Genomic DNA, 272,240 nt, shown 5'->3' on the forward strand with positions numbered 1-272,240 from the left:
CCTTGTGTGTGCAGAGAACAAACTTGGCCCGCGTTATCCTATATCAGATATTTAAGTAATGGCCATTCAAGAGGGGTAAATGTGGATGTGTCTGCTCACAGCCCAGACTGCCAGTCTTTTGCAAGAAATAAGGTTTTGATAACTTTAATTACACATGCTGCCTGTAGGGAAGAAAAGGGGGGTGTGTGTGTGTGTATGTGTGTGTTTAAGTACATGTATACATAAATGAAAATTACAAAGGAGGGTGAAATAGTATTATTTTAAGAAACAGAATTTCTCATAAGTTTTTCCACTTCACCTTTTGTTAGGTGATGCCACTCATAAGATTCCTATATCTGGATTTCATCTCTCGCGTACTTGCTACCCAGTTGTCATACGTGAACTTCTTCAGTTTGCCCAGCCAGCCAGAGGTGTTTGCCCTCGTTTTTACTGCAAGGTATGATTGAGGTCAAAGTAAAACTCAAAACCAAAACCTAAATCCTCTTCCAGTGGGCAGTCAAGGAGAGAATTTGCTGTGAAGCATTTTCTGCATATTCTGTGCACAAATGAGTGATTGCATGGGGATGGGGGGGGAGTGGGAAGGGAAACACTCTTTCCCAAAGTTTCCTTGTTCCATTATAGGAAGAAATGACCTGATCTTGGAAGTTTGGCAATCAAAACCTGTTTTTGTTTTGTTTTTTAATCAACTCCAGATTTTTGTATGGATCAAAAATGATACGGAAACTAAATAAACAAACTTCCTTTTTTTGTGTTTTTGGTTTTTTTTTGGTTTTTTTTTTTTTTTTGCTTCCCCACCTACCTACCCATACAAACTCCTGTGCTGTTAGAAATTGAAGCTGGCCTTCTTATAAATCAGAGAGGCAGAGTTTTCTGCCTTCTTATTCACAACAAGCGTGTCTGGTTCTTAGTCTAGTGGTGAACACTTCAGAATGTTCTGACACTGTTTTGAGTTTTTAAGATTGTACTTAACTTGACTGTGCTGGATAATATGGATAATAGTCAGATAATCTCACTTCTCTAAGGTTTTTTTTTATGCTTTAATGACTTCACATGAGAATACCATACATCTTATGTTTGCTCATTTCACTGAGTTGCCAGTAAGTCAAACAAAACGTTGGGGTTCAGAGGAATTTAAATCTCATGATGACTATAAGTATAATTGTTTTATTCCCCTTGGGCCTAATGTTAGTAAATTCATAGCAGGAGTGGAGGATTTAGATGTTGGGCTCCACACATAAGGTGCATATGAATAACATACAGCAGTTAACGGTGATGGCTGTAGTATATGTTAACTGTTAACTTGTCTCCACGTATTAGTCTAGTTATTTCTCCTGAGATTTGCTTGGAAGGCTGTCTTGGTATTTGATTCCTCTTCAAGGTAATTTTTTGGAAGGTTGTGTGCAAGGGCTTCTGTTTTGGAAAGACCTTCTTTAGGTGCAGCCAGAGGTCTTGCAGATATTAGAATTGTATAATGCACTTAGGCAGTTCTTGAATGTGACTGAAACTTTCTTTTTTCTAGTCTGATGACAGGTTCCGAATCAGCTGGTGTCTTGAACGAATGGCCAGTGTGGCAGGTGGGAACCCAATCATTTTTGGCTTTTGTTTCTCCAAGAAAGGAGCCTTATCTGATGATGGAGCCCTATATTTGTCAGAATGAGTTGATAAAATCTCATACTGATAGCTAGAACTGCTGTGTGTGCTTCTCCCTCTTCTCTTCCTTCCCATGAATGCGTGGTCAGCCAGCTGACTGGCTTATGAGCATGTGAAGAGAACAACGTATGGTGTTTGTTGGTCAGCCAGTTAAAGGAGCAGTGGAAGCAGTGAAATAAGCGAGAAGGTGAGTGTAGGGTAATAGATGGATTAGATGGATCCATCTAATTAGATGGATCATTAGATGGAAAGGGTAACAGCTTCTGAGGAAAGATGGCCTGTAGGTAAGATACGGTGGAGAAAACTGAGAGGGTATAGGACCTGCCTTGCTGAGATGCCAAATCTAAATAATGACACTGATAGAATATTTGATGAGGTTTACATGAACTTGGAGATTTGTAGAAGAAGGTGGTCAGTGAACAGAGACTGGCTGAGAAGTGGGTGAATGTTCTGCTGACGTGGATTTCTTCTGAGTTATAGGTGTTGAGAGCCCTCTGGAGCTTCTTACTGTAGAAGATCTGGTAATAAAACTGTACCAGAAGAAATATCATAAGGAGCCATCCAAGACTTGGGTATCTAGAGAGCTAGATGTTGTCCTGTGGGATTTTTCCAGTAATACCAGGTATGTTGGGTTCTTTTTCTGTGGAAATGGCTGTTGTCCTGATGTGTCTTGGTGCCTTACATGTGGCTTGTGCAGAATCTTCAGCAAACCATCTCATCAAAAGGTTTCTTATCACAGCATAGCTTCAACAGGAAATGTGAAGTACTATCTTTCGGAAAAAAAAAAAAAAGATAAAGACCAGTGGCTCTGTAATGCTGGCCCTGTAGATTTAAAGGAAGATTAAAGAAGAAAATATACTGTGATATGTGACATCATACAAGTGAGAGGTTTCAGTCTCTTGAGAAGCTGTCTTTTACTATGTACCTCATCCTGCAGCTGTGACGATGAGCTTAGTGTGCTTTCTAGTGGCAGAAAACAAGCAGAAGAGTAACTTAAATCTCTTGGCTTCCTGAAGGAATGCTTTTTGTAATGCTAGAATGCAGATACTTGGTAGCGTTGTTTTTCTTCTTTTCCCTGTGCGTCTTGAACAGTAATGTTTTTACAACTTCCAGATCCTTATATGTTTATACAGCAGTTAGAGGTTTGTAGGAGAATATTTAGCACTGATGCAGTTAATTTAGAAGAATACTTCAGCTTTACCTGTGTTGTTGTTTTAAGGAAGAATTAGTAATTTGATCTTAATTTGTTGGTGTGTTTTTTTTTGTTTTGTTTTGTTTTTTACATCTACTAATACCTATGCCTGAAAGTCTGCTTAGACTACGGGCTTTGAGATCACTGAGTAATCACTGTTGCTGTTTACAGTAGTGGGAAACTTCTAATGATTTTTAAATGAATTTCGTAGGGGTTTTCCTTTCTCCTTTGTCCTCTCCACCTCAGTGGAATGTGAAAAGTCATCAGTTAAGCACAGTTCTCAACTCTACATAAATCACCCAGATCTGTTACTTGATGATCATCAGCTGTGTAATTTTAATTTGGTGGTCACTGAGATGAAAGATAACCTTTAATGTTTGCTCCTGTTGCTTCTGGTCAGACCAAGTGATTGTGTCGATTGAAGATGTAGATACTTACACAATAAACCTCAATTTAATTTTCTGAAGGTGTGAATGGCATGAAGAGAATGATATACTTTGCTGTGCTTTGGCATCCTGTAAGAAAATCGCGTGAGTATTTCTCAGAGGTTATCTACAGTATGATGACATTTCATTTTGTTGGGCACGCTTTTTGGTCCTGGCTGCTTTGAGCGCTGTGATTCTAAAGCTTGAGTTTTATTTCTTTCTTCCGCTTCCAGGACTTTATTCTATCTTTGGTTTTGTTTTTTGTGCTAATACTGTAAAGCAGTATGCTGTTTTAGCAATTCAGTACAGTGTATGTATGTGATAATATCCATCACTTGGTTTATAGTAATCACTACCTCCACTTACTGTTGGGAGCTGAAATAAATGTTCTTACGTTAGAATTCGCTGTTTTTCTTCAGAGGTTTACTGCATTTCAATTTGGTGGGAGATTCTCAGTATACTTTAATCCATCTCTAGGGGGGCTGAGACTAGATGATCATTGTGGTCCTTTTCAACCCAAGCCGTTCTATGATTGTGCTGTTTTACATATAATGTAGATAGACAAGCTTCTCTATTTTAGGCTGGGGGAAAGATAAGTAGCCTGGATGAGGAGCTACGAGAGATGGTTTAGTAGCTTGTGGCACTGATAGGAATGGGAGGGTGGTTGGACTGGATGATCTTGCAGGTCGTTTCCAACCTTGTGATTCTGTGGTAGTTGGGAAAGAAATGCAGTTCAAGATCTCAGTCAATAGTAGTAATGCTACTTGAGAGAAGTCATTATTAATAGTCTTTTATTTTCAAAAAAAAAAAAACCCAAAACAGTGTTCAGCAAACTTTCAGCAGTGCATTTCATGCTTCTAAGTGGTTACATTTGACAGCAGGGGGAAGTGACTGTGTTAATTTCACATGTAGTTGTAGAATATTCTGGTGAACTTGGAAAGATACAGGGTTGTTAGCTGCTGCGACAGTGTCCTTTTTCCCTCTGTTGTCATCTCTGCCTGTTGATCTGTGGTGGCTTTGTCAGTTGAAGATCTAAGAATGCTGTGCTTCCGTATGCAAGCGTGACAGCCTTCTTAACAAAACTTCTTTTGATTTCTTTATTTTCCTGGTCAAGTTATTGCATCAGTAAATCGTTAGCTGGTGTGTATGGAGTCTCGCTGACGGCTGCTCACCTGCCTCTTAAAGACAGTGTTTCCAGTGGAAATACGAACCTCAGGCGGGTAATACTGGATGCTGGACGTTTTCAGGTCAGTTTCTTTAAATTGTTTTCCTGTGTTATTTGTGGTTAACTCAAATACTGTAGACAGAACGCACTTGGTAATTTGAGGTTAGCCATCTTCCTTTTTGGATGCTGTCTTTTTTTTAAGGTATACTTAGCAGACTGAGAAAAGAAAAATAATCTCTGGCTGGGTTGTACCTTGTGATGGTTTTTGAATACGACTCACAGGTATCGTGAGTAGTTATGCACGTGTCACTTCGGAGAAGACTTCTCTTATTTTGAATGTTTATTTCTTCCTGCAGGAATTGAAGGCCAAGGGTTCTGGAAGTGACAGACACATCCTTTCTCCAAGTGGAGTTCAAGAGCTTGTCCCTTCTAGTTGTGAGTTTGAGACTTCCCATTTGTAAAGGGAAAAAGAGTATTTGAACATAATCCAATTGCAGTTTTTTCAAATTTTTGGGCTCTGAAGTTATTGTCTGTCAGTGGCATAAAGCCTATTCAGCTCTGCATGAGCTGGGTTTATAATGGTACATAGTGCAGATTTCTGAGTTTCTGAAGATGAAATAGCTGCACTTTTGTTACTAGACCAAAACCTATGGTCAGAAAGCCTATCCAAAATCAGATTTTCTCGTAAATATTGCTATCTGATTTATAAAACCTTGTATTTCTGTCATAGAAGTTCTTTCTGGCATGTTTGGATACCTTAAGGCAGGGCTATCTTTAAAATACCATCTTTCTTTCGGAGTTGTATGTGCAGATACAAGTGGTACCTGTAGTAAGCATTCTGTTACTCCTGGATCTTTAAAAAAAGTGCTTGTTTCAAGTCATCTTCTTGGAGCTAAAATCTTTCTAGTATAAAGTATGTGCATTCAATTCATTTGTGCAATATGTGACTAACCTTCAAAGGGGAGCAGAATTAAGTTTGCAAGACAGATAACTTAAGAATTCTGAGTTTGCAGCTTATGTTTTTGCTTAGACAGTACGCACTGAATTAAATGCTGAAACTGTTCCAAATATAAATCATGAGATCTTATATGGACTTGATGTTTGTGAAGGACAGAAGCCATGTCTCTCTCTCTTCCTGTTAGAAATATTGAATACATTCCACGCATATACAATTCATTTGTAAACTGTATTTAATTTAATAGGTGATTCTTCATGTGATGGGAAGAGTTTTCCTTATGGAACCAGTACCATTCGAGGAAGAGGAATTACTCGATGGCTGGAAAGTACACCTGATCTGAGCAAATCTTTCAGTAACTGAAAATCTTCATGTCCAGGACAGCCATACGTTTTTTTTTTTCTCTTTCTTGTTTCACTGAAATAACCAGCAGTTTCTCCAGACTGCAGTTTTTCATCTTACATGCAACTTTTGACTGTTCATGTTCTTGTTACAGTGATAAAACTGTCGTTTACTGGAGTTAAGGGAAGAAAATCTTCATTATCTACAGGAAGGTGTTTTAAGGTTGCATCCTCTCTAAAAAGAAGTGCCATAGTTCCATTTCTTAATGGATGGAGTGCAAATTTAAGAGTGTTTAGCTACATCATTGGGTTAGAAATTATGTAGTGGCCAGTGCAGCTTTACTTTATTTTTTTTCCTTAGTAACCTCCTTCACCGCGTCTCTGTGTGCAAGATAATGTTTCGGTGCGTAACCATCTCTCTCCAAATGCGATGGAGAGAGCAGTGGAGGTATGACAGGATGCACAGGGGAATGTAAAGTGTCACTGTCTCAAAGGATAGCTCCATGTTTTTTTCCCCCCATTGAGAACTCAAGTAGTTATTCAATGCAAAAAAGCAGATGTTCTATCAAAAAGCGTGGTGGCAGTGTTGTTGGTCTGTTAGTATTCTTTTGGAGGCATAAGCAATGTATCAGGAATATGGATGTTGTTTTTTCCTTTGCATCAGCAATTAAAAGATTCGTGTTCCTTGAAATTAGTGCTGACTTTCATTTAAAGTGACTGAAACCAGTCATAATTATTTGAGGGGACAGGAGTACAGGGAATAATCCCATTATTCCCAGGAACAACGGGAAGTTAGACGTTTCATGGAGATGCAAATCTTGGATGTGTCTCTGATTAGTTGCCTATTATGTAAACAGCCTCCTTAGTGCGTGTGTCTTTCAACAACTGATTCTCAAAAATAAGAGCTTTTTTAGTTTTTTACATCTTGTTCCAGCAGAGGTCCGGTTATGCAGTACTATCTCCATAGCAACTAACTGAGAGGAAATGAATTTCATTCTTTTTTAAGGAATTGGATCTTAGAATTGAGTAGTTCCATCTTTGGAATGATAGGAGGGGAGGAAAAAAAAAAGGTTCAACACACTTGTGAGCAAACTCAGGTGTGCTGATGAGTATTTTAGAAAACACCAGTTGCTGGTTTGATTGGAAACCTGCTAAAAGTTGCTGTAAAGCCATTTCAGAGCCTTCTTCCAGGATCACTGGACTTGAGAGCTTGCTCTCATTGCTGAATTTCCTTGCATAACTCTGTTTGCTTCGAGGTGGTTGTTCTGCCTGTTAAAGCTCAATAAACCCTGAAGACTGAGATTTACCAGACTTCAGGGCATCAGGGAGCTTTGTAATGGGGTAGCAAGGTCTACTTATTAGTGGTAAAGGGTTTTTTTCTGCTGTGGAATACAGCTGAGTTCTCAGTTCTCCAGCTGATGGCTGCATTGATGTTTCAGAATGTACAGAACTGTAATCTTTGGATTATTTTCAGAAGTCAGTAAAATAAAAGTTTCATGTTTCAGCTCTTATGAAGGAGAGAATTCATTCTTGAAATATTTCTTCAGTATCATATTAATGTAAGTACAAAAACTTCTAGAAGTCTTTGTTACTATGCTTCGAGATAGTGAAATCTGAGCAGAAAGAGAAGAATGCAGAACTTAAGCTCCCACAAGTTTCTGTGATTACAGTTTTCAAATTATTCCCCATACCTCCTGATGAAGAGGTGAAAGGCGAGAGAGAAGTTCCAAATGCCCTTAATTGGGTTATAATGAACTAGGTGCTAGTCCTAATGCATCCAGAATTAACCTTAATGGTTTGCTTATTGTTCTGTGAACTTCAGATAGAAGACATCCTTTGTGTCTTTCCTGGAACTGATGATTCGAATAAATAGAAATGTGGTACTGTTACTCTAGCAACAAGAATTGTGAGGTAATTAACTCTTGTCTATCCGATCAGTTCTGAATTGCGCACCATTCCAGTAATAAATAGTGTCACCCTCTGCTTCTTGTGGCTTTACAATACTGGAGCTTGAGATCCTGAAAAAAGTGAGGAAGGCAGTGAAAGCAGACCCTGGGGGGTGTGCAAGAAAGAGGGAGGTTGGAATCCCTGGGAGACAACTGTTTAAAGGAGTCTAGGAAGATGGGCAGAACACCAAGGATAGCATCTTCCAAGTGAAATAACAGTTTAGGAATGGTGATAGATCTGCCAGGGACTGTGTGGGCTTCTCAGGGAACGCTTGACCCCACTATGATGGGGGGGGGGGGGGGGGATTGGGGGGAAGTATACAGGAGGTAGGAACAGGTGCTGGCCACAAAGGAAAGGGCCAGAAGCATTGGCCAGGCATGTAGAGGTGGTATTTGGCGGTCCAAAGCTTTCCAGTGTGGCACTGATCAACAGAGAACAGTGGTCTTGTAGCTGAACTGTGTGACTGAACCCATTGTGAGCTGCGAGTGACGCAGTTCCCCAATGCTGCCTTTGCCTCAGTCCCTGCTATCAAGATCTTAAACTTCTGTATTTGAAACAAGGGAAAGCAATGAATGAAGATAAAGTTGGAGATCAGCTGGGAAAATCTGACCCATACAGGACCACGGGACATGATGGGTCGCATCTGAGGATGCTGAAAAAGCTGCCTGATATCCTTGCAAAGTTGTTCTATCTTTAAAAGGTCACAGAAAGTGTGGGGAATCTGCAGCAATGGAAGGAAGGCAAATAATATTGCACCCATCTGCCAAAGGACAATCTAGGGAACCATAAACCAATCAACTCCACTGCGCTCCTTGGAAAAATCCTGGGTTGGGCCCTTTTGGAACACATTTTTGGGTACGTGAAATAGGAGGAGATTGGCAGCAGTCAGCATGGATTTGCCAAGGCGAAATCATGACTGATCATCCCACTTGCCTTCCATGATAGATTTGTGAGTGAAAGAGGTGTAGCAATGGCCATTTGCCTTACTTTAGCAAGGCTCTCAATGTGGTGTATGCATGTGTCCAAGTTGGGATGTTAGATGGGTGGACAGATGTGGAAAAAATCTGTTTGGACTCTGAAAGTAGTAGTTAAGTTGTACTCTACGTGGAGGCTGGTGACGGGTGTGGCACTGTGGGAGCCTGCAATACCCTGTTTAACAGTAGTGGACTGGAGGAGGTGACAGAGGGCACCCTTACTTGCTGAAGTCACCAAATGGAGGAAGCAGATACACTTGAGGGCAGGAGTGGGCTAATAAGGAACCTTGTACGATGACCTGAAGTCCAGCACTACAGTCAGGACGAGTAGGAGGGCATCTCTGCTGAGAAGAGTGCTCAGAACTGAGGGCGAGAAGCAAAGAATATTTGGAAGATTAAATGGCAATAGGAACAGAGGAGTTTGCCCTGTAGAGCATATAAAAGTATTTTGCCTTACATCCATGCTTCTGCTGTGTCATCATCTGTGTCTACTGTCAGAGCATATAATTTTTGTCCCGTTGCTTTTGTCACTCATAAATGAGGATGATTTTCTTGCCACATTTAATAGACCTTTGGAGTTCCTTGACTAAAAAATGCCAGGGTAAGAATAAACATTAAAAACTGAATGACTGCTACTAGGAACAAGAAATGAACATTTTTTCCCCTCACTAAACCATATATTGCCTTCAGAAAATGATTAGCAAATTAAAAAATAAAAAAGGGGGGGAGAGTTGGGGAGAGCCAAGAATTGAAAGAGCAGTTCTCTTAAGCAGTAGCAGTTTTCTAGGGAGATGTAGTTACCTTTAGATGAAAGAAGGAAACATGGTGAAGTCCTGGTTAGTGTAATTGCTTTTGGCAGTGCAGGGTAATCCAATTTTTCAATTTCTGTGTGGCATTTCTTACCTACTCTTCTTTGGCTTGCTGGATTGTTGAAATGGACTTTTTTTGTTTCCTTCATACACTTCCTTATATAGGAAATAACTTCTAGATTTCTGAGGTACTATTAGAAGGAGAAAAAATGATAGCTTTTAAATATCTTAGTATGCCTACTGAAAGAAATCTTGCTATTAACAATGTCTCCAAATCATACTGTGGCTGTTCTTCCCAGTTTGGGTAGCAGATCTCAGTAGTCCTGCAGGTGAGAAAATGGTTTGTGAGCGCTTATGTTCTGGTGTTCTTTGGCTGTTTTTTCTTTTCATGCACAGATAAAGCATAGACGTGCATATTCTTCTGCCTGAAAGTTGAATGTTACCAAATAGTAATACGCCTTAGACTGTGTGGAGTGTCACTCCTTTTCTGCTCAGTTCCCACCTTGTGAGGGGGTGGGTGTTGAAGTTAGGTATTAAGTTAGCGTACATGAATTCCTAGGAATTCATTAAATGTCGTTCATTTCTCCTGTTTTCATCCTAAATGTGCTGGGGGCACTGCTTTAGTTTTGTTTGAAGTTCAGAGTATATTAGAGACTCTTGGAGCTATTCCTGCTTTATGTGCTGTACAAATGATGGATTCAGTCACAGGGAAACCTTGGAGTAGCTAGGAATTTGAATACATATATTTCTGGCTGGCTGAATTTAAGAAATTAGTTGCTACACGTGTAGTGTTTTGAAAAATACGCTGCTTTCAAAATGTTCATTTAAAAAAGATAATAAAAAATAAAGCATGAGCAGTGAAGTATCTCAGCTCTCTGTGTGCTCTCAATTTATTTCCAAAGGAAGAATAGAACTTAGCATTGCAGAGTGTAAGTGGCTTTTTAATGGCTGTCATGTTTCTCTCTCACCTTTTCCTTGCTGGTTCTTATGGGACCTATTTAGAATTGAATTTGTGGCTTTGGAGGGTCTTTTAATAATTTTGTCTGTACTTTGCGGCTCTTTCTCGTTTGTTTGTAGATAGTTTAATGCAGATGTGTTCATTTTTGTGCTTATTTACATCTAAAATGACCAAGGTGCAAAACTTCAGCTGACAAGCAGCACTTAAGTGTCACACATCCAGAGAGTGAAAAATACGGAATGAGTTACACAATATATAAATGCTTTAGAGGTCAGAGTCAGTTTCTGGCAACAAATAGTATTCGTAGTTATGTCCTTTCATTGGTCTTTCCAGTTAAGGCCTTTGAGCATCTATGCTGTTATCTGTGACAAGAAGCCCTCTTTAGCCCAAGGGTTTAAGTGTTTGTGAGGACACAGGAAGTACTGACGGGTGTTCTGAAACATTCGTAAAAGTTACAGCTTTGGTTTTGCAGTAAAAACTTGTTAAAATGCTAATTGGATGCTTCTTTCTCATTGCAAAAGAGAATAAGATGTGCCATTGTATTTTTTTCTTCTGTTTCTGAGTTACACACCTTGCTCTCTTACCTTCCTCCAGCTTCTGCGTGCAGTTCTTTTTTTGGTGATCCATCTTTGCAATGTTTAGTCATGCACCTAAACGAAGCAGTGGAAGTAGTTCCACAGAATGTCTTGCTGAGTTGTGCTTCAAGCTTTTCATTGCCAGAGAGATTTGGGTTTGGATGCACTTCGTAAAGAATTCTGGTCCTTGCAGTCGTTATTACTACAAATGAAGGCTATGATTAGAGTATCATGCAAAACAAAGGCAGGCAGAAGGCTGTTATTCTTGGGAGTCTGACATGTACAGTTTAAAATCTAGAATGCACTGCCTGTGCGTAGGAGGATTGCTGGCTCTTCTTGAAAGATATATTTCAGACTCTTGTAACCAAAGTATTGTTGCTTCAAACAGGAGACTTTGCTCATCTTTGGTTTTTTTTTTTTTTCCATATTTTTATTCTTATGTACCTTGTGTAATACATACAAAAATACATCTGATAAAATGTCCATAAAAATGTTGCTTTAATCTTGCCTTGATCTTGCCTAAAATAATTTCTGCACTGGACAATGCTGCAAGCTCTGATGTTTGCATAGCACCATAAGCATGACCACTCTTCCTTGTAACTTAGAATCAGTGCCCTTGAAACCTTCTGTGGATCTAGGGATATATTAGCAACTCTTTTCTCCAAATAGACTTGTCTGGCTTCCTTTACAGTAAGTGGGATGGTGAGAAGAGTGGTTATTTTTGGATGAGTGGGTGGAACAGCACTTCACATGCATTTTCCTACTGTGAGGTTAAATATTAATACCCGGTGCATGTTAAGCACATCTTTCCAGGGTAACAAGAATATTATCCCCCCCCTCAGAAACTACAAGACAAAGCCATTAGTTTTTACTTGGCTATTCTAAATACTTCCCGTGACAAGATATAGATATTTCTTTTCTTCTAGGCTTTCTTTTCTACAGTAGTGTCTGTTCCTCGGCAAAACCTGAAGATGGCATTGGCTTCCTGCTTCATTCATCTTCAGAAGCATCTTTTGCGCTCTGAGTGTCCATAGGTATGTTCTGCATGTGTTCATCTTGATCTTCTCTTGCCCTAAAATGTTATTCAGGAGTAGAAATGTTGGTTAGAACCAGCTAGAAATTATACTGAAGAAATTTTGCATTAGAATGGTTTTAGATTGATCTAGGTTGATCTAGAAGTGTACCAAACCAAACTCTGTAATTTAAGTCTTGTTGGTGGTTGGTGCTTATATGAAGAGAGGATGACTAGAGTATCTTTACTCATGTTACTCTTCTTACAGTGGTCTTTCTTGGAGTAACGTTGATCAGGGTGTGCAAGGGCAGAAACAGCTGTAGGGACTAGGAGAAATGAAAAAAGGACTGGGCTGAGTGGGACATGAAAATTCAGTTCTAAGATGGAATGTTTGGGTTCTGCCCCAGGGACCACAAAGGCATCTGATGATAAGGGCATGTTCTGTGAGATGAGATGGGAGGTACTGGGGTAGAAATGGAAGGGAGAAAAAGCAGTGCATACTTTTCTTGGTGACTTCTTTTCTCCATGCTTTCTCCTCCCTGGGCTGATGCCAGAGGGAGAAGGTGAATCCTTTGTATGTTCTGTTCCCTTTTTTTGAGAGAGAGGTACTTACGTCTCCTTGTAGTCCTTGTTATCTCGACAGCAGCAGCAGTAGGCTAGAATACCAATAACTAAAATTGCAGCAAGAACTCCTCCAGCGATGCCTGCATAAAGGGCAATATTCATGGATGCTGTAAAGGAGGAAAAGAATTACCTCTTTGCGCTGAGAATGTTATCAAATGCGATCAGCACAAGCATTGGCCTTTAGATCCTACTGACAGAGTTTGACTAGAGCAGTTGGAATTAGTCCTGTACTGGGTAGCTGATAAGCCTACAGGAACAGCCCTGCTTCAGAACAACAGCTGTACTTTATCGAGATCAGATTCACGCTTTCGGGGTTCAGGTTTGTTATGTACACTTGTGGCTTTCTGTAAGCTCTATGCATTAGTGAGTACTCTGAGTGCTCTTTATGCTGAAAGCACGTTTTGAATTAACGTGTTACTTCTTGAAAGAAAGCAGAATTTCACTATTTTGTTTACATTGCTCTTGTTAACGCTTTCACAGCTAGCTGGGCTGCGTCCTCTGGTACGATTCTTTCAAAGGAATAGACTTACGTGGGACAACGCTGACTGTCATGTTGCAAAATTCCTTTCCCACACTGTTTGTTGAAGTGCAGATGTAAAAGCCGGAGGTGTCTGCCGAGATGTTCTTCAGAGTTATTTGCTCTCCTGTTGTGAAACAAAAGTCCAGTCAGGAGAAGAAGAGAATTTCAGGAGGGAAGGAAATGGGGACAGCAGCCCTTCAGTAGTAGCCCAGGATGGAAGGAGTGAGAAGAAGTTGACAGATTGCTCTCTTTTGCTCAGGTGTTTCCGTGCTAGTCTCTAGGTCTTAGTGTGATTTGTAGGAGGACAAATGGAAGTGTGTTGTTTTCATTACAGAAAATGCAGTACTGGAACATTCCTTTTAGAAAGAAAACAAGAAAACTGTGGGTGGAGGATAAGGAAGTATGTATGCTTAGCGACAGCTTTTTTTGTGGTGGGTAAATGGCCATGAGCCCTTTTTGCTTTGGAATGTGAGATGGCACAAACGAGTGGTCTGACTTGGATGAGTGTCCATCTCATGAATTAACTTGTTAAATGGCAAAAAGTTCTTCAGTCCTCCAACCCATGGGATTTCAGGTTTGAATTATATAGCAGAGGGGGCAGTAATGTTCCACTCCAAGAGAGGCCATCTGGGCTGTGAAAATAAAGGAAGAAAAAGTACAGTGACACAGGAATGCTTTGACACCAGACACTGCCTATCCAAGCTAGCAGAGCGCAGAACTGTAACTAAATGTTAGCTCTGTTTGTCAAGCGGTGCTTGTTACATCTCCAACTGCTGCTTGCATGAGTACTTTGTTGTTTTCTACTGATAAAGGTCCAAATTCTGCTCTAACATACAAAAGCTCTGAATGCTCTTCAGTAGCTTTTCTGATATGTTCCCTGTGATTTTCGGTTCTTTCCATCTCTTGTATGGGACAGAGATTCTGTTTAGTCTTTGCTGACGCCTAGTGCCAGCTAGAAAAAGAGCATGCAAGCCAAGAATTAACAAGCTCCACCGGTTTCATTTTTTTTAAAGTCTGTTATCTGAGCATGCTTCACGTTTTCTTTCCTCCTCCAATACGATGTTTATAGCTCTCAGGACTGTAAATTCTACTATATGAACTTTAATTGCTGTGTCAAATTGGAAGAACGTGTGTCAGATGCTGTCAGTTTTTGAGTGGATCGTGAGGGAGTTCTGTGGAATGGGTCTTGCTTAGCCTGGCGCAGTAAGAAGTGTTTTGCTTGGAGTGACAGTGGGGCGTCCAACCACCAGGGGGGTCGGGGACACCTGATTTGCTTACTGGACAGCAGTGCTGTGATGGAAACAGAAATCATATGGAAATGGATCAGGAAAGGACAGAATGAAGGCAGGAGTGGGCAGATAGCTGCTTTGAGAAGACAAATCAGGGTGTGTGCGTAGGGCTGTGCCTGATGCACCGGCACCACTTAGCGGCCAGTCAAGTGACTGTGGTTTGTGTTTCTGTGTAGATTCCTTTTTTTTTTTTTTTTTTTTTTTTTTTTTTTTTCTTTTGGGGGGGAGGAGAGGAGGCATAATTTATACAAGGATCACCTACTGGGAGCTGAATAGCCTACAGCCTTAACATATTTAGTTTAGCAATGCTACAATAACTTAAGCCAGGAAAGAGAGGTTCAGACGTGTAGTCTGTCTCTTTGGAGTTTAACATATCAGGAAGAAAGGACTTTAACATATCAGGAAGAAAGTGGCTTTCAGTAATAAATCTGGGTCCTGTGATACTGCACTTTAAAGGCTATTAAATTCACATTTTTCTATGAATAATTCTACCTGAGGTCCATGGAAATTCTCATAACCTTTTCTCAGACTCTGATGTAAAAATAAAAGCAAATAAAACATTAGGGCTCTTGTGACAGTCCTAAAGAATTGGAAGCTTCTTTTATTCTCTAAGTAGGAATTGGTGCAACTATTTCTCATTGCACTTTCCTCTGGCTTAAGAGTCATCTCTGGAAGGAAAGTAGCTTCCTGAACCAACTTTTGTTTGCCTTAACTCCTGAAAGTGACCTATTTGTTCTCAAGTGAGCTGAGATATAAAGGGACACCAGTTAGAAAACTGGATTTTATTCCTCATACTATCCCACCCTTACATCCCGCAATTGAGTAGGAATTATTTCTGTCCGCTTCCAAAGTGTGACAGCTTTCTTGCCCAGTAAGAACTAAAATGCAAGTCTCAGTGACCACTGTTAATGCAAGTAACATTCCTTTTCACCTTGTTAAGTTGCTCAGGAATATATCGTGTGAAAAGGACAATTTCTTAAAATCCTGGTTAAAGGATTTCCTAGAAAAAGAGTTCTAGAGTGTTTTTTGTTTTTTTTTTTTTTTTTTAATTTGCATTTCAAAGTCTTTGTAACCTGGAACTAGAGAGAGCTCAAAGCCTTGTGTCTTTGAAATTCCCATACCGTTTGTTGTTTCTAGTACACGGGGCTCATTTTGTACACTGAAGCTTTGCCAGGTGTATGTGGGTTTTGGGGAGCCCTCGTGAGAGAAGCAGGTTAGATTGATAGTCTGTCCATATTCCGCTGTGCCCACAATCTTGCATTCTGGCTTGGATGGTGCAACTGAAGGAAGGAAAAACAGAATTTGGTTAATCATATGTAGTATTTTGTTTCAACCCATCTCCTGCATCTCTTTTTTTAATTCCTCCTGAACAGAGGAACAGAGCCTTCTCAGAGGAAGATTGTCCCTAACCTGTGTATTCCTTCTTTGTGCATGTTGGTCGACAAGAAAATGTAAGATACTTTTTGGGATATCTCTAATAATGTTGGGTAACTCTTCCTGTGATAACTGGAGAATGACAAGCCAGAATGCACGAGGAGAGGTCTGCAATGAACTTACTAAGTTACTAGGAAAATGACCTGTACAACTCTAAATATTTTCTACAGTAAAATATCCAAGGGAGTTGGATGCTTTAAGCCTTCCAACCTACTTCTGTAGTTGTAGGAAAAGACTAAAAACAGGATTGTGGATTATGATTTACTGAGAGATGGTTGTTTCCTGTTAGAAAGTCAGTTTTATATAAAAACAGAACAAAAACCAGTATGGACTTGAGAAGAATGATAATGGATTATCTAATGAATCTAATGCTTACTGAGGACGAAAAGACTCGTGAGTGCAGACTGCCGGGGGGGGTCATCCCGTAGACGGACGCTGCACACGTATGTCCCGTTGTCTTCCATGGTTACTTCATTGATGGTGATGCTGATGTCTCCGCTGTTGACATCGCCAGTAAAATGTAATCGGTTCTCATAGCCCTTGCCATACTGTACAAGCCCATCAAAATACCTAGTGACAGCATCATCCTGTCAGAGAGGGAGGGAAACTAAGCAATCTTAGGTTCTTCTGTGCAAGTCCTATGGTCTAACTCCATAGATTAGCTCATTCTTAAGAGAAGAATAACTCGGAAAAGAATAACAGGGAAAAAAACCAACATCTTGGAAGTTCAAAAGAGTGAGGGTTTCTGGAATCCTCCTTACATCTTTTCTAGTCCGAGACAGCCAATTTCTTTTGCTGGGTCTTTTTTATTTTTCCTGATAGGACATTGTGAGACTTGTTTGGTATCCATGTGTCAACAAAATCCTCCTATGATTATACATATTCCCTTGCCTTCTTTCAGCAATGATCTTAGGAGAAGAAACCCTTGGCAATTACTGCAGGGAGGGCTTCAAGTCCTGCTTCTCCTCTCATTAATCCCCAAGAGCAACTTGGGGAGGTCTTTATGACCTTTATAAGAGGTCTTTATGTTGTGTTCCCTCTGAATGTAAGAGACCTCAAGAATCTCTCCGTGTGCTAGTATCAACTAAAACTTTTTATACAGCATCAAATACATATCTACACAATATATGTATACTACATATACATAAAAATTTACAAAGCTTTTTGTAAAGTATCTGAATAGATCATACATAAACAGATATAAACCCAAGGTACATACAGTAATGTATCCTCAATATACAGATGCAAGACCAAAAGAGAAAGAAAAGAAGGGTGGGGACTTGCCTAATATCACACAGCAGATTTGTATTAAATTGAATCTACCATCAAAGTTTCTAATTGCATAGGTCTGAGACTAAGGAAAGTCTTGAAGGGATCCTTTCCTTCTAAAACACGTTCCCACTGTCCTGCTTCCATCTCTCCTCCCACCTCCCTCCTGGATGCCCTATCATATGTTTTTTTTTATGCAACTTGATTTACCGCACTGAGGATTTTCTTCCAGACAACAAAATCTCCTGTGTTGGTGGCAATATTAGTATTAAAATTACAACGGAGAGTAGCGTTGTTCCCTCGTGCAACCTGTACTTCCTTGATAGGTGTTTCCACAGTGAGGGCATAAGCAGTCGCCAGAACTAGAAACAGAATAAATTCATTAGTCAGCAAAACTAATGGCATCCGCTGTCCATGTTTGACTTTTTTACCTGCCACAATAACCTACAGCCTTCCCTCTGTTAGTCGTGGCATTCCTTTCTGAGCAGGAGGCAACATATGCTGCTGCTGACCCTCTTTAGGGAGCTGCGGCACAGGATGGTGGAAAGCTAAGCTCTGCTTTCGTTGCCTCACTTCCCTCTTATTTACCTGAACAAGCACTTGTGAGGAGTTTATAAAGGTTCAATTTGTTTTGAGCCCTCTTTCTGTATTTTTGTATAGCACCATTTGGAAACTCTGCATCTGAAGCCAGACAGAATGGAGGGAGAAGGGACAGGAAATGCCACTTAGAGACACTCCTGCGACAAGGAGGAGCAAGGTCCAGTAAGGAGGAAGATGGAAGAGGGATGTATGCTCCCCTGAGAAGGGCATGCTGTAGTGGAGATTTGTTTCTGGAGTTTCTGAGTTGGTGCTCCTCAGGAAGGATGTGAGCAAAATACTGCATCCAGCAAGCTGTAGGGCCTGACTCAGCCATGTTTCTATTTGTCTGAGATTCACAAGGAAATGGAGTGCAAAAGGAAGAGAACAAAGCACATCTGGATTTCAGTGTGAGTTGCACAAGGATTGTAAATACAAGCTTTTTTAGACAAAAAATTGTCACAGCCACATGCCATAGGTCAACAGAAATGAGCTGTTGGCAAATCAGCACTACCAAATCCTTGACTGTAATAGCAGTGTACTATATTCTCCCTTAAAAAATAACGATGGAAGGACCCAAAAGATTCTGATTTCACCACAGGTTAGTATGGGACAGCTGGCACTCGGATCTGCTCCCCAGTAAGGGACAAAACCTTCTGTAACTGCTTACTGGATCCAGTCTGTTCCCCACAGTAAATGGCCTTTCAGTCTCTTTGTAGACATGGCCTATCCTGCAAAAACTGCTGCATTTCTGTCTCCTGAGATGAGGTGGATGGGAATTTCCACAGCAGACACACCTTTTCTTTCCTCTACACACTCTTTCCTTACTGCAGGGCGGAGATGCCCTCCTTTCCACAGCTGTCTTCAGAAAGCTTCAGGCATTTTCAGCAGAACTGCCAAGATTGGTTTTTCTGCTTGGTAGTGTCCTGGTAAGAAAATGCTGATCGACCGGAGCAGGATGCTTCTAGCCAAAGTTGCCACCTGTCTGTGTTCTCAACTCTGTAATTGAGTTTGCTGTGGTCTTGATTATTAAGTATGCATATTGGTTTCTTCCTCATGGCAGTAGTGGTTTCTACTCTCTAAGGCACTGATTCATCAGTGGGGAGGAATAATTGCATGCACCAGTACAGGTTGGGGGATGACCTGCTGGAGGGGAGCTCTGCGGAAAGGGACCTGGGTGTCCTGGTGGATGACAGGTTGGCCGTGAGCCAGCAGTGTGCCCTTGTAGCCAAAAAGGCCAATGGCTTACTGGGGTGCATTAAAAAGAGCGTGTCCAGCAGGTCGAGGGAGGTGATCCTCCCCCTCTACTCTGCCCTGGTGAGGCCTCATCTGGAGTACTGCGTCCAGTTCTGGGCTCCCCAGTACAAAAAAGACAGGGATCTCTTGGAAAGAATCCAGCGGAGGGCCACGAAGATGGTGAAGGGCCTGGAGCATCTCTCCTATGAGGAAAGGCTGAGTGAACTGGGTCTGTTCAGCCTTGGGAAGAGAAGACTGAGAGGGGACCTGATCCAGGTCTATAAATATCTGAGGTGTGGGGGGCAGAATGGCGAGGCCAGACTGTTTTCAGTGGTGAGTGGAGACAGGACAAGGGGAAATGGCTGGAAACTGCAGCATAGGAAGTTCCGCACAAATGTGCACAAGAACTTCTTTACAGTGAGGGTGACGGAGCACTGGAACAGGCTGCCCAGGGAGGTGGTGGAGTCTCCTTCTCTGGAGATGTTCAAGACCTGCCTGGATGCCTACCTGTGTGACCTGGTGTAGGGAACCTGCTTTGGCAGGGGGGTTGGACTCGATGATCTCTGGAGGTCCCTTCCAACCCCTACAATTCTGTGATTCTGTGATCTGTAACTGTTGACAGCCATACAAGGGAAACTAGCAGGGCAAAGTACTTCTAACAGTTGTTTTATTGCAGCCACTCCCTGGTCTTTCCCAGCTCTGCAGCAGTCAGCACAATGGCCACGCTTCCATAGCCTAAAGGCTTTCTGACTGTTTCTAATCATTCCCCCTGCATGAGAGGCACCTATAAAAGCCATCTTGTTGCCTGTCGCAACTGGATAGAGATGCTTTCCTGCATTTAGGTGGAAAGCATCATAATCTGTACTAGAAGATGGAGCAAAACCAATTTCCTGATCCTTTTGTCACTCAGAAACTTGTTCCACCAGGCCAGGCTTCACTGACAGGTCATTAACTCAGCCCTGAGGCAGAGGAGAAACTGTCCAGCCCTAAGGCTTCACTCAGAAGTGCTTTGGCTTCTTCCAGTGGGATGACTGAAATCCTACAATAAAAGAGATTTGGCTTTTGTTTTGTTTTCCCAAACATCTTCAGTGCAGGGTCATGGAACAGTTGTGTACTGAAGAAACAGCCCGTAACAAGAGAGATGTCTTATTTGTGTGTTGCTGTCATCCTAATGCCCAACATCTTCTGATGCTCTCCTATTTTTCACCTATGACATCTTTTTCTTAACTCCCATGTTGCCTGTGTTACATCTTTTGGCTCTCAGGGAAGCTGCATGATCTCATCCTGAGGCGCCGTTTACTTTGCTGATTTCTCTCCATCCTTTTTCTCCCCACATTTGATCCCATCAAAATCACCAACAGCCAGCTGGTTACTGCTGGCGTGTATTTTGAATAGATTTAGTCCCCATTTCTTAACTGAAAGGATAGGAGAATCAGTTCTGAAAGAACTTGAGGAAAACAGTGGGGACAAGTAGCCGCTTTATCAATAGATGGATGGCATCATCCAGATTTAAGCCTTAGGATTACTTTTTATCATTATGAAGTATGTTTGTAATGTTTTTTTGAAATTGAGAAAAGTCTTACCTCCCTCTACTCAATTTAAAACATTAGTGCTAGTGCAAAGGAAGAAAATCAGTGTTTACTTTCACATTTGTTGTTGTACACATGCTAATGTGTAGTATCAAAACAGAGTGAAGGGCAATTAGTAGAGCTGAAACCAATTAAAGGGCTATTTTCCATGCTGAAAAGATTCTGATCAAGCAGGACTGTTATTGCTGAGTTGCCTTGGTTAGTTAGTCTAGTGAGGAACAGAGCTGAAAAGTATTAATTCACATTTTACAAGGAAATGTGTGGGTTTAATTTCTACTAAGAAACTTAGCTGAAAATCAGTTCTGACATGAGAGAGGGAAAACCTCTCACGTGTGAGATCTGCGTTAAAATTAAGTATTCTGTCTGATTCACAGTGACCAATTTGGGGCCTTCCATTCAGCAAGAAGGATGCAGTAGCAGTCAGTCTCACATTGCAGTGGAAAGTTCGGTGGAAGGCAGCCTTCAGTGACAGCTTGGTACGAGTCATTCAAGGCAGCTCTTGCGTTCCCACCCCACACCGCAGTGTGCTGTGTAGTTCTGCTCTAGTGCACTGTAGGAAACTACTATACCTTTTCCATGATTTTTTTTTCACTCTGAATTATCCTTTGAGTCCTACCCAGACAGCCAAGAGCTTCACGCAATGTACAGATGGTAAACTTCTCTGAGCAGAAATCCATAATTAAGATAGCATAAAGGGTGAGGATAAGGAAAAAGGAGAACAAATACTAACACTGTTAGGCGATTTACACAATGATCACTAGATTATGACTTAAGTCATGTTTGTTTTATTCAGAGCATGATTCCTTTCTCTAATTGGGCTAAACCTTGTGAATTTCCTTCTTGTGGGTCTGTTTGTGGAAGCAAGGCTTTCAGGATTTTTGATTAAAAAACTGTGAGTGGTTTCCATGTAAGTAGCTTCCTATAAAGACTGAAAGATGACACAGGACCATTTGCAGGAGAAGATGAGAACGAAAGCAGTGAGACTCACACTCTGCAAGGCAGGGTGAGGAAGAGTGAGCCTGATAAAGGCTGGGGCAAACTGCAAACCCATAGGCAGGGATCACTGTGCATTCCTTTGACACGAGTAATACATAAAGATCACAGATCATACCGAGTATTTATGAACAATAGGAGTTAAACTCATGGAGACATCTACTCCATGCAGATATACGTATAAAAGAATAAAACTCAAGGACTTTTCCACTTCAGTTGAGGAAATGCCTTCTTCATGACAAAATGCTGCATGTAACGGAAGGTGTTACAATTGATTTTGGAGATATTTTTCGGCCTCTTGAAGAACAGCATTCTTTTCCTGTTTCTAAAGTTGACTTGTAGCTGTACGAGATGCCTGTGAGTCTGGGCATTGAGCACAGGGTAACTGCACACACCTGCCTGACCATCAACACGCAGAAACTTATATTAAACCAAAGCACACCAAGTCTGCTGTATTACTCAGATATTGTTGTGCTGTTTCCTTCTACCCAACCCGTGAAGATACAACCAAATCAGTACTCACCTGCACTGCAAACAAACAGCTGAAGCCCTTTCATTGCTGTCCTCCTCCTTTCTCCCTCCTTTCACCTCTGGGTGCTCTTCCTTCTAACTTGGAGGTGGCTAGAGAAGAAACTGACTTTAGCTGAAGACTAGTGCACAGTGACGTCACAGGTCCGCTTCCTCATACTCTTTTGAAGTGCTTTGCTTTGCCCCTCCTCCCACCCAGAATGGCAAGGTGGATTACCAATAGCATTTGATATCTCTTGCCGCTCTCTGCCCCCTGGAGTCAGGAAACTTACCCTCTTGTGAACTTTCTCCCCCAGTTAACTGCCTCTCCCAGTTTCTCATAACACACAGGTACGTAAAGAGAGCGATCCAAAGAGTACGATAATTTTAGGAGTGCACAACACAACGTTTGAAGTCATTGTTTGGCGTGTCTGAGTTAACAGCTGTGATGCAGACTAAAAGATGGCCTGGTGCTCCTGCAATTCTACCACCCTGCTGCTGCAGCAGAGAGCCGAGGCACGCTGAGGGTAATGCCAGGTCATGTCTGTCACAGGTGGATCCACTTCTGGTAGTTGTTCTTCATCTCTGTGGTGGGTCTGCCTCCATGGGCTTCTCCTGGGCAATCTTAAAACTATGACAGCATAATCATGCATCATCTGGCAAAGGGAATGAAAAGTAGTTTAAAAACGTTTCCTGATGGTACAAAACTATTGAGAGCAGTGGAATTTAAGAGTTGTAGAAGAACGTGAAGATACAGAGTAACTGAATTATAAAGTTGCTTAGGAATTCTGTATTTTCAAATGTTATATTGTTAAACGTAAATGAAAACAGATGAGAGGAATCTATGCAAGGATGAATACTGAAGTTGTGGATAATTCTCTTAAAAATTGATTAGGTGCTTAGTGATGGAGATAGGTAAATCTAGAAATGATTAGTGAAGGAATAGAAAAGAAAAATGAAAAATCATTACACCTATATAAAATACAATGCTCTTGTACTTGTAGTGCTGTCAGCACGTACTGTTATTCCCTAACCCCTTCTAAAGAGATTTAAAAAAAAAAAATAGGAAAGGTAGAGAGTAAGGCATAAAAATGTAAGAACTGCATTAATGGGAAAGACCAAAAGCCTACTGTCCATTTTTCTGACAGCCAGCGGTGGTGGATGTCCAGAAAGAATCGAGGCCAGGTGCAGTGATGCATGACTATGATTTGTAGCTCAGGGATTTCCTGGTGCCATATCTTTGTAAAACTTGGAGCCCTGGACAGATTCATTTATTTTTTTTCACTTTGTTCAATCCTTTTTTGAAGCCGTGTAAACTTATAACAACAACAGAATCCAGTAGAAAGGTGTCTCACTGGTCAGAAGTACAGAAGAAGATCTACATGAAGCAAAATTAAGGTAGACTGTGATTATTCAGCTTGGGAGAAATATGGATGAGAACATAATAGAAGGTTCCTGAGCAAGGCAACCAACTTGTGTTGCAAGTCAACGGAAAAAGGAAGGGTAAGAATAAGGCTAAGAAGCTCAAAGCAAAAAAAACAGAAGTTGGATATCGGTGAAGTCTTCCAAGCAGTGCCTGCCACTCTGCAATCATCCAAGGTGGTAACATCTTTTTCTATTGTACTTTTCCAGGAAATACAAACCAGTACCTGCATAGATCTGTCAGATGATATCATGAATGATAGTGGTACAGTCCTTTGTAATTCTAGCCTCCTCCTCAGGCAAAAAGCCAGTTTCTCCCAGTTTGCCCTAGGAATTTAAAAGAAAATCATAGCATCTTATGATCTCTGTGGCTCTCTTCCAGCTAGGGATTCTGTGAATCTTAGCCAGGTATTCAGAGCTCTTATGCTCATCTGTCCAAGTGCATGGCGTGCTCAACAGCTGTGTGTGCCAAAATTACTTCCTCTCTTTCCTCTGCAAAAGGCTGTTGAATAAGCTGATCGATGGCTTACAGCATGGTAGCTACACATTCACTCTGGCATGTACAGTGAAAGTCCAGCCACTGCTCACATGTTCTGTATGGACAGTTGGAAGGCAAAAATTCCCACTAATTTAATTGACTGAGTGTCTTGGTTTGGGCTAGGATAGAGTTAATTTCCATTGTAGAGGGTTATATCATGCTTATTGTAGATTTTTGATAAAAACAGTGGTGAGAGCACACTGATGATTTAGTTGTTGCATGGCAGTGCTTGCAGAGAGCCAAGGGCTCTCCTGCTCCTTTACTGTCCTGCCAGCCAGGAGCTGGGAGTGCACTGGGAGCTGGGAAGGGATGCAGCCCAGACAGTGACACAGACTGGCCAAAGGGATGTCCTCCACTACATGTTGTCGTGCTCAGCAGCAAAAGCAGAAAGAATGAGGAAGAGAAGGGCGTTCAGAGCGATGGTGTTTGTCTTCACAGGGAACCGCTATGGGTGCTGAGCCCTTCTTTCTTGGGAATGGCTGTACACCTGCCTGCCTGTGGGAAGCAGCAAATGAATTCCTAGCTTGGGTTTGCTTGTGCACGCAGCTTGTAATGGACTTAGAAAACTGTCTTTGTCTCAACTCATGAGTTCTTGCACTTTTACCATCATGATTCTCTCCCTGACCCCACCTGGAGAGCATGAACAAGTGGTTGTGTGGTGCTGAGGCTGTGTGGGGCTGCCTGCTGGGGTCAAACCTGTACTCTGGAGAATGAAAGGAGGGCTGAAAGCAGCTCTGGCAAATACCTGATGTTACATTTAACTGAGTGCAGCTGGCCATCACGCTTTTTAAACTCTTTGCTGTCTACAGATGTCTCCATAGGCAGTAAGTAACTACGTTGGCACTGTGATGGATAATGCCCTGTTTTTGGAGACTTAGCTAGATAAATCTGTTACCCTAAGTTCTATAGACAGAATATGCTTCAGCATGTTCAGTACACGTACATAAATCTGATATTAAGCAACTTGTTTAGATGCCCTCTGTTTACCACTCCTGTTAGTTTGGGATATTCAGACTCTTAAATCCCGATAATTTTTCCCAACAGTTCTTTTTTGAGGGCCTCGGGAGTTTTTGATAAATGTGGGAGACAAATGCACAGTTTAGCTATAAGAATTCTGTAGAGCTCTGTGTGCAGAAGCAGTGGGATAGCTGGCAGTTTTAAGAGATTTTAATTTGGTTTCTGTGTTGACTTTCTTTCCCTGTCTAGTATGTGCTGCAAAACTCATAGGCATTGACACCACCACTAAAAGAACTGCCATCATGATCCCATAAGCTGTTACAACAAGAGGTAAGGAAGAACTTTCAGGCAGTCTGTGATTCTCTGTGTAACATATGTGGTCCTATTGGAATCTCTACCTGTGGGTGATTGTGCTATAAATACCTTGGGCACTGGCACAGGCTGCCCAAGTGCCCAAGGTGGAGGCCTCGTCCCTGAAGGTGTTTAGGAATCATATGGATGTGGCACTGAGGGATGTGGTTAGTGGGCACGGAGGGGATGGGTCACTGGTTGAACCGGTTGATCTTAGAGGTCTTTTCCAATCTGAGTGATTCTATGATTCTAAGTTTAACATGCAGTTGTATCCAAAGATTCACAAGGTGGATTTTCTGAAGCAATTCAGTGACTTAAAAGCATCAGTTTTTATTGGATGTCTATGGTGTATGTGCTTCTGAAACTAAACTCCATTCTACAGTAATATGGGAGCACATAAGCAAACTTATTTGGATCACTTCCTGTCTCAGTTAGCAGGAACTAACATGAACACATGTGGCACTGCTTTTAAGAAATGGCTAAAACTTGCATCGTCTAGAGAAGACAGCTGTCAGATTAACTAATTCTTCCTCTTTTGGTACTTTAGGATCTGTTCAAACCTGTAATCCAAAATCCATTTCTCCCTTGGTGTGACTCCCAAGATTCAGTATATCACTTTTTCTTGTTCCTGCTTGTCTGGCCCAGTAAATGGATGAAGACAAGAGTAGGCTATGAGTACACAAAAGAACTGAGTGCCTGCTTCATGGTTCTTCCTTGTTCCATGCAGCATCCCTGCAGATGTGGCCCCATCCCATGGTGGGGATGCAGCCCTCGGGTATGAAGCACAGGGCAGATGCACCCCTGCCCAGCACACCACAGCAGCACAGAGCTATGCCATAAGAAGGGTCAGTGCCCTTTTACATGTCCTTTCTTGTTCACTTTATGTTTGCAAAAGGAGTCAACAGTGGGATATCACTATGACTCAGAACTGGAGCCATCCGTACTGTAAACAGCGGTTCCAGCTTCCACAGTGTTCTCCCCCACCAGCTGGTCTGTCAAGCTTTGCTGGGAGCCAGCAAGTCCAGAATGGAGGTTTCCTCTTTGAAGTGGTATCAGAGGAAGATGCAGTGCACTTCAGTGCTAGCTTATCCAGAAGTGAAATGCCACTCGCTTCTAGTAAGCTCAGCGTGGCTCACCCCTCACTGTGTGTCCCAAGGACATCAGGGGTCACCCCAGCATTTCAGGTTGTGCCTGGCTAGATCCCAGGCACCTGGAGGCTCCCAGCAGGTGAGGCCCAGCCTCGGCGGCTCTGGTCTTTTCTCTGGGTGCCTCCTGCAAGGAGAAAAAGCACAGGGGGATAGGTCTTGCAGCAGGGAAGGAGTTAAAGCAGCTGACCAGCTGCCGCCTGTGAGGCACTGAATTCCTCCCCGTGCAGCCCAGCAGCCAGCACAGGAACAGGCTATATTTAGAGGGCTGATAAAGGCTCGGTGCCGACAGTTGTCCTGCCCCTCGATGAAGAAGGCACGGGGAGAGAGGGGGGCAGTGGGTTTCTCTCCCTTATACAGCTCCCTGCCAGGTTTCCTGCCCCGCTCTCAGGGCTCCTTCGCTGTGCCCCGACGGGGACACAGCCCTTCATCCAGGCACAGGCGGTAAGTGCCATTTCCTTGCTCTCTGCCTCCCTGCTGCCCTGTCAGCTTGCTGCTTCCACCCAGGGAGGTGGCAGCAGATGTGTTTTCAAGCTCCAGGCCAAGCAATGGCCGTCCTGGGTGAGCACGGCTGCCTCCCAGCAAAGGGCTACAAGGACAAAACCTGAGAGTTAAGGCTGGCCGAAACCATGGCTGTGGCTTGGAACTGGAGGAACGTTTCATGCTGGGGAGGTGAGGTCTCATGTTTCTTTCCCTGACGCTCTCCCGTCCCAGCCTGGCAGCATACAGCTCCATACAGAGACCATGCACAGGGGGGAGATAGAGTTTCTGCCCCGCCAGCCTTCCTCCTGGCTTCCTGCATGCTTACTCATGGGCAAGGAAGGTCCTGGTGCGTGCTGGGCACCAGCCAGTGAGCGGCACGAGGACACAGGATCGTCAGGTGCCTTGGCAGAGAAGCCAACACAGCTCCTTGCACCACCGCCTTGCTTAGGAAGATACGCGAACCCTTCTGCCCACCCTGTGGCAGGGTTCACCACTAGCCTGGTGCTACATGTAACGGTGCTGTGTTGCAGGTTCCTCCCTTCCAGTGGAGCCTCCCTCAGCTGCCATGGCCAGCGGCGGGGATTCAGACGGTGAGCAAGTGGTGCCTGATGAAGAGAAGGATGGCCCAGACGTGAAATCAGTGCAGGCCCACTACCTGCGCAGCCCTTCGCCCAGTCGGTGAGTGTGATCTGCCTTTCCTTCCTTCTCTTTAAAAGCACATAGTCCATTTTTCTGCCCACTACAAGGATCTGTGGATGTTTTATGTCCATGCTGGTCCTTTTTTTTTTTTTCCCCCAAGAAAGACTTTGGATCTTTAGATTTGGGTTTGGTTGAGAGCTATCTTTAGCTGCAGGCTTTGGGTACCAAACAGGAAGCTGTCATTGAGCAAGCAGTGAGTTAGTGCATGTAAAAAAAGCATGATTTACTCCTAAAACATGGAAAAAAGTCACAGAATCATGAAATCACTAAGGTTGGAAAAAATCTCCAAGGTAATCTATCCAACCATTCACCTACCACCAATATTGCCCACTAAACCGTGTTCCTTAGTACCATATCTAAGTAACCCCTTTTAGTCCTTTCCTAAGCAAAATGCTCTGCAGGACTTTCTATACACTTTGAGATGCGTTAGCTGAAGGCAGGGACAAGGGATCTGTTTGAAAAAAGTCTGCCCCATCAATCTCTTCAATCAGAAGGCTATGAAACATTTCACATTAGGATCCTCAGCTGTGGGACACTGCAGAAAAATGTAGGCAGAATGCTTATTTCGTTTAATTATGTGCATTCAAGAATTGTTTAGGAAATTCACTGAGCTCATATAAAGTAAAACTAGGTGTTGATCTTCATAAATCACTCTTTTTCTGTTGACCATCATTCAAAGTGACCCCCCCCCTTCCCTTTTCTCTCCTCCCCTCCTTTCTCTTCCCCTCCTTTCTCTCCCCCACCCCCTTTTTCTTCCGATGCCTCACCACTTTTTCAGAGAAGTGTTTCCTAATACCCAACCTGAACCCCCCCTGCCACAACTTGAGACCATTCCCTCTTGTCCTATTGCTGTTACCTGGGAGAAGAGGCTGATCCCCACCTCACCACAAACCTCCTTTCAGGCAGTTATAGAGAGCAATAATGTCTCCCCTGAGCGTCCTCCAGACTGAACAGGGATCCCAATTCCCTCAGCCACTCCCCATAAGACTTGTGCTCCAGAACCGTCGTCAGCTTTACTGCTCTTCTCTGAGGCTCCAGGGTCTTGATGTCTTGTGGTGAGGGCCCCACAACTGAACACAGTACTCGAGGTGAGGCCTCACCGGTGCTGAGCACAGGGGGGTGATTACCTCCTTGCTCCTGCTGGCCACACTGTTTCTGATACAAGCCAGGATGCCATTGGCCTTCTTGGCCACTAGGGCACACCGCTGGATCATGTTCAGCTGAGCGTGGACCAACATCCCTAGGTTCATTTCTTCCACACAGTCTTCCAGCCAGTCTGCCACAAGCCTGTAGTGTTGCCTGGGGTTGCTGTGGCCAAAGTACAGGAGCTGGCGCTTGGTCTTGTTGAACTTCATCCCATTGGCCTCAGCCCAGTGATCCAGCTTGTCCAGATCCCTCTGTAGCGCCTTCCTACCCTCAGGCAGATTGATGCTTCCTCCAAACTTGTTGTCATCTACAAATTTACTGAGGATGCTCAATCTGCTCATCCAGGTCATCAGAGAATATTAAACACAATGGACCCCCATACTGACCCACTGACCCCCTGAGGAACACCGCTAGTGACAGTTTCAACCTTAATGCTTGTATTGCTCATCATAACCCAAAGGATGCATACAGACAATTGGATAACAGAAAACAAATGGCATTTTTGCATCATAATTAGTTTTAAATTGTTTAATAGGACAACATTCATGTCTGTCTGTTGAGGTGAGAGCTATTTGTGAGACTGTTTTATTTGATCCATCCCTCTTCCTGTCTCAAACCAGACAGCTCTCTGCCCAAAACCTTCCTCACTGGCCTATTCTTCTGTACTCCCAGCTCACTGGAGCTTCTCTCCCTCTGGACCTTTTTATATAGATTGAAAGGCATATTTGAAGCCTTTAGCTCTCTTCTGGAGAGCAGTGTGCAGGCTGAAGAAGAGCTGGGCTCCCATTCTGTGATCAGTAGATCCTTTTTGCTCCAGTTCCCTCTTGTTGTCTTCTAGAATGGGTATAAGGTTAATGGGATCATGGGTCATGGAGATGGGATCCCAGCAGAGAGCATTTGCCTAATAGGAAGTGTGGTTGGTTGGCAGGTACTCGATGATTTCGGACACTGATACCGAGAGCATATTCATGGAGCCTATCCATCTGTCATCTGGTGTGGCTGCCAAACAAATAATCAGTGAAGGTAAGAGGAGGAAATGTTAAAAGAAGTACGTTCATAGTAGAGACCTGAGTTGCAATTGTTTTGCCTTTTACATTCAGAAAAAAAGCCTTTATGCGCAAACCACATCTGGGGCAGAGGTGAAAACCATGAAGAAATCATAGAGTTATAGAATCATTAAAGTTTAAAAGAACTCTAGGATCATGTAGTCCAACCATCTACTCACCACATCTCTGGGCAGCAAATAACAACATACAGAAAGGTTGGGTGACTTCCTTTGAAGTTGTGGACTGAATCTGTGTCAGAAGCATGTACTACAGTGGTAATGGTTTGGTTGCTAGTTGCTTGCTGCAGTAGTGTCTTCTTCCAATTCTTTTGGGGCTGGAATGAGCATGCACTTTAACTCCCAATCCGTTGTATCTCTGGACTAAGAGGACTATTCCCATTATAAAATCCTTCAGGCTACTAGGTAAGCATGTATGTGCATGCTTTGCAGACAGGACAGTGTGAGGTCACAGGGAAAAAAAATCCACAAGCATTATTTTAGGAGCAAAGAATGATATATTGTGTATTTGATTTGTTTTTGCATGATTTTAGTTAATTGTCAGTTTGTTCCAGAACTGAAGACAAAGCACATCAAGGTAGATGCAGTGTGTCCCAAGATGTTAGAGTCTGCACAGCAGTTGATGGTGGAAGACCTGTACAACCGAGTTAAGGAAAAGATTGATGACACCAGCTTGTTTAACACTCCGTGTGTCATGGACTTGCAGAGGGCACTTGTAAAGGACAGGCTGGAGACTCCCAGAGATGCTGTGGATGAAGTCTGGCCTAATGTCTTCATAGCAGAAAAGTGAGTGTCAGCCTTTGTATCAAGTTGCATGAGATTCCCAGTGAAGGGTGAGATGGAACCACTGAAGGCACAACATATATTACATGCATCTAATACCTTTCATCCCTAAAAAGACACAGTGTTTTTTAGAATGTAAATCATAGATCCATACAATCATTAAGGTTAGAAGAGACCACTAAGATCACCCAGTCTAACCACTACGCCATCCCCACTGTGTGTCCACTAACCATGTCCCTCTGTGCCACATCTATATGGTCTTGAATACCTCCAGGGACAGTGACTCCACCCTATTCCTTGGGTAGCTGGTGCCACTGCCTCACTGCTCCTTCTGAGCAACTTTGTGCCATCTGAATATGTGTTCACATATTTATGCTTGCATAGATCACATAGTACAAAGATCTCTGTGTGCTGAGAAGTAAATACATCTGGATCAGGATTCAGCAGCTTTCCTATGCTATTTTAAAACTTCAGAAAATGTAGCAAAAGAAAAGGAAAATGAGCCCAAATTGAGCTCTTCTTGTTGGAATTTGGCCCTGAAATTGGGACTAGAGGCCTTCTTGTGTAAAAGAAAATTGAAAAAGAAATACCATAGCAAACGTGGAGTGGAAATGGCCAGGTCTCCTGTATGGCTGAGACACCTGTAAGCTGACCGACCAGCACAAAATTAGAAGGGGATGCAGTTTAAAACAACAATTGTGGGATAATAAAGATGGAGAAATAAGTAAATTGCATGAACCTAAGATGGCAGGATGATTTTAAAATCAAGCTGAAGTTGAAACAGAGTGCGCAGCAATACTGATGAGTGCAGGTTTATCTTTTCCCAGTGAGTGTTGTAGAGAAATGTTTGCAGAGCTCTCAAAAGACCTTAAGGTCTGAGGGGAGCCATGTGTTGATGAGTGACACAGATTGGGAATTGGGTAGCTCTTGCAGCACACAGCTTCTTTACTACCTGAAATAGGAACACTGATATCTAACACCTTCTTTTCTTTTCTGAAGGAGTGTTGCAGTGAACAAAAGTCGTTTGAAGAGGCTGGGCATTACACATATCTTGAATGCAGCTCATGGTACAGGTGTATACACAGGACCAGATTTCTACAATGGTCTGAATATCCAATACATGGGCATTGAAGTGGATGATTTTCCAGATATGGATATCTCCAAACACTTCCATCCAGCTGCAGAGTTCATGGATGAAGCACTGCTGACTTACAGGGGTAAGGCAAAAAGATTGTACTACTTTAGAGTGCTTGGGAATTAATGAATGGAAGTGCTACTCTGATAAACAGTGGATGCTACATTTTTAAGTGGGTAGAGGGTAGATTCATTGTCGTGTGTATCCAAGTATGGTGAACACTTACTGCCCATTTCTGCGGTGCCTCATACAAAACAGAAAGCCATTTTCAATAGCTCACCACTATGAGCAAGAGGAGGGACACTCTGCTCCTCCATGTTCTTACTCATAACTCCCATTTATTCCCTTTGCATATGACTGATGCTCACTTTGTGTCACTGTTGACTTCAGCTCACTAAGACAGCAAATCCAACTGTCCTCCAAGGAAGAGATGATTTTTTACTTGGCTAGTAAGCTGAACTAGATGACCAAGTGGTACCAAAGACTACACAGGGGAAGAAGCAGACAGAAGAAAGAAAGAAGAGGAATGAGATCTCCCACTTTGGATGAGCTGTTAGATAGGTTTTACTGGCTGTTGAAACACTTGGAAGACAACTAGGTACTAAGAAAGATGTAAAATACATTTATTTGGAAAGTGTAGGAATAGGTGCATTAAGAAAATACCTATGGTAACACATCAACAGTCAGGCAGGAGGTGTTTAAACTGGCTTCATTAAGCTTCAGTGCAAAGAGCATGTTGATAAATTGGAGTTTATCACACATCAGGGAACAATAATGCTAGTTGTTTTCAGGCTAGGAAGGCCTCATTTATTCTCTTTGTATTCACAAGCTTTTATTTAACTTTAATTTGCTATAAAACTATATTTAAAAAACAATCTTTTTGTGCCAAAGCTTAGGTTTTTTTGCAAGATATGGTTACTGTGTAAACACTGTGAAATACAGCAGATCATTCTGGCTCTCACTGTTTAAAGAACAGTGGGTCCCAAACTTTGGAGTAAGTACCTGCATCAGCTTACTGGAGTGAAAATCAGCTCTCTTCTTCTAGTTGCTTGGTCCTTCTATTCTGAGATTTACTCTGGCTCCGGCCTCTAGCCAGTCTACCTGTAACAGATTTTGTGTGCCCTGCAAAACAGCAGATATGTGCTCTGGGGAAAAAAAAAAAAAAAAAAAAAGATTAAATTAATATAAAAGTATATTTAAAAGTCCTATGATATTCCTGATTGATGTTATTTGTGTATCCCCCCAATACCTTCCTGGAGGCTACTGCTAACAGCTCCCTTTTCACACATGGGAAAACTAAAGCCTGGAAAGCTTACATGTCTTACCCTATGTCAGCCTGGGAGTCAGGAATACTGCATCACTTTTCTTTCTAATACCTACTATAAGCTTTTTGATTATTTGGGGAAATGAATTGTATAGGTGAAAATATGAATGTTGTTCAGCTTGTTTTAAAATGTGCATGCCCACAGCTTTTGAAACTGATGTGGTTTTTGTTCACAAGTATCTAGAGTTTTACTGTTTTTTAACAGTATTCAGAGAATGTATTTGTGCACAGCAACTTCTCTCTGTTTTAGAAATAGCTAATTACTTCTGTGTTCAATGTCTGTAGGAAAAATCCTTGTCAGCAGTGAAATGGGAATCAGTCGCTCAGCTGTGCTGGTGGCTGCTTACCTGATGATCTATCACCATATGACCATTCTGGAGGCTCTGATGACTCTGAGAAAGAAGCGTGCCATTTACCCCAATGATGGCTTCCTCAAACAGCTAAGGGAGCTTAACGAGCAATTACTGGAGGAACGAGAGCTGGAGCATACTGGAGATGAAGATGTCACTCCTAGTCAAAGTCCTGTCACCCACCCTGGGACATCTTCCCGGCTGTCTGGAGCTAAGGACTCCGAAAGTGTCATAGGACCCAAAGCACACTCCATCACAGTAGAAGAAGAAGACAACATCAGCATGCTAAGTAGTTTTATGAGCTCTTCATCAGTGGGAAAAACTAGCTGGGTTTCCAAACGCTCCACCCTCATCAGTGAGGAGGAAGAGGAACAGTTGTATGAGGAATGGAGGAAGAAACAAGGCCTACCTGCAAAGGAATCAGCAACTGAGCACGGAAAAAGAGTGTCGCCAAGGCTTCTGGCTCAGGAAGGGGAGCAATATGAGGAGGATGTAGATCAGAGGATCCATGACTGGCAGTGCAGAAATGAGAAATACCAAATGGAGGGTCCACCCAGAGAGGAGGATGGAAATTCTTACATGGGAGGAAGACCTTACCAATCAGGTGAATTTAGTGATGATGAGAGTGTGAGCAGTTTTGAGATCCGAACCCTAAAGCGACAGTTGGAAGCAAGCAGCTTTAGCAGGATGAGGAGGAGCCGCTCAGACTCCATGTCTTCAGAGAGCACTTGGGACATGTGGAACCAGAGGCTGATGGAGATTGAGAAGGAAGCTGTCCAGAGGTATCGTTCTAAGAATAAGAATGGTGGGGAGACACAATCCCCAGAAACAGGAAGAAAGGAGAGGGATGTGGATGAGGAAAGCGTGTTGTCAGAATGTAGCTCCTTCTATAATTTTTGCCAAAAGAACAAAGACAAGTTGACTCCTCTAGAAAGGTGGAAGATCAAGAGGATCCAGTTTGGCTTTCATAAGAAGGATTTAGAATCATCATCGTCTTCTGCACCATCTCCAGCAGAAGATGGCAGCCAGACTGGTGAGGAGGGGACTGAAGGGAAGAATTTGTCAGATGTTAACCTGAGTGCTTACCAGGCTTGGAAAATGAAGCGGCAGAAGAAGGTGGGCTGTGAAAGCAAGGAGGAATTTGTAGAGTTTGCCAAAAGTGAAGATTCTGCTTCAGCTAAAAAGAAGCAGAGACGTGTAGAACTCCTTGAACGTTCAAAGAAAATTTTAGAAGAAAGCCAGTCCATGTGCAGCTGGGAGACAGACAGTACAATGAGTGGGAGCATCCCGCTGTCTGCTTTCTGGGCCTCAGCACCCTCTGCGAATGGTGCTGAGGATGCAGCTTCTACACTGAGCATGAAGACAAATCATTCGTCTTTATCACAGGCCAGGAGCAGCACTGGGACAACACAGCCAAATATTCCCCTTCCCAATCTCCCAGTTGGCCCAGGTGACACGATATCTATGGCAAGCATTCAGAACTGGATTGCTAATGTGGTCAATGAAACCATTGCTCAAAAGCAAAATGAGATCATGATGCTGTCCCGTCCATCGTCTGCAATGGCCTCCAGTGTAATGTCAGGAGACCTTGGCAGGCGTGTAGATGATGATAAGATTTCCCTTCTCAGTTCTCAGTGCGGCTCATCTTTTTCTGCCTCTCATCTCGGTCAGCAGGACGTGCACAGGGCTGAGTCTCAGTCTGTCCTGTCTTGCAATACCTCTGTAAGTGGGAGGGCAGAAGGGACTGGTTCGAACATGAAGACTATGCAAACAAGCAAACCACTGTATAGCCTCTTTGCCGATGATGTTGACCTAAAGAAACTCAGCAGGAAGGAGAAAGAGATGCAAATGGAAATGAGAGAGAAAATGTCAGATTACCAAATTGAAAAGGTGATAAGTGACAATAAACGCAGCACTCTGTTTAAAAAAAAGGTGACCAAAGGTGAGCAAAGTGAAATAGAAGGTGATGTGGAGAGTATAACGAACAACTACAGGCACCCATTGCAAGCAGATCTAGACAGAAACGATACAGTCTTTACTCTGTCCAGTCTATCTGCAAACACAGGTGCACTGAAGTCAGAAGTAGAGACTGATGTTACCAAGTGGCTCAGTAGCCTGAAAACAGAAAAACAGTCATCATATCATGATCAAAGCGAGAATTTCAGAGAGAAATACAGCAGGTCATCCAAAGTAAGAGAGATGGATTCTGAAACATCCAGTTACAGATTCTCCAGATCCCAGAGAGAAGAGCTTGACAGTTCTTCCTATGAGTCAAAAGGAGATTCACTGAGAACCATGTCAAGATTTTCCTCTGCTTCGGCAAAAGAGGACAAAAAGATGTATAAGTTCACAAGGTCGAGGGTCAGTGAGACAGCAAGTTCTGGTGAAAAAAGCCCAGAACTGCATGTTTTCAGCCAAACACCAGAACCATCTTTTGATTCCGAATCCCCTGAATCATCTACACAGAGTCGAGTCAGATCTCATCATGTGGAGGCGTGTGAAGAGGAGGCCATGTCAGACATGTCAGAATTTGGAGCTAAGAGAAAGTTCACCCAGAGCTTTTCAAAGTCTGAAGAGAATGGAAAGAAAGAGGCAAAAGTGGAACAAAGTGAAGAGAGATTTGCATCTAGACAGTTCTCTCAGTACAAGCGAAGTGTGCGTAAAGAGGAGGAAGAAGAATTGGATGATGATGCTATTATTGCTGCATGGAGAAGCCGACTAGAAGAAACTACAGCAAAGCTCCGTCGGAGAAAGGAAGAGTGACCAAGGATCAGATTAGAGGAACACAAGCAGAGTGTAAGAGTCCCAGAATCACTCATCATTATATTTCTGATAATCCTTTGTGGTTTGCAGGGCATTTCCTGCAGATAGTTCTTTTCTTAATCAAAAGCGATAAAGGGAAGAGGTCAAGTTTTGAAAGTGTTTGTGGTTTTTCAGAAAGAAGATGCTAGTATTAAATGATCAATGTAGGTAAGAACACAGTGTTAGAAGCCAGGTGATGTTTCAGGAGCAAAGTAATGGTAGCACCTCCATTCAAAAGACAATCACATCTCATTTTGATTATTTCAATTTCCTAGTTTTGTTAAAGACCGAACATACATTTTTCTAGGACTTTTTTTGATCATAAAAGGCAGAAGCCAACAGCTTTTCTAGGAACTTGAAGAGTTCCTGTCTTGATCAATTTTACTTGAGAAGATACTGCTAGAAAGGCTCCATTTTCTTTTCCAGTCTTATAAATGCCTACAGAAATAAGACTGTTCAGGAGAATACAGGCACTGTTTTCTTTCACTGAGTAGATGAAGTAAAGTCAAATGCTAGAAAAAAAGAAAATGCCTCCTTCTTTTTAGAAGTATAAGGCAGTAATGAATGTATTCACGTGGTACAATATTTGTCTTTTAGATGAAATTACCTTTGCTTCATGGTTGGTTCCTGCAATTAACTTCAGGTCAACTTTGAGAAAATGCAGTAATACCGCCATCAGTCTAAAATCTACTTCAAGATTTAGAGTTAGGGTGAAGATTAGTGTTAGTGTATGCTGGGTTTCTGGAGCACTGGCTTCAATTTGTTGTTTGTATGCAGCTCAGCTGAGTCTGTGCTCTCACGTCTATAGTCAGATTGTCATGTCTTGATTTTCAAGACAATTACAGTGTTGGAAAAGAGTGATACACAAACTGACCTCATAATAAAACAGCATATAACTAAAGTGTTGGTAGAAGACTGTGCAGAGACTTCTCTAAGGACAAAATGTACGTCTTTGAGTGTGGTGCTCTGAAGCTTGATTTAGGAGGTGGTGGGTTTAATTGGTGTGTTGCAACTTTTTGTTACCAGGCAACATCCTCCACCTCTCTCTTACAAACACCTCAGCCAGTTGTTCTGGGTTTCTTCTCTGGAGTTATCTGTTCCCTTTCTGGGCCCTCTGGCAGAACTGAATGTTAAACACCAGTGAAGGGATGATGCAACAGCACAGCATCACTCTCTCACAGAAAGTTGTCTTTCCTGTCTTCTCTCTCTCACTGTGATGCTTAGGGCTCACTATACTGTTGTGCTAACACCTCTCTCTATTTTAATTGTGTAATATAGGTCGTAAGCTCCACAGAGTCCTTTTTGTCCTTCTCTGTATGACGCTACGCACATCAGCAATGCTATCTAAATAATGGTTACTAATAACAAAATGCAGGTGCCAATTTTCCTAAACTTAGCATCATTTACCTCGACTAACTCACTGATTAGACATTATCCCTGCTTCTCTGAAGATAAAGATTACTCTTTCTGACAGCCAGGACCAGGGCAAATGATAGCTGCTTATTGTCAAGTAAGTGGAGTCTCAAAATCAGGTGACTGAACAATACCAGGGCTAGAAAAATAGGAAGAGCATATTTTACTTGTGTCTTTTTTTTTTTTATGAGTAAGCACAGATTTCATTTTTGAAGTACACAAGGAACATTGTCTTGTTAATGTTCCAGGCACTCAGAGGTGCTGCAAGGCTTATAGTGCACTGCTACTGCAATATAATACACAATACAATACAATGCATCCCTTACTTCTGCATAGTTCTCTGAGGTTTTTCTTTAAAGTGGTGACATTTCAGGCTTTGATCCACATTCGGAGATTTTACATTGAATTTCTGCAGTGTGCTAAAATAGGTATTTTCTGCTATTCTTCACCTCTGCTAAAGTTGCTCTGTGCGAAACAATGTGATGCTTATGCTTAATTGGAGCTTACTTTAATTTCAATTTTAAAAAGATCTCAAGCGTGAGCACCACATCCGTCCTCTGTCTCCTTACAACAGTAAGTGGTTACTTCAGTTTTGATGGATCAAAGTGAAAGTGCACAACACCTTCTGAATCTGCTCTTTTACAAAGGCTGTTCCCTCTGAAAATCTCTCCTGCTTCCTAAGGCTGCTGCTGCTCTCGACAGAAACGCCTGTCCTCTGCAGGTACTGTAGGGGGCATCTCACACTGTAAAAGATGAGCATCATACGATGTAGTAATTGGTTTCATTTTGCACTGCACAGCACAGCCTTTGTTTGGGTAGCATTTTGATTTAAACAGCAATCCAGGTCTGCTGCACAAATAAATTATTCAAGACTGAGGGGCAGAATATGGTTCTGTAACCAGCCTGAGCCAAACCAGCCTGATAGCGAGTTCTGACCCTTCTGGGAAAGGGTTAAGTGGGTTCTGCTGACTCACTGAGGTAGGTGGCTTATTAGTTCCCTTGTCTAAAAGAGAGATAAAAATGGCTTGCTGGGGAGAAGCCGTCTAGGATACTGGCTGAGCAGTCATGAGGGAGAAGCCTTAGAAACAGCTGAACTTTATTTTCTTATTGCTTATATCCTTGCTAATAAAGCCAAACCCCCAAAGCAATAAGGGGGTGGGGATAATTTTGGACTCCATTCAGTACATGGCCTGTGCTTGAAAGTGAGTTGGGAAAGACTCCAGCTCACAAGTATAAATTACATGAAACAGTGACATAAAGACCTTGCATGGTGAAAATATTAAAGCATTCAGTCATAAGACCAATAACCAGGAGAGACAGAAATGAAGGGGTTGAAGGGAGGCTAGAAAGTCAGGTTTTAAGATTAGATTTCAGAAGGCGATAGAGAGTCAGTGAAAGAGGAGAGGTCTGCGCCAATTGTTTCGGGTGATCAGAGCCACAGAATGTTTTTTCAGCAATGACACTTAGTCTGACATTAGGCTAAAAGAGTAGGTAAGTATCCAAATTTATCTGGGAAGGATTTTTCAGCAAATATGCACTGGGGCTGATGTTTTTCTCAGCCTCACTTTGCTGCTGCAGGCAGGAACGTGAGGGGTTTTTTTTTGGCATTATTTAGTGGAAGGTGAAAGTGCAAAGAGCATCCATACAGTCAGTTAAGAATATAAACATAAGAACATCAGAAAGGCTATATGAGGTCAAACCAAAAGTCCATCTGGCTCAATATCCTGTCTCTGATGGAGAACAAAAGTGAATACCTAGGGAAGAATATAAAAGCAGTGACATAAGTGATTTTTCCCCAGGATGGTCTCCCAGCTTCCAGTCATTTGCAACTCAAGGACTTCCTGAGCCAAATGTGATATTTTTTTATTTAATAGCCCTTGACAGATTTTCCTTCCATGGAGATGCCTAATCATTTCTGAGTTATAGACATTATAGCCTTGTACCTGTTAGCCTCTATGATCTCTTCTGGCAAGAAGTTCTACACTTGCTATGCACTGAATGCTAAACCATCGCGCTGTTTCTGTTCTGAACCTGCTCCTTACCAGCCTACTTCAATGCCAAGATACAGATTCCTGATTAGAATCCACATGACCCACAAGATTTTACCCACTTCTATCATTTTGTCCCACCTTAGCTGTCTGTTTGCAGCCTAATGAGTTTCTCATTCCTCCTATCAGAGCTGATCCATGTCTTTAATTACTCTGACCACTGTTCTCTCAACCCTTCGCAGGTCTACTTTATCATGTTTGAGATGAGCGACCAAGTCCTCACACAGTATTCACAGTGCAGGTGCAGCAGGGATTTATCCTGTGGCACAATGGCCTCCTTTATTTTTCTGTCTGTTCCTTCCCTGTCATCTCGTAACAGTTTGCATGCTTTTTTGGCTGTTGCTGAGCACCAAGGTGACATTTTCATTGAACTATTTATTACAGCCACAAAATCGTGCTGTTGGGTGGCAGTGGTCATCTCTGAGATCATCGTTTTATAGGCTAAATTTTCCTATGTGCAATGCTTTACATTTATTAACCTTGGACTTCATCTACCATTTTAGTGCTCAGTGGTTCAGTCTCATTAAGTCCTGGGTTTTTTTCACAGCTGGCTTCTCATTTCTACTACTCTTCTTGATGTCCTTTGAAAAAAATGTAGAAATCCAGGTTATGTGGGAAACAACGAAGTAAAGGAGGGATAGCAGGACAGAGAAACACATCTGATGTTGGTCTGAGTGAAATAAGAAAACTATGAAAGCTGGAGAGATTGGAGATAGGAATTATTGAAAAAGAGATGTGAAGAGAAAAGGCAAATTAAGGAGCAGATCTACAGTGGATAAAAAGAAAGTTATCTATGGGAGCCAAAGAGGCTGATGCCAAACTTGTTCACTTGTATAATGGTTTTGGTGAAAGACCATGGGACAACCTCTGTGGGAAGGAGGGGGATGGTGGGATTTACAGAAATTATGGATTTCTGGGAAATTTGAAGAGGACTGGGAGAAATGGTGACATTGATGGGATGCCGAAGATGTTGATGGGACATCAGTGGTAAAATGTGCTAGGTTGGGAATTCAAGAAGCAAGTTTAAAAGGAAGTGGAAGCATTGCCAGAAATAGTTACTCCTGGTGTATGAGCTGCATGCTGCATGGCTGTACTGGCAGGGCAGGGCTATAGCCCATTTCCCCCCCCTCTAAGATTTTCAGGGCAATTTGTTTTATTGCCTGTGGCTCTAGTTTAGACTGGGTAATTTTAAAAGGCATTTAGCACAATTTCGTTTTTATACAGCTCCTTGAGAAATGCTTACACATTAGTTGTAGTGGAGAGCTAGATGAATTATGAGACAAAAAGTTTTAGTTGGGGATGGTTATGCTGCATTGTCTGCATTTCCTTAAAAGGTTTAGCTGAAATATATTGGATATATACATTATAACGTGAAAACATAGTATCCATATAACCTTCCTAAATTTATAGACAATCTAGCAGAGATGCAGAAAGCATGGGATTAATACAGTCTAGGGCTCGGAAACAGAAACTGCATGCTCATACACTCCAGCAAAATCTCTGTGAGAGCTCCCTGCCCACTCCATGGAATTTCATTTGCCATTCAGAGAAACCAAACTGTGTTAATTTTCTGCCTGTTCAGTTGTGAAGGAACTTTCAAAAATGTGAACCATGTGTAACAAATAAACAGTTCTCCAGAGAGATGGGATCATCGCTCTAAATGGTGCGTGAATTGCCCCAGTCTTCTCAGAAAGGTGTTCACTTCTTTGTCTGGGTGTAATCAGTTAAATGCCAACAAGATTTGTTATATTGCTCTCTGTGTAAAAAGTGGATAGAGGTTAAAAGTAGGTTGTGTTGAGGTGTGGGATTAGGCTGCTTACATTGCTGGTACCAGTATAATCCGTTTAAATGAGTGCTCTGTCGTTTTGGGTAACCCTATGAACATACATTTTTTGGATATGGAAGAATTGTGTCTTTTTTTTTCTTCTGGTCTGCCTTTTGCTTTTCAGTACATTATATTTTATTCAGGAGCTGATTTCACGTTACTTCCTCTGTTACAGTTCAGTATCTTCTGAGCTTGGTGTTTTTCTGCGACTGCTGTTCCCCTACCAGAGGGTGCACTTGCACCCACTCCCACACATGCACACGTACACAGACACAAACCGAACGCATCATTCGTGAGTCATAAGAGCAGGCGACAAAAAATGGTTTCATTCCTCCCCAAGACCAACAGGTTAAAGTAAATGTTGGAATGTCTATGTGAAACCATCCAGATGTGGTGGTGCAAAAATAACCTTAGAGAGCAGCAGAAAGGACAGTCCGTGCTTTGAGCCTTCCCCTATATATTGCGTTTCAAGGATATTTGTTATCTTTAAAATAGATAAACTAATCCATATGCAAAAAATGTAACTGCTCCCACAGCAGATTCAAACCTGGGAAATTTTAGACAGAGTGGTTAACTTTTAGTTAAGGCATGGGTGTCCTGGAAGACAGAGATGAGTGTAATGGGAAACTAGCTTCATTGTTAACTGTGGAGAGAGCAATGTCTCTCCATAATCAATCAATCAATCACTTAGTGTTTTCCAGTGCACCCTTCATGCCAACATGCCTGAATGCTTTACGGTCATTAAATTAAATCAAAGAACACACCACAAAATGGACAAGGCCAGATCAATAAATCTTGAAACCCGATTCAAACTTACCAAGGACTCTGAACAAGCAGCCACGGAAGGAAGAACAAATCCATTCAGAAGGGCATGTACATAGGCATAAAACTGAACCAAGACATAGGAGGTGTTAGGTAGAAGACAGAAGTGTTTAAAGGAACTGATTGTTTTTATGGCATCACCCGACTACCAACAGCATCTGTCACCCAAAGCTCACAGTCCTATAGTCTTTTTGGACTTCTGAGTGACATCAGAAAACGACTGCTGTGGCAATAACTGTTTACAACTGAACAGACAGCTGTATTTCTTCAGGTCACATACTGCCAGCGACATACCTAACTTCAAAGGTTAAGTTGTTTTGATCTCTACATTTGATTATTGCTGGACACAGTATCAAAGAAAAATGTAGCACGCATCAGTTGTTATTAAAGATCATATGACTTCACACATCTTCATGGATCATCCTAGCAATCTGATCTATGTAATGACTGTATTGAATGCCCAAGGCCTTTTGCTGGTCTGGTAGATCTTCTCTCTCTCCTTGTTGGAGAGGAGAGCTTTATGATACCACAATATCCTTTATGAAACTGACAATTAATGGGAAGCTTTATACATTGCGCTCGTAGAAATTTCTCAGTACTGCCATAACCTGTGAAGGCTCACTCACAGGGCAGATAACATGACCACAGGCCTAAGTACTTCCAAAATTAAATGCAAAATCCAGTTCTTCAACTTAACCTTCCCTCCCTCAATAATTTTGCAAGGCATGTGCTGCTTATTCTGTGAATTGGATCAGAAGTACTGCCTGGAGGCAAAGGGTCAGAGGAGATTCCACATATGAAAAGCAGGAGGCCCTCAAGAGGGTGCAACCTCAGTTCCTGAACAGACACCAAAATAGGATGGATGAAAGCCCACATGAAACTCAGGTATGTGAGCAAGCAGAAGCTGACAGTCGCCCCTCAGGAATGCAGTATAAAGCTTTCACTTCTGCAGGAGACGAGATCTGAAAGTCTGCTTCTTGGGAGCAATCAGACCTGGCCTGTTGCATGGTGCTGCAGTTGCATAATTGAATAGTTGTCTCGATTCATCCCAAAGTGAGTGTTCTTGGTGGTAGTAGACATATAAAATTTGTAAGTCATTAGGGATAAAAGGGCCTATTGCAAGGAAAGGTCAGACATTATCCTCATGACCGACAGAAGGGGTCCATATTAAAACAAAGAAGGTATTTGATTTTCTTTTGAACGTGGGCAATGATTCAGACCCACCTGCCCTTCATATGCTCTGTCTCTCCCCTTCCCATCTCCTCTCTTTTGAAACAGATTTGAGTCCATCCACTTTCATATTTTCAAACAAAACTCATAAAAGGGCCATAAATATCATGACTCGCTAAAATGAAAGCTGTTTTCTTCTCCTCCCAGGAGACTCCCGCCTGAGAGAGAGACAGAAAGAGTTCACCTCTTTGAAAATTCCCCCTTCAGCTGAAGTAAAGCTGGTATCTAAGAGCAGTCTTCAAGGCTTTGTTCTTATCATCTTGACCTGGCTTTGTACTGGCTTCTCTCTGTATTGCCTGTGGAAGTGTGAAGGACGGGGCGAGGGGAAGGAATTTTGGCTATCACTGGCAGAGCAAGGGTCATGCTTGGAAAAGGGATCTCATTGTGGTTTCAGAAAATGTTATAAACCCAGCACACCGGCAGAAAGAATGAAGAAGCTCATTCCCCTGCTAGATCAGACCAGTGATCCACCCCTTTTCTCTCTGATGTTGGCCAGAACAAGATGCATCTTAGAAGGTCTAAAGAAAGCCTAAGTGGGCAATTATGGGATAACCTGCCCTGAGTCGAATTTTTCTCCCCGCCTGGCCCAAAGTCCTCCTTCATCTCTCTGCCTTGGCTAGAGTTCAAGATTCTTCCCTGAAGCATGACGGCTTCTCTCCCTTCCAAACTGCTTTTCATCCTGGCCTGTCTAATGCAGCTGCCTATGACAGTGTTGTGATGGGATGTAAAGGTCTTGTCCATTGAGAGCCTGTGACAGATCATAGCCTTACTGGAAGGAGAGATGGAGAGGTGAAGAGAAGGCAAGGGAGGGGAGCATAAACTCAGATGAAATATCCATCAGGAAGATGGAAAGAAGAGTGAGTGGCTGAGAAGCTAATTGCTGCCTGCTGACCTGGGCTGTGCAGATAGCTTACAAGTGAGCATTTTGGCTTTTCAGAAATTTCAGCCTGGAGCGCACTAGGAAATTCAGCTCTTGGTTGAAGCTAGTGTTCAACAGTGCTTCCCCTTATATATGCATGTGTGTGTGTGTAATAAATATGTATTTTTTACAGCCGTGAAAGTATTAGAGGTAGCCCTCTATTCTGTTTCATCCTGAGGAAACTTTTTCTTGCACTTTGGTTCATTACTCATTTCTGGAAAGAAGTATTAGAGTAACCAGGAGCTACTAGACATTAAACAGGACTTAAAAACAGGTTATTCTTCTATTTCTGCCTGACTTAGGAACCCAAAGCCAGGTGTTCCTGGCATGTAGGACCTCATCCCTGTCAAATGAACAGGGATGGCTGCTCATATATTCCAGGTAGAGCAAAGACCTTATCTGATAGGTTAGGGTCTCCAACTGATCAAATCAGATAAAATAAATAATAGAACTATAAATAAGTTAATCTAAACCAGTGTGGAACCTCACTCAAGCTTATTTCTTCTTCACAACAAAAAAGGAATCACTTATGAGATCATACTGTAAACAATAGAAAACAAGGCTATCTCTTGGAAAGTATCTCCTTTGCTAAATCCTATGGATCAGCTTATAACCTTTTTTTTTTTTCTGTATGCATCCTTAACACCGAGGAGTAATATTATTTTTCCTATCGGCTCACTGGAGAGGCAGCTGGGATAATTCCAACAGCAGACCTCTGGCAGAGCTTTGCATCTTCTGCTTCCTGAAGTGATCCATGCCCAGGCTTTCTCAGTGCTGGCTAACAGATTTCCCCCACACTGGATACACAAGATGCCAGAAATGCAGCGGCGTAGTGCCAGCCAATTCTCATGCTAGATTTTCTCTGATGAGCAGACACCCAGGTGAGGCTTTTACTTACAGTCTGTAGCACAACAGAGCAATTACCCTTTTAAGCTGCCATTTACAAGTTCAAACGACTGGTTTCTTCTAAACTTGTAACTCAGTGCCACTGCCTTGTATGGATGGGGTGATAGGAATAATATGTCACTGTCTTGATCTCATACATGCGTCCACAGCTTGATCTGATGGCAGCCACATACAATAAAATAACCCCTCATGCTGTCTGCACTCTCTCCCCTCTGTCCACAACTGAGTTCCCTTTATAACTCCACTTTTGCTACGATGACAGCAATGCAGCTACTTCAACTGCATAGAAATGGAGGCTAACTTGCCTATTATTCTTCCCAGTCACCTTTCTCCTTGTCTCTTCTTGAGTCATGAATGTCTTGGAAAAGAGATCATCCTTGCGTGACACCTGGACATTCCTTTGCTCTGTGAGAGAGATACAGTAAATAAAATATGATTCTTGATTCTGTTCTCACTATAAAAAAGGAGCCACGTTATGACCTGATTTGGTATGACTATACTGTAAATAGGCCATAAACAGTCAAAGGGAAAATAACCCACAATATTCACACCATTGAAAGACTATGTATTGGTAATCACTTTTTCTCCCTGCTGTTCAAAATATTTTCCAAGTGTCCCTGAAACTGCATTGATAGCAAAATGTGGCCCAATTCAGGGGCTTTAATGGTATTGCTAAGTGGAAGTGATTTTTCTGCTAGAAATTTTCAGTGAAATAGTCTCTATTTTGCAAAAATGAAATCATAGCTATTTCACTACAAAAACATTAGAAAAAGGCAGACACCATCAAAAGTATTTCTGAGAAGTCAGTCCCGTGTTTCCAAAAATGTTGTCCAATTAAGGAAAAAGTACTAATGTTGTAAATAGAGTGGCATTCCTATGCGAAGATGTCAAAGAGATTTTTTCAGTGTTCGTTGCTGAAGCTATTAGGGAATTTACCTTCCATTTTATGCATGGGGGAACAAGAGCAATTTTTTTTTTACCTCTAGCTCATTTTTTCACTTTTTTTAAAAAAAATAATTATCATACTTTCTTCACCGTGCAGAGAATGAGGATTTCAAACAAGTGTTTTAATTCAGTGTTACAACCACAAGTCTTTTTCATGGAGAACTGTGCTACCCTGGCTATCGTGATGCTATAGGAGAGCTGCACCTGATGACCACTTTATAGAGTCCTAGAATCATTGAGTGTGGAAAAGACCACTAAGATCACCATTAAGATCCAGCCACCATCCCATCCCCACCATGCTCACTGACCACGTCCCTCAGTGCCACCTCTACATGGTTCTTGTACACCTCCACAAATGGTGATCCCATCACCTCCCTGGGCAGCCTGTACCAGCCTTGATGCAGACAGAATTCTTTTTGTGGGGAAGGTCTTTCTATTTATTTACTTAGGCCTGATATTTATACACAACATTTCCAAATATTTCCTCTTCGTGACCTCCCTTTATTTCTTAGCATCCTATTGGACTTTTTCATATGATAAATTTACATCCAAGGGTGTTGTTATATACTGTTACTCCATCATTATCTAAAGGCCTTCACTAGCACCACTGTAATATGTACAGCATGCAGCACAATTCAAGGTGTTCTCACCCTAAGAGAGCTTCAAATTAAATGAACAAAACAGACCCAGGTTGGGAGAAAAAGATGTGTCTGGCAGCATATTTGAGACCCAGTGACCGAGCCCAACATTGCAGGAGAATAGAGGAAGACCTTGGAAAAGTTCAAAAAACTGAAAATTCAACTCACTAACAAAGTCATTCTCCTTGAGCAATCACTCAGCTGTATGTGGCACAATTAAACAGTTGCTGGCCTCAAGAGAGCACAAGCGTGACTCTAAACTAGCGATTAAGTGTTCACTGGAGAGGGGGAGACATATGTTCCAGGCCTCTTTCCAGAGAATATACAACGTGAGAGAGTTAAGGATTCATTAGTGCACGCTTATCCTCTCCCATGTGAGTGTTCCTGACTGCTAGCCACCAAGCTGTGCTTCATCTTTCTGGCCAAAAGAATACAGAAATAATCTATCTGAAGAGAAATAGTTGATGTGGGACTCATTAGTAGCCCCTCTTTCATACCAGAACAGATGACAGCACAGGAAAAGAGCATCCCATATGCACATGGAAACAGATTCACCTTCTCCTTGCAAGTTAAAGCACCATCTCCCATCTTCTGAGATGCCTGAATACCTAGTGGAAAAAGGGCGCTCACATGCTGTGTCTTGAGTTGATGTCAGAACCTCAGGTAAAGCTCAGGGCTCTGGGAACAGGTTGGAAAAAAAATGCTTTGTTGCAGCCTCATGTGTACTATTTAATCAGGGTGACTGCAGGCTGCTGCCAGAAGCAGTGGTAGCATCCCCTCTGCTTGCATTCTCCAGCCTCCTGGCAGCAAGTGACATCACATTTCTGACATCACGTCACAGTGATGTGGTGTGGGGTACATTGGGTTAACTTGTTAATTTGGTGCCTGGATCATCTTTGGCTCCGGGTCATGCTGTGGTGTTGCAGGCATTTTCAGATCCAAGCGCAGGCTGTCCCCTGGATGGGGCATCCATTCCTAGCAAAACTGGCACCTTTACATGTGTTTTTCTGTTTGAGAAATGATTCACAAACAGTGAAATGGCTCTGGTTCTGCATGGCAGATTGCTTGCTGTCAGAGCATGGCAGCAATTTGGCTAGAATCAACTGCTGAGCGCAGGTCTTCTTTAACATTTAGTATTTCCTGAGCTTTTAACAGTACAACATAGCACAGATCCAGCCTTTCTTTTTGCTTCATCCTTCTCTCCTGAAATTTAAAAGTCTGCTGATCCTCTAGAGTTCCAAAGCTCAATGTAGATGGGCCATAAATGGGCCTAAAGTCAGCCCTCAGCCCAAAGCATGGCGGTCAGAGCTCATATTTCTACTCTAGCAATAATTCTGCCACTTTTCAACCTTTAAGTTTGGAAAGTAGTAGGCTGACAACACAGAACCGTGTGTCTTTTTGTGTCTCTGCTGAGGTTAGGCCTGATGAGAGATTGTCTTGTAATGTCATGGTGCAGGAGTGGGAGGGCTCTGAGGAGAAGGACCTGCTGTGAGAGAAGTGTTTTGCCAAAAGGTGTGCAGCAGGAACAGGATGAGAAAGACGTGGCGTGCTGCAGCGGACACAAAAAGGCTCTCTCTGCTCTCTTAATCTACCACTCAGGCTACATACCATAAAAAACATTGCTTGCAAGAAGATCAGAATAAGAGGGTGTTTGGCTTAAACCTAACCCTCCTTTTGATTGTAAATTAGGTCTGTCCTCCAACATATTTATTTTATTCCGTTGCTTTCCTCTCTGTGAAACCTTTCCTTGGTTGCTCCTCTGGTGTTAATCTGGCCCTGACTGGTGGAAATCACGAACTCTGCTCACGTCACAGGCTCTAAGAATCAGATCCTCGGTATTTTGCTGTCAGTATCTTGCAATCTTGGCTGAGGGCAGCGGGGACTCACAGAACCCCGCCTAGAGCACACCTGCACAGCATTTTTTCCCACCCTCTCCTGCACAATTATTTAGGGAAACCTATTACTCTAAGCCTATGTTAATAACATCCACTGTTTAAGCCTTTCACTCAGGTCATTTCCTTGCAGCAGAAACCCGCATACTGTCAAAGTTGACAGTGCTACGGTGGTTTATTGCACCAGAAGACCTGGCCTTTTCTTCCTCCCATCTCCCGAGCTTGGCTGCTCCCATTATATGAACCCTGGTTCTCAACTGTCCTTAATAAAATCTCCGTGCTCCATATGTTCCCTCAGCCTCACTTTGATTAGCGCTCCTGCAGTCTTCCTCACTGCTGACGTCGGCTGCGTGCACAGCTCTTCAATTTCCCGACAGCCCTTTTCAAACACTGGCTTTTAATCAGGCTCTGTTTTACCAGCACTTCCTTCTCTCACAGTGCTTTTGAAGCAGTGCTGCTGTTAGTGGTGGTGTTCCTTCTTCGCTGCCCTTTTTTGTTGTTTCCATACAGAATTTCTTACTCTTCAGATGTCCTTTTATTTATTTATTTATTTCCAGTTTTCTTTTTTTCTGTGCTGTGATCCTAATTTCCTTCAGGATTTCTCCTTCCCCTCCTGGGAAATTTCTCTCTATTTCTGGCATCTGTCCTTCCTAACCCTTCCCACTTATTTTTTTTTTTTTCCTTTCAAAGATGGGGGAAAAGAATAAAAGAATCCATTTAATATTTTTCTTTAGTAACGTCTATCTCATCTGTCAATAAATTACCCTTTGCCATCTCCGGGAGACCCCTTTGTCTCCCTTCACTGACCTTATTCTGTACCTTGCCTGTTTTTTTTAAGGGAGGATGCAATATCCCTGGGCTGTCATTCCATGAAGAACAGCTGTCATTCCTCCCATAGTGTATGCGTATGTGTCTGAGGAGGGAGAGGAAAGGGAGGGGGGAATTAGAGGAAGACAGGGAGCTGACACTGGGAAATATGATGGTCTTGTTCACAGTGGTTAATGTTTTTTCATTCATGATATTCACCTGGCAATGCTGTCTCTTTCTTCTAGTGGCTTTAGACATTCATTTTATGATTAACATAAATCTAACATATTTGAAACGTAGAATATTTATTAGTGTTCATTAAACACTTTTTTTGAAGTCGCTATGCATATATTTTTTTACATTTATAAATGCTTTACACTCTCTACAGCTATGAATGCTACATCGGTGTCAGAATTGCAGTCTGTTACCACAGAGTAGGATTCAGAAAGCGTATCCATGTGGCTAAAATACACATGACTTGTCCAAGCATTTTCAGTGTTAGAAACCAAAATGCTCACTGATAGGGTTAAAGAGCACGGTGTAGTCCTGCATGCAACTAGCTGGCTGTGCAGACCTGCATGAGGAAGAGACTGGTCCTTGAATGCAGCAATTTCTGCCCTTCCCTTGCCCCTCCTTGCGCTCTGTGAAGCACTGCAGCCGCCCAGAGAGGTCATAGCGCAGCGTTCCCTGTCTCGCTCGTGATCCAAGGGCTGCTTCATACTGGTCACACGTAGCACAGATACAAGCCCCTGTCTTTCTGCCTCCGTCCCTCTGCACAATATAATCATAAATTTTAAAGGTCTGTATAAGCAAACAATACCTTTAAAGAAATAAAATAACTGCAAAAAAACCTGCTGAAGATGGCCTCACCTCTGCAGTGTCTGGTAATTACGCTGCTAAATGCATTTACTCCCACAGTATATCTATGTGAAAATATCTACTGGAAATAAAGAAACATAGTCATTGACATTATGCAGGTGTCCAGCAGAGTCTCAGAAGCTCTGTCCAAAGTGACACAATGGTAGAAAAACCAGCAGCTGGCCCTCATCCTCCGAGCATCTGAGTCAAAAGCCTGGCGTGATGCATCATGAGTCCTGTCTGATCCACTACAAGGTTTCCTTTGTCTGGAAAGCAGTGCTCAGGCACTGTGTGTGTGTGTGTGTGTCACAGGAACCAGGTACCCCCTCCAATGTGTGAGCCCAGAGGCGGTCCAAGGCCACAGATCAGCCAGAGCTAGAGCAAGACTGGAGAATGCACACTCAATCAAAAAGGAGGTCCAGGTGTGAAGCATGTATCAAACTTGCCATTTCCTTGACCCATGCTGGTATGACATCGGAGGAATATTTTTTCTCTTAGAAGCACTATACTACTTACTCTACAGCTTCTTTGTTAGTGCTATCTGCTATGGCCCCTTCTCTCTCATCTGACTGTTCTAATTTAGTCTCTGTTGGATTTAGCTGCCCTAACTGAAAAGGTACTCCATCTCCTCAACTGGGGGGCAATGAATTCTTTAACCACAGTGATATGATCCTCAGTTGAATCACTAATTTCTGCCATTCTCAGTTCAGGATACTGGAGTAAATTGGTATTAGTGTATTAGGCTGTGAGCTGATATAGTTAGCAGTGAGCAAGCTATTCACCAAGCCAGCTCTTCTTTGGGTCGACCACTTTCCACCTTAATAAATTCAGCTTCTCCAGGGTGAATCATGAAGGGTAGGGAACCAGAGCCTCACTTCCCTGGGATGTAATATCACAGTGGTGGAAGCAGTCTCGAGCCTTCAGAAAATGATAGGTGGCTAAGGCTCTGTCTGCACGTGGAATGGTTTCCAAACCTGGTTACCTGCTGGTAACACCAACCCTGCTCCAGGATCAGGAACGGCATCTGCTAAAGAACCGCCCCTGGCTACTGCCATCTTCAGGACGATACCATGTAATTATCCAGATCTTTTGTAAAATGACACCTGTGGCAACTGGCAGAGTGCTTGCACAAACATTACCAACCCTGAGGCTCAGAAATTTTTAAATACCCTTAGTAATATAGTACTAAAACCTTGATGATGAGTGAGAGTGGGTGGAATAATTGTCTCCTCAGAACAAGGTGGCTTTTGTCTTTCAACGCCTGTAGTTGAATCCTTATCTCCTCGATAAATAAAAACAAACCTCCCCTGTTATTATTGTTCTGCTTCACCTTTTGACTGTCGATTAGATTTACCACACTCACTTCCCTTTGGCAATGCAAGTGGAATCCACGCGTTTCTGATGGGCGCCAGCGCAACCTTTGCCTTGCTCTACCTCAGACCCCCCAGTTCCCCAGTGTCTGGGCAGCTGTTAATGACCCATCCCAGGCACACCTTTCTGAGTGATCGCTGTGGCACGCGTGCTCATTACCACTTTGAATTGTTATTTTATTCCTAACCCTCACCTCTTGGAGTCAAATCTGATACCTGTCTGAAGAGAGAAGCTTGTGGTGATGGCTGCCTTGCTCAGGCTGCTTCTCCTTTCCCTGTTTTTTGTGCTCTCCCTGATGAGGCCCCAGGATTATTGCAAACCAGTCCCAGGAAGAAATGCTGTTCAATTAGGCGAAAAGAAACTCGAAGGAAAAAAGGAGTAGAGCCAGCAAATTGCTTGAGATAACAATCTCCCCCCACCCGTGTGTCTCTGTAACTAAGAGGATTAGCTGAACTTTCTGTGTCACACCAAAACTGACAATAAGCAACAGTGACTTCCCCCCGCTGGCACTTGTACCTTCACATGTTTCATTTTCTTGCCCATACTACTGCCTTGCCCCTTGCTGATTGTATGACAAACTTGGGGATGAACGTGATGGCTCTTTCCTTTCCTTTCAGATTTATGACTTAAAGCCAAACAAAACCCAACTCTAGTTATTACATGCTCTGTTTCCTCCTAACAACAGCTCACTTTTAACAGTATAAGCTAACCAAGGAAACATGGAAATATGGTCTACTTGATCTCATCTGATCTATCTGCTGTTTGCAGATAGAGACACGAACAGCCACCATGGGACTAAGCATAAAGACTTCCCTCGGGAGCAGGACCAGTTGTGCAGTATGTACAAAGCCAAAGTCCCATCAAAAGCCAGAGTGAGAGAGTCTCCATGTAGCTTTAGTACCACCAGCAAGAAGCTTGATGCTTTTTTGTGCAGTGGTGGGACTATCCAGAGTGTTTTTCCAGCAAGGGAAATGAGCTCTGAGGAAGGACGCTGTTGCTAATGACGGTATCAGCCCCACATGCTTCTGACAGTGGCATAAACATGGTGAAAAGAATGCAGTGAGAGGTTGATTACACGTGTAATAATTCCTGTTTCTGTAGTAAACCTGGGTTTGCTGAGTTGCATATAAACATTTTAAAGCAGGTGAGCAGCTCTTTACCGTGAGCGTGACGCAGAACTCATGCAAAGAGAGGAAATTGGTTCCAAAACAGAAGACTGAGGACTATCTCACTGACACTTGCTGCCTCCTCTTCTCCCTGTCCCCCAGAAGTTTCCACACAACAACACAGCAGAAGATGGTGGAAATGTGGAAGGTGAATCTCTCTGACACCTGAGAGACAGCATGCAGGCACACTGACACGGTAAGTAGCTGTGCCACAGGGAAGGAGGCAGGAGAAGCGGAAATATTTGGGGATGTAAGATGTCACGAGGAAACAAATCGGGATGTGGGACTCCAGTGACTGTCACCAGGGCAGGGATTGAAAGAAAATGCTGGCGGGACAACATCAGCAGGAAATACTGGGGTTGGGTCATAAAATGCTTGGGATTTGCCCATTTTTGGAAAGCGTTTTACCGAACTAGGCATCTGTGCTACCTGCCCTTGTATTGCTACACAACTCCCTAGACCTAAATTAAATCACTGTGGCATTTCTGCCATGTTAAACGGTGCAAGCAGGTACTCTCAAGCCACATAAATTCAGCAAAGTAGTGGTTTGGGGGTCTCCGCACAGCTTTACTTGAGATTAAAGGGTATGTACTGTGAGGGAGAAATACCTTCAGACAGGCTTTTACTCCAAAAATTCGTTCAGACCGAGGCATTGTAAGAAACGCCCAATGTACTGCTGTGGGGCAAGACTGCCTTGTCACTCTATAGCAACCCCTGTCTCCTCTATATGGAGCAGCAGTTTCAGTTCAAAGAGATCTAGGCCCATTCTCTTTCTCCATATACATGAAATGGGACCAGAGTGGAGCGTGGCAGCCTCTTAACAGTGCCCCACAGCACTGTGAGAGTTCAAACTAGAGAGTGAAGGACACCGTGTCCAATTGAAATTACAGAGGAATTCAGGGTAGGCAGAATGTAATTACACAATTGGAATTTAAACTGTGAAATTAAAAGGAAATATTCAAGGATGAAGGGGCAGAGAGAATCCCTAATCTCCAGCCAGGCTAGGCTGTGTGCCAGAAAAGTCCTTTCTGAAGAGGGAATAAGCAAAGCGCCTGTCCTGGAAGAATGGGAGGTAGAGAATAAAGACAATGTTTTCAAAAGCACCCCAACTCCAGCTGTGAGTTTGTCTCGCGGGCTGTGTCTACTTGACAGAAAACCTTGTGGTTGCTAAAAGGTGTCAGATGCATCCCTCTTGGCCCCCTCTTTGCTGAGGTCAAAACCAATTTGGTTCCTCGTGTAAAAGCATCCCCAGAGCACTCCTGAAGCCTACAGCAGACACTGCACTATGAGGCTGGCTGAAACAACGTGGCCCTCATTTTCTTACAGGTGTGAAACATGGCTTGTCCATCTGGATGGGGTCTGCCAGACTGCAGTCTCACTCTCTCTGATATGTGAGCGCTTCCCCAGTGTTAGTTAACAATCCCCAAAATGCTAATAGTGCATATTTTCAGTGTTCCTTTGTAGTAAAAGGGGAAGAGAAACTCACCATGGCGGTCTTGAGCAGCTACTTGGATCAGGTAATGGCAAATCCCAATTCCAGGAGCACTGAATCAAGCTTCAGAAGCCCATTGTGGTCCCTCTGCAGGAGGAGGGTCAGGCTGTGGATCTCTGCAAGCTAAGCGTGGTCCTAGGCTCAGGGCACAGTTTGCCTGTTTTACCTACTTGCCTCATAGGTAACTGAGGACGTATTACTGAGTTTCTCTGCCTAGATTTGCCATTGCTAAGAAGGCATGGCGATAACTTCCTGAACCACCTAAGCTGGTCATGGGTTAAATGATAGATGATTAAAATTGGAAGGTGTTCAAAGGCTGCATTGATGAAAACCATTGAAATGTATATAAAAGATTGAGCTAGAGAAACAAAGTGTAGCCAAAGTGGCAGAGGGTGAGAAACAGACTGAAAAACCCACCTGAAAAGATAGGCGTCCTCCTAGTGATCAGCTCTCCCTTTCCTGAGGATGTGTGAAGGTTCTGAATCACTGTTTTTCTACAAATACGAAAATGAAAATCATGTTTCATCTGTGCTCCATGTCCAAAAAAGCAGTAGGCTAGCAGCTGGGAGGAGCAGAGCCTTGCAAGATGGCACAACTTCCCTCTTGTTATCTGGGAGATCCACAAGGCCAGCCACGACACTAGACATAAGAGGTTTGGGGTCATCCTTTCTCCAGTCCAGAGGCAACAGGAGAGGGACAGAAACAGAGCTGGAAAGCTGCTTGCTCGAAGGAAGCCAGAGGAGTGTTCAGGGGAAAACAGGAGCCTGTATATGCAACGGGCAGTTTGCTCTCCTCTGCTCTTGGTGCTCACCACTTACAAGGTATGTGGGAAGGAGTGGGCAGAGCACTGGAAGGAGCACCAGTGTGCGAGTGTGGGCTGTCCCCTTCATGCCGAGAAACAGGATGGGGAGCAACATCAGGGAGAAAGGTGAAATAGCAGAGCATTGACAGGAGTGGACTGCACAGCCCCAGTATACCCCCACACTAGCTGAGGTCCTAGCATCTCCACTGTGACACTGGAGGAACTGTGCATGACCCTTGCATTCTCCCTGATCAAGGAGCTGCTAATCCTATTTTCCCTCATTCTTTGCCTGCCATCTCTCCAAATTGCGAGCTTTTTGAGACATGGGCTGTCCTTTGATGTTCATCTCTGCATCATGTTAAAAATGAGACTGTAACCTCTGTAACACAGACTGCAGCAGAGAGGCTGTTGGTCTCTGTACGAAAGTGTATTACATACGAGAAGCAGTAAGCAGAGCCATACAGACAAGTTGGACTAAAGATGACACAATCTGAGCAGTCTGGAAGCGAAAGGAATGAACAGAGAGGTTCTGGGGAGTTATGATTGAAAAGCCATGGGGCAAAACAGGCTGTTCTGAGGCAGAAATCTCTGTTGCAGTATAAAGGAGGAATTATGGAGAGCAGAAAGGAAAGGTGAAGCAAACATCAGTCCAGAAACAGGACATCCCTGGAAAGGAGAGAAATCTGATGTGAAGAAAAAATGATGGAGAGAAGAGACATTGTGTGAGAAATGCAGCGTCAGGGATTCGGATCTGAGTGCTGCCGTGGAGCTGGAGCTGGAGCAGAGCAGATAAGTTTGTTCTTAATTTCTCTATGCACTGCAGATGTGCGGTGAAAAGGCTCCTTCCTTCCCAGTCTGCTTGCTGCTTAAATACTGGGATTCTCTTGTCCCTGCCTCCCCACCTTAAACTGTCACTCTTTTGTGCCCTGCCTCCAGACCTGATTTATATATATATATATATATATATATAATATATATATATATTTGTCTCTGCAACAGCACTGAATTAATTCTGGCACAACATCTGAAATTGAGGAGGCAATATGGCCATTGTAGAAAATTTGGGGTTATAGGCACAAGTAGAGCAGGCCCAGCAGGGCTGTGAATTAGGAGATACCTGAATCAAAATCGGAATGACAGAGATTTATTGCAGAGCTTTAAAAGATCCTGATATACTATTTCTTTCCTTTGCAGGTGTGTTAATTTTGAATGTGGTATTGTTTTTCACTGCGAGAAAGCATTTCTAAAGCAAAATCCCTGAAGGAAACAATTTTATGAAGCAGACGAGCCCGGTCAGACAACAGAAACAGGGTGTCCCACAAGATGCTCAATGCTTTGAGCCCCGCCTCAGCAAAGCATGTAAGCATGCTTGTAACTGCAGCCTCGCTGGCTGCAGCCAAACAACTGCAAGCGTTGCACCTCAGTCTTTTTGTGAAATGAATGTGGGGAACTCAGCTGCTTGTAGGACTAAGCTTTGTATCATCTTGGTGTCCAATTATCTCAAATTTCCAATATTTCCAGCAAGTTGCTCATGAATACGGAGCTGGCTGGGCATTATGTGGCAAATAACACCAAATAATAAGTTTGCAGAAATCACAGGCTGTTTGCAGACAACTCACAAGTGAAATAGAGGCAAAATTTACCTGATCAATTATTCATCAGAAGTGATTTGGCCAGCTTTCCTGGGTACATAGCCACAGGGATGTACGACACCTTGGGGAAGGCAAGAGATTGAGATGCTTTCAAACCAAACTGGGGAAGAGGATGTAGAGACCCAGAGCAACCTTTAAAGAGAGAGGGAGAGCAGATATGTGGCCAAATGAAGTTTTCCTTACAGCCAGTCTATCAGAAAACACAGAACAGGTCAGCAGCAAGCAGACAAAACAGTAACTATTTATTTTCAGACAGCATTTCTTCTGTGGCTGTGGGCGAAGCACGCAGAGGCTGCGTGAGAGCAAGGACTAAGCCAGGTGTGGAAATGGAGCATATGCTCCCTGAAGAGAAGCAGCTTCTGCAGGTGACTGGGAAGCAGCGTGTGGGACTGAGTAGAGTCTGCGGGTAAGATGAGAAGATATGGAAGAGAATATTCAGCGTAGGCAGGATTAGAGCTGTGCAGAGCCTTAATCTAGCCCCTTTTCTCTGCATCTTTATCTGTCACGGTGCAGCCACTGTGTGCTGCAGTGCTGGTATAACCTGGCCATAAAACTGGATTAACTGGCCCACAAGGCTAATGGCTGAGTGGGAGAGGAGCCACAACAATATGCCTTTGTTTACATTTTCACTCCTGTGTGTTAAGCGTAGATCTTCTGAGAGACAAAGTGCTTAATTACTGGTACCAAATGATGTTAATGAATGTGCAGGGGCAGAATTACAGCGTTGAGGGAAGTGTTTTGCTGTTTCACAGTACAGTCCATTTCAACTCCTGCTTTCAGCAACATTTGAAAGGTTCTGCTATGATAGGAAAAAATGAATCAAACAAATCCCACAAAAACACTGCCAGACAAATTTATTTTTAAATAAAAATGCCAAGATTACCTTACTGATTGAGCCTTTGCAGAGAAACCCCGCTGCCTCCTTCTGACAGCCTGTCCTTTCTGGTTCTTCCCTACCAGTGAAAAAACCTAGCGACTGCCTCTGATACAATTCATAATTCCTCCAGCAACAGTCTGCAAGGATGGATTCTCGCCAGTCTTTTTTATTCCACGAGGTTTTGAGCCCCAGAAGAAAATTCAGCTTGGACTCTGACCCATCGAAGTTAACGACCCTTGGAAAACGTTAAGGGCAAGTCCTTAACAAACACCATAGCACCTTCTGTTTCCTCTTTTTATGAGTGCACGTTGCAGAGCTTGGCAATATCATCTATTTACGCAGCACTAAGGTGAAGAATATTAGCAAACGCGATGTTTGCTCTGCCGAATTTGTGAAAGAGGCAAAGTTCAGTCACTCAGCCCACTTATTGCTTGTGTAGTCATTTGGAAGTTCTGCATGTAAGGCTCATTTGATCTGTGGGTTTCTCTAGGCTCACGTCATGTACTCTCAGCCCTTAAGCGAGGGGGCCATAAGGCCTGACTTCCTTCTCCCTTCGGTTCGGTGGCAGTTGTTGCAGAAGACGGACTTGTGACAGACACCTCAGGAGCACCGCGGTACCCAGGGTGTGCAACGAGGGGAACGTGTGCTCAGAACTGCTCTTTTCTGAAGGAGGAACAGACCTCCTCTGCACAAAGCGGCCTGATCTGTTATTTCCTTTTCTTTGTATTCCTTTTTATTCATAGGGGATTAATATTGCCCTGAGCTCGGGCAGCACCTGTCTCCCAAGCAGCCTTCACGATGGGCGTTTTCACACAGCCGCTCGGCACATACACAGCTCTTCCCCTCTCCACAGAGCCCCTCAGCCTGGCGCCGCTCGCCTCCACCACGACTGACCGTTACCGCCACTCCCTCACGGCACGGCTACCCGTCACCTGGGCGCCGCGCTCCCCATCCCACAGCCATTTACACCCTCCCCCCGCCCGCCTCACTGCGCAAGCGCCCCCCTCTCCCAACACAACGGACCGGAGAGCGCCTATATGTGCGCGCGTGTGTGAGGCCGGGGGGAGGGGGGCAACTGAAACGCCAGCGCCCGTCCGCGCGCACGTTAACGAGGCCTCGGCCAGAGGTGAAGAGATCGCAGCCCCGCGCCTGCGCGCCGCAGCCCGCGGAGCTGTGCGTGGGGGGCGCGCGTGCGAGGCGGCACCCCCCGCGCCTGCGCGACGGCGCCGTTGGGAGGGGGGGGAGCGCGAGCGCGGCGCGAGGCCCGCGCAGGCGCAGAGCGAGGCCGCGGCGCTGTTCGTTGGCGGCTGCGCGGTGGGGACGCGGGGGGAGGGGTCGCGCGGCGGGGGGAGGGGCGGGAGGGGGGGCCGGGAGCGGGGGAGGGTTTATCGGGCGGCCGATTTTGGTTAAAATATTCAAAATGGCGGACGGAGGAGCAGCGAGTCAAGATGAGAGTTCGGCGGCGGCGGTGGCGGCAGCGGCAGGTAATCATTACTGCATTTTACATATTCATATTCATACTCGCACACGCGGCCCCCCCGCCGCCCGCCCGCCCCGCTTAGCATAATTTATTAGTACTCAGGATTATTATAATTAACGGCGCAGGAGGGAGCGGGGGGGGGAAGCAGGCAGGCAGCCTCCCCGTGCGGGGACACACACACGCGCGCTCCCTCCCTCACCCGCCCGCCCGCTCCTTCGCGCGGGGCCGCACTCGCGGCCGCCCGCAGCCGGGGCAGCGCCGGGGGGCGGCGGGGTCCGGGGGGGGGAGAACGGCCGGGAGAGGGGGGGCTCTGCGCGTTGGCGGCCGGGGGGGCTGCGGGGCCGGGGGGGGGTAGCGGGGCGGGGGGGGCCGGGGCGAGAGCCCCTCTGTGGGGCCGGGAATGGGAGAAAGGCTGGCGTTCTGCTGCCCACCCTCCCCCCCACCCCCCCGGCTCCCAGCCAGGGTTATTTCCCCCAGAGCCCGCGGGCACGGGGTGGATGGGTGCGGATGGCCTCTGGGAGGGAGGGGGAAGACGAGAGAGGGCGGGAGCGCGGCGTGGCTTTATCTGTAAAGTCCCCCCCCCCCCCTCCTTCCCGCGAGGTGCGGGGGTCAGCGCTCGTCTGGGCTGCGGGGGGGTGCGCGGAGTTTCCCCTTCTCCCCCCTCCGCCTTTGCCCCCCCCGCCCCCAGCGGGGCAGCCCCCCGGGTGCGGCCCCGCCGCCCCCTCCCCTGGCCCCGTGCAGGGGGCTCGGCGCGGTGCCGGCAGCGCGGGGTGCGGGCCCGGCTCCCGCTCCCCCTCCTCTCCCTTCTCCCTCTCATTTGAATAATGTCTAATTCGGGGAGGTTTATATTATTGAAATGGCCGCCCGGCTTTCCCCGCCTCTCATGTTTAGTAATTCAGACCTTTAATAACAGCCACTCAGAGCCCAACGCCGTGTTTATATTTTACATTCGCCCCATGTGCTTTTGTGGTTCAATGTGATTCTTCTTTCTCGCTCTCTCTCGCTTTTTTTAAAATTTCTTGGCAACCCACAGGGCCCCGAGATCAAACCCAGGCGGTGTGAGGAGAGGAGGGGGAGCTGGGCCCTGGCTGCTCTGGCAGCGCCTAGGCCTCACTCTGCTGCTTGATTTATTTACTAATAACCAAAATGACCCCCTCCCCCCCTTTCCCCCCCCTCCAACCTCCACTCCACCCCTGCCAGCAAAAACAAAACCCTCCTGGGGCCTGAGCAGCATCAGATCTGCTCGTAGATTCTCAAACACTCATGTCTTTTAAATAAGGAGCTTATTTTTAATTTATAGCAACTCAGGACTGTAAAGCTGTGCCTTTCATATTTGCTTTGCAGAGGCTTGGGCATTTTTGGTCCCTTTGTCCTTGCTTCTTTTCCTTAAAGGAGAGTTGCTCCTAATTTACGTTTCCTGGCACTGGGAGAACTGCTGAAGGCACACTCAAAATCCAAACAGCTCTCCTCCCTCTGAACACAAACAGTATTGAATACATTGAGGATAATCTTATTCGCTTTCTTTTTGCTTGGTGTGGATGCAGTTTAGCAGTGCTGTGTGTCAGATGCTTTTGTCGTTGCTTGAATCTGACTATTCTGGTTGGCTGTGGGTTTTTTCTTTTCCCATTTAGATTTGGCTTTCAAGAAAAAAAGATGCCACTAGGCAGCGCAGGGCCTAGGAAGGAAGATAAGTTTGCAGCGATTGTGGCGTAAGACCACCAAGTGGAAATTGAAATTAATCCTCTTAAATTGTCTGCAGTAATTCGGTGTTAAACCAGATATGAGACTACTTAGAAAGAAAACAAATGGACTGTTTTATTAGAAAGAGACGGCAACTTTAAAAAATTCATGTATGCGGCACAGGTCTGGATAAAGCTGTCTAGGTTTTCATTAGTGACCATTGTTTTCAGCCCGTGGAGAAAAGGACCTAGCAGCAGGACTCTTCCCAGTAACTGCACCCATTAGCATGTAAACATCTCTGAAACGCTGTGAGAAGAGAGTTCCTATGCAAGTGCGGTCAGTCTGTTTTGCAGTTGGCTTCTAAATTTAATTTCTCTCCAAATACTACGCTGCAGCTAATGAAAAGCGTTTGGGTTTACAAAAATAACGGCTCGGGTTATTTATCCTTTTTTGCTTCACCCTTGGCGAAGGCAGGCCTTGAATACTAGAGGGAAAAAAAAAAAAAATCACTGGAAGCGGTAATGAGACTGTTGAGGTGACTGACTGTTTCACAGCCCAACAGCACCGGGGCTGGCTGGACAAAAAGCCGTAATATGATTTCATGCCTTAAATAGCATATGTTTTTGCACTCGCTTCGCGAGATGTGGTCAAGCCGATGATGTCATTGGCCAGAGGACAAGGTGCAGTTAATTTGATTTATTGACCTGGGGTGAGGTGTAGCACTGAAACCTTCTCATAGGGAAACCATTTATCTGAGGACAATTTCCTTTATAGCAGCAATTTAACCACTGCTGAGACTGTAGATATTTTATCCGGGATGATAAAAATGTACATTGCGTCTTGCAAACAAAATTTCTTTGTCCCTGACGTTTTAGTAATTTTTATAGAACGGAACACTGGACAGTGGCCTTGTGCAGCCTTATGGCTGGACTGGGGTTTGTGGCTCTGTATTCGGTTATTTACATGACAAAATAGAAATGCATTTCTCTCAAACATATTGTGAGACCGTGTTGTAGCTCAAAATTGTACTGGAATATCCAGCTTGATGCAGATAGAAATGTCTTTGGCAGTGAAGCCTGCGGCAGTGTGTTAGTGGGAAGTCTCCTTTCTGAAACCCTGGCCTCGTCTTTGCTTTTTGGAAGATGCTAGGACTAATGCTGAGATATTGTTTCTCAGTCTTGAGCAAGGACTTCTGTACTTCACTACCGATGGGTGTCGGATCCTGTCTGCCAGTGGCGAGAGAATAAAAGAAATGGTTTTTTTTTTTTTTCCCCCTTCCTCATGGACTGCCTGGCTGGGGTGAGGGTGGGTGGTTGTACTGCTGTCCTGGTGCTTCCGAACTGTTGCAAGGGTGTTATGTTCTGGTATTTTGCTGTCTTCTGAACAGCTGTTCTCAGGGACAAAAGCAAGAAGGCTTGTCCTCCCTGTTCAGCAGTTGTACAGTCTGGTTGCCTTTGCTCAGTTATCAAGGTGGCATTGCCTTGCCCCCCCCTCCTCCCCCCCGTGAACCCCCTCCTCACCCATAGCCCCTCTCAAATTGACCAGAACTTTCAGTCTAGCAGCAGGTTGGATGAAAGATTTGCCGGTATTATTACCTGTGAAGACCAGAATTGGGAAGATGTCAGTATGGTAACATTATCAACTGTAGGAGCTGGGGGTTACTCCTCCCTTTCTCAAAGGAAAGGGAGAGAAGCTGAGCTTTCCACCCTATCATCTTAGGAGGAAAAAATCTCAGATCTGCTGTCACTAACAATTTCTCAAAGATTAGCCCACAGTAATAATTCAAGCAAGTAAGTGTTACACTGACTTCCTGATGCTGAATGTGAATAGTTTCTGGATGCTTGTCTTAGTGAGCAGTGATGATGAGATGTGGGGCTGCCTCAGTTGACGGAATCAGTGAGGTAACCTTCAGCTCCATCTGTCCTTTAAATCTGTGAAGCAGCAACAGATTCTCTGTTAGAAGTCTCTTAGGCTGTGTTGTTCCTACTCCTGGTCAATCCTAATAATACCCTGAAAAATGAGATCTTGACTGTCATTGTCACCTAAATAATTGTTGTCAAAGTTCAAGTGGTAAATCCGAATTCAATGCGGCACCTTTTGGCTGTTTTCATTATGTTCAAATATGCAAAGATGCAAAGAATTTTGAGGTATGTGTTTTGTCCCTCCTGTCAAGAATGCTTTTGTTTGGTTGATCTGCCATCCTGCTTTTTTTTTTCTTCTATTAAATAAATAGCATTTGTTTCTTCCAGAGACACATTTGTTTTCTCTCTCGATTCTCTGGATAAAATTGCAGTAGTTGTTTGTACTATGCAATAATTTATTCATTTGCTTTCATCAAATTTTGGCTCTCTTGCAATCCAGGACTTCAGTCTGATTGCAACATGTTTAACACGCATATCTAGCCAGTTATTTTTTCCCAGCAATGCTCTCCATTCCTGTTAAACTGTTGTTGCCCATAAAACAGCAATCTTGATATTGATAATTTATACAGCTGACAATTAGGTAGCTGCTTACACTCACGCTTTTATTGAATTTATCTGGAGAGATTCAGCGATGGTCCTGGCAAATGACTGTTTCATGACCCATCTTCAATCTCCGTGACAAAGTTATTGTTCAAAGGGGTTGAACAAAATTAAGGATGACTGGAGTGTCCCAAATGCGGCGTGCTTGGTTTGGGTGCTTGTGCTGGGATATGAATGAGAGACCATGTCATGTTGCTGGGTAGGCTTACAGTGCTGTTTGCTGCTGCAGAGATTTGCTTCTCTGTTGACAAATTTTCCCACCCCTTTCCCTTTTGTGCTGCGCCGCAATACAAAGCGAGTTAAATGTGGGTTTTGCTGGAGCGAGTGTGGGAGAACTGATATGTTTAAGGAAAGATGCTAGTCTTGGTTAGTGTATATTAAATAATTGCTCGTGTTTTACTTGAAACTATTTGACAATAACTAATTGAAAACACGCACATAAATACATTTTCCTTTCCATTGTTCTTTGGGTTAAATTTCTTGTATGAGTTGACCCTCGCGCTGCTTCATGCACGCTTATTCTTCTCCCTGGAAGAAATAATTACTTAAAATGTCAGTGTTATTCCTTTCCCTAGCTTCTTATTTCACAACCAGATAGCAAATATCTGTTTCTGTTAGCATAACTATATTAGAAGTTATGACCTCTTTAATGCATTACATGGTGTTCGCAAAGGTTTTGTTTTTAATGGACTACTACTGGCTAATTGAACTAGTTTAGGGTTAATAAGCAGCACACTTGAGTGATGAAGTGGTGGTTTGGAGTAGAGGATTTACTAGGCTCCAATCTTGACTTTGTCACCAGTTTTGCTTGCTTTGCAGTTTTGGCTAAATCCATATAATGGGAATGATAGAGAATGTTTTCACTGAAGTGTTGCTGAGGGAATAATTAGCTAATGTTTCACAGCATTTCTGAGGATAATACTGCACCTCTTTTACTCGTGCATGTAATTGTACAAGCTTGTGTCCAGGTTATACTTTGCTTAGGATGTTTCGGTGCTGACATGCTTGTGTACTCTCATCAGTGTTGGAGGCCTCCTGTTGTAAAGGCACAGATTACTGTCAGTTCTAACTATGGCGTGATGCGAATCTGCTGTAGGGTATGCACTTCAGTGGCAATTTAAATCAGTCTGAGTCTGGGTTCCTCCCCCTGTGTGTTCCTGTCCCCTTCCCCACACTTGTGCAGATGCTCGCCTGATTCCTTTGCTGAGCTTGTGTGGGGAATTAAGTTGGCAGAAAACATGCCTTGCTAAAAATAAGTTTTTTGTTGGTTTAGCTCTCTGAACTGGCTTGCGACGTGGTTAGACAAACTGTAGCACCAATGGACAGAGGGAACAAGAAGCGCGTATGTTGACTCAAGTCTTCTCCTAGTTCTATCTGATGGCATTCCTGTTGGTGGAAATCATAGACTGGTTTGGTTTGAAAGGGACCTTTCAGATCACCTGCTATAAACAAGGGACACCTCCCACTAGACCAGGCTCCAGGGAGGGGGCATCCACAGCATCGCTGGCCAAACCTGTTCCAGTTCTCTCAAACCTCACGGTAAAGAACTTCTTGCTAATATGTAGTCTAAATCTACCCTCTTCCCGTTTGAAGCCATTTCCTCTTGTCCTGTTGCTATGTGCCTTTGTAAAATGGGGTGTCGTGCTCTTGTCTGTGTGATCATACCACTTGCTTGGCACCAGTTCTAGCATCTACTGATTTCTAAGATGCTGTAGGATGATTAGCTTGCTAACCAGGTGGATTAACTAGCCTGACATAATTTTAGATTGCAAGTTTGTGAATTGAAGTTGGCTTAACAAAAGCCTTCAGTTCCATTAAGGACAGCATGAGAGAGAGGATCAAACTGAGTAGGGGGAAGAAGGAAGAAGAGTCAAGTTTCCTCTTCTCAGGAGCAGCAAGTATTTTAGTTTGCATAGTTGCACTGTATAGCTTCACCTTTGAATGGTGTGAAGCACTGCACGACCACAGTCGGTGGGTTCAACTTGGTCTCAGATGGCGCTAGCCCAAGGGAAGTGATGGGAGTGTGTGGCCATGGGCACAGTGCTGGGCCTCCTGTGCTAGCAATAAGCTGGTACAGAGGTTATTGGTGATGAAACTGCACTTCAGCAAATGAGTAGCTTAGAAACCAGCAGATGCTGACAATTGAGCATGGCATATGTTGTCACAGGTATGACTGCGTTAATGGCTGCTGTGATAGAGACTCTTAAATAAAAATTGAACAGACCACGCTGTAGGTGGTTCCCATTGTTTCAGAGTTGCCTACAGTGAGAGAGACTGTGGCTCCAAAGGGCTTACTGTCAAAAGTACCTAGGAAGTTACAAGCACTGTTCCTTTTGCTAAATTTGTCTGATACCCATCTCTGTATCAGCCATTTAACGTGATGGGTTTGAAAAAGATGCATCTTCAATAAACTGTGTCATTGTGACATTGAACTTTTTTTCAGCGTTCCTCTTTTTCTGTCCTTTTCAGAGATCAGCTTTGGCTGTACGGGAATGAAGTAGCGTATTAGCAGTCTTTATAAAACAGCTGTATTTCACACTGTATGACATAGCGTGAAATTTTAGAAAAGAAAGCTACGAACAGCTGAATTATTTAGACTGTAAATACTACAGAACACTTAAAATATATGCACAAAAACCTGTTGAATGAGGATGGAGATGTAGCTTGTTATTCTTTTCCTTTCCTTTGGGGCTTAAGGGCTGTTAGGAAGCTGCCATCCTTTTTGCAGTGAGCTCCTTTGCTGTTTGTTCTCTTTGTCCTTCTGATGATTCAGTTTTATTTGAAAAATGCCATGTGACTTAGTAATTTGTGCCTGACCATACCAGTGTGGAGTTTTAGCTTTATACTGCTTGGATATAGCCCAAGGGGAGGAGTATACAGTGAATAAAGGTAAAAATGACTCAGACATCTGATGAATCACTCATTTATGTATTAGTTAATATGGTCTACTGAATGAAAAATGTGCTTTAACTTTCTTTCAGGAATTCTGCTGCAAAGATGCCTTTCTATTTTTCCATAATTCTGCTTCTTACCTGCTGGTCTTTAGTACAGAAGGTTATCGTTCCTGTTTGAGTTTTCAGCTGGAGGTTTAAATTGGAATTGGCACTTGATTGTTCTGAAGGCTGCAGAGAGATGGAAATGCCACAAAATGCTATCCAACTCCCTACCAGCTTCTACCAGTGCTTCCCACTGTGTTCTACATGCATGTGTGCACACCTTTTGGGAAATGTGCTGGAAAGCTTGGGCTGTGAATGGATTCTTCTAATTGTAGCAGTGGACACATCATTGCTTCTGACTGTTGGAGTTTGCTGTTCCCTTGCATCTGTTGGGTCTGCCCACATGAGTGTTGTCTAATCCATTCAGGTTAAAATTAGCGAGGTTAGCAAAGGCTGTGGTCTTAGCTGCCTGGAGAAGCCCAGATAATTCTGATTGAAATCTGTGAGTGAGGGATCGTCTGAGTTGCTTTGTCATCGTACCTGAGGGTACAGTTCATGTTACGCTTAATCCAATTTAAGAGTGGGTTGCTGCCAAAAAGAAGTGGGAACATAAGCAGGGAGAGTACTGGGCTGTCACTTTCTGGATTATTGTCTGTTCTGATAAAGGCTATGTAAAACTGCCCTAGCTTCTGGCAGAAATTGGGTAGCATTGCATGGAGAGACTGGAGGTAGGGAGAGCAAAGGGAGCAGTAACCTGCTGGCAGTGCTTGAGTCTGAATGAAGATGTCTCTTCTCAGTGTTAGAAATGTGGCTGTCTGGTCATTCTTTTTTATTAAATGTGTTGATCTGAACTTACAGTGTAAATTGTGAGTTTGTCTGGTACTTAGTAGGTTCCCTTAAAAAAGAAAGTTGTAAAGTCATCTTTACTTGCTGTTCCAATTCAGTTATAGTATAGTTAGCTTTAGAGATCTTATGAGAACAAAAGTGATTAAGCTTGGGAACTTGGAAATACTTTTCAGAACAGTTGAGGATTTCTTCTGTATATGTACTTAGTCCAAGTCTAGCAGTTCCTTACTTCAGATGAGTGGCTGTGTCTTAACGTGGCAAGTTGCTTGACTCTCACAGCATCACTAACCTTTATCCAGCTTCTACTGCAGGCACAGATGCTTTTTGCTTAGGCTGGATGAGCCAAAGTAAGGAAGAAGCCTGGCTGCACCACTTTCTATCAGAGTTAGCCAAGCATTGTGCTAGAAAACGATGCAGAAGTAGCAGCAGTTGTAGGGATTTTTATGCAAATTGTCAGAAGAGGAGATGTCACATGGAAGTGTAAACTAGAAAACAGATATCTGAACCTCTGCTGCTTATGTGTTATTTTTGCCTGTGCAAGGTAGAGTACAAGGAAGGTCTAAACACTCTGTTGCACATTGTTCACATCCAGCTCAGGCAACCACAGAGAAGAACGTTCTTACATTTTTGGGAACGTAACCAAAGGCACTGTCTCTGTTTACCCTGGTTTTACATCAGGAGTCTGCTGTTGGAGGAGGTCAGGTGTATCTTGCACATGAGCCAGTATGGTGATTTTTGATCTTTCTTTCAAACAAAAAGAGAATAGACTTCTCGCTTATCTCTCAGTTCATTTTAGGTTTCATAGGTTGTTCTTTTCCTACCCTAAAGAGCTCGTCAGCACCGTAAGAGTTCTGGAAAGATGATGTTCTCTGATGCCCTGAACATATGCAGCTCTGTAAAGCAATCTAGGTGTTGCTCTTATGTCTTTCCTGTTTGCTTGTATGGGAAGTAGAGAATTGAAGGCTCCTTTTGCTGTCTTACCTCATGAAGATAAGGGGAAGATGGGAGGGGTTCATGTTTTAAAGATTCAGCCTCTGTTACTGCAGCATACAAAGAATCCACTGCTGAGTAGATTCTCAACTTTGTGAGGGTCTTGAGTGTCTTCCAGAAGTATCTTACAGGCACAGGCTGCAGAAATCTCTGCATAATTCTGAAATTTCTTTAGTGGGAGGCTGCTGCTTTTCTCATTGCAGCAGGAAGCAGTGGTGTTGTAAAGAATAATCTCCCTTCAGATTTCCAAGAGGTAAAATTGTTTTTAATGATGCATTTTCATTTGGTAACCTAGTTCCATCACAGTTGCACCTTATATGGTTCCCTTCTGTGGCAGTGCAGGGACGTGTTCAAAATACGCTGAGGACTGACTAAAGCGCAGTGTCATAAAACTTCCTGAGAATGTGACTGAACCATGCTTGTGTTGGAAAAACTACTTCGTTAATGTCATTCTCAACATAGTTAAAATTGAAAACGGACCCAGGAAGGTCTTGCAACGCATTTTTAATAGTATCTCTAGCAAACTAGCTATTTTTAAGCTAACGGCTAATTTTAAAGTATATAGCATTGAAGTTAAGTGCTTTTTAACTTCAGTTTTCTGTGATTTTTGGGTAATGAGCTCTTCAGTAGTAGGAAGGATTTGCTATGTGGTAGTTTGAATGCAGAGTTTCTCACCTTGGTTTGTGGGGGGATAGGAGGAACAGGGAGTGTTTCTGCACTGTGTGGTCTATAAGTCAGGTTTGCAAGTGTTTTAGGCATCTCTAAAGATCTTAAGAAAAAAAATTTTCAATTGTTGCTCCTTCAATAGTATTGATTAATAATATGAATTAAAAATACCGCATACAAAGGTGTGCCAGCAGTTCTGTCCTCTCATTCTCCATATGTAGCATTAACTTGCGAGAAGGTTAGGAGTAACAGAAGGATTGTTGGTGGGATAAACCTCATTCAGCAAGATCACTTCAAAGTTGCATGAAAAACTCTTTCCAAAGTCTTGAGACAATCTGTCATTTTCTGTGCGCACTCAGAGAAGAGGCGTTAGTTCATAGTTGCTTAAGGGATCAGTTAATCTGTCAGTCTCTCTAAATGCAAAATTAACGGCAGGCAGAGCAGTATCTTCATTATTTATTGAAGTTCTGATTTCACGTGGTGTGGATCTGAGCTAGAAATGCTCTATTTACAAATGAGGGAGGAGGTGTCATTGCCATTTGTTGTATATTCTCATCACAGGTGTGTCTGTGGATTGTATAATACAGACACTTAAAGAAGCTTGGAATTATTATAGAGAAGTTGAGAAATCTGTCTGCATTTCTGGCATGACTTGCTTGAGGTTTTATCAGTTCGCTGCTTTCAGTTTTCTGAGTTTGTGGCAGTTGTATTGACTGTATTTTGTGTATTAGGCTATATGCCTGTATACACAAGTAATAATCACCAAAGGCAGCATCTGTCCCTAAGGCTTTAGAAAAACAAACACTTGGAAGGTAGAGAAATGAACGTGCCTTTCATTAGCAGGGAATAGCTTGGTATGATTAACAGTTTTCTTGTAATATGTAGGCTGCTATGGGCAGTTGTTTCTTGAACAGGCTTAATTCTGTGACAGGTTGGTTAGGGATTTTTGTGACACTGTCATCCAAGTTGTAGCTGTCATTCTTGGTTATGTGTGTTAATATCAGGAGAACATGGGAGACAAATGTTGTGGATGCAGCTGTCTACTAATTGCCTGTATCTAAACTCCTCACCTCGCTTGCAGTGTCAGCTTTGTGTGTAGTTGTTTGTTGTGACAAGCTTTATAAAATGTGGGTGCTGGACAGGCAGACTGCTTCAGTACTTCTGTCCTTTGCCTTTGCTGTAATCAGTGCTGTGGATAGCAATAAAGTGACCGAGGCATGAAGCCAGGATAGAAATGTGGTTTAACTGATAACAAAGATGTTGCTGTTTTCTTAGAAGCTGTTGACCAGTGCACACTGGAACTCGGTAGCCTGATTGACTCGGTGCATATGGAAGCATTCTTTGGTCCGGCAAAAATCGTAGGGATTGTTTTTAAGAACCACTGAGGTAGCAAACTTCGCTACAAGCTGTGATCTACTTGTTAAAATTTGTTTGGAAATGATTGCTTTGGTTCTCATCAACTCTTCAAGGCTGAGCTGTGCAACATTTGACGTGGGATTACTACGTGATATGAAAACTCGGGGGAGCGCCCACAAGAAAGGCCAGCTTAGAGGAAAAGGATGATATTTGATTTCTGAGCAGACTGCTTAGTGGCTGCTGCCAGAGCCCTGCAGATCCCTGCACTGCATTTAGTGAGCACTGGAAATAACCACCGGTGGTGGAAGGCTCTGCTGGGGCGGCCCTTAAACAAAAGGAGGGCTAGGCTCTCAGCGTGCTGGCTGCTGCTGTGTTCTGCTGTGTGACAGTCCCGCATGCACTGGCTGTCCGGCTTAGAAAACGAATGTTTGTTTGTTGTCCCTGGGAGTTCTTGCCCCGTGTTTCCTATTGGAGCATAGGTTTGCTGTATGTGGCTGCAGATGTATGCACAGAGAGAGGAAAGTACAAATAAAAAAATTACTCCATACTGAAAAAATTAGCATTTCTGTGGAAGAAAAACATCACTTTTTCAATTAGGCCCTTTTCATCGCATGTATACTTCACCAGGCCTCTTTCTGTGTGCCTGAGCGTTTAAACAAGTCGCAAACCAGATGGACAAAACGAGGCATTGAAAGGCAATTTGCTTTCCGTAATATCTTATTTCCCGTGCTGCTGACTAGGTGTGTGTGGATAAGGAGGCTTCTTTTGTGGCGGCACAGGTGCGCCGTGGCTCTGCGGCAGAGGCAGGGCCGGTGCTTGAGACAGCCAGTTGCCATGGAAACAATTATGATGTCACGAATTCAGGGCAGTGACTTCACTGCAGTCTACTCTATTCTCAGCTTTCCTCAGCTCTGGCGCGGTGATAAGCATCTCTGTGTGATCCCGGGGCTTGTTTATTCAGTAACAGCAACTAACGTGCTCCAGGTCTCTCAAATGAAACCTAATGGCTGCTTACTATAAATTCACCCCCCAAACCTGAGATATTACGTCTGCCTTTATCTTGACCTTTTCAGCTGCGTTAGCCCCAAAAGCTGATGTGTTGTGAATGGAGAGGAAAACGCTTTTGTAGCTAGCTGAGAGGAATGCTTGTACTTCTAAAACTAGAATGGGAGCATAGTAGTGATCTGCTACGTCTTCTCCCAGAAGAATTTGTTCAATTCTGGCTTGCCTTTCTTTGTCCTATTCTTTCCTGAAGCAGGCAAAATGTTTTCCTGCTCTCATTTAAGGGTCTGTTGACCTGCAGGTTGTACCAGGAAACTTCCTGCCCATCAGCCTTTGGAAATGGTCAGCTGTTTCTGCTCCCTGAGCATTTCCATTTGTCGCTGGGTTGCGCACCCCCATTTCATTTCACAGGTAGCAGTGCCGGCTGCATTTAGTGTGGCATTCTCTGCTGCATTCTGATAGTCAAAAAGAAGTATTTAGCCTTTTTCTCATGTTTGTGAAGTGATAGGATTTCTGAATTTAGCCTCCAATAAAATGTGATTAAAAACATTGAGCTTAACTGAGGTGCTTTTAGTTTGTTGGCATAACCAAGTGCCTGTTTAATGCTGGCTTAATGGCTTAACTTGGAGGTTGCCTGAGATTTCTAGGCCGTCAGACTTCTTATGTTATCACTGAGTAGCACAAAGTATGTTTAAGTGACATGCCAGGTATTTTTTTCTAACATCTTGCATTGGCAAGAGAAAGGTTGTTCACCTTTGCTTCAGTTCAACAAAGGTGGTTTCTGTAGGACTGAAATTTGTTGTTATTAGCCTTTCAGCGCGCTTACAAAAGGAGAAAATGTAGGGTGTGTGGATTTCTTCTCATGGCTTAGTACTGTGGTTATCATTTGCATTAAATTGTATTGAGCATCCATCCATTTATCGGAGGTTAGAATTAAATGACCTCTTCACATTTTTCTTCCTCTGAAGAAAGATGGAGACTTGAAATCATCCACCAGCAAATGGGAGAATGTCGCAGGCAGCCTGCAAGGAAGATGAAAACATCTGGAAAATTAAAGTTGCAGTTGTCTCTGCAGACGAGGAAGAAAAAAAAATATGTTGTGTATCCTGTCATTTCTGATGAGCTTATTGTGGAAGTTGAATTCTGGCATGCTGCAACCGGAGTTACAGATGTGATGGAGACGTTGTAATAAGCTTCTAATACGGAGATGACTGTAAAATGTTGTTGCAGGTGCTATTGTTCCCATTACCGACTTGAAGATGTGCTGGTTTATGCTGGTAACAGTTGTGCTTAGTAGGTATTTTCTTTAATCAGTATGAACGTGTTATTGCTAAGATAGCTTGAATTAAAATCTCTATATGTTGTTTTTTTTCCCTAAAAATGCAGACTGTTTATCTGTATGTAATGCCTGTTTTATTAATTTGAGAGTACTAATACAATTTGATTGCTGAATCTTCTGTTACTGAGGTCTACGTGCTTCTCAGCATAGCACTTCATAATTTAGCTGTTATGTTTTTTGAGTTCATTTCTAAACAGTAAGCTATTGGGAGGAATAGAGCTTTCTTAATGACAAACTGGCATAACAATACATGAAAAATTGCTAACTGAAAACCCCAACTTTTTAGTCACATGGAGATTAGATCATTCAGTTCCCAGCAGTGTTTGCCTGAGCTAGTGTTACATTTAGAAATAGCGCTGTGGCAGTTATTATCAGGCTGAATATACTTGGAATCTAAAGCTCTGGACTGCAGGTGCCTCGGCAGTGAAAATTCCCCTCATGTGAGGGGGGAGCATAGGCAGCTTAGTAGAATGCTTGGGGAAAATGATCACCTTACTTGTGAAAAAGAATGGAAGCTCGGAATGGAAAAAGCGAAAATCAGCTTGAGAGTGCGAGTGCCCATATTGTCTTTTATGAACAGGCAGGCTCTATATCTGCAGTATATAGATCAGAGAGGATCAGAAAGGATGCTGCTGTTTCAGACTTCCCATTTAGGAGAATGGGATGATGAGCATCATGGTGGGGAAGGAAGGCTCACCCCCCAGCCTTTTTTTTTTTTTTTTTTTTTTTTTTTTTAAATAATTAAATGAAACAACAAAAGCTATCAGTATTCTTAATTCCTCAGTGAGGACCAGTTACGTTCTGGGACCCAGAAAATAAGCAAACTAATCGGAATAGCTTCATTTCAGTGCTGTCGATTTTTAATTGAAAGTACAGCATGAAAATGAGCTCATACATTAGTACCAAATTCTGCACGCTTAGGTTCTAGATTTTGCATAAGCAATCTTGTAAGTTAGTACTAGTGCTGGTATTCCATGAAAGAGAGTGGTAATGTTGGTGGAAGTATGGATGGGTAATTAGCTTGCATTTCATGACTCAGCAGCTAAGAGTGGTTTGAATTGGGCTGTTCAATGGCTGGAGCTACTGGTGGTGATCTGGTACTTTTGGCTGCAGCTCTGAAGGCTTTTTCTGTGGATCAGCAGCTCTGAAGGAATTTGGGTGTGGAGGGCTAATGTGCTTGTTTTGGTTAATTTACCTGCTTCGCAGCCCAGAGACAAATTTGGGTCAGAGTTAGGACGTATAAAAGAGGAGTTAACAAAAGAAAGCAAAGTCTTGATTGAGGGGCTGCTTGCTACCATGGAAGTATTAGAAGGCTGCAGATATCAGGGAGGTGTTGCTTCAGGGACTACGCTTGGTAGAAAGAGGAGTTTCTGAACTTGGTCCTGCTTGGGGTCCCACCTGACCTGTTAACCTATCAACACATCCATCTGTCACGGTTCTGAATAGCAGGTGACTTTACCCGCAGTTCCTCTGCTGCCTCCAGTCTGCTGGGGAAAGCTGTGAGCAACAGCACAAACACCCCTTCAGAAGTGCCCTGTCCTCTCATAACAAAACCTCTGTCTTCAGAGGCATTTATTGGCATCATAAATTGCTATGTGCTTTGCAAAGACCTATCTCGAAAATTCGGTGTATGACCTTACAAAGCAGTAAAGATTTGAAATTTGATGTTGCGCAGGCAATCAAGAGAATCTTCCTTAGTGCAGGGAAGCTGGCTGTAACAAGCACATTTCAAAGTTGCTATTGATGAGTTCTGACAAACACAATGTTAATTGGGAACCTTGAGAGAACGTCCATGAGTTTGCGCGTGGAGATGAAGCGTCCTCCCCACCCCTCGGACTGTTTGGGAAGTGCTGTGGGATGCCAGGATGACATGGTTATCCTGACATGGTTATCCTGGCCTCAGCAGGCTGCCTGGCTCACTTTTTTTTCAGCTCTCATTCAGATTACCCAGCAGCCTTTGTGCTTTGCTATGATCAAACGATACAGCCCTCATGGAAAAATGTGCTGCTCAAAGCTCTGTGTGGCTCCTGTAGCCAACTTGATCTATACAATGGGAAATAGGAAAGCCTTTTTTATCTGATTAAACAGCCAACATTGGCATGAAATCGCCTTTTTAATATCAACTTGCTGGAAGTGCTATGACAATACAAATACCTTTTTTTCATTGTTGGGAAAGGAAAAAAGAAAAAAACCCGAAAACAAAAAGCCAACCAGCATTTCCTCATTTCATGTATTACTGCCAGAGCATTCTTTGATGTTCTTTGAGTTTAATCATAAGATGTGATAGCACGGTTCTACTTTTTGAATTGCTGTTAGCTGCCAGCATCCATGCTTCACGTGTTTTCCTGGTGATCTCAGTTATTGTTTCTTCTTGCTTGCAATACGTTAAATGAATTGATAATAAAATGAAGCATGTTTTAGCAGTAATCATTAAATTGCAGATATTGAATAATCAGTATAGGAAATTGCCATGCCTGTTCTTAGCATCCACTGTGTTTGTAGATTTGTGTGCAAGGTGCCTTTTTGGGAGAAAAAGGGCATTCTTGATCAGCTACCTGTCCTTCTGGCGTGAAGTTGTGATTTCACTGAAACACTGCATTCCCATGCATCTTGTTTTTTGCCCAAAGCACAGTAGAAGGTACTGCACCTAAGGCAAAAAGCTGCAGAAGCTAGCTGTTCTAATATCACACTCAAATAGGAAAGGTGATGGTGATGTAGTCCTTGGGGATTTCCTGACTGTTACAGAAACTGTCTTAGAATAAACCACATTCTGAGTTCAGAACTTCTCTTTAGAAAACTAATGTAAATCTTGGGAAATGCCTTGCTCACTGACACACACAAATGATACCTTAAAAGCAAATATGTATGTGGTTAACAGGACAAAATTCAACAAAGATGTGTTTATAAACCTGAAAGCAATTCAGTTAACTTGCTTGTATTTACTTTCAAGAGCTTTGAGCGTATTCCTAACTCATATGAAACCTACAGAGATGTCCCTGCTGAGTCTCCCACTGCATTTGGAGTAGGTGGTGGCTAAAGTGCTGAAGCTGGATGTCTGTTCCAGAAAGTAGCCCAGAACAGTGCTCACTGTGTATCCAGACTCCCATGCACAACAAGCACCGTGGACTTTCTGTGATTAGTCTATGATCAGTACAATTGCAAATGGAAACCACTAGTAATGGCCTCACGTAGGGTGATGGCCAATGTCGGGTGGCTCTGTTTAATAGTGTGAGGTGATCCAATTTTTAAAGAACATTGCATTTGTTCTTTAAACAATAGTGTAAGTGTGGGTGCCCTCTGTATTAAACCTCTGTAGTGAAGGAAAGATTAATTTCAGTAATCTAAGCACAGCTTTTATGATTAAGCTGGTTGGTTTGTTTCTGCTTTTTCTAGTTAATTCTGGGTTTTGAGGCTTGGGGAAGGAGATATTTTTAGGCACTTTTTTTAAAATCTTGCTTAATGTTCTCTCCTTCCTCACCAAATGCACGCACGTACTTGCTTCTGCTGCGGTGCTGTGGGTGGAGGAAAATATGAGGGGAGAAGCACAAAGGCAGAGGAGCAAGTTATCAAAAAGTCTTCATGAAATCTAAGGAAACAGGAGAAAAATAAAGCAGGAAAAGAATACTCTGCATATTCTTCAGCCTATAACAGTGCATCGTGTGGGTGAACTTCACTCATGATGTAGCAGGTATGGAGAGATACTTGCTTTGTTGTAATTGTAAAGTGTTTTTGGAGTAAATGCTTCTTGAGAGAAAAGTCACAATGTGAAGAAGGAATCTTAGAGTCAGTGGACTTACTCTAGGTTTTCTTCCCTTTCTATTAGCCATTAATGTATGCAATAAAAAAAAAAAGAGCAGTATTCAAGCAGAGCAACCTCAAGATTTCAGGCAGAGATTGGCATTTGGCTGCCCTGGTTTGTGGTGTTTGCATTGGCCTCTGTTTATCATCCATCGGCTTCTTAAATAGCATTGAATGCATAGGAAAAATTAAAGCTGTATACAATAAATAGTATCTTTCATATGTAAGCAGAGAAAAATAATTATGGGATAAGGGTGATAAACATATGAGCCTGATTATCTAGTCAGACTGGGGAGAAGTATCCTCAAAACGGTATCTTTAAACAGTTGTCCACAGAGCTTCCTGCAGAGAAAAGAGCTTTGATGGGAACATTATTGGTCTCAGCGAGGATCATGAGGTTTCGTATGTGATTTCTAAGGATGATTTCAGTTCTGAGTGGGCAGAACTTTGTGCTTGTGGCACTTTTTTTTCAAGCTGAAGGAATTCCCGTTACCATCGTGTTTTACTAGGTACACGTATGTTATGATAGTTCTGTTCTTTAATCTAGAATGAAATCAAATCTAGAGACTATTCAGCTCAACCGGCTGAATTCAGGTAGTGGTGTTTTGTTTTCATTTGTGCAATACCTGCACTAGAAGAGAGGGAACGCACAGAGCTGTTAGGAAGAACGTGGGTATCTGATATTTTCATTTCCTGAGCCTTTGCTGGAGAAGCAGTGTTGGATGTGTTTCTTTTCCATATTTAAAAGAGACATCCTGAACACTTGATTATTTAAATACTAAGATGATGTGCCACTGCAGAGGCTTTTTCTTCTCATACTGCTTTCGTTCAATAAGATGCGCATTTTTTCTATATAAATGAACTCATATTCAGCAGTGCAATTGAATTCCCCTCTCCTTTCTTCCTGCTGTAACCGGCAAGCAGTTTAGTTCATCCAGGTGTCAGTGCTTTTAGCCGTGTGATCACAATTTCCTAATGAGGGGTGGAAACTGTAAGAACTGGTTTGAAATCACTTTTCAAGTTTCAAAAAGAAAAAAGAAGCAAAGCTATCTTAAAATTAACAGCTGGAGTATTTCTTTCTTTATGGCATTTCAAAAGGGAAAGAATAGAGATGGATTTTTTTTCTTTTTTGCTTGTATGAATGAAACCTTTCCCAGCTTTCCTCCCATTTTTCTCTCACGTTCAGCCCCCCATTTTTATCATAGAAATGTAATTCCTCCTCTGACTTTCCTCTGCGGTTTGTCCTCTGTGACGCAAGCGTGGCTTGGTTGTCGCAATGTGATGCTTTGCCTTTCATTTTTGCTCACCTGTTTTCCCATGTCTCTACTAATTTTTGGGTAACGCTGCCATTGTTTATTAGTTTTAACTGTCTTTTCAGTGAGATTTCTGGCTTTGCGGGTGTGAAAGCAGTGCAGATAGGACGCAAACATAAAGCCATGCCTGGCGGCTGCGGGGCACTCAGCACGGAGCGGTGCCTTCACAATAGCGCTCCGCCTCAGCCCGTGAATAAAAAGCTTACGTGAGAAACGTATCGCTAGATTTCAGTTGTTTTCTTTTGACGCTGGGGAGGAGGGGGGGCGTTTAATAATTATTTGAATGTTTTGCTGTGGGCTCCTTTTTATTTTATTTTCTGTGAAAATGTTTCTAGTAGGAGCATTGGTGATTTTTTTTTTTTTTTCTTCTTTAGTCTCATTTCTTGGAGGGTTTGGGAGAGTCAACCACCCAGGCTTGCAGGATCATTGAGTACAAACTCAACCTGAAGCATCTGGCTCCTGACCTCATTCATTAGCTATGAGTCGTTCGCTTGTTTACATATGATCATGGAGGGACAGCAGCAGTGCTAGATCAGAACACCTGGGCTGTATTGATACTTGAAATGCATTTTTTTTTTTTTTTTTTTTCCTTTAAGAAGTAGAAGCAACATGTGCTTCCAACTGCAGGATACTCGTGACACGTTCCTAGGGAATGATGAGGCTCCTGTGAACTGCCACACTGGGGTACCGTGCTTCCATTAGATGAGTCTGATTTTTACGTGGTGAGTTGTTGAGCAGTTAAGGCAGGTGATGGACTACATGCGTATGGACACTTTTAGTAAGTGTAGTATTTTAATGACTTGAGCAGCAGTATTAATATGTCTTCTACATAACAGAGAGTAACAAGTGTTTGAAAGGAGAGCTGAGGTGGGGTGCTGCATAATATCTTGTGTCACTTGTAGAAGGGCATGGGTTGATTGGGTAAGGGTACATGGTACCCTTATGGAGACTCAATACAATGAACATACATATAGTCAGACTGCTCGTAGCACTGATATATTTGTTTCTGCTCACTGTAGTGTCCTAGAAGTTAAGAAGGTGGTCTGAGTTAACAGTAATGAAAGCCTGTTTTGTATTTACAGTGGCCTAGCAAGAAAGTTTTTTGCCCTTTCAGAGTCTCAGTTGGAAAAGGCAGTCTGTAAATGCATTACAACTCAGGATTGTAAACTGACAGCGTAATGCGGAACTGCAGTTGAGTTGCCAGAAGTTAAACTTGCAGTAGAAGCAAATTTTCATGTGCTTTTGCTTTGAAGTGAGCCATTCTGATATTTAAAACAGTAGTTGGGAACAACCTTTCCCGAGTTTTCAGATGGAGGCAGTTTGGTTGCTTTTCAGTTGGGTAGCGATTCAGAAACATCCTCTGCCTTCCTGAAATCAAGAATGTGAAGTTAACTCTGGAAGAATGCCCTCTTCTCATTAGAGGGGTCTGTCAGTATGGCAGACTTTAATCTGGGACCAAGCTGAATAGACACATGTTGAGAAATGATTGGGCACATCTGAAATTTCTTTCTGAGGATCAACTTCTCCATGCCTGCTGCTCTGTATCAAGGCTATTCTTAATACTGAAAAGTGAAGGAGCCTAAATGGATATTATTTCTGAACTTGTGCAGTTTGTTGGAGTAGCTGCCATTCTGGAGGAAGACTGCTTTGTCTTATACAGTAAATATCTTAATGTGCTATTTAATGGCAACCAAAAGCAAATTGTATCACAAGGTAAAGAATTTTCCTTTTATGAAGTTGTGTAGTTCTGATTACTTTCTGTTCAGAATGGGGAGCCTATCAGCGTGAAATTTAGCTTCAGCATCCTTCAGCACTGTGTAGATAGCAAGTCTAGTTCATCAGTACTACAAGGTACATGGTTGCTTTTCACCTAAAAGATAATATATTTTCAACTGTGGTATTTTGAATCAATTTAATGACGTTGTAAATGTAACAAGAGGGTCTAGGAATGACCTCACAATTCATTCATAGTTAACACTTATTTTTGCATGTAGACTGAGGAGAGCAGCATGCCTGGTCATTGGGATTCTGATGAAATTTGATAGATGAGCAAAAAGAATAACTGCTTGTACTTAGGTGAATAAAGATACTGGAAAGAATCCTTTGTAGAACCACAGAACAGTGCAAGTCATGAGAGGTTGTTTTTTCCTTTTCTAAATCAGGAATTTGGTGCACTTCTGGAAATTTGCTGGGAGCTGGAAAACTCAGCCTTTCAAGGTATCACAATAAACCAATGATCTTAGCACTGTCTTTGTGCTTTCTGTGTCAGATGCTCCCAGGTCTTTGAGCTTTGATTTTGGAATTGGCAACTGAGATGCATGGCCTATTATAGGAGTATCACAGCTCTTAATATCTAGCCGTCACCACCAAATTTTAATGTTCCTGTTGTGTAGGGATGATTTTGTCTCAACTGAAGTCCCTTGAGGGGGTTTGTTTCATACGCGCTAGCAGGATTTTTTCCTCAGACAAAATTCCACCCCTGAGGTCTTGCTGGTTCTTTGCTGCATTATGGATACTTGCATTTACTTTGCACATATTCAGCTGCAGCTGTTGCGTATGTATAATGCAGTTGCAGTGAAAGGTTTTTGGGTATTGTTGGTAAGTGAGCTAGGAAATGAGAAAACCAGTTCTATGTGGTAAATACTAGGCTGTTAACTGGAAGGCAAAGAAATAAGATAGAAAATATGTATTAAATGGAGCAGCAGTACTGTTTTGGCACCATGTGATGTGTTGGCATAGCAAGCAGAAGTTTGAATTGCTAAGTTCCATCACAAAGCAAGACAAAATGAAATAAGAGCATTAAGGTAAGCGTTGATTACGAAGTAATTAGTATGCCCTAAGTAATTAGTATTACTCAAGCAATCCCTATCACTGTCCCAGTGATGAAAGGTATTTCTAACTGTGTCTGGCTCCATACACAAAGGTGTGTTCCTTTACATTTCCCACCAAAGAAACAGCAAATGTCTTGCATTTAATTTTTAGATGCTGATTTTTGAGTCCTCAGTCTTTGTTATTCAATATTCATTTTGTAGTATTCATAGAGCGTTATTCAAGCTGCAGTAACCCTTTGCGGCATTTGGCTTTTATTGCACTCTCTTCAGCTATTGCTGTCACATATCTGCATTGTGGTATGCAGCTAGCTTTTCGTAGCTCTTTTGGCTATTTTGGAGCTTACATAGCACTTAAAGATCACAGATGTAGTAATCTAGAAGTGATGACTTTCATCTTTTATTTTGGTTCTCAATGATAAGAACTGGTAGGAATAAAAAGCATGGCTACTAAGAAAGCTTTGACTCTGCATTACGTCAGCCTCCTGAAAATGACATACCAGATAGAAAAGCTATTGTACCGGTGTGCTTTTTTGAAGGAATTAATAGTGAATGCTTTTAAAAGTGTCCTTCATTATCAACCAAAATCATTTAATATATGTGGATGGGGAAGTCACTAACAGTGCACTGCAGATGGTAATCCTTTGTCAGAAGGACTTAGAGCACTCTTCTTAGGTGGCATTCATGTACTGCCTAGTATGAGCTGCTGCTTTTGTGGAGCACTGATGGTGTATCTGTGATATCTTAATCAGTTGCTGTTAAAATTCAGTATAGTAAGACAAGATTGAATAAATGGAGAGGAAATGAGTCAGTCTTCGTTTAAATACCAAGCCACGGATGGTGCACAAAGCCCTGACCTGAGGGAAGTCCTTCCCCCTACTCTAGTTTCCTTTTAGTCTCCTGGCTTCTCTAAAATAAACAAGAAGTGTTTTCAGTTGCCATGGAATTTGTGTGGTGTCAAGACAGGAGGTAGATAGACTCTTGTAATTTTAAAGGAGGTATCGGGGTGCATAATTCTCTTGGTACAAAAAACGTGGTATCACTCAGTAAAGCAATATGTACTTTTTATTTTTATTTTTACCGTTTAACTGAAGCTTTGGATGACACTGGAGCCATAAGTCTCAAGGCAGCTGTTTTTATAAGCTTGATTTGACTGTTTGTGATAAGGAAGCTGGTTCCTTGTTTTTCTGTTTTATCAGATACAGAAAGCTTAAGTAAACTCCTTGGCTGAGTTTGGGGCTATTTGACAGACTGCCCTCCATATGGACCAAGTCTTGCCTTGTTTTGAGGACAGAAGTTCTATCTAATCCTGTGTTTCTATAAGCAGAATGTACCCGTCTTCAGTGTTCCAACAGTAACTTCTTTTCCCAAGAGCAGCAGCTGCTATGGGAGAAGCGTTACAGAAAACCGTAACCAAGAACTCTCTCCAAACTAAACAATAGTTTTGAAAGCTGACACTGGTTTTATTGCAGCACTGGGTGCATGGGAACCTCTCCATCTAGTATACATGCACCAGAGCTAAATCACCCTCATTATATACATTTAATATGTGAATATTCATACAGTTTCCGTTTCCACCTATTCCCGGAATTGTCGTGCATATTAAGTTCTATCATTTTGCATGCACTGTTTATTTAAGGGATTCTTGCAATTGGTCTTTGTTAGTCTCTCAGTTTGCCTGTATATGGTACCAATGTTCAGGAACATCTACTGCTCTTTGGTGCCTTCCCACAGTGTTTACACAAAGGGGCCTATGCTTTGAATGCTAATTGAATAGTTAGTCTCTGGTATCAGACAGATGGAGAAGCCAAAACAGTGGAGGCCTTCCAGCCCACAGACCTTGAGTTGGTGGCCCTGAGTGTAGGGAACACTGATAGAGCAGCTGCCCTGTGGACTTCTGCTTCTCCAGTGTCAGTAGCAAGTCTGTAAGAACATCCATCTAAGAAAAGCTGCTCAGGGAGCATTTCTTTCTCTCAGAGCCATTTTTCCTTTCTGAAAAAGGTTGCAAAGATGGAAGTAGCTGTTGACTGCTTGTCAGACGGCACTGTTTTACTATTGACTTTTGAACTTATTAATCTTAGAGGAAACTTAGAAGAAATGGAGGAGCAACCCAATGTTGGTAAAGTATCTTTAGAATGAAAAAAAAAAAAAAATTGCCTAACTGCTTACAGTTCTGGTTTGATTTCTGTAGGCGTCATAAAGTCCAGAGTTCATGGTTTGGTTTGACTGGGAAAGGATATCAAGCTTAAAAAGAGAATGAGAATGTAGGGGTCTTACGGTTGTGGTGTGGGTGGGGAGCTTTGTTGTTTGCTGTGGGCCTGGGATAGCCCTTAAGTTGATGTATTTTAAACCCCAAATACCAGAGCAATTACCTGGTTTTGGTAACGTGGTTTCTGGATATGATCTCTGAAGGATGCCCAACAGATATGCGCAGCGAAGAGAAGGAAATCGTTTGAGAGGACATACATAATTCGTGTAGTAGCTTAGAGAATAGAATGCCTCTGAGTGGAAGGGTGACTGCTGTGCACATCACAGGAGGAGGAAGACTCTACAGAAGTGATTTATACAATATACATATTCCCTGTATGAAAGCTAAGTGAGCTTATGCCTGGAAGCTGCACTAAGAAAATAAACGATGAGACTTCTTTTTAACTTTAAAATATTACCACTGCTGCCTCCAGTCAGTGTCATGATGAATGACTTGTTTTAATGCTCTGTATTTGGGATTAATGCAGTATTCTTTATTTGGTTTGCTTTGTGTGCTATTCCTTGATGGCTGATTCAAGTACGGGATATGACTGCACTGCTTTTGCGCTACGTGTTAAATGTTAGGTGTACTCCAAAAGTATTCCGAAGATATACTTTGCACCTTGTGTGCATTATAGTTTAGGGCCAACCTGCTGAAGTTTTTTGACTGTTCCGTATCTCTGTTGTGTCATGATGGGTGTTGGTTGTCTGTTGTTTATTTTCTATCTGTATACTTGAAAGGTTCTTCATCCTGCTTTTAGCTGAGATTTGTCAGATGTTGTTTTTCAGGACCGCTTTAAGAAAGATGAAATAAGGTATACAAATCAGATCTTCTACTGCATTAAGGAGATATTTATTATCTCTGTCTTTAGTAGTGTCTGCTTCTTGTACATTGATTGTTTTTCTGAAATCTTTGTAGTTTTCAACCAATCTGACAGAAAGGCAAGCGTAGTTAAAAAAAAAAAAAAAAAAAAGTGTTTTGCAGGTTCCGTGAAAGTAGGTAAGGAGATGAGAGAGATCCCAGGGAGGTGCTCTGAGAGGAAGGTGGACTCATGTTACAGACATTTAAGAGTTAATGTTATTAAAGCTATCCTTAAAAATACCCTGCACAAGAAAAGATTCAGTCAAACATAATATATGAAAATATAGTAGACAAGGCAGTGTTCACAGAATGATCCGTTTAAGTTGGTCTTCTGTAGTCATAAACATATTTTCTTCGCCAGCTGTAGGAGCGTAAATGCCTGTGATTGCAATTCTCTTTGGAATGTGTGAGATATTTGGGTGGCAAAGATAAACTTTGTTTGCAAGGAAACAAGTGTGGGAGCAAACCAGTTACCAGAGAAGGCAGCAGAAACTTTGAATTCTATGCCTCTACTGTTGCCCAAAGTTCCTTTAGTTATAGCCTCAAATACTTCAGATTTCTGTAATTAGTACACTGTAAGTATTCCAGTGCTGTCTGCTTCATATGAGTGTAACGCTGCCAGTATTCAGAGTGTTTTATAAGTGTAAATAATACTCAAGGGCACTCCTGCTGCACAAAACATATTTTCAGTCTTCAGTTACTTACATTGCTCTGGAAGCTCTTCCATCCTTTTGTTTCCATTCGGTATGTGTAATCTGAAATACGTTGCCTCGCTTGCAAAGTGGGCTTTATAGGGCAGGCTCTGTAGCTACGTGTGGACTTCCCCCAGGTCACTTTCTAAAGCAGAATGATTTCATAGAACAAAACCAGTAATCATAGGAAGCAAGCTTAATATAAAGAAGCTATATTTTTACCATTTCTTTTTTGTGATGTTTATCAGTTTACCTTACAGGTAGTATCGATTATTTTAGACTCAGGTTACCTGTATGTTTGGAACTTGTCTGCCATGTCCTTTACAAAAGTAGAAAGCTCCTTTTCTTTTTCAGAGAAGGGAGTAAAAAAGGGTATATTGAGGGACTTAATATTAAGGGACTTAAAGCTACAAATTGTAAACTGAGCGAGAAATTTGGCTTAATCCTTAGATTCAGTAACTTTGAGTCTCATTGTTTTCCCTGATATACAGAAGATTTATAATAGATATCTGATCTCCTGAGGAATTAGTACAGGTTCTGAAGTGATAACATGGAATCCTGCCTTGAAAAGCAGTGGCAGTGTGAGAGGGGAGACCTCTCTGTGAAGCACAGTGACAGCTGAACTCTGCCGAGTCGGTGGTGGTGCTGGCAGTCTGCTAGGCCCTTGCTTGACTGTGTGTTAGTGTGCATGTTGATACAGTTTGCGTGGTCTAATTGGGCATTTGGGTTTTTAAACAACGTGCAGGGTCATCATAGAGGGGCTATGCTTAAAATGGGAACTCTATGATATTATAGGAAAAAGGAAGGGAATTGTTTTTAAGTTGTGAAATTCACTTAACGAATTTGAGTTTGGGTACCTTGTTTTGTTCAGAGGGAGAGAAGATTTCAAGTCAGAACAGTAAAGTGATGAGAAGAGTATTACCAAGAGGGCGTATTGCAGAAAGTAGCATCCGTAAAGCAGTCTGAAAATAGCCTGCTGTAGAAATAGTGTGCATGTATGTTGTCAGAGTATGTAGATCAGTAAGGAGACAGGGTAATTGTCAATAAGGGACAGCTTAAGATCCTTATGCATTAGAAATCTTTTATGGAATTAACTTCACGTGATTAACTATTAATAATTTATTGTGATATTGACACACGTGTCAGTACGCTTTGCAATCTCGTATTTTATTGCAAATATTATTGGCAAGCAATTTCAGTATATACATCATAGATAAAAATCCACAGAGGAATATATAAATTGCATCCGTGTAGCTGCTGCACTGTACAGAGGGGAGGAGGCGGCCTGGAGAGAACAAAAAAGATGCTTGAGAAAAGTGCAGGCTGCAGTTACGAATTATTTCATATAAGTATTGCCTATGGCATGGATATTTAAAGAGGGCGAAAAGCCGAATATATTACGAGCGCTAATATTAACCGCTGTTGGAGCGTGCTCAGCCAATTTAAAGCAGAGGGGACCAAACTTGGAAGCTTGCCTCGTACATGCCCTAGTGTTTTTTCTCCTGCTCACCACGTCTGTAAGACAGCGCTTGTCATTGCTCTGGGTTTGGAGGAGCTGGTGGCCCTGCATTGTGGCCAGGCCTGTGAGCTGGCCCCGCAGATGGCGCTGGCTCTGCTGCTCTTGCTGCTGGCCGGGTGCTGTGCTGGGAATGCTGATGGGGCTGTCTGGAAAATATGTGCCTTTCAGGTGGCTGCTGGAAACCAGATGGTTTTTGATAAGATTTTGATAAATGTATTGGGATCCATCGAGAATAAGATTTAACATGAAAATAAATAAAGAGCACCCAGGGGAGTAATTCTATTGTGTTTATATTCCATAGTTCAGATAGGGTTTTTTTTATATTTTTGTTCCATTCCTTCTACCTTTCTTAATAAGAGCACGGGACAATTTATCCACACGATGAAATTATATGAAATGTTTTCTGCCCCTTTTTTGAATCCGAAACCTTCAGCGATGCATATAGCACGAGTGCATTTTCAAAGGAAAACTCTTTGAAGTCCTTTTTTCTTTTTTCTTTCTTTGTGTCTCTGTCTCCCCCTTTCTCCATCTTTCCCCCCCCCCCCCCCTTCTCTCTGTCTGTCAAGTTCAAGAGCAGCTCAGATGCCATGAATTAAGTGAAGCACAAAAGGGGAAAAGGAGACCCTTTTGAAGAACAAAGGCCTCCCATTAGGCTGCCGTGTTCTTTCTCTGACCAAAATTGCTCCCTACATGGTTTTTATTGCTGTCCGCATGCTTGGCACATAAGGTAAATACAGTAGGACCCTCGTTACCTCACACTCTCTCTTCCTCTTCCCTCTTCAATAAATGTTTTGTCTCTTTGATGTCCCCAGTAATTCTTATACTGATTGTTCCCACCCTCATAAAAGCCCCAGGGGTAGTCATGGTGGTGGATAGCATTAGATACTGTGTAAATGCTTCCAGAAAAGAAGACAAACTGCAGCTAAAGAATTTATTTCAGGTGGAAGAGAATGGGAAGGAAATACAGATGTTTTCTTTTCTTCTTAACATGTCTCTGTGTCCTGGCTACACTTGCATATTCCATTGAAGTTCACAATTTCTTCCTGTTTGTTTCAAAAAAAGAACAGAGAAATAGGACTTAATCAGTTACGAGGAAATGCACGCTATGAGACTTGAAAGGTATAGAAATCTCTTCTTGAGCTTTCCTGGTGGATTATTTTTTGTCGTTTATAATTTTGACAGCTATTTGCTCCAGAGTTCTGGTGAGAAGTACCAGCTAAGGTTCAGACCTGGATGGATTGAAATGTGAACTTTGTAGCACGTGTCTCAAAAAGAAACCTGTCAGGCCCTCCTTAATGGAGTGACGCTTAAAAACAGCATTGAGAGCTATGCATGTGTATTCAAAAACTTAAATTAGTGTAAAACACTGTGCTTTAAACCTGAAGTTTATAATACTTGACAGAAATTTCTAATAGTTTAAAGGGCATTTTCATGATAAAGCTTTGAAAGATGAGAACAATTGCAGTGGGATAGCATAATTCATGCCTAAGTTGTGTGCTTTACACTTTACAGACGATTATTTTCTGGAATTTGTAATTCACCTTCTTCCAACTCGTGCTTCTTCCCAAATAAATAATTTTCAAGGTTATCTCCTTGGTTTGATATGTTTGCTTTGATCTCCTAATTCTGCATTTTCACTGACAGAAAAGCGTTTTTACTAGCTTCAGGAACACAGTTGAACAGGTAATGATTAAAATAAAATGTCATAGCATTTTATTTCTGGTTTTGACACTGCTGCTTGGTGTTAGCACCTTGCCTCATGGATTATATTCTTTCATGAGCATGTGCTGTTTTGGTAATTCTGGATCATGGTAATTCTGGAGAAAACATCAACAAGACTACTTAAAGAAATAACAATGACTTGAATTGGTTTATTTTGTAGATTACAGAGCAAGGAACATCTACCTTGAAATCTGACTTTTCATGGCAAGTTTCATTTATTTTTTTCCTATTATCAAGTTGCATAAGAAATTGTATAATTTATGTTGTTTGTAATTAGTCAGATTTTTCTTTGCTCTGCGTGGCTGTAAGGTTTTGCACACCCACACAGGAACACGCTCCCTGCCCCTGCAAAGGAGTTGAACTCGCTTCCCTGTCCACTTGTACCTGGCCCACTTAACTTTCTGCTGAGTGTGTGGGTGAGAAGCAGTGCTGGCATTTAATGAACTTTCACTGTGTGTTCGGTTTGTTTTGATCTGCATTTTATGCAAAATCCGTAATGTCAGGTGTGCTGGTAGAGTGCTGTGTAGGTAGCAGGAGTACATCTGATGCGTGGGGATGCCACGATTAATGGCAGTGGCTGTAGCTGCTTGAGAATGGCAAACAAACCTTTGTTCTGTCATTCCTCTCCCCTATTCTCTTTTTCTGTGATGCATTCTAGTGCTCTGCCATTTCATTCCCCCTCGCTGTGACCCATTTCTCTTCTAGCCTCTCTTGTTGTCATCTGACCGATGTCCTCGTTCTTGGTAGTGGAGCTGGACTTGCAGTCAGCTTTCCAGTCTCACAAATCCTAGCCAAGCCCTGCCTCTCCACCTACCTGCAGGACTGTTCTCTTTGCTGAGCTCAGACTTGACCCCAGGAGCAGATCCTCTCCCAGTTCCTGATCAGGAGATGTGGGTGTTGGCCATGCCAGGATAGTTTTTTGCACCAGTGGCTAGAAGCAGAGCGTGGGTGGGAGATGCTGCTGTCACATCCAAGGATCAACTACAGCAACTGACTGCTGTTAATTACCAGTTGCTAGTATGGAGGTGCTTTTTGTTAGGAATTGTGCTGCATTCCAAGTTTCATTCACACACTAGCAGTGACAACAGCCTGTGAGCCACTGGTCTTAAAGGAGTAGGTAGCATAAAAGGAGGCATCTTTAATGTAGATGGGTCTTTGTCATGTAACTTGGTAATATGAATGTAACACTACCTGAAATTTCTAGAAAGATGAAAAGGATCTTACGTATCAGTAAATGCTACCAGTGCAGTGAACCATAAGGGACAGATAGTGTTGAAGGAATACTCAGAAACTAACACAAGTGTTTTTTCCCTCATCTTGTAGTGAACTTGTGCTTTTCAAATTCCACCAGATTATATCATTTCTGTTCTGTAGAACACATGACATGTATGTGAAAAGCATTACTGTTTTGGTGGAACTCTGTTTCTCTATCCAATATTTTAACTCCAGAAGAGGACTGCTGCAAATTTTTCAGCATATGTCTGCATGAAACAGGCTTGTGTCCTGAATTTTGAGTTTTATTTGGTCATTTCTGTTCAGAGCCCTATGATGCTGTATAATCAATGAATATGAAGATGTTATAATTATGAAATAAACAACAGAGTTTGACAAAGCAGACTATGATAACAAAAAGAGAATAAATAAAAGGCTTACCCCTATCTTGGGCTCACTCACAAAACTCCAGCAGAGTGGATCCCCAGAAAAGATCCTTCCCCCCTGGTAGCCAGCTCTTAAATAGGTCTAGGAGAGGTGGAGCCAGGCTGCACCCCTTCCAGCAGCACAGGAGAACTGCCTTCACCTGTGCTCCTCTGGCTGACTCAAAGGTGAGTCACCAAAGGTGATCAATCAGAGGTTCAGGCCGAGACTCAGCAGTTCCCATACAGATGCATAGTAGAGATACTTTTCACAGAATCGTAGCGGTTGGAAGGGATCTCCAGAGATCAAGTCCAACCCCCCTGCCAAAGCAGGTTCCCTACACCAGGTTGCACAAGTGGGTGTCCAGGCGGGTCTTGAATATCTCCAGAGAAGGAGATTCCACAACCTTCCACTGCGCCATCACCCTCACTGTAAAGAAGTTCTTGTGCATGCTTGTGTGGAACTTCCTATGCTTCAGTTTCTGGCTGTTTCCCCTTGTCCTGTCTCCACACACTGCTGAAAACAGTCTAGCCTCGCCATTCAGCCCCCCATGCCTTAGATACTTATAGACCTGCATCAGGTCCCCTCTCAGTCTTCTTTTCTCAAGGCTGAACAGACCCAGTTCACTCAGCCTTTCTTCATAGGGGAGATGCTCCAGGCCCTTCACCATCTTCGTGGCCCTCTGCTGGACTCTTTCCAAGAGATCCCTGTCTTTTTTGTACTGGGGAGCCCAGAACTGGACGCAGTACTCCAGATGAGGTCTTACCAGGGCAGAGTAGAGGGGGAGGATCACCTCCCTCGACCTGCTGGCCACGCTCTTTTTAATGCACCCCAGAATGTCACTCGCCTTTTTGGCCACGAGGGCACACTGCTGGCTCATGGCCAACCTGTCGTCCACCAGGACATCCAGGTCTCTTTCCACAGAGCTCCTCTCCGGCAGGTCATCCCCCAACCTGTACTGGTGCATGGAATTATTCCTCCCCAGATGCAAGACTCTACACTTGCTTTTGTTAAGCCTCATCTGGTTTCTTACTGCCCAGCTCTCCAGCCTGTCCAGGTCTCGCTGAATGGCAACACAGCCTTCGGGCGTGTCAGCCAATCCTCCCAACTTCGTATCATCAGCAAACTTGCTGAGGGTGAGCCTTTTCTGTTGAATTCTTCTTGAAATAAGCCGTAAAACAATAAAACCTTTTGGTAATAGGTTTTAAGTTTTAAAAAAAAAAAAAAAAAAGTGTTTTGCATAATTAGCTGAGCTGCAAATTTTCAAATGTAGTACCTAGAGCCTTGGAGGTTGAGGTCCACAGTGAAAAAGACTCCTATTGCTATTTGTGAAATAAGCTAATCATTCTCAAGAGGTGGTGGTGCAAAGCCCTTCTGAAGGCATTACCATTTTGGCACTTGCAGAAATAGATTTCAGCTGAGATCTGTTCCATAGCTTTAGGAACCACTGAAATGTGGCATGTGGAGATATGAATCTTTAAACCAGCTAAAGAAATAGTTAGATCTGCTCTAATGAAAGTGGGGAGTGGTTGGAACTGTGGGTTTTCTGGTAAGAGTTTAGATGGATTTGAGCCTAACAGTGCTAAAGAGATTCTGCTCTACTCTTTCACCGGTGGTGTATTTCTGCCCGTTCTGGTATCATCTGCCTCTGAGGTGATACACTAGAAACATTCCCTCCAAGAAAAGAATCCTATTCAGCTGGAACAGCAAGCAGTCTTTACCTCATGACCACAAAGTCGCTTAAAGCTAATAGGGAAATGCAAGGATGGAAGAGGAAGAGGGTCAACTGTTGAAATAGCAGCTGCCGTACCTCATCCAATGAGGACATCACAGGGTGCTGTCGGTGGGTGGCTATCCCATAACTGAGTGCCTTTCTAGCCTACATGCTGTTTTTGATGCTGTTTTTCTTTTTTTTTTTTTTGGCTTTGCTTAAACTCCTATAACCCCTCTGAAAGAGACTTTTAAAACACGTTTGGGATTCTTGTGTGCTTTTTCCAAGGGCTGTGTTCAAATTAAGGTCGTCTCTTTCCTGTTACATTTTCAAGAGCTCCATTTTCTTGTATGTCTGTAGTATCCTGAGTGCTCCTCAGTGCCAGTGCCAAGCTGCCATATGTGACTCAGCCTTACAGATTGCGTATTTGGTACTGACATAAAAGGATTTTCTATATCCGTAGCTTCTTCCTGTGAAATTTTTCTTTCACACTGATGCTACCAGAAACTTCTCAAGTTTGTCTTCATTTTGAACTCTTAGTCATTTGGGAAAGGCTTGCTTATCATAGCGCTGAAATGTGGGGTTGGTTTCTTCTAGTCATTGAGATTCTGACGGGGCCAGTCTAGGATAAATGGTCGGTTACAATATCTACTCCTTCCCAGAGGGCTAATATTTCTTACTACATTCTTGGTAGAGCTTTGAAACTGTAACTATTCTAATCATGCAAAGTGTGACATTTAACGTTTAGTTTCCAAACAGCAATGAGCAAGTCTTCAGTCACTTTGATCTGTAGGAAGCTTCTCTACCGCTTTAATGCCTTCCACATGCTCCTGTTTTTGGAGTTATCAGAAATATTAAGACAGGTTCATCACCTTGACTACCATGCTTGGGAGAGGTGGCTTCTGTCTCCAGCTCTGGTGGCTTTTTTCCCTTTGTGACTTTGGTCAAGATATTGTAGCATTTTTTTCCTCCTCCTTATCCCAACACATTTTTATTTTTTGAGATGGAGACAGTGGCATCATGTTCTGGAGACTTTAGACATAATTGATAAAACTAGTTCTGACTTAATCTTGTCAGTTTGGATTCTTTTGCCTCTGGTCACTTGACTATCTGATCTCAACAGTTCTTAACCATGTTTTTAGGGTCTAAGGAGTCTCCCAAATTACAGTAATGTGCAGTTAACCATCCCACTTTAGATTACCAGTGTCTGATCCACTGAGCTGTTTTTTTTGAAGGCCGAATGCTTTGTTTTAAAGTGATAAGTAGTAAGTGTGTGTTCCAAAACAAATGAACAAAAAGCAACAAAGCCCCACACCGTGATTCTTAATTTTTGATGCTTATTTTTATTTTCATCTCACACAGTTTAAGCTATTCTTGCTCAATTATGATTTATTTGATGTCGCCACCCTTCCAGTTTTTTAGTGCTGCATGTCTGAATGCAAAGATTCTTAAAGACTTATTGTATGCTCAGAACTATTTCCAGCTAATCTGCTCTGTTCTGGGATTGCAATCAGGCCATATCTTTCTTTTTTACGTAGGTCATTTTGAGGCTGGAAGGATTTTCACAGATAATAACTGAGGCGCTAAGGGCAAGCCCATAAAGGTATCTAGATATAGTTCTTCTCTCTCATGGACTTACTTTGTTAAAGGTATCATCAGGGTAAAATTGGTGCCTAATTATCTCCTGTGGATTTTCTCATGTCTTGTCCCCATGTTAGAAAGAGGGAGGTCTGAAACCAAGTCTCTTATGCCAAAAGTTAATGTTGTGAGTGTTGAGGAAGAAAAAAAAAAAAAGAAGTTCATAGATCAGGATTTTACACCTTTAGGAGTATTAACCCTTACATTAGAATCTCATACTAAAAGTATGAGATGAGAACGGTAGCAAAGATGGCCATGGAATCTATAATTAGATCCGTTCCTTTTTCTGCTTACCATGATGCAGCAGTCTGTACTGAGAAGATGATGGATCTTCTGTCATAATCCCTCTAAGTTAGATCCTTTCTTCTGGCTATGCACCAACATGCCTAATCTTCATTTTAGACCCTGGGAAGTGTATTACGCTGATCTTTGGATGTGCGTGTAGTATTAAAATTCTGGGAGATTGGCTCTCAATAAAAGGTTTTAGGTGTAGGGTACTTCGTAAGCTATAGCCCTAAGCTGTTGCCTGGAGATATACTCACATAGCAGTTCTCCGTGACTGCATCTGCTCCTGGGCATAGGCCCCATGCTGGAGGAGAGCAGTCCTGCAAAATGCAGTTTTACATTGAAGTCACATGGATGCCTTCAATATCCATTCTTGGAAAGCTTAATTAACAGAACTAATTACTGTTTCAAATAGATTTTTGTTTCTCGATGTGTGTTAATGTATGGTGTAAGTAGAAAGGCAATGAAGCTGTCATGTTTGTGGCTGCTTGTGTCTAAATCTCAGCTCTCTGAGAGAGTTATGGGCATGGCCCAACGTTTCCTTTTTCCAGAAGACGTAGGCATCCAAAACAGAATCACTGCTGACAGTCCACTTAATAAGTAAATCAGTTAGTGGGTAAAACTCCTGTCTCCTGGGTCACCAGTGTGCACTGAAACGTGTGTGTGATCCCAGGCTGCTGTAGGACGTTGTTTGCGGTTGTGCTCGCTGTTGGCAGTGATGCATATGCTTTCTTCGTGCAGCCTTTCAGAGGCTGTTCTGATTGTTCCTTGGCTTGTCTTGTAGCCACAGCTTGGCTTTGCTTTGTCTCAGCTCAGAAAATTGCTGCTGCTGTTGGCTGTGCAGGTTTGTTCTGTGAGCGCAGGCTGCAGGTCTCAGGAGGAGGGCGAGCCTTGCAGTTCTAATCTCTCCGTGCGTTGCCTCTGGTCAGGCAATGGATTGTTTTTCTGGTTTTGTTCCTCCGGGTGGCATCTGTCTTCAGGAGGAATTTCCTTGCAGCAAAGTATAGACTGCTGAACTGTGGCCGTCTCAGTATTGCTGTTTCTGACTGCTAGGCTGAATTAATTATGTGAGCAGTTATAATGTAGGTGCTCGAAATGTTTGTGGCTGTGCAAAATGGAAGGGTTGCTCTTACAGGAATGTCTTCCCTTCCTCTGTAGCCTTTTTTGTTTGTTTGGTTGGTAATTTTTACTTCATTTTTTTAAGTCTTTCTCCCAATAAATAGCATTTCATTTCAAATATATAAAACTGTTTTTGTGCCATTTGGGGTACCTTTTGTATCTATTAATGCCTTTTATGACCTTTTGGTCAATGTTAAGAGTGTTTCCCATGCCTTCACTGCATTTCACTGCAGTTTTTCAGGCTTTACCTCACTGTGACTTTCTGGTTGAATGCTTTTGTTATAAACTAATCAGCCATTTATTTCTTGCTTAAAGTATTCTTTAACTCCATATAATTGATTTGGTATTCCCTGAAGGTTTGTCTTAAAATCCTGTTTCAAAGGAATGAAAAAACTGTTATTTAAAAGATTAAGTTCCAGCTACTTCATGCACAGTATTGCGGATGAGAACAGTACATCCATGTTCAGCCAGATGTTGCAAGATCAGCGCAAACCTGACACAGTCTAGGAGAGATTCTGCTCTTGCTAGGTAAAGACTTGAACAAATACATGTGACTCGCAGTGTTCCCCAAAGGCCTAAAGAAATGAATTCTCTCAAATCAGAGTGTGAATTCTCTGGAAAAGTTTGCTCCGCTGAGAACACCTTTCATCATCTCCAGGGACTTAAAACTATAAAGGTCTTTGGTTCATAGCAAGCTGGAGTTTACACAAGGCAAGGGTGGAGAAATAATAAATACAGTGATGACTGTAGTGCACAGGTATCGTGTTTTTAGAGAAAGTGTATGTGGCTGTGTTCTGTGATAGCTGAGTTATCTTGTTCTCTGTTGAAATATTCTGATAGTAGCAAGGGAAGAGCTTTAGATGTTCACGTTTTTTAAATTAAGTTTCATTTTTAAAGAAATGAAGTTATTCTGGGCTAGAATAGTGACTTAAATCATAGGTGCCTTTGAAATTTCAGTTATAATTAAAAAAGAAGACTCAACTCACGTAACTAAAGTCTTCCAAATACAGAACAAACGTATTATACAGTGTTTGTATTTTTGCCCCTGCTGCTCAACAATTTTACTAGGCAGCAGCAAAGTCAAGTTAGCGGGACTTCAGGTAGTCACAGCCTATTTTAGCTATTAAACAACTAAAAACAGCGTAACTTCTGTGCCTTTTGCTCATAGGGAAATCATGACTATTGATAAGTTAATAGTATGCTGTGTATAAATAGGCTAAATTCTATAAAAATAATGGAAATGTTACTTGGCCTTTTAGTGGCGCATAAAATGTAGAGTAGGGTTACCTATGAAGTGAAGGCAGGCTACAGCAGTACTTCTTCAGGAGAATAATTGTACACGACTGTCATGAAACAGATATTAAAGCGCTACTGGCACAGCTTTGCCTATTCAACTCCTGCTAGGCTTATTTATGCAAACTGTACTGGAGTCCAGGCTTTTTGGAAATGTTTGTGTTGCTCCAGTGCATTTTTAGCTTATTTGATTTGTGTGAAGGTTCCAAGTGGCAATGCTGCTTTAAAATTAAAATGATTTATTTTGCATTTCAGCATGTGGTATTTAAAAAGGTGCGTTGCTCCAAGTAACAGATGGGAACTCTCTTACCCAATTTAAAAGAATTTCCTGAGGAGAAACCTGGAAGAACACTGCATGTGGAAATTTCCTCTTCTTCATGGGGCAAAGTGGGGAAGTATCAAGAAATGGAAGCTGGAACTTGAAAATGGTTATTTTGCTATCTAATAGAACTACTTTTCAGGCCACTAGAGCTGTGAAGTCAACTCTTGTGTCCAGAGAATTTTGTTTAATTTGAGGACAGCATTCCCCTTTGTGCAAAACTGGCTCCCTGTGGCTTTTCCTCCTAGAGCATGTACTGTTTCAGTCCTTATTTCAAACATTTGCATTCTTTGCACCTACTTTGAATCCTAGAATTTTTTTCTTACACCTTAAGCTTGGTAGACTGTGTATGTGTGAGGATAACAAGGCAAATTTTAAACGAATGACCCATTCACAGGTTGAAGATGAGAAAGTATAGCATTACATACACAGCATATTATGGAGTGGGAGAGAACAAAAATAGATTCAAGAAGAGAGCAGTTGTACCTTTATCTGTTCTGCACATGGCATGAAAATAACATGTAGTGACAGAAGATCATATTTTCTTTCTTTAGGAATGTATTTTTATTGTTAACCTGCATAAAACCTCTAATTTGGGTATGATACTAAAAGCCCTTGAGCTATTAAACCACTGTTTGACAAAACTTTTGGGATAGGTGTACGTTTAAGTCTGACTTCCAAACAAATGAGAGATTATTTGAACATGCTGACTGTTGCTCTACCTGTTGTCCACTTGGTCATGTTTGACAGAGGCATGGAAGTCTCAAGGATATAACTAGGTTCTTAGGCATTCCCTAGCAGGTGGTCAAATAGAAGCTCTGCTACTGCTCCCGTGAAAAAGAAGAATTCAGAAATCTTATCAAATATTTAAAAAATAAATATATATATGCAGGAAAGAGACCTGTATGCCTTTAAACATGCCTTTAAAAGCAAAGAATCATTAAGGCTGGAAAAGGCCTTTTAGATCAGCTAGTCCAACCAGCAACCCATCATAGTCGTGTCCTTTAAACCGTGTCACTCAGTGCTACATCTGTGCCTTTCTTGAATACCTTCAGGGACCATGACTGCCATCTCCCTGGACAACCTGTACCAATGCCTCACCACTCTTTCTGAGATTTTTTTCCCTAACCTATACCTAATATCCTAGTATCTAACCTTGCAGTTAGACATTTGTTTCATGTGGTGAAAAGTACAGTTACTTTTAACTAGATCAATTCTTTAATCTTGTCCTTAGGAGGCTCGACAAGCCAACTGAGGGAGTAGGACAGGAGTGCCTGGATTTGTTTTGGAAGATGTGGTTGCCAAAAGAAATGCTTGCCAAAGGATGGCTTCTCTGCCGCATGGATTCTTGTACTGGGGTGATGCAATTTTTTTTTGAGCTGTTCTGGAAATGAGGTCATGCAGAACAGATTTTTTGTAGGTGGAGTCTGATAGCAAAAGGGACAAGCTCTTGCTTTAGCTATAATCTAGTTAGGAAAAAACAGCTGCAAGATGCAAACATGTTGGAAAGGAACTTTTGCCCACTGAATTTTATTACCGCTAGCTGTGTTTTCATAGCACTTCTGTCCTGCTTTGTTTCACTGGGTAGAAAAAGTTCTGCACATCTTTTTACCAAAATGTGAAAACAGTGTTTAGCTGCCTACGTTTTCTTGAAAGCTTCTGTTCTGAAAGAAGATGGTATATAAAAAGGCTGACTGCTTAAGGAAAATTCTGAAATGGAGCAGTGCTTTGCTGTTTCTTTCCTCCATTAGAATATTACGCATCAGATCTTAGTTCAACCCAAGGTAGATATATGCATAGTTTGGACTTTGTTTTGTTCCTTTCTACCATGGTGCAGAAAGTAGAATCACCCCAGTAAAATGAGAAGTTCAAGGATGTCTTTTCATTCTCTGTTGATGGAAAGAGTTGACAAAACTCAACCTTTTGTGGGTGGTTGGTTTTTTCTTTTTTAATCATAACAGTATACCATCTAATTTTAAACATGTTTATCTTTCAGCTGTTTATCAATAAGACCTAACTAGTAATTCTAAGAAATGAGCATTACTTCAGCTGGCTTCAGTCAGTTTAGAAAATGTGTTAATGCTGCGGCAGCTTCTGCTGTGGCTTTCTCTTGGCATTGCTTGGTACGTTACCATTCTGGCAAATTATATGCCTCTCTGGAATCTCTCTGTGAAAGTGAACAGAACATAGAAGATGTAATCTTGTAATGTTGAAGTGGCTGGGTTCAGCAGTGAGATGGCTTACCGCCTATGAAAAGAGGCTACAAACTCCACCTGAATTCTACATCTCCTATGACTAAGTTTGATGCCACTGAAAGGACAGACCACTTCTTGTCTGTTTACTCTTTCATTATACAGTCTCCATCCTTGTGACTGTTTTCGATGAGCTCCAAGGCCACTGTGAGGGGAGAAGTAAAGCTATCTGTCATGTTTTGACTGGGGAAAGGAAAGAAAATGAGGACTTTGTTTCAGTGATAGACAGCCATTAGATGGAATTGGTTATAAAATCTAAATATATTGTGAGGCTGTGGTTTAAACAAAAATTTAAAGCAAACTAGATTGTTTTTGTTCAGCCTCCACCATATGTAGAATTTGTTGTTCTGCATTGCTCTGATGCCGCAGACATCCAGGTTAGGGGACTGAGTGTACAGAAATTGTCGGTTGAGTGCTGATATAACTCCAAAGAGTTATGGGACAAAGGGGGTGGAGTGGTGCAACTTCAACTTTGTTAATTAAGGTTGTCTACACTGACACATCAATAAAATATTTCAACTCCTTCTATGTTCATATGAATTCAATAGATGGAGTAATTTGCATCCATAATGCTGTCAAGGGGGAAATACTACATAAGTTAGAATAGCACAGATTGCCCAGAGAAGTGGTGAATGTTTCATCCCTGGAAGCATTCAGAGCTCTGAGCGCCCTGTAGATCTAACTGTAGATGTCTCTGATCATTGCGGCGGAATTGGGGTAGATGACCTTTAAAGGTCCCTTCCAACTCAGATGATTCTGTAATTGTCTTCCTTTCTCTCTTTCTAGAAAAGGGAAGTGATGTTTCCCTTTTCCCAGTCAGCTGGAGGTCTTCATTTGACAGCCATGACTTTTCAAATATGGTAGAGAGCGGCTTGGCAACCATCAGCCAGTTCCTTCACGATCCTGGGATGCAGTTGTCTGACCCTTAGACTTGCTGCCTCTTCTCATTTATCAGAAAGGATACGCTCTCCTTTGCCTGTTTCTTCTGACCAGTGTACCTATGGAATCCCTTCATGTTATTTTTCACGTCCCTCACCAAGTTCAATTCCATCTGTGCCTTGGCTTTCCCTGTACCCTCTCTGCGTGTCTGGATGGCATCACTGTGTTCTTCCCAGGCCATCTATCCTTGCTTCCTCTGCTTGTGCTTTTCCTTCTTTTCCCTCACTTTTACTGGCAGGTTTACTGGCAGGTCCTTGCTTAGCCATGCTGGTATCCTGTCTCCTCTGCTTGATTTCTTATGCTGGGGGATGGAGAGCTCTTGTGCTCTCAGAAAGGTGTCCTTGAAGAACTGCCAGTTCTGTTTTGTTCCCATGTCCCTAAGGACAGTCTCTCAGGAGATCTCGTCCAATAATTTTTTAAACAGCCGGAAGCTTTCTCTCCTGAAGTTCAGAGTCTTGACTGCAAATAGAATGATGTTTCTTCAGTCCTCGTGAAGAGTGAGATACAGTGAGAATAATCAGGAGCTTGTGAAAATTACAAGTCAATGAAAGGCATAAAGGAGGCTCTAATGGATAGAAGGTACTTGACTGGGGCTTCAGGGAGTCAGTATGAGATGTTCTTCTTGGTGTGGTCCTGGCAATTGTGTTCCTGTGGTGATAGGAAAGCACTCGGTTATCTGCCTCTTGTACTGCACTTGTATTGGGCAGATGGAAATCAAAATACAGATCTTATACTTCTTGCATAATTAACATTTGCATCTCACTGCTGTGATATGTAGCTGAGGCCAAAAGATTAACAGGATCAGGAAAAAAAGGGGATTATTCATTTACAGTACATTATGTTAGGTTAAATGAAAGCTTTGTAAAGCCTTTGTAAGGAATTGAAAAACCATTATACAACAGGGAACAAATAAAGTGCTAACTAAAGGGGATTAGGAAGAAACTTCTCTAATAAGTAGGCTATTCCATGGGTGTCCGCTGTGAGGTTTCTTGTACCTAGTATTCATCAGGCAAGTTTTAGAATTGCTTTTTCACAACAATTTTAATGTCCGTTTTACCAGGTGTTACCTGTTGATTTGAATGTGAATGTATAGCTGGAAGGATTGCTCAGGAAGCCAAGTTTAAATTTAGCTATACACAAGATTTCTTTCCAGACGAGAGAGCTTCTGGAGAAAGGGTAGGGTCTGCTGTAATCAAAGTAGGACTAGAAACCTGAGGAAGAAATAGCAAGGGTGATTGCTTATGGCAGTGGCGTATGATGAAAATTGTGAGGAAGAGCACGTGAAAGGCAAAATCAATGGTGGGGAGGTCAGTGATATTAACGTCATCACTTAAGGAATTTTAACAGCACAGCTACAATTGTGGGGGAAAACAGAAGCGAATGTACTTCTGATTTCAGGTGTGGTTAATATCTTAAACTGAAAATCTGTATTAAAAAGCAGGGGGGTGAACTAACCATCAATCAGAGGGGCTCTTATTATGATGCGTGTGTTACTATAATGAGCAGAACAAGCAAATAGGAGACTTTCATAGTCAAACTGATTTATTGGGTGGATAGGACAGATTAGCTGTAAATTGAAGTAATGTTGTAAGGTTCCAATGCACACCATGAAGTAAAAATTGAAAAGAGGAATTGTGAGGGAAACTGAAGGTTCTTTCAGATCATGGAGTCTAGTTGTTGACTATTGCAGCCACGTGGTTGCTGAGAGCTGTAGAGATCAGTGAGATATACAAGTACTGATAGCTAATGTCTTTAATAACATAAAAATGACCAAAATCAGAGAAGGCTCATTTAAGTTGTCCCTCTGCTACTCGGTATTAACTTTATGTCAATAAAAGCTGCTTGACAGGCAAGTAATTGCCAGTATGCCCCTATTTAAAGGGATATTGCAGATTAAAAAAGAAAACATTTACTGAAAACCAATTATAGTTAATTATAGAAATAGAAACAAGTAAAGCGTGCCCCATGTGGTGCTACAGATTTTGGACAGAGCGGCTAGAAAGCTGCATGGGAGGGAAGTGATCTGGGTGCGATAGCTAACACTGGGCTGAGCAAGAGACAGCAGTGTGTCAAAGTGGCCAAAAATGCCAATGGCATCCTGGTTTCTATCAGAAATAGTGTAGCCAACAGGAGCAGGGAGGTGATTTCTACCTGTACTCAGCTCTGGTGATGCCACACCTTGAATACTGTGTTCGGTCTTGGGCCCCTCACCACTTGAAAGACATCGAGACCTTGGAGTGTATTCTGAGAAGGGCAAAAAGGCTGGTGAGGGGTCTGGAGCATAAGTGTTATGGAAAGTGGTTGGGGGACTGGGATTATTGAGTCTGGAGAAGGGAGGAGGCTCAGGGATGACCTTATCTCTCCCTGCAACTGCCTGAAAGGAGGCTGTGGTGAGATGGAGCTCAGCCTCTTCTCCCAGGTAACAGCGATAGGATGAGGGGTAATGGTTTCAACCTGTGCCAAGGGAGGTTCAGGTTGGATATTAAGACAGGGGTCAGGCATTGGAATAGGCTGCCTGGAGAGGTGATGGAATCACTGTCCCTGGAGGCGTTCAGGAAACATTTAGATGTGGCACTTATGAACATGCTGCAGTGGGCAGTTTTGGTGGTAGATGGGCAGTTGGACTAGATGATCTTGGAGGTCTTTTTTCAATCTTAATGATTCTGTGTCCCCTTCTTTTTTTCCTGTGAATGAAGCAGAGGAGTCCAACTGAAGTCTGGTCTTCAGTTACCTTTCTGTTAGCTTGAGAGACCAAGAGTCCTAGATATGGTTTTCTCACTTTGTTAACTGCTTTCCTTCTAAAACAGCATCCTGTCTTTGCTCTCTGAAGTGGTTATGTCCCAATTAGCAAGTAAGGAGTACCTGCACGGTCTGGAACACATTGTCTGATGTAATCATATGGTGCTACAATAGTCTACCTTTTTCAAGCTAGTTTGCGGCAAAGCCAACTGCCATAGCAGCTCTCTCTTCTTTCTCCCTGCCCCCACCCACTCTCTGCTTTTATCTTAGCGAGTTCCTGTGCTAGTTAAACACTTCTGTGGACTGATAAGGCTAGAGCAACCCAACCGAAGAGTAACAACAGCAGCAACAAAGGGCGATAGTGAGTTTTATACCCCCCAGTCCCTCCTCTGGTAGCAGCAAGATGTTAGTTTACTGACCAGCCTGTGGAGCTGTTATTTGCAGGTGTTTTCTGAAGAGTGCAGGGGTGAGCCTACATCCTAATGTAGCAGAAAGTTTGCGGACTTCTTAGCCTGTTTTCTGAAGAAGTTCCCTGCCCTCTCTGTTAAGCTTACTGATTTCATCTGGCATGACTGTAAGCTATCTTGTTTGCTGATGAGAAGAGTCATACAGGCTCCTAACTAACCTCGGGGTCATGAGTTAGAATGTAGTGTTTGAACCTCATTGGATACTCATCTGCTTCTGAGCGTCTAAAGTGTTTCCTAAAAGCCGAGACAAAATAAATGAGTATAGGGAGGGAAAGGAATGTTTCAAGTTATGTATGAGCTGAATTTCTAAAATCTGCACCGTGAGTCAGTTTGCATTTAGTAATTTGCAATGACTGGAAAGAAGTCTCTGTTATTTGTTGATGTTACATTTCAGTAAATCTTAAATGGCCAAGGAAGCTGCAGAGAGGTGATAGGAAAAATGAGCAGGTCAATAATGTGAAAAATGAGAAATGTGCAGGTTCATTTCAAAACTAGAGGCCAGTTTCAGTTATTTGAGTGACGAGATAATTTTTGGTCAATAAAAATAATCTCATATCAATTTATATGATTTTCTGGGGTAGGAGAGAAGGCCTTGTCAGATGAATTTGCTGTAAGCTTTTTCATTTCTTGTTAAGATTAAAGCTTTGTTTTGTAATTGTATTGATGAAATACACTCTTTTATAATATATTTGATTTAGAGTGGCTTGCTTTATTGATTACCAAATTAAAGTGATACAAAATCAATAGTAGCACACACTAAAGGGATTAAGGACAGGATAACTGAAAAATCTCAATGTAGTTGTTAATGGAGAGTCAATGTCTACTAGCTGTGTCTTTCAGCAAGTATTCTTTAGTATCTGTCAGTGATCAGGAATAAGTATGGAAAGAGTGAAGTTTTCAGAGGATGCAAAGATCTAAGATTCACCAGTCTTTCTGGGAAATTAGCCAATTTAGCCAGAACACTATCTATTAAATGTATAGTGAAAGACATTTGGATTTCCCCTTTAGAAGAGCCTGCCCTCTGGAGCACAGGGACTCTAAAAATGAATTGAGTTGTGATAAATTACAATCTGGAAATGGCTTTTGCAGTAAGACTTGCAGCTTTGATAACAAATATATAATTCTTGAAGTATAAGTGCTGTTGAGACTGTTGTACCACCATGAGTGGTAGTACTAGGAGGTTTGTAATATTAGGAAAGTTGGTAACAAAAATGAGTGTTTTTCTGAGAAGAGTTGTGAAGGACTCAGGTGGGAAAAAAAAGCCTGTTAAAATAAATTTAAAATTCAGAATCTTTAATAAACCAAGTTAGACTAAATAAACAGTGACTTACTCACAGTACATAAAGGGACTTCATTATGAGGAAGTCAAAGGTATGTAACAAAATCCAGCTGGAAACTGATCCTGGGTAACTTTAGTCTTCAAGCGTGCCTTGTATTTATAAAAAGAGACATCAAGCAAATACCTAAAGCTAAGGAAGGAAAGCTCCATCTCTTGGAGTGTTTTAATCAGTATGGTATCTTTGATATGTTCCATCAACTTGTCTTCAAGACTCTTCTGATATCTTTAGTCCTCATTCCCTCTGACCTTCTTACCTCCATCTACGCCCTCCCTTATGCTCTGTAAGAAGTTACATGTGTTGAGCTAGTGCTGATCTGGCTAAACAATGCTGTAATCATTGGAAGTTTATCCTCCACATGCATCAACTGTCATGAACAGAAACCTGCAGCAGGAGTAAGAAATGTAGAGGACAGAATGCTGTGTCCTTCTGTATTTTTGAAGCTGTCAAAACCTGTTTTATTTTTGATTTAAGTGATGTATCTGAGCAAGATTGTGTATATATTTGTGGGCGTATTTGCAACTTCATTTGGAGAATCTCCTCTTTAACGCTGAACATTAAATATTTTTGTTATAGCAGTAGTAGCTGGTGCTACACCTGAAATTCTTTCAAAATGACATGTCCACTTCCAAAATAGTCACTTGCATTTTTAACTTCTCAAATTCCAGCTTATGCTATAGAAGCATAGGGTCACCGAGGTTGGAAAAGACCTCCAAGATCATCTAGTCCAACTACCACCAATATTTTTCCACCGTCCGTGTCCCTCAGTGCTACCACTAAATGTTTGCTGAACACCTCTAGGGGCAGTGAATCCACCAACTTCCTGGGCATTCTGTTCAAGCACCTGACCACTCTTCAGGAATGTTTCCTAATATCCAACCTGAACCTCCCCTGGCACAACTTGAAGCCATTCCCTCTCATCCCACTGCTAGTTGCGTGGCGGCAGAGGCCAAGCTCCACCTCACCATGTCCTCCTTTCAGACATTGTAGAGAGAGTGACAAGGTCTCCCCTGAGCCTCCTTCCAGCTCTCTCAGCCGCTCCCCGTAAGACTTACGCTCCAGACCCCTCACCAGCTTTTTATCCTTCTCTGGATGCTCCAGGGGCTCAATGTCTTTCATGTAGTGAGGGGCCCAGAATGGAATGTAAGTACTTGAGATGCAGCTTCACCAGTGCAGAGTACAGAGGGATGATTGCTTTTTTGCTCCTGCTGGCCAAGTTCAGCCAAGTGTTGACCAGCATCTCAGGATCTGTTTCTTCCACACGGTCTTCCAGCCACCGCCCTGAACCTGTAGTATTGCCTGGGGTTCTTGTGGCCAAAAGTGCAGCATCTGACACTTGGTCTTGTTGAATCTTCTGTATGTCCATCTCAGTTTTATCTGTAAATTGTGCTTACCTATAGTTTGTAATGCAGATCAGTTTTCAATTGAGTTTTCCATTCTTTGCCTTTTTTTTTTTTTTTTTTTTTTTTAAAACATGAGAGGATCTGTTAAAATAGTGCAAACTATGCCATGCCTATAGGGAAATACAAATACAAGCCTTTTTTTCCTTTTCCCTAATGAATTGTGATTTATTTTTTTTTTCTTCAATCGAGTGGGCTTGCAGTCATCATTTTTAACACTAAATGGCATGTTTCACTTGCTCAGCGGTTGCACCCTGTTAAAGCTTTGTGTGTTTTCCTGGTCATTTTAATGCCACCAGCTCAGCTTTTTCTTTGAAGTGCTGCTGATTAGTGTGGAAATAAATTTGGAAGGGAATTCAGAGAAGAAAACTAAAACTACTTAAGCAAATGAGCACCTTTCAAGTTTGGATTAAGGGTAGTCCCCACAGGTGGGCGAACACATGAAGTTCACAGATCCACAATATGATAGGTATATTGGTGGGTGAATAAAATGTATAGCTAACTTCTGGTATGCACGCTATCCTGTTCCCGTTTGCTTACATTTCCCTTTTATACATAAATGTCTATTCTAGTATAAAACAGCTGGCATAATGGTGACCTCTTGCATAATTACATGCTGAATGTTCCTGGGTAAGCTTGGCTCGCTCTTCTTGAAAAGCGGAGATCACTTGAAGATAGAAGATTAGACCAGGTACAAGGACAGGCATTTTGAAGTCAGCACAAATGGAAATGACTGGTACTATTTCTATTGGTAGCCCGCTCTTCAGAAAGAAATAAGGATCACACTGTTATTTTTATATTTAGCCAGATTTCTTAAGGAAAGGAGATTGCGCCATTTCTGTCTACCTGTTCTTTCCCCTTACTCTCATAAGAAGCTGTCAAATTGAAACCAAATTAAACATGTGGTGATATTTAATGATACTAAGCTCCTGTAGTGTTCATGAAAGTGGAGAAAATGACAGAGATAAAGTCCTAATTTTATGTAGAGTAGGATAGGCATGCATACCACTCCTAGTGCAAGATCTTTAATGTGACAATTTGTCCATGGAAATACCTGCTGCATTTTTGTGCTCAACAGTAGTCAAAGCAAATTCAATGCTCAGACTTAACAGAGTGCAGAGCAAAATAAGAAAAAACAGCATTGTGCTGAAGTCTATATTAGTACTTCTTTGTCCTGCATACTTTGTAATGTGCAGCTCTTCTCTCCCTGCATTTAAAAGATGTAAAAAATGAGCTTTGGAGATCGCCGTATGTAAGCCAATCACACTTTTATCAACATCTGTGTAGGCTAAAGATTATCATCCCAGAAAAGATAGAGCTATGGCAGAAGTCAGTGAAGCCTTATGGAAAGGTGAATAGAGACATATGATTCACCGTCTCTTTTTGTGCAAGAACTGGAGGAAATGAGGTAGTGCTACAAAAGATCACATTTGCAATCAGTTAAAAAGCATCAAGTTTTTAAGTACGTATTTAAGTTGTGGAACTCATTGTCGTAGCATGACTCCTGGAAGTTTACGTAGGCTCAAAAAAATGTTGAAGAGATTAAGTGGGAGTTGGTGTTCATATACATTGTCTGGCCCAGAAAGTTTGAGCTGTAATTTGTGGGAAGAAAAAAGCTGGGAAGTTTAAGGCTGGGTTGGATTCGGCCATGGGCATCCTGATCCAGTGGGGCACAGAATCGGGAAATGAGTAGAATAGTAGTATCATAGAATGATGAAATGGCCTGGGTTGAAAGGGACCACAACGATCATCTAGTTTCAACCCCCCTGCTATGTGCAGGGTCACCAACCAGCAGACCAGGCTGCCCAGAGCCACATCCAGCCTGGCCTTGAATGCCTGCAGGGATGGGGCATCCACAACCTCCTTGGGCAACCTGTTCCAGTGTGTCACCATCCTCTGAGTGAAAAACTTCCTCCTAGTACCTAACCTAACCTCTTTTATCTCAGTTTAAAACTATTCCCCTTGTCCTAAGGATACAAGTTTATAGGTAGGGAATGTAGTAGATTACTTAAAACTCGTGCACTTTTTTTTTGCGGATTACAAGGTCACTCCATCTTTAGACTGAGACTTGGAAAGCTGAAACAGAATAGAGTTAAAATCAGAAATACTAAGAAGTACTCGTTAAAGATGCTGTTTTGTGGAAGATACGTACTGACCAGAAAGATTTGTATTTGGAATTCTATTTCCTTTCAGTTAAGTTTTTCTTGATTATAATTTATTGAATGATAGGCATTTTCCAAGTGTTGGTTAAACTTCAGTGTATTGCAGAAAAAGAGAAAAGCTGTTTCCTTTCAGACATTGCTCCTGTTCTGTAAATAACAACTTCGTTTTACGTGCTGAGTGGCTGCTAGACTCAGAGCATATCCATACTTCTATTTTTCTGTATCAATCAAAGCAAAATGGATGTGCTTTTTAGTAGATGTTTCCTTTAGGAGATGCCATAATTAATGTTTCATTCAGTGAGTGTTCAAACACTGTGGCCAATATGAAGCAGATACAACTTCTTTCCAGTGGCCAGCTGTGCAAGTTGCTATGGGAACTCGGTGGGGACTGTCTGGAGATTACTACTCTGGGGACCACACCTGGTTTATTTGCATTCAATTTAAGTTGGGGAAAATCCAGAAGAGAAGAGGAGTAGTAGGCAGGCAGAAAGGGCTTGTCATTTTGAGGCTGTCACATGGAGTGGGAGGCTGCCCTTATTCATGGCTCCTGTGGACCAGTGCAGGGTTCTGAATTTTGCAGCCATTCATGTGTTTTGTTAGTGTGGTGAGGCCTATTAGAAATGCAACGTCACAGGGGCCTTTTGTTATTATTCCCTTTAACTTAATTTAATCCCAGAGAATTTGCCAACTTTCTTTGCCTATATAGTAATTTGTGTTGCGGTGAAGGTTTGTGAAGGCAGTGTGGAACACAGGTCATGCAGTGTGTTACTGCAACTCAGTGCAATATTAAAATGTCAGTGTAATGTAGAGTGTTGCTGCAGAGCTTAGCCTGATTTTTTTTCTGAACACTGAAATTGCTCTTTTTCCAGTGATGACTGTGAGAACTTCCTAAGAAGGCTGTGGAACAATTTTCATTCAAGTCAGAAGCAGTGGTCAGCTAGCAGCTTTCAGACTGTTTGAGGCTGGATTTTTGTGGATTATGGCGTCCTGGCACATAAGTACTTTGCTTCTTTCTTGCTACATTAACTTACCTGTTGACCAAGACTGGACAAAAGCAATTATGACAGTGCTGTATGCTGACTGCTCCTTGTGCTTTTCACCTGCTGTTGCCCTCGTACTCCAGGGTGACAAAACACCCTAGCACCTTGCTGCAGGAATGTCTTACTGGAGTATTTGAGCTGTTTTCAGAACAGTGGGCTTAGAGGCTTTGAGAAATGTGAATCTGAATGCTTGGGGGAGGTGGAAATAACCTGAATGTTAATGGCAGATGACATCAGCACAGATCAGCTCTTTCCCTTTTTCCCTTGAAGGTTCAGGTTCTCAGTCTGTAGTGATTGTGTCAGGCAGCATCTTGTTTGTACATTACTAAGGCATTAATACTGTATAATTTTTATTTGCTATCATTTAGCCTGTTATGATATTATAGGGTTATTAGTACCTTCTTCCAAATTCCTCAGAGTAATTTCTTAAATTTGGGGTTTATTATTCCAAGACAGGTCTGTGCTAAAAGGACTGACTGGTATGATTGTAACTGTTGCTCCTTCTTCTTGTTAGCTTCTTGCCAGCACTCCCTGTTTTCTCCACCTGTGTGCTGCCTTGATACTTCAGCGGTGGGAAACCTTTCTGCTGATGGATCAGATAACTGAGCCGTGTGTTTTCTAACTCTGGTCACATTAGTGCTAACCCAGTCAGTTCCCCAGGTAGCAGTGCAGGAGGTGCAGCAGGGCTCTGGGGCTGGGGGCTGCCTCTCTGGGAGGAGCAGTGCCTTTTGCTGACTTAGCGCTTATTACCCACAGCTATAGCAGTGATTGATGCATGTGGTCCTATGGAGTTAAATGTCCGATTTCTCATGTTTGGTTTTCCTATCAAAACAGTGAGATGCATGTATGGAGTCTGTTTTAGTGAGAAATTGGTAAGAGTTACAGTCTTCTGGATATGATTATAACGTTTTTTGTTGATCGGTTGATTTCTTTTACCCTGTGGCTCAGGCCTAAATAATGAATCTCCTGTGAAAGGACTCTGTCAGTGTGATGCTTCCAATCCAAATAGGTTACAGAAACTGGGGCAGTGTGAGAAGACTTACCTGTGCTGCAGCTTGCTCTAAAAATAACCCATTCCTGTCTTCAGTGGCGTGTGTCCACCTGCATGTACACAAAATGTGCGTGTCTTCCCAGCAAATGCTCTGCAATCACAGCCGCAGGTGGCGGTGATACCGCATGCCCTTCAGCTTTACTGCTGGTAAAACAGCCCTTGTGGTTGTTTCCTGGAAAAGCCAATCAGTGCCTTGACTGCTTTGGCATAGTGTAGCTGCTAAAACTGACACAGGGGTGCTCGGGAACGTTTCCTGGAAGAACTAATGTAGATAATACTCATGTGTAGCAAAGGTGAGGCTTTTACAACCTGCCGTTCCTAAATTATAAATTAAAGACCCAGCTGCCCAGTAATTTTTTTTTTGATTGATAGCAGGTGCAATCTTACGTTAGCTCTGACTAGCCAAAATGATAGCTGCCTGGTGGGTGTGCGGGTGGATGGAGCCAGAGTCTGCAGTGTGTAACTACTGCTTCCTTCAGACCTCACATCTGGCAATCATTGTTCCATTTGTAACAGACAAAGCCGCTTGTCTGGAATGTGGCCTTTCCCTCTTTAAGATCAAATAATTTAAGCTTCAGAAAGAGGCATGCTCATGACATATCTTGTAGTTCCTACAGGTGTTAATAGTGTCTGGATCAGTGTGCTGGGGGCAGTAAAGCAATATCCTTCTGCAGATTGGAGGTAGTTATTACGGAAGAGATCAGAATCAGATTCTGCAAAGGATGGTGGTAACTACAGAGTAGCTTCAGTTTCTGTCATGATCTGTTTTGCATGGGCTTTTTTTTCTCTATTAATTTGTTTGATAAACACTCAGAATGCTGGCTAGAGCTAAATACCACCTATGCAGATTTTGATGTATCCACTTGGCTCCAGCAGCAATCACAATAAACTTAAGCTGGTGACTTTGATGTATGTATTTTGAGAGTGAGCTGTAGTGTATTTAATGACAGGTAGTGTGGAGTCTCTGAGATTTGAATTGAGCTGAATTGTGTGGTTAAGTTATATGTTGAATTAGTCTATTATTGTAGAGCCCCCGTTCATCAAGCTAGACTAGTTATTACCTCTTTGTCAAAGCAGGGAACAGAAACAGCATGTTTATAAAATGCTTTTTATTTTGATTTACCAGGTGAGTTTTAAAATAATGCTATTTAGTTCTGAGCATCTGTTCTTGTTACGTGGGTGGACATGGGGAGGCAAATGTAATGCTGTTGGAATGCACACACAGTGATACTTCAGAGATGTAACAAGTCATACAGCTGCTAAGGCAAATATTGCAAGTAGTTGAGCGTGGCTTAACCAGTGTTCAGATGTTGTCAGACAAATTACTTGTGATTTATGGATTTGGGAATAGTTAAATTACTCAAATGCTTTGTATTTTTAATGTGTATTGGAATAACTTGAAGTTTACAGTCTGTATGCTATCTTCCTTGTTTGGTGCGTGTGAAGAGAGGTAGGGGCAGAATGCTAAGGGTGCCCCAATACAGCACTAGCTGCAACTGCATCATCCATTCAAATGCATGCACAACACTTTCAGTAGCCACCTCACGTGTGGAAGGCGTGTTCCCATGAATGCCATCCCAGTATGCAGCCGGTAGAAGTGACTGCTTCAAGGTGTGCTGTGGCTGCTGGTGTGAGCCCCGGGGTTTAGGTGGCAGTGTGGGCTGCCCATCCGTGCAAGGGGAGGTTCCTCTGTGTGCCAGTTGCCACACAGCCTAATCTGCAGCCTCCCATAAAGGTCTGTGAGCTTTCAAGGCTGGTTGTTTTTTTTTTTTTTTTTCTTTCAGTTTCAGTACTGCTGTTGTGCAGATCTGTGCCCTTAGATTGCCTTTTTTTTTTTTTTTTCTTGCTCTGTTAAATTCTGAAGTTTTACAGATGGTGTTCTTCAGCCCTCCCTTGTGTCGTGTTCATGTAACTTCACATCAGTCTTCATTACAGTCTTTACTTTGTGTCCTGCAGTACTCCTCTGAATAGCAATGGCAGGCATGGAAATCTGGTAATTGAGTAATTAGAAAAGTTCACTAATTAAACAGTATGCATCTGCTTTGGGGCTTTAATGTTTTAGCCTGAAGAACTCAAATCCGACAAACCGGTAATTTTAAGGGGAGGTGAGACCCACAGCTGTGTCACAAAAAAGTAAACTACCTCAAACAGGTGTCTCCCTTCAAATATGAACTTTTTAAAAGCAGTTTGATATTTTTAAATAACAAGCATGGCACTGGAGTGCTACTTTTCATGTGCGGGTTTAGTACAGGAATGAACATCATCTCTAATGTTAAAGATTCCCGCCTCGGATTTGGCAGTTTCAAAGGATGACTTGCACAAATTTATGCTATTTTTAGTTAAATTGAATGCAACTGAGTACTCTACTGCAGCTATTCAAAAGTGCAACTGTTGGTTGCAAATACAACGTGTTGGTGAAATAACACAAACTTGCTCTCAAAAGGGGGGTAGTTACAGTTGTGGACTTTTTAGGTTTTTTTACTTTGAATTTAATTCCTGAAGTCAGTGCTTATGATGCAGTGCTCAATATTAAAATTAAAGAAAAATCCTCAAGTTATTATGTGATAGTGATGAAAACTTTGAAAACGTGGGTGACACATGAGGTCTTAAATCAGAAAATGTGAAGATCTAATGCTTGCTACCCTTCAAATATTCCATGACTTTAAGAAAATGTTTTGTGGATCAAAGGTGGGGTTTTGAACTTAAAGGGCTGTCTGTACAGTAGAATTATTAAGCTCATGCTAAATTTATATCCAGTGCTTCTGAAAACACTTACAGTGAAAATTATTTGTAGATGCAACATGGATTCTTTCTTGTAAGCTTTGACTTGTGGGCAGTGAGAGAAAGGCAGAACTGTTCAGTTCATTCACTGGGATTATAGTATTAGACATCAGTTTCAAGCAAGGCCAAGTTTGCTTGTGAAAGCTTAATACCCTTAAAGCGAAAATGCTGCAGTTTCTGAATAAGATTATTTCTTTAATGTTGCCTCTTCTGTCTCTTCCACTACTCCTGTTACACTTTTTCCCTTCCATTATGGTCAAACTATGCTATAAGTATCTCATGACCACAGTTTTCTTACTGTAAAGATGACTTAAACCATTATAGCTGCTATTATCTGCGGACAAAAGTGAGATTTTAAACACACAACCAAACCCCTTTATATGAATATGTTAGGTACTTATGAGTATCTCCTGTCTTGCACTGATAAGATGAATTAGCATTCCTGACTTGCTGTCTCTGTGCTTAATTGTCTTCAAAAAAGGTACGCAAGATCATTTTGAAAGACGCTTTGTGCAATGGAAAGTTTGAAAGAGTAGTTATGATTTGAGTTGGAGAGAGAAGTAAAATTAGCTGTAGGCTAAAATTTCAGTTCATAGCAATTGTATAATGACCTGTAATTCTTTAACAGGCCAATTTTATTTGACTTTTCCAGAAAAGTACTCCTGGCTTTCAGAGTGAACTTAGCAATTTTCACATAAAATCAGTTTTGTTAGCCAAAGTCAAAGGCGGTGGCTAAAATTAGAGCTTGGTCTGCAGCTCTGACTATGAACAGGCTGCTGTCTGTCTTGTGCGTAATTATCCTAAGAGGATTGTGCCAATGTTAATATCAGTTTATTTTGTTGAAGTATGTGATTTTAAAAATACATTAATAGCACATTGAGGTTCTGTTTGACCAAATGTTTATTAGGTTTAATTTGCTTTGTGGATCAGGGACTTGGAAATGTCTTGAGTTAAAGCATGGTAGCTCTGTATAATGTCAAATTAGAGCTAACTGTATCAACTGATCTTGGCTGTCATGACGTATAGAAAGCAGCCTTTCTCTGCGTGTTTGCAGTATGCATTGGTGGATTGCTTAGTCATGCACTATTATAAAGTTTTTGTGTCCAGTCATCTTCAGGGTGAAATATACTAGACACTAGTGCCGTAATGAGGGCAGTATGCTGGCGTGTTATGGTTACCATGTATTGTTCCACGTACACCATACAAAAGTGAAATGTGGTGTTGGTTTATTGAGCAGTCTTGCCATGTTGTGTCAGAAATCGTGTCAGGAGTTTTGCAAAGGTCACACTTGTCACAGAGCTGCCTAGTGGCAGAAATCTCCTAGCTGTCACTGAGGACATGTAATCAATGATGTTTTACTAATATACGGAAGTATGCCCATATAAAAGTTAAGGTGTTTTGTCCTCTTGAAGTGTTCCAGTGAAAGAATGCTGCTAATAACTTTGTTTTATCTCATTAATTCTGCATTGTCTATGTAGTTCCCTACCAGCTCCCTCCTCTTTCCCCCCCTTGAGTGAATTGACAGTCAGTGAATTGGCCATAATAAATGAAAGACACAAAAAGAATGAAACAGAAGGTGCAGAACAAGTCTAACCAAAAGTTGCATAAGCTGCAAAGGGAAATGATATACTCTTTAAAAAAAAAAAAACCAAGGTATCGAGTTATAATCACTGGAACTCCATAAATAGCAACAAATTGGAGGGAGAGACAGCAAAGAAATGTTTAAGGATATGTGAAGAGAATAGTGGAGGAGGAGTACTTCTGCAGCACTGGACTGAAGATTCCATGTTATACCTGGCTCCATTTTAGTGGCCTTGATTCCTTCACTTTTGCAGCAAATCATGAACAGAGCTGTGTGGAAGAAAAATTCAACATCAGCATTGCAGAATTTCTTGAAGAGAACTTCTGAAATGTCTACAGTTGCGTGGGAAACTGAGAGAGTTTACTTCTTTTTTTCTCGTCCTGAAAATGATCTAAGGTACCTTTGGAGGAAAAATAATGATTTTTGTGAAAAACTCGCAGTGGTGTTTTGCTTAAACCACAGGTGTGACTGGTTCAAGGTCTTAATTAACTTTTAGTGTGAGAATCCAGAACGAGGAAGATAGCCAATGAGTTGGCAGAACCTGGATAGGAAAATAGCATTGGTTTGGAAGCAAGGCAGTCTACTCAGTCACTCCCCAAATCCTTCTATTTAGATCTTCAGGTCTTCTACAGAAGCATACCCCATAAATTGTTGCAGTAGCATGGCCTAGATGGAATAATAGTGTTTTTGGCCAAAACCATCAGAATTTACATAAAATAGAAGATAATAAAATTATCAAAAAGGGAGTGATCACTTGAAGCACACTGTGTTTTAGTTTTTTGGGGTTTTTTTTTGCTAAACTTCGTTTGAAAAGTCAGCTTAAAAGGCCTTATTGAAATTAGCATGTCAGTGGAAGTTACAGTTGCAATGTATGCTTGTTGGGGGATGGTACTTCTAAGAAAGATTTGTTGGGGCACCATCAGGAACAGGAAGAAAACTTTTCTGCCTTTTCCTTGTTAGCTGTCAGTGCAGTGTCAATAGAGCAGATGAGCAGCACAGTGGTATTGCAGAACACTTGCTGACACTGCTTCAGGCTTATTCTTCCCTGGCCTTTATTTACTGCTTTATTATTCTGTTCTTGATACAAGTCATCCATCACTACACATGCCTGCTTTAACGGTCACTTCCTGCCTTTGTGTGTTTCTGCTGCTGCACCTGTGTTCAAGCAGTTCAGTGCAAAGAGAATCTACAGGATGGCATTGTGGACCTGGCACTGTGCTGCAGGTTGCCTCAGCTCAGCCACTGTTGGGTGGCTCCTGCTTCATCAAGTGTCACCGTCTGTCCAGGCTCAGCCAATGAAGCAAAGGGATTATCTTAATGTAGTCCAGAAACATGGGTGGAACAGCAAGGTTTTGGGAAGGTCTGGGGACCGTGATGTGCCCCAGAAGTCTTCATGGGATGCGTGAATGTCTAAGAAATGAGTCAGAAGCAGGGTGCTAGGAAAAGGTAATTGGTACATGTTGTCTCCGTGGAGTTGGGTGTATATTCTTTTCTTGGCATCTTCTTCAAGTAGATCACTTGTTAAATATATAGTGGGAAACATATTGTGTTAAGTAGAGATATGAACCTGAACAGAAGAAGAGGTCAAGCGTGGAAACAAATTCCAGTCAGTGACGGACGATCGAGAAGTCCCTTCTCTTGTGCACTCTTCTGTAGAGAGGTGGTGCTTGAGTTCCTTTCAAAAATGAGGAGAAAGGCACAGCTAACTCGAGGAGGAAAAAAAAAAAAGAAAACAATCTTTAAATTCACATTAACATCGGGAAGAGAGTGGCCCAACCCTGCAGTCACTGGTGTTGATCATCACACATTTTTTCATGATCAGAACACAGTCTAATAAATATTGCAGTGTCCAAATTCCTCTTTAATTTTTTGCATTAACATTCTTGCTGTTTTGATCAATGAGATTTGAGTGGTAATCAAGCAATCTGCAATGGTTTAATCTAGCACTGTAGTTCTTCAGTAAGCGTTGTTCTGTGGAACACGTCTGGAAGAGAGGATTGGCTCCTCCATAGAGCATAGCGTGTTCCCCAGTCCTTTGACAGGTTACACTTTCAGCCACAACCGGGCTCTGCTTATCATTGGGTGGTTCTAAGCCACAGCCTTGGTGCTCCGCAGTGAGCTTTGTTTGACTATATTGTGTGTGCTTGTGGTAGGGATTAATAATAGATTTGGGTTTTTTTCTTGGAAGTCGCTGGAAAGCAAAAAAGTGAAATCTATTTTGATTTCACTCGGGATGGATTAGTGGGTGTCAAATATTACACAATACTCAACATACCCACTGCTGTTAATTTGGCTGTTGCAAAGGGATTACCAGATAATGAATCACCGGCCTCTTTAGTCATTTAGAGAGAATCGTGCTGCTTCCTTGCCCTGGTGTTCCTCTTTCTTGCCCAGGACCTTCTTGTGACAGCTCGTCTTACCGTGTGGAAAACACCACACAGATGTGCAGGCACTGGTTTGACAGCTCTGTGTTGGGCTCCTACCTTGCTAATTGTTTTCTTGGGATTATTTGGTTTGTGCAGAAAGCTTTTTCCAAATCCCCTTTATTACTGAAGTTATTGTTGCCAGCAGGAATAAGATTAAAGGTGCTTAAGTCTGTAGAGTTGTTTCTAATTTGTACGTGTCATTTCAGTGGCATTTTAACAAAACTCAGTCTCTCTCCCCTCGCTGCTCCCCTGTGGTACTGTGCTCGAGTTAGGGCTGAGAAGCCAAGCTATTGGAAGAAACTTCATTTTGTTCCCTAATTATTATGCTGGCACTCGGGAGATAATTTTTCCCTTCATGCACTGCCAATTAATATGCAAATGAGCTGATAAATATTTATACCGAGATTTAAATTATGCAGGGAGCGCTTTCGGTGTACTCTGCAAATGAATTGTTCATGGACTTCAAAGTGCTGGCTGCTGTGCTAACGAGGGGAGATTTGCATAAGGCCCTAATCAGGCGCATACTGATTAAGCTTCATTATGGAAACTGCCAGCTGCAATCTTTGTTTCTATTTTATTACAAAAAGGGGAACTTTTCACGCTTCAGTCGCCTTGACAATGTCAGACACTGCTAGTAGGAGAGACTAAAACTCCACAGAGCAACTGAAGTTTCCCTGTTCAGTTGAAGATTGCTATGGTGTAACTGAAGTTGTATTTCTTCCCCCACCTCCCCGCTCCCTTTCTTGTGTCGTTGAGAGCAGTAGTGTAGATTTGATAGAAATTGCCATTCTCCCTTTCCTTGGACTGTCTGAACCTGTAGAGGATACCACAGCAATGCTGGACTGCAGTGACTACGTTCTAGGTGGGTACCAGCTCAGCTCTTTCTTGTAAGTGTTTAATATGGAAATAGAGGGTGTGAGGTTGACTATGCATAGAGGCTTAATCACATATGCAGAGGCAGAGAAGGTGCTTGTAAGGCTGAAGCTCACCAGCGCATCGGCAGTGAGGAAATGCCTTATATATATGTATTGTATGTGTAATACCGGGGAAATAAGTTATTTTCTTCTCCCCTTTCCCTCGATCCAAGAGAATTCTTTTCCTCTGCACTGAAGGGGCTTGTTGTTGGGCTTAGAAGATACTGATGCAGACCGTATGCTTTTTGGATTTCAACGTGAGAAGCATTTAGCTTCTAATAAGCATAGAGACTTAAGACTTGACTTGCATATCTGTGTGTTTCAAATTTTAAAACATGAAAATGAGTGAGAGAGTTGCAGTCTCCAAGAATTTACTGGCCGTATTGAGCCATTCCCCAACAGAGTGTATATTATGTCTGTGTATTTTTAATGTAATAGCGAGGTTCTTCGCGCGTAATAGAAAATAAGGTGGAGTCCACAGCGGTTGCCATTGATACCGTTGCAAGCTGTGCCTAAGGTTACTGGGATAATGTATTTGCTGAGCTGAGATTTCATCAGGACTGCAGAACAGGCATGCCATATTTTCTTCTAAATGTAGTTTTAAGTTACTTACAAGAAACTGATAATCTCAGTTTTGCAGGAGATTTTATTTATTTTCAAGGCTCTTTCCCTGGAGCTCAATGTATTGATTTTTATTTTTGTTTTTTATTTTTAAATGCATTGTATCTGTATATAAAGAACGTTTTTGGATGGTAAATTTTAAAGCAGACACCTGAATATTTGTTTCTGAACATGAAATTGGTTTTCTGAAAATGAATTTCTACTCTAAACCTTCAAGTGAGTTCTTGGTACGTTTTTACTCATGTTGAACTTTGTTTTTTTTTTTCCCATATGTGTCACTGAATCATTTTTGCTGGTTCTGTCGGAGTATTAGGTACTTTCACTTTGGGTGAAAGGAAACAATGAGTGATGTACTGGTTAAGGTTTAGCTTTTTACTAGGTCTGCATAGATTCTAATGCTGCAGGCTGGTCCCTTGCCTGCTTCTTCCTTCTGCATGCCTTCTGAGACATGCTGAGGGGCTGTGGGAGCGCGGCACAGTGCTGCCAGCACGGCAGAGTGCTGCCTGGGTTCGCCTCCGAGAGCTGGATCTCAATCACACACCTGCTGCTTTCGATCCTCCTTCTGCTGAGTGTGCTGCTCAATGAGGTTGGCAGAAGTTGTAGCCCAGGGCCTTTATTTAAAACACAGCTAAAGTCTGAGGGGAGGAAAAAGGATGAGGGCGTCAGGACTTTTTTTTAGTTCACTTCATTTGTTTATTCCTTTAACTGAAGCAGAAGTCTTATGAGTATGTATAAACTGTGCGTGTGTGTGACATAATGAATCTGTAGGCTTAGTATTCTGCAGATATGTCTGTTTTGCTGGTGGCAGTTTTGTGCTTCAGATGTGTGTGTCATACCATTTGCAATGGAAATAGCGGCATTGTTCGTGATGCTTTACATGCAGAAGGCCCACAGATTGAGCAAGAATAGTCAGCTGGTGTAATAATGGATGCCATCCTTCGTTCGAATTTGAGTGATGCTGAAAAGATGTTTTGGTGTCCAACTTGCTGATTTTTCACAGTAATGACACTTGAGGACTCTCGGGGTCAATCCTTATGATGAAATATTTGTCAGGTGGACTCACTTTTGCTACTTGAGTCAACTTCATTTATCTGTCTAGTATTAGTAAACACTGAAAACCTTTTTTTTAAAAAAAAAACAAAACAAAACAATTTATTTTACAATACTTTAAAACGAAAGAAGACATCTCTTGCCTTATGAAAAGAGTTCTGCTTTTGTCCTGTAAACAGTCTGCATGTTGTGCAAGAAGTTGTTGGGTAGCAGTGCTTGCAGTGCTGTGTGCAAGACAGTTGCCGCCCTGCCCCTAGGTGCAGCTTGATGCCAATGTGGGTATCCTGCCTGCTGGCTCTAATACTTCAGTTTGCAACCGAGTAGCCCAGGAGTCCCTGTTTTTTATCTTGGGAAGGGCTTTCTGAAGTCCTTGAGCAAGTGGATCCTGTGTTGTTCAGGGGTGATCTCCTTGACTGTGCATTTCAGTGATCAGTGCTATCATGAGCTCAGGCTGTCCTGCTCTGGGCCTAAAAATATATCCTACATCCAAAAGCTCTGTAGATTAGCCTGCTTTCACGGCAAGATGTATGGGGTTTGGAGCCCATCTTGCTCATGGTGCTGCTGGACAAGCACTCTTCATGTTTGTCCAAATGTCCTTCATGTCCAAATAGAAGTCTCCTGCCCAGTGTTCTCAGAAGCCAAGCATATTTCAGTGGCCAGCTGCATGTGAAGGAGCAGATTAGTGATGTTTATCAAACAAACCTTGCCTGTAATTGCTTCAAACAAATGCACTGTTACCACAACAGTGTACTCATTTAAGGTGTGTGCAACTACTAAATTAAAACAAACACAAATTGTTTTTCATGCAGACCCACCAGCAGTGAGTGGCACATCAAAATAGCCTGTTTCCTGTGTAGTCTGTGGGAGACTCTCTCAGTAGAGCATAAATGTTGCTATCCAGATGTGGAAAATGACAAAAAAAAACAAACAAACAAACAAAAAAAAAAACCAAAAAAGCAACAACAACAAAAAACCCTGAGAAGTTGTAGGTTCTGTTCCTACAGCCTTAATGAAGCTCTGCTCTAGGCTGTACCTTGAAGCAGAGGTGGTGAAAGGCAGCGCAGAACCTCAGCCTTTTGTTGAAACGTGGGCCAGAAGTGTTCAGCTGGGGTGGTTCTCACTTGTTCCCTGTTTCAAAAGGCAGTTTAACATGTTTGCCTTCACGCTGAAAGGAATGTTTATAAGGGAGCATGTCTGAAGCCAATTCAGGTATCTTTTATACTCAGCTGACCTTTACAAGGTTTAATCATAGCCATAGGAACTTACTATGAAGAGCTGGTACTTTGGAGAGGTTGAAGTAACTTGACGGGCAGATTCATTTATTACCACCCTCTGGGTTTTCTAGGCCCCACTCGCTTCAACTGAAGCACTTGTTTACATGGAAAATTGCATTAGTTTTAAAAACACTGACATGTCTTAAATCGTGTTTCCTAACTGAGCATTGGAGTTTTTCCGAATGTCTTTTACTGATTCTCTCTTATAAGCTGCATTTCTAACTAGTTCCTTCCTCTTTCAACCCAGTACACCCAGACGAGTTCCATTGCAACTCCTGTTTTCTTTCAAGCACTGCTCAAGTGCTCGTTCCTTCCATTTGATTCATACTTGTATTCTTCCTCTGCTGTTGCCCCTGGCTCTATTATCCCAAGGAACACACTGTTTTCCTCTAGGCAGCAGATGGTAGCACATGGCAGTAGTCTGTCATCTCACCTCCAGCTCTTTCCTGGGCTGTCGAGCAATGGAGGGGCTGGGCATTCTTGGAAATACCTGGGGAAAGACACAGGAGTTAATACCATTATTGTATTCCTCTTCAGCTTGTTGGTGTTTTGGAGATCGCTGCTTTGACGAAAGAAGTAACCTTTTAAGCACCTTGCAAGAGAATATCCTGAAGTTTATATTCATTTCAAGCTGGTTGAGTTTGTGTTTAACTGGTTATGGGAATGAAAGAATGTACTTAAGGATTTGTTTATGCTTCACTTTATGAGCTAGTCTATCTTGAGATTCCTTTTGTAATTTTCATTTGCATTAATGTGGCACATCAATGTGGCTGGTTGCTAGGAATGAGGAGGTAATAAGTTGCAGAGCTGATGCTGTACACACAACATCTGTATAGCCGTATATAAGGAAGCTATATTCTGTGTCTGCCATCTGGAAAGGCTCTGCGTTGCGCAGCATTTAGCTGACACCTTTCAGGTCCAGAGCAGGCTTTTCAATAGGTTCATCTATTGGGAGAAGGAGGAGGAATATATTTCATATTTGTAAGGTTTTGCATGAATGTATAGGAAATATTAAATTTAATATTGGTGGCATTTCTGTAAAATAAAAATGTAGTTTTAGATAAATGGCATCTATTCAAACATAATGGCTGAATGTAGTCCTTGGTGGTCAGACTTAGTGTTTTTGAATCTTTTCATAGTTGTTCCTTTTTGTTTTTTTTCTTTGTTTCTCTATTTCAGTGTACTGAAAACTAAGTTCTGCCTATCCTTGCCTTCCAATATGCTCTTTTTATTCCTCAGCACTATGCTTTTACAAGTCAACAATGACATACAAAATGTTGAAATTGTATTTATCTGGAAAACTCAATATTATGCTCTGCTTCTGATGATTCTTTGTGTTATAAAATAAGCTGAATTAGAGTAAATTACATATTGAATTCAAGATGTTCTGTGTATCTCTTGGACAAGAAGATATGATTAGGTTTGTGTAGCATTTTTTTTTTGTGTTCATCACTATATCTTTTTCTGTTTTAATGCAGACTCAAGAATGAACAATCCGTCAGAAACCAGTAAACCATCAATGGAGAGTGGAGATGGGAACACAGGTAAGAAATGATTAATTGATACACAGGTATTTCTATCATCAAATTAAATGAATATGAAAAGCTTTTTTTTTTTTTTTTTGCCAGTGTACAGGAACAACAACAATACTGTAGAAGAGAACCCCAAAAAACACATGTAGAATTTCAGGGACAGAGAGAGTTCCTACACCTGGTGTTTTTAGAGACCTGAGAACACTGCATGTCTGTACAAAAAGCAAGTCATTAGCCATGCTGTATGTAGGGCACTACTCATGCACTTATCAGTATGTTTACAAGATTCTCTATTCCTCCTTCTTGTTTGTAATGCTTCTGATGTCATGAAAAATCTTGTGGCTCTAGCTCTCCATAAAGTCATCTCATTCTTCCCTGTCAGAATGCATCTTTGACATACCTAACTCCGTTATTTATTTTGATGCTGTTATTTTCCCTGGCAGATGTGGGCCATTGGCTGATATTGTTTCCATTTCAGACTTCAGTCAAGGTTACAACTGTTCTTAAGAACAAGGCAAAGGAAGAAAGCATCATCATTTCTCAATATTTAAAAACAAAAAACTGCTTGCAGACTTCACTGAAGTGTCTTCATGTGTTAGGATAGACTTGAAGTTTGACTGGGACAGATAGGCTTTGTGTCACAGCTATTGTATTGAGATGAGACCAATTTATAACCCATTGAAGTTTAAGTCACTAGAACTCAGTCATGCTATCTCATGCCTTAATTCTTTTCTGCAGATAACTTAAGGTTCGTTTTGGAAACAAGAATTAACTATTCTGAACAGGCAGTAAGTAGTTTAACTGAACTTGGAATGTTCTCTGAGCTCAGTGTAACATTTGGAGAGAAAAAATAAGAAAGAACTGCTTGTGTTGAGAGGAGTTTTAGTTCCCTTGGGTAAGGAAAATGGTTTTCTTCATCTTTATTCAGTAATAAGACTTTCAACTTTGGAATTGTGCTGCAATTATTAATTTACTTTATTCTACTGTTTCCTTATTCTTTGAGCAAGGCTGTAGAGAGCTAACAGTGGTTGAATGTTCCCAATACTGACCTGAGAGTCTGAATGTTTTCTGTCATAGATTGTGTCAGTCTGAAGGAAATCTGTTCACTGAAGTGTAGTTCTGGTTACTGGCATCTTTGCTTCTGTACTTTCAGTGGTATTTGTAATGGGGGAGGTATCAATAACTTCCATGTATAAAAAAATTATCTATTTAAGGCTTTTTAGCATAGCTTATAGCTTTATTTCAAAAAATGTACAAGCTGGAGAAATAATCATAGACAACATCAAGAAAATACTTTTAAATATCCTTTGTCAATTGATTCATTGTGTCTGGAGCATGTGTGTAAACATCTGAGAAAATTCAAACTTGCTGTTTTGTATGACTGCAGTTCAGTGTACAATTTCTCAAGAGTCATCCCCCAGTGCACTGCCTTAAATGCATCTTTAGCTGGCAGCTTTTACCTCAACTGAGGTCTTTCAGAGAAGGGCATAATTCATCTGGAGAGAGTCCGTTATCATAAAAGTGTAACATCTGCTTTAACAGAACTCTGCTTTTGCTGCCCTGCCATACTTCATCAGTGTGAAGATGATGTTCGTGGTATGAAGAAGGGATGGATTGTAAAGCTCCATGTAGATGCTTTCATCACAAATGAGACTACAGTGTTTATTTTTTATATTATAATGTTAACATTACTTTATAAGAAAAGCTTGACTCTTACTGGTATTTGGACCTTCTACAAGTACCACTTCTGTAACTTAAGTGTTCATGGTCATTCATTTCAAATTTACTTCCTGATTTTTTCATTTTTTTATTTGTTCAGACTGAAACAAGCTAGAAATTTTGAGGGCTCTTTGTTCTGTAGTCGTTGGTCTGCTTTCAGACACAGCGCTCAGAGGTAGCGACTGACACTTGTGACTTTCTTTGGGGGCTCAAGCATCAATTGCATTAGTCAACAGACAAATGTTAAAGGAATAGTCATGGAATGTAATTTAGACTTCTGATCAGTCTGTTTAGATTGTGGTTCTGGGCTCTGCATGTAGTTAGTGAAAAGAAGTCGTGATGGTAAGGGGCTGGAAGTGCCACTGGTTGATTGTCTAGGGAGCATAGGCTCCGATATTAAATGCAAAAAGATTTTTATAGATGCTGATTCTCGTAACTTTTCATTAATTGTCTTCTTCCCAGTAACGTTTGTAAATACTGAAGTCTCCTGTGTAAGCACTGCTTGTCTGTCTTCTGATCAGGAGTAAATGTTTGGGTCATTCCTGCTTTCAGTGCAGTAAGCTGATGCAGTTTGAAAACTTTGAGAGTAATTACTGTTAGGCATGGAGTTTGTTTGGCAGAGCAGATGTTTCCAGGAAAAGAAGCAGTTACCATTGGTAAAGATGGCTGAACGTCAGAAGTTCTGAATTAATAATTTAAGTTCCATGGAAGTTAAACTAGATTTAGTGCTTTTAACGCTATTTAAGGAACAAAGTAAAGTTTCCCTGAAACTGGTCACAAGAAAATGCCTTAAACAGATTTTAACTCTTGTGTACTAATTTGACTCATCTTTTAAGTACCTTAAAAATTAAATCGTATTTCAGATAAGTAAAAAACAACAACAAAAGTTTCAATAAGTGCAGGAGTGGTTGGCCAGCTGCTCATACAAGAGGATGAATTGATGAACTGTTCTTCAGTATTATAGAATTGCACAACTCTTTTCCAGCCTTCAGTGGGGGGGATGAACAGGTCGTTTAGTATCTACTGGAAAGAAGAGAGAGAAGGATAAAATTCTACCATGTAGAAATACCGATAGCTTTCTCTGTTTCCTTCTGTATGTTACAGCATACAACTTTTCAGAAGAGTTTTTTTTTTTTTTTTTTCTTGTTTAATGAGTGTTCTTAAAAGCTGTTAATGCAATAGTATGAAAGCCAAGATTAATGTCTATGAAAGCTGTAGTTTTAGGACATGCACTGATATAACAGCAAAATAGCTAAGAATTTGAAAGAAGGATTCTAAATATTCTTGTTTGCTTTGCTTCATTTTCCAAGATTGAATTTCCAATTTCCAGAAGAGAATCTATGGGAAAAGGACCATGAAATGTTTTTGATTTTCTTTTTAACTGCTAGAATTCTGGGCAAATATAACTACTAAACTTTTTACTGATAACATAGACAAGGAAACACCAATTCCTGGATACTGGCGTCTGCCACAGGGTAGATGGGGGGAATGTCAGTGCTGAAAGATGTTTTCTAGAGCACATTGTAGATGCGTGCTCAAGTTAGTTTTGAAATATTCCTTTTCACTGCATGTCTTCCTTTCATAAGTACTTTCTCACACCCTATTCTGCATCTCTCTAGAACTGTAGTTCTTCACTCATCTTGCTTTCTTGAACAGTTTGCAAGGCCCTGACTACGTTCTGATAATTGTGGTCTTAATATTTTGAAGCATGTTCTCCTGACTGCTGGTGCAGTATTATCTTCCTGCTCCATTTGGCTCTGTGTTTATCCTCAGGAAGTGTAATTGGAAGACAGTAAACACTAATCCGAGCTCAGGCTGATGTGGTACTTCATGTTCTGTTCCCTGGAGTGGCCCTAAATGAGACGGTTCAGAGATCTGATTTGGCTGAAAAGTGATTGCACTCATTATTAGTCTTCATCTAAACCAGTTCTCTGAAGTAACTAACCACGCAGCTGAGTTTATGCCAGAATTTGGAGATGCTTAAGTTGCACTGGATTTGGGTTATAAGGGTGAAACTACATCGTAGTGCTTGATGTGATTTAACAACTTGCTGGAAGGGGGGAGGCTTGTTTCCTTGCTGCCACCTCTCTGCCCTCCCATGCTTTCCATCTGCTGCTTGTCAGACCCTAATCCTAAGCTAGGTTTTCTGTCGGTTCAGTGGGATGAATTAACTTGGAATTCTTACAGGAAAGGGAACAGTTAATGTAAAGGGTTTTCTACTCCATTAGCAACATGAATTCGCTTGCTTCTGTGTCCATGAACTATCAGGACGAACAGAATGGTGATAACATGCCTGTATGTAAGAACATAGGAGAGATGGAAAACTGAGACTTCCCACTCCCACTGTTTTGATGTTGGTGAGCCATCAGAATCATTACAACAGTAACGAAGGAGGTGTGATGGAGATGGGAATGACATAAATATTTGTGTGAAAATCTGTTGTTTTGTTGTTATTTTTTTCCATTTAGCTCTTACTTTGAGTAAAAGCGGCACTCCGATCCTTTCACCTTCTTACTTCTAATTGGTGACCTCCTAATTGTGACAACCCCATTTTCCAGTCTCTTAACCAGATTTCTTGGATTCAGCAGAAGTGCTGTTGCATCCTTCTGAGCACCTTAGGAGCAAAACTTCTAAAACCCTCAACTCAAAGTTCATTTTCCCTGCTGTTCTTCAAAAGATGTAGGCATCCTGTGATAAATGTGAGAAACATTGGCAGCATTCTTTCCAAAACTGCACCCAAAGGGGAAAGGGACTTCCAGATACCAAAGAAAGCTTAAGATGCAAGTAGAACAGAGTAAACAGGTGGACTTTAAGGTTTTTTTTTTGTTTTCTTTTTGCTTGAAGTTGAGATTTGGATGGAGTGGGGAGAAGGAGTTGTAGACCTTTAAGAATTGATTTAAGGAAAATGTTATATTCTCTTGATACCATTTTAAATTGCTGCTGTGAGGGTTATGAATATTTGGAATCAATGAAGATTTTAGGCTCAATCTTAGAACTTGCTTAGCTCAGTATTGTCAACTGTAGGAGGCTTGTTTCAAATCTCTGTATCAGAGTTAGCAGAAGCACTAACCAGTGTGTCTATACATATGCATAGCAGTGCTTCTTTAATATAGCATCATGATTTGAGGCTCTTTTTGGAAAACAGCCAGCAAGAACTATTTCAGCTGTTTAAGGTGAGGTAAACAGCTAGTCCTCTCTGAGAAGGATAATTTTTTGTGATCCTTGGAAGTTTCTAATTGGAGGGAGGGATACCTACCTTACAGTAGGTTTTTTTCTTCTTCCCTTTCTACTTGCAGGTTCATCAGCAAGGTTGAAAATACCTGATGAAAAGCATTTGCTTGAATAAGGAGGGTTGTAGAGCTTCTTTGGACTCAGTATTTGTTTGTCAGGGTTTAATTTTATATGTTTACCCAGTCATCTTCCCATTCCCTTTAGACTTCTGTAGTGAGAGGATTCTGCATTTTACTCAAAAGAACGGGAACAGATAAGACTCTTGTAGTTCTTTCCAGCATGTCATCTTACCAACTTCTATTTGGTGAATTAGTTCAGACCCGTGATAATCCTTCCATGCACTTTGTATTGGAACTTTGGACTCATTGAGCAAAATTATTCTACATAGTTTAAAATTTAAATACGTAAAGTGTCTGTGGATCTTTGGCTGCAGTAATGTCTGTAAGTATGTAAACCCTGGCTCAAATCATAGAAGTAAAAATAGAGTTGACCATTTCTTCCCTCATACCAGCTCCAGCAAAAAAAAAACCAACCCACATCACATGGCCACCTTCAGGTATGACTTACCTTGGTGCTGGAAAGCTTGCACTTTGAACAACTGTTGAACAGTTGAACAGTGACGTAGTTTTTGGTAATCTTATCTATGTAAGCTTTTTTGTAGGTCAGAGCAGCAGTATAAAATTATATTAGATATTGGGTAGTGTATTTTTAATCAAATTTTTTGCCTTCTTGCTTTTGCTGATGTTTCTAAGGAATAGCATCCCCCATGATTTAACAACTGATTATTTCTTATTAGATAATGTAGATTTTTGTTGAGAAAAATAACGTAGATGATGGAAGGAGTTCAGAATTATGAATTAAACACCTGTTCATAAGCATCAACAAAATCTGTTGTGAAGATGTGAATTTGCAAGTCTAAAGCCATTTGTACTTCACTGTAGACACAACTTTTAAGATGGCATAATCTATTCAAGACATTTCTTGCAGCCTGACAAACTCAGTGTCTTCCTTATTGTTCTTAGCCACAGTAGGTAGGTAATATGCCAGACACAGACTGGTCATCCCTAACACTTTATCTATGCAGGGAATAATTTTTCAAAGTTTATAGTTAGTTCCTCTTGGCAATAGGAAATTAGTTGGCAGTTCAAGGGAAAGACAATTGAGTTCTTACCCTCACATTCAGGTTATTTGCAGATGTTTTGTGGATTTTTGTGTCTCCTAAGCTCTTTAGGAGGATGACAGCAAAGATGGAGGAAAACAATCAGGTTGTATTTGTATGAAAGTGGATGAGAGCAACAGCAAACACAGTCAGTCATGTTATGTCACGGAAACTCTGCAGATGTAATCATTTAGTAGAAAATTTGGAGGGAGCACTTCTGGACTATGGTCCAGAATAATACTCTTTTGATTAAAAACTATGTATACGGTACTTTTGTTTTCCTCAACTATTACTTTTCCCACCATTAATGAGAGATGAGTACATACAAACTTTGTTCTTGTCACTTCCTGAACTTCAAGGTTGTATTCAGTTACTGAGTGGAGTATACGCGGGACTGAAATAAGTTTTAACTTCAGCAGCTTGTAGTCATTTGATTCTCTAACATGGCTTGAGAATGATGGGGTAGTAGTGTACACCTCATAGGTAAGGTGATAGAATTTAACTAAATTAGCTTAGTATTTTCTTTCAGTTGACAGAAGCTAAATCAACAAAGCCCAGAACTGACAGAACCTTTTTTATCCATCTCAGTGAAAAAGAAAAAAATATCATTACCCTTTGGAGTGCTTTTTCTATTACGTTGTATTGAGTTATGCATATTTAAGTTGTCTTTTCTCTGAGTAAAAATCATAGCTAATAGCCATCATCTCTCTTCCTCTAGGCACACAAACAAATGGCCTGGACTTTCAAAAGCAGCCTGTGCCTGTTGGAGGACCAATCTCTACAGCCCAGGCCCAGGCCTTTCTTGGGCACCTTCATCAGGTAAGAGAAGACCCATTTCAGAGCAAGGGTGACTCAAACAGGTACAAACACAGCTTCTCTTGTGTGTTCTCTTTCTGTGAATGAGTAGTCATGTAAGAGAACATATTGATAAACCATATGCTCAAGGTGCTTAGGTGGGAAAGTTCTTACTGTGTCGATATGCACTCTGTGATCTCCAGAGGTCCCTTCTAACACCTGCGATTCTATGATTCTTATTGTGGCACTCATTTAATTGCACTGTGCTGTAGACTATGTCAGATAGAGTGAGACCTATTGGGAGGAGCTTTAAATGCCTCTTTCCTGGTACTTGCGATTGTCTAAAGTAATTAAAAAATGAAGTTATTGGACATAAATGAAATGCAGTGTCAAATTTAATCTTTCTGATAAAGAACAGTGTTAGCCCAGCAGTTGCCAAGATCTTAAAACTGCCAGTATGTCGTGATGAAAACAGAAATGATGTTGAAGGATATTCAGCACTGGGCTCTGATCTCTTGAGCTCTTACATATTGACTAGAAATATAAAATCATGGTACTTATTAAGCACATATGCTTCTGACAGATGTGGTGGTTTTTTTGTTTTTTTTTGTTTGTATTTTTTTCTTACAAAAAATTGTTTCAGGTACCTGTGTGTGGGATGATATTCAGCTTTCTGCTGTGATCCCTCTGTTCTGCTGCTTCTGTATTTAAGGAATCAAAGCTGATCTTCAGATGTAGTCTAAAGTAAAATGGAACATCCCTAGGAGAAGAGAAGCTTGTGCAGTATTTTTGGTAGCTTTTTTTATCTGCTAGCAGTTGAAGTGTGAAAACAAATGTCCTAATTTCTTTCACTTCCTCGGCACCGTGTTTAAACTTTAAAATTCTGTAGCTAATTGGCTGACCTTGAGTGCTTGAGGTCTGCTGTAGCGCAGTTGTTGTGGTATAATTGACCTACTGAAACTTTTATACCCTATTAAAAGAGATCAGAATTGCCATTTTATTGTATGGAACATTCAACACTTGTCACGTAAATTACAATTTTCCTAGTAGATTAGCTATATGGAACCTAGGGAGGAATGCCAACATCTGGATTTGCTGAACCTATAGGCTTCTGTAGGCTGCCTTTTTGTGTAGAGAAGCTGACTAATTTTCATCGGTTATCAGTATGTGGAGACAGATACAGCTGTCCTGAAGAATCTTGTGGGAGCTTTTAAATTTCGTTTTAAATCGTTTTTGTTGTTGTTGTTGTTGTTGTTGTTTGTTGGATTTAGTCTTTGTTTTGTTATATTGGTTGAGCCAGGATTGCAGTTTTATTTAGCACAGTGCCTTATCTTGCTTGGAAAATGTATTTGTTTAAACAGTTCTCGGGATTGTTGTGACTTCACATTTGATAAAACAATTGATTTCTGGAAACTGTAGTTCAAAGACAGATCTCGACTATTCTATGCGCTTATTGGCTATGTGGGACTCTACTTTTAAATTTCAAGCATGGCTGTTCTTTGTGGGATGTTATTCAGTCTTAGAGTGCTTTCCTCTAGATGAATGCAAAATATTGAATGCTATCAGGAGCAGTTGAATTCCTACTTAGAAAATGACTGGTAGAAGGGGAGTCCAGATTGCATTCAAAGGCATGTTCAGTCATGTTCTGGCTGTGCCTGAGTGAGATGCATTCAGTCTTCATTATATAGTTGATAAAATGATTTGAGTCTATTCTTTTTGATGGTAGGATATTATTGTGTAGTTTTTCTCTGCTTTTACTTAAGAGCTCATCATCAACTGTCAAACTATGCTTTCCTTATAGTAAGGATGAGTTTTCTTTAGAACGTTTGCTTACATAGAGAAAATGCTTAGTAAGTCTACTAGGACTTCATCCTGGGTGGTAGAAAATACTTCTAAAGTGACTCTTAAGGCTTGCCTGTTCAAATACTCAGTAGTTTAACATACTTCAGTTTAAATTAAAACTCTTCTTCCTATGTTTACAGATATCTTTACGCTTTTATACAGTATTTTACGTTGGCACATCTTTTTATAGAGGCCAGTACTGCATTTTGCTTTGGTTTTGGTTTTTTATTCATCTGTTGCCTCGTTTTCAAATGAGCTGTGACTTTCAAACATAGTCAAAGATGGACTTTGTTACAGGCTGTTACTCTGACCTTTGAAAGTGTTGGTAATTAAGTGCATAGTGTTCCTTCTGTATAATAGGAGCAGTGGTAGAAACAAGGAGAGATTGATTAAAAGAGTCTTTAGTAAACAAAAACTTAGCATTTGTTATATAGGAAAAAAAGCATTATTGTAGATAAATGACACTCTTTAGTGAGGTTTCTGAAACATCAATTACTTTTCACTGGTAACACACGAGCTTATTTGGACTAGGCTGTTTATCGCTGGATCCACACTGGATCCAAATTTTGAGTATACCTGAATCAATACCACCATTGTAAAGTATTTCCAGTCCTCTATATTAATGTTTTTTTTTAGTGGCTGAGGACTGCAAGCAGTTGAATGTTTTGATCTATGGAAATGTTCTATGCTGTGGGTTTTGTGCTACGCAGGTGATTTTTTTTTCTTTTTTTACGGGGATGCAAGTGAGTGCAATGCGCATATTTGTGTAAGACCCATTCTGAAACATTAGCATGATGATGAGTAGGACGTAGCTCCCTCCCCTGAGGTGTGGATATTTGTACAGTAATAGGAGCAGTTAGACTGTCAACCCCAAAGTGCTCTCTTTCTACTCAGTTTCGCTGTAATATTTGGATCCTGTGACAGGAATACTTTTCCCAAGAGGTGGACAAATAAGACTGAAAGAGTTTTTGTGAGTGAAGCGTTAGAAGGAGAGATATTCTTGGGGTAATATTTTGTTGCAATGGGGTAGTTCCCTCTTACACTTAGTTTCCTGTAGATTCAACATCACTTCTGTTTTTGCACTGTGTTGTAGGTCCAGCTCGCTGGAACAAGTTTACAGGCTGCTGCTCAGTCCTTAAATGTACAGGTAAAAACTGTTTCCATCTGCTGCTTGCCCTCCTCTTATTCGGCTTTCCAGACAGCGTTTTGGTCCTGTTAGAGATGGTCTTGAACCTATGAGATGTTGCTTTGTTTCCTCATTTTGATTGGTCTTGCAGGTGTTAGGTATAGATGGATATAGTTCCATTAGTGTAAATGAGGATCAGCGTTTGTAAGCGTTCAGAAACTGAGATGGCTAAAACATCCAGCGATCATTTTATTCTGACTTTCAGGTGTTGTAATTTATCATGAAGACCATTCAAATCCTAGGAATGTTTCGTGTTCTTCCACCTAACTTATTTTCAACATAGCAAATATTACTTTGCCTTTATTTCTAGTGTCTGGATATAGAGGTATAATATAAGATTGGCTATGTAATGTGGCTAGTATAGATTGCTTGTATAAATAACACATAGTAAATTTACTATAAGTCAGAGTAATTGTTCAGTAATGTATGTGAAACAGCAAAGCTTACAAACTTACAATGCTAAACGCTTCAGTGTATCAGTTAATGTGCCACTTCCTCTCAGTACTATATTAAAGGGCAAGGGACATAGTATTATTGAAAACTGGTTTCAGCATTGCTTGTTATTAAAGAACGTAGGTAGTGCATTACATGAAATGCAATAGAATGTGGACCCACTTATATGTAATAACAATCTGGAAAGAAGAGGAGGTATAGTGACCTTCCTTTCTAAGAGGAAGGAGGCAGAAAATTGCCTCGGTTGCCATGGTAAACTTACATCCCTGAGAGAGATGTTGGCAAACAGGCTGTATCTCCAGTGCAGAATGTTTACAGTCCTGCGCTGTAATTATCGCTCAATGACTGGCAGAATTAATCAGAGCCTTTATGTTAATTAGCCTGCTCTGCAGTCCCCAAAACAGGTGGTGGAAAATATGCAAATCTATGCAGAATTTTAATGTTCTGCATAACCAGCTTTAATTATCATAAAACTCTCTTCCCCCTCTTCATGCACTTGCATTTCCTCCCTCGTGTCTTTGCAATTTCTTCTGTTTAAAAAACAACAAACCATTTAAAATAAAGCAGCGTTTAATTAAATAAACACTAAACTTTGATTATTTAGAAGCATTGTATGCACTGTGCATTTTTTTTGTAAGTGGATAAACCTATGAGGATTTTTCAAACTAGTTCTCTATCAGCCAACAATATGATGACTTTGAGGTCCAGTATGCAGGTACAGAAAATACAATCTCTTTTCTCTCTTTCTATTGTTGAGGATTTTAGGCAATGAATAATTTTTACAACCTTTTCTTTATGGTGCAAAGTAGCGTCAGCTTCAGTTGCATTGCATAAAGTGAAATGAGATCTGAAAATAATGTCAGAGTCACGAATGACTCGTGAGTCTCTTTCTGTTTAAACCGCATTACCTACAGACTTGTTTGAGCAATCATAGCTGAGATGGTGGGCACATAAAGCCATTGCTTAAACCCACTCTTAAAATAAACCCAAGGGCTTTTTGTATGCAGATGAAAGATTTTTATTGTGCAGTGTTCACATAGCAGTGTTAGACATTAACATCTGTTTTACACTATAAAGAGTTGTATTTTTTTCTGTCCTAGTCTAAATCTAATGAAGAATCTGGGGACTCTCAGCAGCCAAGCCAGCCTTCCCAGCAGCCTTCAGTGCAGGCGGCCATACCCCAGACCCAGCTCATGCTGGCCGGAGGACAGATCACTGGGGTAAGATTTACCTAAGCATACTGTAGCAAGCCTCCTGTCTGGCAGGTGATGGCAGTACTGCTGTCCCTGTAGAATTATCAGAGAAGGTTACTGTCATTTCCTTTCACATAGGAGGAAGTTTGTGTGAAAGAAGGACCAAGAGGGAGAATATTTTCTTACGGAAAGGCACCCTTTGGTCTGGTTTTGTTACAGAGTATTTGCATTAAAAAACCCATCTACAGTGGAACTTAAAGCTGGTGTGCCCAAATGAATTGCTGAGGATGTTACTGCAAGAGTGAAATGAGACATGCAAGCATGAGATTAAATTGTATTGGATACTTGAGTTATGAGGAACAAAAACGATGGAACTGCTGACATCAATTTTCTCTTGTCATACAGATTTCTTTTTAAGTAACTGTGGTGATCTGTGCCTTGAGCTTATTCAACTCCTCTGTTTTAGCCTACCAGTTCTGAGTTGTTAATTGCAAGGTTTTCTGTGGAATTGTGGAAAAACTGTTGCTTAAGGATTACTGATGTTTCTAAATTGTTCTAAACGCCTTTAGTCAAAACAGAAAAGAAAGTTCTGTGAGTGGGCTGGTTAGGTTAGACATCTTGCTTCTGTGTTATCAACTTTCCATCTTTAACAGTGTAGATGTTAATAAGGAATGTAAGACAGTTGTTCCAGTGAAGTATTTAGGATTTGAATTGTTAGGTTAGGTCATCTCTGCAGATGGATGAAATTGTCTTAATTTCATGTTCAATTGTTAAATCTTGTAAGCTAGTTTGCAGCCAATGTCCTATTTAGTTCTGGTTAATTTAATTGAAGGTTTTAAAAGTAAGACTGTTTTAATAATAAGCTGGGTTTTAGTAACTTATTTTTGTCGTTTTAAAAACATATCAGTTTCTTTTATTTTGAGTATTTGCAGTAGTGAAACATAGGACTCCAGGTCTATGCAGATATGGATTGTAGTAAATGTGAGCGTCAAGATTCATTTACATGTAAAGGAGAGACTGCTGCCACCTGTTTCACAGAGATAATGTGTGTTTGGAAAAGGAAAGGGATGTAAACTTGCCAATTCTATTCAATTAAAAAAAAAAAAAAAAAAAAAGCAGATGGGGAGACTTGGAGAAAAACAAATGGAGCTCATGTTCTTTACTTATATCTTAGGGCATAATGGAAATGATGGAATATGGCAGGGATTCATGCTAATGTGAAGCAGCTGGGGTGTTATCAGTTTGTTCAGTAGCCACAGCCAACATTCCTGCTTCTCATTCATCTGGCTAATCACTTGCTGTTCTTCTGGGTGTAAATTTTCTTTCAAGGCTTGGCAATACAATTATTTTCTTTTGCTTGCTACTTAATTACCTTTTTCCTGAATCTCCTGGTAGAGTTGAGGAGAAAACTTAGTAAAATTAGATTCTGTGGATTCCAGTAAGTGCAAATGTTTCCGTTCATGTGGTTCGGTTTATATCAGTTCTGTGGTAGGTTGATTCATGCAATGTGTTGAGTAGCCAGCTGACCTTATTTAAGGCCAAAGTCATTGACTAGTTCATGGCTAAGCTGTATTAATAGTTCTAGGAACGTCTGGTTAATATAACTAGTAATGGGCTAGCTAATGACTTTGTAGCTAAAGTGGCTCTTTCCATTATTAATGGCTGTTTTCTAATTATTTATAGCTCACGTTGACGCCAGCCCAGCAACAGTTATTGCTACAACAGGCGCAGGCACAGTTGCTGGCAGCTGCAGTGCAGCATTCAGCCAGTCAGCAGCACAGCGCTGCTGGTGCCACCATCTCGGCCTCTGCTGCAACGCCGATGACGCAGATCCCTCTATCTCAGCCAATACAGATTGCACAGGTGAGGCTTGAGAGGGTGGAAAATGAGGTTTAACAACTTGCATCGTTGAAGTAATATTTTTATTCCTTATTCAGTTGAGTGTCCAGAGTCTTTGAGGTACTGTTAGTATTTCCTTGTTCATCCTTAGCTCTGAGATTGATAGGTGTAGCTAAGAATGTAAGCCAGCTGCTTATCAGTTCCATTGAGCTCCTGAGTTAGTTCGAGAATCTGTCCAGATGGGATATTTTCTTTATTTCCTTCCTTGTAGTTAGCTTGAAAGGGAGAAAAATGAGTGTAGGAAGATGCCCATAGAAAATACCATTGTTGAGACCTATGTATAGGGTAGAATGCTTACAGTATCACAAAAGATATTGCTCAGATCCAAACAACAGTAATTAGAGAGCTGAATAAAGGCAACCGGACAGGTTTGTTTGCTATTTTGACTTGGTGCTTAATACTGAGAGTAGAGTGACAAAGAATCAGCACTCCTGTTTTTCCAGAGAAAATCTTGCCAGAAAGAGTCTACTGTTGGAATCTGTCCAATTTTATGGACTGCTGCTAACGACCTGTTAATTCTTTGCTCTGAAGAACTGCTTGCCAAGGAAATTTTGTTTACTTTAATCTTTCAGTATTGTCTTAGTTTTGAGAATGCAACGCTAGTGACTCAAAACTTAGCATGTGTGGTGTTGAAACTCTGTAGACTTTTGGACAAGGGTAACCAAGTGTAGATCACAAACATCATGAGTACTACCTGTAGGTGATTGTATTGCCAACATTGGAGTCCATCTCTTCGTAGGCTAAGGTTCTTGGTATGTAATACTGCAGTTTGATTGGTCTAGCTGTGCAAAGTATGTTGGGTGTGTAATCTCCACGGTTACTTACAGTGAGCAGCCTTTTAAGACTGGCTGACCTCAGAATATTTTCTCTTGTATTCAACTGGGGTGAGGTGTCTAAGAAGTGAAGATGAGAGCTGATTAAGTAAAACAATGGAAACGTCACAATTATTTGTGAGGTCCACTGTTGAAATGTGCTGTTCCTTTATTGCAGTAGTCCACCAGAGGAGTAAGAGCCTGGTTCTATCATCAGTTTTGCATTGGCTGAAATGGACAGGCTCTGTGACGCTGTTCTGAAAGTTCTGACCTCTGTGGCTGTCTTTTTAGAGGCCACTGTGGTGCCAAACCAAAAGCCCACTAAGCCTCTTGGTGCACTGTGACACTTGAGTCACGTGAACAAATGACTGCATTTAGCAAAGGATCCCAATTCAATGTCATGAGTTGGAGGTGAATCAAAAATGTAACTTTCAAGGGAACTTAATACCCGAGACCATCTCTGTTTTATTAAGCCTTTGTCTGTAGGCAATGAAGGAGTGGAAGAGGAAGTTGATGTTTAGCATCCAGCTGCAATCTGTGCGTCTGTCAGAGTTCCTATCTGATATTCTACAAATCTTTTAACGTAAACTTAAATGATCCATAGTTCTGCCTCTTGTTCTTCACATGTGCAGCCTAAGGTAGTGAGGTCTGCTTTATTGAACCAGTGTTAAAATTTCACATCAAATCTGTACCTTGACATTTCTGGCTTTACACTTGTTGCAAATATGCCAGCAATGTGGTTGATACTTCTAGAGGCAGTTTTGTGTGTGTGCGAGGTGTTGCTATCCTATTCTTCCATTGTGTTGAGATGCTGTGAAAATATGTGAAGCATTTACAATTACTAGTTCAGCATTGTGGGTTTTCTTCTCCAGAATTTCAAAGTCTTCAGAGAAGGATTTGAGTAGAGTTGAAACAATCAAGCATGTGCCATCAAATAGACAACTCACTTCGGAAGATCTGATTTTGTGTGCTTGAATGAGCTAAAGGTTCTCTGGAAACAAATAGCAAGTGATCATGCAGTTGTCACCATATAAAGTGTATTTGTAGTGCAAGTGGAACAAATTAAAAGTTTCACTTACATACTGAGAGATTCCTAATTTCTTAAACATTAGGTTTAACAGTTCATTTCAGGATAGATTGTTCCAGTTTATGCATAGCTTGGTTGATTATTTTGCTTCCTCTTATCATAAAAGCGCAGGGTGTAATTTGTGCAGCTGTTGGACATAATTTGTGATGTTTTATGGAAAACTTACACAGTCTAGCTTTGTAGTTGGATACCACTTTGCTTTTTGACCCATCTCAACACCTTTCTGTGAACAGTGCTCAGCTTTGTGTTGCTATTGTAAACACACAGCTGATTACACAAATAGCTGAGTGTTTATTTTATTTTATGGTTTTTGAATAATTGATTAACTGGCAGGTCTCTGCAGCAGGGGGATTACCATATTTATTTTAATTAGCTAATTGCACAAGCATGACTTCTTTAATGTGCGCTGCGGTTAATGTCAGGTATCTGCTGCAGAAGTGTGGTAAGGTGTCAGTACTGCTGCTGTGAGCTGATGCTAAATTGTCACTAAGCAATTGTACCAAGTTTTGAGTTCTTTGGAAACTTCTTTGCTTGTTTTCAGAATGCATCATCAGAGTTTATATGATGTAAACTTCAAAATGGCAGAGATACTTAAGTTTGTGGTGAAGTTCTTACTTAAGATAATGGTGTTGAATTTAGAACTTTGGATTTGAAAAAAAAAAAAAAGTCCTCATGTCAAAATATTTCACTCTTCTTGGCAGAGATAGGAATTGGATTGCTTTGATCTTTCTAACTTCCTGGGAAACACCAGAAAATTTTGTTTCCTCAAAAGTTTGTCCCTCTCCTTCTACATACTTGTGAAATTATACAGATTATCATTTGGAAAACAAGGAATAGCCTAGGAAAACTGTGTCAGAAGTTGTTCACATGGTTGATGTCAGGAGACTTTTTTGTAGTGCTACAAGAAAATAATAAATCTTTCCAGAAGCAGAAATAAAGTTGGATTTCAAATGAATTTGAAAGATTGGTAGGGCTATTTGAGTGAATTGCCTTGAAGGTGGTGTTTCTATTCTAAGTTACATAATTTTATTTCTATATTTAAACAAGACTCAGTCAAGATACCATTTACCTAAGCAGATTTAGAGAAAAAGATTACTTATACCAGTTCTCTTGACACTTCAGTTTTAAAAGTTTTCTCATATTGAAGTGAGATTAGAGTCTGACAATAAGAGCTACTATGTTTTTACTGGATACCCTTAAACAAAAAGTTCTTCTATTTGATCTTACAAATATGCTGTGGTGTGGTTGTCCAACCTTTTGGCTTGCCTGGTCCACACTGTGCGAAGAGTAATTGTCTTGGCCTGTATATATGTACATTGCTCTGAAAGTAATGCCTCCTACTTCCATGGAAATGACAATAGATAAAAAGAGCACAATGATACTGTTTGACCAAGTTATTAGTGACAACACTGTTTTTTCACATAGTCACCACCCTTATCTCTGCATTTTTTTGCCAGTTGAACAGGAGGCTGCAAGCTACACTTGTAAAAATCTGTACTGGTGGAGGTGACTCATTGTCACTGTTGTCACTGCTGGAACGCACCTCTCACCACCTCACTGTGCTGCCATCCACTGTTTGGTCTTCACAGCCATTCTTCAGGCGTTGATGAATTTGATTGGGTGCCATTTTTCCTACATGGAAGAATTCAGTTCCTTACCTTTGCTGCTTATGTGCTTCCATGTCAGACACCGTTTTGCCAGACTACCCCTTCGTCAGCCAGCTGTCATACAGCAAAAACACAGGAAGGTTCAACTCTACTGCCATACCACACCAGCATCTGCCTCTGACGTTGTGGGCCAACATAATAATAAAATAGGAAGCATTACTTTTGGATAGCCATCATAAAATATAACGTAGTCAATGTCTATAAATTACAAAACTTGTTTTGATTTTTAACGGTTGTTATTAAAACATACCAAAGAAAAGAGGAACAAAGCCAAAAAAAAGCCACAAAACCAATCAGTGGAATATGTGACCTACTCTCAAATTCCTTTATCAACATGGAAAGCATGGCTACGTAATTCTTCTCTGTTCACAGGACTGTGTTTAGCTAGTGTATCAAAATGCGTAAGATGATTTGCCATCACTTGAGCTGGCACCATGCTGTGCTCTGTGCCCTGGCTTCAGCCCAGCTGGGGTTAGCAGCACACTCATGTTCTGTTGGTGCTTGAGGCCCAGCTGGGCTGCTCAGTGGGAAGAGCCACTGCCATGAGGGCCTGGTGTAGCATGGGGTGGCTCACACTGTGGGCTGTGCTGGGCTGCATGTGGGCTGTAGGCTGGACATGCCTGCACTACCATATACTCCATCCTGGTTTTTAGTACTCTTGGTGTGTTGAGATTTTTTCCATGTATACTTCTTTCTCTTGTGGTTTTTCAAATCATTTGAGATATACTGTGTTGTTTAGGAATTTCTAATTAGCTTGCTTTAGGGGAGGAGGCCCACTATCATTGTCCATACTTTTTTCCTCAAAACTTTCTTCTTAGCTCTGCTTTTTGGATTTATACTTTTTTTTGTTGTTCTTTTCATCTCTTAGCCTCTCTTAGACATAAGGAAGAACTTATTCTCTCAGAGAGTGGTCAGGCACTGGAATTGCTGCCCAGAGAGGCGGTGGAGTCGCCGTCCCTGACAGTGTTCAAGAGGCATCTGGAAATGATGTGCTGTATGATATGGTTTAGTGCTAGTGGTGGCAGTGGTGGTGAGGAGATGGTTGGACTAGATGATCTTGTAGGTCATTTCCAATCTTGTGATTCTATGATTCTTCGTTTGTTTTTTTTCCCCCAAGGTTCTCAGCCATAGTCACCTTGCACCTCGTTCTGTTTCTTCTTCTACATTTAGTCCTCGCATCCAGGTCTGTGTGAGACCCACTGTTCTGGAGGGTTTGCTCAGTCTGGAAAGGTGACCAGTAGAGAGTAATGAGTATCAATAAATGAGGTTTGTGTCGCATTGGGCTCAATGTAGGAGATTTTAATAACATTTCTAGCCAGTATAGCTTTTAACATGAAGCCAGAAGAAACTTGGAACATTCCTGGAAAAAAAAAAGGAAGAAGCCTATCTTTTAAGGAAGGAAATTAGCCTCAGTTCTGTAGGAATGGTTGCAGTACCCAAATTTTCCAAAAGCAAACAGTACTATCAACTTAAAAACACCCTGTGCCATGAGGCCTTTTTTGTTATTTTGCCATTTTCTTCTAAAACAGAACTTTCCATTGTTTGGTCAGTGCCATCTGGTGTCTGTCTGCCATATTATTATTCAGCGTACTTTTGACTTAACTTGATGAAGTGGCTGATGGCCAGTGCCTTTATAAATGCAGGTTAAGTAGTCATTTTCTTGTAATGCGTGTCTTGAGGTCTCATGAGTCAGTGGATTCTTTAACTCCTTAAGCTGCCTTTCTGACATTCCCATCTTACCTCCTCAGAAGATTGTTGGAGCTTTTAAGTCTTAGTTTAACATCTTAAAAATAACATAAGGACCCAGACAGATATATATTGCAAATGGTTGTTTTGTTTGTTATAAAAAGTCATCCTTGACACTGTCTTGACTTTTCAACCCTGTCTCTGCTGCTTAGCAGTTAATGACCTTTCATATCTGCTGGCAGAGCAGCTTGTGCGAGTGCTTAGTAACCTGCATCAGTCAAAAATGCATGGTAGTTTACAAGCCTTAAGAAGCAGGTCTTTGTTAGTCTCACTTGCTTTCATTTCACTTTAGAGGTATGTTAACATGAGCGGCTCTATTCATGCAGTCATACTTGAGTGCTGGTTTAGGATTGGCCTGATGTTGTTAGCCTTTGGACACTGGTAGACCTGGCTGAGGCCTTCTGTCAGCAAGCAGATACTTGAGTATCTAAGTAGCTTACCTGAAAGAAAGTTTTGGACAGCTTTTTGATTTTGTTTTAATTGGAACTTGTAAATGTGGGAGATATTTCTGACTTCTGACTTTATATACCTGCTTGGCAAGCAGCACACTCCTTGAAATAGCTTCTTCTGGGAAAGATTCTGTGTGTGTGTATGGATAATTTATGCAGATCGCTGCTGTTCTGTTGGCTAACTTTATACTGTGCTTCAGCTTTCAAATTTCAGTTACTCTTGTTATCTCCTTCTCTGAAGAAGTTTTAAAAGGCTATTTTGCTGTGATTTTTATTTTATAGCTTTGCTTTTTTATTCTCCAGCTAAACAAGTGAAGCTGGAGAATTTTTCTTCATCAATCAGTTTTTCTTGATGATTCAGTTTCTCAGCGATCAGCATTTATGTCAAAACCAGTTATAAAAAAAATATATATATATCAACAGGTCTGAATGGCTTAAATACATAAAAGTAGAATTCTACGATAGTGCAGTGTTTGGTTAGCTGTGTCTACTACACTTATTGTAATTTGATTGAAAATTAATCAGATGTATTTGTTTACTATTTGGGTTAGCTGCTTCTCAAAATTTGACCTGAACAACTAAAGTGCAAACAAGGAATCTATATAATTTTTTGCTTTCCCATTACTATTAAAATGGTACTTGCAGACTGTTGTTATAAACAAAAAATACATAGGCTGCTCTGAAAGCAATGCCTCCTATATATTTCTATGGAAAATGTAACAGATACAAAGAGCAGAGTAACACTATTTGATAGGGCAAATTCTCAGCAACAAAACGCTATTTTCAACAGTCACCACCATTTGCTGTGCATTTTTGTCAGTGATAAACAAGAACCTGTATGCCATGCTCATAAAAATCTGCACCAGTGGAAGTAATCCACTGCCTCTGTCACAGCTACTGAAGCACCACCTCACTGCCTCACTGTGCTCACATCCACTGTTTGGTCTCCGTAAACATTCAACAAGCATCAGTGGATGTCAGTGGGTGCCATTTTTCCACATAGAGAAATTCAGCGGCACCCCTTTGCTTCTTATGTGTTCTCATATCAGACTGCCCATCTGCTGCTATCTGTCACATGGCAACAACATGTAATGGGATATTGATGGGAGGGTTCAATCTCTACTGCCATACCACCAACATCCGCCTCTGGCATTGTGGACCGACGCAATAAAATAGGAGACGTTACCTTCAGAGCAGCCCTTGTAGCTCCTAGCGAAAATGTGCTGGATTTGTTAACAAATACAACAAATGTTGTAGCAGAAGTTGCATCATTAAACATAAATCCGAAAAATAAAAGTGCTGACAAGTATTTGGAAACTTAGTCACTTTGGTTGAGGGGGCGGGGAACTGATATTTTTTAAATTAAAGCAGAACAATGTTAGAATTTTTTTGCTGTGTTGTTTGGCAAGCAGTTTTTGTTGGTTTTGTGTTTTCTTTTTTTGTAGGGCAGTGAAATTCACAGTACCAGTCTAAAAGATGTTTTAGTAGCAGGACTGCTATATTTAACATATAGTTTAATTAGGAATCATGGCTGACATAAATGTGTAACAACAGCTCTTTTTCCTTTTTCTTTTTTTTTCCTCTTTTATTTTTATTTTTTTTTTTTTTCCCCTTCCCCTGTTTCCTTAAGGATTTGCAGCACTTGCAGCAGCTTCAGCAGCAGAATCTCAACCTGCAACAGTTTGTGTTGGTGCATCCAACAACCAACTTGCAGCCAGCACAGTTCATCATCTCACAAACACCGCAGGGGCAGCAGGGTAAGTGCTCCTTGCCAGAAAAGAAAATCCTACATAGCTTTTTTGAGGAAAAGTGGAACCAGGAAGGTTTATGCACCTTCATTATCTCTTGATATACCCTGGGAAAAGTAACAGTATTGCAATTAGGATTCCTATCTAACAGGTTGGCCCTTTTTGGGTATTAGATCTCAGCCTCATCAAAGTTTGTGTAGCTGACTTCTCAAGGAGAAACAATCCAGAGATCATGTTATGGGGACATTTAGTAACAAAGGCTCTTGGGAAATACTGCATCATGAATTTCTGGATGGGTTCTCAAGAAGGAAGGAGTGATATCAAATTTTTACACTGGTAGGTAGTGATAAGACAAGGGGAAACAGTTTTAAACTAAAAGATGGGAGATTTAGATCAGATGACAGGAAAAATTTTCTCTGAGAGAGTGGTGAGGCATTGGCACAGGATGTCCAGAGAAGCAGTGGATGCCCTGTCCTTGGAGATGTTCAAGGCCAGTTTGGATGGGGCCCTAGGCAACCTGACCTAGTGCCTGATTTAGTGGATGGCAGCCCTGCATGGAGCAAGGTAGGTGGAGCTAGATGATCCTTGAGATCCCTTCTGACCCAAGATGCAAGCCTATGGAATTCTATGATTCCATGGATTCTCTGATTCTAAGGATGCTTACTGGGAAGACAGCACTCCAGAATTCATAGGCAGAATCCTAAGAGGTGAAAGCCTGGAGATGTGTTATAGCTTGCATTTTAAAGCCAAATCAAGATAATGGTAGAAAGTAGTGCCATATTAAGATATTGCATAAGATCTTCACTCTAAGAACTAATGTTGCAGTACATTACAGTACTGATTGCACTCTTTGTTGATGCCCTCAGGCAGCTGTGTTTGGTCACGGATAATAGACTCCAGTGATGATACAATCAAATGGTCTTTTCTTCCCTTATTTTCTACGTGAACCTTCAGTAGTTCAGGCCCTGGAATCCAAAGGTTCAGAATGCATATCCTTCATGGCTGAAGAGTCCTATAAAGCAGCTCTTTGCACCTTATTTTCTTCTGTTCCTTTTAGGTTGTTGGATTTTTGTGTGTGTGTGTGTGCGTGTGTGCGTGCATCATTTCTTCTTACGTAGTATGACTGGAGAACTGGCTTTTCATTATGCTGAAACTGAATGCACAAACATTTGAATAAAAGACTAGCCAAAATTAACGTTTTTTTTAACAATACTACATTTAGGAGACTATGTCAGCAGTGGTAGAAAACAGCTAAGTGAGGCATTCAGTGATATGCTACTTTCTTGAAATGAGGCAGAATTTAAAAGCTTTACGTACAGTTTTTAGGAGACATCAAACTTCACCAAAGTTTTGTTCAAGAATCTTCATGAAATGTTTAAACTTTAAAATACTCCTTTAAGGAAATAACAAGCAAAAAAAACAATTGTTTTGAAAAATTTAGCAATCATTATTCATATCTGCCTACAGTTTTCAGAGTATTTCTCCTGGGTTTTCTGAAATACTTCTGAAGATGCTTCTCAAAGCAAGGTGGAACTATCAGAAGCATATTTCATTCATCTCTCTACATGAGTTTTGTATTACAGAATTGAAGGGAAGGTTTTTGTTTTAAATCTTCTGAAGTAAAATAGCTACCAGAAGATGTTTGCAGTTTATTTTGCAGGGAACTGCCCTGAAAGTGATTTCTTTACTGCAGTTGAGGCCTGCGTATTGCTGTCATCACTGACGCAGTGTGTATAGAAGCACCATGTTTTACTGATAATGTGCAGTCTGGACAACTGAATAGTTCAAAAATATAGGAAGATTTATATTCTGTATTCTGACCATCAGCCTCTAGTGTGTGACAGCTTTCCAAACTGAAATGCTTGAATGGATCTAATTTTCTTCATGAGCACTCAATGATAAAGCAAGATGTATGTCATAATAGTCCTTATCTCCCTTTCTAGGTATGACATTCTGCAGTATTTCATAGTTATTGTTAGACAGTCTCGAACAGTATGTTATCATTTATAAGAAAGACTGAGAAAATATGTATTTTTATTTTATCATTTCTGTTGAGCAGACTTCACTATTTTGTTCTTGTCCTATTGCTCCATTAGTCGACTTCATAAAACAAACAAAAAAATCACAGAAACTAACGCAGATGTTTCTTTAAGACATTAAACTTTTTTTTGGATGCCTTATAGGTACCGTGTGCAGTTATATATATGCATCCACTAAGTAACTAAAATAAAAGTTCATGTTTATAGATTATCTATTCCGGAAGAAATCTGTTGCTTTATACACTGCATTGCATGTTTTGTACACGTCGTGTACTTATGTGCATGAGAAACTTTATTTTTAATACATAAGATTAGTATTGAGGGAAATGGATGAAGAATAGCATCACTAAGCAGGGTCATAGAAGAAATGTAAACATTAGGTGGAGGGAAGCATCTCCTGCTTGAAGAGATGGTGGAGGTAGAATGACGCAGTCATCAGCAAACTTTTATACGTTCTTAGAAGGGACTGAATTTGGTGGCTTAAATCTTCCTAAGGGACTAACTTCCAAAGTTTTCCAGAGAATTAAAAAACCGAATATTAATTAAAAAAATCAGTTTGTCATTCTGCTTTCTTCAATGCATAAATCACAGTAGCAGATGTGAAATTCTCCCTTAAGTCTACTGCTCTATCTGTAGTGCAATTGTCTTCCTTTTACATGTGATTTCTAGTTATACAGGAGTTTATACTAAAAAGAAATTGTAAAGCTTTGTTTATCATAGCTTGTAATAGATGGCTTCATGCCCAAAGGTACTGTTTTAAGCCTCAGCAGATAAGTAGAAGACTAAGTGGAAGTAGAACTTTAGAATAATTTCTTACTTAGAACAATTATTATCTCCATATTTTGTCACAATTACAGGCAGGGATGCAGTACCTAATACTCTTTGTACCTCGTGTATCTTGTATTCTGTGAAGTAATAGATTTGCCTCTAGAATCACCAGTTCAGTGTCCTTTCCTGTAATTGTAGCTGCTTCTCAAAAATACTGCACTTGAATGACCGTTTGCCTTTTTACTTGGAAGATACTGCCAATAAAAATTATATTAGTAAAAATCTGAATGGAGAGGGGAAATGGTGCTGAATTTCATTTAAATTCATCCTGCATACAGAAGATAAGACGTGAGGAAAGATTGCATCATTGTCAAGAAGAGAGAACTGGTTTAGAAACATGAGATACTTGTAAGGAAATTCTCCAGAAAAGCAAGTGTGGAAGAAAAGTTCCTGTTTAGCTTTAAACATTGAATCTGAGCCTACCTATTCTCAGGTTATTGCTGTTTATTATTGAAGACCTCCTTTGATTTTTTTTCTTATTGTAAAAATACCTGATATGATGGCAGCAGGCCAAATTTGTTCCTGTTCTCAGATACTTTCTAGTTGTATTTTGGAATTAAAAAAATAAAAAATAAAAATCCCCTTTGTTTTTTCTTAGATACATCACATTTGTAACAGGCAACTGTTTGTCTCTTCTGAGTCTGCATACCTGCGGTGTGCTTGTAGGACTTGAATAAAATGTAACTAACTCATATTCATTCACCAAACAAGAGGGAAAAGCTTAAATTGGAATCAGGAATAATTTGACAGCAGTGATTTTAAAGGGTGATTTTTTTTTTTTCCCCCCCCCGGGCTACAGGTATTCATTACCAAGATATGAATTAAGTCCTTAATATTTACTACCTGCTTTGAAATCAAGACTTCAGAGCTAGCAATCCAAATAGCATCAGTAGGTAAAAATGTTGATTTTTCATAGTAGTAGGGTGCCAGCACCTTTGCATAGATCAATGAAGTGATATTTCTTCAACACTGCAGTTTACCAGCTTTAGCATGTATGCATCCATATTCTTGAACTGATCCTAAAAGTTAAGTGGATCCTGCAAAAGGTACAGCAGCGTGCGGTGGAATAGTATCTGTGCAACGTGCTTGTAGGAATCTGTAGGTTAGTACTTTCTCTGCTGTGTTGATTCCCAGTATGATTCCAGCTCTAAGTCCCCACTTGAGTAGATCAGGATTAGATAAAATGAGGTATGCTGAAGTGACCGGGAGGAGTTTCTTTGCATTTAGAACGATCGGTGAAGTTGATCAAATAACACTGTATGTAATGTGTAGTCTGATACTTCTCTTTTTGTTTTTTTGGTTTTTTTTTTTCCCCATTTAATCAAATTATGATCATATAATGGTTTTGCTTTGTACATGCCAACTTCCAGGGTACATCTGTGAGAAAATGAACAGCTTTGGCAGAGAAAAAGCAGTCAAGTTTTTCATCAGTGAAAAAAATCACTCTTTTAGGGAGCTCGGAGATAAATTATGTATTATGATGATGGGCCAACTTTTCAAAGATTATGCTGAAAAAATTTGCACTTCAATATTTGCTTAGTTTTAGACAATAGCAACTAAACCCCAGATCAGTCCTTAGGGACTGTTGGTTGGCAGGAAGTCTTTGGCTTGAGCTGTCATTTACATTCCTTGTAGATATTAGAGGAAAAGTTCTGGGTGATTGTAGATGCCTTTACTTTAAATATTTAAAACAAAATTAGATACCTCTAAAACAGCAGACTTTTCTTGCATGTAACCTTCCGTACACCCATACAATTATCCATACAATCAGTTTCATGTAATTGATTTATTTTCCATTATTAGTGCAGTAAAACTGCTGGACTCTTACTATTTCTGACCCTCTATACTGGATTCTATCTCTGCAGGGTTAGATATCAGTATCCAGAGGATGTGGATAGTACACTATTTCTTATGGATTAAAAAAAGAAATAAAATCACATAGGTTGAAAGGGACTGTATAGAGATTTTGTAGCGTTCTTATCTGTCTGTTCTATTAACAGTAATGGTCTCTGGCTGGTCTAGGTGATTTTTGAACATCTTCAAGGCTAGAAATTCTTCAGGCACTTCTCTCAATTTAAAAAAGCATAATGAAAAAAGTCCACACACAGAAAAGTGCCAGAAAAACAACTCTCTTTTTATCTAGTTGGAGTTTTCTATGTTCTTGCTTCTATCTGTTGCTGCTTACTATTGTGCACACCCTCAAAAATAGTCCATTTCTATACTTGAAGACAGCAGTAGCTGAGCAAAACAGGTCTATTGGCACATTCCTTGTGTGACTGTTAGACTTGTTAGCCATTTCGATAGGCCTTGAATGTATGAATCTGGGATGTCATTGTGTCTTGTACTGGAGATGTATTGGGCAGCCCAGCACAGGCTGGACATGTATTTTTTTATACGGTCTTACTTAGGTAGAATCAGTGGCCTACCTACTGACTATGCTCTTACTAATTAATATAACCTAAGATGTGATTGCTAAAAAGGCATAGAGCTGATTTGTTGCCCACCCCCAGGTGTTTTTCTGCAAAACTATTCTCTAGACTGTAAGTGCGCAGCCTGTACTGCTGTACTGGGTTATTCTAGCCCATACCCAGGACTTTGTATTTTCTTCCATTGATCTTCATTGATCTTCATGAGGTTCCATTTGTCCAGCTAGCCTGGACCCCTGCTTATAGTTATCAATTAACTGCTCTCCTATTTGATGTCCACAAACCTGCTGAGAGTATATTCTGCTCTATTGTACATTTTAGTAATAAAGACAATAAACAGCATTGGCACCAGTATCAGTCCACAAAGAAGCAAACCAGTCTGAAACACCAATGCCACTGCAGTTGCCCAAAGGGTGCCATTTTGTACTTAAACTGTTTTTAAAGGCTATGCTAAGGGCTCTGTACTGTCACTGAAGTTTTATTAGACCAAAGCATGGGGAGTAATATTTTTGGGGAAAAAAAGCCAAGTACAAATCTCATCTGAAAAGATGGCAACTGTTTGAAAAGTAAATGAGAGAGATGCATACTTTACTAAAACAGTTCAGCTGCTTTCTCTGATTCCTAATTATTACTCTGGTCATCTAGAAGTTTAACTTTTTCTTTCTCCAGTTTCTTTCTGAGGGACTTAGCATCAGTATTTAAGAAGGGTAAAATAACATAAAAACTATGTGTGTGAAACACGTTCAGGATATTTTATTCTGTCCTTCAGTGATAATTACTTCAGAATATATGAGCAAGAATAAAATGAGGAAAAGCAGAGTCAGTGCATGCTCTTTAGCAGAAGTGTTACTGCCAGAAAAATATCCTGTGTGATTTCTTTGAGGTCATTCATTTACAGAGCCACCTGATATCACAGAATGGCCTGGGTAGGAAGGGACCTCAAGGATCATGAATCTCCACAGGCAAGGCCACCAACCTCCCTATTTAATACTAGATCAGGCTGCCCAGGGCCCCATCCAACCTGGCCTTGAACACCTCCAGGGACAGGGCATCCACAACCTTCCTGGTGCTGTTCCAGCACCTCACCACTCTCTCTGTAAAGAACTTCCCCTGATATCCAACCTAAATCTTCCTTCCTTCTACTTAAAACCATTTCCCTTTGTCCTGCTGTTATCTACCCTTTCAGAGAGTTGACTCCCCTCCTGTTTGTAGGCTCCCTTTAGGTACTGAAAGGCTGCAATGAGGTCACCCCACAGCCTTCTTTTCTCCAGGCTGAACAAGCCCAGCTCCTTCAACTTGTCTTCATAGGGGAGGTGCTGCAGCCCTCTGATCATCTTTGTGTCTCTCCTCTGGACCCTCTCCAACAGCTCTCAGTCTTTTTTGTACTGGGAGCTCCAGACCCGGACACAGTACTGCAGATGGGGCCTCACAAGAGCATAGTAGAGAGGGACAGTCTGCTCCCCTGTCCCTGCTGGCCACCTCTCTTCTGATGGAGCCCGGGATACCATTTGCTTTCCGAGCTGCAAGAGCGCACTGCTGGCTCGTGTTAAGTTTTTCATCCATCAGAACCCCCAGGTCCTTCTCTGCAGGGCTGCTTTCAAGGACTGCTCCTCCTAGTCTGTGTACACACCTGGGATTCCTCCAGCCCAAGAGCAAAACCTTGCACTTTGCTGTGTTGAACCTCATCAGGTTCACCCGGGCCCACCTTTCAAGCCTGTTGAGGTCCCTCTGAATGTCACCCCTTCCTTCCACCGTGTCAACTGCACCACTCAGCTTGGTGTCATCAGCAAACTTGCTGAGGGTGCACTCAATTCCGTCATCGATACTGATAAAGATGTTAAAGAGCACTGGTCCCAAGACAGACCCCTGGGGGATGCTGCTCATTACCAGCCTCCACCTGGGCATAGAGCCATTGATCATCACCCTCTGTCTGCGGCCTTTCAACCAGTTTCTTATCCATCGAGTGGTCCATCCATCGAATCCACATCCATCCAATTTGGAGATAAGGATGTAGTGGGGGAGCATGTCAAAGGCCTTGCTCAAGTCCAGGCAAATGACATCTGTCATCTTCCCTTTGTCCACCAATGCCATTGTTCCATCATGGAATGCCACCAGATTGGTTAGGCACAACTGACAGGACAAAGCATAGCAAAAGGATAATCCTAAGTACTCTTGATTACAATTGTGAGTCAATAACGTGTGATCTGTGGTGTTAGCAGATAGATTGAAGATCACATATGATCACAGATGCCATTTTTTGTCTCACTGTTGGTCAGCCACTTTATAGCATCACTGTGATGCTTTGGCCCTTTCTGTTTCAAATTCTCAGTTGAGATCAAAAGTTCTTCAGTTAGAGGTGATTGTTCTCTAGCTAGTAATTAGATTCAAGTAGCTCAAATAATCTTTCAAGTAGACAAACATTTTCCTTGGAATAGGCACTGTATGTGTGCTAGTAGTTAGCAGTGTTGGAATTTCTTCTGTAGTTTAGCATCCCTCACAAAAGATGCGTTTTCTCCTGTCTACCTAGATGGTCCCAGGATAATTTTTGCGTCTCCTATGATCTTATCCTCTCAAGCTTCTAGTTTCCCACTTGCTAGTTATCAAGTCCTAGTTCATGTCTCCCTTGTCTGTGTTTTGCTAAAAGATAGCTGGTTGTGAGTGGTGTGCTCTGCCAGCTTATGAGCCTGGACACACTATGTCAGATGGACAGACTCAAATTGTGCAGTTTTCTTTGTGTTCTACTTGATATTCTGTCCTCTGAGTGGTCAGTAGCATCTGTCTGCTGTTGCTGTGTCACCTCTCATTCACTCCCGATTTTTAAGAACTTTATTTAAAATGCTTGCTAAATGTAGATTTAATTAGTCAGAGCCTAAAATTGTTATAGGGATAGTTCATGGGCATAGTGAGGAGTTACGCAGAATATCTGTAGTATTATTTGCAGTAAGATCAAGGGAACTGATTAACTGTAGATCTATCTTTGTCTAGTTTATTACTCTTTAAAAATATAGTTAGTAATGCAGAAAATTTCAGATAACTTCTGGTTAAATTACATAGATGCAAAGGTATTTCTCAATTTCTGGAAATACTTGATAAGCCATACAGACTGTAAGAGAATTTATTTTTTGAGTGACAGAGTATTGTGTACATTGGTTGCATCAATCTCAATTTTTCTTTAATGTTTTCATTTCATAATAGTGGGAGGCTTCATATACTCTGTGTAATGCTTATTCTATTTGTTCAATGTAAACAGTGTTTAGCCTCTTGTTATTTTTGTAAAAGATTTCTTCTATATTTTGGCCAAGAGAAGGTTGTCACCTGGGCTTGTTTTGTCTTCTGGTGTGATTTGCATAAGTTTGCCAGAGAAACTTGCCTTCTTGTTAGGCAGCTGGCATGGGGTAGCTTGCAGAGAAAAAGGAATGGTCAAGGAGCCCATTTGATATGTTTGATTAGTGTTCAATCCTTTTTACTTCTACATGGCTCCTTGACTCTCAATCAGCTATTGGTTGCAGGAAGTTTGCATGTGATGTCTGTAAGCTGAAAGGGGCAATAAATGCTTCCTGCACACAAAACTTGGAGAACCTCAGTCACTACAATTGTTTTTACAGAGGAGAGTAGCACAGACTTCTTTGTTTCACCTTTATGTCAGCGTGTGCTGACTTCAGAAAAATACAAGATTTTGGCCTGTAAATTCCAAAGTCTGGAGGCATCTCTGCAGGGATAAAATAACGGCTTGCATCTCGGATTTCTTGTAACGTTGATTATTTGGCAAGAACTGTGTTTCACCTCGTTCCATGTTGTAGTCATTGTTCTGTAGGTAACCCCAAACTACCATTTTCTCTTTCCAGGTCTCCTGCAAGCGCAGAATCTCTTAACGCAACTACCTCAGCAAAGCCAAGCCAACCTCCTGCAGTCTCAGCCAAGCATCACCCTTGCCTCGCAGGTCAGCCTTATTTCTAGAGTTCATGAGTTTCTGAGGGATTTGAATCATTGCAGGAGAATAAGCCCTTTGTATCTTAGTTACAGTAGCAAATACAGCTCTACTACAGGTATAAATATGGTGATAGTATTGAATTTGTCTTTCTGGATAAATTCAGTATAGAACAGAATAACCTGTAACTTCAGTTTTGTAACTTTCCACTTGAATGCGATATATATATATATATATATATATATATATATATTTTTTTTTTTTTTTTTTCCCATGGGCTTTGTTTTTATTTTTAGCTGAAAGTTTTCATGTTTAGCATTTTGATTTAAAGGGACTGGAGGAGCATTTGATTTCTTGTAGGGTTTTCTTGGAAACTTTATACTTTTGTGAAATTCGGACGAGCAAGGTGTGGGCTGCTCAAAAAGAGGATTACAGACTAGTATCTTTTTAGAGATTGCAGTGGTAATCTGTCACTATTCTAGCTGAGTTGTTTCACTATTATTGTCAAGTCACTGCCAGTCTTATTAGTTAACTTCTGTGAAAGTGAAGATATTGTCAGAAATGCGTTAAAGTATTCTGTTAGATATATGTTAAAATATTAAAGCTCTATGATTAAGCTCTCAGACAGTAAGAAAACCAATTATAAGATTGCACGTGCCTGCAAATTTAATTTTGCTTCTCTCTGTGTTTTACTATGCAGTTTAGTTACATGATTGCATGCTGTTTCTAAAATACTATGTAACATCATACAGTATTTTCCTGCCTTGGTTTCATGTAAGAAATGTTTAGTCTGTAATAAGATGCCCGTGTCTATCAGAGTCTTAGAAAACTGCATTTTCTATTATACCACCTATAGTACTCTTCATGCGCCATGCAGAAAATGAAATTTGTCTCACCTCCATAGTATAAACTATAGAGGTTAGCAGCATGACTCCACTAAAGACTGTACTTGGATTTTTAAAAAAGTATCAAAGCCACTAAGACAAAGTAAATTATATAAAGGAGATGAAGTCAATAAAAACAGTGAAGTAATTATTCACTGTGTTTAGCATCAATTTAAAAATAATGGGGCACATACGTCTGCAGTCCTAGAAAGATCATACATGGTCGTTTTATTTCTCAAGTAATGCAATTATCGATACTGACCTTCCTCTACCATCTGCTATGCATTGCATGATGCTACTGCACTAAGCCAGGAAAAAAACGACAATTATGTAAAGACTCAGCTATGTATGGAGTATTTATTTTAGAACAGCCATTTCTGGATCTTTGCAAGCTACTGTGGTGTTGCATAGACTTGAGAATGAATTGTGCTGAAGGAGCCTGTTGTTTCGGAGTTGGATGTAGGATATAAAAGCTAATCAGCTGAACAGAATATAATTTAAGTAAAAGATTTGTCTGTGTATCTCAGGTTATCTATTGCATGTCAGAAGTCAGAGGTTTGTACCCAAAACATGTTTTCAGTGTTTCTGCAGCACATAAAACCTGAACTGTGCAATATCATATTTTAATGTATTTTGCTCACCTGTTGAGATTATGCTTTTTCTTTTTTTAAACAAATTCTTACTGCTGTATCTTGTATGTTGATATTCAGGAAGAGTGAGCCTTGTGCTGACTTTCTGGAAGATTTGCCTTTTATGCAGAAGTAAAATAAGATCTGAAAGGAATTAATTTTTTTGCAGGTTGCCTTTACTTAGTTTCTTATATCATCAGTGCTGTCACCCTTATTGTTGGAAGTATAAACAGAAGGGTTAGAGAGCGATGTATTTTTTTCTTTACTCAAATTGTTGGGTCACTCATGAGAGGTGGCATTAGAGGAAACTTGCTACGTGTGCTGCCCCTTTAGGTGCTCACTGTTCCAAGGTTATACAGGAGAGTTCATACTTCTGGGCTGATGACAATCTGCGACTTCATACAAGTAGTAAATTCAGTTTTTAAGTGATTAAAATGGCATGAATACCTAGCTGTCTATAGCCAATAAAACTATATCAAGTAGGAGTGTTCGGCCCTTCTTTGAGCGGCTTCTGTAGCAAATTAAAGTTGTTTGTTATCTGCTGCACTGAACATCTCATAGGTTTCTTTAATGGGTTCTGTCAGAGCCTTTAAAAGACTGTCATATTGATACAGTTTTCTGAGTTGTGTTTGCTTGTTCTTGAGAAGAATGTAGATAAATTTAAAGAACTTTCAGATTGATGGAAATGTCAAACTCATGGATCTTTCTCACAGAAACCTCTCGTACTTTTTCTAAGGTTATTTATTGCTGGTAATTCTTTTAAGTCTGATTTTCATGTTTTCCTTGCCCTCTATCCTAATAGCCAGCAACCCCAACACGCACAATAGCAGCGACCCCCATTCAGCCACTTCCACAGAGCCAGTCAACACCAAAGCGAATAGACACTCCCAGCTTGGAGGAGCCCAGTGACCTTGAGGAGCTTGAGCAGTTTGCCAAGACTTTCAAACAAAGACGGATCAAACTTGGATTCACTCAGGTGAGACTGCGTGCCTTAGTGCCTACCAGTGTGGAATCTGAGGTCTCATCTTTCAAGTCTGGAGGGGGACTACAATTCCACCTTTTCTTAGGAGTACCTTCTTAAATAGGGTTATGCTCTGGCCTTTATGTAGGGGATTTCTAAGAAATAACAGAAAAAGCCATACATCCATCTTACATCCCTGTTGGTTTTAAAGCATAGCCATTTTCCCAGCAGGTACATGCATTTACCAGCTCCAGATGTCATTGCATGTGCACTATCCATTCTGTAGGATTTAAAATGAATGGGACAAAGCACTTTAAAGCTGCCTTCAGAAGTACAAAGTTCCAAAAAAAATCCTACAGCACAATTAACTGCTCTGTGTGTTTAAAAAAAAAAAAGTATGTCACAACTGTGGAGTTGCTTTGGTTGTCAAAGGGTTTTTATCTCTCAAGTGTATTTTGCTATTAAACATCAATGATTCCTGTATTTAATGCTTCTGCTAAGGTTCCTAAACAAAACCTGAAAGGACTGTCACCTTTGAAGTTCTCTCCTTGCAGAGATGAACTGGAATTGTGGTTTATTTATTTATTTATTTTTGTTTAAAAGCTCAGAAATAGCAAAGAGCTGAAGAAAAGTAATCTTGAATGTAGTGAAAATGGTTGAATGAGGAATACAATTAGAAGTACAATAAGATTCATTATTCTGTTGAAGGGAAATACCACTTGGATGCAAGAGCTCTTTTGTATCAATATAAAAATGAAATATTTTACTACAGAATTAAAATACCTGTCCAGGTAAACAATTTGTTCTGTCAGGAGCCTATGTTAAGCACAGAAGTGTTTTGCCAGAAGAAATAGCAAACAAAAATCCAAGTAGGTATTTAAAAGTCTGACTTCAGAGCAGTCAGTCCAGAATATTTGATTTGTCCACCCTTGGAATAAGTAAACCTATTCTAGCTGAAAGTATGTGCTGAAGTCAGATTTATTTTTCTGGCAGAGTTTTAAATGTTTGAAAAATCAGGGTTCATAATGAAAGTTCCTGGCAGTGTCTTAATTATAACTGAAGAACAGAATGTTCCTAGTAAAATTAAGTGCATTTTGCTGGCATGTGTGCCTCCTTGTCTTCCTTCTTTCCACTAGAGGGAGGTACAGAAAGGTAACAGTAATAGACACACATAAAAACTGGAATAAAGCAGAACAGAATAGAGTAAAACACAATAGCTTCCCTACAGCCTGATTGAGGAGGTTTATGTAGATCTTTAGCTATTACGTATAGTCTGTCCTACTGTGAAATGATTATAAAGGCTCAGCTAAGACTTTTTAAGCTGTGGATTAACCCTTCTTTTTTGACCCTGTTACGAATTTTTGTGGTCAGGACAAACGATCACCGCTATTCAAGCTTGCATTTTAGTATTTGCTTTTTAGCTTAAAGATAGCAAACAGAACAAGCAATAACATTGCATTTGATCATTCCTGTCCTACATTAAGTGTGTATGTATGTATTTAGGCAATTCTAATGAGCTTTGTTTACTTGTGTAATTGGATAACTAGAGATCCCTATTATTTCAGTTTCCAGTAGTTGGATAAGCAGACTGCCTTTCAGAGGATAAAATAAATTTATTTCCAGTAGCACTGTAAGTTTTTTCAAACCCAGCCCACCACTGTTTTTCAGAGATTGTTTGCACAGCAAACTGGTCACTTACCATATTCTACCTTCTGAGTAATATAAAAGATACCGAATTTCAGCAGTGTCTTCCTCCAGAAGTGTCCATAGTAGACGTATTTATAGCCTGTTGTTTAACTGTTTTTCTTAAAAGTGTCTCTGTCTCTGACATGCAGAGTTACAGTGGAAGTATTGCGTCTTGGTGTTATTGCAGTTATGGGACTAATTGCTCAGGACAGCTTGAAGCTATGTGAACAAATATTTTAGACAATGTTATTTTTACTCTCTACAAGATATTACCTCCTCTAGTCCGTCTGAACTTCATAGAATCATAGAATGGCTTGGGTTGGAAGGGACTTCAAGGATCATAAAGTTTCAACTCCCCTGCCACAGGCAGAGTTGCCAGCTACTAGGTCAGATTGCCCAGGGCCCCATTCAGTCTGGCCTTAAATGCCTCCAGGGTCGGGGCATCCACAGCTTCTTTGGGCAACCTGTTCCAGCACCTTACCACTCTCTCAGTCCCCTGACAAATAATCTCAATTTCCCCTGTAATTTAAAACCATTCCCCTTTGTCCTATCAGTGTCTACAGACAAGCACACACAATGGTGATGTGCCTTATAATCCATCTCATTTCATTTCTAGAGCGTCATTCAGTCTACAGCATAGATCAGACATCTCGTTCATCCTCTGTTCCGTACTTTCAGTAGCCCACTCCAGAATATGAAATTCTCATTCCTATTCGCAGATTTCTTTGCCTACATCTGCAATGCTACCCTGCCACCTTTTGGTATTGAAAACTACTGACAAAGAAATGGTTAACTATTCATTTTAAATCATACAATAAACGTTAGTAAGAACAACATAGATATCAGAATTAAATTTGGTTGGGAACTGGAGCAAATTTCATAAATCTCTCTTCCAAGACATAGTACAGCTTATGTCTAAAGTAGTTTACATAGCCAGGTTTTATTCATAAACTCAGTAGAGCATCCAGCTTACTTCTCATGGAATGATTTGTGAGTTTTGAAATGCACAGAATCATGGGATACGAGTAGAGATTTCCTCAATTTTTCTTTTCTGTTTGAAGGGCTTACAAACCAATTGTTCTGGTTCCTCTTCGAAGAAGGAGTTTGTTTTCTTCATGCAGCCTGCACAGTTTACTTACCAAAGGCTTACCTTGCTTGTGTGTGGCCACTCTGCATGCTGTTACTTTATTTGTGTCAAGCTGTGGTTGTGGATCTGACCTAAAGGAAGACGAGCAAGCTTTATGCACCATCCAACTAACTCAGTCGCAATTAAACTCCACTAACTGTGCTCAAGCTCTTAAGTCTTTTCTTCTAGGCTTTTGTCTATCACCTTTTGTGTAAAAACAAACAAAAACTAAATTAAACTAATTTATAGCACATAGTAAGAAATGACTAAATTTTCTGAAAAGACAAGACCTTCATGCTGTAAAACAGAACTTGAAAGCATGCTGTTTATCATGACCATGATCAGGAATGGGTCTTTATTAAATGAGACTTTCAAAGCATGCAATACATGGAGGCAATATAACTATAGTTGAGCAGAATATCTGAAAGCTAGCTGAAACTAAGTTTTGAAAAACAATAACATGTAAAGAGGTGATCATCTGTCTGTTAATTTCATGGATCGCTTTTGGCAGATGGGTATTGGTAGTGAAGACTACCATTAATCATTATTTGAAATGATTGAACTTTTTGCCTGCTTTGAAATGCATATCTATGAGGAGGAATTTGATTTGAGCCTCGGAAGATACTAAAAGTTCAGCTATGAGTATTTTTCCATTTATTTAAATGTGACTTAAGTTTATAGACAAGCTTCATTCATCTCTTCAAGAGTGTTTTTCTGCTAATTTGAGGACATAAATTCACTGTATTTCTGCTTATTTGAACTTTTCTTTGTTGATGTGGATTACATCGAGCCTTAAATCTGCTGCTCCCAAAGAGAGTTTGGCCTTTCCAAAGAAACTAAGAAAAAAATTGCAAGTTAATATTCAGTGGAATGTTCTGATTAGTGGCAATGCTAAGAAGAAAAAGCAAGAGGGATTTCCTGGAAAGAGTTACATAGTTAATCTGACCGAGTGAAGTTTGAAAATATGACATTTCTTTATCTTTATTCGCTTTAGCATGAATCTTTAATGCTGAGCAAGTTTCTGTGAAACTGAATTCCATGCAGTAGAGGAGTCACTAAATACTCAAGGATGTTGACAGGATTCCTTGCTTTGGAAGTACCTATGTTAGTGAATCCCTTTTTTCTCTTTCTTTGTCCAGGGTGATGTTGGGCTCGCTATGGGCAAACTCTATGGAAATGACTTCAGCCAAACTACCATCTCTCGCTTTGAAGCCTTGAACCTCAGCTTTAAGAACATGTGCAAGTTAAAGCCACTTCTGGAAAAGTGGCTCAATGATGCAGGTGAATGAGTCTGTGTATTTCTTCACCAGCCTATCAAAATCAGTAGGATTCTGAAAAACTCTGGGAAAAATGCTTCGTTGGTGCCCTTATGGTTTTATGAAGCCACTGACCTATGTTCGTGGGACGAAAAAGGGTGCAGAAATAAGTGTCCATTCTTCCCTGTTTGTGTGCCCACATATGTCTGAAATAGTTCCATTGTGAACTTCTAGAATTGTGTTCTACAGTCAGCTGAATAATTGCATGGGGTGAGATGTAATGTGTGTCATGGTTTTCCTCCTTCATGTATGTTAATGCATATAACTTCTAATCTTCCTCTAGCTTTCTTTTTCAGATGTGTAATAAGAGAGAGTTGCATGCTTTGTTGTTTCAGTAAGCAGAGCTTATTGCATTCATCTCCTCCCACATCCCCTGTGTGCATTCTTTTCATCTCACTCCAAGAGTCCTTATGAGCACTCTCTTTCTCTCCACAAGAAGAGTTGTTAGTTTTTTTTTTCTTCACAGAATGATTTTTTTTCTTGGGAGAAAGTTACTCATGATGTTAGTGTTACAGCGCAAAAAGGAAAAAGAAAAAAAAACAAAAAACACCAGAAAAATGAAGCTTGGATGATGGTGCTAGGTGTTAGGATAGATAATGTTAGTGCTGTCAGCTTTTTTTTCTTTTGAGTGTACAGTTGTGCATAGTATAAAACTGATAGATCTGCTAAACAGGTGGCATAGACAATTTGTGCCTTCCTATTTTTATCAAGATGAAGAGAGCTTTATGCTATTACCTACAGTATTCCCTGAAATTCTGTAATTAACTGGATGCAGTGTTGAAATTTATTTCTGCAATGGAACAAGGAAGTGTCATTCTGTTGCGCTTGACAGGTGCAACTTTGGATAATGTGGATCTATGATAGGAAACATAAAGAACTTCACACTGACAACTCTAGGCCACAGGACAACGGTCCCCAAACAGCTGACATGAGGGAATGTCATATTTTGCATTTCCTGCTAACCTGAAGAAATACTTGGATCTGTAAAGTGAAGTTAAAGACTTAACAGTGCTGGGCTCATTTGCAGCCTGGAAGTTAGGAGCCATAGTCTTTGGCTCTCATTTAATTTCTTGAAAATCTTTGAAAGAAAGATTCAGGTGACTGTAAAGATCATTCAGCTATTTTTGGGTAAAAGCAGGCGGCAGAAGCATACCAGCGATCCCTTCCATTATGTTACGTTGGAGTGTTAGAATTCACTGTTACAGAACTTGGTTTGTTCTGTGGGATTTTCAGGGTGGAGAAGGGATCCAGCAGGTTTATGGGTGCTGTTACTGAAAAAAAATATAATGTAGAAAATAATGTGGTGAATGTACTTGCCCATTGGAGCCTATGAGAGTGATGTTAAGCATTATGAACCACTTTGTCTACTTATCAGGCACAAACCCTAGTGCAGCAAGGGGTCTTCAGTGTTACTCAACCATAATTGGTCATTTTGACTGAGCTTCCTTTTGGAACCTGTCAGTTGGTTGTTTTGCACTTTCTTATGCAGAGTGGGATAAAAGTGCATATTCTCTTTGCTATTCTGTGGAGCCAGAAAGAATAGGATTAGCAGTTGACAACTGGAGACCTTCTAAAGCTAAGGAGGGGGAAACTGCTAGCTATGTAGGCTTTCTAGCAAAGCTACATAGCACAGAGACTATCTGCTAAGATCTCCAGAGAAAAGAGGTTTAATGCTGTGAAGCTGTCTGGGAGATCCTTCTTCCTCTACTGTATTGCAGAGTAGGTAAAAGAAATTTCAGATTGCTCACATTTTTTTTTTTTTTTGGCCTATTGCTGTGGCTTGTGAATATCAACTGCTGCATTTTTTCCTTGAACTGTAGTTGCAGTGTGAGAGTGTGGGTTGAAATGAAATAAGGGAGAAAGAAACTTTGTGTAGGTAAAATAAAAAGGGCACTCTGGTAGAATACAGGAGCACAGACAGCACCCTCCCGGGCTTAACTCGTAGATTTTAAGTTTCAAGTACAGCAATTAATGCACGTGATCTTCGGAAATCTCTGTATATCTGGAATAGATACAGAGTGGATTTTAGCGTCCCATGCACAGGTGAAGAACACTTACATTATAAGTTGCACTGCATTCAGATAAAATCTCTTAATTTGTATTATTATTATTTTTTTTTTTTTCAGAAAACCTCTCATCTGATTCAACTCTCTCCAGCCCAAGTGCCCTGAATTCTCCAGGGCAAGGAATCGAAGGCGTGAACCGTAGGAGGAAGAAACGCACCAGCATAGAGACCAACATACGTGTGGCCTTAGAGAAGAGTTTCCTGGAGGTCAGTGATGCTGTTGTTCAGGTCAACCTATAAAGAAACGAAGAAGCTTTTGTTTGATGTTGCACGTGCTAGAATGAAGCCATTACCATACTGTTTAGGAAAATGCTTGTACTAAAGGAGGTAAATTCAAAGACTGTTCCAAGGAACACGCAGTAAGTGTCTATTTTAATTTGAAAAATCAACAACAAGCATACATACAACCACCCCACCAAAATCTCATTGGTTCTTACAGTTCATTGACTCAGTAATTTTTTTGCAATCCAGGGTGCCAAACAATAGCTCAAAGCTTGATATTGTGCACATCAAAAAGAATAAAACAGAATTATTTTTTCTGAGGGTGGGTGAGTGGGTAACAACATACATAACAAAGTCTCAGCGTATATAACGTTCAGTTCTAAACTACCTTTGTGCAGATGTATGTTCTGTTTGTTTATGAGAGATGCTAAAAGAAAGCTTTCCAGTCGATACCTAGAGTTCCTAGAAGGATAAACTTACAAGTCAGATCCTTTCTCTCATTAAGACAAATGTGAGCTTTGTCTTCATCTCCCATCTTTGAGGAATGTAGCTTACCATTGGTACAAATTTTCCTGTCACTTGGAAAATGTAGGGCAAAAGTATCTATTATGATCTCTCTCTAGAGAATGTACCACTGAGCAGATTTTGCATATAAATAGCCTGTCCAGATTTCTGTCTAGTGAAGGAGAAGCTATAATGTAAAGCATACGAAGGTAACTTCTCACCTTTCAAGTACTTGTTGCCTTTCCTTAGAACCAAAAGCCTACCTCGGAGGAGATCACCATGATAGCTGACCAGCTAAACATGGAGAAGGAGGTGATCCGCGTTTGGTTCTGTAACCGGCGCCAGAAGGAGAAAAGGATCAACCCACCCAGCAGTGGTGGAACCAGCAGCTCGCCCATCAAAGCAATTTTCCCTTGCCCGACCTCACTGGTAAGAATCAAGAATCTCTGTTGACAAAGATCACTGGAAAAGAAAGTTCTGCTCTGCGCTCTGTGACAATTGCACGTGCTACACCTTCTTTGTACAGCAGATTGGTTCTCACAAGTGTATCTTTTACTGGCATTTTAAATATCCTTCTTGCATACTACGAAAGCGAGAGAATGCTTAAATATTAGGCACTAATCAGGTCTTCGCTTCAGGCATTTTATTTAGCCAATTCATGACTAAGTATTCTGGCTAGGAAATTTGCATTTAGGTTGTTGCTTTGGAAATATGCAAGACAAAGCCCATGCTTATATCTGGATCTTCTCTTGACAAAACTGTTTTTATAGAATATAATCGTAATAAAAAATGCTTAGCAGTTCTACCCTTCCTGCCTTATTTCGGCTGCATTGGTAAGCAGGTGAGCAGCAGTAAATCGTATCATTTGGAGACTTAAGCCATAAAAGACCAGTGTTACTGTTGTCACTTTTATTCAGGAGTTGTTGTATCAAGAAGGCATGGAACAAAGGAAAAAAATAGCTAATACTCATGTAATTAATTTCCCAAACTTGTATTTACCTCAGGTAAACACAAACTTCATGAAAATATGAGTAACAAAACACTTGCATCAAGGTTCCTTCAGCTCCTTTGCTACCAATGTCCATGGAGGTCTGTTTTCATAAATAGAAACAGTAGCTATTAGATTTCATAGTAGCTATGCTAATAGGACTGTGGTGGAATTTATGTAGCCTGTAGTTGTCTTTTTGTAGTATTTATTCCACCTTCATCATTGTAGTAGCTAATATCTTCCAGTACTTCATTAAATCATTAATTTTGGTGATGTGTCATTCTTTCCCTTCATCCTTGTCTCAGGATGTGTGCATGCAACTTCTCATTTCAGGGGAAGGGATATGTTAACTGTACTTAGTCCTTTTATTTTTCTTTTTTTCCAGTTGGAAAGCAAGGCTACATGCCTTGCTACCAAAGCAGAACATAGTGAGATTGGTTAAAGTGTGCAAGCATTCTTGGACTGCAACTTCAGAAATTTATGTAGGAAAATTTTCTTTTTAATTACCAATGGCCATTGTATATGAGAAATTGAAATCTTAACGACCGTATCCATTTTATCAGTGATATTTCACTAAAGCATTTTCACTCATTGTAAGCTTCTCTTAAGAGTGTATTACCACTCAGATGGACATTCCTCCTCCCCCATCCCCTAGTCTTCACTGGCTATATGCTCTGTTGATTTCTTTTGTCAGCTCTGGAGGCTGTGTACGTAGGATGATTGGACTCTGCTATTTTGGCTACAAGTTAACCACGTGAAGAATAATAATTTTTAGTAGTATGTCGGAATAACCAATCTAGTTTCCACCCTGACTACATAAGTGCTAGAGCTCTGTGGCAGGATTGGAGGGGAATGCTGGTTTTGATTGTAGCCTCCTTTTGCATTGGCTTAAGTCAGTCACTGTAACCACAAGGGTTAGCTGTATTAATTTTAGGTCATTCACTGCCCTGAAATATTGATTGTGACTTTGGCCTTAACTGTTCAGTGGACGGTTGACAGATGTGGTGCATAGGCTGCGTTAGTGGGAGGTGTACTGTATGTCTAGTTCTTTATTTCATAGACTATTTGAGATGGATGGAAAGCTCTTAGACCTGTCCCAGTTGCCCCAGCCTTGTTTAAAATGCGTAAAGCATTTGACTTCCTATAAGAGGATATGCAGCATGAGAGAGATTTCTCTGATAATGGACTTCGGTAAGAGATGGGAAAAGGGGAAGGTTTTAGCCTGTATTCTTAGCTGTGTTCTCTTGGGCAGTTTTGAAGTATTAATTTCTCTCATTGGTGTAAAGCAGCCTTCAAATATTTCTCTTAGACGCTATTTCTTGTCCATAAAAAGTCCTTTTTTTTTTCTTAAATTTGCTGTTGCTTATAAGTGTACTTCTGCAACCTTAGTTCTTACGGTGTATTCTCTCCACGGTATCTGCAGTTTATTTTGCAGCTTGCTTGTACTAAGCTGTCCGTATGTTAAATAAGCTAATGTCATTTGGATGTTTTAAAATTTAGAGAACATTCCTCTGACATAAGGGAACTTAGCAAAATAGAGCTCATAGGTTGCTTGAATAAATGTGAAACGTTATGCTGTTTATCCATGTAAACACACTAAAGACCTTTGTTAACGCTGTGGCCTCTCAATCATTTTACCAGAGAACGAGATGTGTAGCTGAAAAGATGTTTAAACAAAGGAAACACCTTAATAGGAACTTAAAAAACACATTGATAGTATCTTTTGTAACTCTGGCAGAGTGGCTCTATTAAGCAAGGTTCTGTCTTTGGCAGGAAGGGATAGATGGAGGGCCAACTTGCAGTCCTGAGACAGTATGGATATATAAACCTCCCTTCAAATGCTGAGTTATTAAGGGTGAAGATATTGCTGGTAATAAGAGTTGGTAATATGGCTAGCCCACTGAATGCTGAAGTAATGGATTTAGAAGATCCTTTACTAGTTAGTTTATGTGCAGTATTTTCCCTGGTAATATCCTCAGCCGAGGATGAGAAGAAAGAAATGCAAGTCTAGTAGCTACCTGCTTTTGTCTTAACAGTTGAGCAGTTGTATTCTTTTTCGACCTCCAGGTGGCAACCACGCCAAGCCTTGTGACTAGCAGTGCAGCTACTACCCTGACTGTCAATCCTGTGCTCCCTCTGACCAGTCCTGCTGTAACTAGTTTGTCAGTCACAGGTAAGATGCATGCCATGACAGTTTCTCCACAGTTCATTTATTTTTTGTTGTCAGGTAAATCATGATGTCAGACAAGTAATTAAGGTTTTATAGAGATAAAGATTTTGTTGGATTTCTAGTATCCTTTATTGTAGTTATCTGGAAGAAATTTAAAACTCTCTGGGATCCACTGCCTGAGTTTTTGTATAAAGTAGCTATTGGATTTTGATGTATGCAGTGCATAATGAGATGTGAAGATGTTTCAGACAAATATCTATAAGCTGCTGGGCTGGAATTGGAATGCAGGGAAGAAGAATTGCCTTTTTGATAGATAAAGAATCTTTGAGATGTTGTGAACTCGTCTTTTGTATGTTGGTTCCAAGCATTCCTTTTCTCTCAACTTTAAACAAAGTTCCTATGTAGATTTGCCTTGCCCCCATGTTAACCTCTACCGTTTTCCCCTTTCAAATTATTCAGAAGATCTTTCTTTATCTCGCTAGCAATCACACAGGTCTCTCGGGGCATCTTGTCATTGTTCCTCATTACTCCTCTCTGAAACTTCAGTCTTTGTGACCATTTGGTTAACTTTCCTGGGGAAACAAACACGGGTAATAGTGAAGTGAAAGGTGCTACCTCCTATTGCTAGTTTTCTAGTGTTCTTCTGCCCCTTCTTGAAGTGCCATTCTGTTGTAGACTGTGACCCAAACTCAGCACCGCCAGACTTCTTTGTTCTAGAAGAATGTGTGTTTACCTCCCTTTCCGTTGGATGTGCAGTTCAGTTCAAGTGGTTTCTGCTCAGTTATATCTGGTTTTTGTACTGATATAACCAGACTCAATCTTTTAGGCACAACAGAAACCACCTCCAACAACACAGCAACAGTGATTTCAACGGCACCTCCAGCTTCTTCAGCAGTGACATCACCCTCCCTGAGTCCTTCCCCTTCTGCCTCAGCCTCCATTTCAGAGGCATCCAGTGCCAGCGAGACCAGCACAACACAGACAACCTCCACTCCCTTGTCCTCCCCTCTTGGGACCAGCCAGGTGATGGTAACAGCATCAGGGTTGCAAACAGCAGCAGCAGCCGCATTACAAGGAGCTGCACAGTTGCCTGCAAATGCAAGTCTAGCTGCCATGGCTGCTGCAGCAGGACTAAACCCAGGCTTGATGGCATCCTCACAGTTTGCAGCTGGGTAAGGATGAATTTTTCACACCCTTACAGGTTAAGTGGCAGGAGAGGGAAGGAGAATTCTTGGAATAATTCGTGAGGTCTTTTATATATTGCAGTTTTCTGGTAGCTCGTTTGGCAGTTTTAGTGTCTATTACCTGAAATTCTGAAGGTTTGCTTGTAGATGGTCGAGATACCTTTCCCATCAGAGTACACAAACATGGTTTTCATTTTACAGATGAAAAAGCTGTGTTGCAGAGTTATAATTTGCCAAGCCATCAATCCTACTGCTCAGTTTGACTTAAGAGCTGCAACTTACCAGAAGTCATCAAGTCATCTCAAATGGAGAGTTGACCTAGGCCTACCTGTCACCTTTGTATTTCTCCATCACAATCAAGAAGTTGTAAAAATGCATAATATGTGTTGAAGTTTTTGCTTTAAAAAACATTGCTCTGAGAGATGGCTCTTTGTTTCTTCAGTTCCTCTTGATTGACATCTGTTTTATCTGAATCTAGGGGGTGATGATAGCTATTTAACAAGTTACAGTTTCCCAAAAATACATTACAGGAATATTTTACAGCTATGATCAATGCAACTTGTAGTTGCAGTGCCTGTACTTCAGACATATTGCTAACCACAGAGCTGAAAGGCAATATCTACTCAAGATATTGTCAAAGAAAAAAATGAATTAAACTAAAAAGTAGATTGAGGCCTTAATCTTCTGTGTTCCCCCCTGCCATTATTTAAAAAGTGGGATCATATAGTTCTAAACAGTGGTCACCTTTTCCTAAAAGTAACACTCTTTCCCTTTGTCTTTGTTTCTTCCATGATCTTGGTTCCTGCAGAGGTGCCTTACTCAGTCTCAATCCAGGGACATTAGGTGGTGCTCTCAGCCCAGCCCTGATGAGCAACAGTACACTGGCAACTATTCAAGGTCAGTAAAGTTCTTCTTAATGCATCTCTGTTGTACTTCCTTAGCTTTGTTGTTCTCTACCGAAAAAAAGAATGCTGACCCTTCAGAACTGCACATAAGTGTTGTCAGACTAGAGGTTTTTCAAAATTCAAATGCCCAAACTCATTGTATGTATCATGGCTTCAGGTACAACTTCAGAAAGTAGATTAGAACCATGTATAATCTCACAGAGGTTCACAGAAGGCCTTTAAGATACTGCGTGTGATCTGAAATTGATTTTCTTGTCTTCCCCCCATAGTTTTAGAGGCACGTGTGTCTCCAGCAGGTTGGAGAGATGCATTTTATAGCTCTTCTGACATAAGCTTGAGCAGAGTTGCACTGTTTTGAGATCTGTAGGAGAGCACTTCTGAGAAAGACTTGATCCTGGCTTCTTCTCAAACGTCTTTTAAATGTACAAGTGAAAAAAATTCTACCCCTAAAACTGCTTACGTTTAACTTTAAATTAAATCCATATCTGGAGGCTTAAAGCTTTGTTTTGCAACTGCCATGCAGTCAAAAATTTCCAGTGACTTTAAAAAGTAAGATCTGTTCTCAGTTCATAGTTGGTCATCTATGGGGGGAAAAAGAAAGTTGGTGCAGGTGCCTTAACATCTAGCTAACCTTGTGTATTCAAACATCTTGGGGACTATCTGATCTCCCTTACAACCCCTACAATTCTGTGATTGATTCTGTGATCTTCTAAAGCAGCTTAACAAATCTTGTTTGCAGGGTCCAAGAAAGAACCGTTTCACAAAGGGTCACAGATAAATATATGAGATCATAGTCTAAGGCAGACTGAACCCTATAGCCTTGTGAGAGTAAGTTGTAACTGTATTTATATGTTGTAATTTTAAAAGTTACTCTCAAGGTTACATGACCTTCACCTTGTGATAATTGTTGTTTCAAGTGAACACACATCTCAACCCTTTCCAAGTTACCTGAGTGCACAGATTTTTCTTTGACAGAAAACACAGCAGTGTTGCAGTGAAAGAGCTGAAGAAAAGCTTGATGGAATTAGGAGCAGGCGGCAGAAGCATTTAATATTTGCAAGGTCTTATCCACCCTTCATAAGGATTTGTCATTTAAAAAAAGAAAAGTTACATATGATGACTGTCATTAGTTGTGTAGGGAGCATTCACATCAGAGAAAGAAAGTGCAGAGCTCTGTTGCTTTTAGGCACATTCTGCATTGTTGCTTACTACTGATGCTATCTCCTCCCTGCTTAATTTTCCATTTTTTTAGCTCTGGCATCTAGTGGCTCTCTTCCAATAACATCCCTGGATGCATCTGGAAACTTGGTGTTTGCCAATGCTGGAGGTACTCCTAACATCGTAACTGCCCCTCTGTTCCTGAACCCTCAGAACCTTTCTCTGCTCACCAGCAACCCAGTTAGCTTGGTCTCTGCAGCTGCAGCCTCCGCAGGGGCCTCTGGACCAGTCGCCAGCCTTCATGCCACCTCCACCTCAGCTGAGTCCATCCAGAACTCTCTCCTCACGGTGGCCTCTGCGAGCGGGGCCACGTCCACCACCACTACTGCCTCCAAGGCACAGTGAGCTGGGCTGAGCTGTGCTGCCAGCAGCCTTTTTCACTGTGCAGTGGGATTGGCTGCCAGTGGGGTTTATGAACTGAAAAATGTGATGGTCATCCTCTCACCGTGTTGCTGGGGACAAGGGAGAGAAGGAGAAATATTAAAAAAAAAAAACCACAAAAACAACACAAAAACAAAACAAAAAAACAAAAGCAAAACAGGAAGGATTTAAAGCTGGGACAGACATTTGCTTAATTTTATAATAAACACTGTCTTTTCAGGATCGCTTCATGGATCGGAGAACTTTCTAACCAAAAATGTAAAAAAAAAAAAACAAAAACAAACAAAAAAAAACAACAAAAAAAAACACAAAACAAAACAAAAACAACAAAAAAAAACCAACACAAAAAAAGTGAAAGGACTACTTATCATTTCCAGCAGTCACAATGACAAGTTAAGGTGGGTTATCAGTTCAAACATAGGACGGGGATTTCTTGTTCCTTTTTGGTCTAAATATCTTTCTTTTTTAATTATCATTTTATTGGTCTGTTGTACAGGCCATTATGTCATACAAGGTGTTTATAATCGTATCAATCTTATTGGGGGTTCCTTTCTTAACTGGTACAATTTAGGCAGGCCTGTATTACTGGTGTATCTCTATTATTATTATTATGATTATTATTATTATTATTTTTATATATATAGTTTGGACGCATTTGTCTATTGCTCCTGGATTATTTTCAGCGAGCTCCCACACCGTGGGGGGAGGGTGGGAGGGTGGAGAGGAAGAATGAGCACAAAGAGACTTTCTGTCCTAATCTTCTGGGAACGTTTTGAACAGTTTCCTCATCCTTAAATTTGTCTGACATCTACTTAGACGGGTCAGAAGGATTAATTTCCATCGCTTGTGCAGGAAGCTCAGTGTAGCGGTAGAGATGGTTGTGTGCAAAGATCCAGGCTGGTCTCTGCTCTTTGAGCAGAGGTAGGAATTAGTTGTGAACCACAGTTCTCCTTCTCTTAATTATTTAGACAAAACGGCCAAACTTTACACTTAGCTTCGTGTGCATGGTTCCTCTTTACTTCAGAGAGTGGAATTTAACCTCCTGAGTCTAGATTGTGTGGCATACTGATGGCTCTTTTGTCCTGTTGAATTGATTTTGCTCTTAAGAATGTACACACATATTTTAAAGTCACTCAAGCTAATTGGAAGTATATGAAGCAGCATTTACCGTCCTGGATTTCTACCGGATGAATGGGTACAGGATTTCAAAAGGCCTGGCACTCTCTAATCGTAGAAGTAAATGAAGGAAAATGCTTCTAATGTTTCCAACATTGTATTTGGGAGAATTTTCGGGGGGGGAATAAAAAACTTAAAAAAAAGCTTCTGGCTGCAAAACACCAAAACCAAAACTGTAAGAACAGAAGCTGCCATCTTTGATGCCAACACAAGAGAGTTGTCTCTGTTTTTGCACATACCTTGGTGATCTCGTGTGGTCTCTGAGCTGTGATGCTGCTAGCTATGTAGAAATGGCAGTAAGCATCTCTGAGCGGAGCGTCGGGACTTACCTGCCACTGTAACTGTCTGATTGATTCTGATCCATACAGCAAAGAGTATTTATGTGGATGAGGAAGAGTAATGGACTGTACAGAAGTTAGATCTGTATATTCTTAAATATACAATCTAGTATCTGAACCAAATAGACTTTTGAAAAGAGAAGACTGGATCACTGCAATGCAGTTCACTTTGAACTTCCATTCTGGATGGATTTAACGGTTTCTGCCATGTGTTTAAAACTAGATTTCTTTAAGCTAGCAAGGGTATTAGAGAGTTCCTTCCCCCACCCCCTTTCCTGTTGTCACCAGAGTGTTCTGAAATAATGAGCTAATGCAGCTATGTTCATTTTGTTGATGATTCAGGGGGATCTTGGAGTTTCTCATCCAAGATCCAGATGGCAGCAACTTTAAACTCTACATGTGCACTGGTTGGTGACCTAAGCACGTGGGATTTGCGTTTGCACTCAAGTGGCAGAATCCCTTATCTCTCCCCCCACTGCCTTGGTTTTGCTCTGTTCATCTCTAACTCTCTACCTTCCTGTTTTACTGAATATTTAAACCAATTATCCCCGTAACTTCAAAACTAGTGAACTGCAAGCAGGGAAACAAATGTCCGTCCACCGTTTCTAATGTGTTTTTGATTTTTTTATGTTTTATTTTTTTAAAACTAAGCTTGAACCAAAGTCAATTTCTAGCAAGCTGCTGTACTAATGGACTAGTTTGTATAAGTGCAGTTCAGATGCAGAGAGGCGATAGATGCTACTGACAATTTCTTTTTCATTTGTCTTTTGTTTTTATTAATTTTATATAAAAATTGCTGCTTGTTTTTAATCTTTTTTTTTTTTTTTTTTTTTTTTTTTTTTTTTGGTTGGTTGGTTGGTAATTTGTATTATCCTTGGGGCAGACTCTTAACTTGACTTTGTTTTCTTTTGTTTGATGTGTAAATAGAATGGCAATGTCAGGGGTTTGTTAATCCAACAGGTCCCACCCTCATCCCACCAGTATGGCTAAAATTACATATTTTTGGGGTGTCTGATGTCTCTCTGACTTCAGGCTGCACAGAAGACTTTTAGGGCTATGAATAGTACTGCAAAAATGTAAATTTCCCACAGTAATAGCTTCAGAGCAGTAAAAGATACAGCTGGGTGAGCTTCAGGGAGGTAGGGAAGAAGTGGAAGAGGAGATGCTGGTACCCACTGTGTTGGTCTGGAGGCCACAGTGTGGACCACAGTTTCTACCAAAGGAGCACAAGCCCCATGGGACTTGTGTTCAGTGAAGTAAGAGGATGGGGAAAACTGCAGCTATCGTGTTCGTTCCTGAGTCTGAAAGTTCCTACTTACTTTCACGCCTGTGCAAAAATACAATTAATCAGGAAGCTTTTTCACTAAAGAAGGGATACGTCGGTCTTTGCTCCGATGGATCTTCTGTTCCCTAAAGATGTGGCAGGGTGGCATGGCTGTTGCATATATATATAAGAAACACAAAGAAGGGTGGGCCTTAATCAGCATATCTTCTCTCCACAGTTCAGAGACTGTGCCATTAGCTGTCTGAATGAGTTTTCATGTCCCATTCTTGCTGGTTTGTGACTGGGAGAGGGTCTTGTTGAGTACATATCTGGAACACTAATGCAGCTTGGATGGTTTATTTATTATAAAAAAAATCTGCTTTTTTTCCTGACTACCTTTGCATTGGTCACATGGCTTTGGTGTGAGCACCTTAATACCCCCTTTCCCTCCTCCTCTCTACCCCATCACCCTCTCTGGGGCCCAGATTCCAGGGAATTTCTTAGCAAGCCTTTTTTTGAGAGAAACTGGAAACTCAGAATAGCCACATATCTGGAAAGGGCTTGATGTAGCTTCTGGAAGATGGCACAATACTCAAGCAGCACATATCCCATGGCTTTACTCACCAGCGTGCTTTGGTTAAACCCCAAATCGATTTGCTCAGATGTATTTTCCTGTGTCATCCCAATGACTGAGCATTGATCTCAGTGCCTGCTTTTCATCCCTTGCAGTGCTTTGTCTCATGGCTGCTGGCAACCTCCAGTCTTTGGGTGAAAGACAGAAATCAGGTGCGTGACTTCAGGGTGTGAAAGGAATGGGAGTGAGATCAAGTACAGGAATTTAGTAGAAGTTTATTTTTTAAATAATCGTCTTGCTGACAGTAAAAGTTGTTGCATCTGAAGGGACTAACAATTGTATAGAGGCTCAGTCAATGGAACAATTGAAGTTCACCAGTGTTTGAAATGGAGAATTATTGTCTCTGGAGTCACTGGGACTTGCGTTGTTGCAGACTGGCAGACAGGCACAGAGCATACATGTTGCAAACAAAATGATTTTTTTTTTTTCCTCTAGTTAGGCAAAGTAGTGCCTCTGATTCCAGTATAAGTGGATTTACATGTTGAATGGAGGTATTTTCTATGACATGCTCACGGTCTTAAGTTCTTCCTTTCTTTTTAGGGGCAGATTTTCTCTAAGATTGTTCGTTTCTAGGATAGTTTCTAGCAGCGTGCCGCTATTTTGCTACTGTATTGACTTCTCAGCCAGGATCAGAAGAAATGTCAGTGTGTTAGAATATGTCTGATCGCATCTTTCTTTCTGAGCTCGTGGCTCTGTGTTTACAGATCTGTGGGTTGCTTTTCACATTTGCAAGCATGCCAAAGGACATGTGCAGGAAAAGAGAATGAAAAACTCTCTCTCATATAGCCAAGGACAAAAACCACAAGATTTGCAGAGCCACAAGTATAGATATGCCCTGAAGGTCTAGAAGAAGTATTTAGGAAATGGTTTCAGGGTGAGCTGTTGTAAGCTGGTGATGATTTTTTTTTTCTGTTAGAAAAATTTATTCCTGTTTGGCTTTAGAACAGCTGAACTCCTCAGAATCTGCTTGCTGCAGTGAGAGTAGAATTATTCTTCGTGAACAGATCACAGAAAGTACACAGAAGTATTGCTGCTTACAAAAGTCACATCTGTCTAAATCTCCTTAAGAGGATTTCTTTAGTTTCTGAGTTACTACTGTGTTTCTGTCTCAGTACATTGTATGATTTCCCTGTGTAGCTTTAAGATGGTATGTATGTGCATGCTCTCATAGAATTGTTGGGGAGATAGCATGCTCATTACATGCAGGACCACCTAGTTTGTTTTTATGAGATTCTGTTTTTGTCCATCCTGTTGGCTAATGTCATTTGAACTCACTGTTTAGTTTTTCTTTGGGAAATTGACATTGCACCACTGCTTTGGAAGATCTTCTGCTTCAGTAAGGAGTTGTTGAAAGTACAAATTAAATTGGATTGCAAAAGTCATTTTGCCATGAATGAGAAATCTGTGCTCTGATGAACCTTCAAGGAGAACATGCTTGAGAGTTAGAAGGATTGTCATGTAGAAGTGTGCGGCTGCTGTTGCTCAGTGGTTCTGTTTGAGGGCTAGTGAGGTTACTTTGCAAGAGGAAACTAAAGTGCAAGAACATTAGGAGGAAGGCATACTTCGATGGCTTGAATTATAGACCTTTTAGAACACGAGAGGCTTCAAGTTTGCATTTTATCTTGAAATGAACAGGCTGACAGATTTTCAGTGAAAACAGTGTAGGCCCTGAAGTACTTGGAGTTGCAGCTTGTGATTTCTTGCACCTTTTAGAGTTAATAAGGAGGATGCCAGTGTTAACCACAGTAGCTGTCTACTGGTCCTAAAACCAGAACAAATGCTGTCTTGTAGCGTGTTGGTTTTTCATTTGGTGAAGAGCAATGTGTTGCTTCTATTTTGCTCCTTCTCTTGTTTTACTTTAAATTCACGGTGAGCATCAGATCTAGACAAAAAATGTATACTTCTGATCATCTGAAATTCTTTTAGGATGATTAATTCCTTAAAAAAAAAAAACACCTCAGAAATAAACCTTTTTTGCTCAGGATGGCTGTTACTAAAATGTGTTGGAGAAAATTCTCTATATGCATCCTCTGCAACAGTTTAAAATATAACCATATTTACTTCTCTCGCTACTGTATCCTAGTGCTTTGAGATGGTTTGAGATGATGGTCAGGTGTCACCTTTGTGAGCTTTGCAGTGCGCTTTGGCTCTTTGCACATTTCTCCAGCCATGTTACTGAAGGTGATAGCACTGTTAGTTCTGTTACTCTGTGCACATTGCTATGGAGCAACATTCTTTAAAACAGAAGTTTCCACTTTATTATAAATGGAGGACAGAATCTCCTACAGCTGGAACCATACCACAGACACTCTACAAAAGTATCTGATTCACCTTAAGTATCAACTGATAATTTCTTAAGTAAAAATTAACTTTATGAAATTCTTAGAGTGACAGGTAGCTTCTCTTGGCCGTTGGGTTGTCTTGGACTATACAAAATGGAGTGTCTGGCCCAACTGTCCAGTGGTTTTAAGCCAGAAGTGTAGGTCAGTGTATTACCAGGTTAACTGTATTAAGGGTCCTAGTCCCGTTCTGCCCCAAACAGTTATGTGATGTCTGTACACAGAGCATGAGTACATCTCATGGATATGCACCATGGATTGGCTAGGGCGGAGTGCTACCAAAGCTAACCTGCTGCTCCCCACTGGATTTCAGGTTGCCAATTCTCACACAGCCAACTTAAATTGTTTTGTATTTTTGTAAGAATACCTCTTTTTATATCTCCCTCCCTTTCCAAAATATTAGAGCAATACAAGATTCAAGGTACAGAATGACAGAGGTTCTGCTCTTTTCAGTCATTAAATCTGAGTCTTGTTGCTGCTCGTGAGCCTTTCTCTTTTTATGGCCAAAAGACCCTTTGAGTATTTAAAAGATTTTTGACAGAGACTTTGTCTTAGAGGGTGCTGCAGCCCACGCCTTTTTTTATGTGAGTGGAGCTTATGTAGAGAGATGTTAGAGGGCTGTAGATTCATAAAGCGATGCAGAACTGATATCAGACTGACTCATGGTTTGCAGTTCCTTAAAATATTCATATCGTTTGCTCCATGTCCAAACTGGGCATGGATCCCTTTATGACAAAAGAAGTTGTTCCAGTGCTATTGGAACAACGAAAAGCGATTCCTGACCTTGCATATCTTTATGGTCAAACACGCACCAACACATGATAAAGTATTCTGTCTTTTTTGGTGTTTGTGTCTTCTTCATTCAGCCTTCGTTTCTCCCACTGCAAATACACTCTTAGCGGGTACCTTCACTGAGCTGTTACCCCCATGGGATGCTGTTAGAAGGGCGTTAGGATGATTGCACTGGAATTACAAATGGTTTTACCTTGGGAGAAGGGCAGAGACACCTTTTAGCTGAGTAGACAGACACGGTCAGGTTGTATCAGGTACTTCTTTTCTGACCAAATTCCAAACAACGAAGCAACCTCCTGGACTGCTTCCGTTTGCTTTGCACTGCACAGCTAAGCACTGTCCTTCATTGGAATAATCTGGGCCCCCTCCCATCCTCTCCCTCCCTCCTTGTTCCCTTCCCCGTCTTTCCTCTGTGGAAGGTAGCACCATACAGCTCTGAGAACAATACGTGTGGGTAGCAGCTGGCTTCTGGCACCTTCATAAAATACCTCAGCATAGCTTAGCATTGTCGCAGAACTGGTTTTAAACTGAAAAAATCAGAAGAGAAAAGCAAACTTTATAAATAGTTGAGATAATTCTAGCTGTAGAGTTTAGTTGAACTGATGTTTATTATGATTGATAAACATGATTATGCTGTATGTATTTGAGATCCTGTTTATAGCTTACAACTTTATAGGGTCGGGTGGGGGTGGGTGGATGTTGGGGGGCAGAGAAGGGGGTTGACTGTGTTAGAAGGAAAATGTTTGCTCATGAATTTTTTTCCTTGTATCTGTCTTGCCAAAGGAAACATTTTGTCGCTCCTGGGTTTGGGATTGTTGTTTGGTTGGTTTATCTGTGGTCTAATCTGCAGCACGGCACGTGGTGGCATGCAGGTTACTGGTTGGGTTGCTGTTCAGGGTCCTTTCAAGTGTGCGCACACTTCCCTCCCTCTTGGCCCATCCTTACCCTTCGCTGGAATCTAAAGATAAGGCAGTGTGTACGCAGGAGGCTTGGGGGAAAGAAGGTGGCTATGTACTGGGTTAGACTCAACCGAGACGTAAATCCGTTCCAGTTAGTTGAGTTGCACCAGAGCTGAATTGGGTCCATTGTGTTTGACTTCGGGGAGGGCGAAGAATGGTTGTCACATCTTAATCTGTCTGGGAGAGCAAAAATGAAACAGGTTCCTTTTATCCCCCTTGTCTTGTTACTGAATGTAGGGCTTGTAGTGCTTGATAATAGATGGAAAACTTTTTAAACACTTCCTTTTCTAATAGCAATGCTAATCTGTCTAGACCAAAAACTATGAAAGAAAAACCAAACTGAGAAGTGAAAGCTAACCTACTCCTAACACCTGGCTGGTGTGCCTGAACGGGTTGAAATACTGTGAGACTGTGGTGGGAGGGGGGCTTTGAGGTTGGCTGGGAGAGAGTGTGGGTCGTTCTGCTGGCGTCTCGGCGTTGCGGTGAGTGGTGTTACCTTGGGAGGATGTGTGGCCCTGCCATCCGCACCCCAAGGCTCCCTTCTCGTTTCCCTTCAAGGCCTATGGCACGGGGAAGAGGGGCGCGTGTGTGCGTGTGAGAGAGTGTGCGTGCGTGCGTGCATGCGGTGATGCGGAGAGGAGCTCGACTCCACTGGGGTGGGAGAATTCCCAGTGGCCTCGTGGGGAACCAAAGGCACTGATACGTCGTCAGCTCTGCTGTTTTCAGAGCGGGTAAGAGAGAAAGCTGGGTGGGTTTTTTTTGTTGAGTTGGGGTCACTGTCCCTTTCTGAAAGGACCTGATCTCTCATGGGTACTCCCGCCTTTTCTGCATAGAGTTGCTTTGGCTCTGTGAAGACGAAGTGCGTGTGGGGCTTGCCCAGTGCTTCAGGTCTTAGGCTGATGTTGGGATACAGTCAGGGAAAACTGTTTCTGTCCTTCGAGTGAGGAAGCAGTGTAGTCTAAGGTCAGAGTCTGTTCAACAGCTTTTGTGTACGGCCCTCCTCTTAGGGGGGCCACGAAGTCTCCTTTCTTTGCTCCCCAAAGTAGCCTTGTACATGTCCATGTCTCGTGCTATTGGGCTGAGTTGTTTTACCGGTGAGCTTGGTGAGCTCTTGTGAAGAAAGGGAGGGAGGAAGGGGGCGAGGCGGGTTGTCCAGCCGCTCTTCCTCCAGACGCCAATCGGGTTGCAGAACTTCACTGAAAGCTTTACTAATAGAATTGTTGTTCTGACATTATGTAAAAGTGGTATTAATATTGTGTGACTTTTCAAAGAGCTAGTTAGATTTATAGGTAGGTAATAGGGATATTGAAGAAATGACTTCTCAAAGAAAAGAACACTTGGAACAAAAGAAGTGGAAAACAAGGTGTGCTTTAAGGAAAACAAATCTGAGGAAGGAAATGAAACAGCTTGTGGGAGGCGAGGGAAGACGATGCCCTTTGGCGTTCCTTTAGTGCTGCTGAGGCTCAGCCCCAGAACTGGAACACACCCCCTCTGCCTTATCTCATCTCTCTACCAAACAGGACATTGTCAAGTAGCTCAAACCAAAATGCGCTGATCTGTCTTAAGAACGGTTCGGTCTGCTGGTGGATGTCCTCCTGCAGAGCTTTACGTAAAATCATAAAATGCTTAACTTATCAAGGTAGCTTCCCCTGTCCTCACAAAATTCTCTTACCTACGATAGGCCCCACTTCAGGATTCATATTGCCTTTGCTGAATATTGTCGCAGCAGCTACTTAAGCCCTATTTCCCTGAATGTGATAACGTTGTGTGCGGACAAAGCTGGTGTGTTGTGGTGCTACAGCAATCTGAAATTACCGAGCGGACGGAATCCAGTGACATTGGAAGCCGCATGCCAAGGGGCAAACGATGGACATCACGCAGCCCCCTCGAGAAATAACCGAGAGTGCGAGGGCGCCAGTCACAGTGTCCTGAGAACGAGGCAGTTGAGACAAAACCGTCAGTTCTTCCCCCGTCCACCCTCCACACGTTGGCCGCTGTTGGCCCTGGTGCTGCCTGCCCTGAGCGAGTGCGAGGGCAGAGCGCCATGCGGAAGAGGTGGAGCCGCCCCGAGAAGTGCTGGGCAGCCGGGCAGGCCTCCCTTTGGCGTGGGGAAGGGATGGCTGCTGAGCTGCCGCGGCTGTTGGCAGGGGTGCAGCGGGCGGGGGGCAGCCAGGCAGTACCTCTTTGTCCCGCCAGTGCCGTTGTTCCATTTCCTTCCTCTGTGGTAGTGTCTAAGGCTAGGTGTGAGTAGGTGTGGGGTGTTTATCCGCCACAGGTACAGGAGCTGTCGTATACCTCATTTCTAACTCGTAACCGAGTAACTTGCTTTAACTTTCTCCAAACCCTACAGAGTTGCCAAGTCTGCCCTCCCTCCTCTGACGAACACTGAACTCTGGCCTATAGCACCCCGTGACCTGCAGCCTGGGGAGCGACCCCCTTACGCCTCTGAATGTCGCTGCTTAAAGCTACTGCAAAGTGAGGGCAAATTGCAATTGTATCTTCTTTCCTTTGGTTACAAGGGGTCCTCTTGATTAGTCTGTGAATCTCCGCCCCTCCCTCCACTCTTCCCGCCCGGGGCTGCACGAGGCCCGCAGGCCTCCGGCCCCGCTGCAGACACGCTACTCGCTTTTCGACATGACCAAAAAACCCCAAACCCAAGAAAAGTCTCCAAATGTTTGATTTTCTTCTTTATTATTTGACAATCCTGGATCCCCACCCCCCCACCCCGCTGCCCGACTGGCCAGCAGCTGCCTCCCGATCCCGTTCCATCTTTATTTGAATGTAGTTCCCCTGCCCCCCGGGACAGAGAACCTTCATCAGGTCACGGTGGCCGCTATAAGCCGGGAGGGGGCGGTTTCTTTGTTTTGTTTTGTTCTTTTAAAATTTCCAGCCAAAACCAAAGATTTCCTAATGATTGTATAAACTCAAAACAAACAAACAAACCAAAGACAAAGGGCGTCTTCAGCGCCCAGCCCACCTGCGAGGCGCCCGGCGCCGGGGAAGGGGCTCGCCGGGAGGGGGCCTCGCCGGTGGGTTGGGGGCTGAAGGCTTGGGCGCAGGATTGGCTGCTCTGCTGGGTGCTCGAACCCTCTGGGGGCTGGGTGACGTCGATTAATACACGCTGAGGTGCACTTCCGAGCTTTCCCCCCTCCCCTCACCCCCCCGGTCACTGCTTGGAAGAGGCTGTCCTGTTGTGAGAAATCCCTGAAAGAAGAAGAAGAAGCTTTTCATTTCTCCTCTAGCTCCTTTTTTCTATATTTCTTTTATTTTTGCAGCACCACTGTGCAACTATGCATTGTATTTCTCAACCTTTTATGCTAGGTAGATGCCTGTGACTTTTTAACTTTTTTGGGGGGGTTGCAAACGGAGGAACTTTTTACATGGATCTTTTTAATCTCAGTTGATTGGGGGGTGTTTGGTTCTAGGGTCATACAAGCTCTATCCCAAAGCAAAATCCAAATGTTAATATTATTAGCCTGATGCAGATACCAAAGATAATTTCTTTCCTGCAGAACCTTAGACTTGTGTATTAAGTACGATTACCCAGCACTTGCATTAGTCTAACCTCAGTAATTCCAAAGCTTAGATGTATATTTTGGTATATTTCTGGGATATTAAAAAATTGTCGTTTAAATTCTTGTTTGTTTCAGTGTAATGCTCTTAAAGTCATAGCATGGAGATAACTGAACTTGTCCTATTCTTAGTAGTTTGAAATAATAGTATTTTTGTATGTTTTGGGTGTGTCTATGTATGTATTAACATAACGGTTTTCACTGCCTAGGTGTTCATAAATAAATTAAAAAAAAAAAAACAAAAAAACAAAAAAACAAAAACGAAGGGTTTTTAAAGTGTACATAATGCTCCATGAAGAATTTCCACAGACCGCCAATTCGGATTGCATTTCACTGACGGCCGCTCCCAACTGGGATCCTTGCTTTCTTTTTAAAGAGACAGCATCTTCCTCTCGCCGCGCACCCGTTGACCCGGGGCTCTTCCTCAGAGCAAAGGCTTTTTCACTGCTCTTAAGGGATGGGCCGAGGAGGAAGGAGCTCAAATGTTGTTTTCTAAAAGCTGTTTAATGCGTTAGTTCGAAAACCGACCCTTGGTGTGAAGAAGGGCCCGTCCTTTGGAACCCAACGATAGTTCTCGGTGGTCAGAGAACGGCTGCAACGTCAGAGCAGCCACTTCTGCTTCTCTTCCAGAACAGAAGAGAAGTTCAGTCTTAACCGCCTGGCGCTTCCTCCTGCCCTCCCTCGAGCGCTGCACCGGGACCTTCGGGTCAGCAGAGCTCGGGAAGGGCCCCCTGGAGTGCCCGTACCCACTGCGCCCCTCGCCCGAGCCTGAGGGGTTGGGTCCCACACATTTCAAACCTTGCTGGTTGCACGGAGGGTGAGGAGGAAGGCGAAGTGCTGTCTCTTTAAAGATGCCCTTTATTATTATTATTATAATTATAATTATAATTATTATTATTATTATTTTCCCAGTGGTTGCCTACAGATAGCTGTAGGCGGTGAGAGATTGTGTAGATTACGGTAAATCAGAATGAAAAGGTAGATTTTGTGTAGATGCATTTGTCTGCTGTAATTTTTTATATATATTAAACTTACTGTAATTGTACAGTTCATTTCTGTTGTAAACATCATTAAACCATTTTCCAAGTGTTTTAACATGTATGCGCTTGTTTGTGTTCTGTCAATGTGTCGGGGCAGGCAGCCCCCTTCTCCTGGTGCACCTGCCCTGGCCCACTGTAGGCAGCCCAGGCTGCCGAGAGCTTGTCTGCTTCAGCTCTGCTCCCTGCCTCTGCACCGTGCTGCAATAATCTTCGTTCTGCAGGGCAGCTGCCCCGGCTGCATTGCTGACAGGCACTCACAGCACAGCCTTCTAATCCCTGCCTGGGGCTGCAGCAAGAGGAGAACAACGCATCCATGGATGCTGGGGCTTGAGGTGCTGTCCCAGCATCGCTTCCCGCATCCTCCCAGCTGATGCTGGGGAAACACCGACCCCAGCAGCTGGCCAAGGAGACCACATTACCACCATGCAGCAGTGCACCGTGCACACGTGGGTCTTTGACACTCACTTTATTAATTCATCAAAAATGCATTATGTTATGGACTTAACTACCATTTTGGAATAATACCTGCATCTTTTAAGAGGAACCAGATGAATTCAGCTGGTTTGGAACTGCATTTATGTATTGGCTTTTATACGAAGAATCCGTTGCCCAGAAGTGATAGTTTTATTTTTTCCTGACACAGCCATCGTCCCATGAGCTCTTACAAAGGGAGGTGGCTGCAGCGGTGGTGGTTGTAGGTGTTGTGAACAATGTGACGGGGCAGAAGCTCAGCAGGTGCAGCCCTCTGCCACGTGGGAGGGGTGAGGTTCCTGGCCTTCCCAGCATTTCTCTCATACTCAGAGTCCATTCTCATTGTCACTGCAGCACTGCTGGCTTCTGCCTTCCCAGGCATCTCTTGGCCATTGCCTGGCTCTTAGCACCTTGTGCTGTCCGCATGGCACTTCCTCTTTTGTTGGAGTTCAGGTCTTGTTTGATGTCGAAGAGCTGGCACCCTTCACTGCACTGACACCACATCACTTTTCACAGTTAGAGAAATAAAAATTGTCCTCTGCTGCAGCAGTTTTTAAAAGGTAAATTTAAAGCAGGAGGCTGATTGTCAAATGGCGTGAAGATAAACACTGCAGGAAATGACAGCCCTATCGCTAACGAGAGTCCTTAAATGCTACGAGCCAGCAGCTGTGTGTCTTGGTGCCCCCAAAAGGTGAGGAGGAGCTACAGAAACAGCTGTGTCAGGAGGTGGGGACTGCTCACGAATCTTGCAAAAACAACCTAATAACTACTGGTGGGAAATAACTTTACAGGTATGTACACTTCAGAAGCTAAAGCTTGCGGTTACATTATTCCACAGGAGGAGAGAAGGAACCTCGGTGCACCAACCCAAGTAGATTGTTGCACTGAGGAAGTACACAGTGCTTGTTTTGTTTGGGATGAAAAAAGCTTTCCCCTTCACCCCCTCTCCCTCCCCCCGAGCGTGTGGGCATCCCTCGCCGCTGCCCATCCCCACTGTGACTCCCGCTTAGCGGGGGGGCAGGGGCTGCATTTGGAGAGCGTCGTATGTGTCCTTGGTCGCTGCGCTGAGCCCCTGAGAAAGAGAGAAACAGGTGAGGAGAGGGCTTGGTTCTCCAGAGGTGGCTGTCAGCTCAGGAAGAAGATGCTGGGGGTGGCAGAGCATCGTTGTGGTTTTTGCTTCTTACAGAGGTTATTTTTTAACTCATGAGCATTTCCTCGGTCTCGCTGTGGTGTCACTTACCTGGAGGCAGGATGCAGCCTGAGGAACTGTAAGCAGTGCATGGCTGCAGCAACTCATTCTGACCGATTTTGCCAATCTTTAGAGTATATTTTAACTGCATTATTGACTGTTAAGAGCCAGCAAACTGTGAGCTCTGCTGACTAAGACGTGAAACCCTGACCAGTATTCTCAGGACTTCTCCATAATAACTTGGACAGGAAGGCAGATGCAATGGAGGCTGCAGTTCAACTGCACAGATAGATGAAGGGGGCAGCTGTGGATGTGTTGCCTACCTGGTAAACAGCCTCGTTCCCTTTTCCTCGCCGCCGCTGCTGCTTTGGGGAAGCAAAACAAGCAGAGATCAGTGCTTTTCCCATTTCACCAAAAGAAAGAGAAGGCTGAGTGCTCCCATCCTGAACTGCGGATACATTGAGGGAGAGCCTACTGGTGAGTGCCACCTGGGCTGTGCCACCCCAGCCTGCTGCAAGGGCCATGGAAGGAGAGAATTAGCAAAGGAAGTTATTTTGATGTGATTTTCCTGTCATACTGCTGTGATGCTGCTATTTCCTGATCACTGCGGGCCAGGAGGTGTGGCAGCATTCCTGCTACTTTGTGGGCTGAGAGCACACCCGAATAAATAAGTCCATGTGATTTGAGTTGCTGCTACACGTCAGCTGGCGCCTGCGTGACTCTGCCCACTCCTGAGACGGGGGCCCTAAGTTCCTATCTCTAACTCATGCTTTGCAGCTTCAAGGTGGGAACCCAGGATGGCCGAGCTTGCAGACCTGGAATGGAGGCTGTGTGCTAGGCCCATGGCTGGCCATAACCAGCCTGCAGCCATGGCCCCAGGAGCATTTCCTGTGTGATACAGATGGCAGAGAGCAGTGCCCACTCCAGTTAACGTTGCAGCAGGCTGTTGAAGGGTCATGTGTGTAGAACGAGGGAAGGCTTTTGTTTCCCTCCTCACTCTGCTGGTAATAGAAACATTCATAAGTAAAACCAGGGTGAAACTGCACAAATTCACAGCTCACAAACTGAGCCTGAATATGAATAATTAAAAAAAATGTTTTAGAACAATTAAAAAAACAAACAAACAGGAGGTGTTAAATATTGGTGTTGTTTCATCATTTTTCAATGCTAAGCTTTCTCTTGAAATCCCCTTTTTTCTCTTCTCAGAGGGAAATCAAAGGTTATGTGTAAGACACTTAGACTCAAAATAGAACCTGTGTAGGTCACAGCAATTTTTCATTTTGCCATGAACAGCATACCGAGATGGCCTCTTTACAGCACAGGCATCCCTCCCCCAGCAACGAGCTCACTGAACTGAAGCTGTCCCCTTGTCACTATCCTTGGAGACAACAGAGCTGTTCCCTTATAAATAATAGAGAAAATGTGCAGGGAGGGAAATGTTCCCCCAGTTCCCTGTCTGCAGACAAGCGTGCAGTGCCTGCAGGTGCTGACTTGTGGTTATAGGGCAGAGCAGACGCGGTGGCCCACGGAGAGACACTGTGAAACTCCACCTCAGGGCTGCCCTGGAGGAAAGTAAGTGCTCAATGGTGCTGCGACCTGAGCTTTGCAGCCCTTGAAATCAGGCATTTCCTTCAGGTATTCCTCATTCATCTCGGAGGATGACTGAGGTCACTGCCAGACTTTTTGTGTGGAAAGTTGCAGTGTTTCCCCCTTGACATTACGCAGTCTCCTCAGGAATACAACAGCTGTATATGGGCCATGTTTCTAATGCCAGTGGCACAAACCTCGTTGTCCAATCCCCAATAGGCTTTGTGGCTGCTGTAACTGTAGCTTCATCTCTTTCTGCTGTACCTATCTCACCGGTTACTACAGGAAATAGGTAACTGCCCTCAGCTGCAGGCTCTCTCACACAGGGTTGCTGCTCTGCAAGGGAGCAGCAGTGAGCAACACCTACCCCCGCTCCCTGTAGGAGGGACTCACCTCTCCCTTCTTCCCAATCTCACTGTATGCCTCGCCCATCTTGTCCTTCTGCAGGGACTGCAAGAAAGAGGGGGAAGGTGTCAGTGTCAGAGAAAAGCTAACCCAGTCCCCATGTGCCCACGCTCCACTCCTACACGCCTGGGGCTGCCACGAATGACCCAGCCTCAGTGCAGAACTATGACCCCATCCGGAGGAGGGACAGTGGTGGGCTTGGCTGATGTGCAGGAAGCATAAGTGAGGCACCATCAGCTCTGCTCAGCAGCACCACACCGTCTCCAACAATTGAAATGAAGAAGGATGACCAAATCATTTAGCTATGCTGGCGCCACATACTGCACTGCTCCAAAACTCTCTAAAGAAAACCTTCAAGCAGAGTTTGCTCAGGAGACAAAACCCAACACACTGCTGTAGTCCAGGGACAAGACAGTCTTTAACACAGTAGGGTGAGAGATAAGAGAGAGCGGCTCTCCCTCCCTCTATTCCACAGGCTCACAACCAGCACTGATCAGAGACTGTGAATCAGCCATGGGAACCAAAGCTCACTTCTCAGCAAGCACTGAGCACCTGGATAGAGCCAGGGTGAGATGTGAACACAAGTGTTCGTGGCTCTGTCCTTCAGAGCGCTGGCCACATCACATTTCACCAGAGATCAGTCTATCAAGAGGTCCCTAAGCAGCCATCCCCAACCCTTAGTTCTCTACTCACCGTGTAAACGGTGTCGTGGGGGTTCTTCCTTCTCTGCTGTAAGAAAAAGGAAAAAGTTGCCCAAGTGTTGCACTGCTGCTGTCCACCACCCGTACGTGCCTGTGGTTTGCTCTAAGGCCCAGCTACAGCTCCATGGACACAGCCAGTTGGGCCCACCTCACCTCTGCCCGAAAGGCTCTGTTAAAACAACTTGTTTGCTAGACTAGTCATATGATTTTAATAACTGGAAAAAATTCTTAACTCTGTTCTCCCGTCCTCTGCTCGACCCCCCCCCCCAGCTGCTACCTGCAGGCACGCCCCACAGAAGGTTTCCCCTCCCTCTTCTTCTGAAGCTGCTGGGCTCTGCAGCAGAAGCAGTTGCTCTGGCTGCTGCTTGACACTGTCGGTGCTTGCCTGGCAGCATCACATGCAGAGTGCAAACGAAACACTCATTTCCACCTCGCCTGCCCCGCATCCGCCCGGGCCGGGTGTCACTTCCAGCGGTGTGGCTGTGAGTTCTCAGCAAAGCCGTGGGGGCACACATCAAAGGAGAGGGGGAGGTTTACTTTTGTCCCCGTGAGGCTGCCAGCGCCACAGCCGCCGCATGGGTTGTGCCATTCCCTCCCAAGGAGGACCCCGTGACTCGCAAACTGGTGCTGGGCACACGTGTGTCTGAACTGTGGTCAGATGCGAGGAGGAAGGAACTGGATTCAGAGAGTAGAGAGGGGGGATGTGGGAGGAAGCTACCTCGTGTCTCCCGCCCTTCTCAAGGTCTGCGCCTCGCCTGGTGCCCAGCACATCGTATTCATCTCTGTGCCCACGGGACAGTTTCTGAAACGAGAAAGGAAGAAGCAGTGGTGAATGTCACAATCATGAGAAAAGAAATAGAGCGTGGCTTAGCACGAGAAAATAAATTACCCAGCTTGGAGTCCAGCTCCTTGAGTATTGCAAAAAGTTTTTTTACCTCTTAATTTTTACTTTTCTTTCAACAAAATTGTGTACAACAAAGCTATGGAAGCCAGAAAGAGTGGTCCGTGCAGCAGAAAGCTGCAAACTGTTTACATCAAGAAACTTTCCAAGCAGAACTGGGCTGAAAAAGATCAGGAGAGAAAGGGAGACTGAATTCCATGTCCTCTCTGCCACTGGTGGTTGTATGTACAAGACCTTGTTTGTTGTTGTTTTTGTTTGATTGATTTTGCAGAGCAGCTCACCTACATCTGCATCAAGTGGATGCAGAAGTCACACATCTCCCATCTGGAAAAGGTTACCTTGGAAGAGGGCAAAGGAGAGATTTCAGATGAGAAGAGCACAGTCATACTGTACTGAGTATCAGTATTCAGTGCTATTGGAAAGGCGACAGGTGGTAATTTAAACTGAAAACAGAACATTAGCTTTCATAAATTACACAGTTAAATGGTGGAACTTGTCACAGGATGTGGCTACGGTCAAGAGCGTGAGAGAAAAATAAAAATAAAAACAGAAATCAAGGCAATCAGATGTATAGCCAGAATTCAATGCTACCATGAACAAGCAGTTCATCTAGGAGGCCGGGCAGGTGCTTGTGTCCATCCTCTCATGACAGGGAGAGCCTCTGACGCTGTCTGTGGCCAGGCCACAGGGTTGGGTGGGCCTCCAGTATGGCCTCACTCAACAGCCCCACTCAGCTTTGGTTTTCCTCCATATAACTCTCCTTCTAACTGCTATGCTGCACACCTGGGTGCAGTGCTTTCATCAGCTGCTTCATCCCACATTCTGTTGATCCATAGGCAACTCACTGAGTGCCCAGAGAGGTAGAACGACTTAGAAGAAGCACACATAACACAGCAGATACTTACATTATACACATCATCCTGGCCCAGCAGCAGCTGTGGTTCAGAGGACTGGCTAAGCTGGAAGAGAAGCCATACCGTGAGCAGGGGAACAGAGGCTTCTGTCCTTTCGTTCCTTCTCTCCTCTTGTCAGAAGCTGGGCAGCCCAAACACAGGCAGTCTGTGGCACTGATGGAGCTGCAGCAATACAAATCCTGCTCCACACAGGACTGATAAGCAGTTAATTGTTGCAGGCAGAAAGGGCAGCATTAAGTCAGTGAGAGCAGCTCCTTCGTGCTCTACTCTTTTTGGAGAGTGTTATGCTGCACTCTGTATTGCCTTAATCTTACTGAATCATTATCATACATTAAACCTTTCTTAAAAAAACAACCTTCTAGTTGAGTTTGCATTTAGACCTAGGATAAATCTGATTTTCCTTTAAAAAATAAAAATAAAAATTATAGTAATTACAATTTACCCACTCCATGCTTTCCCTTTGACAGGGCCAGCAATTTACCAAGCATCTTCTATTAACAGAGCCCAACATCAGCAACACTGTCCATAAACAAAAGGCCATAACAAGGCTGTACCTTTGGCAAAAGCCACCACAAAAAAACCTCCACCGAGCAGGAAGCACAGTGAGAGATGCTACTCCTTAGGAAATATATAAGTTCTAGGTTTGGGTCAAGACAAAGAGCTGCCCAGAAGATGCTCCACTGGCCCAATGTGTTTCAGCTCTGCTGCTTTTGGCTGAAAGCCTGGCATTACATATGGCTTTCCTGCTTCCTTCCTCCCTGCAGCAGCTTCCTTGTTACAGCTCAGCACCACGCACCTCACCAGCAAACAGCGGAACAGACCAGAAGCACAGTGAGCATGCTGAGGACTATAAGCAAGGGCATGTCTGCCTTCTGAGACATTTTGCTACTTTCTTCATGAACTTGGCATTGTCCTGAATTTTCTGCACACCCTCTCTTCTCTTTCCAACGACAAAGCTGCAGAAGAAACCACATCACCAACTATTTCCCAGCTATTCTATCCAGAATCTCTGACTGCATGCATAACTGTGGCATCAAAGTACTCTCATGTAGTTCATACACTTTCCCTTCACTCCTGAACCCTCAGACAGCATTTGCCCAAGATACTCAGGTTGGTACCAGAAAAGGAGAGGAAAAAAAAAAAAAAAGAGAAGAGAGAGAAAATATTAAGCTCTTATTCTAAGAGACGTGCTTCCTGCTTCCACCCCCATTTTCCAGCTCGGCCCACCATGCTAGCACCACAAAAGCCAAATGCATCAGTGTTTAGATAGACTGACCTTAGCTTTCACAAAAAGGGCCGTGATGATGACTGCATAAATGAAGAGGAATCCATCAAGTAAGTAGCAGAGTCGGGGATCTGTCAGTCCAAGAACTGCTACAGCATCTGCACAGAAAGACCACATACATCAACAAATAAGGCCATGTGCATCAACATGTGCTTGACAACATACATGTGGCAGTGCAGCACAGCACTTTATGAAGCGAAGCCAGTACAGAGGCAAGTCTGCCTGTTTGCAAAGGAGATGGAAATCTGAACGAGGATCATAGAACAAATGAGCCTGGAAGGCAGCAATGGACGTCCAACCCAATGGGGTCACTTGGAGCAGGCTGCCCAGGTCCTGTTCCTACTGAGCTGCCTCTTGTTGGGAGGATCCCTTTGAGAGTTAAAAAGAAAAAAAAAAAAAAGAACATTTAAAACTTTGCTGAGGAAGAAAATCTGCAAATGCCCTAAGTGAGAGCTCAATAAAACTGCTCCTCAGAAGATGCTGGTGTTAATTTCATAGTCCACATTCGTGACATATTCGTACCCCAACCACATCAAGCAGAGCACAGCAATGCTGATGGTTTTCAGCAGCTAGAGCTAATTAAATTGCTCCTGTATCAGAAAACGTGCAGCAAGCTCGAAGATGCCGCTGAAAAATAAAAACAATTCAGGTCAAGAAGCCAAAGTAAATATGGATCTAATACGCAGCTCCAAGACCACTGCCAAAGGAAAGGTGCATACAGCTATTAAAAAAATCACTTAGAAATGAATCTGAGGCATGCTTTGTACAGACAATTGGAGGGAGTTCAAAAGAGGAAGATGAGAATGATCAAGAGCCTGTGAAACCCTTCTACGGAGATAAATTGAAAAGAATTGGTATGATTCATCTCCATCCTAAGGTGAACAAAGTATGGCAATTCCTATTAACTGCATGTGATGGATAGCAGTTGAACCACTTAATGCACTACTTCAAGGCACTCAGTTACTCCTGCGCTGAGAGCAGGGCTGCTCTGTGCAATGGGCTTTTTCTCCAGTCCATCCAGTCACAATGGAGATTTCATCACATTTGCAGATGCCATTTGGGCAGTGCAAGGGAGTCTCCTCTACAGAAATAGAGTTAATGGTGACAGTCTGCAGCACTGCTCAAGGATGCTGTCTGTATAAAGCATGGCTGCAAATCCATGCCTGGAAACTCGGTAATCCAATTGTATTTTGTGAAGTAGAAGATCAAATCACTGCTCCCACCAAGAAGCTCACTTGTGATGCCAACTAGAGACAGCCGAAGGAAAAACACATTTCCAGGCATCAGTTTTGTTTTAAGTAAGGATTTGCATTCAGTTTTTCAAAAATTATGCTTAGAAACAAATCTCTGAAAGTAAAGTAAGACTAAGATCTTGGATTGCCTTCCTTCTTCTCCTCCCATTTTCTACGATTTATAAAATAACATTCAACAATAACCACTGTGTTACTCTCAGGATTATCAAACCTCGTGTACAAGGGGTAAACGGAGACACAGAGATTCAGATATTTGCCTAACACCACGCATCATGTATTAACCCAACCAACTGAAAGTAGCTTCCACAAATTCTTCTGGAGATTCAGAGGATAATACTTAGTCCAGTGCTGGTTCAACACAAAACTAGCCTCACGGTGCCCCGTGCACCACAGCTTTCCAGTGTTTTACCAGTCCAAATTTCAGCAGTCCATTAAAATGTAGGAGGATATTCAAGCAAGATGTCTAAACATGGGCACAGTGCTGGAGAAGACTTTTTCCATCAGCACATTATCAGCTGTTTATGAAACACAGCACAGATACAAGCTGTGCTTTGGCCATGTTCAACATTACAGTTTGCTGTTTTCCTTGGCCTTAAAACTAAGGAGCAAAACATGAATATTATCAGGATTTGTGTTGTAAGACTGGATGCTAAGCAGCAAGAATAATTACATTTGGGAAAAAAAAAATAAAAAATCAGGTCATTGATTCCCACTTCTTTATGCCAAAAGTACGTAATGCATTATATGCATCCTTATGCATTTTGGAAACATAAGGTCAGGATAAGATGCTTTAGGAATGTGGCAAACCCATCATATTTCTGCTAGGATCCCTTCCAGGGAGGCACTATCACCAACTTCAAGCACTGCAATTTTCCTCTTGATTAATTTGAGAAGAAATAGATTTAGAAAATGGAAATGAGGATAATTTGACCAAACGCCAAACACTTTCCAGCTGATTTGCTGAAAGAAGACCAAACGTGTGCAAAAAACCAAATGATCTCCCGTTTCAGACTAAAAGGGAAGTTAAACTTTTTGCCCACCTTGAACAGAGCAATCTTTATGCCCTCGGAATCTTTCCAGAGCGTTGTCGGAAACAGAACAGAGGGGAATGCCTTTCTCATCTCTGGAGGGGGACTCCTCACATACCCAAACAGTCAGTCATTCTCAGAAAAGCACTGCTTTCACTTCTCGCTTTTGCGAGAACTTGGTGCAAAGGGCTTTCCTGAAGCAAAACCTGTGATGCCTCCTAGAGACAGCAAACCAAGCACACTGCGATGGCAGGACCCGGATATTCAGCAAGCTCAGCTAACAGATGTAAACTATGAAGCTCCTTCAGCTTTTGTAGGGGTTTTAGATTAGACCCATGCTCTTTTTCTAGACTCATATTCAACAGGGATAGCAGAAGTTCAGTCTAGTTAATGTAAAAGATGTTCCCTGCTTTAACTTCTGTATTGTGAAGTATCCAGAGAGGCAAGGCTTACCACTCAAATGGTTATTTCTAGCTTTCTTACTGCTTCCCTTAGAGATTTCTGCCTGAGCATCCTACAGCATAACTCACTCCAACCTGACTTCTATTGGGCAGCCTTGTTGCTACTCTTTTAGAAGAGTTCAGCTTCTAAAAGGAAACACATGCTATGGCACACTTCTCAGAAGAACTCAGTCTACACATCTTGGCTCACTGGGGATCCCACAGTCTATGCGCAGCAAGGCTGAAGGCAGAGACACCAAATCAAGCACAAGATGCTTTTCATCACAACCAGAGGCATTTGTCTGTTGGGTGCAGCAGACATTCCCCTGGCACTTTAAAGTTAGACTTTACAAAAAGCAAACAAAGCACAAGGTTGATAAACAGCTTGCAAGTAACTCATGGCCCATGGCTCCAGTAGTCAAATATACTGATAACATGAAGAGCGATACCTACATGGAAGATTTATAAAGCCCTTCCCACTCATCGGTGCATTGCTCTTCTCATCTCGGGGCTAAGGCAGGAAGGGACTGCTTGGATTTCATGGCTCATACCAAACCAAATGCAGAGATGCACAAACACAAGAGACGTAACAGGACTGTTCTGCCTCAGAATGAACTCAAATCCAACACATTTGATCAGCTGCAAGCAGACAAGAAAAGGAGGGAGCTTTTCCATCGCAGCACAGCAGTCTGAAGGCTTGAGGTGCCGGAGGGAGGATTGCAGCTATTTGCAGACACCAGTCAGGCCACGAGTGATTCCTTGCACGGCAGCCAACACAGTCCAAAGCTGCAACAATTACAGGAACCCCACTGGAGGTACAGTCGGGCAAAGCCGTGATCATACACTCATCATTGCTAATCCTATTGGAATGAAAACCAGCTTTGCTTTCCTTTCCTTTCTCCAGGATCAGTTTTCATCTAACTCACTGACAGCACAAGACCTATCCCATGCCAAAACAGCAAGCAACAGAAAGGACAGTAAACCTGTATAATGAATGCCATCCACTGTTTTTAGTTAAGCTTATAGCAACGCTTTACAAAACTTGGGTGGCTGTCATCCAAGCCTGCAGAAAGCTTTCAAGATTTACTTTAGGACATCCATTGGGGCAGTTCAGATTAGACACTCTCAAGACTTGCAAAGTTTCAAGATGTTTCATTGCAGTCTCTTTACAAACCTGTGCTTCCAAAAAGGCATCTCTGCTGCTGAGAAAATTACCAGAGAAGCTTGCTGTCGGGCAGAGAAGTGGTTAAATCACCTCACAGCAGCAGTGGTGGCATCAGGTTATGGGCAGGAAGGAGGCTGTGCCGGCCCTAACGGCTGGGGCTCTGCACAGCGCAGCTACAAGCGCTGGGGTGGGAGAGGCTGAGCGCAGCTCTTCCCATCGCAGCCAGTCCTCTGCTGCCGACCCGCTTAGTGAGGGGATGTTTGTTTGTGTGGCATTCTGACTGCTAGGAGGTGGCACACATGTAATGGCACTTACGGACAGAGTACAAAGCAAGGTTGGTTAAGGGCGTTGGTTTAATATTAATTCCCTGCGTTTTGGTTTTTTTTTTTTCCAGCATCGCTGGCCAAAGCTTGGCCTCTTTCCAGTGACCTCGAACACTAAGCCCTTCAAGGGTCTCATAAAGAGAGCCAATGGAAGAGCAATCACAGCATGGAAACATTCCCACAAAACAACGCCTGTGCCCTTGAGAGAACCCTTCAGCAAAAGCTCTTAGGACAAATGCTAACTCCAGAACCCCTTGCAAGATCCCCCTTGGAAAAGATGAATCACTTCTTCCCCTTCCGGCATGTCTTCTCCTCTAATTTGTGTGCATTCACATCTTAACAGCGTGGACAAACAATGTACATAAAATATGGCAAAGTAAAACATTGCTAAAGAGAAGAGACTATAAATTATCAGGGCATGGGGTATGGCTTTATGTCCCTGGTAATACTTAGCAGGTGCAGTCTGCAGTCCACCACCAGGTGACATAACTGTGGTTGCTCATCCTCCCATCACTACATTTTGTTATAATCCATCCCAAGGTACTTGATCTTGAGTACCTTACCTCAGGTTGTATTAAAGCATAAGGAAAAAACTGCTGTATTTTGAGATGTATCTCATCGCACACGGGTAGGAAATTGCAAATACAAAGAGAATAGAGAGACAGACAGACAGACTGACTGAATTGAAGACTGTTGGAAAGCAATGCATTCCTGTATGGGAAAAAAAACAACAGAAGGGAAGAAGATCCTTATTATTAATGGCCCGATGCCGTGGCTTTATTTTGCCATATTTAAGACAAGGATAACAAAAGTAATATTTTAGCTGTAAAAAATGTCAAAGTTCTCTGCAGCTCTCAGACACTGGGAAGTTTTTATCTTATTAATAAGAGAGAGAACTATGGCAAAAGCAAAGCAAGCGAAGAAAAAGGATCCCCCAGGTTCTCATCATAAAAAATTCCTGCATATTTACAGTACGAGCACAAGCCATTGTAAGTCAGTATTTGAGCCTGAGATGAAAGCAAAACTTTACCCATACCTACAGTGCATGCAACTAATATTAAAATTTATCAAGTTAATTCCAGTACCCAACATATCCATATCCAACATGTACCACAGACATACATCTCTATATTACCAGTAATGAATTATAGTGTTAGAGAGGTACCTGTTAGCCTTCAAACTACTTTGGTAAATAGTAGGCATATTCTGGTCATGCCTGCTATCCATTCTGGCAGCTCATTTCTGTTGTATTACCTCTACTTATTTATTTATTTTTTCCCAATTGTTAATTGGTTGTAACAGCTTCTATGCTGAAAATGAACACAAGAGCTTCCAAGCAAAGCTATCTAAAATTAGTAAGAGCACCAAATTTAAGAATCTAACAGTGAAGATTTAGGAAAAAAATTAATTTCTATGGCTGAAGGTTGCAACAGGTGCCAAAATTGTACTTTTTGTGAAACAAAATGGCACTGTGGGCTCTCTGTAAGAGCATTTATATTTTGCAGTTTTAAGCTTTTCAGTGTTGTCTGTTGTAGGCAGCCCGGGTAACCATGCTGTATTTAAGCTTACATTGCAGACGAATTAAAAACATGAAATCCTTTTCCCAAAGAGGCTCAGCTTCGGAGTCCTCCTGCTAGCAGTAATTACAGACAATATTGCACAAAGTTCTGGCGACCAATAGCAATACTCTGGGTCAGCTTCTCTGAAAACTACAGGCTGCATTCTGCACTCCCTCCGTCCAGGAAATCTCCATCGATCCCTGCAAGCATTTCATGGTGAAGCAAACAGCTCATGTTCTGTATGCTGAAAACAGGATGGGATGATGATAGCAAGGCGGTAAAGACCCTGAGATTTCATATGGTTCTTGAACGCACTGGTTTCAGAGGGGCAGGAGGAGATAGTATTTGGACATTTAACATGTTGGGATTATTAGTTCTTGTTTGTTTTTCTAAGGAAAAAAAAAACCAAAACCAACATTCTACAGTAACAGTCAATCAGGGAGTGCTAGAGTTGGGTATCAGCCCATCGAAACAAACACAGCAGGATCTATGATTTTTATACAACGAAGCATATATGGTGGTAGTAGTGGGACTTCAGAGGTTGATCTGTGTTTGCATTAAATGAAGAGCAAGCTGAATTATAGATCTATGAAGTCAGCATAAATGAGGAAAAAAACTAATGAAGTCACCCACCATACTAATTTGTATTCTGTCTTATACTCCAGCTTCAAATAATGTTCACTTCACTCCACCCCCCGGTTTTATTCTTATCCTTGAACTAAATGCCTGCTTGGCATTCCTAAATATGCTTCAGACCTTCTCCCATCCTCATGTCCCTGCTTAGCTCCAACCTAACCCACAGGTGGTACTTGCTGTGGATGCCCACCAGCCAGCTACTGGCAGCCACAACCCAGCAGGCCTGTGCAGAGCTCGTGCTCCGACTTGGAGTTTGCAAGTGCTGAATTTGGTGTTTGTCCTTCTGTCTAGATGCCATCGGTCCTCTGGCAACCTGGAGAAAGCTACTGGCCTGTTGCCTGGTTGCATAATGAGGTACAGCCATTCATAGCTGGAAAAGACTATGATCATCGATCTATGTCAATTTCATATACAGCACTGAGTTTACCCTATGTGCTTTTCTTCACAATTTTTCAGGAAAATATAATTTTCCAGAAACACTGCACACAGAAATCCTGTCTTGTCGCTTACAACTACATTTACCTTGTTTTGTTTTTCCTGGAGGAATGCCACAGCTACCTGTAGAGCATTTAGATTCCTTGTATTTCTTCATGGCATCTTAAAGCACAGTAGCAGCACTTAGTGACTAGACCAGATACAGTTTGCTGTATGAAAGCTGTTCATATCTGAGAGTTTTAGTGCACATTTCCAAAGCAGTCCCATAAGATGGGATGTTAACTTCACTCTCATTCTCTAAGTGTTGAATTATGCATTACACTATCACTGCGCTGATAAAATTGCTTGCAGATCTCACGAAAGATGTTTCTTTAAAGGGCCTTAATGCTGCTTCTAAAATGGATGAACATTTTCACATTGTATTTACTGTAAAAACCCCATCTCTCTCCACAAAAGCCTTATCGGGAAACCTCCGAGATGTGCAGACAAAGAAAAACTGCCTGGAAACAGCTTTTTTTTTTTTTTTTTTTTTGCTTTCCATGTGCAAGCGAGTTGGAATTTGAATGCAAGGGGAATTTCAACTATCACAATTTTTCATAATACTCAGTGCTTAATGAACCTTTTTTTTCAGAATGCAGCATTGGAAAGGGCAGTTAAAGTGCTAGGTGAGGTGAAAGATGGCCAAATGCCTACTCCTCTACATGTGAAAAGGCTCTGCTTACTTCTGCTTACTTCTGCTGTGTACTCCCTATGAAAACCCTCCTGCTGCTGCTATCCATTGGGACTTCTTCCAGCCACAGAGCTGACTGCTGTATGTCATACTACTTAAAGTATGTAACAAAGAGCTGGGCTGTCCAGGCAATGCATTGGCTATAATACAACAAAACAGCATTCTTCCTTACCTCAACACAAATGTTGTGTTTGTTTTGTTTCCTTTCAGGCTTTGTGTTGTTGTTTTTGTTTTTTTTTAATTAGCTGTGACTAATCCATACTTCATTTTCATCTGGACTTAGCAGTTATCACTTACGCAATACAGGGAAGATGCTGGGCACAAATACAGTGCCGAGGTGCAGTGCAGTAGTCTCACTTGTGCCTCTGGGAGTGTCTCATAAGCACTGCTACGGAATTAATTTCATTAAGCTAAGTGTTATTACACAGAATTAGCCATTAGATGTGCATTAATTGTTTCAACCTACTTAATGAAAGCTGTTCCAAGAAGTTACCCTGGTTTTAGAGAGAAAATACTACGAGTACAGCTATTCAAAGTGAGGGCAATTAAGAGGATTATGTTCAGATTTATCGCATCAAAATGGAAGAAGAAATGTGCAATAAACAGCCCAGTTCTCTTCCCACACCACTGATTCCAACAGAAGTTAGTTAGACAGGCCATTTAACTCGGAGTGCACAGCCTTAATCCCAAAGCACGCACGCACACGCCTTCAAGGACATGCAAGAAACATGCAGTGATAAACAACAATAATGAAAAGATACACAAAACTGTTCTCTCTAGCACAGTGTTCATCACACAAGAATCTTTATTCACTGTAACCAAATTAAGTCTGGGAGGTTTTGATGCCATGATATTGTGATATGCAAAAATAAAACTTTTCATTACTCTTTTCTTTAGATTTGCCATACGTGACCCTGCTTTTGGAGTAACTTCACTACTTATTCTTCTGCAGTTCATATCCACATGCATTAAAGGTCATCAAAAACTACTGAAATTATCACCTTAAAAACATTATTTTTGTACCTCATATGTATATTTTGATGCATCAAGAAAAATTAATGATTGTTTACTCAAAGTTCTTTACAAGAGCAACATGAACGCAATTTATTGCAAGACAACAACAACAGAAAAAAAGTAGGAAGGAACATACAGTCCAGTTCATTGCAAAGGACCAAATGCATGTATCTAACTCCAAACAAGTGCACTGAGGAGGAATGCTGTGTTTGCAAGGGATATGAAGGTTGGGAGGAAAGCCCACATGTATCAAGCAAGAGAACTTTGGCTTTGTAGATGGGGGCAAAGCGCTCTCCGATGTTGTTCAGAGCATAAAAATTAACAGAAAGTAATGGGGAAAAATTCAAAAATTCATTTGTCCTTTCAGTCCATTTGCAGTGTAGATGTGACACAAGGTCTCCAGCTAACAGCTTCCATGCAACCACCTGAAATTTCTAGAATATGATTGCATCCGCTGTCACACAGCAATTTGGTGTCTCAAACCATGTACATACATACAAATCTAAGCTATAAGTGAGGAGACATTATTTAAAATTGAGCAAATACACTGCTTCTCATATAGTGAAAAAAAAACACCAAAAATAAAAATCACAGAAAAATAATAAGCAAAACTACATAGACCTAAAATAATTCTATATTACCAAAGGAGCACTGTAAGCCCCGTAAAGCTGAAATTTCCCTCTGCAAGCCTCGTTCTCCTCCATGCCTCACTGTTACACATCTCAGTCTCTATAGTTTATGTTCAGAATAGTAAAAGTCTCTAAAAAATGTCAGACCATGGGAGAGAGAAAGCATCTGCTCAAGTATTTTACCACCGTGCTCACAGAGATCCAAACCGTATGCTCTTAGGAGCAATATTCCTTTTCTATCACATTTCCAGCAATAACTGCTATAATATCAGTAGCATATAAAGGAAAAGCAAACTAACTAGAAGACAAAAAAACAAATCCTAAGCAGAATTACTAAGTACTCTTTAGGAACAGTAAGTGAAGACAGTGTTACAGAAGGATTTATAAGCTAGGTAATGCTAAGCAGAGCATTGTACTGAACATTCTGTTTCACCTAAAAGTCTTGGCTGACTGTGGCTTAGAAATATCCTCTCGATAGGCTGTCCAGAGCTTAGCACTTCTGCAGCTTTTAAGAGATGGCAATAATTCTGCAGATGGTCATGCTTGCTGCAGAATAACCCGATACCAGATATCACGCAGGATTAGAATGCATGCAAAACCAATTTGTAATTTAAGGCATGACTAAGTAATTAAGCTAAAAGAGTCTTATTTCAGAGTTAGCTGTACTTTCTGGTTGTTTTTTTTTTTTAAATGAAGTGTCAGTAACCTATACTTTAAAAACAAAAGTAGTTCTGCTATGTGAATGTACCCCAGCAAATCAGAGCAATTGTAGTGAAGGGATTATAGCTGGCTCTACACAGGCTGGCTTCTAATCACAATCATACCTCTACAGCTACCTTCTGCAATCTCAGGGCAGACGAGCAATCAAGTTCTATGAGAACACAAGCAATCTGAATGTCACCATCCATGCAGTTGCCTGTCAGTGCTGAAATTGATAATAAAAGCTTTCATCAGCATTTTTAGCACCTGAGAGTAAAATTGTGAACTCACTGCACTGCCAGAAAGCCCAACTGCCTCTACTAATTACCTCAGAAATGTTTTGTGCTTATTCTGGTGTGCCCGATGATGCCACCCTTTACATGGAAAAAATGTCTAGCTGCTTTATTCACTAATTACTCACTTCCAACTAACACAGCAAAATTAATAGGTATGCATGTTTTTAGACAGGGATTGTATTTTAGTTTTGTTTCTGAGCAGAAGTGTGGAAGTGAAAAGTCAGCTCGGCTCTCTGCTTGCTGTGTTGTAGAGAATGCAGCATTACTCTCTCGGTCGTTTGCATCCAACTCTTCAAGTTACAAATGCACACTCCAAGCCAAAAGAGAGGAATCCTAGCAGTGACAGCAGAACCTCGCCTACATTGGTTTAAAAATGTGGCTCATAGCATTGAGGTGATTATAATGTTTGACAATCAGAACAATCCCATCCAAACAACTGATGCACAGATTTCCAAAGGACTTCACAAAAACCCCAACAACCCAAGAAGGAATACACTTCATGAAGAGAATCTTCATGGTCAAAAAGGACAGAAAAGCATAAAACTGACTGTATTCAATTATTTTCTCTAGTTATTTACAGACAGTTCCATTCCCTCCTGATCTTTAAAATTACCACATACTGTGAAAGGTCAGACAAAATTGGACTCCTAAGCATAGAAACATTTGCAGTTTAATGATGCAGTGCTGACCAGGACAGTTCAAACAAACAAACAAACAAAAAAACAACCACAAAACGGCCATGAAATCAGCTCAGGGCACTGTTCTGTGCTCGCATCCCCTGCAGCCAACGCATGCTAGACATTACCCAGGCTGCTTTTCATAATAACTTCAAGTCAGAGTTAAGTGAAAATGACTACGTTATTATCTCCTCACACTTCTGGCACCTATCCACTTGCTCACCTACACGTTACAGCTTTCCATCCTGACCACTAACTACCTTTTTATCGGATGTCATTAATAAAGATGCATTTTTCTCCACAGACATGCTGAAACTTCTTTTTGTCCTCCTGTTACACTCTAGAGACGCTGCATTTTGACCAGAAAGGGTTGGATCTGTGTTTCTGTGGGGACCACTTATATCAGAATTCGACATTTTGCTTTCAGAAAGCCAAGCATCGTTTCTTGTTCCAGCTGTTCTTGCTGCTACATCTCAGTACAGCCTTGGAAAATCCTCCTGTGCCCAGTGTCCTTGCTCCCCCTGGCATTCCACACCCTGCCAGCAGCAGGCTGGCCATGCTACTTTGAGAGCACCTCAGGAACGGGTTTCCTGGCCCATTGCTGGAGCTTTCTGTTTGCTCTCATCGGCCAACAGGCAGGAAATGGGGGCACCGAGGGGCCTGCCCCTGCATCTGCTCACCTCCGCCGCCACACAGCCCGCTGTGCTGCACGCCGCTCCCACAGCACGAGCTGCCTTCTTCTCTTTCAGATCTCCATCCTCCGCGTCTCGTGGATAGATTAATATCAGTAAGGTCAAGTTTATTTTCTCTGTTGCGTTTCTTCAACCTTTCTTCCTTGTGCAAGACCACCGATTTCTCATGGCCCTTACAATATTAGGGAAATGAGCTATAAAACAGCTTCAACATCCTTTTTACACATATTTGCTGAGAGAATCACAAGGGGCCACCTTTGCTTATCTGTCAGCAATCACAGTGTCTGTGCCCACCCAATCTCCTCCACTTATAAGCTGTAGCAACCAAGCGGGGCTCATGGTCCCCCACTCACACACACCCAGCCCCTTTGAAGCCTCAAAACGAGACAGGACGCTTCCCTGAGACAGATACGGATCTACCCCTACACACCCGCCCCAGCAAACACACATCTGAGACTTTTGTTAGCAAAGACAGGCAATACCAGGTGCATCTGAGAAAGCACTTGCTCGAAGCTGCTGTAACTGAGCTAGAAATCATTACCTCAAAATAAAGACCACGTAGGAGAGGTCTTTTGATTTCAGGGCTCTCTCTAATCTCTCTTTTTACAGAAGGGAGCACAGAAAAGAAGTGCTTGGCTGAAACAGGGCAACTCCAACATCACATTTTCCTTTCACCTGAGGCACACACACCCTTTGCCTAAACTCATAGCCTTAAGGTGGTAGAAGTGGCACTCTGAGCAATACCACGATTCATCCAACAGGTCAACCCACTGATGAAAGAAAGTGGTACTTGGTCTACACCCTGCTTCTGCAAGGTGCCAGACGCTGGAGAAGGACTACACAGCTTTTCAGCCAAATACACACAGAGGCACAGTGCCAGCCCCACTACAGAGCACCGCACATCACATGTAGGGACTGGTTTTCCTTTGAAGTGCCTGGCTCCAAAGGAAGCCCTTTCAACACCCTGAAGGCAATACGTACGTGACGCAATCTTACACACCAACGCCTTTTTTTTTTTTTGTTTTGTTTAAGCAAGATTGTGATCATCAGAGGTTGTTTGTTTGCTTGCAAAACATGGCTGAGTTGTCGCATTCATCTGTGAAATGAGCAACCCCTGGAAAGCTCAACAGAGAGAAGTGAAAGCAATGCCTTGACATCTAACACCATGGGCTCTGCTGCCTGAGCTGAGAAAATCAGCACTCCCGGGAAAGAAAACCACTAAATACTCCTGTGTTGCACAGCCAGACCAGGATGCAACAAGGGCAGCCCCAGTGAAAATGCTGCCCGACATGCTCAGACAAAAAGGAAAGGCTACAAGGCTTGGTGAGCTTTGGTTTGTGTTGGGTTTTATAAAAAGCAAAATATAGATCTCTTGTCAGAAGGCAGCTTTGACTTTGGAATTGAAAAATGAAATTGCCAGAGGGAAAAACAAGTTCACATCCACAAAGAGTAACCACCAATACATAGATACTCTCCCCCTCTTTTATAAGAAGCACCCAGAATAGAAGCACGTATTTTCTGATTATTTCTTGCCAACTCCCACTCCTTCATAATGAGCAACTGGAAGGTTTCAATCTGAATAACTGGCTTTAAAAGATTTAGGGAAATATAGCTCAAGTTATTATGTCAAAGGGCAAAAAAGCCCTGCTTTTGCTCTCTGCAATATACTGTATTGGTTCCCATGAGCAAGCAACAATTTTGAACATGTAGGAATAAAACATGGCTTCCTACAAACGTTTCATGCACTGTCATTTCAAAGTCATAATAAACACTCAGAAGGTTAAATTCTTATTGTATGAGGCCGAGCTAAAACTTTCTCATAGAAATAAAGGTAACCACAAAACATAACACTGCCCATAGAGCTGTGGTATTTTAGAACAGCAGGTATGAGCTGCAGTCAGAACTGCAGAGGCATTACACGGTGTTTGCAAGAAAAGGTTTGAAGGTCTTTTGCACAATCAAAAAGATTAAGGGACACAGTTGCAAACATGTAGCAGAGTTCAAATAATCAAAACAAAAACCTGCACTGAACTTTTGAAAACATCTTCAATTCAAGAACATCTTTTCTCTTTTCCCATTATTTTGCATTAATGCTGCCTCAGATCATCCTGCTCCTGAAACTACTGACTTCAGTGACAGATAAATGGAAAGAAATAGAGATACAATAGGATTCTCCTCTGATTTCATCTTCCAGTAATGTAGGACTTGATTAAATCAACGATCATATTCAGTCTGAAAGAGATCCTTAAGCCTTTTGGTTCATCCATTGCCATTTTGCTTTTGCACACGGGCTACATAATTGCTGTATTCCCCGTTATATACCAGGGTTGTTTGTGCATGTATATGTACACATATATATGTATAAGGAGTGTGTTGTGGATGTGAATGCACAGAAGTGCCTGTGTATCTGCTCCCCAGTCATGCTCATGGCAAGTTGCTAACCTGAGAGAGGAGGACGCAGCAAAGATCACTCACGTAGCGGCAGCTTTCAACCAGGCAGATACATATTAAAGAAAGAAAGAGCTCAGCAAGGAAGGGAGGCACTTACCATGCATACCATGTTGTAGGAGAGCCTCCCTGTCTTCCCCGCACAGATCAGAGGGTGCCAGGACCGCAGCACAGAGGAAGTCACACCACCTTTGAAATGGGTCCCAGCACAGCACTCCCACCTCTCATGGTTTCCCTCAGTGGGGTCCCTTCTACTGCTCTGTGCTGGGAGAGCAAGCTGGCTGCTGAGAATGCACCCAGGTCAAGTGCATGGACTGGCCCTGCAGTGGACAAGCCCTGAAGCCCATGCCGCAGAGAGCAGCTCAGCCCAGGGCAGCCGGCAAGGCCCCACCTGCCTGAGGGGCTGGGCTGCTCTGCTTGTCCAAAATCTGAGATGTGCTGGCTGTGCAAGAGAGGGTTCCTTCTGAACGGCCTAGGTCTCACTGGCAGGCCTATGGGGCCAGCTAGCCGTGTCAGAGACAATACTAGTGCTTCAGGCAACATGGATGGGCCGGTAACCACACCTGCATACCAGCGCCGTTTAACCCACCACTGTGTGTTTAACACTTGCTCCAGTTCTTGTGTTATCGTAAGCAAGTATAAATTCCAGGTTTCCATTTGTACCTTCCTTTATAACATTAAGATCCTGACAGAAAAATGTAGCATCCTCTGTTTTTTTTCTAATCAGTCTTTGCCATCCATGCTCCAAGTTCTTCTGGCATTATAAAGTCAAAACCAGATAAAAATAATGTACGTATTTTTCTGAGGATGCAAATTAAGAATGTGGGCAATTACATGAACCCTCAGAAGCCAAGGTTTGAAGAAAAATTACCACTTCTGTAAGACACACAATAAAATTCATGATTTAAAGATGGGTCAGAAAGTTATTCAGAGGTTAAAAAAAATATCAGGTCAGCAAATGGAGCCTGTACATTTGATCTCAAGCTATTAGAGAGAGTACGTAGTGCTCTACAAGTAGTAGTTAGTACCTCCATTGCATGGAGAAGAGAACCATAAAAATCAGTTGTTGTCTTTATTCTCAGAATTTATTTACAACGTTCCCAGTTTGTGTAGCTGTGAAGCCTCATCACCAGAACCACAGATACTGACAAGTCCATCAATAAGCCAATATCAAAGTGTCAGTGATCACTCACATCACATCAGTCCTTTAAAGCACTGCACTGCCCTAGCCCAAAGCTGCCCTGACACCTGGCAGACGTTCCTACACAGAAAGGACTAAAAAACAAAAAGGTGAATTACACAAACTACATCAAGTGCTGCCTGTCAGCAGCACTGACAACACTCCATTTATGATGGAGAGGACTAACTTACTAACAGGAGAACAGACAAGAAGATACTTGATCATAACAAGATGTTTTTCCAAACTTATTTGCATGTTATTCACCTACTTTCTTTTGATCATCAGCTGTTAGCACATTTGTTGTGCTAACATACACAGCTAAATATCTGTACCATGAGAACATTTTCCTTTGTAGAAATAAGTTGTTAAATTTCATACCTGATGTGTGCATTTATTCTAAAAAAGAAGCAATTGCTTAGGGCCCAGATTATGTCCTCTTTGAAGCAGCAAACATAGATGCCTTCATTCAGTAGCATAAGCTGCTATAGTTGTTGCCTTCTTGAATGCTCTTTCCAGCCCCCAATAAACCTGATAACTCAGCCAAAAAAAAGCAGAATTATTTTGTCCTAATGCACTCTGAAGAAAAAGGCATGCGTGCTCCTAAGCCACTCCAATGATAAAAAAAAATAATAATCAGTCCTTGTGGTGCCTGAGGTTGTTGGCAGAGTTTGCCAACACACTAAGAAGTTCAAGCTACATTTATTACTGTGCTATAAACAAAAATGATTTTTCATAGCTAACACCACCGTTACCTATGTTTTAAGGAAACAAGATGAGAAAAAAGTGCCAAAATTCAGTTTTAATACCGACTGCTGCAAATTTGTATTCACATAGATATACCGATATGGCTAACAAAAATCAACATTCCCTCTTTGTTTAAATGCTCATAAAATACAATAAAACTGAGTGTTAGCATGGTGGAGATTACAGCTTATAAACATTTTCATTCTGTAGAATTAAAACCCAAATATTTGGGTCATTACCATTTTTGTTTGGTTTCTTGACATATCAGAAGTAGAAATAAAACCATATGCTTTTTCATGTAATTTTTTAGTTGAAAAACCTCAAGAAGTACCTTTATTTATTTATAAATATCAAACAGCTTAAAAGTAAATAGAACAGACAAAAGCCTTAAAAATCTTTTCTGGAGTTAATTGTAAGTCTCAGTGTTCTGGCGTAATTCAGAAACTTGTCTTTACTATCCTGATATTTAGAGATCACTTTAATTCACTACAATTACATATGAAAATTACAGCAAGTTGAATTTTAAATTTAGTCAGTGCAGTCGGATGGAGAAATTTCAACCACTGAATGGCAAGATAACAATTTGTATTTAAAAACTTATCTGGCTTAGTCAACAACAACCTTCTTCGGGATGCAGACTGGCTTCCTCTGTATGATAAAAACCTGTCTTGCTAGCCCTTAACCAAAACCACTTCCACGAGAGCCCTGTCAGGCTGCAGACCTGGCCTGGTTCATTCAGCACATAGGTCAGAGAGGGGGTTTCTGCAGCTTGCTCCTGCATGGCAAGCACCAGCCCAGCTGCATTCTACCGTTTACGATAAAAGGCAGCAGCAGACCCCACGGGAGTCGCTCATATGCGGAAACACTTGAGTTCATAGAAGCCGTGGCCTTCTGACTCTACGTGGGTTTTGCTTCTGCTTGTTTTTAACCTCCGTGGTGCAGCCACGTATGTTCCATTGCCCAGACTGTGCCACGCAGTCACAACCTGATGATGCTCCGACACTTGAAGATGTTTACTGAACACTCTTGTCACTATGGCTTTCTTCCATATCAGCCTTAAAGACAGTCTGCCAGTACGTCCCTTCCCACTGCAGAAAAGCTTTCCAGCCCATCAGCATTTCTGCAAGTTTTGGAGAAAAACCACGGGATGCAGTGAGGTCAAAGACAGACGGTGCAGGTGGCCACTAACAACCATTCTGCAGCACCCTGAGCTACAAACACAGCAAGGAATTGTGCACAGAAGGGCGGAAAAGATCTGTAAAGGCAGGCAGGGGTAGAAATTCAGATAGGAAGAGCTGGGAAAAGCAGAGCTACTGAACTGCCAACACAACACGTAGAAAAAACAAAGGATTATGTAAGTAGTTAGCCCGCAATCAAAAGTTTTTAGTAAACACAAACAAAAGCACAATGTACTTGAAAAAATATCACATACTAACAGTTCCATAACAAACAGAACTGGGTAAATGTTTTGCAAGACTGAGTTCAGTGACACTGATATTGAGGCAGGGATTCTTATCAATCTCAGGCTCTCTGACACAAAGCCAAGCTGCCACCTTCCACCTATCACCCTCCTTTCAAGAGCCACACTTCCCTACAATTTTAGCACACTTTCAGCACTGAGAAGAAAGAGTGAGAGAAAAGAAATTTTACACACCATTTTTGACTAAACCTCAGTCCTGCTCCTTCAGATTTTAGCAGCATGCTCAAGAAGTGGGATCTAGAGTTGTGTATTAATGTTACTTGAATGTTTCAGATTTCATGCCAATCATGAATTCCTTTCTGTATGTGCTAAAACACACAGTCAATAAATGTTTATGCGCACAATTAAAATCACTAGGGTACAGAAATCAAGGCTAAACATGGCAGAAGGTTTAAGGTGGGGGAAATGTTAAAAATTCAGTCACCTCTTTATGCCTCGGTAGAAGAAAGCCCATTCAGGCAAAAAGAATGGGGGCTCCAGAATACCATCTTGTCATCAGGCTGAATTCCTTGTCACTGAACAGAATGCAGCTGAAGATAGTAGACAACACAACACTTGCATTCAATTCAAATAAGGCTTAAAAAGACATAACTTCACACAGCAGCAATGTATTGCTGTATGTAATCATCATTAGAGTTGTTACAAACTTCTGTTGAACTTCAGATAGCAATTTTCATCTAATTCTTCCTCAACTTCTAACAGAAGGGAAGGAAAATCATGATCTTTTCAGGTTACTGCTGTATTGTTAATTAGAGAGGCTTAATTGGCAGGGACATAAGGTGGCAATGGTCTGGGCTTTCTGAGCAGAGATAAACAGGACTCACTGGAAGAGTTATTACAGATGAAACCCAAAAATGCCTTCCTATTGCCCTATCCCAGAGAGGCACAAGCACAGTTCATGCTCCATTTTAAGAACAGTAGGGGCAACTTCAGCAGTTAAACTCCCCTGCTCATTCTGGCGTGCTGTTTCAGAACCTGAGTTACTTTTACGGACTCAGAAACTCTGGTTCCTATTTTCAATTAATTTAACATTAATTGTGTACTAACGTCGTTTGTTTCAAGTTATTAAAAAACATTTATATAAAAGTACAGCTCCTCATATCTTCTACTGTATAGCAATAGCATCTGAATAATAGATAACATGTCTACACTCAAAGAATCATAAAGTGGCCTGGGTTGAAAAGGACCACAGTGATCACCTAGTTTCAACCCCCCTGCTATGTGCAGGGTCACCAACCACCAGACCAGGCTGCCCAGAGCCACATCCAGCCTGGCCTTGAATGCCCCTATTATTTGTACCAGTCCATGAAATCCAGTCAAATATCTCAGTCTGCTTCTGTGCTGAAGATGTGTTTCAGCCTTGTGTCTTCAGCGATTTTTATTCACATACTCCTTTTTTCTGCTACTGTTATTAGCTAAGACATTAAATGGTGATATCCAGATAAGCTATTAGAAATTCCCACTAACCATCTGTTTGGTCTTCAGTTTTCTCCTGCAGCATGTCCTACTGACACTTTCTTGCTAGCCACTTCAGCATGTCCTTTAAAATACCGGCACTAAACTCCTTCTCTTTTCTATGTAGCAACATGAAAAATGACTCAGATAGGTCTACCATCCATTCATATGTGAAGATAACTGACAATCTTATCAATTAACCATTTCAGTTACCCTTAAAATCAATCTCTGGTTAAGTCTTTTTGCATTTTATGTTACTTCACCTCTAACTGTCTCTCATGTCTTCACCACTGAATTTACCCAGAAACATTTCAGCCCACTGTGGTAAAAGATCGCAGAGTTGTAATTGACTACTGTTCTTCTGTTTCTGAACTATTAGCAGCAAGTTTGTTATTCTTCTATCTTACAGAGAAGTGATCCCACAGTGGTTCAATCCCAGTTTCTGCTGCCTATTTAGTGAAGTAGTAGGAAGGATTATTTACAGACAACCAGCGCAGAAGAAACTGAAATATCTGAGATAGAAAGTATTTTAAAAAGGAGAAAAACAAGAAACTGTTGCGGACGGTTTAGATGGACGATGTAGATGTCTATCCAAACCTATGTACTTATCTGCAAGAATGACACTGCTATCACAGCTCAATGCTGTGTGAGATTCAGCCAGAACAATCTTTTATCAGATGGCTCCAGAGATCCCCCCAGGATTCTGTGCTCATCCCCATCCATGTAAGCAAAACTCTAGGAAGGTCATTTCTACCTTTACCTTAGAGGTCACAATCAAAGCAGTGTTTGAATTGCATCTTTTCTGTGAGCCACAGCTTGCCTTCCCAGAATCATTTCTAATCTGAAGAGGATGATACAAAAGTAAGTTACTGGGCCATCAAATCAACGATTCTCTCCTTAATCTTCTGCTTTGCTGCTTATCCTCTGATCCACTAAGTGATGCTTTCCCTTTTGTTCCCACCTGCGCTGTCTCTGCAAGTAGTTTAACCTTTTACAGAATATTTGCCTTGTTCCCTCCTCCTCTTCTTTTCATCTTCACCTTCCTCCCCTTCCATATACATCTTACAGAAAAGCTCTCCAATTTTAAATCATCCTATAACAAATTACAATTAAAATGGGGCACCTGTGACCAAGTAATCCCATGTATCAGTAGAAGGCCCAATTCTGCATAATCATGGAGATCCCGCTGCTCTTATTCATCTCAATAGAAGTTCTAGGTCCAAGCCCCTCACGGTATCAAGCCAAAAGATTGACTTGCAACCACTTTATAAATAATTTAATATTTGTCTGATGACATTCATTGTATCTTGGAACTAATTGCACTAATGCAAGGTAGCTTCTGCTTCCCTTTTCTTTACAATCAGAAAAGGGAACATCACAGGACTCCATTCTTATCCCTCATTTATTTGGCCTTAGCACGACTTAGGCATTGAGAGATGGCTCTGAACTGAGAATCTAAAAACTGAAATTGAACTCAGACACGGAGCAGTCTCTTTCAAATCATGCAATTATTTTCCCTCATATCAGTCCGTATGATGTATGGATTTATACTTCAAAGACTACTACATAAAGAACAGATTAGTGACTTGGTAGGAAGGGGAAGGATAACAAAGAAAAGGGAAAGAATAATGAAAGGAAAAGGAAGGACTACAGATCCTTTGGAGTTACTCAGTTCTCCTTTGCTTTTTCACTAATAGTCTGCATAAATTGTTTCCCAGTAAAAGAGGGAATGTAATGATTCTTCGTAGTACTTTGCTGTCCATAGTTCCTCTGCGACTACCATGTGATTGTTTTTCTTGCTGGACACTTGTACAGAAGCAATGTCCCACAGGATAAGTTTGCCCTTTTCCTGGAGGCCCCAAGAGGTTTGCACGTTACAGAGAAAGAAGGTCTAAGAGACATGCTGGAAATGTAAACGTACTGAGTGCTGCTAGCATAGAAATGCCTTACAGCTCATCTGAAGCAAAGAACTCTAAAAACTTCTGCCAAGGCTGCCACACTATAGTAGTTCTGAATTAAACAGTGGAAAAGAATTAGGGAGTTCCTAAAAAAAATACTCCAGTCTGCTTCCAGTATTCTTACATAAAGAGAGAAACATTGCTGGTAGAGTCCTGTCAGAAGTCCCAGGGAAAGATGCACATTAGACGACTAATGTTGCCTTTCTGTACAAGAAGAAGCCCTTCTTTAGCTAGCAATCACTATAGTCTTGCCACAGAACACAACCTTGGGCTGTATGCGGCATTTTTTTGGAGAGCATCTACAGAATTGGAATACACCTATTTTTAGCTTGCAATGTGTTACTGACATAACATATTGAAATGTTCCCTTTTATCAAGTTGAATTTGGCTAAACTAGGAGGAAATAAGGAACCTGCCTATAACAAGTTACACAGTTTTAAAGCCTGAGTCACTAGAATTGCTTAGTATGTCTGAGACATCAGAAGTTATCTATTAGAAACGAATATCTGGTAGTGCTGCCAGCGTTTAGGTGATTCAGGTCCCGAAAAAAATACATGCACACAATACCCAGCACTTTGGCGCTCTTTGAAAATTCATTCGAAGTCCTAGTGCTTCCCCTGAAATAAATTCTTTATCAGGTCAGTGTCCCATATTTATTCCAAATAACTCCGGTACAGCCATTTTATTTCCAGAAGCTAATTATCTAATTATTCCCTTTTCCCTCAGCTTCTCATGATTCACAGCTGTGCTGTGCGTACAGTTGGGCTGTTAACCTCAAGTCTCCAATTAATACTGTTATTTTATTCCTTTATTTTTTGTTCTGCACTGCATTCTCTGATGTATTAACACAAAATGTCTGATAATGTTTATGTTAAAAAGAAAAGAGGGGAAAAAAAAACAACATTTCTCCAAAGCAGCCTAAAATAACAGATGCTGCTGATGGTTTTTAATCACATATATGAAAAGCTGTCATAGTGAGTCAACCCAAAACCAAATCCAGGTAGCATTCTTTGCAATACAGCCAGATGTTTAAGAAACATGACAGACGATGATCTTTCCCTAATATACCCACTCAGTTTTTGACAATGGGTTGTTCAGGAAATTACTAATGTATATTTAATGAGCAAAGTCATATACAAGGGTGAAGGTATTAACACAGCTATTCTTAGCCACAAATGCATTAATACCTGTAAATATTCTTTTCCACTTAGCTGCAGGGTAAATTGGAAGCAAAGCAATTCCGATTCAAAACCAGGCACCCACTTCCTAGGGCACCAAATGGTAATTTCCCTAACAGTACAGGGGCAGGATGAAGAAAAATAAGTTTGTAATTCAGAAACAGTTAACACACTGAGAAGGAACATGACAAAGTTAAAAAATAAGAAGCACTGAGAGGTGTGCTTGTATTATGTGAGACAAACTAAACCAGCTGGGTCTACACTATCTTTTCCTTATTTATTTTTAAACAAAAACTGACACAAGAATTGTTAATAATTTGTTGAATATACTCCAATTGAAACAGCAAAAACGAACAAGAAGTCGTTTCATGTGGGAGAGGGAAACAAGAGAAACACAGAAAATACATGCCATATGTAAAGTTGAAAGTAGGAGGCGGTGAGAACTGCAGTATAATTTATTTTAAACAAACTCTTAATTCTACAAAACACATTATTGCACTAAACTGCACTAAACCCAGTGTTCCTGTCTCTGTTTTTCCTTTCAGCTGAGTACTCAGATCCGAGAATAAAGCTGTCACTTCAGCCACCAGGTGCTTTCATTCCCGCCTCCAACCCACAACAGTTATGACACGAGATTAAGAAAAACAGCTACCCCAGGCTGGTGTGTAATAAACGGTTTAACCCTGGATAAATCAGATGACAAGTGTGGGTGGCTCTGATTGAAATGACAAGGCAGTTTGTCACCCATCGTTCTGCCATAGAGATCAGCAGTAGTAGTTTTCTGCTGAGTTGAGAGGAAAGCAGCCTGAAACTTGCATGTTTTGGAGGTTATGCGCAAAAGACATTGAAAACAAAAGGGGTCAGCCCCAGTGCTGAAATGCCTCCCTTGCCCTAAACAAGTCAGCAGTGGAAGAAACGTAGTTTCTAAGTTGCTCTTGCAAGAAAACACCACTGTCTGTGGAGATGGACCGGAAAAATAACAAGACAAGAAATACACTGAGTTCTCTTGCTTTAAGTTATCTGTATACTATTGTCAGAGACGCTCAGCTTACCTGAAACTCTCAATAGCAACGCCTGCTACCATAAGGACTGCATTTTGCTCTGTAAGGAGTGTTCATTGCCCAACAGCAAGTCTCCATCACTGTCATAAAGCATTAACCAGTCTTGAGTGCCCAGGTGATTTGGATGGTACTGTTTCAGGTACAGGTATATATATACACACATCAATTTTGCAAGTGTTCACAAAAGACTGCATGTACCTCAGTCTTGCAATGACCTGTATTTGTTTGACCTTAACTTCCATTTGTGCATTAACTTCTAGACTGCACAAGATGGTACACAATCAGAATCTAAATGAACAGCTGACAAAAGTCTGTTAAGGGGAACAGGCACAGAAATAGGCAGCAGCTGTCTGAAGTTCAGAACTGTAAGGGTTGGAAGGGTTGGAAGTGTTGGAGATCATAGAGTCCAACCCCCTTCTAAAGCAGTTCCCTTCAATAGGTCGCACAGGAAAGCATCCAGGCAGGTCATTATTATCTCCAGAGGAGCTGCCTCTCTGGGCAGCCCACTCCAGGGCTTTGTCACCTTTGTGACAGGTCAATAACAGCCCAGGATCCAAAACCACTGCAAATGGAGAGGGCATGTGACAGCGTCACGAGACTCCCAGCAGCATGAGAGGCATCAAGGTTTATAAGAGGAATTAATATCACAACTTCAGACCCTGTGACATTATTGAACTTATTCACTGTATGAATTTGAAGACTATGGCCTTACTGCGTTTTCATTTTCAACACCCACACAGAGCCTTTGTGAAAGCCCCTCTCATTCTTCCCTCTGACTTAGCCTTCTAATGAGGAAGATGTCAAAACATTTTTAGCCTCTGCACCTGGAGAAAAATTCTGGTGGCTCCTTTGCCTCCCACTCTCACCACTCCTTTCCAGCACCTTGGAAAGCCCCTACTGTTTTTAATCTACATACCTCTGCAGTCAGAGATGCCAACATTTTAAGTTAGTCGAATGTTCATCATCCTGCTTCAATGCCAAGAGCGGGAGCAGACCCTGCTGATGGTCTGCTACCCAGCACTAATCCAGTGACATCTGGGTAGATGCAGCACACTATCTAGTCTCACTGCAGTGCCTTGGGAACTCATAACCTTACTATAGTTCTGTACACCACATTTTGCACGAAACAAAATGTTCTTCGCTATTAAAATGTTGCTAGAAATGAAAATATAAATCAAGCAAATGTATTGATACACTTTTTTTCCATTAAAGCCCTTAATTTAATACAGCAGTTGCAGTATTGGCATTTCAAAAGAAAAACAAAAGCAAAGCAAAGAGATTTCCCTTCTGGCAGTAACACAACAATCTGTCATTTTCTTCTACAGAGGAGCACATTCACAATAGGTTTTCTGGTGTTTATTTCCGTACTGACCTCCTTCTAATATCAACTCTCAACACCCAGCTCTGTCAAGGAAAAGTCAACTTTGTCATTTCTGTTCTACAGACAGTTGCTTAAGAGAAATACTGTGACCTTATTCTTGCAGTTTCCCATACGTCATTAGCATTCTCAGTAATAAGGGTAATATCATAGAAAGATATTATCTTTTAACATCCATTTAACACGTTGTAATCAATATCAGATGATTTCCCCTTCCCAATGACCTATCTGAATATGAACGCTAACTGATGAATGCAATTCATTCCTCGTCTCCAGGTTTGTTTACATTTGTCCTTTTGAACTCTTCTGCTTTTACATCTTTTGCTCTTATCTTTTGCATGTACCCCAGACTCAAGCTAACCTAAGAACTTCTAGAAAACAATCTTCAGTGCAATTCCTGTGGCTAACCCATACACTGAAATTCCATATTTAATAGCCTGCCTTTGACTGGGATCAATAGATGTCCAAGAGTAGAAGAATAATCTTTCTATGAAGTAGAATCTTTCTGAGCTACGTGAACATATGAACTGATTTTTTTTTTTTTGTTCTCTTATGACCTTTCAGCATCCTGTTATGAAGCACTGAATGGATTTTAACCATTCTTTGTAGCACTAGTAAGCTTGTGTGAAAATTTCAAAGATGTCATTTCAAACAACCACACTGATTTCTTCTCTAATATTATTATGGGCAATTGCTATTTTGAATTTTGCTAGGTCTTGTCTTGCAAACTAGCTAGCATAGCAAATAACCTCATGGGAATTCTATGTCTTTACACACGTTCTCAATTTCTCTCTCTCAAAGTTTATTTTCTTTAAAATACTGTATTCCCTTTTATATATTTTTATCCTTCCTCTCTTCTCTCCTCTTTTCACTCTCTCTCCAATTTAAATCTGCTGATACAGAAAGAATCAGAGCAGATTAACTTACCCAGTGAGTTCTCAGCACTCCCAAGAGGTAAGGCCATTTAAGGTTGTACTAATTGGACTCTGAAAACCTTCAGTCAATTTTGAAGTTTCATTCTTAATGTAAACCATTGTAAATATTTGCACAAATTTAATTTTAACATTGCTGACAGATTCTGAAGTGATCACATGTGTTTCAGCCATGCTCTACTGTTTTTTTCCACCTGTTATTTCTTGATATCACACACCCTGAGGCACATCCCAGCTGTGCCCAGTACATCTCACTTCAGCCCAGTTGTACGAGGGGTCCTGGCCTCTGCATGCTGGACGTAGCACTTATTTGCTGACAGATTTTGCTTTGATTGACGGTTTTATTTTTTGTTAATTTAGTGATTATATATATATATATATATATAGTATCTTACAATTAATCTACTACAAGCTTCAGCGATCAGTGATGTATTTATCTTTCAGTTCTTTCTATTCTTTAAGTAAAAACTTATATAGAGATACTTCTCTTATCTTACCAGGTATTTCTATTTCTGGGTTTGTTCAAAAATAGCAACAAGAAGCAACTTCCTCTTGCTTTGGTGGAAAACTCACAACCAAGGGTCCTGAAAAATACTTTTGAATAGTTTCTTACTAGTGCTAGTTTACTCTTCCATTCTGTTTGTCTATCCTAAATTTAGACCAGGAAACATAACACAGCTAAGAGCTAAAGTAATTAGTATTTCTGTTCCGGGCTTTGCCCAAAATTTTATAAAAAGCAATTACCCATTTGTTATTTGATTTACCACATTACAATACTCACTTCAAGAACATAGTATCTCAGAATAGTAGCATAAGAACCTGCTAATGCTCATGAAGTACTGCCAAATTCTAAAAAATTATTAAATTAACAAAAGTAGTATGATTAGCAGCAAGCGCCATTGCATTGAAGGATACAGAGATCTATACTGGGCGAGGAGAATATACTCAGGAAATGATAATTGCTAAATCCTGCTAGGAACACAGTTTATTCTGCAGTGCAGGTGATGTCAAGCCACATTCCCAAGTGATGTTACAGCCCAACCGGAATCAAAGGTTATCACGTAATTCAGATTAAGACACAATTCATCGTCCTGCTTACTTACACTGCAAGACCAAAATGTGTTTTAGCTGCAATGTAATTACAGCTATCAAGCAGCTAATTTTTCAGCATTATTTGACTGATTTTGCACAGGGGCTTCTTTCTGTTCACATTCACAAAAAGTCTGTCTACACTGAGGCTTTCAGGAGATTCCTATTCATATTGCAGCTCTGATTCTGGGATGCTAATAATGGCTAAAAGCCTGGTGTATCCATCCTATGCTAATTTCATATGCTAGGTACAGCATTCACGTTGTCAGCTCCCAATACACAACGCTAGGTATGAAGGCAACATCCCACCCGTTAAACAGTACAGTAGCAACGCTTCCATTGCTTTGCATTGGTCACTCCATGACCTCATACAATTCACCCACCCACAGTGGTTGTCTTGGAGGAGAAGAAAAGCAACTGAAGTAGCAATGATGAACACCTCTGGGTAAGCAACGTGAACAGGACTCAGATCTAAAATATATATAAATTGTATAGTTCCTTACAGCAAGAGCAGCACCATACTCTTTCCTCATCACTCAGTACAATGTCTTTCCTTGTATAGAAAGATTTTTGTCTCAATCTCATAGATATAACCATGTATGATAACAGATCTCAGCTGTGTCACTAATGGGGAGGTAAACAACGAGGAAGTCATTCCTGTGCCTCTTGCTCCTAAAAGACAAAATCTTGGTAATACTACAGCAAGAGAAATGAAGCAGGGCAGAAACAGAGGAGGTCCCAGCAGCAGTACCACGCACTGCCTTTGAAATAGTAAATGCAAGCTAAAAGATAAATATTGTTATTACTGGCATCAGCTGAGAAAGCATTCTTGCCCCTCATCTTGGACTGCGTGCACGTAATACAAAACAAAAACACAAACGCCAACAACATGCTGTATATCATAGAAAAGATGAAATCAAAATGTTTTGTAATTTTAATACATACAGATATAAGGCTAAATAAACACTTGCTTAAGATCATCCTATTTATTAAATTTACATTTATATACAGCTTAGGTAATGGAATAGAAATTAATTTGCATGCTACTATACCAAATAGCACATATGAACTGAACGGGCTTGCAGAGATTTGTTTGCAATGCACCCATACAAACCCATTCGCACATTTTTGTATTGCTTTCTGCATAAACACTTGTGCATAGTCAACTTGTGCAGTGTCTGTAGTTTTATCTGGCCATTCACTTATAATGTGCTTGATTAAACATAGTGTATTCTTGTGCACCTCTTGAATACACAAGCAGAAGACCTTCTTGGCTAACTATCTTTTGCTCCTACATACAGTCATGTGATAAAATTTCACAAAATCAGCAAGCTGCTCCTGAATATCAGATTCTACTACCCTTGCCTAAGAACAATCTATGCCAAAGCTCTTCATATGGTGCCAATACCTACTTCTATTCCTCTAATGTAGTTCAGCAACTAGTTTATATCTATTTGTTCTAACATACACTCATTTTTATTCCATCCTCTTTCCTCCTGGTGTATTTTAGACAGCAGTCATCACCTCTCTCAAATCCCCTACACAAATATACAAGTGAGTGTTCTTTTACATACCACATACAGATGTTGAAGAGGTGATGTTTTGATGAGCTATATGTAAATTCCATTCAAAGTGCCACTTGCCTTTAGGGCCCTATTTCAAAATATTTCATGCTTCCCCTCCTCGCCCTTCCTCAGCTCAAGGCTCCAAGATTGAAAAGCTCAATAGAATGACAGCTCTGGAAAAAAATAAAAATAAAATCCCAAGCAGCTTTCAGGCAAGCTCACACCCCTCTGGCTCTCACATACTACCACACAGATAATAGATAAGTGCCATGCACTGAGCATTTTCCAAGCCACATTATAGATATTATCCTGTATAAGCCAGAACATCCTGAACAAAAGCTCTGCTGAAGTATAGCTCCCCTTAGGCAACTTGGCTTCTCAGAAGCCAAAGACCAGGGAGTTCAAGACCGAGGTGCTCTATTCTGTGCCCGAGGCAAAAGAGGCTACATACATTGAGCAAATAAACTGCAGTCAATCCCCAAAGGAAGTCCTCGCTTTGATGCTTGGTTAATAGTTAATGCGTAGGGCAAGTCCTCCGTAGCCAGAAGCTACCAATGAGGAAAGAAGCAGGCAGTTCTAGGAAGATAGACAGCTGAGAGCTGAGCTTCAACATCCACTGACATAGCAAGGATTATTTCCACTAAAAATAATGTATGTTTTAATTAGTCTAAATGAGATAGGCATTTACAAGGCATTGTAGGCATTACAATCATCATGTCCTAGCATCGGTGTTCTCATGGGAGTAAAAGATGGCTGCAATAATTGTTCACATAAATTTGTGAACCCAGTGCCGTGGTCTCTAAACAGCAATGCTCAGATTGTAGCCAGGTCAAATACCACCACACTAAGAGTTGCACCGACATTAAGAGCACCAGTGTGTAGGTTTTGCTTTACCTAAGCAGTAGCATTAATTCATGCAGGGGACGACAAACCTGTAAAATACTGAGGATGTCAGGAATGTCAGAATTTTCTTCCCAATTTGAAGTTTACATTATATTCATATTAATTTTGTCTAGTGTCTTAATAGCAATTTTCCTAATCTGATAAAAAAGAAAGAGCACCAGAAGATGCTTTTAAAATATTCAGACATGGAGTTAAACAGGAAAACACTGAAAATAAAAAGCTTCAAAACGAAGCACCGCTTTAGGAGTCATAGAATCACAAAATATCCAGAGCTGGAAGAAATCCAACAAGGATCATCAAACCCAACTTCAGGTTCCACACAGGACCACCCAAAATTCAAACCAAACTTCTGTGAGGAATAAAATACCTAACTGCAGACTTAATAAAACCACTTTAAAGAATCACTTACGCAGGCAAATTGACAATTAAAATCTGCTTACATGGCTACTTAGAGGTGCCTTTTTTCTTTTTCTTGGGTGCAAGATACTTTCTAAATGTAAAAGAAGCTGAAAACTACTACGTTTTTATTATAATATGACCCCCACATTTAAAAAGAGGCAAAGATCCCACTGCATTTAAAGGTACAGAATGAGAAATGTGTCCTTTCCAAAACATCTGTGCGTACTGCAGTTGTTATGGAAGCAGCGGCGGCTCACAGAAACATAGCTAAATTGGTTTTATATCAACTGACTGCGGTGTATTTCCTTCAGCATAAATCATTGTGTGAGCTGCAAAAATGGGACTGAACAGTTTGCTAAAAGCTTACCCAGTTAGTGTGAAGTAAAGCTCCTACCAATAACACTTGAGAGTTGCCTAAACAGGAACACTAATTGGAAGTCAGATATGTTTAAATAAGCAGCATTTTCTAAAACATAATGTGGCCCTTTTAGAAGCGGGAAGTTTGACAGAAATTAAATATTTTGACCACTTTACAGTTACAGCATATTTAGACATGAAGCTACTCATCCAAATCTTTTTAGATGCTTTAAGTCCTCCTTTATTGCTCCAGATAGCTTGTGCACACGCTGGGCTTTCTCAGATTGCTTCTTCCAGTTCCATGTTGTTAGCACCCACAGGTTCTTACGTACCCTACAAATTCAGCAGCTTAGGACCTTCTAAATCTTACAGTCCTACATGCTTTCAGAATTGGAGGATCATCAACGTACAAGCAGATGTTATTGATACTCATATTTAAGTTGTTTATATATATCTGGATAAGAGAACACAGAAAACATGCTCTACGCTGCATTTTGAAGACAAAGTCACACACGGAAGCCTGCTCAGGGTTATGCTGTGGCTGAAATACAGTCACTAGTGGAGAGAGCACAATTCATGTAAGGATGGGTGGGGAAACTCTCAGGTACACACTGCCCTGTGTAATGCTGACCCTCAGTATAAGGCTTCTTAAGACCAGCAAGGGCATTGCTAACTCTTCTCCAGAGCAAAAATGCACGTATTACATTGACTGCAAAGGTTTAAACTGACTCCATAAAATACTATTACTGAAACCAAAACCATTTTTTAAAAATACATACATTTAACTAGATAACAGCAGATCATCAGAAACATTTCACATGACAAATTCTGATGACACAAGGGTTGGGGAATGTTTCTGGTCTCCCTTCAGAATTTCTCATCAATACCACTGAGTATCTCTTGACTAGCTTAGCACATGGGAGTCCCAGTCAAGCTCCCGCTCTGAGTCAGACAGACCAAGGACCTGAAACTGGGTTTCCCTCTTCCCAAACACAAAAGACTAATTGCTCTTAGACTGCTTGGCATCTCAGGAAAGAAAAAAAAAAAAAAAAACCAACTTTGGAAGGCTTTGGTTTATTCCAGTGGAAAACAAGGAACAAAAATCTTGAGAAGTTCAGCAGAATCAAAAAATTGCTTCTCCTGAAGTTTAATTTTAAACCTGGTATCTGATTTACTAAAACCATCATGTCTAACAAACAGACATTTGGCCCAAGATATAAAAAGAAAAGCAAGAGAGAAAGGAGGCAAACCTGTTAGCTACTTCTTTGCAGCTGAGAAAGATAAAATCAGATAAAAACATCTTGGAAAAGATGTTACAATGAGATAGGGTTGAAGCTTCATAGCTACTGCTTCAAGAGAGTTATAAAAAAAAAAAAAAAAAAAAGCCTGAAAATCTGCTGCTTTTCGGTCAGAAGAGACATACCTAACAGCAGCAACAAATGCTTTATAGCACTGCTGGGTTTTGAGGCAAGTAGTAAAGTAACATCTGACTTATTAGAAGAAAAAAGCTTAATTTTGCTGTGTGGAAAGACAGGACGATGATAATTCCAGCTCTGCCCAGTTCACACTGGTACCAGAAGCATCTGAAACTTAACGGAATTCAAAAAGGTGTAAATTAAATCTGTTTCCTCTGGAGAGAGAAATAATGTAGTGGGAATCTCCATTTTTTTCATCATTTGGATCACGGAGATACAATCAAAGATGTGATCAAAAATGTGTCCTCAGAAAAAAGATCAAGTAATGTATCAAATATGCATGACTTTTCTTGTCATATTTTGGGCAAAATTCTTAAAAAACAAAAAAACAAAAACAAAAAAAAAAAAACAACCAAAACCCACACAGCAGCACAAAAATAAACAAATAAGCCCAAAACCCCAAACCACTCATGAAGATCTGCAGTTATTTTCAGAGTTTTGGGGATGGATTACATTCTGAAGTTACAAGCAGCCTTCATCAGACATCTAGGTCACATCTAAGGATGCATTGCTAATTGTCTGAAGCAGCCACCTTTAATGAAACCTTTGAGATCTCTCACAAAATTTATGTATAAAGAAAATGGACAATGTTCTGCTGGTTTTAATAAAATTATTCATCATTTGATGTGGGAAAAAAGAAAACCACATTCTCAGCAAGCAAGCTGTAATTGAGCCTGATGCAGAAAGTGGAAGCCATCTGTCATAATGGGCATTGAAAAAGCAATCCACAAAGCTAAATTCCAGAGGGCTTTTACATAAAAGAATTTTAGATTAGATTTTCATTTTTAAAAAAGAAACTGAAATGACATCTGATCTCCATCTAGAAATCCAGGTTGGTTAACCTTGCTTACCTCTTCTGGTCTATTAGGTGTGGTTACTCTCGAAATACACAAATGCTCAGTCTTATACATAGAAGATCAGGAGTTTCAAGAAGTTAAAAATCAAGCCACTTGAAATTGAATATTACTCCTCTTCCTTCTCAAGAAAAGGAAGTTAAGAGATTTTTTTTTTTTTTAATTTAGGTTTAGTTTTATTTACTTTCACCAAAACTCTTCAAGCTCACTATCTGCAAAATTTCATTGGTATATCCTATTCGTCAGAGTAGTCCCCAGCAAACATGCATATAGAGAGGCTGAACTTCCAGGGAGAGATCAAAAGAAAAAGAATACCATTAGTAATGAAGAGTATGTCACAGGCAATAGGAGAAAAAACTGCAGGTAATAAACATGAAGTCAAACCTACTGCTAATGTAAGCATCCAAAGTCAGTCATCTATCACATGGATTATTTTGGCTGTGCTGCATTTGTAACTCTTCATATCATATATCAAAGTAATATTAACAGCAAGAATATTAACACTTCCTGAGAAATGTGAAGAAAAAACACAACAGAAAAATGTGTACTTACGTTACTTTCTAGAGCATCATTCCCACATATCTCTCCTGAAAATCCTTTTGACAAATTACCTGAACAAGTTCCAGCCTGTAATGATTAAGCCTTCAAGAATGAGTTCACCTGTACAACTTATTCCTGGTCAGGTATGATACCCGAGGGAATAAACCATAAAATAATATAAAATAGCAACTCAATATTGAAAATTAGTAGCAAGTTGTTAGGAAGAAATCTGTAGAACTGAAATAACACCCTTTAAAAACTTATAAGAAGCAATCTGTTAGAAGACCTTTCATGAACATATGAACTAAGAGTAATTCACAGAATTGTTTGCTTCCTTCTCAGAAACCAACCGCCCTTAGTGAAGGTAGACTTTTTTTTAACAAGGTATCAAATACTAAATATTACTCCCTCTGTATCCTATTTTCCTTCCTTCACAATATGATTCCTAGTGAAACTTGCAGAGTTTCATTCCACGTTTCCTCATAACTGCACCTGTGTGCTTGCACAAACCACTGCCAAAATTGCCTTGCTCATGTAAGAGTGCAAAACAGTGATACTGTGAATTCTGTAAATTCTCACAATGGAGAGAAACTCAGAAGAAAGGAGCTATTACTCCAGAGAGTCCTGTTAAGACTTCTTTACTGCAGTCAGTTTTACATGGTTAGACGGGAAACAAGGTAAATTGCAATAATTAATACAAAGTAGAGACAGAAAAGAGTTTTCCCACCAAAGACTGGATGTGGGTTTTCTGACTGAAGCTTGCCAATATATGACGGACAAAAGAAAATAATAACAATATTGTAAGGATCTAATGTATAACTGAGTGTCATTCAAAAACTTTCATTGTAAAGGTTTTGTATTGACTACGAGCTATAAAGTCTCATCCCAGGCGCTCAGTTTAATTATACTTTTAAAAATCATCACTCAAACCATCCAGCTATTTCTGAATGACAAAACAACACTGGATAGCCAGCAATGTGCAGTACCTAACTATAGGAGGTTGATCGCTTTCAAGAAACTAATGCATGCCAAGAATATTTAGAAGTAGTATTGTCACATTATACAAAACTCTTGCTTCAAATTGACCTGAGAAAGTAATGAATTATCATATGTTAATTTATAGTTTGAGCCGATTTTCTGTATTAGATAATTCTAAATAAATACCTTTAACTGAAGAACCTTACCAGTTTGGGCTCTGCCCCCATACATCAGTGTCTGCAAAAAGGCATCTTGATTCGCTTGCAAGATCGGTGTAACAATAAGGGCATGCTCTCATCCAGCTAATTACCTACTAGACATTTTTATCTTTTCCCTCCTCTAAGCCTCAGTTTACTTTGTGACAAGATGTACAACATGAGGAATTCGAATGAATTTATAAGGCAAACTTATGCAGTCAGTATTTGGGAAGCATTTCTATAAATATTTGTCATTGTTTATTTAAGGTTTGGCTGTCATACAGATGACAGCAGTGCTTTAAGTGAAACGAATACAAAACACTCATGCTCCTAGCTGGAATAAATTGGATATAAAACCTGGATAAACAATCAGCAAAAGGTTTTTCTCATCAGGTAGCTCTTTCCTTTATTGAGCAGCTTACTTAAATAACATACCACAAAAATTAGTACTGTGATATTTATTAATTTCCTGGATATCACATCTTACTCTATTAGGAAAGTGTTTCAGTTCATTACTTGCTATTTTTTAAATTATTAGTTTTTAACACGCGTAATAAAGTATGTGGCTTTTTTTTTTCTTGAGATTGAAATTTCAGGGCACCTAGGAAAGCTTCTTTTTAAGTGTTCTTTGGTTCTACATGTTCTATATGCTATTTGACCAAGAAGCTATTTTCAGTTCTCATTAACCGCAAGCAATGCCAAAAAAAAAAAAAGTTACCAGCTATCTAGCTGTTAAGCCCTTTTTCTCTTTCTGGTGTCGTGCAGGTTTGAAAACGCAAATTAAAACAAGCAGAAAAATAAGAAAGCATCTTAGCAGTGAAAATTAATGTTTTCACCGAAGACAACTGCTTGAATTGTAAGTAAATCAAATAGGGTAAAATTTCTTATAAAGCCACACGTGTTGATGACAGAGCCACAACCTCAACTTACTGCATGCTATGATTTGCTGACAATTTTCCAACCCTTTTTCCTCATCAACTTCCACCTAGTTGTAATTTAGCATCACCTCCACATTACCTGAGCTTTTGTAGAGTTAAGCTTCATGGCTTCATGGCTTCTCCATCAATCAGAAATACAACGAATTTTCAAAAAGTGTTTTGATTCCAAAAGAATCAGGATGTAGGTGAGCATCAGTCAGGACAGGGAGATGGAAGTTTTCACTGTGATTACATTATTGGAAAGAAATGGGGCAAACAGTCCAAACATTTCATTGGGCTCAGCAACCCGTTTACTAAAAGCGCTATGTTTAACATACTCTCATATACAATAAGCATGTGGAGACGGAAAACTCCCATCTTTCTCAGTTCTTCTATTCTGTATATTGTTGTTTGTCCTGCCCAACTGCCACTGGTTCCAATAAGAAATAAATAAGAAATAAAGCAAGATGGGAAGATTTGAAATAAACATAATGAAGTACTTGGAACAAAATACATATAGAGCTTCTGAAGGTTGATGTTTTATTCCTAGGAAACTTGTAGGGATTCAAACATTTCCAGGCTATATGGTTCAAATATTAGAATGACTTCTAATCCATAAACAGAACTTGTATAGACACCAGCGCTTGCAACTTCAGTGTTTAGGAGCTAAATGTTTTCACTCCTATTTTTAATATCCAAATTGTCAAGAGTGAAAGAACCATATCTCTGTAAGTTTAACCTTTAAAAAGATGGACATATTCACTGCATGTGGCTACATATATGCATTTTCACTGTCTCTCGATTTGTGTACTTGAACAGATAGACTGAATTACGGCAAACTGAGCTCATCTGCACATGTATTTGACCTAAGTTACATATGAAGCTACTGATCAGTTGCACAGGATAAGGTGGAGTTAAATCCTTCCCTTGCTCTCCTGTAGAAAACTGATCCGGACTATGCTATTTTAAAAGCTGAAAGTACCCTTTATTTTTTGAAGAAGCAGAACTTATTCACATCATACAACAGTCCAAATCAGAAAAAATAAAATAAAATAAAATACAACAAAATCTCAGCTTCTTTAAAGTCTTTGGAACAGCCAAAACTGTTTTCTTAATGCTAAAGAGGAACAGCAACAAAACTTTGTTTTAGATGTTAACTGAATTCACATCAGCAGAACACTGAAAATGAACAATAAACATACAGCTACACATACATACAAAATAAATACTTCTAGCGGGATCAATATTTTATGAGTATCTTTAAGAAGCTGTATCTTCATTCATGCCACCATAAAAAGATGCTCAATTTTATAGACTGAACAGCCAATACACTGTATAATCCTACATATAGTCGTTGAAATATATGATAAACTGGAGGGGAGGAAAGATTTGGCATCCATCTGCAATTTTTCCAATAATTCTTTTTTTCTTTCACTTGTAAAAGGAGTTTGGTTACAGCTTGAAGATAGGAAAACTATTTATTTATGAGCGTAAGCATGGCGCTAGTCACAATTCAAGTTTGCACAAGTAACAGAAAATTATTGCCAAAACTGTCCCTCATGTGGACATTCCTTCATAAATCAAGCTCTTGTCCCCTATAAACTGCCAGAGAACCTCCTATGTTTCCCCCGACTCTAGCTTTTAATCCACGCTGTCTTATTTGATATTTGCATATTCATACTCTGACAGAACAAATATATGGAATACAATTTCAGAAAATTCTCTCTAGTGTACGTGAAAAACAACAAAAGGAACGCGATAATTAACTTGCTACTTCACTCATTAGGAATTTTGCTTGGAAAAGTTCCGATGGAAATCTCTTATTCTCTAACAAGCATTGGAGAATTGACTATAGCACTGCAAGAGCTCGACAAACGGCCCTTTACAAAGAAAAGCTACATTTGCGTACATTTTGTTCCATTTGCTAGTGTGCCAGTTCATAGGGTTTTTTTACATGAATTATTAATGAGTCGCTGTGAATAGAGAAGAGAAATGGGAAATAAAACAAGTAAAAATAAGCCTTTTGAATTTTTTTTCCATCCCCTCAAGGTCTAACAAAAATTCAGCTAGGAGACCTTAACAGACGAGGGACATGTGGGTAGCAGCCACAATTTTTTGGGTTTATTTGCTTGATCCGAGGGTCTTGTAAACAACTTAAAGTTTACAAGTCTTGTAGTTTGCAGATCTGCTAAGTCATCTTACGAAAAGGAAGGTGTAAAATGAACCCTAACACCCGCAATCTGTCTGTTTAATCATCCTGCCCATTAACTGATTAGAAAAAGCTCCCGATAGCATGGGCCCCATTGGGCAGAGGCCAATTATGCAGAGCAGAAAAATATTGTGAAAATAAACTGTGCAAGTAATCTCTGTCAATGGCTGACATGCTTTAGTTTCCGCAGAGCCAGCAAAAAATGTGCACTGACCAATTTTGTTGAACACATAATTCTCACAACAGCGATTTTGTGAAAAACAGGGAAAGGCTGAACTTGCAGACTGCTTGCACACATATTTGTATACGTATATATGTATTTATGTACATAAGGGGATGCTGTGTATTTATAAAAATCAAAACGCCATCTCATCAGCATTGACCTACTGTCATTTAGAACGTCATGCTTCTGACTAAAAGCTCTGTAAACTATACAAAGATTTCTACCATTCTGATTGTCATATTTGTGTAGTCTTTTAATGTTCTTCTTATGTATCAAAGAACAAGACAATCAATAAAATTATCTGCCAAGATTAATATCTAGATACTTTTGAATAGAGAGGTTGTAGAAAGATCTCAACTAGACTTTGAGAGCTACTCTTTTGCACCCTGGATGGGGACCACACAGAAAAATAAACATGTACACAATAAAACTTGTCCGTACTTGCTCAAAGTCAAGGATTCTGAAATGTGTGGTGAACGTTAGTAACTCAACAAATCAGATTCAGAAGTTGTGTTCCATCTACAAAGTTATTTATTTGAAAACAAAATGTTTCTCTTGCCTGACATACGTACTTCAGTATTCAAAAGATCAAAGCAAAGTCGTCACAAGTCTATCAGTTCCAGTCTTGGTAGTGCCTTCAGTTTGATTGCTTGGAGAGCAAGAACAAAATGCATTACAGTGAAGTGGAAATGAATTCACTGCAAAGTGGTATGCAGTTTACCAAACTTCCATCCACTCTTAGCTTGTTCATGAAAACTTTCTGGAATTTTACTTCATGTTAAAAAGGCTTGAAAAACACTCCAGGCAGCAGCAGATCTCTGCATTTGTTCTGGTGGAGCTGAAAAACCTCATCTGTTCAGTCTCGTCTTTGAGCTAAGTTCCTGATTATCTTACATGTTTGCCTCTGTGTATTTTGCATCAATAACACAGCAACAATTCCACAAATTTTGCGTTACTTTTCTTTTAAATACTACAACTCTTCAAACTACTGTGGTTACCCAGTGAAAAACACTTCCCCTCAAATTCATAGGCAACCACCTCAAAACAATGGCAGCTGTAGCTTGTTCAAAATTCAATCTCATCTATTCTTTGTAAGTGTGAATACTCCAAAAGCTTTTCACAAGAGACACTTATAGGGCTGGATTCAGCCATCTGCAAAGTACTACATATTTTCTCAGTAAGTTTTCTAACAAAAAAAAATTACAGATAGGAAACCAGAGTTCCGATATGTTGGACGGAATAGAAGAAAAAAAATGCAAAAAAGTATTTCTAGCTTAAAATGTGTCTGAAGTGATCCCCATAACTCCATAAACCTATAAAATAAAATAGTCTTTTCTTGAGAAATCTTAAAGTTGCATACATTTCAAAAGCGCTTCTCAAAGATGAAGGAAAAGGAGTTTCTACTGTCTGTTTACATCTCACACCCACACCTGTGCATACAAAACAATATATAAAAGGCACTTAAGTATCACAAAGGGACATAGCTTGTTAAATGTAGACAAACAGAAGGCATACTCACCGCAGAGAATGTTATTCTACTTAAAGCCCTCCTGAAACGATCTCCACAAACTACCAGAACTGATGCCACATATGGTTGCGAGACGCTTCTCTGATCTCCAGAAAACGTTTTACTAAAATTTCACTGCTGTCTCCAAAGCACTTTAGAGCAGCAACTGTGTGTTTGTTAAGCACACTTAGTGCATACTCTTCCAGAGGAATTTAATACAAGCACAAATGTGGCCTACCCGTATCTCGCTGTTGCTGACTTCCCCAGACACAGGCCTATGCCCTGGTCTTCCCTGGATCTACATTCAGTTTTCTTGCTCTTTTGAACTCCTAAGCTACAAAGATGTGCGAATGTACATCTCTCCTAAAATGAGTGTGACTTCTGAAGATTTGGGCACACCAAAACAGCCTCACTTTCTGTCCAAGCAGGGCCAACACGTACATCATCACAAATCAATATATAAAAGCATTTTCATTTTACTGTGTCCAGAGATCACAATCACTGGGGTAAAGACACAAAGGGAAGGATTCTATCCCTTGTATCTTGACGTATGTTCCTATATACTCAGCCTGCTGGCTCTGCCACACACTACCTCCAACCACCAACGTCCTGTTGTGAACAACGTGGCTCTAACTTAATCTGAATTCACTGAGATAATCTCTTGTGCTGATTACTGAAAGTAACTACATTTTCATTTTAGTATCAAATATCTCCCTTTAAATCCCAGGGAATGCTGCCCAGGTGAGGGCTAAGATTTTGTTTATGGCTCAAAGCACTGGCCTCACTGCCAGTGGTGACCTTCCTCCCCACCCACCAGAGGACATCTTTGCAACAAGGGCTGTCAGACTGGACCAGTCCTACGGCCCCAGCCCATCACTAACTGCAACTAAAGGGATGAACATGGTTGAGATTCAACATACCCCCCTGCAAACACAGGGCTGGGGAATTTACCACACAGCATCGTGCTCTTCCCTCACCTTAAAAAAGTTTTAAAAGAGTGCCTCATCAAATAAAATCCCGCCTTACCTGTAAGTGGGAGCTGCGCCTGCAAGGTGACAAAGACAGCAATCCTCTTCCACTTCATCTTGCTCCAGCAGGCCATGCTGGGGTGCGTAGTACAGAATGATGGGGAAGGAAGGCACCTCCACGGGCTGGTATCTTCTGCTTGCCTCCTCAGGAAGCACTGCTTCTATAAGGCCTTTCAGAGTCCACCTGCTGGCAGCCACCCCAAAACGCATGCATCTTCCTCTCCCTCGCAGCTTCTGAGGTCTGGGTTTTACATTCTTGGTATTGATGCCTCAGCTTGGCGTTTTCTTTTGTATTCTTCTTTTCACAAGACTTTTTAAAAACTCTGATGGTTGCTAGGGCCATTCTGCAATTCAGCAGCTCTCAGAGGGTTCTAGAAAGTGTGCAGAAATTCAGTCCAGCTTCAAAACCAACACAACTGTGCCCAGTGTGCATTATAAGCAGCAGCCACTGTCAGTGAGGTAACTTAATTACACTTGTAAAGGCACCAACCTCATTTTAAAGCTCTGAATAAAATACAGACTTCACATTAGCAGCTGAAAACTGTTCCACTCTCAGGGCTAGACAACAGCCTGCAACACAGTAGAACTGGACTCCATATGCCTTTACAGTGTCCACAAGACATGAAGCACTGCCACAGCTGGCATTGCCTGCCTCATTCAGCTGTATGTAACCGAACAGAGGAATCTTTTGATGTGAACATACCACATCTTTGTATTGTAGAAAAACTGTGTGCAGTACTCTGGAGCCATTTTGTCCTTAGAGGCAGAGCAGCCTGCAGAGTGGAGCACCGGGCTGTCTCTGTGAGAGAGCACAGCACGCATCTCCTCTGTGAGGTCTGACACAGGAAACTGGGCACCACACCTACAGACTAAGCAGGGCACGGGATTCAGCCTTCTGCTGCTCAAAGCTGTTCTCTAGTGAGATACTGCAATGGATCACCACAGATCACAGAATCACACAGAATGGCCAGGGGTGGAAAGGACCTCGAGGATCATGAATCTCCAACCCTCCTGCCACATGCAGGGCCACCAACCTCCCCATTTAATACTGGACCAGGCTGCCCAGGGTCCCATCCAACCTGGCCTTGAACACCTCCAGGGACGGGGCATCCACAACCTCTGTAGGCAGCCTGTTCCAGCACCTCACCACTCTCACAGTAAAGAACTTTGATTGTGCATGGTTAGAAACAATCTGGATGCATCCTTGAATTTACAGGCATTTTCAGCCCCATACTGTAGGCATTGATACAGCACCCAGAGCAACACAAAACAGAGCAGCTCTGCACAGCTACAGTGCTTGTGAATCTTCATTTCATGCAAGTCCACATTCTCCATCCAGTGCAATTGCTGTGGCATCCTCCACATTTTCCTAAACCTCTTTTGCTCTCTGGGCCATTTCACACCCTCAGGCCTCCCCCTGTGGGGCCAGGTGGCCAGGCACGCTGCTGTGGGTTATGTGGCTCATTTGAAGCACATGTGCACGTGCTGACTGACTTACCCAGCAGTCCCATGTGAAAGTGAAAATGCCCTCGTTTCTTAGCCCTGCTCTGAAGGTACTAATAAGATGTTTGTGGGTGCCTGCACAAAACTACAAGTAGGAGCAGGTTGTGTTTGAGTCTCCTTTGTTTTCCTGGGTAGATGTTAACCCCCCAGGTCACAAGTTGTTGAGGGGAGGTGGTGGTGAGAGGCAGACTGAGTCAGGAGAGTCATAATGCTTGTTTCTTTACAGAACTAAGCTTGTGATCACATCTAACAGTATTAAAGCAACATTCAGTAGGCAAGGGTGGAAGCCACACAGGTAACAGAAAAAGCACACTTAAACATTAACCTGGCAAATATCACTCTGGAGAATGCACTGTGCTATGAGCTGACAAGACACAAGAAAATGATTTAACAATATTATTTTGTTATGCTTTTACTTGAGGACCTCAATGTACTTCTGAAATTCGTGTTACAAAGCTGAAGGAGTTAAGCTTTTACAGATGAAGAAATTAAGGAAGTCAAGTCAAGAATCCCCCCCCCAAAAAACAAACAAACAAACAAAAAAAACCTCTTCAGCATGATGCCAGCTCTCACTTTGGGGGGAAAAAAAAATTTAAAAAATCACATTAACTTTTTCAAATGCAAATAACATTTTTCACTTTTATAACCAGAAATAATGAGTAAATTTTAGACAACTGTGAATAAGAGAAGCCTGAAAACATGACTAAGATGCACCTTAAAACTGAAAAGTAAACCTTCCCCTAAATCAAATACAATGGGCTCAAAGACCGTGGAATGCTATTTAATATATTTCAGGATGAGAGCTTAGGGTGGGAAAGAGCACAGGTATCTTAATGAAAAATGGTGGTTTTTTTTTTCATTTCTGATTCTTCGAAATAAGAAAAAGGAATCTGCTACATCCCCAGCAGATATGGGAACAGGATGGGTGATCTCTGTTTCCCAGTATTCTGAAGATGACTGACAAGGTGTGAATTACTGTGCATATAAGAAGTAAGGTCTTTCAAAAGCCAAGTAAATTGAAATTTTTGGAAGATGGAGACCAAGAAATACATCAGCTTGCAGTCTGGCATAATGAAGGCTAATATATTGATAACACAGCATAATTCTTTTATTTAATAACTATTATATACGGTACCATTCAATACCAAAATAATTAGGCACTAATATTACTAGTGCTGCATGCCATTCTGCAGTACATGGATAGTACTGCTGAGTGTCTGCCCTCTCTTAGCCTCAGCAAGGGTTTCCTGTGCAGCTTTTCAAACCCCAGATGCTAAAAGAGGAAGCTGAAGATGCAGTCGCTCATTGTCAGGCAGTGGGCAAAGCACAGCTCGTGAGAGCCACCTCACATGCTGGAGTTGGAAGAGGTGTGCCAGATCCAGAACTGGCTGCACTCAGGTACACGGGTACATGGTCTGTATTCCAGTGCAAGCTGAATAAAGCTCTCTCTGTCCACTTTACTACATAAAGGAAGACTGAAATAAAGTCAGTGAGCAGAATAAGAGCCCTGCTTTCACTGCAGGCTATCTAAATCTCACTGGCACCTTATCCAAAAGTGAAAATAATATCATACCAGTTATTGATATTTTTGGGTACCAACGCCTTCAGAGGAGCAAATGGCACTGCTCATCACTATTCTGCTGACCCCTGTCTCCTCCTGTTATTGATCACAGCTTCTCCCTCAGGCAGAGAGCCAGCAAATTATCACTTTGAATAAAGAGTTGAGGCCAAAGGTAAGGAAAAGGAATGAAGAGCTGTATAAGAAAGGAAGATTAATGGCAACAGTAGGCACACTGGGAGAACAGCAGTTGGGTCAGTGTGTTTTGATGTCTAGTTAGGGAAAGGTCAGAGAAATGGACTTCATTTAGAACTGTGGGTAGAGAAGAAAAAAAGGCTTTGCATGATAGTGCTCCTAGAAATTCTCTCCTCCAATCCCTCATCTTTTACATGGAGGCAAGCATATCATCCTAATCAAAATACAATAACTGAAATACAATAACCAAAATACAATTGTATACAAAAGAGCAATCACACTTGCATTATGAGTTATTCTCTAAACAAATATAACCTTGGAGATGCAAATCACATGCAGTTGAAGAAGTTGAGAAAAAGGGGAAGCGGTCTGTTCTCTAGGAAAAATTGACCCTGTCTTCACATCTTGTGATTGCACTATGAGAAATCATTTTCTTATTCTGCCACCATATTTTGAGCTTGTTTAGTCTCTAGGAACTACACAGCACGGATAACATTTTGGCAGCTCCTACCTATGTTGTGTGTTAGACAAACTCATACATGTGTTTTTAACCAACAGTTTAAATGACTCAGTTTACACATTTCCTAATAACCTTGATAACACTGGACTAGAGACTACAGCCAACCCTAATTCAGCTGAACCAGCAGTTATTCTCAGATCAGACAAAGCCATGTGAGAGACATGAAGACTTCCCTGATGGGTCAGGAAGCTCTTCCGAAGTCTCGAGTTAGCTCTCAGCTAACTGAACTCTTTATCTAAACATGTTGGTGGAAGAAAGCACATTTCGAGAGTTACTCTCCTGTGCTGGGAAGACCACAAGATTTTATCTATGGTTCCTGAAACAGAATAGGGCGGGGAATTGAGGTGATCCCCAAATACAACTCCATTGTGTTTAATGCAGGTTAAGGCGCAGCTCGTTGTCTATAAAGTATAACACCTTTCATTAAATGGATAAGGCACGCATTCAGCTGGTTCTGTGCATCAATATGCCCTTCTTTCTCTGGACACAAGAAATCCTGGAACTGCTCTAATGCAAGGGGCTGATTCATCCCAGAAGCATTCCTTTTTCATACTTACTGGTTATGCTTTGACTGAAGGAAAAAAAAAAAAAGGCAAAAAAAAAAAAAAAAAAAAAGCAGCAGGGTTTGCAGTTTTAACAGGAAATAAACGAAAACTAGAAAACAAACACACCACAGTCAAGCTGAGGATTAAAAAATAACTACACACTGCCCTCTGGCTCATGTACTGCTACCACAGAGAGCTTGCCTGTAATCATCACTGCAGACTGCTGGGACTGAGAACAGGTCAGTTATCAAAAGTTCTCCTAAGCCAATTTGATACAGTTAGTACTTGCAGGCAAAATTAATACCTACATCACCTGATGGCGGAGCTGGCCGACCTGATGGAGGAGACGGGAGAATCCAGATTGCAGAGTCTTGCCCCTGATTCAGCAGGGAATCAGTTATAGAGCCAGAACTAACACTACAAGTATCAAAATCGGTTTTGGAGATGTTCTCACAAAGATAATGGATGTTAAATAAGCAACAATTTTCTCTGATGAGAACGCTGTAGCCCCCAGCGAGGCACACCATTCATGCACTAGACCAATACACTGAAAAGAAAATGAAATTGCTGTTTACAGTATGTAAGCCCACAATTTCTATTGACAAATTGTCGAGGAGTGACAGTCCTATATTGCCTCACCGCATTTCAATGCACCAGAGCGCCTTACAGCAAAGCTCTGCTTTGCTATAATTGGGCTCAACTGTGCTAATCCCCTTGGCATGCAGCAATTAATACTTATTTAGTGATAATTGCTGCATTCCGAGGGGATTAGTCCCTGCCCTGCACTTTTGCCAGCATTGCACACAGAGAGCTGGAAAGAAGACAGTGCCTAGCTACGGGTCTTGCTTTGCAGCTCCCAACAGGGAGACAAGTTGGTCTCACTATATCTGCTCCCCTCTGTGTGTGAAAATACTGCTTTTCCAAGGAAAAAAAAAAAAAAAAGCTTGACTGTCACTGCTCCTTGCAGCTGCATTGTGCAAATAGAAACCCTGCCACATCTAAAGAGAAAAAATAAAAAGAAAACAGGCACCTGTGCAGCATCATGAAGACAAACACAGACATGAGCATATGTTTCCTATGGGAGATGATAAAGAGGTCCTGATACAGTGTAAGAATGAATTCCTATTCATTATTTTGTTTCTTGCATCCAGAAGAGCCCTGTTCCTGCTACGGTTTAAAAATTTTCAGTGCAACATTAGTTTTGGAAACCTATAAAGGAGATGTTAGTAAAAAGTTGAAATGCACCCTCTCTGTATACTCACTGAGACTACTGAATATACTGTGCCGATTCTTTCATACTCTCAGAAGTCCTTATGATCTCCTCTAGATTTCTATTTTTTTTTTCATGCACACAAGCAACTACTGCTTATGTCTTATCTTCAAAAGGAAGCCCAGTGCCTCTTCTCCTTTGAGCTAGTCAAGCTACTGTCTCACATCACTAATACTTTCATCCGTAAATTTCAGGTTAATTTCCCTAATGACAGTACAGTAAATATTAAAAATAAAATAAAATAAATTATAAAGCAGCCTTAGTATTTTCTTGAATGCCTGTGAACACTGTAATTGATCACTAAGACGATGTCTTCATGAATGTAAAGGCACGATGAAGCTAGAGATCAGAACCAGAGATAAGTATCTTTATTTCCTGCATTTTGTTCAAAGGCTCATCTGGGGGAAAACTTACTTATATGAACTGAAAATCATTTAAGCATTTAAAAGAAATCAAAAATCCAATTCACGCTCGTTAGACAAGCTTTTCTTTTCATAAGTGTCACTGTGAAAGAGCTATGCAAAATTCTTACAGTCATACTGTATGTTTTGAGCAATTATTTCTCTATTCTTATCCCTAAACAAGTGCTTGATTTCAATCTAGAAACAGTAACTTAATACTAATTTAATTAGTTAATAGCTAGTTAATTAATAAGTTGAATTGATGTAAGATTCTAGAAATGCAAAGTATCTTCCCTTTTTTTCCCCACATAAATACTCACACACATGCAATTAAATACTACCTAGTATCTCTTGAACGTCTGTATCTTCTGTGTTTGCACGCATATACACTAAGCCTCTACACAGCTTTGTCAAGTTACCCTGTGTTTGTGACCATCACACAGATAGGTATAAAATGGGCCCTTATGAGTCCCTTCCAGCTTGGGACATTCTATGATTCTGTTGAGCTCTCGGTCACCTGGCTTCAAGTCTGGATCCAAGTGGTGGATGTTCCAAGGTGTTCTACACTCACCTCAATTTCCTTTACTAGAGCTTTTAAGTTCAAAAACCTTTAAACTATTTCCATGGATATTGTTTTTGACTACTTCATAGCACAAAATGATCACAAAATAGGAAAAAAAAAAAAAAAAAAAAAAAAAAAGATGAAAGGTTCTGGTTTTTAGCAGCTAGTAGTCCACTGTGTTCATAATGCAAAGCAGTGTAGAAAAGGAGTTTGTTAGTATCGTGACACAGTCATAGCCTTTTCCAGGATTTCTGAGTTAAGAAGAATTTAATAACTAATTTCAATGTTCAACACTTAGCAATCGATAGGATTGTAAGTCTATGGCACCCTCTTGTGTTCAGCAATAATATAACAGTTGACTAAATTTTAAATCTTCGTAAACTAAAAAAAAAGAACAGTATCATAATATTAAGTTATAATTAATATTTCTTGTATTAATCTGATACCCTTGTTAATGTTATTTTACTGTGACAATCGGAGATATACTATTAAATAGCTAAAAATTAAGAACTAAATAAGGGATTAATCTGCTCTATAATGATATAGAACCTCACAACAATCATAACATCAATATGCAAGATCAGTAGACAAAGGAAACACAATACTACATTATTAGAGTGTGTGCTAAGATTATCCTAATTAAATTCTTGGCTAACAAACATCCTGTGACTTAGTGAGTTGCCCAAAGTTATCCTGTGCCATTGATCATCAATGAATAGAGATACTTTACTTCCTGAATATGCAGAATGAAGTCATTATTATTTAGAATATGCTCGGAAAGTTCAAGCATGGTAGAGACATATGATCAAAAGTTAATTCTTTTACAGCTATATTAATTTCTTATACTCAGCCTCATCTATTCTAAGCCACAATGTTATTTCCAGATATTACAAAAAAAAAAAAAAGAAAAGAAATATGCTCAAAAGTAAATTCCTTAATGAGTCTAATACAAATATTAGCACATGGAGAAGATGAAAAACAGGAGAAGAAGTTGATAACTTTCTTAAGGTAAAATCTTGTGTTACGTTAACATTTACCTGCCTGTTACTAAGGGAGAAAAATGGACAGATGTTTAGTATGACTTCTTTCTAGTCTGCTTCATATTCCACTTATACATACAAAAGTTTTTTTAGCTAAGTGTTTGATGAGATACATCAATATAACAATTGCAGACAGTATTTTTCCTACTGATCCTCAAATCCGACTTGGAACATCTAGATCAACCATTCTGTTGTTTGTCACTTTCCAGAAGTAGCGCACGGCTGAGATCCTCTCAAGTTTCAAATGTAAGGAAGGTTGGATGATCTAAAACTGTTCTAATAAAATGCAGTAGCACCACAGAACTATTTCAAACCAGTTGTTACCAAAATTACCCCCTTGATAGGACAAGGGGAATGGTTTTAAACTGAGACAGGGGAGGGTTAGGTTAGATAATAGGAGGAAGTAGGGTGGTGACGCACTGAAACAGGTTGCCCAAGGAGGTTGTGGATGCCCCATCTCTGGAGGCATTCAAGGCCAGGCTGGATGTGGCTCTGGGCAGCCTGGTCTGGTGGCTGGTGACCCTGCACACAGCAGGGGGGTTGAAACTAGGTGATCATTGTGGTCCTTTTCAACCCAGGCCATTCTATGAAAATAAGCCTCCAATCCAAAATCAGAAAAGAATGGGGAGTTTATACAAATGGGAGTATCAAATCTGGAAATATAACCAATACAAGGGGGAAAAAAAATGCTTGAATCCATTTAATCAAGGATTCAGTACAGAACTGATTCTATTAATAGTGAGGCTGGACTATTAGACATCCACATTTTATTAACGGTTAAAATAACAGTGAGAATCCTCACTTGAAAACACCACCTTAGGTTTAGAACAACACTAAAGTACATACCATGCCTTGTTCAAACACATATATTTATGTGTATATTGAGGAGACCTATTAATATTTGCACAACATTTGCAGAACATTTGAGAGTAAGAAAGTATTGGTACAAAAGGTAACTGCTGCAGTCATTTATAAAAGTAGAAGCCTCAGCCAAAGACAGCTCCAGTGTTATTCTTTTATGATTTATTTCACAGTATTGCAAAAAAGAAAGTGAAACACAAAGATGCTTATTTCAACGAAAAAAGGAAATAGAATGGTTTCACCACGTATACTTCAGCAAGGATAAATGACTCCTGAGTGACAACAAAACAAGAACCCTGAAATAAGTGTGCTTATATGAAAGTGTAAGGGAGATAAATAATTTCAAATGTGCAATAAATAAAACCAAGAACATTTTTCATAAAAATATTTTAATTTTATCAAGAGCCCAGCATTACCAGTCTCATACAACAGAAGTTGTGGAGTGATAGGTAATACATTCATGTGTCCCCATCAAAAGAATCAGTCCATACCATAAAATCATTCGAATTTTCACAATTGTTATGTTTTATATAAAAATATTTCCACTATCATATTTAATTTTAATGTTATCTAATCATCATAAATTGTTTCCACATCTTCAGGGTTTTTTTTATTATCCCACATAGTAGCACACAATGTGTTTAATACAGTAAAATGCACACTTTTTTCCCCTTCACATAGAAGGAAAACTTTATAACTTACTTCAAAAGTGCTTCCATAAATCTTTCCCATACAAGATGAGCAGTAGTATAATGACGCAGTAACTATGTAGAGATAATTGGAAGTGATCAATTTCACTATTCTAATACGTGGATCTACCTCTAAGGATTCTACATTTTCACATTCTTCACTATGTCGAGCAGGTAATATTGGCTTGGGGTAAAATAAATTAATTGTTCGTAACCACTTTTGAATATTTGTGAACCACGCACGTGGGAGATGTGACAGGATATAAAAAGATGTTCTACTTTTTTTGTGTAGGGCTTATTTTATGAAACAGAATTAAACTTTCAACACTTTTCATTACTTTTCATTCTCTACAGTTGACAAATCATCTGTTGCGTACTGTATTAGTTTCTTTCTCACTCTCAGATTACAGACTTAAAATTGCTGTATTAGGCTTCCAAAACAAAAAAATCTACCAAATTCTACTACTGAAAGTAGTAAAAGCTGCTACATTGTCATTTGATCAGAATGCAAAGCCAAAGATTTCAAAACTCAAGTCAGTAAACATCTTCTTTTTGTATCAGTGTCATTGGATTTACAAGCCACTGTTCTTCATGTATCACAGCCAGGTACTTTCACTACTACTATTACTTTTTTAAAAGAATCATGGCATATAACCACTACTAGACAAAGACTTACCAAGAACTCACCCTGAGCCTGAAGTACACATACAATTTCCATAAATCCAATCAGGGTTAGCAGAAAAACATGGTTAACAGAAAAACAGCTCAAATTGTGAGTGTACAGGTGTTGAAAGAAAAATTTAGAACTCAATATATCATCTGTCGTTGCAATATAAGCAAGGCTTTCCACTCCACAGTCAGCTGAGCCACCCTGTAGTGCTGTGTCAGATAAAGCGGTATTTTTAATACCACTGCCAAGTGAAGTGGTATTAAAAAGAATTGGAGAGTGCCTACAAACAGAAATGATTTAACTAAGGCACTGAAAGTTTAGAACCAGACTAATCCTTTACTTTCTAGTAAACACAGCAATATGGACTATTAAGAGAAATAACACTCCAGGTTTGTGTCCACTGAACAACATTTAGTTATGGCTTACGCACAAAGGATTTTGAGCATGGCATGATTAAATCGGTTAGATAGTGTGAATTTGCAAGTGCTTCAGAAGGATTACACCAGCTTATTAACAATGCAAGGTGTAAGAATTTTTTGCATTAACTCAGCTCTACTACACATAGAAAATCTTTCATGGAGCAGTCATCCAAAGTAATCCATTTGTACTGTCAGCATCACCAAGGATCTTCCTCTGCCTACAAGGAACAAAAGTGAAATAGTATGTGTGTTTGTTGACTGTGCTAAAATGTATCTGACAACACATACAGTAAATATATTTTGTATTTATTAATTATTAATATATTATACTTCAGTATTATGACAAAAGATTTAAAACCAATGCATTATTGCTACAATCCTGTTGATAGAGCTTCACAAATGCTTAACAGTCTATGTTTAACTATTAGACCAAAACCTAACTTGCCTTGCAATTATCCCAAATAAAGGATAGTGACTGTGCTCACTCTGCAGGAGTTATCCCAAGAAACCTCTTTTAAGCTGAAGTGCAGTTATCCATAGAGAGTTAATTATAGATACTATGCTTGTTTTCCTTAGGTAGGTGGGTCCCCAATCAAACATATCTTACAATTTGAGATACTGCATCCAGTAGACTACTTACGGAAATAAGAAAAATGTATATTAAAAAAGCAGACATGAGTAATACACACTGTTAATAAGAAACATTACAGCTTCCAAATATAGTGCAAACTTAAGTACTTACAAAGGCTTGACATTGAAATATTCTTCTGGTGTCACAATTTTCAGTCCACCGAAGTAGTCCAGAACCCAAATATTGGTGATGTTGAATTTGGCAAAGAACCAGTTATGATCCTTAGGCCAATCTTCCATCTCAGGGTGCCGAGTGAATAATGCCTTTTTCGCTAAGGCTGCTTCTGAGTCATTCACCTGAACAACAGCCAGCAAAATATTAAGACAGAGACAAGGAAGACAAATATTATCTAAAACACACTTCTGACTACAGAGTGCTCTTCTTCATTTAGCCATATTTTGCCCCAAAGTGCTCATTACTTGTGGCAGAATCTACTTATCTTCAGGATGGTGTACATGAGACAGGCAAATGCTCCAAGGGAGTTGCTTTCAATACTAAATCAAAAGGGTGTTTTAAAGTAAGCAAGAGCAAGAAAGTACTTCATTGACATTAGATGAAGTCTTTCTACTGTTCTCTAGAGGAGTATGCAGGCTGACAGATTTGAAAAAAAGTATTGATCTCACTCTGATGTAAAGACTCTATCCAACCTGACACTGATCTGTCTAAAGACAACTGGATAAAACCACACCCTACACTGTGGACAAAGAAAAACTTTATTTTAGAGATGAAAATTATCCAAGTTCACAGACATCTGTTAAAGTATCTTAAGTAGATACTTAAAGTTCTTACTAGAGAGACAGTGAATAAATAGCAGAATAATGAGGTACAAAGCTTTGCTTTTGTTATTAAAAGACAACAGAATGATGTTGGTATGAATTAAGACATCAGCTTTTACTTTTTAACAGAAAAACAAATAGGTACGTTAACTATCCATTTTCAGAATGAAATCTTCATGTGAAATTGTTTCTTGAAGCATTGTCTGAATTCTAGCTTTCAGTATGTAATCCGGAATGATGTTTTTGGAGACAGATTTTTTTTTTTTTTTTTTTTTTTTTTCAGATTTTCTCCATGTTCTTCAAGATTTAAAGTGTGCACAACCTGACTGGACAAAAGCCAGGGAGAAAAAATTAAGTGTCTTTGGCATTAATACTTAAGTGGGATTGATATTCTATGAAGAATAAAAACCGAATAAGAGCCTAAAACCAAGGCTGGAAAGTGTTTTGTTTTCAATCCTAGTAATGATAGATTTGTAATGATATGTAAATTATCAAATTAGATATGATTCTTCAAATCAGTAAGCAGCAACAGTATACACCATGATCTTCGATGTTATTTGGAACAGAAAAAAAAAAAAAAAAAAAAAAAAAAAAAATCACAAAACAGAGAAGTATCCCTGCTGCGTTATGAGAAGACCATGTTTTAGGTGTAATTTCACCTCCTCTACACCTGCTCAATCAGGGATACCCACAAACCAAACAGTGTTTGGATGCATTCAAGCACACACACACACACACACACACCATGAAATAACAAAATCTACAAGAGAAAGGAAGGTAAAACCTTTGACTACTTGATGTGCAAATGTTTAAAGGGTCAGATCAGCAAGAGTTTTGGATACAGTACAAAAGCATTTAGAATAAATGGTACTGGAATTAAAATAGTTCCAGTATTGATGACAAACTTCATGAAGGCAATTCAAGGATTGCTAGAGTGCAATGTAATCTGAAGTATGAAAACACCAAATATAAATTCAGGCTATCACATAAAAGACACCAGTGATTAGTCCCCATCCACACCAATTACCCTTAATAATGGGATTAAGATCTACTATGAATAACACACACAGTTCTAAATTCCTTCTATGGCAGCAACAGCACCAGGTGAGACAGTAAACTTTTTCTATGGCTAATGCTTGTAGCTTTACAGCTTGGATTAATATGTAATTCAATAAAGTTTTGGTCATGCATGTATCAAAGCAGCTGCGCCAAAGAACCTAACTGATCATAATCATAGAATCACAAGGTTGGAAAGGACCTACAAGATCACCTAGTCCAACTGTCCTCCCATCACCATTGCTACCACAAGCTACTAAACCATATCTCGTAGCTCTTCATCTAGATGCCTCTTGAACGCTTCTAGGGATGGCGACTCCACCACCTCCCTAGGCAGGCCATTCCAGTGCCTGAGCACACTTTTATAAGACATGAGCAAAGCATGAACTTGGACATTTTCATCGTGGACATTTCAGTTTCCAAGCAGATCCAGCGCAAACTTCCCACGGCTTACCTTTACAATGCTCCCACAGAAGATGATGTGGGCGCAGAGGGGATTCTGAGGATCATATCTGTGCTTCTTGCAGTATGGAGTCTGTGCCAAAGACACAGTTAGGGAGGCATTCGAATTGATCTGAAAAGCAGACGGTAAGATAAGAGGGCTGTGTACCTTCACGAGAACAAGTTATACCACATTTTCAGTTTTCTGAGGAAGTTGCTTAACTGCGAAGAGCGCTGACTCACCATTAGTCAGCACTATCCGCTATCAGCTGCCTCCCTCCACGTGACCGCCCCACGGTTGCGCGATAAACCTATGTCAGGAACTCAGCGAAGGAAATGGCTGGCTAGCAGCTTATATACCACATAAATCAGGCTATCAGCACCACTGAGACGCACAAACTATTTTAACGCATCAGAGCAATAGCTGAGCCGCAGACACACGCAGTCGCCCGCTCACCTCCAGGTCCTGCACGGAGATCTCCATGTCGGTCAGGTACAGATAGGGGACGCCGCTGCCGCCGCCGGGCCCCGGGACGCCGTCGCTGATGGAGAAGATGTTGGCGAAGGGGCGACCGCGCAGCCCTTCCTGCGCGGAGAGCGTGGCCAGCGCGCCCCAGTCGCAGTTGTGCAACACGAAGCGCGCCATGCGCGCCGCCTCCTCGGGCGGAGGGATGGATCCGCGGGCCGACACCGCCAGCGCGGCCGCGCACAGGAGCGCCAACAACACCATTGCGCACCGCAGCAGCCACCGACGCCACAGTCTATCGCGAGCGACGCGGCGACGGACTGCAACCCGGCGCGAGGTGGAGCGCGTCACTCTGCTCTCCGCCAATCGAAGCCAATTTGCTCGACTCTCAGCCAATGGGAGATGACGGGAGGCGGGGCCGAGCGCGTCGGCTGCCGGAGGTGGTAAACAACTCTGACAGCCCAGGCTCGCCGTCGGGAGGAGCGGGGAGGGGGGGGTGGGACCACGGTGATCCGACAGCCAATGAAAGGCCTCGCCGGAACTTTCTGCCAATCACATTTACGAGATGCGGAGGGGCGCCTCGCTCCGCTTCAATCTTAATCGAGTGTGTCTACGCTGTGTGTGGGGCAGCCTGTGGTAGAGAAACCGACGTTGACTCAGTGCCACAGTTACCGGGTTTGCGGGAGCATCAACTGAGGTCAGCAGCAAAAAATGACAAGTTTCTATACCTCAGATATTGATTTCGAGCCCGTTCGAGAAATATTCTGTTATTCTTGCACCTTGCAGCATGCCTGGTGCAAATGAAGGAGTAGAACAGGAGTGCAACAAAGCATGAAGCATGCCATGGCCAGCCTTTTCGGTTCTTTTCCACATTCAAGTCTCTGACAGAGCTTGATGGGTCCGTTGCTAGCCCAAGATCCAGCGGTATGCAAAGGTGAATTTACAGCTAAAATCATCCAGGTAACAATGCCGAGAATAGAATATTCTGCTCGGATGGAATCTGCCAAAGATCAGCCTTACAGAAAAGAAAGGGTGAGCCCTCCTATGAATACTGCAAAAGCCTTTTCTCCAAGAGTTTTGTTTGCAATAGGATCACCTCAACATCCCAGAGCCCTTCTAGGCAAACCCCAAAAGCCACATTAAAACAGGCAGACTTTCAATCTCCCAGAAGTTGATATGCCAAGAGTTTTCCTTTAGCTTTACCCGTATTAACGGAAGGTGTTATGTTACATGTTCAGGGCTGCAATCAAGGCTTCTTTCTCACCATGCATGCTTCTCACATGACATCCGTCCGCAAGTATCTCTTCATATGGCACGTGTGTATCCAGGCACCAGCTGAGGCTGTGGGTATGTGAAAAGGATCCGGCTGTGGGCTGCCAGGCCAATGAACTGACAGGCCTGTGGAAGTGACGCTGTATGCCGGAGGAGTCATTCATTGGGCTGAACTCAGGTAAGCCATCTCATCTCGAAGAAAAATAAACCGCGGGTCCATTTATGTACTGTCTTGTAGCTGTGTACAGGCAGAATAAAACTGTTTTTCCTTCAGTGTTCCTCTCACTTCCAGAAAGCAGACAGTGGCATCCCTCTAGGGAAATGGAAACGCTGAAACACGGAGTCTTCCACTGCTGCCCTCTCCTGGCAGTGCTCGGGAGAAACCTGCTCTGCCGTAGCACAGCAGAGCCTAGCACAGCGTAGCACACCCGTGCCTCTGATTTAGAGCAAGTTCTATCTCAGGGCAAAGCGCTGAAGAGAAAACACAAGAAAAGAAGCTAGTATGAGGGAAAAGAAGGCTGCCTGAAAGAATGCTTTTATATAGATAGGGTTATGAGCTACATTTGGAGGAGGGGCAAGAGTGAAATTTGTTGAAAATGACTGCAACTGTTCTGCAGAAGTGAAAATAGTATGGAAAAGAGGGACAAAAATGATCTAGAGTTCCTAATCTGTTTAGTTTAGGATTTATAGATGAGGATTTATAGATGAGCAACAAGCTCTTTTTCTTAGAGATTTTGCAAGCTGAAGGAGAGATATTTCTTCCTCTTTTTCCACCAACATATATATATATATGCACTTTTCTTTTTCACAGCAGTTCTGCCTTCTGAGAACTAGAGGGAAGGGTTCATCTTCTCCCCACTGCAGCTAAAGGATCAAGTGGTAGGGGAGGGTGGGGGGGGGGGGGGTGAGAATGGGTGCATGGTGATTTTGTTGGGGAACAGGACAGTGTCATAGGGAACAAAAGGGAGGTGGTTGGTGGAGTCAGTACAGGAAAAAAGAGATGTCAGAAAGTGAGAAAGGATAGAAAGGAAAGGAGATAAAAGAGATGATGGAGTTGGGTTTTTTTTTTTCTTTTTTTTTTTTTTTCCTCAAAAAAAGAAAATGCATAAAGGTGGAAGCTTAGATGCTACAGAGTTTACATTTATTAGCAGAATGTATTTGCCAAATGTGGCTGTCTGTACTTCAGCAGTAGAGTGTACATTACTGGAGGTTCTCCCCAGACAGTACCACTGCACTGCAATGCAAGTTTTTCCTCTCCTGCAGTGTCCTGCAGCCCTCCCTGTGAGCAGCCACAATGGGGTGCTGCTGCCCAACCCTGCTCACAGTGCTTGCAGAGGCCAGCAAGCACACCTGCTTACAGCCCTCTTGGGGGATTTGGGCTGCATCCAGTCAGCGTATATCCCTGAGCAGCATTTGTTGACACGAGTAGTGTTGGCTCTCTGTGCTGCAGAGAGCAGGATTTATTAGGCTGAGTACTTTTCACTGTGGGCAATACACACCAGCATATAGACTGCCTTGCATACTGCACTGAATGAAGGGGGCTTGTACAGGCCCACTTCTTCTTGGATGGCTGTTGGGTGAATCTGTAGGGTGAAGAAAGCAGTCTTTAACTCCTTTTGCTTGCTCTGAAGCAATGTTATCTGAAGTAAACATCCAGGCCTCTTTCACTTCCTCAGATAGATCTCAGAAAGGAGAAGGATTCTCTCTGTTGTAATGCAGTGTGTCTAGGGGCATCCAGGACCCTTGCATAACAAATTCAGAAAAGTATTGCTAGCCACTAGTTCCCCTTTTCAACTTATGTTCTCGTTTACATCAGCAAAACTGCCAAATAAACAGTAAAATCTTACCGTAATTGAGCCAACTTACTCCCTCCAGGTGTTGGCCAGGTAGTGAAAAAACTGTGATTTTAGTGTAGTTTACATATCATCGGTTGGAAGATAGATCTGGGGGCCATGTCTCTGGAGAAGGTATATTTTAACCAGAAAGTCAGTGAGGGCTCCACCCTGTCCAGTGTTTCATCATGCTCCAGCTGCCCTCTTCATAGCTGCTTTTGCCCCGAGCCAGCTTCACTGAGATAGTATGGTTATTTGATGGGCTGGGCAAGTTTTCTCTTCAGATGAAGCCTAGCTGGGAACTGGGCCAGGCTTCCTGTCTAGATCATGCAGTCTCTCCATGAACAGAAACCTTTCTTTGTGCAGATAACGCTTTCGGGCCATGCAGTCTGGTCCTGAATAGTGCTTGATTTGTGAGCCAGGCCAGCTCTCTGCATCCAAATGACAGCCAGAGTGATTAAAGTCGCTCGCCGCTGCATTTGACAGAAGGCATCGACCTCTGAGTCAGCTCTGGCAAACCTGAAGTACTCAGTGCTTTGAAGCGCCGGCACTGGGTGCCACATGAGTCCCAGCATGCAAATTGTTTCTAAAAATGTTAGTTAGTTATCAACCTAAGAAAACACCAGCCCTGCCGGACAGTGCAGTACAGCTACTGTTAAGAAATTTCACACCACACAGAATTTTACTGAACACAAAAAGGTATTTTGTGCTTGTGCCTAATGCATTTATTCGTTCTTGTCCTCAAAGTTGCCAAATTGCATTTAGTTTCTGCCCCTTTTGTCTGTATATATTTCAAAAGAGAGGTGAAGTGAACATAGCACTGGCCCACCATTCAGCAAGAAGTCCTTCTATCTTTTTAACAGCTGCTACACAGAGTGTGGCAATGCAAGCTTGCTCTGTGTGTAACCTGCTAAGAAGCAGAAATGTTGTTTTGTTTTCAGTCAGAAAATCTTGCTATTGACTCAGAGCTTGGACTGCCTGCTGAGGAACCTGGTTAGAGGGCAAGTGTGACACTGCTTTCTGTGATGCTGAGATGTGCAGCAGGATTGGCTTGGGAATGATGTAGTAAAAACCATTGTTTTATCCAGCACAGATACCAGAGACCCTGTGTTAGCAATCCTGTTCTGAGTATAACTTTGTGTTTCTATCAGGTCTTGTAGGACATTAGAGCTAGTAACGGGTGAAGAACCCTTCAGTCTAGAAACAGGCCAGCAATAGCTGCTGCTGCTATTTGTCACATCGCTGTATTAATAGAATGTGATGCAGCTATGCCATATTGTACCCTGTTAAATTTGTTTTCTAAAGTCAAATGGATCAGCAGTGAAAGTAGAGCTCTCTGAAGAAATTCAAGTGCTGCAAAAGGTGATGCTAGCCTCCTGTACACCACTCAGCATTCCTAGGTTGCCTGGTGTAAGTGGGGGTGGTGAACTTCAATGTGATCTTCTTCCTAAGAGCAGAACCACGGGGGCAAGGCACTGCAGATGAAATTAATCCTATAAAATACCATGTTTTTCTAAGTTGCCTCTGTTTAGGAACAGGCTTTTTGACCAGATCCTGGAACTTAAGGAGCTTGACTAATTTGTACAGAACCATGATGTTAGCAGTGAGTGCCCCTTATTATCCATGCCCCTTCATTTTAATCAAGTATCTTTGGTAACGGAACATGCCCATTAACCTCAGCTCCCAGGGGTGTATAATGTGTGGCACGTGAGTCTGTGTGTACGAGCGCATGGTCGCACGTGAGCGTGTGTGCGTGTGTGCTCAGATGTGCCTCGCTGCAGCTGCAGAATTAGAGCAAAAAATATCGATAGTACAAAGCGTTCCAACTGACTTCATTTCCTGCCGATAACTCCCTGAAGGGGAGGGTGAGGCTGAGCGTTTGCAGCATTAGTTTAATGGTGAGAGGCGAGGGCAGGGTTAGCAGGAGGAGATATTTCAGAATGCAGCCAGCAGAACGGTGGGTTCAAAAAGCGAGTTTCCCATAGAAAATGCTGTTCACGTTCACTTCCTGTGAGCTTGCTTTTGTCACAGGAGTTGATGTATGAACCCCGCCCAAAACAGGATGCTGGCTTTTAGAGTTGATTGCTCTTTGAAATGCAAGTTCTTTTTTTTTTTTTTTCTTTCTTTTTTTTTTTTTCTGTGGCCACCCCATCCCCTTTATTTTTCAGTTGAGAATTAAATTGCTTGAGAGGAATCAAGAAAGGTTGAGGCCTCCGTTTCAGTAGAGTCAAAAACTCAACTGGTAACAGCTGCTGTTTAATAATATAAATTCTGGAGAATGGTGTGGGTATCACCAGCCCACTTTGAACACATAGATGGACAAAACAATCTCAGATAATGGTACTGACATTCATGTTCTAATAAACTCTAAACAAGTATTTTAACCAAAGACAGAGATTCAATCTATTTTGCAGAAACCCACAGCTCCCTCCACCCTCACCTAATTCACCACCCTCACAAACACACCTTCCCAGATTCAGTGCCCACATTGACACACCCAAACAAACCAGCTATGGGGACACAAATACTTGTGACTTCAAGGCCAGACTGGATGGGGCCCTGGGCAGCCTGGTCTAGTATTAAATAGGGAGGTTGGTGGCCCTGCATGTGGCAGGAGGGTTAGAGATTCATGATCCTTGAGGTCCCTTCCAACCCTGGCCATTCTGTGATTCTGTGTGAAATATCTGAGTCAAAATTTCAGTTGCCCTCCAAAGCTTTCCTTCCAGAGTGGCCTCTGAAGAAAGAACTGCCATGTCCCCACATGTCCTTTCTATTGATTTAGTATCGTAGAGATGTCCCTTACTCCATAATTCATTGCCAAAAAGCAAGAGGTCAGCAATTATTATATATGGCATTGCTAAGCATGGCAGAATTAGTTATACTACGTCTTTTTCAGGCACGCCAAGATGAGTGATTGCATATAGCAGGAGCACCAGTCATTTGGTCTGAAGTGAACTTGCTCTTTTGGCCTCACACGTATCAAAAAGAATCAGCTGGGAAGCTGCAAAACCCCAGGGTCCACAAGCACAGCATTTTCTCACCCCAGTGAAATTTGTGTTCATCTGTCTGCTTTAATGTTATTTGTGATGACTGTTGTTTTTTTATCTCCTGAGAAGAACAGATGTAGAAATTTCTTTTGCATGTACCAACAAATGAATCTTATAGACATCCCAGAAAGTCTGTAAACAGAGATACAGAGGGTCACACTCCAGAATATTCCACATTCACGTTTGCACGTACACGTCATGTAAAACACTCAGCTCCTCAGTACAACCTCCCTTAATAACATTTTTCAGAAGGTTCTTGCAGTTAAAGCAAGTGAATTTGTTTGTAACATATCTTTCAGTATTTTTCAGCCCAGGAAAAAAGAAAGCCTAGAGCAAATCCACACTTCTTGTCTTCCTTTCTGGAGAAAAACATGCACCATATTTTTGCGCCTTTCTCTCCTTGCTTGTTCAGGAAGGAAGAATAAACATTAATAAACCGAGTACTATGTACCATGCTCAGAGCAATGGCATTTGGGAATTCTGCCGGCAGAAAAGATTTACTTCATGACAAGATACTTTGGAGCATAAATAAGTAGAGTGGAGAAGTGTGGAGGGTGTAGCTGTAACTCCGTTTGCGTTATTAGTGTGGGTAAAGTGATACTATCCCTGTCTAGCATTTTCCTTTTCTGTCGGCCCAAGTAGTTTCCTCCATAGAGTAAAACCTCTGAAAGCAGAAAGAAAATACTGAAACAGACTGAGCACAATGAAGCAACCATGGTATCTAACTGGTACCTAATTTTGGTGGTCTGTTACATGCAGACATCTTGAAAGTGACATTTGTGACCATAGGGAATTCCCTGAGTATGAAATTCTCCTGCTACTGCTACAGCAGGCAATGCATGGGTGGCCAAAAGTGTCTTGCCCTCCCCACCCTAACCTGCTTCTCATCGTTTCAGTTCCTATCCACCCAACTTGTGCAGAACTCTAAGACATGAACAGGATTTCCAACCAAGAAGGAATTTCATTTTTGTATTCCTTTTAGAATAATAATCTTTATTTTATTCGAGTTCTTGTTACAGCATCCGCTGGTTGCTTACACTAGAGAGGATTCAACTAATCCAGTGTTTCAGCAACAGAAGATTATTTTGTCCTCTTGCCTAACCTCCAGATTGCAGTAACTCAGTGCATCATTCTTTTGGCTAAGAACTGAGCAACACTGTGTATTGAACTTAGGAGATAATGAGACCATGATTTAAATTGACTAATTCCTATACTTTCTAAGGAACTGCAGGAGTCCTACAGCATTCAGTACTGCAAAAGTTAAGTATGCCATAAAAATCAATGTATTGAGACAATTTGTTGGTACCAATAATCTGGGATTTGATGATGTTCACATTTAAATTCATTCTGGAGTGTTTTCCTCCATACGCAGCAGAGGCTTGTGTGAAACACTGCAAGGGGAAAGTATGCATCGCCTTCAGAAAAGATGCTTTAACCCTTTTCTGCCCCCAGCACAACAACGTGAAATTGTGTCTCTTGAAAGGCAAAGAAGCCAAGCAGAAGACAAAAGGGGTGTTTCCAAATTCCTCTGCACCACCCTGCTCTCAGGAGGTGGGGACTGAAATTCTTGAGAAGGAGCATGTGCAAACAGTTGCTAAAACAGGAACAAGATGTATAGTTTACAACACTGCAGTCTGAATGGAAAGGGAAACCGTAGCAAAACATTCCTGAGGCTTAGTTTTCCCATCTGAGTTTTTGCACCTCCACAGAAGCTTCTCATTTCCACTGTGCAAGTCTGCCCTTCCCTTCAAAAAGAGGGATGAATGTCCTGCAGTTTCTGTCCCTGTAATGTAAGAAATGAATTTGGAATGGAAAGAACAAGTCCTGCACTAGAGCTAGCCAGTGAGACCTCGCATGGGGACACTGTGCTTGTGTCTGCTTTTGTGCAGCACTTTTCTCAGTGAAGCTGTGGTCTGTCTTCAGGGAATCACCCAACAGTATGATAGTACTGCTGATATTGTGCCTGGGAGTCCCAGCCGTGGACCAAGATACCAAAGCCATATCTTCTGTGCAAATGCATTGCCACCTGATTTCTGCTCCTTTTCCACCTCTCAGACTACTTTGAAGAAACTCCACTGCAACTGAAATTGGAGGAAAAGGGACAGTGCTAAAGAAAAGATCTGACTCAAATACAATGAGGAGACCCTGCGGACTTGGAAAGATAAGAGAGAACAGGGGAGAGACTGAGGCAGATGTTGGGGAGCAACTGCCAGCAAAAGAGAAAAACAGAGGCATAACTGGGAAGAGAAACAAACAAATAAATAAATAAACGGGGTGATAGAAATACGAAGGGGAGATAGAAAGTGAGGGAGAAAATGCACACGTGGTGTCCCCAAGTTTGGGCACAGCAGCAGAGTTTGCTGCTTGTTGTCTCATGAGTACAGCACTCTGGGAAGGACAGTATCTGTTTAGATTTGTGTCTAAATTTAAACTCTGATTGCCTTGCCTCCCCTCCTCTCCTCTCGTCTCCCCTCCCTCCCTTCCTCTCACCCACCCGCCCTTCTTCCTTGTTCGTAGTGCAGGGCCACTCACTGGGCTCTGTCAGTTTTCAAGCTGAGCAGAAGTGTGGATATTACATAGCCTCCACAGCAGCGTGATTTTGCTCTGGCTCGGCTGGAGTTTTCCCACAGATAAGAGAGAAAGGGGTGGGGAAGGAAGATTGCCCTGAGGACACCTCTCTCTAGCAGGACATGGAGGTAAAGAAAACTTACATTTCACTTGCTTGTGGCTTGCTCCTAAATTCTGCATTAGCTGCACCTTGCAAAGCAATTTCTCACTGAAGGTGTTCAAAGTGCCTTATTGTCGAGGTTCAGATAAATGTGTCTCCCCTACAATTCCAGCCTCTGCAGTGGACCTCAGAATGTTTTACAGGGTTGAGATTTGGAGGGGGGGGATGGTATGGGGAGAAATTACATCTGTGAAAGGGGAATGAGAAGGACTGCCATTTACTTTAGCAGTGAGTCTCTGAGGTAGGAAAATGAGTTACATTTTAATAGGAATAATTTTCAAATGGGGATTTGAAAATTCAGTAAAATTGCGCATGTAAGGAGAAGTGAACAAACTGTACAGGATTAGTGGACTCCTTGGGGTTGATTCCTAGCCAATACATAGAACAGCAGCTGTGATTTAGACCTACTTGTCCCCCCTGTTCCACGTGGATCCTGCAGTCTCACTTTCATTACCAGCAGCATTTTGGTTCAGGAAAGCAAACTTGAGAGCTGTTGCTGCGGCAAGGTGAAGGAAAAGTGCAGCAACGGGACAACTGCAGTGCTTTTCTTCACGCTGTGTGCCTTGTGCTTCTAGGGAATAGCAGCTCTCGTCTCTTGGCAGGCACACTGCTGATGGACAGGGGTGTGGAAGCAGGAATGAGAGTCCCCTGCCTTTTCAGTCCAAAACCTTCTCTTATATAGCAGCTTCTTAGGAAGGTGGTTCACTTCTCTTTGCCTCCTTTCCCATTCATATGAAATGGGAGTGACAGTGCTTGCTTTGCTCATGTGAGATTGGATTCACTAGCTTTTCAAACCATTTTCAAGTGGCAGAGGAAAAATTGTGTTCAGGAGGGGCATGGAAGATAGAAATGCGATTACAACATTGGCAAAACCTCAAATGACGAAAGAGGACTTTGGATATTTCTTTCAGCAAAACACAGATCTTACCAAACACTTTATATTAATCTTCTCAGAAACGCCTTTTCTTTGTGCACTGGTGTGGCACCAGCAGTGTGGAGCACGCAACAAAGCCAGGCACCACTGTAATTTTTCTTTGAAGATTTCTAGCACATCGCTCATCTGGGCAGTTCTGATAACACCCAGGTGTTAACATTGCAGTCCTTGTTATCTGTGCTGGCCTGCCCTGTAAACAGGGGTTAAAGATCAGGCACGTTCATTACAAGATAAGTCCTCAGCAGACTATCTGAAAAATTTTGGTGTTGAGCAGAACCAAGCACTGCTGAAACCAATGCAGCGTAGATACATGCCATGACAAATGTGGAGCTTTATGAGGGTTTTTAGGTTTGTCAAAACCTATATCAGTAGCTATTACTGCTTGCTTCATACTTTTTCACTGTGTAGTATCCTGTCACGTCTCAGAGGGGCTATTGAACTCTTAATTTGTTATCACTGCTCTGCACAGGAAGTAACATATGGAGCAAAAAATAATTGAGGGCTGAAACAGATATTCTGTCTTGTTGAGCACTCTTTGCCCCATCTCCTGTCCTCTCACCACAGGGGACTGCACCTCTCAATATTTTCTGTCACCTGCTACAGGGGTGTTTTAGAGTTGCAAGGCACGGACCTTTGTTTCCTTTCAGGAGACGTGTCACATTTGCAGTGGGTTCAACAGTCAGGAAGCTTCTCTGAATTATTTAGCCTATGACTTTCATCCTTTTGATTCTGATCCTCTACCTCAATATCTAACTCTTTACTCATGCTATCTTGTTTTCAGATCAGCTGTAGATTTATGTTCTTATTTTTATAACACCTCAACTCCCCAGACACATTTTTAGTAGCGCGGAGGGGCTGTGGGGGGGAGGAGGGTCTCCCCTCCTTGCCTCAACCCTCCAAAAAGGTGGTTGATGTCCCAAACCTAAGATATTAGACCAAAACAAAGCAAAGAGCAAAGACTAAGGTTCCCACCTGCCAATATTCTATTTCTTCCTGAGAGCTTTTCACAGGCAGTGTATGCAGGACACGGAGGCTCATTACCGTTTATGCTTTAAAAAATCTGTAATGGTCCTGTGCAACAGGAACAAGAAGTTCTGTCATTTCCCCTTTTGCTTCATCGGCAGCATGCAGAGCTGCTCTGCGCTTTGCTGCTGGCACAACTGGCAAGTGCTTTGCTCTAGTGGGACACATGAGGATTACCAGCATTAGGGAAAGAAGGGCAGAGGGCTGACCTAGACAGATGATTTCCATCACGTCTTTGGCAGGAAGACCCTGTTTTTGAAGAACTTACAGAAGCAAGACAAAAAATGCAGCAAGACCCTGTTCTTGCTAGTTCATATAATTTTGTGGTCTGCTGATGTTTAAGATGTTTTGTTTTTGCAAAGACCCAGCTCCTTGATGCAAGACAGATTTGAGAACTGCTTTTCATTCCAGTGTTAAAGCTGATTAAATAAGCTTGAAATCATGAATCTACCACAAACAGACTGTTAGCTGCAAGAGTCCATAAAGCAGCCACTAAATCTTTGCACCTACAGTAAAAAAAGGATCATGTTGGTTTGTTAGCTTACACTTTTGGAATTGATCCAAGTTGTTTCATTCTCTTAGCTGTATTAAGCCTCACTGAAAATGTTGTGAGTTAGGGCATCCACTGACAGTGCTTGTGGCTTTCTGCAGCTCAAATTCTACAGCAGTCATGGCATTCCTCTTTCCTGCCTCTCTGTAGGAGCTTGAGAGCATGGAGGCATTTGAACTTCACTCACAAAACAAGGGGATGCGATCCAAGCCAGAGTTTCACTTTGGTGGCTCCCCACGGTGCACTGGGTTCCCTTAGTTGTGAAGATGCTGCAAGCAGCTTTATTTCAGGAAGACTACTCTCTCCTTTGTGCCTACCAACAGATTTCATGTCTCTACAATTAACTCCTGCTGGATCTTGATTTTGCCTGTTGTTACATCAGCTAAGCAGAGGAAAGGCTCAGTTCTAAGTAGAGGCTTTGCTCACTTGTTCACTTTCCTACTGTGTAACTTACTAGACATTTCTCCAGTCCCCAGCACTGTGCTCTTCCTACACCACAATGTCCCCATCCGGGACATCTGAGGAGTGGTGGCTCCGCTGCTCTTTTCAGTAGCCTTATCTTTGTTGGGTGAAGATACCATGAAGAGGCCCTGGGACTGCTCTGATCCCTCTAGCTAGGAGCAGAGCTGTCCAGAGAAAATTTGTCTGACTCTGTTCCCCGTCTCACTGGGAGCCTGCAGAAACATCTGTGGGTTCAAATACATCCCCTCACTGAACTCCCTCAGACAGGCAAAGTCAGAAGCCGTTTTTCCTTTTTGCTGTGGTCAACCTAACATCACAACAGAGCACATTTCCAGGTCTAGCATCCCAACTGCATCCCTCCAGCAGCCATGGGGAATGATGCTCCGTCCCAAGATACAAGGGAGCTATCCTTCTACGGAGCTGCTTACCATTACCTAGGAAAACTGCACAAAGTGTGCATCATCTGTCCTGAGAGAGGATTGAAGTGGAGGGAATGAAGAATGTGTAGCCAAGAGGGCTGAAATTTCTGTCTCTTATGGCCCCCAAGAGCAGTAGAACAGTAAGCCACGTAAAGGTAGACTGAGTTGAGTAACTTCCACTCTTGCAGCCATGGATTCAAGGTAAGTATAGGCCGTATTCCATGGCTAGCTCTGCCAGGAAACAATTTCCCTTTCTCAGGAAGCTGTTCTGTTTGGTTTTCAATGCAAAAGTTAAAATCTTCCTTTTCCACTTCTCTTTATTTTCTTTTTGCTTAACAGCAAATGCACTTATCTCCAGTGTTTTCCCCCAGTCTCATAAAAATAACACATTAATGCAGAGAGTCCACATCAATAAAGGGAAGAGTATTTAAATATATTAGGAGAGGTACCATATGACCCTCATTTACTCCTTAGGTCTGGACAAGTTTAGTTTTGCCTGACAGTAAATAGCATGTCTGCAGCAGAGCTGGAAAGGATCAAGTTTGCCAGACTTCCACAGTGCAGTGACTGGATGAAACCCCCTTTTGATAGACAGGAAGGATCAAAACCAAAGCCCATGGGGGTGCTGTGACCCTGACTTTTACTTGGAGGGGACCCAGGATAAATGGTGTGCAGAATCTAATCTTTTCTTGTGCCAGTAGAGAATGAATGATTCTTCTGAACCCTTTCTGTCCTTTACTCCCCATTTTGACTTTTGTGTGGCTGAGTTTTGTCAGTCATGGTGAAAGCTTTTTGGAAAAGCCTTCTTTCCTGTACTCCACAGTCTAATTGGCAGGACATATTACCGTTGAGCAGCATATTACGCATACCTTCTCTACCACATTCCCAAGACTTGCTTAATCTGAAGAACAGGGAAAACATCAGAACTGCTTTACAGATAGCTGCCATAGGTGTTGCTAGGAAGCTCTGCTGGCTTTCGACTAGGAATTGACCAAGCCCATACAAAGTAGGGGAGATTTTCTCCTCTGTTTCCAAGTAGTTGGTTAATAACTCTAGAGGGGTAGATGCTCTTTTTCCTTTACCCCAACTCTATAACCTCATTTTGGGATCTGAGATAACAGCTGTAATAGCAGCAAAAAAAAAAATTGTCTATTTTACAGGTGAAGTCCTCTTGTTTCCTGTAGGTGGTATAATACTGCAGAGACACAGCTTATTTTGATGTCTTATGACAATTATATGCCATCAGCATCTTGCAACACAGCATGGATGAGGATTAATTTGGTCTATAGACAGGAGATCTGTTGTATAAGAAGTTACTTTACAGATTCACTGCACAGTTGCTTCACATCTAGGTCCTGTCAGAGGCCTGGGGCTCTTTGTTCTTATGGTGTTCCATGTAGGTGTTTCACTTCATCCAAACCACTTAAGTATCCAGATATGCTGTCATGCCAGAAATGCTTTTACATTTGCATCAGGTTTGAGGCATACCTCTGTGGTATTTTCTCCTCAGTATATAGGTGTTGGTAATATACTGACAGAGACAAGGCTTATCTGCCCCATTAGTGCAGAAAGAAGTTTTCACCTGTGAGAGAGAAGAGATTAAATTCCCGTCAGATAGGAATGCATCACTTGCTAAAAGGAGCTTCTTCAAGTCATCTTCAAAGACTCAAACCTCTCTTGCTAAATTGACACCTCATACAGATGCATGTCAGTTTCCTTCTGTTCTTCTGTAGCATCAAATTTTAATAGAACTCAAACCACATACAGCAGACAAGAAGATGGTAAGCTCTTTTTGATAACCTAGTGTGCTTGTGCACACTTTTTTGGTCAGCATGGATGACTAGTGGCCAATCTGCAAAGGATATTGATTTACCAGTGCCAGCTTCAACAAAGCCTCTTTGCATCTCAAATGTCTGAAACTCATGCTCTTAATACCATGCACAACTGGACCACAGCTCAGATTGTGCTGTTGTGTAGTTTCGTAGCTGTGGCACACAGTGGTGCCTTTCTGAGCATACTGAAGCATTTCACAAAATTTAATACCCCTACCTTAAAGAAACCAAGCTATGTACTTCCTCTTAAGGCAAGAAATTTAGTGCTTACATAGACCACAGCTTTTCAAGGACAACAAATAATGTGTGCAGTTTGGAAAGCCTCAGTATCTAGTGGATGCAGACCAATTATTTGTTCAGTTTTGTGTTTTTACACAAAAATGCAAATGAGAGGACAAGCTAACTCAGAAGAATGGAAGTAAACAAGTCAGGGTGGCTGTACAGTCAGACAGGGGACAGGAATCTAAACCTTTTAACAGGGTAGATGATCATTTAGTGCTTTGGAAAAGCAATGTGCCTAGGAATAATGGGACCAAAATGAAGATGTGAGTGATTTAACTGGAGAGGGTGTTAAAAAAGCCAATGTCAGGAGCTATCTTCTGTTGAATTCAAGCAATAGTATTGGTGGGGCCACCAGAGGGGCAGGACAGTGCTGTTTCTACAGTCCTTCTGTGTGTGCAGCTGCTGGCTGGAGTCAGTGGTAACTCCATCAGTACCAAAAAGCATTTATGATTCCTTTCTGCTACACCACATTGTTCAAGCTCTGAAAACTTCTGCCTTCTGGAAATTTAGGTCAAAATAAACAGACATAATACCTGAAAGAATGTGGGAGCTGTCATGTGTAACACACAAAACTGATGTTACTCTTTCTTCCTGTTTTATGAATGGATTTCTTTATCTTGTAAAACTGTGAACTGCAACAGCAATTGTTGTTTCAAGTCAACCCTCTTGAAATACCTTACTGCTGAGTACCATTTTCCACTGATGTAAGTTTGGGTGAAAAAGGTCCACTTTGTTTCTCCTCTCTTTTCACATACATACACTGAAGCTTGTGTGCCAGGTTTCCTAGTAATTTCAACCCTTGGGCCACGCAGCTTGTGTGTATTTAACTTGTGATATGTGTGTACTTTAATTTGGTTTCCTTGCTAGTATTTATAACGAGCATGGAGTTGTCAACACCATCCCTCCATGCAAACCCGGTATTTTCATTGCCAGTTTCAGTTTCAAGCTATTTGTTCTGTTAGAGGCACAGGGGCTATCACACACCAGTCCTTCAGACAGCAGGTGTCTGTAAACAGAGCATAGAGGAAGAAAAGGGATGGATTGATAAATACTCTGGATTATGAAGTAACAGGGCACAGAAATGAAACAAGTCAGGCAGGTCATTCATGCAGAAGGGAAACAATCTTAGCACTGTCACTTTCATCTCTATTCTTGACACAGCTGTCTTTTTCACTGATGCCAGGGCTATTAACCTTATGTAATATTGAGTTCTGCTCTGCATAGCTCTTTCATCTCCTAGATCAATGTCTTTTCCACTAATATCAGGACTTTTAATCTCATGTAACTTCAAGTCCTACTCTATAAGTCAAGAAACCTTTGCCCACAGACTGGACCATAGGATTTCTTGGTCCTTGTCCTTCTACTCCCTTGTATGCACTGGGCGTGGAACTCACTGTATTTGACTGCCCTCCCTCACATCTCCTGCCCTCATCAGTGGCATCTCACACTCACACCGTTCCAGTTCTGATCTCACATGACTGCTATGGGTCACCCACCAGCTATTTCCTCATGCCAGATCTCTCAAGGCATTGCTCAGAAGTGTGGAGCTCAAGGTCCAGTCCTACAAGGTCCATCCCATAGCAGCTTCACACTCTGACCCAGCAAATTGAGGTCTGCATCATCCACAGCAGCTCTTTGGGCCTTTGTAGCAAGCATCAGTTTAGGCTGATTCTCAAAGGCCAAAGCTAGAAGCCTTATTTTTTTGTTACCTACGGGAAAGAAACCTGTCAAGTAATGCAGCTGTCACGTGGTACTTATTCTCTATCTGCCCCGCAAATTAAAAATTCCTGAATTATTATCTTGTAAATCCAATATAATTTTTCTTCTCAAAACCTCTCACTTTAAGGTCTGCAAACTCATGGATGTGCTGGTCAGAGCAATCTAATGCTGATTTACTCACTGAGTAATGTGCAGGCACTGAGTTTGTGCTTCCTGTACACCTGGTGCCAATGCCCCACCTGCAGAAACTCTGAAGCTGAAGGAACTCAGTCCCTCTTCTTGTCATAGAAAGAACATGTAAGAGTTTCAGACAGCTGTTGGGAGAAAGAAATAGAACATTGGTGTGGGTAGGGTATTTCAAAGCTCTTACAAACATTGAGTTTCTCTTTTATGGGGCTGTCAGGAGAACTTTATAAGCTGGTTAACTCAGAAATAGAAGTAATTGTCCTTTTCAGATCACAGAAGAATCCCTACCAAAGGCTAAGCTGTAGCTTGAGGATTGCTTATGTGCATTCTCCTGAGGATATATATCAGAATCATTCACCAGTGGAAATCACTAAATTCCTAATGTGTCATCAATGTGTTGATCCAGACTCAGCTTGAAAATTTGGGTGGACATTCCCAAACATAACTGCAAACTACAGCTGCTTGGATTTGTCTGTCCAGCGTAGGCCCAGCTCTACAGGAGCTCCAGAACCAGTGGAAGGGCAGCTGCTGAGAAAGAAGTCTTGCAAATCCAGTTCCTAAGAGCAGCAGGTGCTGCCGAGCTTTCCAGGGTCCCATTGAAAAGACCTCTCTGTGGATGTAGCTTAGCATTCACACCTCAAGTTGGCTGCTAGTTGCATGCTTACTATCACTTTCCTCCCTTCCATATCTGCATATCTTTTTAGACTAAATTCCTGGCCCAGATAAATACGAACCTCCTTCTCTGCCCTGTATCCAGTGTAGACCTAATTTAATAGCAATGTGTTACAAAGATAGTACAGTCCTAACTGATGTGTCCTGGAAGCCACAGCAGTTGGGAGCACTGTGTAAACTCATTTACCCTTCTGACTTTCAGTTCCCAGCATGATAAATTGAGAAGAGTTGAAACCCTGTGCTGCTACAACCAGGCTGTATCTAATATCAAGTTTAAATTTGGAGGGATCGCAATCTACGTACATATTTTAACCAAAGCATTTTGAACTGTCACTGCTTCTTTACATTCTCTGTGTCCTTTCATTGACAGTTCACTTACTTTGATTACTAATTTGGCCTTCTAATAGCTTCAGATTAGACAGTTAATTCAGATTGAATATGTGTCTGCATCTTTAAGTGCTCTATCAGTCCAAGAGCTGTCCTTCCTCATCTCACCTAAAGCATCTTATGCCTAAGCTGCCTCATCTTCAGACCTCTGCTAAAAGCCGGCCTTTCCCTTGCCCCACATGAAGCAAGCAAAGGAGAAGCCAAACTGAAAAGCAGTTGAAAGCTAATTCACAGGGCTGAGCTGCTTCCTACGGCTGTTCCATTAAGTCTGCTCATTTCCTTCAGAGCAGCTACCTGTGTGTGTCAATTTGTGTAGGTGGGAGCGTAGTGTAGCCTCACATTGTGTGCTATGCAGTGCTATGAAAGTTACATAAAGCCACAGCATGTTTCAGATGGTTTAAAAGAATAATCTTCTGCAAGGTACATTTTAATCAACAGAAAGCTGTTTGTTTCAAGAGCCTCTATCAAATAACTATGGCTCATGTATTGTATACTCTGCTCTCAGATAGTATGCACACATCCCCCATTTTCCCAGCTGCCTCTCCCCTGTGCCTCAGGTGAGGAGAGACTGGGCTCATGTAGGCTGGATATACCTGCCTCACAGAGGGCATCACTTCCCCACTCTCTGCAAGCAGCCTGGAAGGTTCTGATGGTTGTTCTTCCATTAGCTCCCCCCTCATTCTTCTAGAGCAGCAAGAGCTCCCTTAGATAAGACCCAGACGTACACATGGAGAAGCACCACCAAATAACCTGGGGCAACTGACAGGCTTGTACAGTCTGTAGACCAGCAGGAACAACAGTCAGAAGCCAAGAGGGAAAGATTTGGAAGCTGGGAACGATCCTGGGGAAAACGCAGGCCAAGAGTATAAGTTGTGCAAGCATTTGATGCAGATGCTGTGCTGGGTAAGTGGATGATGTCTTACAATAGTTATTTATGCTCTTCTTCAGTACTACTATCTCACCCCTCAATCATGGAGACATTTGCTAGCACTTGTAGCATGAATATCTCAAGGACAAATCCCAGATACTGATTGCTAAAGGATACATGGGACACATGGGAAGACATGCGCTTCAGTCCAGCCAGACTGCAGTCTTGATCACAGCTGTTGTCAGCTGTAGATTAGGACATCAGCATCACTGTACTAGGGGTAAAGATCAGTGCTTGGCTCTGAACGAGCTGTTTCAGATCTCTAAATTCCTAAACCACACAACTTCAGTGACTTACCTATTCAAAGAATAATTTCTGAGAAATAACCCTTTTTGTCCCCCCAAAAGCCTTTCATGTGCATTTTAGTTATCTGCAGTAGCTCACGTCTGGTTATATCAACCAAGTTTTCAGGCAGCAGTTGTTGCTAGAGGGCTCCCATCAGACAGAGAGGTGGTGTTGCTGACAGGTCTATATATCCTGCTTGACACACAAGAAAAAACAGAGTTACTCCTGAGGTAAGCTGAAAGCTGTGTAGGTGTTCATTTTGTTAAGATTAAGTTTGCAGTGGTGGTGTTTGAAAGAGATCAGGGTTCTTCAGTTATTTAGGAAAGTGGTGCAAGGGCTCTGAGTTGATGCTACATCTTACTGCCAAAGTAATGCCCATTAGCTTCCTTCAATGTGACTTTCCTTAAGGCAGTTAAAGGACCTGCTTTTCATCATCCCAATTCACATTTTTGTAATCTCAACTAATAGAAATGCTCAGTATTATCTGCTGCAAGATTCTGGCTCACTGTCAGTACTCATGTTTTAGACACACCAAGTATTTCCCCAAAAAACACTTTGCACTATTGTAAACTCAGTGAAAAAAAGACTACAGATGTGTCACTGGTGTTCACTTGGAGCAAGAGAAGAACTACAATATTAAAACTGTTCTTTTAAGGCCAAATTCTCATTTACGATCACTAGAAATTTCTTGAAACTGTTTGTTCCAGATAAATACAGCCAGAAGTTTTAAACAGACATATTAACTCAAAAGAAATTGAAGGACACAGAGTTCTCAGGCTTTCATAAAAGGAGGACACTTTCAATAGGTCTTCTAGAAAAGTTAGACTTAGTAAGTGCAGAGATCTTTGTTAAATTAGTGGCATGGTTGTATGTCATTGCTGAAGGCCACTGATGGCTCAGCTCCACTATGCAGTGCAAAGCTTTGCTGGGTAGCAGTTAGATGGTTTGAAATACATTACCATTTACTCTAGCATTAAACTAAGTTACTGATTTGTGAATTTTGCTGTATATTTTTTTTTCTTCTTGAAGCTGTAGTACCTAGAAAATCTCAGCCTCTCCTAAAGAGCATGTCTTGCCCTCATCACAACAGTGTCTGGAACGAGACACTAATGCACCCCAAAGACTCAGAAAGGAGAACCTTGTTGGTGTGTCTGGGCTTAAAACATATCACTGACGATCTTTTGAAGTTGGTGATGTTTCAGGTTACAGGAAAGCTCCTTCTGCGTAGGGCTGCTCCATAGAAAAGCTGCTATACTGCATGTGTGGTCAGAGCCTCTGTGCTTTTTTCAGTGTTACCCCCTTAGTATGGCTGGATTCAGCCAGATAGCAACTTTATCCACAAACCTTTTCCTGCTGTCTGAAATTACTTCCAAGCCGGCTGCTTGGATTGTCTGCAAGCTGTTATGTCAGGTTTGTAATGTGGCAATTACTTAAGCACAGTCCTTTTACAGGAAAGGCTGAAAACGTTTCTCCTTGAATTGATTGAATGCATTAATGAGGCTTATCTGCTTGCCCTGTTTTCTGAATTACTTTGTCTGTAGGTATCTGGCCTTGTAGGTATCTGGCCAATGTAGATTTTTGCTTCTCCAATGAGTCCATCTACACTTTCCTCTTCATTGACCACAAGCAAATCTTGTTATTTATTTTAAAAATGTAGTGATCTTAATGATCATGATCTCTTCTTACTGTACACGGCACTGCTTCTCCCCTCCATAATGTTAGGGCTCACAGATGCTTAACAGCCTCTTATTACAGCTCCCTACCTCTCCTCTGGGCCTCCTGTGTGCTCACTGCAATAGGAGTCCTCTTGCCCTCCTAGTCTCTTCTGAGCCTTTTTTGCACATTCTCTCATCTAAATCTTACTTCAGTGTTTCATTTTTACTACTTTCATCATCTTTGAGCTTCTCCTTCCTCTCATATTGTTGACTTAGAGGTCTATGGAAATCATACTCTGACTCTACTCGCTGAGCCTATGTACACTATTGTGCAGACAATTGTTATAGTACAGCTGCACAGCGACAGACAGGAAGAGTAAGCTGAACAAACAAGCCAAGAAAAACAAGGGATGCACGTGACCAAGGCATGAAATCTGTTGTCTAGAAAAGTGTCCTTAAGACACCCTTATAACCGTGCTGCATATTATCTCTTTCTTTATTTTCCCTAAAAAAATCTGGTTCTGTTAGAAACCAGACTGAAATTCTATCAAAAAAGATCAGCCCTTTGTAGGTGCTAGAAGTTCTCAGGACATACTTAGGAAGAGTTTCATGGAAACGGAGCTCCTCAATTAGTATGTGCCAAAAGTATTTTGTATTGCACAGAATCCAGATGGCTACATTCCATGGACACAGACGTGAAATGCAGATACCTGGTCTGCATGCATGTTCACGCAGTAGCGTGTCAGAGCTGATGGTTCCCTTGGTGTGAGCACAGCATCAGATGAATGTGTCCCATTTGACACTGTCATGAACAGCTGTGCAACGCTGCGACTATAGGGATCAGATCACTTTCAATGGGAAATCTTAATGCACAAGATGTGACTCTTGTGGAAAACTAGTGGGTCGTGGAACATAAAGTCAAAGTGGAACTTGTGTAGCCCAGACTAAAATTCTGCCCTGGATTTTGAGTAGCTGAGCACAAGTCATTCTTTGCAAGATAACTGTACTGTTTATACAGAACTGAAACACTGTAATCCATTCTTTGGCCTGGAAAAAACCTTGCAGTCATCACGTGACTGCTGCCTCTTTCACTTCACAAGGCATCTGCCTGCTTGGCGTTAAAACTTGACCAGTGCTTGGAGTTCTGCTTCTGTACAAGCCTGGAGTTGCCCCTTCTGACCTGCTCATGACCCGCCTGCAGCCCAAACCAAACTGGTGTTAGAAAGGAGGCATTTCCCTGTTACATCCCCCCTGCCCCACATCCTCATCTCTATTGCCCTCTCCTTTCCCCGGGAGAATGCTCTCAGCCCTGTGTACACCAACAGAATTAGGCAGCTCATGAAATTCACTGCACTGTTCACAGGGAAGGAAATGGCAGTGCTCCTGTGTTATTGCAGGTTTCTGCAGTTGCCTCAGCCAAGGACTCCCAAAACACTAGATGTACAAAGAAAATAAATAAGTTTTAAATGGTCTGCCACCTTCTTCACCGAGCAGCAAGTCTAGGATGATCAGCCAGATGCCTCATTTTGAACACAGCAGAGCCAAAAGCTGTTCCCATCTCCAAAGGTGACAGGCTGAGCTTACATACATGCTGGCCCTGCGCAGGCCCACAGCCCAACAGAGACCAGGTACTGCAGTTCACTGCCTAAAAGTAAGGGTGGCACTTGATCAACCCCTTCTTGGCAGCCTTTGACAGATATGATAAGATAGTTGCTCAGGAAGTGGATGGCCTGGGTTCAGTTCTGTCGTCAAGGGGTGTGGCCTTGAGACTCTCTGTTCTGTCTAACAAGAGATGAGTTTTTATCTGTTGCTGAGGTCAGAGCTAGGGCAAGCACTCACCAGCCTTCCTGCTAAAGCCCTGCCAGCACGTAGCAAAGAATCCACAGTTCTCTAGGGCAGAGGGAAGTGTGCACCTGTGTCCTAGTGGGCTGAGTTCTCTCCTGATAGCTATCTCCTAGTACGTCTCCTGGTAGATTTCCCTCAGATCTGTCTCTGTGTTGTATGCAGCAATTGCTAGTGCGCATGAAAATATACAAAGTAGTACATCTCTCAGTCAAGGCTCCTAATCATGAAGGTTTTGAAGGTTTGGAGTGATGTTCTGATATTACAACTTACAGGCACGATATAATTGCTAAATACTCTCATTACTAAGTGGGACAGTCAAGGTTTAATGTGCATCATTTGCAGTGATACTGGTTTTACTAATCTCACCAGGCACTGTTTAGAAAACACAGACCAGGCACTCCTGAGAATTATATACCATGGCATAAAGAAAAGAACAACTTGTCATAAATTGAACCTGAGAAATTTGCAACACCAGCCAAAGACTAGTACAGGGTGGCTGGCATTCTCTTCCTATATAAGGGCCTTTCCAGACGAGATAGGTTAAGTTACCAATAAAGTCCAGATAGGCATACAGGAGTCTGCTTTCTCTGCTTTCTTCACTTTTGGGTCCAGGAGGCTGTGAGAAGAGCAGCAGAAGTCCCACCTGATTAAGTTAAACTAAGACTTGTTGCAGTTATGCTGAGGAGAAGAAATACGTTTCAGAAAATGTTATGAAAGCTGGCATTGTTACCAACCTTACATCAATCATGAAAAACAACACTACAAAACATTAGCATTGCACCCATTTTGCAAGAAGTGCATCAAAAAAGGAAGGCAGGCAAGAAAGACAGGAGATCTCCTTGGATCAACAAGGAGCTCCCGGTCTTACTTAAGTGCAGAAAAGTCTACAGGGCATGGAAACAGGAATGGGTTACCTGGGAGGACTACAAAGAACTTGTCCAAGCAGCCAGGGATAAGGTTAAGAAAGCCAGATAGAACTAAATCTAGTCAGAGACATAAAGGAGAACAAGAAGAGTTTCTACAGATGTGCCAGTGATAAAAGGAAGGCCAGGAAAGATGCAGGCCCTCTCCAGAAAGAAACTAGAGACCTGATTGCGAGGGACAGGGAGAAAGCTGAGGTGCTCAATGACTTCTTTGCCTCAGTCTTCACCATTAAGAGCTATAGCCACACTATCCAAGCTGCAGAAAGCAAAGGTAAGAACTGGGAGAAGGAAGATCTGCCTGCTGTAAGTGAAAATCAGGCTCTAGACCATCTGCACAAGTCCAGGGGACCCGAGGGAACTGGCAGATGATGCTGCCAAGCTGCTATCCATCATATTTGAAAGGTCATGGCAGTTTAGTGGAGTTCCCACTGATTGGAAAAGGGGAAACTTAAACCCCATTTTCAAGAAGGGAAAAGAAGAAGATCCAGGGAACTAAAGGCTAGTCAGTCTCACCTCTGTGCCTGGCAAAATCATGGAACAGATCCTCCTGAAAACCCTACTAAGGCACACTGAAAATAAAGATGATGTGATTAGTGGTAACCAACATGGTTTCACCAAGCGCAAGTCATGCCTGACTAACTTGGTGGCTTTTTATTATGGAGTTACAGTGTCAATAGATAAAGGAAGAGTAACTGACATTGTCTACCTGGACTTGAGCAAAATGTTTGACACTGTCCCGCATGACATCCTTGTCACTAAATTGGAGAAAAATGAATTTGATGGGTGGCCCGCTCGTTGGATAAGGAATTGTCTGGATGGTTGCACTCAGAGAGTTGCAGTCAGTGGCTCAGTGCCCAAGTGGAATCTGGTGATGAGAGGCATTCCTCAGTGCTCCAGTGTTACTTAACATCTTTGTAGGTGACATGGATAATGGGGTTGGGTGCACCCTCAGCAATTTTACAGATGACACCAAGCTTAAGTGGTGCAGCTGACACTCCAGAAGGAAGAGATGCTATCCAGAGGGACCTGGACAGGCTTGAGATGTGGGCCCTTGCCAACTTCATGAAGTTCAGCAAGGTCAAGTGCAAGGTCCTGCACCTGGATCAGAGCAATCCCAAGCACAGATACAGGCTGGGTTGCAAATGTCTTGAGAAAAGCCCTGAGAAGAAGGATTTGGTGGTGTCGGTTGATGCAATATTCAACATAAGCTGGCAGTGTACACTTGCAGCCCAGAAGGCCAACTGTATCCTGGGTTGCATCAAAAGAAGCATGACCAGCAGGTTAAGGGAGGTGATTCTGCCCCTCTACTCTGTTCTCATGAGACCCCACATGGAGTATTGTGTCCATTTCTGGGGTTTCCAACATGGAAGGACATGGAGCTGGTGGAGTGGGTCCAGAGGAGGGCCATGAAGATGATCAGAGGGCTGGAGCAGCTCCCCTGTTGAGGACAGCTGAGCGAGCTGGGGCTCTTCAACCTGGAAAAGAGAAGGCTCCAGGAGGATCCTATAGCAGCCTACAGGAAAGCTGGGAAGGGACTTTTTGTAATGGCATGTAGCAAGAGGACAATGGGAAATGGTTTTAAACTGGAAGACAGTAGATTTAGATTAGATATTAGGAAGAAATTCTTTGCTGTGAGGGTAGTGAGATACTGGAACAGATACCGAGAACTGCACAGAGAGCTTGTGGATGTCCTCTCCCTGGAAGCATTCAAGGCCAGGCTGGATGGGACTTTGAGCAACTGGGTCTAGAGGGAGGTGTCCCTGCCTATAGCCGGGGGCTGGAACTAGGTGACCCTAAAGGTCCCTTCTAACCCAAACTATTCTGTGCTTCTATAATCAACAGCAAAGGGGGAACTTCTTAGAGGGTAGTTTAAAATAACCTTATCTCATTTTATTTGCATTCTAGTCACTCTCTGAAGCGGAAAGCAGATAGTATATTTGCCACTTCTAATTTCCTGGGGTCTACAGATGTTTCCTCTGGCACTTGCTGCTCTCTTCTTCCCAGCTCCCAAAGACTGGCTGGCTCACCTGTACTTGAATACCCTCAAGACATCATCTAGCTCCAGCCACCTACTTAGTGATGTCTGTAGCCCAGTGCAGTTCGGGTGTTTTTTTAATTTACAATAACCATTGGCTTTGATCTTCAGAAACTCTACGCAATTCCAGGTTACCTGGAGAGAAGTACCAGGAAGGAGCCTGAGCAAGTTTCTCATCTAAAGAAATCCCTTTACTAATTTCTACCAGATATCTCCACCTGGCCTAGTTTACTAGTCTTCCTTACATGAGCCTTTAAGTCTGGCAGATCTGAGTCCCTGCAGTTTTGAAACAGCTGCACTGTATTTGGGAACTGCTTGCTCATCATTACTGAGTTGAAATATCCTCCTGTTACCCTTTGTGTAGCACTTGACCCTGAGTGCCAAGATGGCAGCAGTTCACAAGGGAAACCGTAGAGGAGAAAATTAAGCCCAGACCACTGCAAGTCTAAAAAAAATGTTTCCCTAAAGTAAACTCTTCCCAAACATTGAAAAATTTTACATATTTTTACTTATTTCATGTAAAATAAGATTTTCCTGCCCTTTCTCGTAAAACCCAACATGCAAGCTTCCTTTGAAGTCCTCATATTATTCTGTATGTTATGTGTTCTGTGTTACGGTCAGAACTTCTTTCTCATCATTACTGTGGCTATGTAACAGCCTTGCTGTTGAGTTCACACACACACTCATCCTATTCATTCAGTCAGTCAGTTCAGTCATCTGTGGTGGGATAAGTGTTGACCTGGGTACCATTTCTGAGGAGGGATGTTATACGTCTCAGAATTACTCTTGTGGCTAACTTACTTGCAAACTTGAAAGATAGGCTGCAGTGATTTGCTCTCAGGCAAGAAGCTTGCTCTGCACTGTAAAATTTACCAAAAGGAAGGATTTAAGAAGATACCTGACATTTTGCAAAATTGAGGTGTTTAGCTTCTGATAAAAGAAGCTAAGAAAACAAGAGCAAAGAAAACATGACAGAAAGAAAAGTAGAAAATTAATATTTCTTTTCCAGCCTTTGACAGAACTGCAAATTTGGGATCACCTGGAAAATAACTGCAATAAAGCTCTGTTATGGCAGGTTTGCAGAGATGTGGCTCACACAGTACTCATCACAGCTTTCGCTGTGGTGGACCACAGTACAGTTACTGTCACTCCTGTTCTGTAATGAATGGTAGGAAATGCAAGTAGGAGCCTTGGACCTGAATTGCAGGGAGCTACATCGACACAATGACAGACAGGACTGGCTATAAGGTATCACAGCAGGCACAGCTGCAGCTACTTCTATCTGGGGCTTCTGCCAATAGTTTAAAATTTACCATGAGCAGATGAGGAGCAGCAGCATTGCCAGATAAGAGGCCAAGTGAATAAATAAACCACATAAATCCCTCCTGAAACAGGGAGTTGGAGTCTCCAATGAGAATGATTTGTGAAGAAGGCTAGAGAAAGAGACGGGAAGAAAGATGCTTTGCTGGGGTGAAGAGGGGTCAGTGTAGCAAGAAGAGGTTTGTTTATTCAAGGCTTACATCTTGGGATGTGTTGCTTCTTGAGCCAGGGGCCCGTCGTACTGCTGAGCTCCAGTCGGAACCACCACTGTGAGATTTCCTTCTAGGGATGTAAAAATGGGCTATACAAGTGTGAGCCCTCCCACTTCCTGGGTGATCTACGTTCAGCCCTCAGTGATACTTTCATGGATCACCAGAATTAATAAGCTCATATTGTGTCTGGATTCTAGCAATTTTTGCAGCCTGGTTCCTCATGCTGTGACTTCGTTATTTTCCCATCCTCTTGCCTTTCAGTTTGCTCCTTTGGGGGAGTTTGTGTTCTAAACTGGCCCTTCTCACTTATTTCTCCTTTTGCAGTCCTAACAATGTTCCCCTTTCAAAATAATCTTGATGCCACTGCGGTGCTCACATGGACATAGATAAACAGTTTAAATTATGTTGGCATGAGGATGCAAACAGGGATTCATCTAAGTGGAAAATGCAGGGAGATGGCTTTGAATGAAACTGAAGACTATATATTAGATTTATCCATGGGTAATTTGGGTCCAGTTGTAATTAAAACCTCTTCTTGAACTTTTTAAAGTTCATTTAAACAGGAGTTTCTTACAAGCTGTCTAATCTTAACTGCACTTACACAAGAGTTGAAATAACTGGTGCCTGTTAAGAGAGATTGAAAACAAAAATTCAGTTACCTAGTTCTTGCCATTGAACAAGACTAAAAGAGAGGCAGATTTGCCCAAGTGAACCAAAACCTGTCTATTCTACACTATTTTCTGCTTTAAGGCTAAGACTTATACCCAGGGATCCATTCAAGTTTCTTTAGATTCTCTTATTTGATCAGTAAATGAATTTAAGGGTAGAAAACAATGGTTTGATATGTCGGCCTCTTTGGACACTTACCCTTAGAACAGGTAATCCAGGGATCCTCCTAACTGCAGGTTTTATCAATTCACTTCATACAGACATGGTTTTACTATGTTTTGCATCAATATTGAATATTACTGTGGCTTTTAACCACCTAGGACTGGTCACACACACACATTTGGCTGGTAGAGAGGAGTATTCATGATACGTTCTCCAATGCAGAATCATAGAGTCACCAAGGTTAGAAAAGACCTACAAGATCATCCAATCCAACTGTCCACCTATCGCCACTAGTTCTCACTAAATCATGTCCCTCAGTATAACGCCTAAATGTTCCTTGAACACCTCCAGGGTTGGTGACTCCACCACCTCCCTGGGCAGCCCATTCCAGTGCCTGACCACTCTTTCAGAAAAGCAGCACCTCCTAGCATCCAGCCTATATCTCCCCTGGCACAACTTGAGGCCATTCCCAGTTGTCCTAGTCACACAAGAGAAGAGGCTGACTCCCAGCTCACTATAGCCTCTCTTCAGGAAGTTCATATTTTCTCCAGATAGACCGAAATGGTACCTTATATTTAGTGCTTTGTGAATATGCAGTGACTTGCATATGTTGCATATATGAAATGCAACATTTTCCACATTGCATGTATGAAATGCAACATTTTCCACAAGTCCAATAAAAGTTTGTCCAGGAAGAAAAGAATAGCTCATACTTGAAGATATGGACACCCCATATCATGGGGCAACATGGGAGGAGATGATGCTGTCAACACTTCTTCGCTGCTTGAATGGCAAGAAAGTAGGATGTCTCTGATTCACCAAACTCCATCTGCACAGGGGGGGTCCTTTCCAGAGGGAAGTTCATAACCTCATCATGGGGATAAGAGGTGTCCACCCCCAGGGGAGCCCCATCAGAGGGCACATGCCTTGCTACAGCATAACACATCACTCTCAAAATGTTGTCCTCTGTGTCAGAAGCGGGTACCTGAGACATTTGAGAATGGCTTTCTTGCTCTCTTAAGGCAGCAGATTATGAAGCAGTTTAGTTACGCTGGAAAAAAAAAAGAAAAAGGAGCTTCTATCAGATGAAGATTGTATTGCTCCCTGTGCAAGCTGAGATAGTGACCCCAGGGTACATGGTGTAAGCTTCCCCCTGCAGACAAGGTCTCTGAATGGTTCGCTCTTTAAATCCTGCAGCTACCTTACTGAAAATTGAGATGGCTACATGTGATGTCTGGGAAAGCTGTGAGCAGAAGGCACGAGTCAGCCTTTGAGAGTGCTGCTTTGCAGGGTCAGGTGGTGAATGGGAGCCTGTGCAAGGCTCTGGTTTCTCCTGCATTCACTTTAATTTCAAAGGAAACCACAGCATCGTTTCCCGATATTTCTTACTGAACTCCAGCAGAATGCAGTGATGTTTATTTTGGCAGGAGCTTTGACCTAAGCAGATTCCTGCCCCCAGACACCTTCCCCATCCCTTCCTTGGCTGCTGTAGGTGTGGAGCTGCTCTTCCTGTGCCACGCTGTAGGCCACAGCGCTCCCTGTGCCCACATTGACCCTCTGCTATGCCAGTGTTCTTTTCTGTTCAGTGGCAAGGTGAACCTGAATTAAAAACAATCTCCTTTTTTTTGATTGGGTTATTTGTAGTCAGAATTACATCCCTGACTTGGTTTAGGGCACAGTCCTGCAGGCAATTTCATCTGCAGAGTTGAGGAAGGGTAAGAACAGGAGCTGCTCAAAGCAGCACTGTGGGTAGAGAGAAAAGTTCAAAATATGCCTTGACTGCTGTACTAACAAACATGTGCCTTTTAGAGCCAGGTACCTTGGTTAGCAGTGGGTGGGAGAGCTGTGAAGAAAATCATATCATCCTCTGAGCAGGAGGACACGTCAAGACAGCCTTTCCTCAGCCTCTGGCCAAGTGAGCAGTGGTGAGGTCTGGTCCCTTGGCTGCAGTCTGCTCCCTTGTTGGGCCGTGCCACCAATGCTGTTACTGAAATGATTGGGGTTAAAAATAACCTGGTAAAGAGTTAAGGGAAGTATTTTTAGCCCAGATCATTTCAGTGATCCAGTTTACAGCACATCCCTACAAACACACTGGCATGAGGGAGGGGGAAGGAAAGGTCAAGGGAAAAAAGAGCAGTTGGAAACATGAGCTCTTTGTCCAAACCAGGATTTCATGAAACGGCACCCCAAAAGCACTGACGCTCTCTGCTTTTCACCCAGCTTCCTGACAACTGGGTTTCTCATGGTGAAGCACTGAGAGCTGTCTGCTGAAGATCTCTGATTTCTGGATCCTGTTTCTGAGAGCAAGACACCGGCCCTGCGCCTCTTACGCTATTTTGTGTCTGCCACTATGTTTATCATTATTTTTGCCCCATTTGCTTTTGCTTCAGAGGATAGGGCAGCAATGAAAAACTCCATGGGAGTCAGGGGGAAGCTGTGCATATTTTGTGCAAGTGCAGGGTATGAGAAGGCAGCAGGCATGATGGCCTGGTGTGAGGACTGCCTTTGGGGAATAGCTTTTGTGAAGCACTTCAGGGCAGGAGAGGCATGCAGAGCTGACAGGGCAGGGCCTTATAAACAAGTCTAGGTGCAGCTGCATGAAGACGAGAGTGGGAAAGTACACAGGACTGGTGCAAACAGTCATGTAAGCAGCAGCTGGGTTCATAGCCACAAAACACACCAGTCTTGCAAGGTGCTGCAAAGTCACCCACCCTTGCAGTTAAAAGGTGTTCAGTGCAGCCAAAGTATTGTAAATACAAAAGCAGGCACTTCAGAGGACTCCTGGCACAGTGGGGGACACATCTCTGCTGGTACTCCGCCAGTATGTTGGTGCTGCTTAACCCCAAACACTTCACTGTATGGTAATTAATACACATTTGCTCTTTTCACCAGACAAAGCAGATGCACAAATCCGAACTGGCTTCTCCCTCACTGTCTGTTTCCAACACCTACAGGTCCCCCTTCTGACTAGCACTGCAGTCATCTATCACAGCCAGTGCCCAAACTTGTAGGGTACCAATCCCATGACATGGAGTCAGGACAGCTTTCAGTTGCAGAGGCCTGGGGGTGGGGGGAGCCAGTTTTGAACCAATCCCAGCAGGATGTTCAAATTCATCCCCAAAACTACCTCTGGGCTTTCCAGCTTTTCCCAGGACTCTTTATAATTTTGATTTCATAAGAAACTCATTATCTGTAGTGATACTCCCCACCTGTAGCTTACATCCATGACCCTTAAGAAAAGTTCTTTGTGAGTACATAAATGGTACAGACAGGAAACTGTGGCTTCTAGACCCCTTTTGTCCTTAGCGCCTTTAACCCTAGCACCTTCTGCCATATTAGCCTGCCAGTGCAGTCACAATTGCACCTTGAAGAGACACAGCAGGGATGGTGTGGGATAACTTCTGCAGGACCTGATGGTGTGTCTACCAGACAGCCTGTGAGAGAAGTAGGGGCATACATCTCTGCTAAAAATGGTGGTGCCTCTTCAAGCCATCTGCAAAATAGAGGCAAGGCAGGCAGTACATTTTGCTCTCACATCAGAGGCAATGATTCCAAAGGAAAAGGACCCTTTCAAAGGAAGGAGAGGCTTTTGTGGGAAGTTTGAGTTGCTGAAACTGTACCTACTCCATGAATAAAGGCAGAACTTTCTTCTGCAGCACAGCTAGAGGGACTGGGTTCAGTCTCAAAAGCAATGAGATGGGATTAAAAAAAAAAAACATTTTCAAATTTACTCAAATTTATAAGCTTACTTGGAAGAGGAAAGTGAGACCCCTCACAGAGAACTTGTTAGATGCACTTCCTCTTTTGCAGTGATATGCTCACATTGATGGTGCAATTTAATTCCTGTTTTGCCTCTCAATCTGAAATCTTTCAGAATATGTGACGCTTAGATACTTATTTTTATGGAAGAGTGAAAGACCTCCGAATAGCAGCCACCAAATGGCTGATGGAATAAGTCTTGTACCGTGGCTCACTGCTTTTAGTCCATGCAGACAGACCACATTTCTGACAGGTGCAAAATTCAAGTCTCAATAATTCTGCTGTTTTTGGAAAAGAAGACCAGAACTGCTGCTCATCATCATTTAGAAAGTTGGTGGACTGTGTCAATGAATGGGGAAAACACTAAGAATGGAAGAGAATGCACTAATACCCCAGGTCAGGAGAGAGCTAGCACCAAGCAGCCATGTCTCAGTGATGGAGGAGGCTGAGGGCTGGTGCCAGCTCTGCGTGGAGAGTGAGAACATGAGGCTTCCCACTTCCTTGCAGTGAACACGCAACCACTGGAAATCAGCGGGAGAGCATTTTCCTTCCCATGTGAGGGAGGGAGTTTTCCGCATCCAAGTGTCCC

General features: G+C 41.6%; 6 protein-coding genes across 10 annotated transcripts in view; 3 read left to right on the forward strand and 3 right to left on the reverse strand.

The window, feature by feature from the left end:
* The window catches only part of MAEL (maelstrom spermatogenic transposon silencer), a gene marked incomplete at both ends in the record, with an annotated part of 9,018 nt that extends 3,997 nt beyond the window's left edge, over positions 1–5,021 (forward strand). The window contains 7 exon segments of the mRNA XM_079540989.1: positions 309–436; positions 1,520–1,574; positions 2,131–2,272; positions 3,310–3,372; positions 4,382–4,514; positions 4,789–4,879; positions 4,882–5,021. Of these exon segments, the coding sequence (XP_079397115.1) occupies positions 309–436; positions 1,520–1,574; positions 2,131–2,272; positions 3,310–3,372; positions 4,382–4,514; positions 4,789–4,879; positions 4,882–5,021 (752 nt within the window).
* Positions 5,022–11,981: 6,960 nt separating this feature from the next.
* On the reverse strand, positions 11,982–22,090 carry GPA33 (glycoprotein A33; the record flags this gene model as incomplete). Its single annotated transcript, XM_079533796.1, has 7 exons — positions 11,982–12,063; positions 12,617–12,734; positions 13,158–13,271; positions 15,558–15,716; positions 16,247–16,457; positions 17,350–17,501; positions 22,057–22,090. 7 exons carry the CDS (start codon positions 22,088–22,090, stop codon positions 11,982–11,984), a joined length of 870 nt encoding a protein of 289 aa, XP_079389922.1.
* A 5,411-nt stretch (positions 22,091–27,501) lies between these two features.
* Positions 27,502–36,199, forward strand: STYXL2 (serine/threonine/tyrosine interacting like 2; the record flags this gene model as incomplete). The annotated part of the gene is made up of 5 exons (XM_079548906.1): positions 27,502–27,614; positions 29,710–29,804; positions 30,399–30,630; positions 31,627–31,844; positions 33,372–36,199. The coding sequence occupies 5 exons, from the start codon at positions 27,502–27,504 to the stop codon at positions 36,197–36,199; spliced, it is 3,486 nt and encodes a 1,161-aa protein (XP_079405032.1).
* Positions 36,200–58,954: 22,755 nt separating this feature from the next.
* On the forward strand, positions 58,955–167,676 carry POU2F1 (POU class 2 homeobox 1; the record flags this gene model as incomplete). 4 transcript variants are annotated; one of them, XM_079542404.1, is made up of 17 exons in its annotated part: positions 58,955–59,027; positions 59,341–59,385; positions 121,213–121,278; positions 128,094–128,194; positions 131,106–131,159; positions 132,752–132,871; positions 134,528–134,707; positions 142,135–142,261; positions 151,391–151,485; positions 153,789–153,962; positions 157,899–158,040; positions 160,202–160,347; positions 161,116–161,295; positions 163,922–164,027; positions 164,851–165,196; positions 166,017–166,105; positions 167,366–167,676. In XM_079542404.1, the coding sequence occupies 15 exons, from the start codon at positions 121,221–121,223 to the stop codon at positions 167,674–167,676; spliced, it is 2,229 nt and encodes a 742-aa protein (XP_079398530.1). The 4 variants fall into 4 exon arrangements, with proteins under 4 accessions (XP_079398530.1, XP_079398527.1, XP_079398529.1 ...); XM_079542401.1 differs by lacking the exon at positions 58,955–59,027 and having other exon boundaries at positions 59,322–59,385; XM_079542402.1 differs by lacking the exons at positions 58,955–59,027; positions 59,341–59,385 and adding an exon at positions 116,710–116,737.
* Positions 167,677–181,303: 13,627 nt separating this feature from the next.
* On the reverse strand, positions 181,304–226,966 carry CD247 (CD247 molecule; the record flags this gene model as incomplete). 2 transcript variants are annotated; one of them, XM_079535853.1, is made up of 8 exons in its annotated part: positions 181,304–181,369; positions 181,810–181,848; positions 183,467–183,523; positions 184,172–184,207; positions 184,898–184,981; positions 185,986–186,039; positions 187,271–187,377; positions 226,909–226,966. In XM_079535853.1, 8 exons carry the CDS (start codon positions 226,964–226,966, stop codon positions 181,304–181,306), a joined length of 501 nt encoding a protein of 166 aa, XP_079391979.1. The 2 variants fall into 2 exon arrangements, with proteins under 2 accessions (XP_079391979.1, XP_079391978.1); XM_079535852.1 differs by having other exon boundaries at positions 181,810–181,851.
* Positions 226,967–237,881: 10,915 nt separating this feature from the next.
* On the reverse strand, positions 237,882–240,777 carry CREG1 (cellular repressor of E1A stimulated genes 1; the record flags this gene model as incomplete). Its single annotated transcript, XM_079543273.1, has 3 exons — positions 237,882–238,070; positions 240,061–240,180; positions 240,505–240,777. The coding sequence occupies 3 exons, from the start codon at positions 240,775–240,777 to the stop codon at positions 237,882–237,884; spliced, it is 582 nt and encodes a 193-aa protein (XP_079399399.1).
* Positions 240,778–272,240: the final 31,463 nt, after the last annotated feature.

The sequence above is a fragment of the Tetrao urogallus genome (assembly GCF_951394365.1).
Source record: "Tetrao urogallus genome assembly, chromosome: 1".
NCBI classification, from domain to species: domain Eukaryota; kingdom Metazoa; phylum Chordata; class Aves; order Galliformes; family Phasianidae; genus Tetrao; species Tetrao urogallus.